The sequence below is a fragment of the Glycine soja genome, chromosome 11 (genome assembly GCF_004193775.1).
Source record: "Glycine soja cultivar W05 chromosome 11, ASM419377v2, whole genome shotgun sequence".
NCBI lineage: Eukaryota > Viridiplantae > Streptophyta > Magnoliopsida > Fabales > Fabaceae > Glycine > Glycine soja.
In genome coordinates this window covers 50,375,946-50,651,956 of record NC_041012.1, presented here as the reverse complement: position 1 = coordinate 50,651,956, position 276,011 = coordinate 50,375,946, and the positions used below count along the sequence as shown (strand labels likewise).

Below are 276,011 nucleotides of genomic sequence, written 5' to 3'. Positions count from 1 at the left end.
CATGAATTCTCCACCTAAGACTAAGAGCATCTCTTATTCCTTAGTAACAGAGGGGCCGAAGGAGGGAAATAGTTAGTTGGGGTCATTGGAACATTGACCCGAGGGTGACGATTGGGAAAACAATGCTTTAAGGTCTGTTTTGTCACTACTATATATTACTGAGTTATATTTCAAACTAAAACACATGACATTGAAATATTATCAGTATTTATAATCATAATAATCGGTCAAAATACTAATTTAATTTGAAGAAAGCTGGTTTGATGATTTATTTGGTAAAAGGGAGATATAAATACAGCAGCCTATGGAAATAAGAAATGGATAAATGGGAGAGGGAAATAGATAATAAATACCTATGCAAATAAGAAATGGAAAAATGGGAGAGAGAAATAGAAAAGGAAATACAGTTAGAGACGGATACAGAAATGTGTTAAGAGGGACCAATTTCTTTCACAATTATTTAAATATTTAATTTTAATAAATAATAAATTTCAAAATATATTATTATTATTTTCATGTGTTAAATTAGAGGTAAGATTCATTATAAGATGAATATTAGGTAAATATCAATTTAGCATCTTATCTTTCATATTTGTTGTCCTCTGTTAATATTATTTTTTTATCTTCTTCTCGTACTCATAGGGTCTTGAGGGATAGGGGAAGCCAAGACCCTTGATTGTCCCTTTCGACCTATTCTTGATTGAATATGGTGAATTTTGAAGTTGTTTGATTTAAGAGAAAAAAATAAAATTGAGAAGAAAAATATTAAATTTTTTTACTCACCTTATTTTGATTACTAAGAGACTAAGATTATATTATCCCACATAATCAAGATTCCAATAACAATGAAAATTGATTCTCACTTCTAAGTGAGAAATAACTTTCCATCAAATGTATCATAACATAAAATATAGATTATATCATTAAGAGAATCGATTATCATATAAAATGAACCAATTATCAGAACAAAAAATAAATCAAATATATCATTGCGAGAATTGATTATGGGATAAAGAAAAATGATTTTAAGAGAAAAGAGAACCAGTTATCAAATAAAAGAGGATCAATTATTAGAGAGAAAAAAATATATAAAAAGAGAAAATGATGATCAATTGTGAAAAGGGAAACGAAGAATGAATAGGGAGATCAAGAATGATTCATACTGGCCTATAAATGGGGTCTTTTAATCAACCTGGATCTAACGAAGCTGGAAGCAAATTGAAACTCTTTCATTGGCGGGAAGAAAGCCCAAAATTAAGCAAATGAGAGGCGCACTAAAAGATTTATTGGGTTAGTCATATTATAACCCAGTTTCTCTCTCACCTCTTACTCTCACAATTTCAATTTCATTCTCCCTTTTTTTTTGCAACGGAAAAAATAATATATATATATATATATATATATATAGACTCAACCAAATAAAATAAAAGTTTATCATGCTTTCTCTTTACCAAACAACCTCAATTTTAAAAATTCCTTCTATTTTCTCAATTTTTTCCTTTTTTTATTCTCACGTTATACATCGATGAAGAGGGATAAAAAAATTTAAGTGTCATTAAACTTAAAATTAAAGATTAGTGAGAATACATCAGCAACCTTAATTGCGTTAATAATATTAATAAAAAAAATCTCGTATGGTATTCTCTCTTTTCATCCCGTATCCAAGGATTGGTGCTTTCATTTATTAAAGTTTAATGCTCCATTCAAAGAAAAGTTAATTTTCATGGCACAGTACTTTGAATAACTTTTTAGTACAAAAAAAAGTGTTAATTTATAAAAGCTAAATAACAACCTAGAATCTTAAATTTTTACTATTAAATATTCTAATCATTATCTAACTTGAGGTTCGAAGGTAAAAAGAAGTGGACGATATCAAGATGGAAATTAATAGGATTTGTTTTACTCTTGAGCAAGTTGAATTATGAATATCAATAAATAAAAAAGTTTTTTTAGATAATAATTAAATTATGAATGAAAAAACATGTTAATATGAGTGAAGCTAGCCGAGTTTGATTTTTCCAAGTAAAAACTGAAACTGATTTATTTAGATTTTGTTTTACACAATGAAAGTTGTTCCTTAACCATTGATTACGAAAAATGATGAACACTTGTGGAATCAATAACATTTTGATAATAGATACAGTAAAAATACAAATATTTAAAAAGAGAAAGGAATAGAAAACATTTAAATATAACAATATTTGAAAAATATATAGACATGATTAACTCTTGAACTTGAAGAAGAGTTTAGTTTCTCATGGAAGCGCGGTAAAAAAAAAAAAAGTAAGACTACTAAAATCCAAGTTTTAGATCTATCAATAAAAACAAATATTATCTATTAATTTTTATAAAGCAGAAAGATTGCATATGTTAGAAAGAATATCCAACATCTAACTTTAAACTCTCGTTTAAAGTGAGAGTTTCTCTCAAATTTTGGAGCTCACACTTACTATTGGGTGGACACTACAAAAGCCATGTGAGTATAGGTCTATCACTCTCTCTAAAGCATATAAGCGTTTGTTTTTGTCATCAGGTATTATTTATTGAAAATGTCTACCAGACAAAAAGCATATGATACTAAAAGAAAAACATTATCGTTACAGTGTCGGTCTAAGACTTAAAATAAATTTTAAGAAAAATATTTTATTTTGAATGAAATAATTATATAATAATTTTTTTCAACACCCATATATTTTTTTATCAACATGAGATTTTTTATTTATTTTATAAAAACTAAAAAAGAATATTTTTATTAATGAATATAAAGTTTACATTTTATTGTTTTATCTTTACATCGAACAGATATAATTGTTCATAGCAAATAATCAACGACAAACTAGGCACACACATTCGAAACTCAGCAAATTACCAAATTTTAAACTACAAACACAAAATGCATGGTATTCAATTCCTCTCGGTACAAAGAAGCCTTGATAGAGTCATAAGTTTTTTTTTTCACTTTGTTTATTTCCTCTATTATTCCTTATAAATCAGCACACGCTCAGCAACATCTTAAACTAAGATGACCCATAAACATTCCACAACAAATCTGAGTAAAGAAGTGTAGTGTAAAGAGCAAGTGAAAAGGTAGTTAATATGAGTAGGGGAAGTTGCCTAAAGAAACTCTAATGGTTAGGATACAATTGTAAAAAATAGCTCTGAAAATTTTTGTTGGAAAAGAGAAAAGTGATGTGAAGGAGGTAGAAACAGAGAGGAAGGTAGCATAGAAAATTTGAGAAACTAAAAAATTAGAAGAGAGAGAGAGATGAAGGTGGCCAGAAGAGGAGGAGAAGGGGTAATAGTAATAAGAGAAAAAGGGGTGGAACGAAAAGAACATTTCTTCGGTGTTTTTTAAACCCTTTTAATAAGTAGATTTAATTTTTGGACCTAAAACATAATAAAAATAAGAAGGAACATGGAAAAACCAAAGTTCAATAAAACATAAGTTTTCAAATAAGGTCTAAAACGATCGTGTAGTTACATCTAAGATATCTTAATTTAATTATCCTGGTGCTCCACAAATTTTGTGCACTTCATAGGAGAGATGTCTATGATTTTCTTTTTCCTTATTTCAATTGATTCCATTAGCCTTTATCTTATCTAAGGATTGGAATTTTTCCTTCATACTCGATAGATAAATAAAAAAATGCAATTTACGAGAGAAAAAAACCTAAATACTTTATGATCATAAAATGTCTATACCCTAATGTGCTATAAATGTGTAGAAACGAAATGAAATGTTATGGCTAAAAAATATGAATCACGATGTCATGAATCACCGTGTCAAGTCAAACTACAAATAAATGTAGTGGATCGAACTTAAATTTATAACTAAACCAACCAAATAATAGAACTTAATCTAAAATTGTTATTATAATACAATTTATTTCAATTCTACTTATATCAAATAAACTTAAAATGAGTGTTAGCAACATACTTTCTAATACACTCTTTTATTGATAGAAATTTATTAAAAATTATAAAATTTAAAAAAATCATTAAATTAGAAATGAAACCTATAAAAAAATGATAATTTTTTAAAAAATTTAACCAATAATAAATAATGAATTCAAAATAGTAGGTTAAAAAATGCTATTAGCATCTCCTAAACTTAATTAAACCAATCATTAAAAAAAAAACGAGAACCATCAATTCTGTCGTGAGTAAATGTGTTTGGCCCCAAAATGCTAAGAATAAAACAAAACAATGAACAGTTTGATTCAGCATGCGCACACTAATATTAATAGTGACAAAATACAGTTTTGACATGAATACCTTACCACTTATGATGATGGACTCCTGGGGCATCTCGTCACATGAAAATTAAAGCGACGTTTAACTGCTTCATCTCCATGCTTTGTGGCCTTTTGATGAAATAAAATCGTAGAATATGGAAATCTGGCATCAAATGGATGAAACTTGAAAGTGATGAAACATTTTTTATTTAAAAACTTGCGTTAGATATAGTCATTCAACAAACTGAATTTATACTAATGGAAAAACAATTGTATCAATTTTCGTAGTATATATGAAGTTAAAACGTCCAATTTCTTCTGGATCAACTGGGTCTTTACAATTAGCATAAATAATGTCACACTTTTAAGGTTTAATTATTAATTTTATTCTTATATAATTGAATTATTTAAAAGTATTCAATTGTTAAATTTATCTATTTTTAGTTATAATTAGTTCCAGTTTACCTTTGTTCTTATTAAAAAAAATTTGAATAGAAATTAAAACCTACAATGTCATATGTAAGACTATTTTTTTTCTCTCATCTCTCCTACTTTAGAGACAAATTTTTTTAGACACACTAAATATAGACATCTTTTTTAATAAGATTCAAATATTAATTCACCAATGAGAGACTAACCTTAACCTTCTTCTTGATCCAACTTCCATTGGTATGCAAGACAATATTTTGTTCAATTGGAACAATCCCTTAAATTAATTTTGTTTTTAATTTAAAGTTAACTAATTAAATAAAGATATCCAACTGTAACAAGAGTGAAAACAAAAAGAGCTATTAAAATCACAAGTCAAATATAAGGAGGTTCGTTCAAATGATTAATGAATTATTTAGACAAATATAAGGGTTTTACCTATTATACAACTTTACTGGTATATTTGGACGAAAGAAAAGAAAAAAGAACACAGATAATGATTTAATTTTTTATTGTTTGGTTGGAGTAAAAGAGAGAAAAAAAATGATTTGGAGACGCAAAAAGTTTAAAAAAATTCTCTTACTTTATTCTCAATTAAAATTCTCTTTGATTTGATATTTTTTTTCTTCATAGAAAGGGAGAGTACCTCTTGAGTGTTGAGTAAGCGAGTCATTTATATATGTATCGTGATGGCTGGAGTGAGAGGAAGAAAGCGAATCACGTGAGACGCTTGCAAGAGCAGATCGAGTGATATCATGGTGTAGTAGTCGTTGTATCATACATTGACGAAAAACAGAGAGAGAGAGAGAGAGAAAGGAAAAGAGAGTGTGGCAGCAATGTCTGGTGTTTGGGTTTTTGACAAGAAAGGAGTGGCGAGGCTCATAACAAACCCAACAAGGGAATCCTTCGAGCAGAAAGAGCCAAGACAACCTGGTACAGCCACCGCACCCGGTGCAAGACCAAGAGTCTTGGTGTATCTCCCAAGCAACCAGGTCATTCGTTCCTACGCCGAACTCGAGCAGCGACTCACTGAACTCGGTTGGACTCGCTACCGTGACTCGGACCGCTCTGACCTCATCCAGTTCCACCGCTCAGACACCTCCTCCCACCTTATCTCCCTCCCCAAAAACTTCTCCAACTTTAAGCACTTCCACTTCTACGACATCGTCGTTAAAAATCGCTCTTTCTTTCAAGTTCGTGACCCCACTATGCAATACCAAGACTATTGTGACAACGATATTTCAAGTTAAGATTTCATGCCCTAATGGGTTCTTAGTTCTTACCTTCTTGATCCCTAGTTAGCTTCACCAAGTTCTTATCCCTAGCTACGACCCTACCCTAACATGCCCTTTTATTTTAAGCAATTAATAGAGCCATGCATTTTGCTTCCCACTTTGGCTTCTCATGACTCCTTCCTTGCTTTTCGCTTTGTAGAACTTTGTTGTGGCAAATTGAGCTCAGGCTTGTAGTACTGTTGCAACTTGCATGTGTTGATCCAAATTCTTCACTACTATTCTATTAATTATTGAGGTTAAATTTATGTGTGCTAATTAATTTGGTTGTTTCTTTGTTTGAATTGAATATTGAAACTACTTGAAAGAGACAGCACTGCTGTTGTTGAGTAGTAATTTTTTGTGGGTACAGGTTCAGGTAGTAGCTAGCTTCTTTAACTTTTTTCTTTATATATTAATTCTGTTCACTGTGCATTACATGCAAAAGTTACTTTTAAAACCCTAATGTGCTGCTCATTAATTAATGTAGGGAACAAAACAAACTAGTACGTTCGGTTATGTGTCCATTGCGCGCGCGGATCAAGGCCAACTAGATAACTAGATAGTTACAATGATAAGTTGGGAAGGAACTAATGGTAGGAGTGTAAATAAGCAAAGAAAGGAGTGTTTTAGTGGAATTATGTGTAGGAGGGCATGCGTTGATGAGAGTGAATCAGGGTATCTGTTGTAAAAAGCTGAATTAGATGATGCAATATCTTAGATAGGCTGCAGCAACACAAGTGTACTTTTGTACTAACTGATATATCTTGGTAAGAGGGAATCATTTTGGGTCTATAAAGGCTATGGATGGTCATAGAGCTAGTTTCAAAATAAAATAATAAATTGTATCATATGGTCAAACAAAATCCACTACTGTGCTGAGTGGTCCCAGTTCATAATAATAAAGGAAAGACACTTTTTTTTTTCTGGAGACTGGAGAGCTTTTGGGGAATGGGAGAGATTTGCAACGGCAGAGTACAAAACAGCGAAAGTGAAGAGAATCATACCTTCTGATTAGACGTAACGAGTGAGCCATACATGCATTGATATATTAGATAATATCACTGCCTGCCCTGTGATGTCGTACCAATTATTCTACCCCCGTCTCCCCTGTTTATCATTCCACTGCAGCTTTAATAAACAAATAAATAATACTATTTCTCCACTATATATAATTTAGGATTAACTTATTGCTTTGAGTAAAGGGATTTCAGAAATTAAAAGTTATATTTTAAAAAAAGTCTAAAAATATTGATTGGACAATTTTTGTCAAAGGGCTAAAAATCTTAATGCAAAATAAATGAAAGGACCTCAACCACTCAAACTTTTATTCAGCATTTAAAAATCAAATTTCAAAAAAGTTAACCTTTGTAATTTATGTTAATATGTAAAGAGAAGTGATGTTCATCCATCCTATTTTGAATGCTTTGAGGTAAAAATAAAAGAGAAATAACAAGAAATAAAAAACATATACAGAAAAGTTTATTTAAAAAAAGAGGATAAAAGTGACATGAAAAAGAAAATGTACTCATTGATAAGTATTATCCATATGTTTAACTTTTGTTAAATTTTAATTATTTTTCTTACCTACTAAATTATAATTTTAGTTCTTGAAAGTGTATTTATATTAGTTTTTGAAATTTAAAATTTTAAAATAAGTCTTTGAAGGTGTACTCTATTAATCGCATTAGTCTATTTCTTTTAAAAAATGTGTGACTTAAAGTGAAAAGAATTGTATATTCTTTGAATGGATAAAGAATGAAAAGTAAAGAAAAATTATTGTACTGTTTTTTTTTAATTACGTTATTGAAACGAAATATGTGTCTGAGTTTTTCAATCACTAATGTTTGTTGGTGTGAAGTATTATTTTAAATAAATATAAAAAAGAGTGAAAATTAAAATTATATAATAAAAATAGTTATTTAAAAATTTAAAATTTTATTATAATATTTTTAGTAACAATTTTTTTTTGTATTTTGTATATTACATAAAAATATATAACATTAAAAAATAACTTCCCTCCATTTTGTAGAATTCTCCATGTTCGGAGGAAGTTTTTTTAAACTTGTTATCTTTGTTCCTTTTCCTTTAGGGTGGTTTGGTTGTGTTTAAATTGTTAAGAAATGAGAGGAAATTTTTTAATTTGTGTGTGAATGTCGGTCTTTGTCACACTACTTCATACATCCTCATTTTCTTTTTAATTGTTGGATATTAAGAGAATTTTTGCTCCTATTTAATATTTAAGATAATATTAACTATTCTTTTATCAATTATAGACTTACTTATTTTTTATTTTAATTATTTTATACATATATTTTACTGTGAAGTGGAAAGAGAAAGAAGTGAAATAAGAAATTTTACAATTTTTATTAGAATAAAAAAAATTATTGAATTTTTGGTTTCTACTAAACAAAAAAAAGTAACAGGGGTAATATGTTTAAACCAGATAAACAATAAATACAACTTGTCTTAACCCAACAATTACAACTCTTAAATTGTTTAACATAACAGGTTAAAGCCGACAAGTCCATTTAGTGCATACACAAGTAATAGGTATGCAAAATATTTGTTATGGAGGGAGTAACACGGCAACCACCATCAGATACAATACAACCAAGCACGATAGGAGCAATCACTAGCATACATCAGAGGCCCACTAGAAAGATCATCAAACCTCAGCACCTAAGGAATTTTGTGTAATCCATTATGTTAAGGGAATGCTGGGGTGTCAAGACAAGGAATATTACTGTTTGATACCTGTCTAAATTTATGTTATTGCTGTCTAAATTCTGTTATTGCTAGAATTCTCTAGAATTCTGTTATCTTCTTTTCAAATCACAGCATCATTGATGCATATATATAGGAGTAAACATGAATGTATTGGAGGGCGCACAAATAATACAAGTTTATTCCTTATCTTTTTTTCTTATGGAAGTTCTAGCCCTCGAAGTATCTTTTTTTCTTATGGAGGTTCTAGCCTTCCAAGCTAGGCTGTTCTTTTCCCCTTATTCTTGCATTCATAACAATATTTCTCCTTTCATACCAAGAGTCCTTTATTCGTAACTTGTAAGAACATCTCCAAGCATTTGGACATCAAGATTTGTCATGCTAACTTTTTGATGGATGTGGCATTATTAAAAAAAAATCAATTTTTTACTTCAATACAAAATCAAGGTATGTAATCTTAAATCATTTTTTTAATCCACAAGGGACCTATATTCTAATATTTATTTATAATTTATTTTAGAATAAATTAAAAATAATTAGTTATATAATTTTGAATGAAGAAAATAATTAATTAAAATATAAAAAAATTAAATAATTAAAAGTTTACTACTATAACCGTTGCATTTAAAGAGGAAAAAAAAAAAACTAGACTCTCCCTTCTCCCTTCCCACTTCCCAACAGTTGGATTTCAAAAGAGTAAAAAAAAACTAATCATGCATGATGTGGTGTGAGACATTAAAATATTATTTAAGCATTCTTCTACCAGAACAACATTGTCATACTAGAGATCAAGCCCTTACCCCTAATGGTAGATCTTAGCAAGATCAATTCTTGCATTTAAGATCAAGATGTAAAAATACCTATCAGATGTGCTCTAACATAAATATCTTTAATAAAATAATTATTAGAAAAATATTATTCAAAGAAATGAAGAATTAATATCAGGGTTCAAACCCAAATACCGTATGAACCGAGGAAAACTGGGCTGTACTTTTCCTTAATGTATCAACCATTTTTAGGATTAATTAGCTCGTTTATTATTAATAATATAGTATAATTTTAGTTTTTATAATAATTTTTATTTAAATCAAGTCTAACTTTTTAATTGTTATGCTTGGGACATTCTGGCAGATTTCTTTTGCTTATAGCTCTGACATTTTTTTTTATCAGAATATTTATGAACTAAACCGATCAAACCATTTTAAACATTCTTTTATCCAAAACCTATCAGTGTAATCAATTAAACATTATAGTTAAGCTAAAATCATAAAATTCCAACAACAAATCATTTTTTCTTTAAAATCCTGATGTCGTAACCAAACTGCATTCAAGAAAAAAGTTGCTTCCATGATTATGCCTTTTCAAATGGAAACGGGTAGGTTTATGTCTTTGTTCTCTTCTTTGGCAAGTGATTCTTTCATAATTACCTGCATGCTACATGTGATTGATTGTTTCTAACCAAACTGCTTCAATATTCATTGTTGACCCATCTCTTCAAATTGAACTTTTGTTTCATATTCGCAACATATTTCAAAATTTCCCCATTTCATGGCCAGAATTGAGTCCATGTTCACAAGAATGAAGCATGAAAGAATGGAAACAAATAGAATAGGGCACAAGTCTTTAAATGAACTACTATTTGGTATGTTTGATGTAGAAGTCACATAAGGCAACTGGGTGTTACAAAATAGACTAAGAAATACACCACCCTAATATAGACAAGAACAAAAATGAGCTAACCAGAGCTATAATACAAATGCAATCTAGTTTAGTAGTTACACAAAATATGATATGTGAAATATTAATTGGTGGACTAGCAACATTGAATATATTAGGTGAAATACGATATGTACAGTACTAGAGAGTAATAGGCTAATAGCTACACAGGTGCCTGAGATCGTGGATGTGATCACCCGAAACAGATTGCATGATGATAAATTTGAAGGGTGTGTGTGTTTGCAATGTCAAGTATAAAGAGGGGATGCAGAGGGTCGGGGATAAGCGTTGGGAGTCTCCAAACGGCTAATATCATCGGCACTTCTTCTACGAACTCGAGATCCATTAACAGAAGAAGGATTTTGATGGCCTCTATTAACATCAGCACTTCTTCTACGAACACGAGGCCCTCCATTTACATTAGAAAGCTGCAACTGCTCCAATGTCGTAACCACTTGGTCCATGTTTGGCCTGAACTTGGATTCTATTGATAGGCAGCGCAAGGCAAGGGTGGCTAGCTTGTAGGCATCATCTGTTGAATATTGTCCTTGGAGCCGGGTGTCCAACACGCGGAATATCTTACGCTTGTTTGCCATGAAAGGTTTAGCCCATTCCACCAAATTGTGTTGTCCAGATGGTCTATTCTTGTCAACTGCCCTCTTCCCAGACAACATTTCCAGCAGGACAACTCCAAAACTGTACACATCGCTCTTGGCAGTAAGATGACCTACAGTTAAAATGTTTTGTTTTTTTAGCCACTTCACAAACTCAGATGAAATGATTCACCAATGCTTCTGTAATATGAACCCAACAATACCTGTGGCTAGATATTCAGGTGCTGCGTATCCATATGTTCCCATTACCCTGGTGGAGACATGACTTTTGTCTCCTGTTGGTCCGTCCTTTGCCAGCCCAAAATCAGAAAGTTTTGCATTATATTTCTGTGATCAAATCAACAACACATATTTCAGATCTGCTATCCAAATGGTTTCTACACTCGTCAGATCTTTTTTTCTTTCATTATGCATTCAATGAAAAAGATTCAAAGTTCACATACTGAATCCAGCAAGACATTTGAAGTCTTAAAATCTCTATATATCACTTTTGCTTCAGCACTGTGCAGAAATGCAAGCCCTTTGGCAGCATCAAGAGCAACCTTCAAACGTAGGCTCCAAGAAAGTGGTTGAAAATATGAGCCTCCTGTTACAACCATACATATTCCCAGTGTTATACAGACTTCCCAAGTTAATTAAAACTGTGAGAAGATGGGAGAGGAAGAAAACTCACTCCTGAACAAATGGTTTTCCAAGCTTCCACGTGGCATAAATTCGTAGACGAGAAGGCGGTGTTCATCTTCAAGGCAAAACCCAATCAATCTCACTAGATGAGGATGAGAAAGCTGTCCAAGATAGTTGACTTCAGCCTAAAAGTGAAAACAGAAACACAGTTAGGCAAGCACATCTAAACCACTGAAAATAAACTCTTCCTATTTCCAACCATAAGTAATGCTATATAATTGTATAAAAAAATGTAACAGGTTTAAAATGTACTGATGCAAATTACAACATCAGTGTGGCATAGAAGAGCATGGAACACATTAGGCAACTTGAGAATCATTAACCGTGAATTGCGCTTACTAGTGTAAGACAGGAAGCATTTACTTCTTAATTAGTATCAAGTGTGAAAAAAAGGATTGGATTAAACTTACCAACCACTCCCTGTGACCCTGGATGCCATCTTGATTAAGTCTTTTAACAGCAATAACAATGCCAGTGCCAGGTTTGGTAGCGGTCAATGAATTCTCATCAATCCACCCCTTAAAAACTGATCCAAAACCACCTTCTCCTAACACGCTATCTGGACGGAAATTTCTAGTGGCCGTCTTAAGTTCTGACAAGGTAAAGCTCTTTAAATTGGATGACTGCAAGATCTCACCCTCACTCCGAGGAGTCTGAGGAACTGAGTTTGCTGAAACCTTATCGTTTGTGCTACCGAGATCATTTCCATCTGTACTCACATACTTTGAATTGAACACTGCCAAACCAAACCACATCCATTACCGTTAAACGTTCACCAATACCAAATCAAATGTAACAACATTAGAAGTTATAAGGTTGGTTGGGTGGTAAAAGGAGAAGGGAAAAAAACTAAAAACAATTAAATTAACAATTTGCCGATAAAAAAATAAAATGTAACAGCATCCACTGAGTTATCTTAAGTGCATCTTCAATTAAGTTTAGACAATGCAATCGATCACATTGATACATTCAGAGTGTTAAGGTTAAGCTTTAAAGACTACTAGGAGACGATTGAAATTGAGAAAGCAGAGTTACCGAAATCGATTTCTCATATTTGTGCAGAGAACAAGCAAACATTAAGCAACAGAACAGAGTGTAATCGAACAATTGGAAGAGGAGGGTAAGGGAAACGAAGCTTAACTCCAATTTACAAAATAAATTTTTGTTTCTTTACAATAGTGGGGGGAAAAGGAAAGGACTAAACTTGAACAAAACGAAAGGAAAGTGAGAATAGCCAAAACTAAAAGTAATGAAGATGGAAGCACAAGGGCCGAAAGATGAATGAATGGAAAACAGGGCGTTGAAGAGGAAGATAGATACCAGTGTTAAATGGGCTTTCAGCTTTAATTTGGGCGCTCAAACAAACTCCCATGTTGCGATCCTGCAGAAAGCATGAAAGTTGAATTGAAAAATAGAAAGAAAGAAAAAAAGAAGGAATTGAGATTGAAAGGTGAAGGAAAAGGATAAGAACCTGTATGCAGTTTGCAGAGAAGCTGACTCCAAAAAACAGAGAGAGGTTGTGCGTGTTTTGTTTTGGGTGGTACTAGAAAATTAATATTAACAGATAAATATAGGAAAAGAAAAGGGGGACGAATGAAGCAGTGACATTCATTGTGTTGATTGTATTTTTCTCCAATCTCATACACGGCCTACACTCGTCCTTGTCCTGTCACAACCTGGATCAATTCATCAATCATCAATCATCAATCATCAAACCACCTTACTCCACATCCAAATCCAAATCTTTTTTTAATAAATAATTATAACTATTATTTGTCTACTTTACTTTCTTCCAATCTCATCTTTACTTAATTCTTTTTATGAAAACACAAGCTATCCATTCATCCTATAAAATAATTTTATATTATTATTCAAATACAAATAAACATATATAATAAATTTATTAACTTTTACTATAATTATCTTATAATTGATTTTTACACTAACAATACACAGTTGTTTTTACAGTAAAAATAATAATAAAATTATTCAAATTTGACAAAAGAAATTAGATTCTTGTTGGATGCGAGGATCCCCCATCCTATTGCAATGTTCTTTGTTACACAGTATTTTAATAGTAAAATTAAAATAATTGTTTTTTAAAGCATTTTTATTTATTTTTCTTTCAAAAAGCTTTACATTTTTTTTTCTTTTTTGACAATTTAATATTTTCTCCTTTTCTTTTGTTTCAATTAGGGGGAAACATCCTTTTTTTTAATGAATATTCCTTTTTTTAAAAAAAGTTTTGAAAACAAACTAAGTAACAACAACAAAAGTAGGTATTCACGGTCTCTTAACCTTAGCTTCCAAATTTCCATGTCATTTTGCATCCTGTTGGTTAGTGGCCTCTTCTAGTCTTCCCTGTCCTTTTCTTTTCTTTTCTTTTTTAATTTATTTATGGGCTCCTACCTTATTCCTTGTCTTGTCTTGCCCCTGTATATGTTTACAATATTGACTTCAACTGTTGACCGTACGATACTTGCACGAGGGAAGGAAGGATAAGAGGCCAATATTTTCTTCTTCCCAATTCCCAAATTCCCTAGGTTAAATATGAGATCAAAGTCAGATTGTTTGTTTCAACAAAATCCTTAATATAATAAGCATGGAGTCCCTATCATGTTGTAATCAACGGAATAATGCCTCTTGACAAAATTTGATTTTCATTTTGTTGAGCAGTACTACCATTATTTAATATGCCAAACCATTCTTCTTTCCCTTTTAATTAATATATATAAATTTCTCTATGATTCATATAACAGATCGAGTCATCGACAAACTTCAAAAGGATATAACTTCTAAGTTGATTATTATAAAAATTAACAGATTTACATTAATCATGCATATACACTTTTTTTTTCTTTTAGTATCTTTGTGGTTAGCAATTGTTGTAAAAATAAAATAAAATTAAAGAGAACTATAAATAAATTTTAAAAATTGCATTGGTAAAGTGTAAAATTTAAACTATTCATTCAGTTAAAAACTGACCATTAAACTATTCATTATGTATATAACTTTTTTTGTCCGTCTCTCTTTTATTTTATCTTGCAAAAACACCGAAAAATAAGGTAGATGTTTCTCTTAACCCTATTAATAACCGCAGAGGATGGACATGCTATTGCTACGTTTGATAACATTAAGAGGGTAAGCATCATCACGTGCACATTCATGAAGAGGGTCCAACGAGATTGCAAGTTGGATGTATTACTTGCCGTTTGAATTAGATGCAACCCTCTATGATATGGGTCCTCTCATGTCAAAGTTTAATTTTACATTGTCTCGTCATTTCCAAGTTTTATTTTTATCTATCTCTACTCATAATATTAGCAATAGCAAGTGTTTCGTGGACATTTCAAATGAAACTATACATGAACTAAAGCTACATTTTAGTAAAAAAAAATCATATTGTTGAATGCTTCATGTTTGATTACAGACCACATACGACGACAATCCATAACAGATGTACTGCTATGAGTATTTTTAATTTTTAGCGTTTGGTGGAAACAAAATTTGATGTGGCCAGATCCACGTTTTCCGTTTACCAACCTTGGATAGAATACATGGAGCAAATTCAGATACAAGTAGCTGGAATTTTTAATTATATGTAATACTTAATTGCCAACATTCACGCGCATGTGCAGGAACTCAGCATAAATACTTAGGCAAATGTTTCATAGAGGAAAACGCAACACGACAAAACACGATGTTTCACTGGAAATGGAAAATAACCATTCAATTCTGTTCAGGATTTTCCAACTAGATTAGGTTGGTAAACCTGCGACTTGGCCTAGCCATTATTAATCCAGTTGGGATATTGAACTATTTTCTCATTTTCATTTTATTTTATTCTTCTCAAATGAGCTTTTCTAGCTTTTTACTAACTTACCATATCTGGAGATGTTGCTTTTCACTTTGTGCAGCCTGCTTCTTGTTTCTTTTTATCTTCTCTTACATTCATATAGGTAAACATCTTTATGCTATTTTATTTTCTTGTTTGGTTTCCTATAGATATCGTGTTTGGTGGAAAATTAGTTATTTTTCTTAGACCCAATTCATGTTAATTCTGTAACTATAACATGTGATATAATTGATAGTAAAATATGATAAAAGGGGTATCCAGGTATCCTTGTTTAAATATTCACGTACGAGTTACCATTATGATAGCTAACAGATGAAAAAAATTCACAATAAGGAATTGAGATGTGCACAGGTAAACAGAGGCCACAGATATTCGGTGTGCGACACAATGAATGGACAAATGCAGCTACAAGCTTGTACAATTAGATTGTTAAATCTGTGGTCGAAATGGACTCATTTGGTTTTCAAGATTCTGAAAACCGGTCTGGACCGACCAGTTCTACCGGTTGAACCGTAAACCGGTTTGTAGTCCGGTCCGAATGACCCCTGAAATCTGACAACCAACTAACCGGTCCAGCAGTTTCTAAAAAGATGTTTCCGTGAACTGAACGTGTTCTACTACTACAATTTAGACACGCAAGCCTGCAAAGCTGACATTGTACTAAGTCTGCAAACCTGCTATTATCACATTGATGCCTGGAAAGTAAAAAAATAAAAATAAAGGACTTTGATTAAAGTTAAAAAGTTAGAAAAATTAATCGTGAAATGAAGAGGACAAACAAAACTCCTTAAGCTGTTACATTACTATACATAAATTAGTCATTTAGTGTATTTAAAAAGTTAAAATTATTAAATAATATATTAAATTATATATTTTAATAAATAAAAAATACTATGAACAAAGTCACTAAAGATAACGAAAAATATATTTACATTACTACTATTGGTTATTTATATACTGATAAAACAAGATATATTATTGTGTTTTTAAAATTTAATATTGTAATTTTTATCCTTACTACTAATTTGTGTTGTTTATTCTAATGTAAACTCATTATTGTCCTTAGCATTATGGTATATTTTATTAGACTTTTATATATATTTTGAATGCTAAGAACTTGTAAAATGATATTTTATTTTAATTTTTAATATTATAACGTTATGTAATATTATATTTATTTAGTATTTTCATAAATTATTTAATTATTATTATTTTATTAATATCAATTCAACTATCATTCAATTACGATTAAACTTTTAAATTTTAAATCAATGTTTTGACCGTTTCAGCGATCAATTCAATTTTAAAATCATATTGATTTTCACAAACAAAACTTACTGGCCAAATAAAAAATAATGGCAATTGGCCAACAACTTTACAGATGTACGTGTGTGAGAGAAAAAGAAATAGACAAAAAAAAGGGTAAGAATTATTGGTGCTTTCTTTTTGTGTTTTTTAATTGACTAATAGCGTAATTTTTCTACGCTCACAATAGATAAAAAGAAAAACTCAAATAAAAAAAATAATGTAATAGAAAAGTAAAAGGACTAAAGTCTGATTTTAATATATTATTGGTAAATGTGGGTATACTAGTTTTTGCTCACGAGTAAGATAAAAAATAAGTTAGGCCAAACCATACTTGAGTTTAGTCTCACTTATTTTATCTTTTATGGATCAAATCTAATTTTGTTATTTTTTATGACTTTATTTTATATGTCTTTGAACTTTTATATAAATCTGATTTTTCCATTAATCTATTTAAAGATTTATTTTGTATTAAAAAGTATAATAAATTATTATATAATAATAAAGTTATTATGTATTAAAATATTAGAATGTGAAGCAACAACTTAATGTTATTTATATGTTAACTAAAATTAAATGTGTTGCATTTTTATTTTTTCTTTAACAAAGTCAAATATTTTTATTAAAAATAACAAGATAATTTTAAATTACAAAATATAGTCAAAATTTGTCTATAAATATGACATATAACATATTAATAAAAAAATTTAAGCTTCACTAAAAGAAAAGAGTCATTGTTCCTACTACACATATATGCTTATAACAATTAATCTATTCCAAACATTAAAATAATTCAAATTGTCATATCACTAAAATATTTTATAATTTCATTTGAATAATTATAATATTATGTATTATATTAATAAAAATATTTTTATTAAAATTATTATTGTTAAATAGGTTAGTCTGTCAAATTTAAATAATTTTTTAAGGCCTATAACTTCACTTATTTAACGAAAAAAGTTTTTTAAAAAAACTGAAATTTATCTTTTTTGTTAAACAAGTGGAAGTTAGAACTTAAAGGAATTAAACCATAGGCCTTCTAATAGACAGTCCGACCTTCCCTACTCGCAAGTGATAACAAAATTATATAATAATATGTACAATTATGAAATAGTAAAATCTAAAATAAAACTTCATTTACATCAATCAAACATTAAACAATCATGAAAAATCAATATTTTCAAGTTTTTACATAAAGAAATTATAAAGATTCAAATACAAAGACAAATGTGAATATATACTAATCAAACCCCAAGTATTAATTATTTAATTATCCCAATAAAATTATAAAATAAAAAATATTTTCATAAAGGAAATTAAATCTTTAATTTATATTTGATCATTTTTTATTATTAATGAACAAAAATTATTTTAGGTGTGATTTTTAAAATAATTATTATAAAAATTAATTATTTATTATATATGATAATTTATTATTAGAGAATAGCATAACAAATTATATCATTAATATATTTTTAATTAAATTCAATATTTTATATAAATATTATTCTATTAATGAAAATCAAACAACCCGTGACATGGAAGATGGAACTGCAAAGTAAAAAGCAAACAGATGGATATGATTTAATGGTCCAAAATTGCACTTTGACGTGAGAAGTTGCATGGGTCTGCAATGGCACTGCGATGCGTGACCAAACTTTTTTTCTTGCTTGTCATTTTCTTACAGCACGGAGTACACGTAAGCTGAAAGAAAGAAAAAATAATAATAAAGTCATGTAGAATAATTATAGAAATTAAGGTATAAAAGTCACGATTTGTTAACAAAAAAAGAAGATGGAATTTTGATTTTCATCCAATTATATTATATAGTCAAAATTTATTTATTTATTGCTTTTTATTGTAATTCTAAAGATAAATCAATTAAACATAATTATGAATTATCTCATACAATAAAGGAATGCTTTTACATATACTTAAATAAAATATTTTTAAGTTTAATTTGATTAATGGATGATAATTTTATTAGTAATAAATTAAATGAATAATATAAAAATTCAAAACATTTGATTCTAAAGTTTTGATTTAATTAATAAAAAAATATTTCAATAGTAATTTATAAATGATTTTATTAAACATATGTTGACTAATGAAATATGAACATTAATTAAAAAATAAAAAAGGTAATAGAAAATTATTTGAATGAATGATTAATTAAAGAGAAAATGTACTTATGTTATTTGATATGAAGGTTTAATGAGAAAAAGAAGTATGCACTCAAAGGATAAAAAGTGTATCACCATTAAATTTAGGTTCAACTTAATAGATAAACAACTATTTATATAACATTATAAGAAAGTTAGACCGTGGCATATGTGTGCTTTACTACTCATGAATCCCAAAAGGGGGGGGGTTTTGGGTTGTGAATGTGAACAGATGATAGCTGCAATGGACTTTGGTCACATGTAAAGTGGCCTCCAATTGATTGATTTAGTGGGGACCAAACCAACATCAAATAATGAGCTGAGACAGTATGTTGAAAAATTGTGAACCGTGCAATAAGTAGATGAATGACTCAACCAACTCGGCTACAATTTGAAGACTTCATGTGTAGTGTACATGTGCGGGTAGCTGAACTTTAAGAATGTTGTTACTAAAAAAGTATATATGAATGTTGCTAACCTTTAATTATTTCATTTTACCTTTTCTTTCTTTCCATTAACTGATCTAGTTAGTCTTTGCTTTATGGCCCAGTCGCTTTTAAGCAATAAGCATAGTGATCTATGGCCATGGGGCTCAAAACTTGTGAATGAACAAAAGAAAGTCATCCTGTCCTTGGCAAAGCATCATTGCTTTTGCTTTTGAAACTAAAATAAAGTTGCTTCAATAGTATTTTTGCAAATTTTAATTCATGTTAGGAAGAAAAAAAGCATTATTAAAAATAAAAAATACTTTTAGCCCTTTCAACTGAAATATAAATGTCTTACAGCACTAACACTAAATAATTTTCATATGCATTGTGCTGCCCGGATGAGGAGTGTATACAAACGCTTTAGCAATTTGCTCATTTTCTTCATATGGTATTTGTTGTTAAAAAATTACTTCTTTCTTCCGTTCCTTCTTAATTTTTGAAGAAAAAACATTTGTATTTATTTATCATTTCAAAGTTTAAGATAATATTTTTTTTTTGTGAATTATAGCATTTTCTTTCTACCTAATCTTTACTTAATTTATCCATGAGCGTTTAATATGGAGTACAATTGAAAAATGGTAAAATAAAAAACATTACAAATATTTTATTAAGATCAATAAAATTGATCATATTTCTTAGTTTTTACATAAAAACCTTAAAATAAAAGAAGAAAAAGATAACCGAGGAAGTACATAGTTTTAAAAGGAATTTATGCTTTTAAGTTATACTTTATATATATTTTTTAAACTGAAAAACTTGTAAACATAAAATATGTTTTCAAACTTAACATTTAAACATTAAATGAAGTTCAACCTGACAAAATTAGAAACTTTGTATTACAACATCTCTTCTTTCAAAAACTTTATCCACACAATCTTAAAATACCTAGGATACGAATTGCTTTTAACTGAATTTCTTTTATTTTTTAAATATTTTGTTTGGATAAAGCAATTTAAATTTCTTAAACTTTAAATTTATACTTTGCATAGGGCATTTTTTTAGTAAATGATCAATTTAATCATTAAATTTGTATCTCGTTATTTTACTCTCTGAAACTATGAAAAACTAAAAAAAGTCTTTGAAAATAATTTGCTTTTTTTCATTTGTGTACCTAGTGCAGAAACTTAAGTACTATTAATAAGAATATAAATTTATGGACCAAAATGAGAAAAAACAGATCAATTAGACAATTACAAGGACTTAAAATGAAACTTCAAAAAATTTAAGGGATAAAAATGATGGCAACATACAAATCTAGAGACTAAATTGAATGAGAGGAAAGAACAAGAAAAAAGAAGGGGGGGGGGGGGAGAGAACATGAAAGATTTCTTTATTTTATTTTTACTTTTTAAGATGAAATTTTAAAATTCTATAATTATAGGCAATTAAAGCACTTCAAAAAAATTATTAGAATATCAAATACTTTTAAAATATATTTAAAGTGAAGAATTATAAATTCTCGCTTCAATTGAATTACTCCCTTAAATTTTTCTATCCAAATCCAAACACACTAGTATAATGAAAAGAAAAACGATACAGGCCCCATGACCATGATAGTAATAATCTTATCCTCACCATAAATAAGGTAAAGAATAACCTATATTGGCAAACAATATTAAAAGTTCCCTAAAGTCACATAACTTCATATAAAAAAAGAGAAAAACACATCTTAACATACAATTGTACACGTATAATCAAAATTAAAAATTCACAAAATTTACTTAAAAGGTCTAAAAAATGAATATGGCCTCTATAGTCTAAACAAAAACATTTTGCATATATCGTAATGTTTTTTTTTAAAAAAATAAAATAAAATCCTAATTAGTGTGTTTGAGATTTTAAGATTTTTTTTTAAATCAGCAAAATACGTATTAATATGTAAATGATGGTATCAGGGGTACGGTGATTACAAAAGGTAGCTAACAGAGACATTCGATCAGCACCACGGTTAAGCTATCTTAATAACAGAACTATTATAAATATAGGCTAACCAAACTGACCTGGATGTATTAAGTCCCAACCCAACACACATGAATCATAACCATGCAAAAGTAGTTAGCCGCATTTGATCATGCACCCAAGCCTCTCCAATAGACTCAATAACAGACCAAACATATACATCAATTACAAAGAAGCCAAACATGCCTCCGTGTTGCTCGAAAAACCAAAGACCAAACCAAGAAATTGATATCCTGCACCAGAGTTTTCCACCCAGCTATATGGTAAGTGAAAACACAGTTGTTTCGTTCTTTCCATATACGAAAAATAACCGCACACCACAGTGCCTTCCAGATTTGATACACACCAAAAGATTTGCCAATATCCAAATGAATCCAAAAGAGATTTTAAGAAATTATATGCAGAGACTAAAATGGGAAAATTTTAAATTAAGAGACTATAATACAATTGGATGTCATTTATATCTATTAACTTGTTGCTAAATAATTTATATCTAATAACCCCCTTTATTTTCTTTCTCAATTTAAGAATTTTAAGATAAAAATCATACAACAGGTTAATTCCAAGCATTGCCTTCGGCACTGTTACAAGTGCATTGCAGGGTTTTGCCTAAACTAGCCTCCTAAACTGTAAATATTTATAACTTAACTGCTCGATACCAAAGTTGTGAAGTTCACATGATTAGCATACACACCTCTATCTAGGGTTAGATCCTTCACCTCTAGTGTACAAAATACATCCCAACCCTAAGGAGAACCAAACCCACAAAGTTGTGTATGTTTGATAAAGTGAAAAGGAAAAGCGATGAAAATTTTGAATTGAAGTAGAAAGTAAAGGTGTAAATCCCACAAAATTTTACTGTTTATTTCACTTCTTTTTCACCTTCTTTGGCCACTAACAAAGAGCCTCTATATCTAAATGATGCGTGCATAAACAGTAATAAAGAAAGTGACGATTAAAAGTACAGTCAAGTTCAACATTATTTACCCACCAAATGTTATGGTAGTTACACTATTTTTGCAATCAGAAATTTAATCAAAATCCAATTGATCGCCTATGGATGAGATCAAAGGAAAGCATGTTTATTCAGGTACTAAACAGAGTTCAATACATTGGCCACAAAGCACAGAACCAAAACTCAAAAACAGCAATTTCCGAAGCAGCTTGAAAGGCAGCATTATCAGTTCCTAACTACGAATTTCAATTCTTCTTCACAGTAGCAGCGTTTATGATGTCCACAAATTCCGCCTAATTACAGACAAGTACAAAAAGTCAGTTGCTTAAATGCAAAGCAAGAAGTAAAGAAAACCAACCACAACCAAAATAATTGGGGGGGGGGGGGGGGGGGGGGGAATCACCTTGAGGGATGCACCACCAACCAAAAATCCATCAACATCGGGCTGTGCTGCCAATTCTTTGCAGTTTCCTCCATTTACAGAGCCTGCAGTTAATGAATGCTTCATTAGATAAGAAACTCACCATGTTTACTCATTGGCATACAACCCCAAGTAAACTACATATGATACATTATACAATGATACAGGGTAAAGTGGATGCAAGATTACCTCCATAGATAATTCTTACAGATGCAGCAACTTCAGCACTCACATTGTCATGAACCCATTTCCTTAAATCAGCATGAACCTAGGCCAAACAACCAACAAACATCGTCAAAGAGAACACAATTTACAAGTCACTATTATGCGAGGTATCAAATGTCTAAATGGGCAAAAGAGCAAAGAACAAAAAGATATCAGACAAAGTTACACAATCTCGAATATGTGAGAACAATAAAATTCAAAAATATAATCACCATAATGGCGAGCAAGTTTTCACCAAAACAATAGTACTGTTAACAAAATATAGACAAGCATACCTCTTGAGCCTGAGCAGGAGTTGCAACCTTTCCTGTTCCAATGGCCCAAACTGGCTCATAGGCCAAAACGACATTGTCCCAATTTGATATTTTAGCTGCAAATACACTTAAGGTCAGCGAAAATATAGATTGCTAACAAAATAGCAAGTGATGAGATGATAATCTGTTAAAGCAATTAGAACAGTTTTTTTTAACAAGAACTGCGAAGACCTCCTAACAGCATTTGTGAACAAATCTGAGAGATAAAAACACGACTTAATGAATATGCACAAAATTAAACCTGTTTATATGGAGAAAAAAAGCTACCTGCAATTGCTTTTGTTTGCTCAGCAACAACAGCCGTTGTTGTACCAGCTTCACGCTGTTCAAGAGTTTCCCCAATGCATGCTATAACTTTCAGACCTTGTTGAAGTGCATAGGCAACTTTATCTCCCACAAACTGATAGACAGTAAAATATTTAGTAAATGTTATGTTTTTGCCATTACAAGCAACTTCACAAAGTAGAATTTTTTAACAAGAGAATATAAAGCAAGGCCAATTGAACACTTTGTACCTCATTTGATTCATTCAAAAGCTGCCTCCGTTCAGAGTGACCAATAATAACCCAAGGAATTCCCAAATTAACAAGCATTTCAGCACTGTTAATGCAAAAGACAAAATGGAAAGCTATTAAAAGATGGGTAAAAACTTTGAGAAAATGTGCCTCACTATTTATATATCACTGATGACACAGGGACGGGGAACTAGACAGTCCTATAACAAGGTTCAACCGAACCGAATGAAGATAACTAAGTCATTAGCCAAAAAATAACTAAATGCAGAGCACTTGACCAAGTGAAAAATATTGAAGAAAAAACAGGTAACATACCTAACCTCTCCAGTATAAGCACCACCTTTGCGAACCCAACAATTTTGGGCCGAGACATGGAAATCAGGGCGCAGCAAACTTTTTACAAAAGGAAGGAACACAAAAGGAGGGCTCACAACAACTTCTGTAAAAGACAAACAGGTTTATTAGCACGTGTCAAAACATTGTCATTGCCAAGAGGTGATAAAAATAATTTGATGAACTTATTTGCAAAGGAAGTAATTGAAGAGAAATACCCAACAACGGATATATGAGATACCAGTAAAGAAATTGCAATAGGTTCAAGGGGAGCCAGAAACTTGTTATTTAGAGAAAAAAAAAAAGGTTATGATACAAGTGAATTTTTTTAAATCCAAAGGCAAAATGCAAATTGCACACAGTATAAGCACATGAAACACTCATATATGGTATCTAAAGAATTTACGTCACATATCATTGCTACATTTAAAAAAAAAAGTACTTCTGAATTCAAAAAGAGAGAATTAGAACCTTTTAAATACTTAGTAGTTTTGTGATTATAATTTCCAATGCCAAAAAATGATCCATATTAACAGTGAAATTTACTTAGCCAGAGAGACCATCGCAAGAGTATGATAAGTACAAAATGTTTTCCACAAATAGAGGCAATCCCATCAGAAGCTAGCTAAGGCTCACCTACAACATCTTCTCCAGGGACTTTAGCTTCATTTAAAGTAGTAACAATCTTCTTCACCTCCTCAGTGGTCCCATTCTGCAACAAAATCAATTCAAAGCATCAGTTCCGCCGATGAATCACTTAGGAATTTCAGAACACCGGTTGATTTAACAATTAGCTATTTCCACAATATGTCCAAAACAGATCCACGAAAAACAAAACAAAATACCAGGCAATAAGAATTGTCATCATCAGATTACACATAAAGCATTCACAAAAACACAAATACTTTCAAGATCATCACAAAATATTCAAAGTGTGTTTCCATTGTACAAATCCCTGACGAGGATAAGGATCTTAGTCCAAAGAGTGTCACTATTACTATGTACGTGATAGATCGGGAAAAAAAATAGTATCATGCATCAAATGATTCACAAACAGACATTAAACTCTTTGGATCTTATAGTTATAAGGATTATACAATCTTACGATAGTTTCAGAGCCCAGCCTTGTGAATTAGAACAATTTTCGAAGTTGATCATGTAGAGTAGAACTACCGAGATTTCACTCATCGAGATTAAAACAAAACCGGACATGCAAAAAAAAAAAAAAGGTAAATGGTGAAGATAGTGATTGAAACATACGCATTTCCAGTTGCCACCGACGAAGAATTTTCTGCCCATGATTTTTTTCGATTGAAACGAGAGAAAGTGAAGAAGCAGACAGAGAAAGAGAAAGAGAAACCCTTGTTCAGTTCTACAATACAACTGCGTGTGACCGTCCAAACAGCCTTATCACCCTTTACAATAATGCGGATAAACCGAATATGCTTTAGGGCGTTTCCTTTGCCTCTCTTTTTTAACAATAAAAAAATTAATTGTTTTTAAAAAACTACTTTAGTTTAGTTCAGTACATAAATAATAAATAAACATCATTTTAGAAAAATTTGACGTTAAAAACTTCCTTCAATTATGTGCGTCAGATATTATCAAATTTGAAAATTAATAAAATTTAATTAAATAATTATTATCTTTATATATTAAATATATACTATAATGTTAGTATAAATATCCATGCATGTTGAATTTTAATAAAATATTAAATGATTATAAATCCATTAATTTTTTTTGAAAGGGAAATTAATATAAAGTGTTATAAACATATTTTTCTGTAAGAATTTTTTATTTAATAGTATATTTATAAAATATTTCTGAAAATTATTAAATGATATGTTTTTTTAACTTACTCTAATATCAATATCTGCAGGTAAACTGATTGGGATATGTTTTTCTCTTCTCTTTTTTTTTTTAATTTGGAGTATTTCCTAGTAGAGAATTATAAACTAATTTCTGAGAATAATGAAATTAATTTAAGGGTATCTCTCATCTCTCTCTCAATAAAATATTCTTTTATAACACAAATTTGGGAATTGAAACCCGAATAAGATGCTTAATATACATTATTTGGTCGAAGCATGTTAATGATTATGGGAAAATACATGATGATTCTAAATGAAATATCAGATTTTTATTTATGCATAATAATGACAAGAGTTGGATTTGAACTTGATATATTGTACAAATGATATATATATATATATATATATATATATATATATATATATTACTATTACTAAGTCGACTCTAGTGAACAAATGAAATATCAATTTTATGCACCCGTCAAAATAAAAGAGATTTTTAAAATGGATTATAAAATAATATGAAAAAATATTTATATTTCTAAATTATTTTTTTGACATGATGGTTATGTCTATTCCCAATATCTTAATTTCAAATGAACTATCTAATTAAAACAGGTTTTAGAAAAGAGGAAAAAAAGACATTAATGTCAAAACCAGAGCTTTCAAAAAAGAAAATCTTCACAGGTCAACTGTAAATAATTGACATAATGTATATTTAAATATACGATTGATTGCGCATTTGCTCAATTGTCTCGTATATATCTATTTTAAATTAATTATATTGGAGTTATGTTATCTTCATTTTTAATCTATTTATAATTTTTTTATTAGTGTTGAAATAATAAATAATATTGAGAGTTTAGATAGCTTCTATAAATTTTATAGTAAAGAAAATTTAAAAAAAAAATCATCTACTTATTAAAATCACTAATCAATCTCAATATTGGAAAAAACATTAAAAAAAAAAAGAAATGAAAACACGCGATACTACTATGTGTGTGGCAAAAAAATTAAACTAAATCATCGTTAAAGTCTGTACATAGGATTAAAGTTTTTTTTTTCTTTTAATAGAAAAAATGAAAAGGAAAAAGTTGAGGAGAAATTCTATTATTGTGGTCAGGCATCTCTCCTTGTGCAGGAGTAAGAAACAAGCATTTAAGACTTGGCTGTAATTCATGTTTGTTCAGGTCCCAACTATCCACGATTCACAATTCACAATTAAGATGCATCTAGAATAACTTTGTGGCCGTTGTAACTACTACTAAGAGTACTACCTTTTTTTTGTGTGTGTGTGTGTGGCTCTCATAAAATTCAATTGGTAAGAGAGTGACGTTAACTTCAATGACGAATGGTTCGTAGAGTAAATTATGCTGATCACCCAAATTCAGAGACAAGTATGTTTTATTTTGGCCCTGACTGTATGCTTGGTTTTGTGGTGAAAATATTAGGTCGTGTGTTCTAATATAAGTTCAAAAGATAAAAATAAAATAAATATAAAAATAAGGGTCTTGATCTCTTGACAAAAAATACTTTAATGTGATTTTGTAGCGAAGAATTAAACATACACTTAATCGGATATATATGAACGTGATGGATATATTTGATAAATGCTGCTGAAAATATTAGGGATATTTTTTTTACGTTTTTAATGAATTGATTAATGATTTATTGTCATTATTATTATTATTATTATTATTATTATTATTATTTAGAATTAAAATTTGTCAAAAGTAACATTTTTAATAAATTTTAGCCATGTATAATATTAAAAAAATGTTAAAAAGCAAATATTTTTGCAATGTTTTTAAAATTGCATTGATCATTGATTCGGTTAGCATATTGGCGATTAACAAGCTACTGGTCAATCAATAAATTAATAGACATAATAGTATATTCTTTCCTTAATGATTACTTCATTTGATCTCATAAGAAAAAATCACATGTTTCTTTTTTTTACAATAAATCACATGTTTGTTGAGATTATGTTTTCGGTGATCCTTTTATATTATTAACTAATTTATTTTATTTAATGACATTATCACTTAAATATTTTCATTTAATTGAGATTGTGTTTTCAATGATTTTTTTAAAAATTTTAATATCAAATTCTAATGAAAGATAAATTATCATAAAATTATCTTTTGTTCTCAAGAATAAAAAAACTAACAAATAATAATGGATTGTATTTTTTCACCGTCATATATTTTTATGAATTTTTATTAAAAAATAATTAAAATTTGATCTTATAAAAAAACTAAATGCTTTAGACCTTATAATAAAGACATAAAAGATTAGAGCTTTCTCAAGCATCAAGGCATGGCTCTGTTAAAAAAAAAAAAAAGAGCATCTAGACATGGTTTTCATTCTTCTGATTGGTGATTTTAGGATTTAACTTTTTGTTTATTATTAATTAAACCACCCAATGTCCCGATGTTCCTATTCCTAGTTTACCACTACCTTCAATGAGTTTACATTGTCCAATAAAACTCACGTAGTAACATTTGTGATTTCATGTGTCATTAATTTACTTTTTTTTAGAGTTTAAATTATGACTTGTTCGAGTTAGGTGGAACCAGTAAAGAAACCTCTTCAACCACAGATTGCTGGACATCCGTTTTTGTCACAACTCTGTGGGTGCTTATTGCTTCGTTTATTGCCACACTTCTTATGAAACTCGCTGAAAGCTTCAACAAGCTCCTACTTCTTCTATTTTTCTTTTCCAACTTTTTTATCTAATGTACGATTCTGTGGGTGTTGATCGTAGAATTTGAGTTAAAATTTGAGACTTTTTTTTGGTTACAAAAATTAGAGACTTTAATTCAACAAATAATAATTTTAATAATTAGACTATGTTTTCAAAACAATTATGTGAGTCCTTTAATCTAGCAATCAACTTTATTTTCAACTTGAAAAAAGTTAGATTTATAATTTAATTTTAATAAACACTTTAGAAATTTACACATAATTTCAATATGATTGGTGTTTGAGTTATGGTGTTTATCATGGGAAGAAGAAGAGGTTGCGAAGAAAATTATAATTTTTTTTTATGGCAGATAAAAATGCAAAAGAAAATGTTAAGTTTAAACATATTATATTATAAGTGCATATTTTATGCCTTTTTATAGCTACTCCTACCGAAGAGAAAAACCGTCACTATGTTATTGCTTGTTAATAAAATATTTTCCTAATTGCAAAATTATCATCCATCATCTGCAAAAATAAAATACACAAATGATCATAAGTTTTTCTAGATTTGCAAAAAGGAGTATAAAAAGTGTTACATAATTTTCTTGGTGATAGTCTGCCACCACTAGTGATAGACAATAATTTTACAATTACGAAATTTTTTTTTTCTTCTAATAAATCGCCATTTTGTTAAAAGGATGGATTTACATCCATTATAAGAGCAATGCTTTTAACAATATTCATACTAGATGTAAAAATTTATCTTTATGTTTTTCAGAAAAAATACACCGATCAATTGCTTAATGATAGTGCCCATCCACGTATATTTTGATTGTAATTTCTTAGCAAATAAATTATCACATTAAATAATCATACAAAGTAAAATCTCAACTCAGCGTATTAACCAAAAACTCCACTTGAATTTTTTACTTGCTATTATCATAATATTTGCATAATTCCAATAAATTCAATCTTATTTTGAAAACTTAAAATCTAATACCTACACATTTTAATTTGACTTTCCCAAGCTAGTATTAGAATTAGACAAAGATTTCTCATGTAATCTAAGAACATTATCAAGCAAACTTTTTTTCGTCTTATTGTTAATAATGTGTGATAACCATTTTTGTACCTTAATGTGTAATTTGCTGACAAATGTATCCTTAAAAAATAAAAATATAAAATTTAGTTCCTGAAAGTACAATAAATATATCTGGTCCCTAACTTCCGTTTGTCACTGTTAAAAAAATAGCCTACCTGACACAAATGCGTAATATTTTTTTGATTTTTCGTCTTCTCACTTTGCTCACAAATGTGTCATGAAAGATAAAAATATAAAATTTAATCTCTTAAACTATAAAAGTACGATAAATATATGCGGACGTTAATAATAAATTGTATAGGAGAGAAGATAGGAAAAAAGAAATTAAAAAAATAGTAAATACAACTTAAGATTAGAACTCTTATATTTTGATTATTTATCTATTTATCCATCTATCAAATTGTTAATTATTTTTTAATTAATCAAGATAACTACTTATTTTTCAAAATAAAATAAATTTCTTTAGTTTTATGATATAAAAAAATTGAGTTATCATTTAAAAAAATGAAAGCCTTTTATTTCTTATTTTTTTTCTTCAATTAATTATTAATCTTTATTATATACTCTGTCACAATATGCCAAATGGGATGCAAGGTCGCTGTAGCCTCTAAATCAACGAAAGATACAACTCTACGTCCCAAAGGCAAAGAATAAATCTCTCTATTAGTTTTTTTTTTTAAGTTAATCTTTGTATTAGTTTGAACATTATTGCATTTTTTATTTAAATTTATTTGGGTTTTTTATTTATTAGTAATTGTTTTCATTTCATTCATATTATGCATAATAAGTATTGTATCGAGTAGAAGCACATAAGGTTTATTCAATGGATTCTTTCATATATGAGGTATATATATATTTTATTGATTAAGGAAAAAGACTTATAATTTCACATTAACTTTATCTGGTTTAAATTTTGTGGGACTTTTTTATAAAAAGAATATTTTATTAATTTTTTTAATAAATAAATAAATAAATAAATTTGGTCTCACGATCGCTTGTGTTTTTACTACTCAAAATTCTCGAAATATTATTTTCAATCTAAATATAAGGATACTTAAGTTGAAAACTTGAAATTGAGATATGAAATAATTTTAAAGATTAAAAGTGAAAAATTTAGTAAAAATATGATAAAATTATAATATATAAGATAAAGTTTGTTTTTAATAACAAAGATTAAGGTTTGACAAATAAATTAAAATAATGAAAATATATATATTAAAAGGAAATTTAAAAAATATATTACATTAGTACTAAACACGTAGTAATAATAATAATAATAATAATTAGTCACAATATATTATTAACGTTCGGATATATTTGTCATATTTTTTATACTTTTGGGGACTAAATTTTATATTTTCATATTTCAGGGATGTATTTGTCAGTAAGGTGAGAAGACGAAAAGTCAAAAAAATATTATGACAAATATGTTCATAAGCTGGTAATACACGTTGATAATCATTTTAGTGACAAATTTATTTTTCCATACCACGTAAACTATTTTATTAACAGCGACGGACGGAAGTTAACGGCCGAATATATTTGTCGCACTTTTTACACTTTCAGAGACTAAATTTTGTATTTCATATTTCAGATATGCATTTGTCAGTGAATTACACATTGAGGAACAAAAATGACTATTTATCGAAAAGGTAAATTCAAAAACTATAAACTTAAAGTAAATTACACTCACTTAGTTTTTTTTCAAATTACACCGTACAACACTTTTTTTATTCATACATTAATTTTTTTTTATGTTTAAAAACATTACACTAACACTCATTTATATATTACATTAATATTCTCCCATAATAAAGGTTATTAAAATAGTTAAAAATATATAAGATGTTTGTGTAATTTCACAAAATCTCAATAAACATTAATGTAATTTATTCTAATAAAAAACCAATATAAATATTGTATGATGAATTAAGCCCGAATTTGGTAGAGAATGATGAAAAAAGATCAAAGTATGTTGAATGAAACAAAATGAAAAATGATGAAAGAGGGTGAAAAGTTAAATTGTTTGATTGAGATGAAAAAAAATGTAAAAGAGATGAAACATTTAGATTAAAATTGTAGGTTAAAAAAACTACTGTCCATTTTACACCATCAAAAGTGCAGTTTCCTTATTTATATAGGATGATTTTTTTAACAAAATCAATTATGCATGTTAGCATGACTAGTTATGCATTTAAGCATAACCCATTACCAAACAACATATCTATTACAAGCACCAACAAAAACATACATGAACACCCACTCAACCAGGGAACCAAAAAAGAAATAAACAAAGCACACAAGGAATAAGAAACAAATTATAGTTGTCGAGAAATGCAAAATCGTATTCATATAATTTTAGTTGTGTGTTTTAATTAATTATATTATTTCTTTATAGATTCAAGTATGCAGATTTTGTAAATGTGTTTTTGGACATTTATTTAACATGTCATCTAAAAAAATAGTTCTTCAGATTTTATGAATTTTTTAAAAACATTCTTTTCTTTAATATCATTCAAGAAAATTTTAGATTGTTTAATATTCCATTAATCAATAAATCAAGTTTCGAGATTTTTCTTAAATATGAAATAGATATATTAGATAAAAATACTATAAATGTAAGATATTAAAGGGGAATGAATGTTTTTTTTTTTGTCATTTTTTGTCATGCGGGATAGAGTGGATCAAATTTGGAAAATATATAATCTTGGTATGGTGCAACCTCTTAGTTCATGACTTTTATTACATTTCTTCTCATTTCCAAGCGAAAGTGAACTAACCATTATGGGGTTCACGTGAATTTCAAAACTTTCACCTCTTTTCAGGTACAAGTCTGCAATGACTTTTACCTTTGTTTCATCCCTCTAAACCAATCTATGTGTAACACGGAGGATCGAACTTTGACATCAACATACGAGAAATTAGGTATTTTCTAACCATAACAAGTATTTTAACATATACATAGCATACAATTGAAGTTTAAGTATAAATGTGTAAGCTCAAACTGAATAAAAATAGACAAGTTGAATAAGATATAAATGAAAAAAATTTACAAACCTAATGTCTTTAGGTTGTGTTGAAAGTAATATTAAATTAGCTTATATGGTGTACTTTTAATTCATTAGTAAATATTTTTCTTATATTTTATCCCTGCATTTTCTCAATAACAAATTAATTAAGATTGTTTTTGCTCAGTAACAAATAAATTGTTTTTGACTTAAACTCCAATAACATGTTATGAATTAACATTTGATTTTACCCAATTATAAAAAAGTTATTTTTTTGAAATTTTGACATTTAGTTTGTATGATTTTTATGTTTTTGTTGAATTAAATTAAATTAGTTTATTAACACTTTTAAAAAATAATGATTAAATAAATAGTAGATTTCTGATTGCTTTTAAATAAAAGTTTTGAAAAAAAAAGAAAAATAATTATACATTCATAGTGTAAATTTTTTTATATAATTATCTAATTACAGTTTATCATATATATTAAGTTTATTAATTTTTAAAATAATAATTTAATATCTATATGCTACATATTTATATTATCATGTAATCACAAATCACAGTTGAAATCAAGATTTCTAAAATCCGATCGGACTAATAGGTTGAATGAGTATGATGTCCGGTCCAAATGAACCATCAAACTGCCTTTTTGAGGAACTGGCTAGAAACCACAAAAACTGGTGTTAAACCATCTGAACCGGTGAAAATCGGTGGTTTACTGGATTAATTGATTCTAGTTTGAAGAGATCGTTGTTAGAAGAAGAAGATGAATCAACGGCACCAGCACAGGGTGAGAGGCTTCCTTGCTGCGGTGGCACTTGTTTTGGAATATCTTTTTTATTTTTTTTTTTTATGTAAAAGCTTAAAAGATCACATGTTTATATTCTAGAATAATTTTAAAAAATATTTAAAATCTATAATATGTTTAATTATTAAATATTAGTTATAAAATTTGTGTGACTATCCATTCTCACTTAAGTCTTTTTATTTCTTCCCTAACAAGACATTCATGACTCTTTAAAATAGAGATTTTAAAAATAGGAATTTTAAATAGGGGAAGAAAAATTATAAATCATATAACTTATTAATCTAATAAGATTTTCATTATCTCTTAATAGATTAACATTGACATTTACTCCTTTAAATTTATATTATATTATTTAATTATACAACAAACTCATTAAATAAAATAATATCTACTAATAATAAATAATTAATATAATTATTTTATAATATTAATTGATATTAATTATTAAAATAGAAAATTTCAATAACAGGTAGCAGTAACAATCCAATGAGAAGAAACGAGGGACTGAAAAAGCTTGTGAGTTGTGGCAATGAATGCTATGGAGGAAGATGAAAATGGTGGTGGTAGACCTCAGTGGCTGCCATGGTATCTTGTTTTGCTTTGTTGCTTGAGTTATGGCGACTGGAGATGACCACTAGGGAGGAAGATGAAAATGTTGCAGTACCGTTCTCTTTTTATAATAATAATAAAAAAATTGTTTTGCTTTGTAACTATACTCACGCAAAGAGTGATAGATTTCAGTCAAACCTATGCTCTAGCCTTTACAGAACCCATAGGCTATACGTTTTTGAATACTACACATTACACTTATATAATATAAAATACTATATAAAAGTATATTGTAGTATGTTAACTTGTAAGTATTCGGTGGTAATTTAGCTTTCCACCTTTTACGTCACCCATTTCAAGGATAAAAAGCTGTCTATTTTGCTTGCTTTTTATTTTTTATTTTTTAAATCAAACTCATGATATTGAACTTTTTTTTCCCTTGGTGATCGAGAATTAAACTTTTTAAATGAATTAATTTTGAATTCATGTTTAGACAATGTGGAGCTGATCCAGTTAAAAAAACAAAATGAAAAGATATATATATATATATATATATATATATATGAAAAAAGATATTAAGAAATAATTATTACTGATATCATATATAGTTATTATATTAAAAAAAAATACGATAATAATATTTTATTAACACCGATTCAATTAGGATTAAATTATTAAACCTAGAACCAATATGCTAACGGGTTTAATAATGATTGATTTGGTTTTAAAAATTTTAATTTAAATTATTTTAAGATAATTATTTTAAAATTATTTCAAATGATAATTTGTGATTAAATGAATACATAAAATTTTTATTCTACCAATATATAACATTTTTTTTTCTTTAAATAACTATCTTAAAATAATTTAAATAATAATATAAAATAATTTAACACTCTCCCTGATCTAAATTTATTACTTTCTCATCTTGAAGACAAAATACTTAGAAGCTAAGCTGTGATGTAAAAAATATAAAGAATTGATATGGAAGGATGTGTGAGTATTAGCTAATGAAGTGACACATGGATCCCGACCCTATCTGTGCCTTTTCCTATGTTTGCGAATTAAATGAAGCATTCATAAACCATAACTGAAGAAAACTAAGGAAGGAAGGAAGAGTGAGCGTGAAAGATGCCTTGGGCGAGGCTTTCAGGGTCTCCAAGGCTCGACGTTGCTATTGACATGGGCAATCCATTTCTCAATCTCACTGTTGATGGTTTCCTTAAGATCGGAGCTGTAAGTTTTTTTTCTTCTTCTTTCTTTCTTAATTAATTGCCCTTTTTATTTGTTTTTTCATTTCCAATTTCAGGTCGCAGCCACGCGATCAGCTGCTGAAGATACTTATCATATTATCCAAAAGGGTAAGCAAGCATTTCACAAATTCTCCACCCCATTTATTTTTCATGCTATTTTCCTTTTTTCTCGGAGCCTAAAGAGGTAAAATTTGATTCTTATAACGTTTTTTATTTTTACTTTCCTTGTTTAAATTCGGGTTATACACCAACGTGCAAGTATAAAATAGGTTTTATTGTAGTACCGTATTTTACTTTGCTTCTGTGGTGGCATCGGTTCAATGTTCCTGGTTGTTTTGATTTGAATTATTGTTATTATCTGCGAAGGCCTTTGTTGTCAGACTAATTCAACATGTCTGTTCCAGGGAATATCTCAAGTCATGATTTCGAGAAAACGGTAAGTTCGCGATTTAACGTTGTAATTCGTGCTATTGATGTTTTTAGGTGATGACATCTACAATTTCACTATGTAGATTGGTATATTGTTGTCAGTTTTTAACATAACGAGCCATTAGATTTTCTTGTCCATAACATTTCAATATTATAGTGATGGGAGGATTAGTCCTAACGGAAAATGATGATGACTGGGGTGACCCCCCCTAAGGGCACCTTGAAATCCTATTCAATAGACATTTCGTGGTGTATGCTATTCTTCATTCCTTTCTCACGAGGTATGGTTTGTGTTGTTGCAGTTGAAGAAGATGTGCAAAGAAGGTGTATATTGGGGTAAGACTTTGTGTTGCATGATGTGCTACATTCATTTAGAAAATTATGTAGCTCCATTTGATGTAATTTTCTTATGCTTATAGGAACTATAGCTGGCGTTTATGTTGGAATGGAATATGGGGTAGAGAGGATCCGTGGCACCAGAGATTGGGTAATTCTCTCCACAGGGTGGTTGTACTTACCGTTTGCCCAACTACTAGCATTTTCTACAGTACAGTAGTCTAATTTCACATTTTAAATAGACATTAAGATCTTAGATCCCCTGATATAAATTATACTACTTTTTGTTTTCTGGACTTGCCTTCAACATGCTGATATGTAATCTGATAACAAAATTCAAGCTATAGTTAAAAAGCATCATGTTTGGCTTTGAGCTAGTCTAATAGTGAACTGGATATTGAATTAGAATTAAAAACTTCGTACCCCATTGCCCAGAGGCTCTTCGCTATGCGAAGGTATTAGAATTAAGGAAAAAAAATAACCATTTCAATATTGCTTGAGTGGCTAGAAATTTAAATTGCAGAGGTTGTGTTTGAATAAATTTCTTAATAAGTTAGTTTATGCATAAGTTAAAATTTGTTTATGCATAAGTTGTTTATAAGAGTTTTCTCATTTAGCTTTTTAGCTTCTGCAAAAGCTGATTTCAACTTATTCATAAGTTAATTTTTAACTTACGGGAAAAACTTAATTTATTTTACCTTCTTATTTTCTTCTCCTTGCAGTGTTTATTGAGAAGTTTATTCAACTAGACTGGACTCAAGATTTGGGAACAATAATTTGACATAAGATTTGAAAAAAAAAATGAATTTGTGAAAATTGGAAGTCAAACGTGTTGTAACTTTTGGATTTGTAGATGTGCACTGTGCTTTTTGTTGTTCAATTGTAATTTTATTTTTAACTTGAATTCTTACTCAACCCCCTTTTTATTTTTGTTTTCTTGAACTTGGATTGGATGTACTGCAGAAGAATGCCATGATTGGGGGTGCAGTAACTGGGGCCCTGGTATCTGCAGCCAGCAACAACAAGAAAGACAAAATTGCAATAGATGCCATTACTGGGGCAGCAATTGCTACTGCTGCAGAGTTCATAAATTACCTTACCTGAATGAATGAAAGTGGATGTCTTGCTGGTTTTCTTGCATGTTTTGGAAAAGGATTGCACACTCAGTCTCTCTTTAGTCATACTCTGTACCGGTTCCGTCTTTGATATTGGTGCAGTTACTTCTAAGATATGCTATTTATTTAACTTTCTATAAAACCCATGTTTTGATAAATTATATTGGCCATTCGGTTTTCTGCATGTTAGTAGCTTTGCCTTGCAATTTAGTCAAGCTAGACTTGTGCAATTTTGTCAAAGCATGTTCAGTTCGATTTAGTCTTTGGGTTTTGGAATAATGAAGGTTCTGGATGAACAGGTTTTCAAATTTAATCCTTTTCTGCTGACAGGTTAATCAAGTTCATGTTTACTTATTTCAATTACAGTTATTGATCATGAAATGAAGTGTACATCTGTAAGGAGAAGCTCTCCAGTCTCCAGTGTTGAACGCATGGCACATCAATCTATCACATTGTGGTTCCTTTGAAACATACAGAACTAATTGAAGCAAGATTTTTGAGTTTAAAAAATAAAATTTTCCGCGCGTATTACAATTTAAAAAACTATCCTTTTAAGCTCACCAGTCAAAAATTCCATGCAGCTAAGGGGATTTAACTGTATTCAGCCTCTACAAAATATGATATGATTTATAACATGCATTAAAACATAAAACACTGTACTCGCCTCAGTCTTAAGTGTTATATGTAAGTCTAACTAAGTTTCATAAAAACTCTTGCGTAAAAAAGTCGTGGAAGAAGGAAAATTGAGAGATTTTTTGAAAAACATGAAGTTTAAAACTGAAAAGAGCACACATAATTAGGTGGCTTGAGAGAAAAACATGTAACGTTTTGAAGATTGAATTGGCTTTTCTTATCCGCACTAACATGCATTAGTCCTTGAGCATTAGAGATCTCTCTAAGAAGGGCTATCCACCTAGTAGGATTTTAAAATAAAAGTTAATTCTGGAGAAAATTAATTACTTTTACCAACTCGTTGACACTTCTCTTAGATTATGTCACGTGTTTGAGACAAGTCACCTAACCATCTGTACTTCAAACAATATGCATTAGATAAAGCATTTTGCTGTTCCATAAGGCATTAACAAAGGCATTTGTTAATTTCACTAATATTTAAGCCTGCACTGCGCATGTAATGGAACAGAGCTACAAAGTTTTAAAGCATTCAATTAATGTTTGGTTCGAAAAGAACAGTGAAAACAATTTCATTTTTATCTTTTTTAGCTCCACCATAAACATGAACAAAATGATGGGTAAAGATTGATAACAGAGATTTATTTTTCTTTTGTCCAAGACCACTCATATCTAGACATCATATTGAACATTCAATTAAACTAAGTCAAATAAGATTAGTAAGTAACAAAACACTCCCTTTTAACACTTGCATTTCTAAAGATTTATACTCAAGATTTCTAGTTAATTTAAATTTAGAATGACACTGTATCAGTTGATCTAGACATTCAGTGACAAAAAAATTAACTTTTCTTTTAAATCAAAATATAACTGTTAATTCTTTAGAAAGGCTAAACGATTTAACTATGTAACATACTTTTTACCACTCACTTCGTTTTTTCCATATAAAAAAAATAAATAGTCTATGGTTTTTCACATGGACATCTAAGGAAAGAAATGAGAAATTTCCCGGAACTTTATTCAAGCAGCCTAGCTGATTACATCCTTTGAACATGACCCTTCTTTACGGGTATTTCATGTTGCTGTCTTAGGAATATTTTTCTTGATATGATTGGAATGTTAAAAAAATCCTCAACAATCAGTCACAGAGGAACTCATGGTCAAGTTCTTAATATCTCTATTCACTCTCATCAGTCTATACTAGCATCCAAAGAGGTCCCACCATCTTGTACATCTTTGTAGGTAGAAACAAATGGACATCTCAAGAATGGCACTTGCAAGCCTCATGAATGGGTCCTTATGATAGCGGTTGTTGTGTTACTCTATATTAATTGGTTTGCCGTTGCCTTAACTGGTTTCAACTTCGAATGCATCAGAAAAGACCCGCTCTCTTGGCTTTTGCATCTCCATTGCAAATGCTGCTACCACCTACAGCACTTGCAGGCGTTTGTCATACAGTTGAAGCATTGCCTCAAACCCATGGCACTTGGTATTCAGTTTCGATTTCAAGTTGCAGGAACAGCTAGATGGGCACAACAAAATCAAAGGTACTTGTTAAGTTATTATGTTAGTAATCCCTTTGACAAAGATTGTGGAGAATTCTATAGCCTCTATTTTCATTCCATTTATCCAGCATGCAGATTTATATGATATTGAGTATTCAATAACAGGGCTTATCTAAATCATGAACCTAGAATCATAACATGACTTTCTTTCCAAATTCAACATGATAGAAAATGTCCCCACAGCTGACCTAAAATTCTTGTCCGTGGAATGTGTAGTTAAATAATCCCATCACTTTCTTTATGTTCACTTATTCAATATAATTTTCCGAATTGTATATCATAATTTTATAGGGATATATGACACATTTTCTAAATAAAAACTTTGCCATGATAGAAATAGAGTTGAATTAATTATGATAATAAGAACCATGATGTGCTATAAGATTAGAGAAAAACTAATTACTGAACTTCTCAGATATACATAGTACTCTAAGCCAAGAACATTTTGCCTAGCAGTGGAGATTCAGATTGTATATGTTCTTTAATACCTCTTGCATCTTATTGATGGATTCGAAATTTTAGTTAATTTGATAGTTAATTTTGGTTAAATTATTCATTTATTTTATTATTGTTATTTAATGAAATAATTTTTTTAAATATTTTTGTAGTTTTTGATCAGCAGAATTTAGAATAAGAAAATTTCAAGTGCTTTGAAGAAAAAACAATGTAAAAACTTAAAAAATAAAAACCTTGAAGAAAAAATTGAACATTAAGATAACTCGCTTAACGCTTAAAATAAGTTTAGCTTGTCTCCTCGCTAGTATATCTCTCATAGGGAAAATCCTCTATCTATAACAGGAGCTTAGAGACCAAACTCTTGTAATGTAATTCTTCTCTATTATCTATTTAATACAATTTTGATTCTATTATTCTTCTCTGTGTTTTTCTATCATTATGGTCTCATCACCCATATAATGTTTAGAGGGCATTTAAATAAATTCATTGTTACAAATAAATTGACATTTATTTTGCCCAAAAGAATTTTTACATCTCTTATTTTAATGGAGTTTGTTATTTTTGTCTCTACAAAGAAATTTGGGGAAAAAAAAATAAACTAGACACTTCGTGCGGAAAACCAAAGATAAGATAATTCGATAGATACAAGTGGAAATAGATATTTCATTAATGGGAGAAAATCTGCTACATTACATTATAAGTAGTAGTTTTGACATATTAGGTTCCAACATTATTGCATTTTGACTTCATCTTTTCGCATTTAAACTATTGTTTATTTTTCTTGTTATCTTTCTTCTTTTCTTTTATCCTCAATTTTCACACTTACAATTCCTTTTTTCTTCTACTTCTAATTGCTTAATAATTGAGTTTGCATCACTTAAGTACAACCAAAATTATTATGAATTCGACACTTGGACTTTCATTTTAATCTTTATTAAATTAGTATATTTGCCAATAAATTAACATTGACTCATGTCCCACCACCAATAAATATTTAGTAAATAGAAAGACAACAAGATACACATGTTGAAAATAATCAACCAAAATCAGGTCCGAAACTGTTCTGCAATTTTTAGAAGACTGTAGGTTTCGGCATCTGGTCTAGCTCCCCCAAGAATCATCCTTTTCAAAAGATTTGGATCATAAATCTTAGCTTTTACATAAGCCTTAATCAAGATATTATATACAAAAGTATATCTACAATACTTAGATTTATGAAATTCTTCAAACAATCTCTCAACATTTCCCATGTCACCTTTTTCAGCAAAAATCTCAACAATTGAAAGAGTGGTCTCCAACCATGGGATTGAATTTCTAACCCTCTTGCTAATTGTCAAACGCAAGCCTAAGTCTAATGTCTTTAAACCTTGCTCTGCCATACCAGATTTCAAGCAGCCCAGAGCAAGCTGACGATAAGTTATGGCATTTGGTTTACACCCACTTGCCTTCATATTTTTGTACAGTTTAGCTGCTTTGCCAATGAATCCATGTTTGCAATATACAGACATCATTGAATTGAATTGCTCTACAGATTTCAATCCTTTTGTTGATTCCATTTCTAACCAAAGTTCTTCAGCCTGGTTTAGCTGTCCAATTCTTCCAAATGCTTCAATGGCTAACATGTAACTTTTAGATCTAACCGAGGGGAGTTCTCGAATGGTGGCCCAAACTCTTTCTAGCTCCTTTTGGTTCCCAAGATACCCATACAACATAAGCAGGACATCCAATGTTGACCAGTTGTTCCCTGTAATAGACTTCTCCACAGCTTCAACATATGCTTCAGTTGCAGTATATAATCTGGCCACCGCATGAGCAATAGCTAAAATGCAGTAAGATATTTCATTCGGTGCAACCTGTGCAACTTTCATACGACTGAAGAACTTCACCAAATTCTCAAGATTATGTTCATTAGCCTCCTCTATTTTCATCAAAATATTGTAGGTGGACACATGTGGGGTGACTTTATCAGCCTTCATCTGGGTGAGCAACTTGGGTATCATCTTCCTGCGACCCGGCGAGGAATGCAGAATAATGAGGCGGTTGAAAACCAAGTGTGAGATGAGAAACCCCAATTCCCTCATTTTCTTCATGTACTCAAGTGAAAGCTTTATGACACCCTTATCCAAGCATGCAATCACTAGGTTGTTGTAGAGCAACTCATTCTGAAACTCAACGGGAATTCGCGAGAAGAGCTTCTCACCATGTGAAATCCCATGAAGCTTAGTTGTAAATTCCACAAGATAAGAGTAATCCAGTTCCTTAGGCCTGTAAGGCCTCTCCCTGATCACCCATTCCATCACCTATCAATCAATAAAAAACGATAAAATTTTCATTTTTCTCTAACAACAGCTAATGCCCTTTTCATTCTACATCATTTTTCAATAAATCTAAGATGGCTTTAACATAAAAATTCACATTCACTATATACATGACTGACCTGAAGGGCACGCTTGTTCATGTTGAGCTTCCTGAGACGGTTAACGGCGTGAAAGACGTCACCGCCGTGAACGGGGAGGCCATCTCTCATCCAACTGCGGAAAGCGGCGCCGACAGATTCTCCTTTGGGGAGCCTCTCGATTCTCCGAGATAGGGAATCGTGGTTTTGTGTTGCTTGGGTGCAAAACAGTTTCAAACTAATAATGTCACAAGGTGTTCGACGTATTAACTGAACCAACCTCTGTTGTGCGAAGATGGCTGTCACACTTCGCATGCTTGTGTTTTTCCTAACCCCAAATAATCACACAAGGGAGTAATGGTGGTTCGAACTCGTAAGCCACCTCAGCTTTACAAAGACAAGGGCATAAATGCAATGCATCTTAGATGTACATTGAATATACCTTGTCTTCACTCCTCAGTGCTGGAATCCTTGAACAGAGCATTATGGCAGCCAATTATCAATGCTAATGATAATAAACTTCTTTAACCTAAAATTATGATATTTCATTATTCTAAATTAATTTAATTTGAGGTTTCATTATTCTCGAAAATATTATGATATTTTTTTCGAATTATATACATATAATTTAAAAATGAAAAAATAACTAATTTAGTCATTAAAATTATAATGATCAATTAAATTAGTTTCTGAAATTAAAAAAATTAAAGAATGGTGCTTAAAGTTATAAATTATGAATTAATTTAGTTTTTGAATATATAATGCTCCATGAAATTGATCCCTAAATTTTAAAAAAATCACAAAATAGTTCTTGAAATTATAAATCATCAATTAAAATATTTTTTTTGCTACATTAATCGTGTCATTTAATGTTGTTAAAAAGAATAAATCAACACGTTAAATTTTTAATTGACAGTCAACTAGGCCTTTTCCAATAAAAATTTTATTCTCATCCTGATGGTAATTTGCTGAAGTATAAAATTAAAATAAGAAAATAACATTGTTTAAATATGGCTAATTTCCGGGAACATCAATCTATTTTTTTTAGTTTATCCAAAATTATTTTATAAAAATGACATTCATATAAATAAAATATTCATACATCGGATCATTTGACTCGTAACAATATTATAATTTGGGTTTGAATTTAAGATTCTTCCATTAGTTAAATAAGCTAGCAATTCCAGAGACCAAGTATAACTCAAGCATAGCATTTTCGGTGCAGAAGAAACATGATATTGATTCGTAGAAAATAATTTTTCATCAATTACTGTCTCTACCAGTAATCCAGTACAAGGAAATGAAAGCTCCAAGGTGAATACAAAAACACCTTCACTCATATATGTTATATTTACATGGAAAATCAATCACGCTATGCACCAAAACTCTCCATGAGCAACTGCTTTACATGACATACCAGACAATCCCATTTATAAGTTAATAATAAACATATGAATCTTATTAAGCATGAAAAAATGGACATGGAGCCGAAACACACTGGAATCAATATTCGACAGCATGTCATTGCTAACTTGCTGTAGCAGTGAAAGGCTTGAGATCGGTCCCTTACGACATCTTCATATTGAAATTAGGAGCCAATCTTGTTGTCTTCTCTTGTGAAAACTCGTGGATCAGCTAGGAGAATTTCCAGAACAAAACCATGGTATAACTAATCAAGCAGCCCTCAATAGAGTTCATGAGAAGATAAATTCATCTAACAACTCATCCATGATCATTTCCTCTAATTCAAGTGCTACATACTCCTCTTCCTCTTGAAGGATCATCCAGCCTTTTCCTTTTGCCAAATCCCGACCGACAACATCGTCTAGTGTCTGATCTAGCTCAGGTTTCAAGTTCAGGTATGAATTAACACTATTCCATACTTCATTCAGAAGATAGTTCCCTTTAGGCATTGAATGGAGGCGGGGGTTGAATGAGAATGGTCTTGGGAAGTAAGTTGGAGACCTTCCATATATTTCAAGCAGCACCTCGTTAACTAAGTTAAAAAGAAGCTGGTGGTTGATTGTCTCTTCTTCAGAGGGTTCAATTTCATGGCGCAAAGTTGCATCCAAATCTTTGAATATGGAGGGCTTTAGCGGCTGGTCTACTGTGTATGGCATCTGAGTGTGCTCATTTCTCAAGTAGCCCGAAAATTCAAGAATATTTTTCACATATTTGAAATCGGAAGTGTTGTCTGTGTCTTCAGCTGTCACACTAGCATTTCTGTCAGATGAATATGATAGATCAGTCTCCAATTCGTCCAATGTAGATCTTAGTGAATTCAATTTTGTACCTGAAATGATAAATGCCAAAACAATCAGCAATTAGTCAATTACCTCTGTTGTTGTTCATAGCACAAATATTAAGAGAGGGAAAATTGACTGCAATATTTCATCCAATGATTTTTTTTAAATATTTACTTTAAATAAAAAAAATGTTTTCATGATATCATGACATCTCAAAGACATACTTAGCATAAATTTGTTTACCTTCATGACTGGTTTTAGTGTCCTCAAAGCTAGTTTCAAGAGTTGCCATCACCTCCTTGCGAAGATAGGTAGTCATATTACTCATTTCCTCTTTTTCTTCGGGAAAACTTCCATCTCCCACCGCTGGCTCATTCATGTCCTCCTTCTGGTCACAGGTAACTTCTTCATCAATTTTCTCCATAATCTTATCTGATAAAAGACTGGGATTTACATCTCTCTCACTCCCTTCTACTGTTTCCACAATTTCAGCCTCTTTAAAATGATCAAGTGACCTGTCTATCTTCAAAGGAAGACTCACTGATTTTCTATGAACACGATTATAAGCTTCCACTTTATTCCCTATATCATTTGTATCAAAAAGTGCATCTTGTAGAATGAAGCCTAAAGTCTCGAGATTAGGCATAGACAAATTGCTTCTTGAAAACCTAGGAGTGTGCCCATTCTTGTGGATCTTATCCTCGTTTGTCAATTTTAAGCTTTTAGACTTTGAGCTTTGCCACTTAGTGTCTTCGCTGAAGCTTTTCTCAAACAACTGAGTATATCTATCCAACGATTCATTCAGAGAGGATGTTCTTCGCATGAGGCGAGCATCATGCTTGTTGGAATCATAATCAGAAGCTCTAGTTTCATTTGAGCTTTTACTCCTTTTGAATTGTTGAACCACACCATCTTCTAAGCTTTGTGAGATCTCTTCCTCATTTTTGTTCATGCTATATTCAGGTGAATCCCTATGGTGAATTGCTTCAGCAGAAGTAGCTTGGCAACCGCTTTTTCTGAATTCCGCAAGAGCATGTTTTATCTTCTGTTTTATAACTTTGAAATGATGAAGAACCGCTTGATTCCAACCTTTGTGATTTGATCCCTGAGAAGGCCTTAAAGAAAATAATGCTTTTTGTTTCATGGTACTATCCACACCAAGATCACTCGCTAAAGGCATTGGATTCTCATAAGAATTATCTTTCACAGAACTGGACACTGACATGTTTGATTCTTGAGTACCAGCATGCAACTTTTCTCCCTTTGGAAGGGCCCAAATTTCGTTTTGCTTGTGTTTTAAGGACCTAGAGCTTATGTTTCTCATCTGTGAAGTTGAGGCTAAAGGAAATGACCCAGATTTTGTCAATCTTGCATTGATGTGGGATGCTTGTTGGACTTTTTTCCCACCAAAGTCTGTGTCTCGAAGAAATTTGAGTAATAAATCCTTCTCCACTCTAAGTAACTCGAAAACATCAGTATGTTTCTCAAATTTATTGGAAATGTTTCTGTTATGCTTGTTTGTTTCCATAGGCTTATGGTTAAGGTCATCTTCTGTCGTCTTGCCATCTTTCTCCAGATGAAGTGCATACTCATTACTGACTTGGTTTTTCCTTGAGTAGTCCATGGTTCTACCGCCTTTGGAGTTTTCGTTGTTAACCTTTTTCTCAGTGCATGGTTCCTTTTTGCGATTCTTGGGAGAACTTCTGCCTGCAGCATGCAATTTTTCGCTATGTTGCCCGACCTGATATTAAACAGGAGATCAATCTATAGTTGTTTGTGGCCATGACCTTAAAAAAATAAGATCATGAAGTTTTAAACTTACAAGGAGGGATTCTGCTTCTGTAACTCCATGTTGTTGGTCTTCATGTTGGTCATACAAAATGGGTTTTCTCTTATCTGCAGGAAGGTTAAAGAGCTTGCTAAGCATGTAAAGTCTTTGACAGAAGCAAAATGTTTTATGATGATTCATTCAAGAGAGAAAAATGCCAAGTGATCTGCAAAGCCAGAATTTCTAGTGCTTTCTTAAAACAAAATTACCATCAGTTGTTTCCTTCACTCAATCAGGACTAACAATAAGACGGAGTGAATGATATATACTTAATTAATGACCTAGTAGTTTGAAAACTTTCAAAGTATACGAAGAATCACATGTTACTGCAGTAGCAGATGTACACAGAAGGTCCTTTGTGTTCTAATTTAAGTAGTCGATCTGCTTTTATTCCTGCTTGACTTTATGTATCAAATTCTAATTAATTCTCCTCTGATTACATCGACTAAATTATCCCCTTATACTTTTTTGCTTTGGATAAATAATATTTTATCCCTTTCACACTGTCTCAGGTTACTCCTAAGCTCTTTTATGGTATCACTATAGTTTGGGTTAAAGTATAAATTTTTTTGCTAATTTTGCATAACTTTACTGTTTTAGGCTCATTAACTAGAATTTTGGCTTTAGGTATAGTATTTTTTAACTTCAACCCTAACTTTTTAAGAGTTCAGTGACACCAAAGAAAAAAAGTTTAGAAGAATTAATTGAAAAATTGTAAATTTACAAAGGAAGTAATATGTAACATTCCCTTATGTTATACTTATGTACACCTTTTGCTGATTCTTTATAAGGCAAAAAATATACAACAGCAGTCGATTCCATATATTGTAAAAGCCAAATACAATGTTTCATATATAAATAGAAAAACCAAAAAATTAAGCAATAATGAGTGAGAGAAACTAAACATGATTTGTTGTGAAATTGCTTACATGTGGCATGTTTTCTCCTTTTGTGAGGAAACACCTTTTTTACGCGCCAACGATGGTAATCAAGAATTTGAAGCATGCCCCACATGCATCCTGGATTATTGTCCTGAATTTGAACAGTGGTCTGGTCAGAAGAAACCAAGTCCTTTCCCATTACTACTAATACGGGTAATCTTGTTCTCTAGTTTTTGAATCCACTCGAGTGTTAATCAATCTCTCCCACTAGGCCCTGTCCTGCGGAACGGAACCTTGACTAAAAATATAAAGAATTAAAAAAAAGTTTATATTACAGAAAATAGAGCATCATTGAACACGAATATCTCAATCTCAAATTGGCATCAGGTTTTGGATTCTTTTCTACTTTTCTTAATAACCGCAGCTTAAGAGAAGAGGTTCTCTAACCTTGTTCTCAAATCTTCGCCTGAATGAAGTACGACTGTACGAGTGAATGAATATGAACAAGAAATAGCTAGCCTCAGGGATGTTTTCAAAACTGTGTTGCAACAAACGGAGAGTAAGAATATACTGAAAATTTTACTGAACATCTAAGTTAACTTTTAAGCATAAAGGATAATTTGATTATCAAAACTCATTAGCAAGTATTCATACGAATAAGATCCTTTTGCAGCTTGGCAGCACATATTGATAATTATCTCCAAATTCATATTATGAATACCACTAGAACAAAGGTACATAAGTTAGACATACCAAACAAAGGAGAAAACATGAAATTGTGAACAAATAAAAGTGAAATCAATCAAAAAGTAAATTGAAGGAACATATATATAGCGATATTTGTCTATTACAATATACACATGCAGGTTCATCAAATTCAATCAAATCAAATAAAACAGAAACTAGAGTTCACATGTTTTCATAACAATTAAAATATTAAACAGAAACATGCATCTGATCAATATCTAGAAAAAATAGAGATACGAGACTTGTAACGTGAGAAATAGAGTTAATATTTAAAGATATATAAAACTCTCTTCATGATTCAACGTACGTATAGTGAAAGTCTAACCTCTAACGGATGAAAAACAGAAGAGGAGTTTGCAGTGTTTGAGTAAGGAGGGCGCAGGCAGTGAAGCAGTTTGATCAGAAAAAGCTGGCAAGAGATATATATAAAAGAGGGAACAACCTTGGCGACAACTAAAGTACAAGTCAACGTATGAGTATGTTATTATTATTATATATATTATGGCTGCGAAACAGAAACAGAAACATAAACTGAGGAGGATAATAATAAGATAGGAGGTGGAAGGAAGGAATGAAAAAGGTTGTTGTGTTTGTTGTGTTTCCTTCGAGATAGATAGATATAAGAAGACCAACTGAATCACGACGCCAAACCCGCGCAAACCTGGTGGTCTTTGCTCGCTCTTGACCAAACCAAACAACAAAGTCTGCTTATTAAGGTCTAAACTCATACCAGATATTAAGGTCTAAATTCAATTAGAATATTTTGTGTTTTTCTTAGTAGATATTAATAAAACTAATAAAGTTTTAATGTATATTTTATATATACAGATTCAAATGAAAAGTCGAACGTTTAATAATTTATATTTTGTTTATAATGTTTACCAAATATAATATTTTATACTATTCAAATAAAATTATTCTATTTAATAATATTACTAAAATTAATTATATATTTTATTTTATAAATGTAATATAAGGTAAAAACTTGTTTTATATATATATATATATATATATATATATATATATATATATATATATATATATAATGACTATAATGATACTTGTGTAGAACTATATTATAATTTTTAAATTTAGTTTCTTTTAAAATGTATTTTATAAATAATGATATTCAAAGATAAAAGTCAAAATATAAAATATTAAATATATTTACAAATTTAATTTATTATAGGTATGTTTAATAAAACACACACACAAATGAAAAGTCAAATGTTTAATGAATTTGTATTCTATTTTTTACATTTAGTTAATTAAATAAATTATTCTATGTTGGGAAAAATTAGATTATTTATGTATTTACATAAACATTACATTAATAATATTAAATACTACATTAATATTTGTGTTCAAGTGTTTATAATTATATATATATATATGTGTGTGTGTGTTTTTTATAATTTAGTATTATAAGTAATATTTTATTGAAAATAAGTACTTTTCAATATATATTTACATTTAAAATTATTGATAATAATTAATTTAAAATAATATTTAAGGATAGAAGATTTGAATCATAAATTATTAGTATATACTAATTTATATATAAAGAAAAAAATCAACGAAGAATAATTTTTTTAGAGTTATATATATATGTATATATATATAAAATTTTAAGTGCTTTTTTTTGAGGTCACACTTCCTCCACAGGTTTTGTTGAAACAATCCTATATCGGCTCATTCACGCGTTTAGTGATTAATGTATTTTTATCATATTATAAACATTTAAGTATTAAATTTTATAGTAATTAATTTTATTTATTAATATTTTTATATAGAGAGATTCAACTGAAAAGTCATGCATTGAATAAATTTATATATATTTTTATTATATTTAACAAATATTTAATAGTACTTAAAGAAAAACTATTTATATAAAGAATTTTTTTAACATATACTTATTTTTTAGCTGAAGTATGTCAATAAATTATAATAACGACTATCTTAAAATATATTAACACTGCAGCTTACACATATATTCTAATTAAAAATAAATATGTGTATATTAGAAAATATATTAACAAATTATAATTAAATATTATCTTAAAGTACATCAATAATATATAATTTGTTAATTTACTCCAACTGGAAAATTGGACTTTAGCAAAAACCCTTATATAAATACATCAACAACCATGTCATGTGTTTTAATGTTTTATAGACAAAGAGACATATATATATATATATATATATATATATATATATATATATATATATATATATATATATATATATTTTATAAAGGAGACCGTTTTATGAGTGGTTGCGTGATTTAATCAACTAACTCAACATTAGAGAATAAACATTTAAAAAATTGGTTGGATGAGACGAAGGAATATCTAATGGGCATGATGTCAGCCGAAACAGTACAAGTTGCAAATAAATTATATAAACGAATCCAATCCATCAATTTATCACCAAGCAGTCAATTGTGTGTGACTTGTTCAAGGAAGCTGCATAAGTACCCAAAATTGACCCCAAAATATTGTTACCAATTCAATTCATGGTGTCACAATCCTATCTACAGTACCGGGGAAATGGTGAATGAGTAAACATATTTTTTGTTGTGTAAAAGAGAATAATGAAAACGATGCAGATATAAGCCATCAAACATGAACATCCAAATTAATATGATAACCAGGAGCAAACTGAGCCTTTTAGAAATTGGAATTAGCTCACACAAGCTGCCTTGCATAATTATGCTCTGCTTTAAATAGAAAAGAACCCGCAGATGAAGTTCATATGCTGACCCAATGACTTTCTATGATAATGACTTGTCCTGGTTGAAATTACATATAGCAAAATGTTACTTGTAACGATAAATTGAAACTTAAATAAATGATGCTGTAGAAAACAAAATTACACAAATAATAATATATACATTATTGTATGTGTATAACACGAGTACATGACCTTCTTTTATGTTGTATTTATTTTCCAAAGCTTTTACTGGTGGGGTGGGGGAGAACCATCTGAGCCAAAATCCACTCCAGCACAATTGCCACCGTGTCAGTTCCCCTAAAAGTCATTTCCTAAAAACTAATACAAACCACTTCAAAGTTATACACAACCAGAATAACTACATCATATTATATGTTGAAATAATTTATTTTTTTTTTTTACAAAATTGCGAGTAAAATTCAGTGAAAAAATACTGATAATTTTTTTAATAACTTTAATCAATAATAAATGTTAATTGTTAATTTATTAATTTTTATTAGGAGAAAGATTAAACTTAACGATTTTTTTAACCACTCAATCGAACTTTATATTTCAAACTTTTAACCAAAAATACATAATAATGTGTTGAAAAAACATAAACATTAGAGTGTTATACAAACATTGGAGATTGGGAGGTGAATATAGTAAGATAAACTCAATCGAATCAGTGGCAGAGCTAGAGTGTTTTAGTTGGTCCACTAAGTCTAAGATGGATTCTGAAATTTCTGCTTGCGTGCATGCTTGATGGCTGTGTGGCTTCTCTTTATATAAATATAAACTATGCAACTCTGTCTCTGGGTCTTGACTCTTGACTCTTGATCTTGAAGGATAAGATCTGCATTAGCATTGAACGATTTCAAAATTCAACTTTCAAACTTAAACACAAGTTACACCAAGTGGCGGAGATGTAAGACGTTGACTTCTCAAAACCATGATTTTATTAGCCAATCCTAACAAATGTCTCTAGGACACTCATTAATTAAGGAGTTTAAAAATATAAAGTTTTTCTTAAAGCATATCATAAATATATATTTTTTTGCGATTTGTAATATATTTTCAGCATATATTTGAACAAAAACTTTATATTTAAATTTTTTTAATTGATGTTCTCAAGAAACTAGCTAGTAAGATTTTTTTTATTATATACACTTTTAAAATTTCTATTTTTCAATGAAATTTTCCAACCATTCTCAAATTGGTTTTTAACTCTTTCTCTCGGATATTTTCAATGTTCTTTCTTCTCTTGTTGAGCAGGGAATGTTACTTGATTTTTGTTATAACTAATTACAAATATTTTTTTATAACTAATTAAAATGTTTCTTAAATGATTATCTATTTCAATTTAACAATAATCCTCTATCATAATTTAAATTATTTATTCCTTTACATCTCTTATATGTAAGAGACAACAAATAAAAATAATTTAGTCAATTTTAGTTAATAATTAGTAGTTAAACCTGTAAATACATAAATAGTTTCTGAAAAGTCTTCTACAAATTTCAACTCTCCACAACAATCTCAGATGCGACTCGAATTTTAAATTCACAATTCACTTTATAATCCATTGAATTCTTCTCCTGACATGGACTATGAATCTTAGCTTATTCCTTCCAACACAAGCCTATACCAAGAAACTGATTCAGTTTAGATATGTCACTCATGTTGAACAAGAACAACAGCAGCAAAATGAGCATACCTTTGTTCCATGAGTTTAAAAAGCAAGCTTCTTTCTTCCTCAAGGAAAAATTCAAGACCGCTAGGTTGGCTCTCACCGATGTTACCCCCACAGAGCTGTAAGATTCTTTTTTTTTTTTTTTAATGATACCATTATAAGATTTTTCACATCTGCTTTAATGTATTTCACAGCCAAACCATCACTACTGTTTGTAATATATTGTTCTTTTGGCCTTTTACTATTTGCAGAATGACAGAAGAAGCTACAAAAGGAAATTCATGGGCCCCAGATCCCCCAACACTTAGATCAATTTCAAGGGCTGCTTTTGAGCTAGATGATTATTTGAGAATAGTAGAGATTCTGCACAAAAGGTTTTTCTGGCTCCTTTTTCTTCTTTAGAATGCATGTCACCTTTTTTGTTGTTATGGTTATTGATGCTTGCCACCTGCATGTTAATCGTCTGATAAAAGATGACTGAATGGAATGGAATGATTCTAAAACAGACTCCTTAAATTTGACAACAAGAATTGGAGGGCCTCTTACAATTCTCTGATTGTGCTGGAGTACCTGTTGACTCATGGACCAGAAAGTGTTGCAGAGGAATTTCAAAGTGACAAAGATGTAATTGGCGAAATGAAATGCTTTCAGCATATTGATGACAGTGGGTATGTTTTTCCTCTTGCAACTGGTGCATGGAAAAATCTAGATGAATTTAATTAGATCAAATTACATTGTATTCTTTTTATAATGTGATCCAATATATGATAAGATTTTCAAAATAATTATTTTGAGAGTTACATAAAGAGTGATTTGTAATTAGTTAATACTGTAAAACTTTTTACATAGACATTGGACAATACACATTAAACTCATTCTAGATAGTGATTAATGAGGCCTTTGTGAGTATATATGCATGCAGGTTCAATTGGGGTCTAGCTGTTGGAAAGAAATCAGAACAGATATTGAAACTGCTGGAAGAAGGAACTCTCCTTAAGAAAGAAAGAAACCATGCTCGAAGGTTGTCCAGAGGAATTCAAGGTTTTGGAAGTTTCGGTCAACATTCAACTCAAGCACAAGGTGTTCTGCAGGAAAAATCATTGCCAACCACATTTGACAGACGTAACTCAGACTTCAATAACCATGAAAATCAGGAAAACCAATCCTTTGGCTCAAACCATTGTCTGGACACAGCAGCAGTTAAATCTGCTAGTCCAAGCTCTCAAGGTGGAATTTTCAAGTCCTTGGATGATAGTGCAGAAACTGAGAGCCACCTCGATGATCAGGGAAACATTCAAATGCACCAGAAATCTGAAACAAGCTCTGAAGAAAACATGACACCTAGCAAGGAGGAATTCCATCTATGGAACTTGAAAGGGGAGTCTAATCCACTTTTGGATGGTAGCCAAGAGAATGATTCTAGACTTGGGATGTTCATAGCCGAAGATGATCACCCCTTTGACTCTACAGAAATGCCTGCCACTTCTTCCCTACTTTCTTCTACGTGAAGTATGTTGTATGTATTAGAATGAAGGCAACAAGGTGTTTTGCACTTCTTATGCAGAAATTTTTTTTAATCAATGTTTTATGCCACATGTATATATTTATATGGTCTACCTTTATTCCCTCCTACAATAATCCCCCAGAGGACAAATCTTTTGTATTTGTGGAACTAGAACCAAGTATATTGGAATGCATGAATGTATATAAAGCACTTATATTTATCCTCTGCAGCCTGTAAAGATCATATCCTATCTCTTTTAAGTTTTACTTGGCCTAGCTAACCATGGCTTATTTTGGACAATGGCGGTTATTTATTATTACTCAGATTTCTAATATATGTTACGAGATTAGAAGCAAGCGAGTCTACAATTATCTTAATGCGTGTTTGGAACTCATTCCATAACGCACATCAACACTCTTCATATCAACAAGTAACTTCTGCATCCTATGGGCTTGGTGACGTGATTTTTATAGGACGCTCTTCCAGTGAAAGATTCTGAAAATACAATCAGTCAATTTGATAGCATCTAAAGCGATTCAGTAAAGCGCAACAGCAAAACAACAGTCTTATATCATTTGTAGCTAAACAGTGGTGAAGCTGAAGAACATTACCAAAACGCAATGAGAATAATAAAATATACAAATATTTACATAAATAAAAAGGCTAAGTTGTTTCTTTTGCCCCCTCAAATATGAGACAAGAATCAGTTTAATCCCATAACATATTAAAGTCTTAATCATGACGGGTGCACAGACGATGACGGTCTATTACTTTCCCTTCTTTTTCTTTTTTCTCTTGGCTGGAAATTGTGGCCAAAATACAGTTCTTTTTTCCTTCTGTCTACTTGAATGGCGTAAGCTGGGATCAAATCAATTTGAAAATGTTTTGTGGGATACAAAATAAATTTACAACCACACACACAAACTGAAACAAGAAAAGAAAATCATGGGACTGAAACGAAACTGGCCCCAAACTAATGAGGATAAAAAAGAGAACTTTAGCCCAGATAAATAGAAGAAGCTTCAAGATTTGCAAAGCCAGTCTTGGATGGCAAGTCGAAGTGCGTAATTGGGAGTAAGAAACAGGTGACTTAATTTCAAATTAGTCATGGGAGAAGTATCATGTCCATTTTCCAACCATTCACGTATGGCATCTCCTTCATAGGTAAATCCATCTGCCGCAACTTGAGGATCATGCATTATTTCCTGAAGAAGGAATCCAAAATAAACATGAGCAAAATAGAATACATAACTATCTTGCAAGAAGAAAAAACGGGTCAAAAAGGCAATTTTTGAGCCTTCAGTCCTGACTTGCATTTGGTGATTCCTTGGCTCTGCCAGGGCCTACTAAACCAAGTTATGTACATGCTTCTTTATTTATAAAAAAAGAATCGGTTACCTGAAGGATTGGACATGAGAAAAAAGATGGTACAGGTCGCTCTTCTGAAGCATGCAACTGCTCCAATTCTCTCACAAGTGTAGGTGTTAACTCTGGTCTGTCTCTATGGTATTGTTGACAGCATTGCAGTCCCAGTTCAACCAATTGCATTGCCACAGCTGAGGGCCATTCTCCAGCTGAAGAATCAAGAATTGAAGACAACTTTCCACATGAAACTGCATTGCGTACTAAAACTGCTAATCCAACTGGAGTCCTACCAGTGAGAAGTTGTAAAATGATGAGCCCGAAGGAGTAGATGTCAGACTTGGTGGTTAGTATTCCAGTTCTCTGAAACTCTGGATCTGTATATGTGAAAGCACCTTTTGGTTCAGTGCTCAAGCGGAAACTAGGACGGAGGAGAGACTCCTCGCTCACCAGCCTGCAGAGCCCAAATCCACACATCTTGCAACCCAGTGAAGAATCAAGTAGTACAGTTTCTGGCTTCAGATCACCATGGATAATAGTTTCAGGCTTAAAAGAATGTAGGAAGCAGAGAGCACTAGCGATTTCAGCAATCATTCGTGCTCGGGTATTCCATGTCAAAGGGGAATTGTTGCTTTTTCGGAATAGGTAGTCTTGAAGAGTTCCATTGGGGAGGTACTCATATACAATTGACCAGGCTTCAGGGCAAACACCAAGCAAAGTGATTAAATGAGGGTGCTGGAGACTACCAAGAACTTGAACCTGATCACAAAAGGATAACATTAGCAGAATCTAACAAACACGAAAAAAACAAGTGAGAAAAATAGAACACATATCCATTTTTAATGTGGTGAAAACAAAAAATATATTAAAATATAAATGCTTCCACCTCCAATCCTCTCAAGCCATCCCTATATTTTAAGATAACAATTTCAAAAGGCAGAAAGACCATTATGGGAGGAACTGACCTCTTGACGAAACTCCAATGGTCCTTGCATGTTATGTTGATGGAACTTTTTTATAGCAACAGTCCTACCCAACATTTCCCCCTTGTATATGCAACCATATCCACCTTGCTCAATTTTAAAGCTATTGGAAAAATTACATGTGGCATTTTGAAGATCTGATAATGAAAATTCTGCTAACTCAGGTAATTCTTCGGCAAACCCAATGACCCCATTGCAATGAGCTGCTCCAACTTGTCCACGACTCCTCCACCGCTCAAGCCAACGTAGGGCTTCCGTTTTCTGTCTCCTAATCTGCTGCCCTTCTTGCCACAGGGTTGAGATGGATTCTTGAATTAGTGATAGTTCATCTGCAGCTTCATCGCGCCTACGGTTTGCTTCATGAGCACGACTATCTAGCAGGGCAATATTTCTCATGGTCATTTGTAGCTCGCCAGCAATTTCTTCACTCTCATTCAAGAGCTTTTGTTGTTCTTGTACTGTATCTCTCAGTGCATCCTCAGCCTCTTTTCTGAGCTTTACTTCACGCACATGGGCAGATTCAAACAAATTGACCTGAGAGATAGAATATAACTTAAGTTGGGAGAGATGCCATGAAATTAAGAAATCAACTAAACTCTAGGCTCAATATCTATCATTGCTCCCTGATTTGGAGTTAGCCTGGATACAGCTAAATCATATAATATAATGTCATAGAAATTTCCAAACAATGCTTTAAACAATTAGTGTGAACTTATGCAAATGTTCAAAATGTTGCTTCTTCTATAATTTTGGCCTGAAAATGTTTAGTCTCAAAACAATGTGCACAGAATCCCAGTATTTTTCCAGAGGGATTTTGTTTTGTAATTCTTTGTCAAAAAACTTTAAATACATAAGAAAAATACTTATTCCTCATGTCATGATTAGCAAGAGCAATAAGGGCAAAGGCCAAAAGCTTATAGGCTTCAGAAATCCTAAATGATTTACAATCACTAGATTTGGTTTACCTTCCTAATAGCCTCCATGGCTTCAACTTCTAACTTCTCACACTTTAATAGCTCTGTGAAGGCTTCGTCTGTTACTGCCTCAGCTTCTCTCTTGGTTTCAATAAGTTGTTTGTTAATTCTTTCTTCCATGACCTCTAAATATGTATCAAAATAAGCCCGAGAAGAATTTTGGGGGGAACAATGACTGCAGCAACTGGATGCTTTGGATGAAAAAGTGGCTTCGGTTTCAATGATTTCCCCCTGAACCCAACTTCTAATTCCAGAAACAGCAGTAGTTCTTGCTGAATTTGGCCAAAGATATTCTGAGTCAAATAATTCATTCTTACCATATTGAAAAGATCTACATCTCAAGCTTTCTGTGATGGCAATCTCGGGTTGAGTACATGAGGATGAAGAACATGGTGTTTCAGAAGCCTCTCTTGTCCAAATGTGTTTACCTTTATAGATAAACCATACTTCACAGAAAGGAGGAGCATTTTTGGCAGTGTAATTTGCTTTACTGGAATTCCTTTTCACTTTCATGCAACTGCAATTTTCCACGATGATTTTGTAAGTGGAAAGATTTATTAATCCCTTCAGTGAAAAGAAAGGGACAAAAACAGAAACTACTGAAGCAGATTGTAGCCTTCAAGTTATCAAAAGAAAATAAAACCAGTTGCATCATTCTCTACTCGCTACACAAAAAAAAAAAAAAAATAGACATAGGTTATAGGGATATGAAATACATGAGTTAAACCAATAAAATCAACTCTATACAATCTACAGGCAAGACAAACAAGGCAGTTTCGCACAGAAGAAACAATCCCCAAGAATAAAGAATAATGTAAGGAAATTCTATAAAAAAAACACTGGTTAAGTAGACAATGAATGCAGTACTTACTTTTCTGGTACTGCTCCAATGACAAGCTTCTCAATATTATGCTTAATAACCAAATCAACAATTCCTTTCTGGACTTGGTCAGCTTCGGTTACAATAATGGCTGCCTTAACCTGGCAAGAAAATTTATATTAAAAACACAATTAATAACGGCTTTTTTCTAACCAAAAGCTGCATACAAGTTACAACTTTATTATCATAAATAAATTCAGTTATTTAAACGGGAAAGAAGATGGTTACCCTAGCTGCGCGGCAAATGCTCAAATACTTGTCTAAGAGCTTCATGATTTGTTCTCTTTCGACTTTTCGAAAAGCAGACACCACTGCAGGACTAGCCTGTGATGCTGGCAATTTCCCCACTGCTCAACACACCCAATCAATTAGGGCAAAAGTAGAGATCATGAAAATTTAGATTGAGAATTGAACGAAATGAGCTTACATAGAGTGGGGATGGTGAGAGAAGGTTGATAAGCATGAACAATGACGATTTCCGCGTTCCGAAAGTGGTTTAAAGTCCATCGAAGCAGAGGAACAGCTTTGTCGAGCGATTTCCCAACAGCGACATGAACCTTATAAATCATAGGGAGGGGAACCTGAGACTGAGATTGAGAAGAAGATGAAGAGGGGACAGCGTGAAAGGGAATTCGCAAAATGGGTGCATGGTGAGGGTGCAAAGGCTTCAAAAGCTCCATTGGTGCAGTGCAGGAATTGAATTATTGAATGGGGAAGCAACAGTGGGTAGGTCGGATTAGGAAGAATGGAAATTGCAACATTGGTTGGATTGGGATGCAAATTGAAACCCATTGAAAGCTTGACTTTTTAATTGACTCGTTGCCAATGGCGTGTGGAAATTGGAGATTCAGTCATTTTGTTTTCCACTGCAGTGAAAACTGAAAACTCAAATCCAACACAACACAATAAATAAAAGCCATGGGGATCTACTTACCAGCAAATAAGAATGTTTCTTTTTCTCGTGTTTTATTTGTCGTTTACTATGTAATAATGGTGGAAAAGAATAACCTTCAACAACGTCACAGCATTCTTGACAGATATCAGGAATATACTTCAGTTATTATCCCAGTCTTTAATGATTTCTTGACAACTACCATTTTTTTTCTTCTACTAAACTAAACCAAACCTCTGACGTGCTTTTGTCACACCAGCCGCCAGCGTCCTTCAAAATATCACTAAAAATTACGTTTTATTATAAATAAATAAGTTAAACGGTTAAAATTATTTTTTATGGTATATATTTTATGTAATAATATTAAAAATTTTCATGTAAATATCACTGATCTATATTTATTATATGATATATTACATTAATATTTATTGTTTTGATATTTTAAATTAAATATTGTTTCAAATAAATAATACAGTACTTTGAAGGAGACCAAACAATATGCTTTATTTTACCTAACCTGGAGAAAATCGTAACTTTAACGGTTCATTAGGTGAGATATGTGGCTAATTACCTGTTTAGACTTTAGAAAATTCCTAATATAACATGAAAATACACGTTTACGATGGTAAATGTACATTAGAATTTGTGTTGATGTGTTTCGTTATTCTAGAATAAAACTATTTTTTTATTAAAATCAAGTCAGTTGTTAAATTAACAAGTAACATTTTATTACTTTTACAATGAAGAAAAAATAAGTTAAATATAATCGGCAAAGTATTTTCATAATTAAAGTTATATTATTACTTTAATATTTTTACATACTTGTTAATCATTTAAATACATTTTTATTGATATTGTTCAGCGATATTTATTATATTAAAAAAAATTCACATAATAATTTTAAATATAGATTAATTTACTTAAACATGCTTCTAGTTAAAAATCAACTTTATAAAGCTGAATTAATTTAAAATTAACTTTACAAACTCTAATCGAAATACGTCCTAACTAATTAAATCACCAAACTTCCTTTTTGTGTGCTTTCTTAAAGTTGCTTAACCAAACTTAGAATTAGAAATCTAAAAGACAACCCGAATGCAAAGTTACTTAAAGATGAATACCATATATAGTTAAGAGCAAAAAGTGAAAGTCGTGTGTCACATACTCACATGTCAATTATTTTGATATGTTCAATTTTCTCTCTTATAGGTTGAATGTGTAATCTTTTATATATTTTAAAACATTTATAATTTTTTTTCTAAAATTATACCTGATTAAGACAGCGCTCAACAATTTATTGGTTTTATACCAAGTGTTAAGGAAAATACACTCTCTTATTTTGATATTTTGATTGATTTTTTTTATTTTTTTGGTACTTTTTAAAAACAAAGGTCAATAATTTTTGTTTTTTATACGATAAATATTTTTTCACTTTTATTATCTTAATAGGCACTTATTAAGTAAAATAAGAAATATTAAAATTTATATACCAAAAGATGCATGTTATTTTTTTAAAATAACTTCTGAAGATATATTCATTGAATTTTATCTTTGTTAAAGTTAGATATTGAACACGCAAATTCATTTTGGAAGAAGAAAACAAAAATACGGAATTGAATTTAGCTAGGGCTCTTAATTACCTTTTGACTGACAAAGTGCCCAAGGCAAAGCAACGACGAACTTGGCCTCGTTTCGTCACACACAGTCTAAAACCGAGGTAGGTGTTTATGACTTACGAGACTTTATTACTTTTTAAATTATTTGGTCTTTGCTGTGTAAGACATTCAACTTTTATGTTTTTAATATGTTTTAGACTTTTCAATATCTAGCACAAGCATATATATAAATATTCAACACATAATTGTTTCCACGTTATGTCTTTCCCAACTCAGTTTTCTTGTAGTGAAGATAAATCACTGTCATTATTTCTAATGGCATTGAGATACGTACAATCACCTTTACAGGTATAAACATACGGACACTTAGAATTTTAAAAACTCAACATGTACACCAATTGCGTATTTACAAACTACTCAGCACCCAACTGGACAAGAGGCTTAGTGTCATACAATTTAGTCCAAGGTCCAGTTGATTAGAAGGTCCGAATAAGTTGAAATTATAGGATCTGACTCTTGTTTAATTAGAAGAATATGAAGATTATGAGGAAGCAAGAAGTATTCAGCTGAAATGGTTTTGATTTATCATTAAAGATCAACTGCTGAACAATTTACCAATGGTAAACAAAACAAATGAAAGAATTAATTCTGCCATCAAACTCCACTTTATCTCAGTTCACTGTTCAAATAACAAACATTTTTTTTTAAGAAAAATCTTCAATCATTGCAAGGTGTTACTGAATTCCCAAACGAGGACACCGTACCCACACCAAGCCATTCTGCTGCATTCAAAAGCATTTCCTGTGTACAATTGAAGGACCGGACTCATCGTACTCTGCCTTCGCAATCCACATCTGCATTTCCAAAAACAAGTGCCTCATCATTAATATCCCTACTAAATTGACCATATCAAAACAACATTCTAATTTCTAGGGGGAGTGCACAAATGCATGAGGATGATGCTAGTTATTCATAAAAGTCACACAAATCCAAAGTGGCCTATAACCTCAACTGCTGTGAGGAGGAGAGAAAATTCAAGCAACCAGCTATATATCAAATTGAGAGATTTAGATATCAGAACTCGAACTAAAATAAAGACAATCAGAGACGTAATAAAGTGCATGAGGCAACACCATTTTGGATTTATCATTTTGACAACAGAAACACAAATTTTACTTTGGTCATTAGAATCACGACAGAATGTTTACCTGTTGGAAAGTGCTGAGAGAAGCCAAGATAGAGCCACCAATCCAGACACTGTACTTTCTCTCGGGTGGAGCAACCACCTTGATCTTCATGCTGCTTGGGGCCAAAGCAGTGATTTCCTTGCTCATTCTGTCAGCAATGCCAGGGAACATGGTAGAACCACCACTGAGGACTATGTTTCCATACAAGTCCTTCCTGATATCAACATCACACTTCATAATTGAATTGTATGTGGTCTCATGAATGCCAACAGCTTCCATTCCAATCATGGATGGCTGGAAGAGGACTTCAGGACAACGGAAACGCTCAGCACCAATGGTGATGACCTGTCCATCAGGAAGCTCATAGCTCTTCTCAACAGCAGAACTAGTTTTTGAAGTTTCAAGTTCTTGCTCATAATCAAGGGCAAGATATGCCAGCTTTTCCTTCATGTCCCTTACAATTTCTCTCTCGGCTGTGGTAGTGAAGGAATAGCCACGCTCAGTAAGGATTTTCATCAGGGCATCAGTGAGGTCACGCCCTGCTAAGTCAAGACGGAGGATGGCATGAGGGAGGGCATACCCTTCATAAATGGGCACAGTGTGGCTGACACCATCTCCAGAGTCCAGAACAATACCTACACAAATTAATGGAACAAGCATAAGGGCAACCAGCCAAGCCAGACAATTACTTCAAGTGAGATTAAAAAGAAGTAGAGTTTTCACATTCAGTATCTGGTCCATATTCATTCCCATTGGCAAATTAAACCTTGCATAGCATTGCTGGTTTTATTATTAGCCAGCACAAGAAAGACTAACCAGTTGTACGGCCGCTAGCATAGAGAGATAAAACAGCCTGGATGGCAACATACATAGCAGGTGTGTTGAAGGTCTCAAACATAATTTGGGTCATTTTCTCACGATTAGCCTTTGGGTTGAGAGGTGCTTCGGTGAGGAGAACGGGGTGCTCCTCTGGCGCCACACGGAGTTCATTGTAGAAAGTGTGATGCCAGATTTTCTCCATGTCATCCCAGTTACTGACAATACCATGCTCAATGGGATATTTCAGAGTTAGTATACCACGCTTGGACTGAGCCTCATCCCCAACATATGCATCCTTTTGCCCCATCCCAACCATCACACCGGTGTGACGTGGCCGACCAACAATGCTTGGAAACACTGCCCTCGGAGCATCATCTCCAGCAAAACCAGCCTAGACATAGCAAATTGCAAAACACTCACAGTAAATTAGTCTTCTCATGCATGTGTCAAAGTACGGCAAGCAAAACAAAATCACTTCTACATGCAAAATTTGGAAATAATAAAATCATCCTCGTAATTTTTTTAACCTTAACCATTCCTGTCCCATTATCGCATACGAGTGGTTGAATATCCTCAGTGTCTGCCATTGTCTTTCAAAAAACTGCACAAAGCATCCATTTCATCTCAGAACATTGAGAGACGTGACCAGGTGTAAAGATGAAACAATTTTAATTTTCAAAGTATATTATACAATAATCGACCACAAACTGATCAATGATCATAGCCTGAAACTATGGATACGACTCAAATATGTAATTAAATACAGTTATCTTGAATAAAAAAACAATCTTATGATAAATTCAATAAAGCCTAGCTAGCATCACGACACATTTGCAACATTAATATCGTCTAAAACTCTTCAAATGTGTGTTTTCAAGTTAGAAAAAAAAAAAAAGAAGGAATGCATGAGAATGATTAACAAAACAAGGATGAAGTTAACCTGAAGGTAAAAAAAAGAAAAAAAAAGAAGTGATAGACGACGGAAGGGGACAGCGAAATCAAACCTGAACATTCAATGGTGTTTGGGTTTTTAAATGAAGGTGTCGAGGTCCACACAACATTACCTCAACACAACAACGTCCGGTTCTATGAACGACATTCATGTTGATCGTCACGCGTGTCCTTTCGATCTGTGGCTCCGCGCGCAGATACTTGCTTTTATTAGCTTGGCCCATTTATAGCATTACCATTTACCTTACCTTACCACTGCTTTCTCAATTTGGGCCTATATTCAACCCACTGGATCCAAATCTGCCTTTTGCAAAAACAAAAAAAAAGTACGGGTATGGGCCAAAATCTGATCGATGATTGAAGAGAGAATGTTTTAGGTGCTGTCCTTGGTATTATGGATGGCTAGCAAAAGTGCACGTTGTCTGCAATGCATACACATACATAACGTTGAATTATCCAATTTTGTGACGGACAAACGAAGGACAAGTCGTTCGTACATGTTTTGTTGTTTAGTCGTGAAGAAAATATGGGAAAAAAACGATTATGTTGCCATGAAACGACAAAGGAAATTCGTCCACAAATCATGAGGCCATGCAAAACGACATGCACTGCACCTGCTGCCTCTTACTATGCCTCAACGCTCATTTCTTTGGGCCAAAACAAAAAAAAAAACTTGAGATCACTTGCATTGCATGCCCCGTATGGGGCTCAGTCTTTTTTATACTTTTAAATTTAAATATTTCTTGTTTTAAGATATAATATTATATTTTTAGGAATGTTGTAGTTAGGAAATTATTTTTTAATAAATTAATAATGTGTTTAGTTAGATTTTAATATTTTTAAAGATACCTTTTCATATTTTAAATGATAAAAAAGTAATAATAAAAAATAAAAATTATAATTGAGTTAGAATAACTTTCCAATTTCCCTAAAAATGCAACATTTCCACCGCTCTCCATAAGAATGAAAATCAACATAAAGTCCTTTTAAAAAAAAAAAATCACCACTACAAAAACTAACAATAGCTTAACATAACTTTTAAAACTCACAAAGAATTTGATAATATCTCATTCTCAAAGTTATATTTTTGAAGATTCTTTTGGAGGTTACTTCAACTTCTTGACTCTTATAGTGTGTTTGGATGGAGAAATTTAAAATTATGAAAAATTTTAAATTCTAAGAATTTTAAATACTTCAATTGAAATTCTTTTATTTTCAAAATTTTGTGTTTGGATAAAAAAATTAAAATTATGAGGATGAAAAAAAGAAAAGATATGGTTGGTGTGCTAGTGTTCATCTATGTTCACACCCAATCGATATTTTAGGAGCTTAGACGGTGTTTCTTGAAAAAGACTATAAGAAGAGAATTTCAATTTCTCGCCTTTTAGAAATAAATTGAAATTTCAGAATTTTAGTTGTTTAAAATTCTGTTTTAAAATTCCAAAATTTTAAATTCTTCATAAAAAGCATCCAAACAATGAATTCTAAATTACAGAAATTTAAATTCTCTGATAAATTACTTTTCTCAATTAAAATTCTCTATCCAAACGCATTCTTAAGTCAATATTGTCTCCTTCAAGCAATATCAACTTAAGGACAATTGTTTAATAGTTATCTAGACCCTAAATAATCAAAATTAATTTTTACTAACTATCATCATTCGTCTTTGAGTACCTTGTTCTTTGAGTAACAAAGCCAAAGCAAGACCTACCTATCACCTAAAAATAAAACCTAATACTAACTCAACCACACCTTGATAGACACCACACATCATGAGTTTGGGTAATTCAACACCCAAACACACTTAGTCACATGGCATCCCACGCGACACTCAAGTACCCTCAATGACTTTTTCTGCTAGGAAATCTCTATATAAAGGACTCCGGTTGATAATTATGCAAATAACTTCTTATTCTTCATTTTTCACCCAAATTGACTTTAGTATCAAAGTCTTTGTTGATTCAACTAAAGATTTGGACCATTGATAACTGCTAAATAATAGGGAATTAATAGTGAAAAATCGGTCTAAAATTAACTTAGAATTAATTATTTAGCAGTTATTTATGCTTTAATTTGGAAAGATTTAATTAATTTTGAATTTTAATTGCATATGTGAAAAAGGAAGGTACAACAAGCAAAAAGGAGCAGAAATAAAGGAAAAAAAGAAAAAAATCAGAAAAAGCTCAAGCCCAAGTTTGCACCTATAAATAAGAGGGTCAGCCTAGGAAAACGGACACTTCCTGAGAGCTCAGTTTTCAGACCTCTGACACTCAATTCTCTCCTTTTGATTCCTTTTTCTTATATTCTTACTTTCTTTCTTTCACCCCTTCTTTTATTGTTGGTCTTTCTTAGAAGTAGTTATTCCTTATTTTACTGTCGGGTTTTAGGAGTAAACAATTAGATTTAGTAGATTTAGATTTTATTTATTTGAATTTCGTAGAAGTAGTTATCTTTATCGCAATTTAAATATTTTATCGTATCTTATCTTTAAATCTTTTATCTTATCTGTTATCTTTATCTTTTATTTTAAATTTTAAATCTTTTATCTTATTTTATCTATTATCTTTAGGGGTGGAAATGGGTTGAACTAGGTTAGGCCCTACCTAAGCTTGGTCCGTCATGTTTTATATTTTTATAGTTTAAGTTTGAGCTTGTTACTCGTCATAAGCCTATTTTTAGCCATGGACTTAGCCTTTGTATAAGCTTTTCAAGCTTGTTAACCCATTTAAAGGTTGGTTCATATTATGAAGTGTAAAAAATATTATTTTTTAAGCAAAACAAAAGATTTTCATTAAAAACAATAAAACAATTTTAAATCACAAGATATGGACAAAATTTACCCACAAACATAATATGTGGCATGTTACTAAAGTCTTTTAAGTCTCACTAAAAGAAAAAAAATCCATTTCTTACTACCCTTCTATACTTATACAAATTAACTTATTTCAAATATTAATTAAAATGATTTAAATAATGAAACTACTAAAATAATTTTTGTAATTTAAATAAAATAATTATAATATTATATATCATATTAATAATATTTTTATTATAAAATATTATTGTTAAACAGACCAGCCCATCAAGCTTAGTAGACTTTTCTTAAGGTCTATGACCTAACCTATTTAACTAAATAGGTTTTATAAAAAAAAACTTGAGTTTAATCTTTTTACTAAATGAATTGGATTAGACCAAACTTTAAACGGACTGAATCATGTATAGGCCTCCGACGAATAACTTGACACACTTCTAACCCCAATAATTATCGCCACTCACTTCGATAAGGACCTTGTTGGAATCCCACTAATAATTTTCTTATGATCCACACATAACTAAATAAATTATAAATCTTAAAATAAACTCACTCATGCAGTTTAAATATTGAGCAATTTTTCAATTGAAGATGGATATCATAAAATTTATAATAACTTACATATTTTTTTTAATCATTTGAGTTAGATTTGTTGATATTTAAATATTGAGCATATGATTTTTTTTAGTTTTATTAGTTTATATTTAATTTGTTTTAAATATATAAATTTAAATAGAAATTAAAACAAATAAATAAAATATATTTTAAATCTAAAAATATATTTGTTTAAATTTATTCCGTGAGGATAATTTCATAAACTATATGCGACAAAATATACTTAACTCTAAGTTATATATATACGACAAGAGCGAAGAATCCGATGCTTTAGAGTCTAGAGACGTGTCATGCAATAGGATCCAACATGAACAACTGAACCCCCGCTAGACTCATTAGTTAAAGGTTTACTACAATTATCCAAAAATTAAATTATTTTTATAATAATTTTGTTAATAAATTGAAATTAGTTATATAAAAGCGGAAATTAAGGAAAGAGAGAGGTTGAAAATTGGAAGGAAAGATGATTCATGATTGTTTGGGATGGGGACATGATTGAGATGGGAAGCAAAATCATTAAGCATGAGCATGGGGTGCAATTATGCCCCATGAGACTGTGTGTTATGCTCCCTTTACTTTTTTATTCTCGGCCCTCTTCTCCCTGTTTGTACCCCACAATATTATGCCTTTCCATTTCTTAATTTGTATGCTTAGGTAGTCATAGTACACTACTACTCATAGATTAATCAAAATTACGCTATAATCTGGATCATGTTTGGATGAATATCTATCCCAAATTACTTGACAGACTCACAGACCTAAAAATCGTACGGGACGTGAATTAACTAAATAGATGCATTCCTTGGCGTTACTTTTCGAACACCATCACATGTTAGCTCTCATTTCTCATTATTATTTCCTCAACTACGGACAGATAGCATTGGAGGTTTTGTGAAACACCAAATATCTGAAGTATCAAAGAAATTGCTTAAGAAAAATGGAAATGGTGGGAAAGCAAGGAATACGAAGAAAAAGAACATAATCAAGTTGGCTTGATGACAATTGAAAAACGGACGCAGATTTTGTTGCACACGCTAAATAAATCATAGAGTATACGGTGCTACTTCAGTTGGAGCAAACAAAATAAAGTATAGAAACTGAGAAAGTAGCCAATGCAATGTGTGGTCCTCAAGATACGTGACTTTTATCATGTTCGAAGCTATATGTGGTGAAATTCAGGCAAATCCAATTGGGTCCTCCCTCTTTTCTGCATATTCCATTTGTCAATTTCTTTTACCGAGACGGATAATATCTTCTTCTTCTTTTTTTTCTCTCTCTTGGTACAACAAAAATATGGCAAATAAGAAAATATATGGTGACTAGTCTATTTTCTATCCTTATTTTTCACGTACACAAACACAAGTGTCTTTGCATTTCCATAAAATACAAATTATACAATATGCTGGCAATTAAAATAGGAAGAAACTCTTATATAAATCTTGTTATCCCTCGATCTCTTTCACATTAATTCATACGTAGTATCCCCCAAAGAACGAAACTCACTTAATCCGAAAGCTTCTCTCCCGTATGGTTGGTGGTAAAGTTTGGGAATCCTAAGTCGAACCGAACACGTCTAATCTATTGCCTTTGCGTGCCTGCCTGCCCAATTATCAGCAACGTGAGAAATGGCCGGCAGTACGTAGGACCCATTTCATTTGTGAAATTAATATTTTCACCTGCTAAACTACGATACAATCAAAGCATGCTCTTGGATTTTACTTGACGGGTTACCCTCTAGTCTGGTCAATATTTTTAACCAAATGATATTATATATATAATGGCTCTGTAAGTAATTGATAAAGGTACAGTGCAAACACTATGCTTAAAATAATTTGTTATTTAATTTAGCTGAATTCCATGCTTGAGATCATTGCAAGCCTTCTGATCGAAATGAACTACTGTCTCTTTCAGTAATTCCATGCATGATGCATATCATGCACCTTTCAACACTTTATATTTTGAACAGAAAATATATGTAGTAATAACTTTTTCAATATACATACAGATGAATTGCATTGCCCTCCCATATTTTTTTTTTATCATTAGTTAAAAATATTTGACTAATTAAATAAGTTTTAAAATTAAAAATCATTCTACAGATCTAAATAAATCTTATAACAGTAGTCCTATAACGATCGTAACGCAGATCTTAAGGATGATCTAATTGCATGTCACAACAGGCGAAAAGAGATATATTTTTAATAACAATAAATCATCAATAATATTTAAAAGAAAACTATGTCTAATAATAGCTTTTTTTTCTTTGAAAAAAAAAAGGATTCAGGTATTTTGGTCATATCTGGAATTGAGAATTTGCAATTCAAGACTTAACTGCTCGTGCTGCAGTTCCAAATCTCACCATTTTTATCCAAATTTGGTAATAACTTCTTTTATGTAAATTATTATAACTTTTTTTTTTACTATATATAATCCAATATTTTTATCAACTACTTTATATGTGTGTTTCGAAACGATACGAGGATGCAGCTTATCATGCCTAAGTGCCTAACAGGAGGGCAAAAAAAGGTAGAAACAATTATTTGTAGCTTGAGCCATGATGTAAAAAATCGCATGAAATATCAATCGAAGAAGAGTTTCTAAACATGTCGTATATCTAAATTAAGAGATGTTTATTTTTTTTTATCAACTAAAGAGATGTTGATTGATCCTAGTAAAAATGAAATGTATGCCTCATACAAATTATATTACAATATTAAATAAATCACCATTTTGATTTCTCAAGTATTACTTATTTTCTTTATTAAGTAGTTTTTAAAATGAAAAAATTATATAAATAATCTCTAAAGTATTGAATATTCGTCAGTTTAATCTCTAAGTTAATATATTTCACTAAAGTTAGAAGAACTAATTTAAAAGGTTTTTCAAAATACTGTTTACTGTAATTTCTAATACTTAGTGAATTACTTATATAATATTTTTTACTTGAGGGACTATTTATGAGAGAAATTAATTAGTAATATTTTAAAGATGAAATTAATGGTTTTTTCTAGAGTATTTAAGGTCTAACTCATTAGTTAGGGTACATAACGAACCTATAGCCCAATCATTAATCTCATTTCTATACTTATTTGTGTGCGTGAGAAAGGAATATATACAAACAAAAACAAGAACTACCCCTCTAGGGAAAGAAGCCCCAAACTGAAGCAAGAACTAACCCCTATCTCATAGCTATAAATATACAGCCTATTCTAATAAATTAAAACTCCCCAGTACTTAATTATTATAGATAAAAAGAAAACTTATATTATACATATTGTTTTTTCTTCGGATATATATATCATATTAACTATTTTATCTTATGTTTTTCTTTATTATACAAAAATTTATACAAATATAATTTCTGAAAAGAAAAAAAATCATTATAATTTTTTTTTAATATGATGATACGGCTATGCCTTTCTTTGGAATTTGGATGACTGATCGAGACACTCTGATAGAATAAATATGGGATTAGGAGTTAGCACCCATATCTATTAGCCTATGATTATTGTTTTATTAAAGAGAATCAAAGCTATTATTTAAGTTGAAAACACAATCAGATCTGTGTGAACATAGGCAATTATATTGTTGGAGGATACGAATTTCTTTTCAAAACCTTACGACACTAACTATACTACTCAATTAATGGTGAGGAACATTTCCTGCTGCCCTTGCACCCAGCAACAAACAGAATGTCTGCTGCGCTGCCCACCCCAATTTACGCGACGACGCCAAAGTCACTCCCAATTCACCTAGCCAGCTAGGAAACTTTTGTGGAAGTTATGAGAAAATTTTCCATTTTTTCTTGCCGAGTAAGATGAACCCAAGATATTAATTACCTGTAATTCAAAATAAAGTGGCAAACAAACAACAAGTATGAGATCACATTAATATACTTGTTAAACATTAAAGTCAAATGCATCGCGAGAATACCAATTTAGTAGCGCAAAGTAGCATGCACGTTAACAGCAGATGGTTTTCCTGTAGTGAACCACGTGCCCTGTGCATCAAAGTTCGTAGAAATCAGGAGGATAAAAGAATTCTATTAGATTTAATAATAGAAAATATATAGTACTACTTATTACTTGGATACGAATTTAACACTAATTAACCAATAACCATTGCTTTCTGTTAAAATTCTTATTTTTATTTTTTAATATTTATCGAATAATCTGTAAATACATAAGTAACATTTTGTAATATCTATTATTATTTTATAAAAGTATTATTAAATAAATAAATTATATATTCTTTTAAAATATAAAATATTTGATATTTGAGTATAAATTTTCGTACATCATCTACAAAATTTAACATAATTTAACATGTTCAACTTAATTAAAAGTAACTCCAAATAAACTTTTAAAATAATTATAAAATTTAATAATCTTATCATATTTTAGTTTATAATGATGACAATATATAAAAGATGATCTTGTACATATTATCTAAACACATGTCACTACATCAATCCTAATTAATATATTATAATCTTAACATATATAATAATTCTGATCATATTTTTAGTTTTAGATGACAGTAAATAAATTATAATCTTAGACATATTATCATATAAACACATGTCGCTAATATCAATCCTAATATACTATAATCTTATCTTATTATATGTAATAGTAGTAATTTATAACTAGATATTGTAAATATATTCTAATTTAATTATTTATCTTTGATTTGTTTTTTATAGAATAGTAGTATTTTGTTTATTATAATTTGATAAGAAAAAGTTATTATAAAAATGTAGACTTATTCAACGGTCATTTATAGTTACATTTATACGGCTGACTCGCAGAGTAAAAGTCCCCACTACACTTTCCCCATCCTGCAGGTTATATATTGAGAGAGAAAGAGAATTGTGGGTAGCATTTGTTGTTTGCATTGGATCCTCCGCTTCAGTCTCAACATCCTAATCCTTCCTTCTCTCTCTCACTGCTACAATCCAATCCAAACAAGCTAGCTTGAGAGAAAACAAGAAAATCCTTTCAAATAAATAAAGTTTCATTACTTTATGTTGATAGGTACACCCAGACCCAATTTCATCCACCATGCATCTTTTTTATCTCCTCGATCTCTAGCCATATGTATCTAAGTTCTCACCTAAACCTAGCTATTTCCACCCTTATTACGCTAATAATTTGTTCTTGATCGATGTTCTCTGAATCCGGTTCTTCTTCGTTTTGCTTCATGGGAGTTTCTTCGAATTCCAAAGTCTTTCTCTCTGACAAAGATCTGAAAGGAGTGATCAACAACATGGATCCATTGGTACACAAGGAAGGGTGCCAAACTTTGATCCAAGAAGATCACCAGCTTATTAGACTCAAACAACTATCGGTGCAACAAGAAGAAGAAGAGGAAGAAGAAAAGCAACAACGCAACAGCAACATCATCCTTACAACAAAACCGGTGGGTCCTATAAACTTGAAACTAGAGATTCCGTCTTCTTCTTACGTGGGATCAGAGAACGATGACGACGGGTTGAAGACTCCAACATCTTCGGACCACAAAATCCCGGTGATCCTAGAGTGCCCATGTGCACCAAAGAAGACAAAATCAAAGCCAGCCGGCACGAAAAGAAAATCGTGTCGACCAAGAATTGTTCTTGATCTGTACAACGATTTGGAATCTTTGTTCCCCGTGCCGTATGGTGTTGATCTTGGGGGTGGCGTTATGAATAAGAGAGTCAAACAGTGACTGAAGGGGTGAGCTAGCTAGCCTTAAATTCTCTAGAGTCCTCCTGATCAATATTATTCATTACCTTAGCTTGCTAATTTTAAGTGTTGGTGCTGTGATGCACTTGTAACTCTAGACAAATATTATAACATATCTCTCATAGTGCATTGATTTAGTACGCATAAAGCTTCTCCCTCTAGCTAGCATTAAATTGAATTTCAATTCTTTCTCGCTTCCTTTAAGAATAATTTTCTTTTGCTATGTTTTAATTAAATTGCGAGTAGATATTTTAAGTTGTATTATAAGGAAACGAAAAAGTAGAATATGATCATCTGCACTGCAGTGATGGATGGTATTATTAGGGTAGGGAAGGGAAGGATCATGGGATTCTAAAATTGATTTGGAGGAACGTGGAGAGTGACAGTGTCCCCTGCTGGGTCTAGATTTGGTGTTTCTCTTTCTCGTGGGATCGGATCCCATTGACTTTGTTTAAGGGTCACAAATCACAAATCATTGACTTTCCCAAGAAAAGCAAAACATTCCCTCTATGCTTCTTTCTCTCTGGCGTGCCTCGTTTTTACCACTTGAGTGCGCAAACCCATGCGGCCCAGCACCATATTCTTGTTCCAAAGAGAAAATTAATTTGTACTTTTTATTCTTCTCTGATGTAAAATGCGATGATAAGAGACATTACTTTTAAAAAAATAAATCTATATGATATAAGTCAGATTTTTTTAAAATTGATTTTGGTTTTGTGAAAGTAATTTTAACGATTTTTTGTAATAAAAAACCTTGTAGTAATTTTTAATTGTTAAAATCCACATTCACAAAATCAAAGTCGACTTTCAAAAAAAAAAATACCGCTTTAGTAATTAAAAATAGTGAATATATTATTTTGATGAAAACGTATTTTTCTATTTATCTTACTTTAATACTAAGTATTTATTTGGCTGTTCAAAATAACCTTTTATCTGTTAATTTCCCAAAATTATCATGATTTTTCATAACTTAAATTGATTTTATCAATCTTTATATTATTGTAAATTAATAAATGCTAATTTTAAATAAAATCAACATTTTGATAAAATATTTACCCAAAAAATTTAGCTAAGGTAAAAAAAAATTAACTTACCTTAATTTTAACACTCTTTATTCTAACTTTTAAACAAATAAATAAAGTCCACAGCCTAATTCTAAATACTTTTTTCCTTGATTATCTATTTGAAAATAATTCATTCATTCCCATAATTAATTACATTACTTTGCTTTTTTTTTTTTAAGGCACGTTTTGCTTTCTTGACTTTGTTTTACACCAATGTAACATGGACAATTTAAACTAACTGAACTAATTTGGAAATAATTCATTCATTCCCTTAACTATTTAGTATGTAGTTTATTATGCATCGCTGACAGTGACCAGTTGTAATAAACTTCTGTAAATAGGAATTTGATTACATATTCTATATTCTTTAATTCAATTTAATTTACTTGTAAATATCTCTTAACGGATTATAAAAGTATTTTTGTACTACAAAGTTGCAAAAAGATTTTTTCTATTGGCTAGTAGACATATATTAACATTTTTTTAATAAATTGCATACTCCTTTTTTTTATAATAAATTGTATACTCCTATGAAGTCAATATTGCAAAAATTTGCAAAGTGTAAATTCCTTAAACCTCTTGTATGGTATAGGGAGACCATGCATCAATACTTGGAGGTATGGTTGATTAAAGCAACGGGTTGTTAGAGGCCAAGAAACAAATAAAAGTTTATAGAAAATGTACAGGAATAGGCTAGTTTCAAGCCCAAGGCGTTCACCATAAAGTTCTAGAAAACCACCCTCGAGCCCTAATAAACTATCCCATCAGCCCAAGGACTCTACAGCCAAATTAAAAATAAATCTTGGGCAAAGGCTGGCATAGATCTGCACACAAATGTGACACGGAAGCCTCATTGCTATAAATTTCTTCTCTGTTCATTCAATTGTTTATGATGGCTGATCTCCTCCTAATTTCTTTTACATATTTTATCCAACTATGATGGCTGATCTCCATTGAAGTTACGAAGCCAAATTAAGTCGACAATTGGTCACCTATTGAGAAAATTGAGTACCTTCGACCATTTCATTTGGTAGCACATTTAGCTCGTTATGAAAAGTATTGTTAGAACTAGAAGTAACGTATTGTTAGAACTAGAAGTGTTCTTAGTCCAGGTAAGAGTCCAATGCTAGATTAATAATGTAAAATATGAGATAGTGATCGATGTATTTAAACGCTAGAAACCACACGTCTTTGTAAGCATTTGCAAGCCAAAGGCCATAGTTTATCCCGTGGAAGTCTGGCACACTATAGTTTGACATATCAATATTTATTTAGTTCAACTTCTCAGAACTTAGTGGAACTCTTGGTAACATGTTCTGTTATTTAGTTCAACTCTGGTATGTTACTCTGATGTACTTGAATTTGCGTTATCAGAATAGTTAATATGGAAGCTGTCTTGCCAGCTGAGGTGTTTGGGCAAGGAATTAGCATGCTCATTTTCAAGGTTTTTAAATTGCGACATGTTGAGAACTCTAAAAAAATTAAGAGTCCCAACTGCAATAACAATTCCAAAACTTGGGAGTCATTTTGTATCATAGAACCATATAGATCCTGATGCACATAAACATAGTATTTTTGTTTTGGCACTTGTTTCAATCATAATAGTACAAAAACATGTATAATAATCCAAGAGAGCAGCCCACACAATCATTTGCAGTTAATTTTGGTATTAGAACCGTCTGAGTTTAGCCACTCCGAAAGATTCATTTTTACAAAGGGAGACCCGGTATCGCAATAGCGAATCCAAACTTCTAAGCACAAAAAATAAAATCAATGATTTAATTATATAAATATAGATAAAATAAAATATAAAAATATAAGATTTTAATGAATTTTAAAAAATTAGAGGACGCAAGTGCACATCCTTAAGTCCGTCACTGCCGGATTGGTGCCATCAGTTTCTGCTATGCTAGCGGATAACCGCGTTCTGTGAATGAAATGCGCTTCTGGAAAATCCGGCAAGGGAAAGGGTAGGTTCGTCCAGAGAGAGTAGTAGCAGGCCAAGCCATAACTGCTACAACCGCTGAAGATAACGTGAAAAACACCGAGTTCCTTTGCCACGCTGGCTGTCCACCCGAAAAAGATGTCAGCTATGATGCATAGTTGTTGTTGTTGTTGGAGTAGGATGTTTTGGATGAGGTGCTTGAAGGCTGGTCTCATGGTAGTGGTGGCTTCGAGGAGTCGAATGATGAGGTGGTAGGGGATGCCATCGTTGTTCTCTGTGTTTGGAGGGTGTGAAAAGGATCTCGAAGAAGACGACGGAGGAGTTTCGCGGAAGAGAGGACTTCAGTTTTTTGATGTTTAGGGAGGTTTTGACTATTGCGATGTTGTACTTTGTTCCTTGTTCTAGCTCAAGGGCTAATACCACCAAAGGAGTTATGTGACCTTGTGCCATCAAAGGGTATAACACTATCATCTGTTTTTTCTCTGATTGCTCCTTCACTTGAGAGAAAGAATGTCAGGAATAGAAGAAAAACATTCAAATTAAAATTCTTAACAAAAAGACACATGAATCTTATTATTGTCTCTTTTGATGATTTGTCTTTACAACTCATCCTTAACAAATCAACAACCCATGCTTCAATATAAATTTCTTTACATGGTTACCAAATCTCGTTGAAGCAAACTGATTTTTAAGATTTCAGGAAAAGTTATATACGAAAAATTTTAATTGGAGAAGGATTTTAATCAACAAAAATATTAACTACAGTACCACACAATGTCTTAGTGTGAAAATGTCAAAAAATCAAAAATCATAAATGTTACAACTAACATTTGACACACCAATAACACAATAGAAACTTCTTTTGATGTGTTAATTTCCTTTAAAATAACAAACATTTCTTTCTCCTATATTAAATTTTTGGAAAAAAATTGACAATCCCATAACATGATAGAAATAAATTTTTGTTGTGTAATTAATTCTATTTTGTGATTATTTTAAAAAAATGTAACTTTTAATAAAAAAAATCAAATTAATTATTATACAAATTATATTTTTAATTGAAATTAAATTAATTGTAAAGCAAGTTGTCCTTCTTAATAGTAATCAAATTAGTTGTAATGCAAGTTAACCTTTTCAATTGTAAACAAAATAATTACAAGTGAATAAAATTACCTTTTTAATAATATCATAATCATTTGAACGAATCAAATTAATATATATATATATATATATATATATATATATATAATTCACAACAATTTTTAAAATTGGAAACTAAAAATTTACCTAAATTGCATTAAAGAAAAATATGTGAATAGACTCATGTGAGGTTATTCCAGTTTAGTTTAATCAGATGTGTCAGATTTGAGTCGTGAACATGTTTTTGGTGCGTTAAATATTTGGAAAAAAAATATTATGATTTATAATGGTTCTACCTAGTTCAAAAAAGAAAGATTGACTTAAGAAATGATACGTGTGATTTAGAAAATAAAAAAATAATGTTCTGCGTAAGGGTTGTGATTCAGAGTACTCATGTAGTCCAAAATTATGCAGACAATGTGTATTGTATTGTGAGACACCTGCTGGGGTTTGAGCCTGAGCGAGGCTTTTTAGAAAGTGACTCTGGACATTTTCTTAGATGCTTGTGATTGTCTTTTAACATAACTGAAAAGAGTTGTATCCTTTTAACACTTTTCATAGGATCCCTGCTCACCTCACTATGCATCCATCATTCATAATTGCTATAACGTTTTTTATCTTTTGGCCATAATGCATTACTATTTACAAACAACGGCTTTCAACATTGAGTGCCCATATTAATTATTGACATTCAGTTTTTCCCTTGCTTTCCACTTTTAAAGGTGAAGATAAATAAATAAATAAATCCATTGCCAACACCACTAGGATAAATGAGTATAAAAATCTGGAGAAACTAGGTTTGCATGTAGATTTCTCGTTTGTGGAGTTTTAAATACGTATGTGCAAGACAATGGTTAATTAATTAGTTGCTCGAAAAAGGAAGGAATATTGAATCGTTACACTCCTGGAGCGAGGGCATCCGAGTCATTCAGAAATTAGTAGTTTTTATTGTATTTTATTTTATGACCCGTTAGTGTAACGACACAATTAATGATTGTGTTTCTCTTTATAGTCAACAGAGCTATAGAAAAAGCTGAAGAGAATGGCTATTGCCTATTGCAAATGATAAGCTTTCTCACCCGTTATGTCACTCTTTTTTACCCCATTCTTGCTCTAATATATTGGACTTGGATTTTACCAACAGCTAGCGTCTCTATATTCACAGTTCTTGGCAATAATTCGCAGTTTCTATGCATAGCACAGAACAACAAGGAGTAGACGATTCCTGCAGTCCTATCTAACATCTAGCTTAGATGGCCTTGTGCTATAAAAAATCAAGAACTAGTATTATGCAAAATATGGGTCAACAGGTACTTTTGACTGCACCATGCATGTTCGTTTTTTTGGAATTTTCTCACGAGTCCTGCTTGGGATTGATGTTGTTTCCTCTGGGATTTCAGTGGTGGGTCTGTGATAATTTCTGAGGTTGTGGGTTTGCATGCGTATTATATATATTTGATTTGATCAATACTTGGTTGTTTCTTTGTGTTTCGTTTCTTCTGTTATCTGTCGTCTGCTATATATGTGAATTTCTATGAACCTTTTTTTCGTTACAAACTTACAATTGATTTGATGTTAGGATGAGGGGTGGCCTCTTGGTTTACTGCAGCCAGTGAATGCAAGGATTGAATTGGTCAGAAACAGTGAGAATGGGGGGTCAATATCATTTAACACCTTACTCACTGGCTCTCCGTCTTCTTCTACAGATTCCTCATCAGATTTAGACACTGAGGTCAGTAAAACATTAACCAAAATTATAGTATATGGGTAACTTTTTCTTTTGTTTTTTTGTTTTATCTTGATCAATATTATTTCATCTGTTATGTTCACAACTACATTGAATTATAAGTCAATTGTAAACAAATAAATAAATAAATCTTTGATACAATATTTAAAATCGGGCTTTGTTGTTTTCATCATTTTTTGTATAAATATTTAAAAGTAATAAATGAAATGAAATAAGTTAATTTGTTTTTTATTTAAAAATCTTGAAATGAAAATAAATACATTTTCTTAAATTAAAGATACCTCACTAATATAATTATCTAAAATCACAAAAAAATGTAAACTTAACTCTCAAATATGTAAAAAAAAAAAATCTTATCAAAATTGAATATGCACATAATTAAATAAATTTCCCCTAAAAAAATAATTTTCAGAAATTATTTTTAATAGTTTTTATAAATTGTAATGACTTCTTAACAATAGGAGGGTTTACTGTATCTTTAATTATCATTCCTTTTATTTGTTCATTATCTTTTCCCTAAAATACCCGTAATTCGCCCATCCCAGTTTTTAACACCCCACCCACCTACACCTTCAAATGTAAGATTATAGAAGGTTTCTTTTAAGATCAAATAATTCTAGCAAATCGTCGGAGTCAAAGTAATAATGATAGTAATAATTCTCTCAAATGTAAATGTAAGCGTGATGACATCTATTATACTAGGAATATCGATCAATGAATCTGTTTGTTAACGATAATATCTATATTAATTATTCAATTATATTTTACTAATTGAAAACAAAGAATTTATATATAGATATGTTATGTCCAAAGTAAGAAAGAAACGAATTAAAGTTATAATCTATAAAAAAAATGGAATCACTTCCATATTACAAGTTCATTTTGTAATAAACTAGATCCGAATAAGATTATATATATGCATTCTCGTTATAAGAAGAAATGATTTAAACGTATCCCAATAATACTAAATTTACATATAATTTCATGCATCATTCCATTTTCATTTAAAAACAAAAAAAGAATGATTAGACCTATTTTTTAAAATCTCTTTCATGATTTGGAATTGTTCAATCCTATATACTTGTTAATATTAAACATAAAATTATTTATAATTAATTTTTTCAATTAATTATTCACTCCATATTTTTTTTTATTGATTCTCTATCTCCAAAATCACTATTTTCTCTCTAAGTGTATATTTGGTAAGGTGAAAATAAAATAGATGAAAATGAAAAGAAAAAATGAGTCTTGCAAAATTTTAATATTCATTTCACTTTTTTTTTCATAATTTTTCGTCTCTATCAAACATAACATAAATCTTAAACCAAAGCTTTTCTGTAGATGTAACACGGCCGGGAAGAATAGGAATTTTGTAGGCAGAGAAGAATAATTTTGGTTTTGGCGTAACAATTGAAAATAAATAAATAAAGTGTCGATATAATCGAATAATCGATAAGTGCTAGTACCAATTAATGAGATATGTTCCCGTTCCAGAAAGGGTCATGTGACTAGCTGACTCGATTAGAATAGAATATACTGTCATTTTTGTCTTTGTCCTGCATGCTTCTGGGATTGTTTATTTGTTCAGGTAATCAGGGTCGTTAAAAGTTAGAACTGCACCCTCTTTAAAAAAAAAAACACAAAACTTCGAATAGCCTTCAAGAGGATAATTTTTGGATACATAAAAAGTTCCTTAAACTTCTGTGCCTAAACTGTCGAGTGCTACATCGAGGAATTGGTGTTTTACCACTTCTCTGATTATCAAATAAAAGAAAAGAAGAGAATTGTGTGAAAATATAGTGTACATGTATGTTTGGTTGGGTGAAATTTTGTTAATTTTTTAACTTTTTAACGTGAATTTCATTTTTTTTATTTCTTGTTTAACAAAAAAATTTAGTTTTTTTATTTATTTATTTCACTCTATTTTATTTCATTTCATTTTTTGTGCTTCTTTTTTCACAATCATACTTATCGTTAAAATTCTTTTTTAGAGTGGAGATTAAAATTTACCTAAGAATGCATTTAGTTTAGAGGAAAAAAATAGAAAAAAAAATAAAGTAGAATATAAGAGATATAGATTTCATAGAATAAAGTATAAAATTTCTTTGATAAATTATTTTTCTTTTTTATGACAAATACAACCTAAAGAATGGATTGAAATGAATAGTTGGATGACATGTAGAAGATGGAAAGATTAAGAAAATGTTGCATGTAATAATTTTAAAAGTTCTTTAATGTGTATCAATCTTTTTTTAAAATTCTTAATTTTATCCACTTATCCTCCCTTAAATAGTTTAGGAACTGAGATTAAATTTAACTCAATTTTGAATACAATGTAAGCAAAAATAATCCATCTTAAGGGTGATTTTTTTTTTTTTGCTAAGTTAGGTTGGTTGCTAATTAATAGTATTATTTATTAAATGAATAAATAAATCAAAGCTCATTTTAATACTTTTTTCTAATTATTTATAAATAAAAAAAAAGAATTGCTAGTTACATAATACCTTATGGAAATAAATTTCAACAACCAGAAAAATTAATTATGTTACATGTAACGTAATAGTGGAAAGTTGCTTTATTTTGTTTTTTTGGTAAATAAGTTGCTTTATTTTGTAGTATAACTCTTCAACTACATGTTGTGAAGAAGAAAAAAACAAATCTTAAACTACATAGATAATAGAAAATAAACAGGTTAATTAAGTATTTATTTAATAATTTTTCGTTACATGAATTTGTTTATGCTATAAAATTAATTATTTATTGATTTTTAAAAAATACTATGATAAATTTCACTAAATAATTATAAGTTTCATGTACTCTTTTTAATGATTTTTTAAGTTCTACACTCCCACACGCTTTGATTATAAAAAAAGTTAAATATTAAAAACATATTCTCTAATACACGCTTTTAAACATAATTTTTTTATTGGTTGAAACTTATTCAACATGACAAAAATTTGTGAATCCCATATTATATTTAATAATTTTATTTTCTAATTTTATAATTTTTAATAAATTTCAATAGAAAATAAGTTTATAGCATTCCTCAAAAGTTTATATTAACGTATATGTATCACCAGTAATTAGTATGCGTATATATGATCAAACGTATTTTGAATTAAAATAAAATAAATAATTTTTTTTTTCCTAAAACTAAGCTGAAATAGATGTGCTGTGAAAATTTAAATCAATGAAGGAAATTATTAGTTGATGCATGTTACTAGTACTGAGCCTTATTCTCTTAATTACTTTTGTTCTTTCTCCAAAAGGGTTTGTTATCATCGAGTTTTGACTTTCAGCGGTGTATAAATTATACTTTTGGATGAGATTTGAATATTTTCAGATGAGTACTTTTGATCGATTTGTTTTTCTTTTTAGCTGAACAACGTCTAGGATGTATATAATTGGACCAGCTATTTTGTATATTTCTTATGTCATGGCCTTAATTTGTTTCATTTTATAAGTCGGTGCATATTTTGCTGTCAAGGAATATCTTACGACATTTAATGAGTTAAAGTGTGCTTTGAAACATTATCGACAACTATACTTTGTTTCTGTTGAATTTTCCTATTAAATTGGACAATAATCGAAATCTCCTTTTAGGTTGCATTAGGTGAGCAGTCTTTTTTTTTTAAAGCAATCTTCTTCTTGGTTTAATATGCTTCTGCATTAATTAAAATTGCCTATGATGGATCGTATATATGCCTACCTTCCGTATCCATTCAGTTCAGTAGATGAATTAATTAATTACCATAATTTATTGCATGAAGTTATTCAGTCACTCCTCTCACTGGTTTTAAATTAGGAAGTAATCCTATCTAAAAAAGTTTATATGAATTCGAATTTGTAGAAATGATTTATAACTTTCTTATTACATTTTGTAATGCATTTTTAATAAGTTTTACAGAAAAAACTATTAAAATGTGTTTTTGTAACTTATTTTAATTAATTTGTATAATTATGTTTATAAATAAATTCTCTTCTGACCAGAATTTGTTAAATAAGCATTTAATTGAATTATTTAACTAATCGTGTTTAATCAATTCTCTGATACAACGTTCAAACAGAACAATAAAGCTGCATAAAAAAAACAGAATTATAAAGACAAAAAAAATTACTAAATTAGTTCAAGTTTGAATTTTCCAAGAAAGTGTAGTTCATTTGGTTGAATATGTTTAGGGGCGGAATCACTTTTAGGGAAGGGGGCCTTGACCCCCTCTGATTTTTCTTCTTCTAAATTTTAAGTTCAATAGATTATTACTTATTATATTTATATAATTATAGAATCCCCTAATTATAGAATCACAGTTGAGTTTGTTCAAAAAAAAAAAAAAAGTAAGAATCACAGTGGAGCGAGCAACAGCGTGAATCTTGAAGGAGGCATCCATTTTATATATAAAAAAATCACTTTTGTTTTAAAAAAATATTATTAACTAAATTTTGTTACTATATAATTTCTTTTGTATGTTATTATATAATCTGTTTTTTTGTTGAATATTTTTTTTCTTCTAAACTATCACATTAAATACTATTTTTTTATTACCAAAGTTTAATTATTATAGAGTAAGTTTATGTCCCAACTTTTTAAATTATAAAATCACTATAAGCTTCAAACCTTTGGTGTGAACTAAGAGTGTAGTATTTAGGTATCAAACTTAGTGTTTTCACATAAACTAAGTGTATCTTATCAATTAAACTACACCCATTAAATTATTAATTTTAGTTTTTATATGATTGTTTTTAGGTCTTTTCTTTTTTTTCCAAACTATAAAATCAATACTAATCTTATCTTTTTATTTAGAAAATTTATTTAAATATTATATTTTATCATAATTTAGTTATTATATTATATTTTTTACTCTTTAAATTATAAATTATTTATTATAAAATTTAGTTTTTATGTAATTCTGAATATTATATTTTATTAATTATAGTTATTATATAATCAGTTTTTTTATAATTATATATTATATTTGCTAGATAAAATTCATTTTTTATGATTGCTCCCTTGTTATTTAAGTCTGGGTCCTCCCTTGTGTTGTAAACTCTTACTACCATATTGATTTTCGAGGATAGAAGAAAAGTTTAAGCTTAAATTTTATGTTATTTAATTATTATTTTAATTTTTGAAAACTATAATAAAGTTTATATTTTATAGTAATTTAATTAAATTAACGGAAGTTTTTATGACAAAATATTACACTATTAATTATTGAAATTTTAGTAGACAAGCTATTCAAATTAGACATAATTAGCTATGAATTTAAATTTGATACACATACACACACACACACTATATATATATATATATATATATAATATGATAGGACCGTTTCGTATATATGCCTACCTTCCATCAAAGAAAATTACAAGTTTATTCGAAAAGAAAGAAAAACTTACATTATATCATATTTCTAAAAACTAAAACTTCTATATATACTATACTAATTAGATACACTTCTATTTTAAATTAAGAGAGTATGACACTGAGTTACTCCAAGTTAAGGATTTTGGATAGCCTGATAACTCTGTTAAACGTTGCAACCCTTACAAATGAGAAAGTGTAATTTAAGTGATAGTTTGAAGATTCACTGAGAATAAAATTTGATGCCAATCAACTGCATCTTGAGATCAAACTATAAAAATATCAGAAATGTTGTATAAATTTTAATCAATACTGCAAGCCATTAAGAACAAGCTTAGTTGTGAGAGGGAAAACCTATAAATGATTTATACTTCTCCTGATGACAGTGTTCCTGTCTTAAAAATATCATCTATGTTGCAACTTTCTGTCTTTAATTCCTCACCTTCTTATATGACAGTGTTCCTGTCTTAAAGTTAAAAAGTTAATGTGTTTGTTGCATTTCGTAGAACAATGACCAAATTACTGGCTGGGCAAATGTAATTGCCTCTGGAAGTCATTGATTATCAGATTTAGAATGCAGTGCTCACTTGAATTCAGTTAAAGTGTGTTGGTCATTCAATTTATCTCCTATTAAATACTTTCACATTTGATTAAAGATTTGCGTAATTTATGCAATTTTTTGTTGCGAAAGTAGCAACAGCCAACAGAGATCATTCTTAACTTTTACCTACCATCTAGAATGTATCTGTAGATAGAATACTCACTAGCTAGTTAGTACATTGTAGTTTGTTGGCGAGCAATATGAAGAATCAATGCTATTTTAATTAAGCGCGCCTCCTTCCCTTTTCACTTCATGTGGTACTGTTCAACATTGATTGATGAAATTCATAATAGTAATTTGGGTTTTATGTCAAGGGCGAGTTTTAATATATATACTCATATATAAGTGAAGCATGGAACATATATATATATATATATATATATATATATATATATATGAAATGTCTTATGGACTAAAAATATATGTTTCTTTGATTCAGTCCACGGGGTCTTTTTTCCCGGACCAAAGTATCACACTTGGGAGCCTTATGGGTGTCTCTAGCATTGTAGAGCTGTCTAGAAGATCACTAAGAGGAACTAAGGCAGAACTATTAAAGAGTAAAAAGAAAAGGTTCAATTTTAGCTCATGGTCATGCTGTTTGGGCTCAAGGAGTAAAATTAATGAAGCTGAAAGCCAAAAAAAATCCACCATCTATTGGTCAATTTCTTGCTGTGGAAAGAAGAGCTGCTAATGAAAACAGAAGGAACCAAAGTCTTCCTATTTACGACCCTCATGATGAGCTTGCATTGGCTGAAACCAATAATATTGCAGAGCGAAATTCACTATTTATGAATGGTACCATTGCTCCCCCTCACTCCATAAGTCCAAGGCAGAGTATCGGAACAGAGAGAGAAAACAGGAAAGTGAGGCAACACAATAAAGGGTTTGGTTCACTTGCGGAGCTGTTTTCATGCATGTGTGGACAAGATGGCTTTGGCTAACTCCTCGTTATTATTTGGCATCAACATCTGCCATTTTTGCTTTGTATCTTTATATGTTACATTTGTTTCAAAGTTAACGTTAGATGTAAGTGAAATTTGTATCTAAAATAATCTTAGTTGTGATTTTACATTGAAATTGTTTTATTTATTAAAGATTTTAACGATTATCATTCAATTATAAATTACAGTTTAAATTATATTAAGATAATTATTTTTAAAAATTAATAAATTTATCATATATAATAAATTGTGATCAAATAATTATGTAAAAAATTTTATCCGTGCATAATCCTTCTTTTCTTTATTAAAAAGTGCAAAAATTGGTTCTCTAATGTTAAAATAAATGAGGACTTACTCTATGTTTCGCCTGTTAATGGATGATAAAATTTCAATATTGGGAGGGAGAGGAGGGGATCAGCAATCGATTAGTGTATTATGGATAAGTTCTAGAATTTTAGTTTCTTTTGTCCAAGATTGACTCTAATCCCTTAACTCATTATCACAAAATAACACAATAAAATGTATTAGGTCTTTTTATTTAGGGTCAAGCTCATGTAAAAAATATCTTTGTGATTTTTGTAATTTTAGTGAAAGACCTTCTTTTAATTAAATTAAGAAAATAATTAATTGAGGTAGGGCCAAGTTAATCAAGAGTCAAAGACACCGCCGAATAATCAAAGAAAAATACTGTAATGTTTTTTAGAAAGTAAAAACCTTCCAATTAACCCACAAAATTATTATTTTTTTAAAATTACAAAAAAAATAAGTCAACAAAACCCCCAAATGAAAATTATTCTAAAATTGCAAGAGAAAGATGTTGAAGAGAGAGAAAGCGATTTTCCCAAGGGGTATGGTTGATAACGGTTAAATATGAACTATTTTTTATAATAAAAATATGTTAAAAATATTTTTAAAAATATTTATTTAACAGTTATTTTTTGCTTAAATATTAGAAATTAATATTTTTCTTATTTATGACTTGTAAATATGAAAATGAGAGATTAAAAACAAAAAAAAAATCTAAAAAATATGAAAAATATAAATAAGGAAGATTTTTTGGCATCAGGCCCAATACTATTCCAATAGGTATAAAAAGGGAGTCAAGGCAAGGAGAAAAGACATTATCCCACACTACCCTGGAGACTCAGAACTTTCTAATGAATACATCTTAAGCCTATCTCAAATAGGAGAAATCCTTCTTTTTATGTCCTTTTTTCATTCCTCCTCCTCCTTAAATTTCTATACCCTTTTTCAAGTGTAAGGCCTCTTGTGGCTATGAGAGGCTAAACCCTTAGTTAGGGCTTAGTAGACCTAACAAGCCAAAAGATGTATTATACACTTCATATTTATCAATGCAAACAGGTGTTTTCTTTCTTATTATCCTCTCTTATTTCAATTTCATATATCATTCATCCTTGCATCATCTTTAAGAGTTAGGTGCTCGACAGAAGAAAGGTTTTGCATGCATCTGTTTTGGGAATTAGTCGCTCGACAGAGGATCATTTCTAATATAACTAAAAGGAGGGGTATCTTAATAAAATCATTGCTAGACATAGAGTGATTGCATTATGCCCATGCATCAAAGCAAACATCTAGAATTAAAACTTCATGTATTTTATCTATTGAGTCTTTGCAAAGACATTTGGGAGATAGATAGGTAAGATAGGCTTGTCATCGTGAGACATCAGGGGCAAGTATTCTAACAAATGTGGGTAGGAAAAAATTCACCAAATTGATAGAGAAAAATCTAAAATAATACATCTTAGACAAATAAGGCAAGCTAGGTCCCAACATTATCATATTTTGAATTGTCTTTTTTATCTTATCTTAATTTTTTATTTTTCTTATCTTATCTTTTTTTCTTCTATCTTTATCTTTATCATCTTTTAACTTAAATATTTTTATCTTTTCTATCTTTTTATTTTTATCTTTATCTTATTTCCTATCTTTCTTTATCTGTTGTTTTAAATTCATTATCTCTTGCTTGGAAATTGGGTTTGCATAAATCTAAATACAAATAAAGTCCTTGTGGATTCGACACTCGAACTTCTGAGTACTTTACTACTTGTGACAAAATTGGTGCACTTGCCAACTAGTTAACAATGGTATTTGAACACGTTGTGCGGAGGGCGTGAAACTCCTCATCCCACAAAATGAGGTCATCGTTTTGCTCAGGGTGTGCCTCTTTGGTGAAGTTTCTAGCAACAACGTTGCATTGCAAAAAGCTTAAGGTAAGTTTGGGACCCTTCCACTTAATCTAGAGCACAAAACCTTTCTATGTGGACGCGCGCACTAGATCACAGCCTTGGAGAATTAAGGTCTTCACGACGACTTTCACCTCATACTTCTTTGAGACGAGAGGGGGCCACAACCTCCACTGCATCATCTTCATCACCATCGAAACGGTGTCATGTCATTGGTCAACGTTTAAAGGAAAAAAGAAAGAAGAGAGAGAGAGAGAGAAAGAGGGGTTTTTGGAGAGAAAACGTAAATGAAATGAAAGTGGAATACAAATTTGCACATGGAGAGTAACAACCGAGCGAGCATAACAACTGAGGGGATGTTGTTGTCCTTGGACGTGTCGAACTCCACACCGACGTAGTTCGATATGTTGTCACCGACAGCGAGCATGAGGAGTAGGTCGTGGCCGTTGCTAAAGACGGAGAAGGAGAACTCCACAGAGAGGGATGTAGGGTAGGAGAAAGTGAAGGGTTCGTGGGGACTGAGGATGCCAGAGGAGGAAAGGGTGGGGCTGTGAGTCGCACGTGGAAGTCATAGTTTTTTACAACGACGACAAAGACAACGTGGGTGTCACTGAGGAGATAGATGTTATCAGGGTCTAAATTGGGGGGGTTGTTCGGTCGAAGAATGAGAAGGTTGAACAAGGAGGATTGAGAAACAGAGGATTATGTAAGGGTCTCTTTTGGATTTGACGGAGAGGCAGGTGAGGTTAGCGAGGAGGAAGAATACACAAAATGAGAGATGGGGCATATCTAGCTCGAAGACGCAGAGTGAGAGAGGTTGGTAACGTGTCACACATGAAAAAACTATGTTTTGGAATTTTAGAATGTATAGAATGAAAGATGAATAGAAGAAGAACAAGAAGATGATGGTGGAATTGAAATTGGGTTTTTTGACTTGTTATTCAGGCAAGAAGAAGAAGAAGAAATGGAAAATTCGGAAATTGTTCCATTTCTACCTGAGAAGATGAAGAAAAATGGAATTTTGTCGTACCTGACGATTTTTAATAAATATTAGCGATTTTTGAGTCGACACAAATCACACTATCAATTATTTAACGGACATGTCATTACTTAAATAACAAAAAAAAATTAAAACAAAACTTTTAAAATATCAAATAGCCCATTCGTAGGAAAAATTTAGCAGGAATTAAAGATAAAAGTCTTATATACTAGAAATAAAAAATATATTTAAAAAGACTATAATGTTTATAATGTTTTTTATATGTGTTTCAACAACTAGTTTAGAATATATAAAAAAAATATAAGGGTTTTTATATGTGTTTCAACAACTAGTTTAGAATATATAAAAGAAGATTAATTAAGGATTATTTAGCAGTTTTTAATTAAAATTCTGAACTATTTTTTTTCAATAACAAAGCATATTTTTTTACAGAAACAAAAAAACATATTATTCAGTCCACAAAATGTCTATAAAACTCCTCCAATAACCAAACAAGTGAATTACTCATCCTATTGTGTACTGTACGTGATATGTTCTTAACTTATCCGGATTCATGTGAATAACCACTTTGATTAGATAGATCCAAAACTGAAGGTTATGAGATTCTTAATTATTTCCATTTTAATACTGCAAAAGGCCACATGTGATTCTGAATATGACTCATTCTCCAAGATATTTCTTCCTGCAACCTGTCGGCAGAGACCGTAGTAAGTATCTTATAAAAGATAAATGGCAGTGACATCTTGTATATTCTTGTTTTTTTTCTTCTAGGTTTATAAGTATTTTTTTGGAAGTAATTTTATTCCAGATAAAATATATACAGTTCCCTATATTTAATTCTTCTAATAAGAGTTTTTATCATGTATCAGTATAACTTTGGAATTCAAAATTTGTTTAAAAATAAATGTATATCCTCTAAATCTAAACTAATTACTTATTAGTATCTTGTAATTTTTCTTTTTTTATACGTATTTTTAAAAATTCTAATAATCACATAAGTAGTAAGTATATAGTAACTCCACTTGTCATTTTTTTAATAATAACTTATAGTGAGTAATGTCAATTTTGTAAACAAATATTCACGTCAAGAATGTTGTATTTCTCTATTTCATTAAAAAAAAAGGGTTGTATATATTTATTGTTTCATTTAATCGTACAGATAAAATAAGAGATAAAAAGTAAAAAATAAAACTATTATTCAAATTAAAATATTTTTTAATTGACAAAATTGTAAATTTGATCCCTCAGTTTATTTTCAGTTTCGGATTTAGTCTTTCAGTAATTTAATTCACGAATTTGGTCTTCTATTTTGTAAAATCGTGCAATGTCAGTCCTGTAGGTTACAATTGGACTTTGACGGTTAATAAGTGATATTAACTGTCACGTGTCACATTCTTATTAGATGATGACTGTCACGTGTCATGTTGTGATTGGATGTCAACTCCATGAAAGATGAAATGTATTGTTATTTTTATTGACCAATCACAACATGACACGTGACAGCCATCATCCAATAAGAACATGACATGTGACAGTTAACATCGCATGTTAACGGTCAACGTCCAATTGTGACCTGTGAGATAACATTACACGATTTTACAAAATAGGGGGACCAAATTAGTGAATTAAATTACTGGAGATCAAATCCGAAACTGGGGATCAAATATGTAATTTTGCCTTTTTAACTAAAAACCGAAGAAAAATATATTTATATTGATTTTTTTTCATTTTAATACGGTAATATCGGATAATTTTGTAAAATTTAAAATCTTTTTTAATTTCTTTTCATTAATAAAGAAAAAACTTATGCGGGTCCTTTTTTTTCTGTCTACATCCTGTAATGGAATTACACTTTGCAGACACTTTTAGCAGAAGTTTTGTCATTAATTGGATTTCAATTCAAAAAATATTACATAAATCACGAAAGGAGAAAGAGGAGTGGCAAATTTCCTGTTTAAAACAAGTACTAGTATCAAGTATGGACGTATAACTTCAAAAAAAAAAAAGTATGGACGTAGGTATAACTTATAAGTATATATTTGTAAGAATTTATAGAAATAAATGTATATTTAAATATTTTAATATTCATCTTCGTTTATACTTTCATATGTTATTTAATGTCTTAAATTTTTTTTAAAAAAATACTACTATTATACATGATCCATGCATGTAATAATACAAATGAATTAATAACGTTTCGCACATCTTATGTGTGCATGAATAATATTCGTTAAAAAATGGTTAAAATATGAAAAAGAAGATGATAAATATGTTTTAAAAAAAGATAATAATAAATATTTTTGTTATCACAATAAATTTAGATTTATAACCTCATATAGAAATAATAATAAGATTATCTTTTTATTTGCTTTTTTTAAAAGGCGATTGTCTTTTAACTTGTAAAATATTAAATGTAATGATTTGTCGAGGTCTCTTACTAACTGGACCTCCTTAATTAGTCCTTATTATATGTATGTGATTCTTTTTCTTTCGTTGAATAAAAGTCAATTTTTTTATTTTAAAAAATCGTGATAACATAAATTGAAACAAAGAATAGTGATTAAGTCGATTCATTTGAATTAACTCATCATAGATCAATGTGTGTTAGTAGACTAAAATTTTACTAATTTGGCTCAGTTTTGGAAAAATAGATATATAGGCTAAACAAATTGGATCTATGGGTTATATACTATTTAAAAATTTAAAATTAGAAATGATCAAATTAGACAAATTATTTTTTTGTATAATAATTAAATTAATAAAATATATTTAATTACTATGTATAAACTAAAATAAAAATATTTTATATAATCTTATCTAACAGTTATATACTTATATTAAACTAATTTGTGTACTGTAGCTAGCATTTGGTCACATCAAGTGCGACAGGTATACCCCATATATATATATATATATATATATATATATCAATAAATATTATTATAAGATTAAAACAACAATAATTATTAAACAATTAATAAATCGGGTCTAGTCAACTAAATACTAATTTTGGTTGGTCATTATTTGAGATCGTAGTAAGATTTTCTTGTTGTTTGAGGAATAAACAAATCTAACTAAGTTTTCATATTTGGTTTGTGTTTTCACAGTAGCCTTGTGAATGTTGCTCAATGGTTTAAGTTATGACTGAGGCAATGAGTTGAGTTCTCCCGAGTAGGGTTCGTTTTAGGATTTTTATCTTTAGGCCAGGTCATTTTAGTCACAAATAGAAGGGGATAAAATCCCTATACCTTGGCAACAAATTTAGGGATATAAAAGTGAATTCCTATCATTGGTATTGAAATATCTTAGTCAATCAATAGCTAGTCACGTATTTGGGTTGTTCAAAAACAAAATACAAAATAAGATAATTATTGCTAGATTCTGTACAAAATATTAAATATTTTTTTAAAGTAAGAATCGAATGTAATTATAAAAAATTTACAATAACTCACATTTTGTTTAATCAACTGATTTATATTTCTTTAATATTTTTTAAGAAACAATTTTTAAAAATAAATTTTATCAATCAATTATTCATTCATTTTTTTTTAAAAAAACATTATCGCTTGTTATATAATCATAATTGATTATAAGACATCACTAATAACTTCCTTGTCAAATAATTTTACATTTTGATAATTCAGATTGAGGTGGGAGTTAGAACGTAGCCCTCAAAGGACAGGTCAAACACGTTTGCATCTGCACCGCAGCGTATGGAGAAATGACACATGCACTGGCCATTGGCCATGCATGTACTTAACTTTCCTTGTTTGTTTTTATACTGTGTCTCTTTCCTATTTTCAGTTTTTGGTGTGAAAAGTCCCAACAAACCCGGTTGGTATATGTGGTGGCCACCCCAAATTATTATTAGACCAAACACAAGGCTTGAGGGTATTCGGTATTCAGTCATTAGATCAATGATAGTTTCACGACGCCAATTTTACGTGTCAACATTACGTTTTATCATGTGACTTCCCCAGGAACCCAGCCAAAAATGTGACGCATGACTTCATCTTGTCCAAGTTTCTATTATTTGTATATGAAACAAACTAGATTTATACAATTTTTTATCAACAAGTTATAATAAAGAGAAGAGAAAAGAAAAGAAAAAAGTATATAGTAAAATGATTGATGAAATGGGAAGAATAAAAAGGTATATGATATAGCTATATTTATATATATTAGCCGGCATGCTCCTAATCAGTTAGTGCAGTAATTATTTTACCCACGGAGACATGATCACATGACAAGCAACAAAAGGCTTTTGTCTTTCTCTTTTGTATCTTATTGCTTATATCATATCGGTACAAAGAAATAAATCAGATGCAAATAAGCAATACACTTTCCCATAATATTATTGATTTATACTTTTGAGAGAAATTATTCCCACTTTACTGGGATACGTATGATAAAATAACATAAAATTATTGACGATGCCCAAAATCATCGACGCAGGTGATGCTTCTTCATTCTCAAGTAATAATAATACTACTACAACATGACATCCCCTTCTCTTTTTTTCCCAACAACACTTGGTACCTACCGCGAACTTCACTTCAACTCACTTTGCTTATTTCCCAAAATTACATAATATTCCTTTCCCTTTTAACTTTGATTTTTGCCTTGCCGGTTAAGCACCTTTGTAGTTACCGTATCTTTGCCAATATGGAATCATTGATTACCACAAGTAATTGCAAATTGCCATCACTGTTTATCAAGCCACTCTGCAGCAATCCTTCCAGAGCTGCGGCTACCCAATTTCCCGAATGAACTAACACTAGATAGTCCCTTGAAGCTGCTGCTACCAATGTCATTCAAGTTTCTAAGTTTCCTTGATGACTTGCTCAGCTTGGAACAGTTGATATCAACACTGTCTTGATCAGTTTCATCGTGGCATTCCGTCTTCACAACAACAAGTCTTGTTATGGTGCTTCGACAAAATGGACAAACTGGTGGAGTAAGACAGGCAGTGGCAGGGTTGGGCTTGTTGTGGCAACACAGGGCTAGTGTGCATTGTGCACACATCTGGTGGCCACAGTTCTGAACTTCAATTGTGCACACCTGCTCAAAGCAGATGCAACATAATTCGGATTCACTAACCTGCACAATATCAGATCCCGCAATCAGTATGTAGTTTTTATTGAACCTACAATTAGAGATATGAATATAATGATTCAAGGAAAAGGAGAATATGTTTCTCTAACTAGAGTAATGATGGCAAAGAGGATGCCAGGGGGATAAAACTATATATATTACACACCATGGAGAGAAGAAGGATTTCACTAGGCAAAATAATCAATCCCTTAGCCATGATTAATCCTTTTGCTTAAATCTCAATAATTCAATTCAAATTCGTTTTTACTATTTGGTTGTCCGTAAGTTCTCATAGAGATATTTCGTGTGTCCAAGTACCAATATTTTCACAGTTGAAAAAAATTAAAAGGGGCAGGGGAGAAACTGCGAGTTTATGCAGTATTGGACAGCTTAAAAAATTGATCAACATATCATTATTATTTTTTTTAAAAGCACACTAGTGATGTTTGAAATTTTCCATCATTTTAAAATTGTTCCATGAGATCCTACTATTAATCTACTTAATTCTAAGTAACTATCCATACTCTGATTCAATTCAATTGAAAAGCACAAAAAGTTGGTACGTACATGCAGAGGGTGAGGAATTACCTCAGACGTATTATCAGCTACCCCATCAGAATGAGATGGAGATGGAAGAGAGTAAGAACTCCCTTTCAATATGTTTTTCTCTCTTTCTCTGTTTGCATCCATCAAGGCCTGCTCTAATAAAGCTTTGGCTTCAGGATTAAGCTCACTGATGAACTTCAATGGAGACGGCCAGACAAGAGGTTCTGCAGATGTAGGATTTAGCAATGATGCACAGGCTCCATGTTTGTGTTTAAGGGCAACCATATATGGTATACGCCTGCATATACACACCCAATAAGGGATGAAATTATCATATCAAAGATTTTAGAATGACTCGGATAAAATAATCAACAACCAATAAGACACACAAATTAAAATTAAATATGTCCAGATATGTCACTCTAAGTCTCAAACCCAATATTCCCTTTTTCTGTATGGTAAGAATTTGGGCTGAGAAACAGAAGTATACCCAGATGCATCGCGTTGAAGACGATCTGCACCCCATGCCAACAATTCACGAATGCAATCCAGAGATCCTCCTCTAGCTGCTAGATGAAGAGGAGTGCTCCCAGGACAGCTGAAAATAGCAATTGGATTGATTACTCCACAAAAACAGAAAATTAAAACTCATAATCAGATTCAATCATTCAAGCCAATCTTTGATAGATCATTTACCCATATCCACCAGTTGAAGCACAAACAAGAGCTCCACTGTCTAATAGAATATGTACACATTCAGACCGCCTCTGACGAGCCGCCAAGTGCAATGGCGTTGCACCTTTTCCATCTCTAATATTCACAAACCGAGCAAACCCCCTGCAATCAATTCAAAAAAACACTAAAAACTAATAACATAAAAAAAAAAAAAACAGAACAGCATCGAAATCAATACTGAAACAGAAAAAAGGGGGCAAACCAAGAAGCAGCCACTGGACTAGATTGAGCAGCGGAAAGAATAGCCTTAAGGCAAGAAGAATGGCCGTAGTAAGCGGAATAGTGTAAGCAGGTTCTCCCGTAAATAGTATCAAACATCAAAACCTGAAAATCACACGCATCAGTTTTCCAAATTTCATTTATATTATTATGTCAATAGAGCAATGAAATTGAAGCATTTACATTAGCTCCGGCTTGAAGAAGCTTCTCCACACAGGCGATGTTCCCGTGCATTGCTGCCAACATAAGCGGAGTCTGAAGCATTCACAAAAGAATGAAGGGTAAGCAAAATATACCATTTTTTTTATAAAAAAAAAAAGGGAAAAACTTAGGTAGAGTTAGTAACCTGTTTGTGGCGATTTAAAACATCAGGGTTAAGAGATCCATCTAAGAGCCTAGACAGAATCTGGAAGAAAGAAAAAGAGAAATGTAAAAAGAAGAAGAAGTGAATTTGCGTGAATAGAACGCGTGAGAGAAGAAAAAGAAGGGACCTCGATCTGGCCATTGGCTGCAGCAATATGAAGAGGAGAGTGGCGATCGTAGAGAGTTGTTTGGTGCAAGAGAGAAGGGTCGGAATCCAAGAGAGTTGTGACAATTTGAAGGTCGCCGTGCAGCACGGCGGTGAAGAGGCCGTGGTCATGGTTGCCACTGCAACTCAGGCTCTGACCCATTATTACGATGGGAGAGAGGTGAAGAATGGGTTTTGTTATTCTACTTGTTCTTAACCTCTTGTGGGTTTGGTTTGGCTGCGCCACCTGAGCTGGTGGTGGTTATAAATAAATGAGTCTTGACTCAGACATTGAAGTTGTAAGTTGTAAGGTGTTGTGGGAGACAATGGCAAAGGTTTTAGAGAGAGAAGGGGTAGCTTAGCTTAGCTGACCGTGTCAGTGATTAGCAGTTACTGAGAATGACTTCGGGCAGCAGTCAGATTCCGCGTAAGCCTGTTTGGCTCCGCTACCCAGATAAATGAAATGAGATAAATACATTGCACTGCCTCTTCATCTTATTATCCAATCCAACAAGCTAGAGGGTCCCCCCTTCCCTTCTTTTTTTTTTTTCCAACACCATCAATATATTTTAAATTCATTAAAAATGATAGGTTTCAGCCTCATTAGTCATTGAAAAAAAATAATAGATCTCCGCATAACATACATATGGAAATGATTCAATTTTAACTTAGGAATATTTACTTATAACACTATTGAAATTAATTATATTAAAAAAATTGGATAATGCGGGACTAAGCCAACAAAAAGGAAGTTACACATATAACAAATTAAGTTCTCTAAAATATCAGAAAACTTTTACAATTTAATTGATGCATAATTTTATTTTATCTATAGATAAAATTTTATAATAATTTACATATATTATTTAACTAATTAAACTAGATCTCTTCGATTGCTTGTGCATTTGAACTTATGAACAAGCTCATCTTATTTTTTCTTGTATAAATCTTTTCTGATAAATTTATCCAAACAAGTTCACCAATAAAAAAAATCTTTAAATTCAGGGTTGCTTTTTACTATTTGAGATTTATTGGCACTATAAATTGTAGTGTAAGTAGCTGTAATATTCCAATCTTCCAACGCAGCAGCCTGTGGGCGGGGAGCATTTAGCGATTATTGGGGCAATTTTACAGCACCTTTCTCTTAATAATTTGGGCACCTGCTCTATCATGCAGACCAATTTATGAGACATGCATGGATACCTTTCATGGTATGTAGCAGATAATAGGTGGCTGGAGATTTCAACACCACAATATTCCTTCACCATGGCTGCCTAAATGCTCATCCTCATGTACCACTTGATCAAGTCATTATTATATTGACTTGATGATTGACCTTAATTAGCCATATTCTTGGGAGAAGGCAATTTCTAATGACGACTTAGCTAAACATTTGGCATCTGATCTATAGATCCCTGTATTCATGCAATTCTGTCTTTTGTTTCCTTTCTAATCGCGCGCATGTTCTGATTATAACAAGTGTTTAGATCGTAGATTTGTTGTCATTAGTACCATTCATTCACAAAAACAAATGGGTACGTGCTAGATTGACAAAACAAGTGTGACTTAGAGATATATATGCATTGATAATTGCAAGATTCGATCGATTTCATTTCAGTATATACTAATAATAATAACTATACGTTCCCCCATCCTAAATCTTAAATTTATTATTAATTCAAAACTATTATTCACAATTGTACAATTGATTAGTAGTCAATGCCCATACAAAATAAGAGTAATAAAATAAAATCATTTATATTTATATTAGATTCTAGCTATTGTTGTGGAAAAATTATAAAAAATACTCATTTTATTAGATTTATTATTTATATTAGGCAAATAAGAATAACTAGTGTTTAAATTGACTTAATTTATCAAGAAAGTTTAGTTTACTTATTTGAGTAGAATGTGTGATCTTCTTATTATGTTTAATTTTTATGAATATAAAAAATTGATCTAATTTTTTTAAGATCGCCGTGAATAAAATAAAGGAAAATACATTACATAAAACTTAAAATAAAATCTGAAGCGGGAAATATATAACTTGGTTATAACGTTTTTAATGATTGTATGATAGATTTAATTATCACATTTTCTTCTGACATTATCTAGTTAAATTATTTACTTAGCAAATATATTTTTTTACATTTATATTGTTCACGATTTTTTTTTTGAAAATTTTGTTCACGATTATTTATACAATAAGCATGAAGAACTTCTTATAAAAAAAAAATTAAGGCCACGACTACATTTATGCAAACAACATTTTGCCATTCATTGATAATATAAATCATCAGAATACTGCAAGAAATCAAAGCCCCACACGAAAAAAAAAACACAACAAAAAGTCACAAAATTAATAATGTAAAAAAGAAAGAATAGCATCAACACATACATAGTATTTTAAACCAACATAGGCAAATAATATTTATTTGACATATCAACTGCTAAATAATTTTTAGATGCCAAGTTTAACTATAATTTGATATAATGAGTTAAATACGTTTGGTTAATTAACTCTTTGTGATCGGATCTTGTTTATCTTTAAATTAATCATATAAATCGTACAAAAAAAAAATTGATACGTCTATATGTCAAACGAAATTGATGGAATTCGTAAAAAAAAAAAAATTAAGACAAAAGATATGCACCTTAATTTCGTGTGTTGTTAACTTGTTGTAGATAATTTTTAAGTCCGTGTCTCTCTCTAATATATATAATTGGACACGTTAAACTATGTGTCATTCATTTATGTAGTTGTAAAGTCCGTTCTATATAATTACATATACTATATCATTGATATAATTCACGAGTAAGCATGTATATAAAAAGGGATCAAAGTCAAAGAAAAAGAAAGGATCAAAATGACTAAAAGTTCGTATTTGAAACTAGGCTCCACCTGTTCCCAATTTGGATGGAACTGACTGGTGTTTTTATTTATTTAAGGAGAGGCGAAATATACTTTACTACTTTAGTTATCAACAACGACCTTTCTTAGACTCCCATAAGATGAAATAAAACTGAATTCCATGGAGTATATAAAATGGATCATAATTTGGCTGCTGCAGACACCGTTAAGTTTAATTTTCTTTCTTTTTTTATAAAAAATAAAATTATGAGTTTGATTTTTTTTCTACACGCTATAATATCAGTTGCTCTAAAAGTGTCATTTTTTTGGTTAAAAGTATTCAAAAAGTTTCTGATAATACTGGCGAGGATATAATTTTGCCAAAGACCGGAGATATATAACCCTGCTATTTTTTCATAATGTTCCTAACTTAAGTCACTAGAATTGTCTCCCATGAAATATATGTTGTACTAAATAATCAGCAAACATACGGAGATATAACTTTGATTGGTTGGGCAAATGTTGTTAAAATAAACGAAATAATCAGCTACAATTGACGATCATATATTATTTCTACCACAATTAATTGATGTACATATATGTTATACTAAATAATCAGCTAACATACGGGAGTATAATTCCAGTTAATTGAGCATGTATTGTGTGAGTGGTTATAAATACCTTATGCTTATTTTATTTTTACGCATAAAAAATTTAATCAGCTAACATATTGCACGCTTACCTTTTACTCTTCACAAATCGCACCATATTATGCTAATACACGCCTGTTTTTCATTTTTATTTGTGTTCCCCAAAGGTACGTAATTAAATCTAGAGCAACTATATTCACTTTCCACTATTTAGTATTTATTACACGTGAATCTCCTACTTAAAATTGTATTTCTCTTGCTTTCTCTAACCCGAAATTGTTAGTGACGATGTTAGTTTTTTTTTTGAAATACAAAAATAAGCGTTACTAATTTAGCCACATACACTGAGTAATTTGAAATCCCTAAATCTCCTCTGCTAGGATTTGCAAAAACCAGAACCATTAGTGAGTTTAGTGTGCGTTGTTTTGACATGTGAAAGGAGGTGCAGAAGAGGTGACCTCCAGAATTGGGTTGCACATGTGAATTATGCATGTTTTGATGATGCTGAAAAGAAATTATTTGATAATTTCAAGACATAAAAAAGGGAGAGAATGTGAATGTATGAATACATGATTTTGATGATGCTAAAGAAGAATCAAATAATGTTGCTTCAAAGGATAAACATTTCTTCAAGATTAATATAAGGTTGTTTCAACAAACAAAACTTTACTTCAAGATTAACTCAAGATCAAGTCTTGCCTCAAAACAAAATATTTCCAAGACATCTAAGACTTTGGTAATCGATTACCAGACAATGTAATCGATTACAAGAAGACAATTTTGCAAAATATCTGTTAATCGATTACCAGATATTTGTAATCGATTACCAGCAACGGAACTCTTGAAATTCAAATTCAAAAGTCACGACCCTTCAAAATATAACTGTGTAATCGATTACTAGTGAAAAAAATTCAGAAAAAACTTTTTGAAAAGGCACATCTCTTCAAATCATTTTGAAAAGGCACGAAGAGCCTATATATATGTGTGTCTGACTTCAAAAAGTAATAGGGAGATATTCCAAGATAACTTCATTGCAAATGTTCTCTCAATAACTCTTAGGTAAACACTTGCAAATCTATGAATAGTTAATCCAAGAACTTCAAATTGTACTATCCACTCTAAAGGAGAGAAATCTTTTTGTTCTTCTTAGAAAGTCAATTATAATCAAGAGACTGGTTGTCTCTTGAATTGTGAGTTTCCTGAACACAAGAAAAAGAGATTCCTTGAGTGTTCAGAAGTTGTAAAAATGATTTTTACAAAGATAGTGAAAAATTTCAAGTGGGTTGTTTGAGGACTGAACGTAGGCACGAAAAGTGGTTGAACCAGTATAAATCGAGTTTGCATTTCTCTCTTTTCTTATCTTATTTATTTTATTACAATCAATTTTGTCTTGCACGTTTAAAGAACATTATTAAATTGATTGTTGCTTCTTCTTCTGCATTTTGAACCTATCATTAGAAGGAGGTCAAAAATTTGTTAATGGGAAATTTTGAAACTAAATTCACCCCCTCTTAAATTATTAGACTACTTATCCAACAATACATGTGGTGGTCGTTGGTGGTGGTGGTTGTCACCATTTAGAAGTTGCATGATGATTGTCGGTGTTACTGACAGCTGTCATCCAAAAGAGGATTACGCACAATCTATGGTGGTTGTTGGTGTTGGTGGTCATTGTTGTTCTTATTCGAAGTATTGGTGGTGGTTGTCGTTCAAACACTAGTTGCACTCCAACTAACATTGCCAAAAGATCCAACCCTTAATTGAGACATTTGTTCAAATACCTTCAAAGCAACAAAACAACATTAAAAATCTCTTCACAAAAAAAAAAAAAAACCTTCTTGAGTTGGGAAAGATAGCACAACATCACAACCCAACAACACCTAACAATACCCAATGAAAAAAAATTAACTCAACAAAGAAACACATGTGAAGAAATAATAATCGCACCACATGAAAAAAATTAAATGCACATGAACAAAAAATTAGCACAGATGGACATGCTTATTCATGATGGAGATGTTTACACATGAACTTCAACCCAAAATACTTCAACATGAGCTTCTACTTTCAATGTCTTTAACTTTTTCATTTTCAAAAACTAAGAAAGGTCTTAGCTTTTAAGAGATTGTCCTTAAATTAAAGAAGCATGTGCAATACACATGACAAATTTTCATTAACGAAAATCAAATTGTGATAAGAAAGAGTTCAATTGTAATGGAGTTGCAAAACTAATAAGATTTATTAGAGGGATAATTTATGGAGGAGGTCACCGTATAATAAGTAGGAGGGGATCGTCGTATAATATGTATTAAATGAAAGGAAAGAGAGTGTAATTTATTCTTAAACCTAATATAAAAGTGATTACTATGATATAGCATTTTCGTGGGGTTAATGTATGAAAAATTATATTTTTGTAGTGAGAATGATATTAGCATATATGTCCAAAGTCACGTAACTAAGGTTTCAGCCATTTAACTTTTCAAATGAACCTAATCTTTCAACTTTATTCTAATCTTTTCTTCTATAATAGGAAAGCCATTGCTTGAAGAAAGAACCACGTTGAAACCAAATTTCCTCAGGAAGTAAACTTTGACAAGTTACCTTGCCTTCGACCCCCGTGGCTTCATCACACAAGACAAGTCCTGATTAGATAGATATATTCAGTTTGTGTAGTTGAAAAAAATGAAAAGTGGAAATGAGATTTATTTTTCCCCTTCAGAAAACAGAAGTTGTGACTTGTGACACATATATATAGCGAGCGAAAACAAAGTTCATTTAATTTTTCTTATATTAATTATGTATTCATTTTATTTTTCTTACTGAATAAATTACACATGATCTAAATTAAGAAAAATAAAAATATAATTAATGCTGTAAAAAAATATAATTAAATCTTTCAATTTTGATCAAAGCTAAAGCATAAGCATCGCGATTCAAAAAAGAAAAGATAAGAAAATGCACCGGGGTTGATTTTATGTTCAATTTAAAAGTATATTTTATATAGATATCTTCTTTTTGTAAAATCACGGACATCTTTTTATAAAGTAATCTTCGTCGAGCCGAAAACATTTACAACATAGTGCAGTTAATTCTCGAAGTAGATTTTTTTCCTATACTCAAATTATTGTTTAAAAAGAAATCAAGCATACACTACTTTCACTTTTAAATTATTATATATATATACCTTTAGTTACATACAATAATAGTACATGAAAACTTTTCTCATAAGACATAAATACATAATGATTCATATGATTTCTTTTTCTATTTATATCTCAGTTAATTAGTATTGTCCCTTATTTTTAAGTTTAGACCGCAAGAATTTTCTACAAGAAATAATCTTCTTCGATATTAGAACATTCACAATATTATGAAAATAATTTTTATGGTGTTTTTTTTTCATACAGAAAGCTTGCAGCTGAAAATCTTAGTTAAGAGAAAGCATGTATCGCTTAAATTAATCACTCACTCATTATTTTATATTAATGTCAACCATCAACTTTTTTTTTTACAATATTTATGCATTTTTAATTGACACCTTTTAAGCTTGTCACGCTTGTTTCTTTCATCATCAAGTGGCAACTGTCCACAAGAGGATACCCCTCTTATCTCTAGCGATTTACAAGCACACGCACCAATAAAATAAAAAATAAAAAAATAAAAAAATAAAAAATACTCTCTTACTCGTTGGTCTATGCTTTCACAATTTCATAAGCATGTATAATTCCAACCAATGGTCACTGTCATCGGTCATTGCTGGGCCTGTGTAGGGCAGGTATAATTTCATATAATTTCATTCGATAACTGTAGTTTTTTTATTGAGATATTTGATAAGTTCACTTAGATGTTATTATTAGCAACAACTCACATATCATATTCAATTAACTAAGTTATTCCTCCTTAGTATTAAAATGTCATTATTTAGTGTCAAAAGTCTGATTATATTTTTGTGATGATATGGAATTTTCGAATATTTCTACTCTTTTTTTCGGTTCAACTAGTAGTACTCAACTTTATTGCATAAAGCTAAGAAACCTTCATTGCATAATTGATAAATACAACTTGACAGGATTTCAGGCCCATGTAAGTAACGTCATGGAATTAAGGATCCCTACGTAGTTTCTGTATCAGCCTAATAAGCAAGCTCCATCCAGGTAAAAGATTTAGACTTTTTTTATATCCATTCCCCTATTTTATTAAGTACACTACCCTTTAGTTTTTCTTTTGATTTTTTTTATCATAAATGCTCCCTATACCAAAAATACCCTTATATCATTATTCCAAAAAATATTTTTTTTAAATGATGTTTAAATTTTTTCTTCCAAAAAGTACATTCCACAATACAAATTTTAAACATCATTCTAGAAAGTATTTTCTAGAATACAAAATAATAGATTCCAAAAACGTACTTTCTAAAGTACTATTTAAAATTTTTGTATTCCACAAAGTAATTTTTAGAAGTAAAAGAATCTAGGCATTTGTGAAATTTAATAAAAAAAATACAATCATCTTAGTAAAGTGACACACAAAGAAAACATTCTAATGTGTTTATATCTCATCTCTTAAACCTCTAATTAAATTACACAACATGTGCAAATCATGTATGAAGATTTGAAGTTGGTAAACACTTTTCCTAGTTTATGGCAAGAGAATAAAGCTATTAGGTCAGTAAAATCCAGAAAGTGAGGAAGACCAAAGTAAGATATCAACTTGGAGTAATAAAGAGTGAAAGAGAGGAATGATTCTAATGAAAAAGAGGGGAATGTTTCATTGCCATGGAAAGAGTACATTGTTGGGGGAGGGGGGAGAGTGTGAGATTGTGTGAAGGAAAAAACAAAGTTTAAAATAAAATGATTATTTAAGTCTTTTGAGTTCAAAATAGAAGAAGGGAAGTGTAGTTAGAAAAAAGGGAGTGAATATAGCAAGTGTCCAAAAATTTTAAATGTCATCTGGCTGTATTTGAGGATTATTGGGGCAATCCGACCCAATCAGAACCATCTTTTACACCCTTGCCGGTTTCCTCCAAGACAGAAGAGCTAAAATCCACCAAGACAGAAGAGCTTTTATTTGCTATTAGTTATTAAATTGTTTTTAGAAGGATAATACTTTAAAAAATAACTTATATTTATGATCACTAAATTGATTTTTTAAATGACTAATAATGACATTAAAAAAAAGTCATTTATAAACAGAATAAAAAGCACCAAGCTCTAAAATAACCCCCGTCACTAATAGTTGAAAGTTTGAGTAGTTTTCCCTGAATACTAATATTGTAGCTGCATAGAAAAAAATACTAATATTGAAGTCACCATTTCCTTTAAAAAAATATATTGTAGTCGTCACCATTGTATAACAAAACAAATACCTAGCCTCCGTTAATATGATATTTCTTAAACTATTAATATAAATATCGAGTCTAAACTAACAGATATATTGTACTAATATTTTATATATTGAAAAATAACTAATTTCCAATATTGGAAAATTTTCTAATTATAATATTTATATATACTAACATTCTAACAATGCAATGCTCAAGATAAATATTTATTTTAAATAACTAAAATTTGTAAAAATAAATTTTTTTAATAAAAAAAGTTATATTTTGAATTTAGGATAAATAATTTATATTGTGATATATTTTTTAATTATTAATATTTACAAAAATATTAAATTTTAATTTAGAAATTAAAAAAGGATAGATTAAAAGAAGATATAAGCTGTATAAAAATTAAATATTAGAAAATAATATAAATAAACTAAAATTAAAATTAAATTCATATATGATCCATTTTATTAACTGGTAATGCCATTTCTCTACTTTGTTATTTGTTTGGATTAGTGTTTTTTATAAGCATGATTGTATTAAACATATTTTAAATTTTTTAATATTATTCTTACAATTTTTTCATAATTAACAAAATTTAGGGAAATCAGATTGTTTTCCAGTTCAAAACTGAGAAAGTCTTTGAGTTTAAAGAATGTTTATAAAAGTATTTATATTTATAAGTTCAGTAACTAATATTGATAAGTTTTTGGTAATAAAAATTATACTTTTATGATTTATCTCTCTTATAAGCAATATTTATATTGGTTGTGTAGATTGGGCCTAGGAATCAAAATGGAATTACTTTGTATATTTTGTTTTATCCTGGTAGCTAGAGTCCTGAGAAAAAGATAACATCGGACAGGGTTACTCGATTCATCAGATTGCTTGGTCACTGACTCAGTCTTGACTCTTGACTGTTACCGCAGTTCCTTTAACCGAATTAACCGAACCTTACATCATCAACAATAGCCGAAGCCCACTCATCCACCCCAACAGCAGTTACAGTTAATATAGGCGAGAGATTATTGTGTTTATAACGGTTCTTGACCTAATTAATTTATTTAGTATATAGTATACTTGTTTGTTCACTTCACACTGCATTAATTTTAACGCAAACCCTTAGTGATTTAACGTGGAACACGGGTTTTCGATCTCATTCCATTCCAGCTAGCTCTATGTTACTGTTATTTTAATAACCAGAAATTAATATTAAATTAATCTCTAGAAAACGCAATTTTGATCCCCACATATTACAACATCTTTTTAGTGTTACCTTTGCAAATTTGGAGTAAGCAATGTGCAGGTCAAGCGTGAATCTACTCGATATTAATTTGAAAATAGTTTATCAAGACATAGTTTCAACTACTACAGGTATACGATGCTTTTCAATAATACATTAACACACATTAAGATATAAATACTCCAAATGCTACGTATTAATTATATACATTACATTTATTATAATCCATGCTTATCCTGAATTGGCTTTCATGATATGTCCTTAGAAACATTTTTTGGTATAGGTAATGTATATATAGGAAACAATTGGGCTTAACTTTTTGTATAGTGCCTCAGCCTCTCCGTACCTCTTGTGCAGTAGATTGCTTTTTTCAGAGTATTAATACATATATCTTTGATGTTCAAAGAAAAAAAAAATCCATGCTTATCCTGTTTAATTCAAAGTAAATTAGTTCTAGAGATTGAAGAATATTTCATAAAAAGGCTTGTTACTCCCTAACCTCAGTAAATTCATAAAAATAGAGACAAAATAATATAGCAGTGATAATGGTACAGAAAAATGTACAACGCTTAATTAGACGGACCTCACAACCGTAAGCATGGTCACCTTTGCTTTTTTTTTTTCCTGCCTCCCTGTCTCTCTTTTATTTCTTTCCATCTTCATATAACAATGTTACTGTGTAATGTCCGGTTTAGAATGTGTGAAGGTAACCTTTCCCATTAAAAAACATGACGTGCGTGCCATGTAGAATAGTAACTAGCAGTAACTTTTTCCCATTGATTCCCTTTTAGTTCTCTCTTACTTTGTCGATTTGAACAAATATATAGCATTGCTTTTACATACAAATATATTTTCACCAATGCACATTACTGACGACTCTAAGTTAAGTTGGTAACGTTATCTGCCAATGTCATGAATATATAGGTGAGGTCCCACGCAACTGTGAAAAGAAAAAGGCTAGAAGCGAAAGAAGACGAAGGAGAAAAATAATTAGAAGAGATACATGATGAGGGTAATGGAAAGGAAAGAAAACAAATCTGAGAGTCCTTTGTGTCTTGCAACCCATATAGATCACGTACACTTGGTTCCAAACGATCAATGGTGCAGATTTCGCCATGCAGTTATATATGCTTAAAGCAGTACTGTTCTTTATTTTTTTTGGCTCCTGAAAACAACGTTCAAAGACTAGCTAGTGGAATTTCACTCCAATCCACGAAACATGCATGAATTTTTTAGCCCCCTTGATTCATTGGTACCGTAGCGGCAACCCTGCAAATTTAATCCTCACTGCTCTCTTTACATCTTTTCCTAATTCAACTCTCGCTAACTTTGTTGCAACAGAGATACAGTAATATATAAAACTATTTATCACCGTGTGGTTTAAAGCTCCATCATTATCCTGCTCATTTTACTAATTAAAAGTTGAATCTCAATAGAAAATAGGTTAGTTTGCTGCTTTCAACTTTCAAGCTCATGAAGACTCTGATTGATTAGGTATAAGAGATATAATAGTTTTATAATCCGATGTGGATAAGTCGACAACCACATATTATTACTAATTTTGGAAAATCTAGAGCATCGGTTAAGAACAATTCTTTTTTACTCATGTTTCTTAATTCACATGAACAAAAATCAAACCTCCAAATCTTAAGGTTCCGTTTGGAGTGGTGGTGAATTTTCAATTTTCAGTTTTAAAATGAAATTTCGAAAGGGAAATGTGTTTGATAAAAATGAGACCGATTTAATTTTTTTTGCTTCTTTTTTAAATAGTTTTTACTCCATTTCAAAAATAATAAAAATATATTTTATGTTTTTGTTGTTAGTTTTAGTTTAATCCTCTAGTACTTCTCCCCCAAGTTACTCTCTCACTTTGCTGGTTGCAGTCGTCAATCACCAGTCACCAATCATCAGTAATGGTCGTGATCGTCAATAAAGATCATGGTTGTTGGTCGTTGATCATCAATCCTTGATAACAGTTATGATTGTTGATCGTCGGTAACAATTGCAATCATTCGCTAAGTTAGTTTTTAATTAGTAATTTTTCGTGTGACCCCTAATGGATATCACTATATCAGAGATAAAATATAAAACTAATTAAAACTTATAATATAGTTGGTTGAAGACATCTTGTTTTTAGACCTACTTACATCGGCATTATTGGAATTAGGGTACCCATTTTTCTGATGTCATTACTTTGGTTTTAAATATAAAAAAAAAAACACAATTTTCTTGCTTTTGAATATAAAAAAATTTAATTAATTTTATCTTATTTATTATTATTATTATCTCTAAAATATTCTTAATTTAATTGAGGTGTCAGTTTTAATGATTTTTTTTATCTTTGGTATTAAGTTTTAATGAAAAATAAATTGATAAAAAGTTAATATTTTTAATTAAAATTAATGTAATTAAATAAGATTAACTACTTTTATTAGTTAATATTTGATATTTGAGTTAGAGAGTACGTCCCAATACTTTGCTGGCTACACAGAGACACTGAGAGAGCTTTTGTCTGAATTGGTCTCTGCCGGTCGTGTTGCTTTATTCGTTGTTGAAAGCCAGCATTGGTCCTTACAAAAGTTATCGTCTGCCTTTTCTTTTTTAAAAGATAATTTCTTTTATTCTCAATGGTAGTATTATCATAATAAAGTTAGTAATTATTGGTCTTCAACATATCTTATGTGTTCGGTTAACTTTGAAACGCACGGATAACTCCAATGTGGATATAGGTGAGAAATTACCATCATAATACGTAGAAAAAAGTTCACATTTATTTTAACCAGTCTTTTACTTTTCATTTTGTTTTCAAGTGCATAATGTAATATGGCCAAAAATGATATATTCAATATCGGTGTTTGTATCTTGCATCATTCTGCTGAACAAGTTCTAGAATACTCACCAACTTCAGTTCCGTCGAATTGCATGGTTTTGAGTGGGATTTTGGCGTCTTCTAAGTTTGATTCCATCTTTCAACCTCAAAAAACAACAAATATCGGTGTACGTCCAAGCTTCTTATGAATCTAATTTGATAATTACAACATCGTATAGTCTTGGCTGTTGACTGATGTCGAATGTATATTTTGTTTAGGTTCTCTCTCTATCGATCTCTTTTGCTTTTCCTCTCCCATTCACACACATTTTTTTTGATTTGGAGGTTGTGTAAGTGAATTAACTGAAAATTTGAAACACGAGAAAAGAAACTTCCCAACACAAATCTGCTGAAAGTACAATGATTGGAGCTTCCTTGAAATTCTGATTTTGCCACAATTTTGAGGACAAAAGTAAAGAGCTATGGACATTAAATGACTGTCGCGAAATCAAGTTTCAGGGAAAATTTTCTCAGAATAAAGATTGAGTACGTGCAACCTAATAGCAACTGCTAGCAAATACTAGCTGAAGTACCCCCAAGATGCACGGAAGAGAAAAAGAAAACATTAATGAGTGACTTACCACAATATTTAGTATTGTTCGTTTTATCTCTATATATCCGCTCTAAGTTGTATGACACGGTCAGCCCTTATGGAATATGAGAATGTCTATATGTAAAACCATATTTATGACTTTGCATTAAGAATGTTTCTCAAATCATGATAAACTTGTGTAGAGAGGCTGCACGATACGAGAAAAGTTCTCGAGCTTGAAATTTTTAACAAAGTTATCCCGAGAAACACTGCCTCGGTAAATGCTAATGTGGTGTGGCACGTTCTTTAATATACTGTAGAACAGTACCACTTTTCTTCTGTCTTGATACCTTTGCTTTATCGTGCTACTAGTTTATCGCCATACATGGGCGAAGACTGGATCACTAGTGTGAGCTACCAAGAATGATGAACCAGGTAAGACAGTAATAAACTCAAGAAAAAAAAATTGCCCAAATGATATCGCATAAACAAACAAAACATAATACATGCACACACTGTTGTTCAAAGAAAGCCAAAAAGAACACAAAAGAAACTTGACTCGATGCAAAAACATAAACAAACCAATGATAAGAAAAATATACAATTGAAGATTAAATTCTACCAGCCTGATTGGATTTCTGTTAACAACACTGACGCGTGAAGACGGTGGAACGACATTGGAGAGCTGTCATTCTAACCCGGATATATAAATCTAAGAGTTTATTGGTACAAATATTTTTTGGATCGATAAATAAATGAGTTTAAACATGCCAAGAGAAAGGGAGAGAGAGAGCTTCATAAAATGGAAACTCATTCAATTATTGATCAAAAAATAACAGCACCAAAACCCTTAAATTTTTGTGGCTACTAACCCATATGAGAGGTCAAAGTTACAAGAGATGACTCGCTGAAGAAGATGCAAGACCAGATAAATCCGTCCATGAATAGCAATGGTTACTATTTTCTGAGACATTCAAAGGAGATCTTGACAAATTCAAGCCACCGTTATATTCCATTTTAACCCGTGCTGGCAGCTGAGTAATCCTAGAACTTGTGGCATTAATATCTCCAACCAAACCTTCAACAATTTCACTTTGAAAAGGGTAGGAATTAGAAGCAGCTGAAGTTGACTCAAAACCATTCAAGAAAGGAAACTGCTGAAACCGCCACTGCTCCACTCCTCCTCCTCCTCCTCCTCCTCCTGCAGTAGCAACACTTGAACCATTGCCAAGACCTCCAATTTGAAACTCCATTTGAGAAGCGTTCTGTGCTTGAATCTCACGCAAGTTAACACCTGTGTTAATCCCTACACCATAGCGGTTCATACTCTGAAGAGAGGCCATGAAAGGTTGTGGGAAACGACCAATAAGCTCAGGGATTGCACTTGTATTATTGGGAAGTGATGGTTTCTCAGTAGAAACCGGAGATTTGGAGCGAGACCTTTTGTTCTTTTTGTTCCTACGGCATCCTCCACCAACAGGAACGTTCCTGAGAGCACCACCTCTTGTCCAATAACGCCTACATGTCTTGCAGAAGTGCCTTGGCTGAGAGAGGCTGTAATTGTTGAAGTAGCAAAACTTTGTGTTGGTGGATTCACACCGAGGACACTTCAGAACTCCTTCCGGTGCCGGAATCTTGGCCCGATCCGCCATCAGACCGGACCGGATTTGCTCGGATTCAACCCCCACGTGAGGGGCCTGTGGCGGCTGAGGCAGCGGCGGAAGCAGCTCATGAGGACTGTTACTTCCATTTGCTTGGTGTTGATTTTGTTGCTGCAAAACCAAAAGAAAGAAAGAAAGAAAGAAATTGTTGAGTAGTAATAATGAAAACAATTCTGGTATATTCAGGAAGATTGCATACAAGGAATAGGAATAAATAGTTCTCTTTTGTGATTTGCTGAATTTATTTTAGGGTTTGAGAATTTGACGGAATTGAAACCTTACTTGCTGCTGCCAATTGGGAGGATCTAAATAGACCGGAATAGAAGAGAAAACCATGGTGCTCTTCAATCCTTTTGTTTTTTTTTTCTTTTTTGTAAAGTTTGATGGGTCTTTAGGGAGAAGGTGGAGGTAGAATCGCACTAAGGGGAATACCAGAGATCGAAGAAAGTAAAGGAAAAAGAGGAGCTAGGATGATGGAGGAGAGGAAAGCAAGAAGAGGCTTTACTACTTTGTTTGCTTTGCGCTTATTCTCTCATTCTCATCCCTTTTTGTTTTATTATATTTTTAGGGTTTTTAAGTGGACGAAGTATCTTAACCTGTAAGCTTCTTTTTGACGCGTTGTTGGTCTGAAAATTTGTTCGTAGAAACGGGATATTGGCTCCCATGCATGGAAACACGACGCCGTATATCATTAATTTAGCAAAATTATTTGTCATTTAATATTAGTGTTATGTTCACCTTCAAAATCCCACCCAAAAAATAAATAAATTAAGCTCACCTTCTAAATCAAAGAATTTGTAAAGGGAGTATAAATTAATTGGTCGAGGGAGAATCCATGAGTTGTTATAGATCTCATCTCATGTCTCTCTCTAACATCGTCTTTAATTTTATGAATAAAAAAAATGATAGAATTTAAACTTGACAAAGATTGAGATATTCAGATCATTATCGGTTGAGTTTTAGTATGTAGTATTAATTAGAATGTAAATGAAAGGAGGTTAAATGATTCCTTGGCTCATTTAAGAGGAAGGTTGACAAATCTGCGATGCATAAACACGTACCACAAATTAATGATGATGGTATCTTCTTGTTCCCACCAAAAAGAGATTATTTTTAAGATTTGAACTTGTCACCTTCAAATTATAATTACGCAGCAATTTACCATTACCACAGGGTTCATCGTCAATTAATTATTGAAAAATAAATAAATAAGTAAAACAATATTTACACCATTTTTCCTATAATTCTTCATACTTTCTGATTTTAAAAAAATATAATTAGAATGTAATTTGAATTTTAATTTTAAAAAGTTAAAAAAATAATGTAACATAAAATAATATGTAAATAACATCTTACATTGTTATATATGACGTTATCCATCGCCTGTTCCAACTATTTTTGGGATATGTTTAAGAGTAAAATATGCAAGAATACGAACAAAGGTGTCTAAACATCGGCAATATGCCAATATCAAAGCATTCATCGTGTTTAAGTATATCAAATCACTTTCACACACTACTACAAGGATTTGATCATTTGAAAAACAAATATTTGAAAAATTGCGGTCCGACGAACAATAATTAAAGAAAACAACTAAAGTAGTAATTCGATCGGAAGGAAAATGCGGATGCAGAAGAAGAAGAAAAAGTTTGCAAAGAAAAACTCTAACATATTGTTTTAATTTTATAAACAAAAATAATTGGCACTATCTAGTCTGTAATTGCTTTACTTTTTTCATATTTAGCCCCAGTAAAGTAGTGGCTTAAAGTTGTGGTTAGATCCTTTTTGGGCACAGCACCAACCCTAGTGACATCACGGAATAAGCTATAAACTACTAGTAATAAAAGACAAAGTAAACAAATCATATATTCCTTTAAAAAAACACAGACATATTTATTAATTGGACGTCACCAATTTGAAGTGTTAAGCGCACTAAAGTTTGAAGCCAACAAGAAGATTTTGTCTATTACTTAAAAGTAATAAAAGAAAAGTAAACCAGTGTCATAAAATACTGATCATTTTCATGTATCTCTATTGAGCTTCCCCCGAGAGCAAGAACTCCAAAATGTGGTTATGAAAGAAACGAAATATTAGTTTTGTAAGGTGGTTCATAGCCACACTTAGACTGACCGGGAGAGTAGGGTGGACTTGGTAATATATGGGTAATGAAATGCAAAAAAACATCATATATAGGATCAATTTTGTTTCTTCTGTGATTTGAATATTGTTGATCCACGACCTGTTAAGATTCAAGGCCTTATTCCCGGCCTTCTATATAATAATTAGCTTGCAGTATTGGAGTACTTGTGTAGAACGTATATAAGTAGCTAAGTTGCAAAAATAACTTTACATAAAGTTTTATTGTCGTTATCAAATAGGAAAAAGCAGTGATAGATTTAGGGTGTAGAGGGGGGATGATAAATTTTGTGAATGCCCTTTAAAAAAAATTGTGAATGCGCACATGTTCCTAACTTTTTGTCTATTTTATTACAACTTGTTAGCATAGACTAAAAACAGCATGCTTTATATATTTCATCTTTTTCTATTTTTAGTTTATGGGAAGAAAAAAGTTTATAATCTTTTCTTCTGGTTTACCTATTGTTAGAAATTAGGAGACGATACTCATTCCTATGAGATAGATCGTGTACCAATGACATATTGGAATGATGAACTGAGGACTAATTTAGAAGATTGTTGTATCATTAGATCGGAGAAGATGTGTATGGATTAGTCTCATTAGATACCAATATTACTTTTGTGCAAGTGAAACTATGTTTGAATTTTTTAAGGTTTTATATTTGAATTTTGTGGAAAAAAATATAATTGAAAAAAGACAGCCTTTAGTTGTTAGGTTTTTTTATATAGATTGTTTATTAATAAAATTAATAGATACTATAACGTGATAAAATGAAGGAAAAATATCTATGGATAAATAGTGATTAATTACTTACAAATTTGATCATTGCTAACCAATTAAACTAATCATGAACTAATTAACCAATTAATCAAGTATGATACAAATATTTATCCTCATCAAATTAAGAAAATATATATACACCAGGGACTAGTGAGTAGATTATTGTGAGTTATCATAAACATTTTCATACTTCTAGACTTATAATTGCTCATAGTCGATTTCTATAATAAAAAAAATATTAAATATATCTCTTACATCCAACATTTGTTGTAAAAAAAAGAGTTGAATATATATATATATATATAGAATGCTCAATTTGGTTATTTCGTTATAGCCTACCTTTATCATTAATTAAAAAGTACATATCTTAATCGCATTTTGATTTTGATTATTTTATAACCAAAAAAGTATATAATTATCTCGAGCATTTTAAATGTAAATATGAATATTTAAAAACAGAAAAGTCCTAACACAAGATGAACTGTTTATGCATATAGTAAAAGGTGGAGACGTCAATTTTTAAAAAAATAATTAAATAAAAGATTGACATTTTGACGTAGAAAAAAAGTGTTGGAGAGGGTTGTGTAGCGTACGTACGTGTTATTAATAGAAGTGTGGGTGAGTGGCAAGGTAGGTTCGCCTGCCCCGGCCGTTGTGCTTGTGCATGGAAGTGGAGGTGGCGGCCTCAAAGATTGGCGCATTTGCCGTGTAATTTAATTAGAAAAATGTTAATTAATACCCTTAAATCATTAGTTTAAAAAACTTAAAATACAAATACTTTTATTGAGAGATGAAAAGTTATGTTGTTCAAATATATATTTTTTTATGATTTTTATCATAAATAATTTCTTCTTTTAATTTTATAAATCTTAAGGACAGGGATTAGTAAAATCCATTTAATTATGAACCGAATCAGCATCAATAATCAATCATTTTCTCATCAGATGCTCCGGGTCGGGGAATCCTTACTGCCATGTCCTGCATATGAATTGGAGTTTTTGAAGGAGGATTTCAAGCCCATCATGATCTATGATGCATTGTTTTTAATTTCTTTTACGCTACTTCTGCATATAAAATAACTGAGTGCGTAAGGATTTTTTTTTTATATTTAAAATGCCTGTTATTGTATCTTTTTTAACGGTTGAAGGTACAAAATTGATGTTGGTGGCGTTGGAATCTAATTCCCTATCTTTTTGACAGGTTACTGCTTTTTTGCTCATTTTCATGTGAGAAGCTTAGCACTTTCATTTTGCCAAGTTTTAGTTGGAAAGGGATTGAAATTGCAGCCTTAAACCCTGCATTCACTTGTCCTCTCTTTCTCTCTCTCAGTCACACACTATAGTGGTACACAAACTACAAAAGCTAGCCATGCACGTGCATGAGAAACGCAGATCAGAAAAGAAGATGATAGTGGGCTCTACCTAGTCTGCGTTGGGGTCGAGTGGGAACATAAAAAAAGAAAAAAAGCAAAGATGGTTTTTCCCCACAAACACTGCAAAGTGCAAAAAGAACAGGTACTACGTACCACTCCCATGCATGTATGTGCCTGACTTTGGGCCTAATGGGCCTCAATTTACAGCATTTGCTTATTGACATGATTTGAATTTTGATCACTCACCTCAACCAGATATTTTATTTGATCGATATGGCATGGATAATTGCACATGTACATGTCATTAATTAGATTCCCAACACCATCACCTTGCTTTTTCTGAATTTTCATCATCACATTCCTTGAAATCCATACCCACTAACTGTAACCATTTCTCCTCCATATATCTAGGAAAAGCTTAATTAACAGTTGGTTCGTTCAAAGAAATTATTACTGGCTACACTTATTTTACGAGTCAAGTTAACTACAGAAAAAAATCATTCAAAAAAGAAAGCTAATTCTTATAGTGTAGAAATTAATTTTGTTTTATGTTTTTTTATTAAAAAAAATGGAAGGCAAAATGTATCAGTATGTATAATAAGAATAGGGAGAAACAAAAAGAGTGTAACATATACATGTATAGTGAGTCACTATACACTATACATTATACACTATACCCCTTCCAACAAAAGTAAAAAATCTCCCCTTCTCTACAAAAAGCACCAGATAGGATCATCCTCTCATCAAGAGCATAGTAAATTAAGGATTATGAGTCCTACCATAGGATTTAAGAACTTTAATATATTTTTTTTCTAATTGTGTAGTTCTTAAAGAACTTAATAAGTCTTATAATTATCTTTCAATTCTTAAGAACCATATCAATTTCTATACCAGAATTGTCACATCAATTACTGTAATAGTGAAAGCGTGAAACTACATAAAAACTTATCAAATTTAATTAAGAATCTCATAAACATTTTTTTTTTCAAAGAAAAATAGGTAAACCTTCATCTCTATGTTTTTCTAGTTTATTTTTACATATTTCTTGGAAAAGTTTTTACTTGTTTCCAAAATGACTGTGCCTGGATTCTCCAACACATCAAATTCAGTCGCTGCTTCAGGAATTGCTTCTCTCTGGTTGCATACGATGAAGTGTGGTGATAAGTGATAACTGATAAGAAACATATAAATGACATTCTAATATTTAAGTCAGCGTGTAGTCGTGTACTTTGACAAAATAAGACTAATAGAATTACATGCTTATCCAAATAAATTGAGAATATTCCAAATTCGGCCTTAGAGTTATGACTTTTAAGAGTCCAGCCTTATAAGCCAAGCCTACCCCACTTGTCATGAAGTGTAACTAGACCCAACAATACTCAAAGCCTCAATGGGCCTTATCTAAGAAATGGGGTAGGTTGAAATACAAAACAATGGAATTTCTTTATTTTTTTATTGAGTTTAATTTTAGTATACTAATTTTTTTATATTGTCAATTATTTTAAAAATTTCTACAGCAATGATTTTGATTATAAAAGCCTTAAAATATGTGTCATTTTCACTCTCACGTAAAAGATTCATTTTCATAGTATATTTTTCTTATATACACACAAATTCATATATAAATTATTAAGGGCATAGATCAATTAAGATGATCTTGTTTCAATTTAGTCAACAATTTTGAATTCACATTTTTAGTGTGTAATTACGTTAAATATTTTTATAGAATTATTATACATGTGCAGGTGGTCTCTACAAAGTTAATAGTTGATTTTACACAAAGAATAATTGAAATGAATAATAAATATTTTTAAAATATTTAATTACACTTTTTATCTCTTTCACTTAAATTGTAAATGGGCCATTTTTGTCATTTGTTTTATTTTTTTTAATTAATTGAAGCTCTAAAAAAAAGACACGCTTTTAAAATATAATAAATACAAAACTTGTCTTAACGAAACAAACAAATAAATCAAATTTTAAAACAAACCAAGAGAATAATCTGGAAGATATTCGAAGAAGTTCTTGGGAACAATAAGACGATTGGAGAATGCTTTTTTTTTTTTTTATAGATAATGGGCATCACTGAAATCTATTATCTATCATTTAGCCACTATATTTATGCCGTTTGGAAATAAAACTCTGAAAATATCTCTAACCTGTTTTTGTTTTATTGTTTACAACGATAAAACTTTTGAAAACTGATTTGAGAACAAACAGCCAAAAATAGAAAAACTATTACCCCAAACTCTTTTTTTAATTACTGAAAAAGATATTTTAAAATCTGTAATCAATCAAATCTTCATTCAAGCATTAAAAAAGATGAAAAAATATCAAAGGACAAATTTTCATTTTTAAAATTTAATTTGGCACCACCATCTATATTTTAAGTCTTAAGAACTCAAATAATTAATAGTTATAGTTTTAATTAGAATTATTCTTATTTGAATCAATCTAATCTGCAGGGTGTCTTTCTTTCTTAATCACTTCCTTTCTTCATTTATTTCTTAATCATTCAATAGAAGTAACAATAGTCTCTGAACAATTATTAGCCTCATCGTGTATGATTTGTCATATTTATATATCCCCGCAAGGAATGGAAAAGGTGCTAAGTAATAAAGAAATATAAGTTTAACAATCTGTTGGTCTGCATCATACATCCGATATCTCGAATCCACATCCACAAAATTGCAACTTGTGATGAAGGAAAGAATAAATGGAAAAGGATAATAAAAAGAAATAAAGAGCCCAATATTTTAAAAGCAACTTCCATAATAGTAGTATTTTTTTGGTGGGTTTTAAATTTCAATATTTATGATTTATGATTCATTGAAGCCAAATGATCAATTTGAATTCTACTGAATTAATAGTGTGGACCCAAGAAATTGACTCATACCCTGGAAGACAGGACCACGCTACTGGGTGTACCCAAATTCACATGGAACTGAGCCGAATTCCAATTTTCCATCTATTATAGAATGCACCATTTTGTTATTCCCAAATTGAAAGCCACCAGGTTTCTTTCTATTATAATATTATTATATCATTATATTCAAAATTTGAAAGTTATTTAATGCACTCACTTAGGAAAGAGCAGCTAATATTATTTGATAGTACGCCGCAGGTTTGGCAAATTTGCATTTTTTAAATTTGAAACTTGGAAGGAGGAGGAGCCGTTGTTGAGACTTGAGGGAACTTTCGGCCGAATCGCGTGATAACAACGACATCACTTGTTGTTTAGGTCAAATTTGGTTGACACCATAACCCTATTCGCGACACTCACCGTTTTCAACTTCGTCATTTCATGTTTTGATTAAGACAACCTCGTGGGGTGCCTATTAAATGATATACAAATCTATTCAATGTTGCTCTGCACAACTTGCCCTCCAACATAGCCTATTTTCAATACGATTGCACTCAACTTATCAATTTTCAATACATTATTTTTAATCTATCTTTCTATTATATATTATTATTATTATTAGAGATTCAACTATCATATCGATTAAAAATAATATTAAAATATAGAATATAAATAAGAGATATTTATCTTACAAGTTACTTAATTTTATAAGATTGAATTAAATATAAGCTCAAAAGATTATTTCTGACCTCTGAAAATACTTTAATCCTATAAAATATCATACACAATTATTATTCTATAAAAAAAAACTTTATTTTGACAATACATTAGAATTAAACTTTTATTCATAATAGATTTTAACGGTGATAACTGAATAAATTGAAATTGCACTCTTATTAATAAGATCCTAAGTTATATGTCGGGTAGTAAAAAGCATGTTAAAGGGGAGTGTAATACATGTTCCTAACCTTTATTCTAAAATGGAGTTTAAAGGGGATAGGGAATAAGTAAATAAATAAATAAAAGATTACAACTTTTTAGAGCAAAATATTATTTTATTTTTTGTGTGATTAGGATATTCTTAACTTCAAGCCTTCCTACAATGTTCAATAACCTCTGCAAGCGATTCCAAATTCATTATCTGTACACCACTTTGCTAACTGCGTTAGCATTAAGCATTGACTTTTCAGACTCAGTTAACTTTATTGTTTTTCAACTCAACATGAAATCTACCTTGAAACTTTCTCATGTTTATTCCTTAACCCTTAAAATTTAGGAAACGAATAATCCAATTGGTAGCTAATTTTGATTGAATTAAGCAACTGACATATAAAACAAACGACACAGCTAGGCGCATATGAACAGCCTGGGAGTAAATAAGTAAATGATGGCAAAGCGAGAAATGATTATGGAGATTTCTAAAAAGAAAACAAAGAATCATTGAGACCACACAATTAAGAATTTGGTAGTAGCAAACAAGCATCATTCACATGATTGATAAACACAGGTTAAAGTCAGAACAAACATGGGGAATAATAATGGACAAAACCACGTTGTCCCACTGAGTCCTTTGCTCAATAACCAGCATCTTGAAGCCCATGTCAGTTTGCATTCTATTTGTTGGCACACCATGAGCAAATTTGCAGCATATTGACCATAGCAATCATTTCAAATCACACAAGAGATTCAATAAAAAATAAAAAATAAAAGTGGGGGGGGGGGGGGGGGGGGGGGGCTATCAATTACCAAATGCTTTGTAAAACATTAAAAATTAGCAGAGTCGTCATCATTTAGAAAAATTAATCTAATTAACATAATATGAAACAAAAAAGAAAAAATAACAGAAGCCTAGTTGTATGGAACTAAAACTAATGCACAACGGATGCCTTTTCAAGTGGTCTGAATGTTGTAGGAGAAGATGCCAACGGGAGAATCTGAGATGAACCTGAAGGAAACTGTGGTAGATATTGTTGAAGCTGTTTGCGTTCTGTTGTTGTGTCTTTGTTGTTCTGAATGAACTTAAGAAAGGAGCCGTCACTAAAATCCGTGGCCAATGTTTCATTAGAACAAGAATCTTTAATAAGCCCACAACATTCTTGGACATTATCCACAGCCTTTCTCCTCGCCGCCTCTTCCATCAATTTCCTATGCAACTTCTCTTCCGCGTCCCTCATGAACTTGAATTTCGGAGGTGGCGAGGATCTAAACCTGTTGTAGTCTAATTCAGTCGAGGATTCAAAGAGAGGGTTGAATCCTTGATGCTTATAAGAATGAAGAGGGTCCACAGGCAGAGAACAACACTTCAAAGGCGAGGAAGCCACAGGGGTAAGAAAAGGGGTGTCAATTGTCAACATGAGATCACTCAAACTCCTTGTTCTTGACCCCTTTCTGCTCCTATCTTCAGACTCCAAATCTTCTTTAGTTTCCTCTTTGATTGGGAAGAGAAACCTTGGTGGGCCAGCCAGATTGTGCAGCCTCATCAACTCTGACTCCACAGTACTCTCTTCTCCAAAGGACTTGTGCAGCAAATCCAACTCCATATCTGGTTCATGATGACTTCTTGTTGTGCTTTCTATGTCCCTGCTATTCACACCCCCTCTTCCAGTGTTGTTGCCACCATGCATCATGGCACAAGGGGTGGCCTTCCAGCACCCCCAATAAAACACCCCTTTTGCATCCATCTCAATATCCATCTGTGTCCTTCTCTTCTTCCACCATAAGAAGTAGTAAAGCTGAGCACACAGAGCCAGCAGAAGACACCCAAATACAAGACTTAAAGCAATACTTAACCCACCGAAAGACATGACCCCAGACCCCTTCACTAGGGAATTAATCAATCTCACATCTTCATATAAAATTTGAAGTCCCTAACTTTTGGGTGGGTGATTGGAAGGTATAAATTTTTTTCGCAGTTATTAAGGAAGAAAGTGGTGTCGGAAGGAAACTAGTGTATCTGAAAAACTATGGCACAAGAGGATGGAGCATGAAGGTCACGTTGTAATAAAGATAATACTAGTACTCTATTTTAGGCCCCGAAAGACACGGTCTAGGCTGATGGAAAGTCGTAATCTTAAGTCTATGTTACCTCCCAAGTTTATGAGTGACTTATCATAGAGAACGCTGGAAGCGGAATGAAGAGGCAGGGATCCAAGGAAGGAAGGTTAAAACTTATGCGCAGTCAAAAGCTAAGCTTGTAAGTAAGCATGAGCATCAACCACGTCTTCTACGGAACTGAAATTAAATTTTGGGCGAAAGGGAGAGCTAAGAGTTTAAAAGGGAGCGGTTTGGTTGTGTAATGTGATAAGGAATGCGGTTTACGGAAAGGGCCGTGTGGACTGGGTGCCTTTGTAGCCAAATACTATCAGAAAGAGAGTTTAAGTGGCAAATTTCCCCATTCGGGTTCCTTTTGCAAACTTATTCCCCATTTGGGGTCGTTTTGAAACTTATTCCGCCATGGTGCTGTTTTGTAAGTGGTTTGCATGGATTGTGCATGCAAACCGCAAGCTTCAATGGCGATTTCGTGAGGACGGGACACGTGGAAAAGCAAGCCGCTACTGGTGTTGGCGATATCAGGTGAAGGCTCGTCCCGCCAGCACGGCTGGCGATTTCAAGGCACTGCTGAAATCGCAGGTTTGACTGGCGATTTCAGACAGGCTACGAGTAGGGTGCCAGGCTTTGCAGGACGTGCAGGACGCAGTTGCAGCTGATTTTTTGACTTTTTGGGGTTAGGGGAGAGTTGCCATTTGGTTTGGCGATTTGCACAGATGGAAATCGCCCCTTTCAATGGCGATTTGCACCTCCTGGGCCTTTATATTCTGCTCAGTGTTTATAAAACTTACCATTTGAGTGCTTCGAATTTTAGTGCGTTCTTCAGAGGTTTTTAAAATTCTCCAGATTTGCTTCATTTAATTTTATCAATCTTCAAAGTTTATTTCAAGGTTTGAAAGTCTCAACCAAGCACTGTTAGCAAGCATTTTGTTGAAAGTCCAAACCCCGTTAGCTTCGTTTAAATTTGATCAGTATTCTGTTGAATTAATTTTTTTATAAATTAGTTTTATATGTTATATGCCTATTCGTGTGTGTTGAAACTTTGTTTATGAGTTTAAGTAAATTGATAAATATTATGTATGTTAAAAATTGTGTATGGAAAATTATATTTTTTTTATCAATATTAAAAATTTGTGTATGTAAAATAAAAATTGTTTAATATTATACTTTTAACTGTGTTTAAAATTAAAAATATTTATAGCATCATATTTATTTGAAGTAAGTATTTTGAGTGTAATTTATTTCTTAATATGAAGTTGTAATAATTTATTTGTTAATAAAAATTATTTAATATTATAATTTATTTCTTAGCACCCTGGAAGTCCTAATTAGTATAATCTTTGGCAAGGACTTTTAGAAAAATATGGGAGATCAGTAAATTGAGACTTTTATTAAATCCTTTCTTATATATATTTAAGTTCCTCCAAGTTGAAAATTTTTAAGGAGAAAAATATATTAAGTTAATTATATTAGATTTTAATAATTAAAGATGGTTGTAAAAAAAATGAAATTATAAGTTCACGTTATTATTGATTGTTTTAAATTAATTAGCTCTCTATTTTTCCTCCTTATAAATTGGAAACATCCAAATAAATATAAACATTGTATGTCCGCTATTTTCTTTCTGCTCTTCCCCCTTTTTTCCAATTGTCAAACATACTTAAAATTTTAATCTTAATTTTTCACAGCTCAATTATTATAACCGTCTAACATCCTTTTTTGTCCTTTTTTTATTTATAACATTAATTATGATATTTATTTTTTATTTTAATTTATTTGCTTCCTTCCTTTCTCTTTTTCCTCATAATTAAAGTGAACACATTCGTTGAAAGTGTGAAATCATCATTTCTGCAAGAAATTGGAGGCTCGTGTAATTTAGATCATGCAAAAGCCATTTTCACTAATATGAAGTATGATGTATTTTATTTTGTCTTTAAAAGCCATTTTCACTAATATGAAGTATGAAGTATGCCATTCTCAATTCTTATACAATAGTATAAAGCGACACTAATCCAATATGAAGTATGATGTATTTTATTTTGTCTTTAAAATTAATATCTTGAAATGGTTAATTAATTTATTTCAAAACAAAAATTGAATGTGAATTTCCAATAAAAGAACCTTTTGTGTGATTACATTTTATTAGTTAGGATTTTAATTTTTATAAAATTGTTTGTCTTATTTAAGTGTATTGACGTTTAATTTATTTAAAGATAATAATTTTGATTACATATTGATTAGTTTAAAATTACTACATGTTAATTATTTAAAGTGTCTTAATGTGAAATTGATTTGAAGTGAATTTTTTTTTTAAAAAATAAAGTTTTATTTTGAAGTTCAAGCAATTTTTTTGTTGTCATACCCATTTTATAAATTATTTGACGTGTTAAAATATTGTTTTTGTAGGTAGACGATGAATTCAGTTATAACAGTGTTGTATTTCAATGGAAGGGTATATGAAGATAATGATGGTGTAATATTCGAAGGCAGTAAAAAAGCCATTCAGATTAAACGTGGAATTAGTTTCAATACTTTGAAGAAAAAAATTGGAGACAAGGTAAAGTTACAAAATAATGAAATTATTTCTGCTATTAGTTGTAGATTTTTAGTGTCAGGAAAATATATTGCCTTGCAAATTTGTGATGACGAAGACGTTGAAACGATGTTGGAAAGTTTTAAACAACAAGAACAAATGTCAGTTCTTGAATTGTACATAGAAAAGGATGTGGCTGGTGGTTCAATGTTTCATTCTGCAAATTCGCTTACATCATGTGGAAATTATTTATCTAATGACGAGACACAACCGACAACAAATATGAGCAATTTACATATTGCCGAAGACGATGATGATGATGATGATGATGATTATCTTGTGTCTAACTCATACGTTGAAGAGTCTTTAGACGAAGATGACAGTGTTGACGGTGTATCTGAAACCGACGATGAAGTCACCAACATTCCTCAACCAGTAAGGATTGTTCACCCAGAAGAAGGTATAATTTGCTGTACAAAAAAATTAGACAATACATTTATTATTTGATGGAAATTCCAATTAATGCTAAATAAGTATGATTTGAATTTTTATTTTGAACTGTTAGGTGCACAACGAATTGAAAATCCATTTTGGAATGATGCTATGCATTATAACAATATCAACTGGAGTTATCCTGATGAGGAGGACATTTACGGTTTGGAGTTGCCGTCGACCTTTAATATTGGTGAAGAATTATATGTTGGCATGGAATTTGATAGTAAAGATGCGGTCAAAAATGCAGTCAAACAATATGTTATGAAGGTGCATCAAAGTTTCAAAGTTGTTGAAAGCAAATCGAACAAGTATGTGGTTTGTTGCTTGAATAAAAGTGCAGAGTGTCCTTGCCCTTTCTATATGAGGGCAATTTTATCTAAAAAAACAGATACGTGGAAAGTCACACAATGGGGTGGACCACACACATGTTTGAATATGACCATCACACAAGATCACGAGAAACTTGATTCTGATTTAATCGCCACTTGTGTAGTAGGTACGTATTTTATGTTCATATTATGTTAATTATTTGTTAATTGTCATTTAAATTTTGTTATGTTATTCACAGGCATGATCAGAGAAGATCCATCAATAAAAATTTCTTTGATTCAAGAGAGGATTAACAGTGAATTTGCCTACAAGGTGTCATACAAAAAAGCTTGGTTGGCCAAACAAAAAGCCATTGCAATTGAATATGGCGATTGGGATGAGTCATATGCGAAACTTGGGTCGTGGCTAACACACATGCAAAATCATTCCCCTGGATCACATTTTCAAATACTACATGACGATTTTATCGTTGGGAATACGGTTAGTCGCGAACATCGTCAATTTCATAGTTTTTTGGACTTTTGGCCAATGTAAAGAGGCTTTCAAGTACTGTAAGCCAATCATACAAGTTGACGGGACACATTTGTACGGCAAATACCGTGGGACCCTCTTGATGGCCACATCACAAGATGGAAATGGTGGTGTCCTTCCTCTAGCATTCGCGGTGGTGGAAGGTGAGACATTGACAGCGTGGTCATGGTTTTTGGCACACTTGCGTGAACACGTCACAGATAAAAATGGTATTTGTCTAATATCTGATCGACACGCGAGTATAAAGTCCGCTGTCGCTAACGAAGCACTTGGTTGGCAACCTCCCCACGGTTATCATGTCTACTGCGTGCGACACATAGCAAGCAACTTCAATCGGAAATTCAATAATGCCAAACAAAAAGAAATGTTAAAGAAATTGGGTAAGATTTCATATTTGATGGTCATATTTATTTAAGTTTGATATATACTTAAAATTCTTATTCATAACTAATTTGATGCAGCCTACACTCCTTGCAAGCACATTTTTGATCAAAATCTAGAAAAATTTCGTGAACTGAGTCCAGCCATAGCAACATGGATTGATCGCATTTCAAAAGAAAAATGGACGATGGCTTATGATAGAGAAGGACGTCGGTATGGCCACATGACAACCAACCTCTCAGAATGTATAAATAAGGTTTTGAAGGATTGTCGCAACATTCCCATAACAGCGTTGGTTAAATCAACATACAGTAGGTGTCGAAAATACTTTGTTGAGCGTGGCCGCCAAGCCCAAAGACAGTTAAATGAAGGACAAGTATATTGTTCAAAGGTTGTTAAAGAACTTAGAAAAAATCAAGAACAAGCTTGTTCGCACATCGTTCGCGTGTATGATATCCACTCCACAAGGTTTGAAGTAGAGGAGAGCTTCAACCCTATAACGCAACGTGGCGGACAAAAGTGGGCAGTAAACTTGAATGGTCGTCATTGTCAATGCGGAAGGTATTCTGCGCTTCACTATCCATGTTCACACATTATTGCAGCTTGTGGTTACGTGAGCATCAACTACTACCAATACATAGATGTTGTTTACACAAACGAACACATCTTAAAAGCTTACTCCGCACAATGGTGACCTCTTGGGAATGAAGCGGCTATTCCTCCTTCTAATGACGCATGGACACTTATCCCTGACCCAACTACAATTCGTGCGAAAGGTCGGCCAAAATCAACAAGGATAAGGAATGAGATGGATTGGGTCGAACCATCTGAGCACCGACAAAAATGTAGTAGATGTGGAGCCGAAGGGCATAATAGGCGTCGCTGTCCAATGCAATCTGAGCATGGGAGTTGTTCAAATCATTGATTTATGTATGTTACTGAATTGACTTGTATTTGTTTAAGTTCTCTTAAATGTATTGAATTTGTCGGGTTCAATGAATTTGTTAGTTTATAACATTACTTATTTTGATTTCTGTACATTACTTATTTTGGTTTGTATACATTACTTATTTGTGGGGTTCAATGAATTCATTTCCCTAAGCGCTAACTGTTACCAGTAAACCCCAACCCCTAAGCAATAAACCTTACCCCTAAACACTAAACCCTAACCCTAAACCTCACACCTAAACCCTAAACCATAACACGTCAACCCTAAACATAGGTAGAGTGAAAGTGGGGAGTCCAATGCTTTGGTTAAGGGTATTCAAATTGATACTAAAGGAGAACTATCTACAATGATGAAGTATGGACTTTGTCAATGTGGAGTATCTGGACGTTTGACTTTAGTTAGTAAAAGTACTTAATTTTCGTTGGTGTACTTTATTTTCTAGACGTTTGCCATTTTTCGCTGCAGTCGTTCCAACTGGTCAATAAATTTGTATGACCATCGAGGAACTTTTTTACGCCTTTTGTTTATTGTAATACACTTTGTTCTATTTCCATTTACTATTGTGCCACATTTAAAATCAGTTCTAATTGCATCAAATAATGTTTTTATTATTTGTTTTATTTGTTCTTAATAATTTCTTTTTATTATTATAGTTTCATGCGCCACATAAACTATACATTAGTAATAAAAATTGATAATAAAAAATAGAAAAATGTAAATTAATAAAATACATAAACCCCTAAACACTAAACTTAAACCATAAACCTCAACCCTAAACCCTAAACCCTAAACCCTAACCATAACCCCTAACCCTAAACCTAAACCCTAAACTTCAACCAAAACCCCTAAACCTAACCCCTAAACACCAAACTTAAACCATAAACCTCAACCATAACCCCTAAACGCTAAACCCTAACCCTAACCTAACCACATACCTAAACCTAACCCTCACCCTCACCCTACACATAAACCCTAAACCTCAACTATAACCCCTAAACCCTAGCCCTAACCCCTGAAAATTAACCATAACCATAAACACTAACCCTAAACCATAACCCTAACCCTACCCCCTAAACACTAAACCTAAACACTAAACCATAACCCTTAACCCTAACAGTAATCCCTAAACTTAACCCCTAAACACTAAACTTCCTAATCCTAAAATTAAACCCTAACCCTAAACCATAACACTAACCCTACCCCCTAAACACTAAACTTAAACAATAAACCTCAACCCTAACCCTAACCCTAACCATAACCCCTAATAGTTAGTAACAACAGTTACATTCATTAATACATCGTTAGTTAGTACCAATAGTTAGATGCTCGACAAAAAGTGTACACATTAGTAAACCTTAATAAATATGATATCATACATTAAGTGTCAAAGTCAAATTACAAACATAAAACAACAAATATAAGCAGAGACATTAAAATCATTCATTATCATGTCTGTGGTGACGTGAGGATGTGCCACATGGTCGATCCCATCTTCGCGCTTGACGATCGGGATTTCTTCTGTCACGATGCCTCGCTGGTTGTACTTCCTGAGCCTCAGCAGAGAACTCCTGACGCAAATCAACACCTAATAAGTCACCCATATCAGGTATTGCTCCGGGTACATTCCATTGCGGAGCTAATGGGGCGTCAGGTGTCACCATTGGGGCATCATGTTGCTGTGTAGGAGTCATAGTTGGCCATGAAAAATGAGGTTGTGTTTCCGCAACACCACCAAACGAATGTGAGCTTGCAGACATATCAGTGTGATGACCTTGGAATGGATACTGATACATCTGTGAAGGATACTCCGCAAATGTTGGTGGCGTGTAATACATTCCATGGCCACGCTCCTCAATTTGTTTCTCATATTCTTGCGCTTCCACAGCCTCCCTTCGTCTGTCAAAACCGCGAGTTTCAACACTTGACTGAAGCATGTGAAACTGCTGCGGTGGGAATCGACGCTCTGATGTTGGACCATGTGCCGCCGGCTCAGTCATTCTCTCTTGTTCCTCTGATAAAATCGTGATCTTCTCCACATAAGGCACGAGATCATCCACTGTCCATGTGTTCCTTCCTTGCGGTGACACCATATACTGTAATGTCTCCGCAATTTCAGCCTGCAAATAGTAGGGTTCACACATTAATTCCCATGCTTTCAAAAATAAATTGAAGTTAAAAATTGATAAATAAATAAATACCAATGTAGCTGTGTTAGCATTGTTTGGGTCGACAAACATCTTTGTTTTTCGCCTATACCACACCATGTAATCAGAGTTAAAACTCAATAGGCCCTCCTGTCGAGGATACACGTCGACCCTAAACTCAGCTCGATTATTCCATTGGCTGATCATTGGGGCTAACAACTGGAACCAATTTTCAGATTGTTTGCCTTTCAGCGTTAGCCCATGGATATTTAGTGGTTGCGAAGGACATTCGGGAATAGGTTGTTGCATCCCAAATTGTCGCAACACTCTATCGGGTTGGTGCCACTCAACAACATGGAAACAAATTAGTGGCACCACCGCGCACCACGCTACGCTACCAACCAAACATATCGGAGGCAACGACGACATAACAGTTGTTGTGTAAGGCTCCCACAGAAACTGCATACAATAACAAAATTGTTAATTTTCACTTAAACATGACATTGTATTAATTGTTTAACGAATTCATTATGTTCTTCTTACCTCATGTCTTTTCATGATATCCAACTTGCGACGAAATACAATCAGATCATCATTCCCAATATGCTGATTTCCACGTCGCAACCACCTAACAAAAATATGAAATCATCAATGGACACGCATTACATTATTAGACCTATTTAAATGAAATCTTAATTTTAAAACAACTAACCTGTGTCCGAGTGGCTTATTTTGGATCACCGGAGGAGTTCTCTTTGGAGCCAAAGTCGTGCATCGTTCCCATGCCCAGATTTGGATTAAGATGCACATGCCTCCGATTGATTTTATTTTGTAATCGGTGGCGCTGCACATCTCTCTATATAAATAGGCAAGCACGGCAGGTCCCCATGCATAAGTGCTGCACTGGTCAAAGTCCCGTAAAAATTGTAGGTACCGTAGGGAAACTTTGCTGCTGCTTTTATCAACAAATAGGACTCCTCCTATGAACCTAAGAATCCATGCACGGGTAAACCTTTGTAATTGTTCTACGTTCCCGTCATGGTTATTGATGTGTGAAAAATGATGAGCCAGCCAGCTTAATCTAACGACACTGCCTTGGAGTTCACCTTCCTGTGGTCTGACTCCCAATAATTCTTCACACAATTCAGCCCAATCAAGATTCGTTTGACCAATTAATGGTGCCCCGTCAACACGCATACCTAATAATACTGAGATATCTTGAAGAGTAATCGTACACTCCCCACATCTCATGTGAAAGGTATGTGTTTCGGGCCTCCATCTTTCAATCAAAGCAGTAATTAATGAAGTGTTTATTTTTAAATAGCCCATCTTGATTATCCAATAAAAACCGCATTGCCGAAGAAGAGGAATAATTTCCTCTGGAATTTCTTCTTCCCCTTGATACGTGGGGACAGCTCGTCTTATGTGTAATTTGCGGTCTTCTTCCCCGTTCCAAACATGTTCTGAAACATGTTTAGCTTGCATCCATAGTACGTCTCCATCAATCGGACCAGACTTAATTTTAATATTTGATGAAGATGATGACGAAGATGCCATTGATACTGCAAAAAAAAATAATCCAATAAATTCACATAATAATTTATACATTACTTATAAAGAAATAAAACTAACTACATTTACAATAAACTAATTAATTATATATCCCGCACAATTTAAATTTTAACAAATACAAAAATATATAAAGAATTTATTTAAATCTATTCCGTAAATAAAATAAATTACATGCAATTTTTTTTTTTAAAAAATAACATCATATATATATAGCCATAAATTTATATAATATATATACAAAATTATATAACTAACCTAGCATACCAAATTTAAATATATGTAATTAAAACTAAACCTACACTAAATAATTTAAATTAACAAATTAAACCTAATTTACCATTTCAAACTAAAAATAACTAACACAATTTTTTTAAATAACATCATTTATCATTTTTAATTAAAACTAAATAAACATAAATTTAAATAAATAACATAGTTTACCATTTAAAAATAAAACTAACTAAATATAAATATATAACGTAATATATATATATATATATATATATATATATATATATATATATTTAATATCATGTAATAGATAACGTAACATATATATTTACCTACAAAAACTAACTAACTATAACTTCACATAATATATATATTTAATGTAATGTAATATATAACGTAATATATATATTTACAAAAAAAAATTAACATAATATATATACAAAATTAAAACTAAACCTAATATCATATAAATCTCATATAGAAAACTAATCTATGATACAAAACTAATCTAACATAATCTATCATAAAAAATTTATACAATGTATCATATAAACCTAAATTACCATACAAAATTTAAATATATTTCACTAAAACTAAACATACCACTAATGTAACGTAATCTAACATAAATTTTTTTTATCAAACTAAACCTAAATTAGCATACAAAATTTAAATATTTTTAACTAAGCCTAAACCTAATATTATTTAAAACTAAAAATAAATCTATTGTACAAAACTATAATTATCAAACTAAACTTAATTTATCATTTCTAACTAAAACTAACTTAAAATAATAGGAAACTAATAACATACATTATTAATTATAATCAGAATACAAATAAAATAAATATATTTAACTAAACCTAATATTATTTAAAACTAAAAATAAATTTATTGCACAAAACTATTTCTAACTAAAACTAACTTAAGATACAAAACTAATAATATATATTACTAATTATAATCAGAATATAAATAAAATAAAATTTTAATTAAACAAACTTACTACAATTTGTTTTGGGAGAAAGTTTTTGAAACTTAAGAACAAAAGCTTCTTCTACCTTCCTTTTTCTTTTCTGCTGAATGCACTAACACACACTAACACACTCACGTTCTAGCTTTTTTTTTTTTTTCCGGCTGGATCCTCTAACACACACGAACAGCAACACACGAATTCCACAGAACTCACGTTCTCTCAGCTTCTTTTTCGCGTGATGGGTCTACGGGGAAGGGGGGGGATTTAACAAATGCAAATCGCCAATACTGCTGGCGGTTTCCTCACCAAAGTCGCAGTTCCCGTTGGCGACTCCCTGGTGCAGCTGCAGCTCCGTGCAGAGCCTCGGAAATGGCTTCTGTGCCTCTCTCTCTGCACCCTACTCGTAGCCTGTCTGAAATCGCCAGTCAAACCTGCGATTTCAGCAGTGCCTTGAAATCGCCAGCCGTGCTGGCGGGACGAGCCTTCACCTGATATCGCCAACACCAGTAGCGGCTTGCTTTTCCACGTGTCCCGTCCTCACGAAATCGCCATTGAAGCTTGCGGTTTGCATGCACAATCCATGCAAACCACGTACAAAACAGCACCATGGCGGAATAAGTTTCAAAACGACCCCAAATGGGGAATAAGTTTGCAAAAGGACCCCGAATGGGGAAATTTGCCGAGTTTAAGTTGCCACAAGGTCAAAAGAATATTTACTTTTAATGCACAAATATTGAATATCATGGATGAGAGGAAATATGGACCTCAAATCAAATTTAAAAACTATTTCTTTTAGTATTCCATCACCTATATACAATAATAGAATGGTTACAATGTACTAGAGAAAAAAGATATGACATTTTGCAAGTACCATTTATGTCAAGAATTTTCTCCTGAAATTTTAGGCATAATCATGTAATTTCCCAAAAAAAAATTATACACCAAACAATATTCATAATATATTCTTAGAATGATAATATATATATACTTAGTTAATTGTAACAAAAAAATACATAATATATATCCAATATCCTTTATTACTTAAAGTAATATACATGAAGAAAAAAAAAATTGAATTCAATCACCTTAAATAGAATGTAATTTATATTTAAATCATTTATGTCGTTAGCATGATGTAATTTAAATTCCTTTTGTTATGTTTGTCAAAATAATAATTTTTAATTTTTTTATTTTTTTTCACTTTTATTTTCGATATATTTATTATTTTTTTATTTTTTAAAATAAATCATAATTTTATCATTTAAAAACTAATATTTTGAACGGAATGAATTTCACAAGGCATATGTTTTTAAATAATAAACTTATAATTTATTTTAAAAAATAATAAGAAAAATAAATAAATATATAAAAAATAAAAGTGAAAGAAAAATATAAAAAAATTAAAAAATATTATTTTGGGAAACATAGCAAAAGTAATTTAAATTACATCATCCTAACGACATAAATGATTTAAATGTAAATTACATCCTGTTTACGGTGATTGAATTCAAATTTTAATTTTTTTTGTTATATTTATTTGATATTTAAAAACTAAGACCTATAATTTATAAAGACTAAAAAAAGCTCTCTTTTTTTCTTCTCTACTCTGTCCCGCCGCCGAAGCTGAACCACACACAGCATCCCCACCGGCGACGAATAGGTTTTTACTTTTTAGTTCACTTCCTTTCTCAACTTGCGCCTTTTCTATTGCCTTATTTCTTAATCTTTTCATCTTTGGCCCTTCAATGTGTAAACAGTTTTTTTATTCAACCAACATGGACGTATCAGAGAGGAATTTGGATGGAGAGAACAGTGTAAGACGAAGGAGCAGAAAAAAATCTATGTCTGGGACTGCGAGTGGAGCACGAGAGCATAAGGAGCAATTGCAGAAACTTCAGGACAAGGTTAGGCTTGTTGCGTTGCTGTTTCTTAGGACATTTTACCATTATGAAAGATACTGGTTTTACTTTTTTCTATCTCATATGGCTCTTTGAATTAGGATTAAGGTCCATCATGTTGCTTGCTCTTATTTGAAAAGTTCTCTATAGTTTAATCGAATAAGTTTTGCATTCATTGTGTCGAGAAAGCATGTAAGTGCTTCAAGTTTTAATAGAGAAATTAGACACATTTGGCAGTCACTGGAACTGTATTTGGATGGGGTGGAATGTCAGGGAAGACAAGGACAAGGAAAGGCTTCAATTTAGGTTTTGACAAAGTAATACACTGGTGCAAATGTTTGCATTTGTGAAATTGGAACTACATGATTCTTGATAGGAGATTATCTTTTTCTATATTTATTTGGCTACACATCATTGGTGATGTTTTTAAACAGCTTTTCCATTTCAGGATCCAGAATTTTATGAGTTCTTGAAAGAGCATGACAAGGAGTTGCTTCAATTCAGTGATGATGATGTAGATGTGAGTATGCTACACTTAGACTTTTTTTATCCATCCTTTTACTATGCCATGCATAAACTACAAATGATATAGGGTCCCTGAAATATTATTGATTGATATTGATATTTGTTGGGTAATATGTATTGTAATATCTACCAATGCCTTTCATGGTTATGCATTTGCCCTGTCATATTATTATAGGATTTTATGTTCACGAGAGTCATGACTTCTATTCATTCTTTATATTTCAATGGGATCTCTATTATGATATGCAAAGAGTTTGGCCTGTTTTGTTCCATTTTCTAGCTTCTTTGACTTGCTTTATTATTTTCTTTGTGCCATAAAGGGATATCTATCCTCCACTATCATTTACTTTCTCCCCTTTTTTCTATAGTAATGGTACATTTGATTCTTTATGAATTTTTTTCTTCAAAAGCTGCAAATTCTTGTAATTGTTTTTTCTCCTTTTTTTTCCCTAGAATTTCAAATATCATTCTTAAAAAAAATCACCTTTTAGCTCTGTCTACTAAGATTTTATAGCCATACCCTTTTAATGTTTTTCTACAGGAATGAATTTCTCTGAAGACTGTTCTTTTAGTAAATCCTTATTTGGATATCTTAAAAATATTGGTTTTGTGTAGTTTGCTTATTTATACATATTACTAAACCTGATGCTTTCGTAGTATTAAATAACTGTTTTTCTTCTTTTCTCCAGGAAGATGTGGGTACTGACACAGAAGATGGAGACCTACAGCTAGATGAGGAGGCTAGTGAGGATGAGATTCAAGAGAAGGAACAAAAATCCTCTAAGGAAGTTATAACTACTTCTATGGTTGATTTGTGGTGCAAATCAATTCAAGAAAGTGGGAGCTTGAGTGCGGTTCGTTCACTGATGAGGGCTTTTAGGACAGCATGTCACTATGGTGATGATGGGGGGAATGAATCTATGGCAAAGCTTAGTGTAATGTCTAGCACTGTATTCAACAAAATAATGTTGACTGTACTTACTGAAATGGATAGAATACTAAGAAATTTGTTGAAGCTTCCTGCTTCTGGTGGAAAGAAAGAGACCATAACAGATTTAGTGGCCACAAAGCATTGGAAGAGTCATGGCCATTTAGTAAAGTCTTACCTTGGAAATGCTCTCCATGTTTTGAACCAAATGACTGACACAGAAATGATATCATTTACTTTACGTCGGCTGAAATATTCTTTGTTGTTCTTGGCTGCTTTTCCTTCACTCCTAAGGAAATACATTAAGGTACAAGTAACCCATTGTTCTTTGAATAATGTTCTCTACAGTATTCTTTTATTACAGCAATGAACACTAGTCCTTTTAAGTCTGTAATCTGTATCGCATGTCTTCTGATGCATATTGATTGTGGTACCGTTTAATCCTGTACAGTAATTCTATTATAGCTTTTGATTAGATAGACGACAATAAACTAAAACCTTTCTCAATCTTGCATGATTTATAGGAAGGGAGAGATCCCCCCCAACCCCAACTATTTTCCTTGCCCTCCCTTCAAATGTTGATTTACATTCTGGGACATGTAACTTATCTTGTGCATTGGTTTTGTCAGGTGGTCCTTCATTTCTGGGGTACTGGTGGAGGTGCCCTTCCGGTTGTTTCGTTTCTATTTATGAGAGATTTATGTATCCGTATTGGATCTGGCTGCATAGATGAATGCTTCAAAGGAATATATAAAGCTTATGTTTTGAATTGCCACTTTGTAAATGCTGTGAAACTTAAACATATCCGTTTTCTTGGAAATTGTGTCATTGAACTTCTTGGCGTGGATCTTCCAACTGCATATCAACATGCCTTCACTTACATCCGGCAACTGGCTACAATTTTAAGGGAGGCACTTAATACAAAGACTAAGGTGCTGTTTATTTGTCCAGTACATGTTATTTTCTTATTAGGCACTGTAAGAAGTGCCTTGAACTTATAGTTATCCTAACAAACTGGTTATATATGGATATTAATTACTGGCCCTTAGTTCTTACAAGTTTGGCATGTTTTTCTATATTTGTCTGTTAAACTGGTTCTTTAACCTTGCATGTAAAACCTTCAAAGTTCTGTTATTTGTCTGTTACAGTTACTAGGCACTCTTGATTATTGTTGAAAAATTAGAGGCACTCATAAACCTTTCATGTTGTTGTTGATAGGGATTGAGAAAATATAGAAATGTTGAAGCACAAATTTCCTCTAGCTCACACCTGTATTAGACTAGAGGGAAGAGTAATACAATGTGCACCTGTCTTTCAAGTTTCAACCACCCCCCCAACCATGATACAATCAATAGTCAATAACTAGAAACAATCCCCCCACCCCACCCCCAATTAATCAGTTTTGAATTTAGGGGTAGCACAACCTTAACTCATTAGACTTTTATTAATACTATTGTTTGATTGGAGTTTTTCACAAATTGATACAATTTGTTTGTGCTTTTCTGGCTCTGCTTAGTATACGGTCCTTATATTGCTCTTTCCCTGAATGTATTCTTTAGGAATCTTTTCGGAAGGTTTATGAATGGAAATTCATAAACTGCCTTGAACTTTGGACTGGGGCTATCTGTGCCTACAGTTCAGAGTCTGACTTTAAGCAACTTGCATATCCATTGACCCAAATAATTTCTGGGGTAGCCCGTCTAGTTCCCACGGCCAGATATTTTCCCCTTAGGTTGAGATGTGTAAGAATGCTGAACCAGATTGCAGCTTCTACACATTCTTTTATACCAGTGTCTATGCTTCTTTTGGACATGCTGGAGATGAAAGAATTGAATAGACCCCCTACAGGAGGTGTTGGCAAAGCTGTTGACTTACACAGTATACTGAAGGTATTTGTAGCATGAATTGATTTCAATGTGTACTTTTTGAGCTCCACCTAACCTTAGAGAAATTCTTCATATTAGGTTAGCAAGCTGACCCTAAAGACACGAGCATTTCAAGAGGCATGTGTTATTTCTGTGGTTGAAGAGCTTGCTGAACACTTGGCACAGTGGAGTTATTCTGTTGCATTCTTGGAGTTGTCTTTTATTCCACTTGTGAGGTTGCGTAGCTTTTGCAAATCGACCAAAGTTGAGAGGTTTCGAAAAGAAATGAGGCAGCTTATACGCCAGGTATTTCTATTACAATGGTAAAAAATGAAATGGTGATACTTGGATTTAATTGTATGTTTTATCATTGGCATTCAGCAGTACTCATGGTATTCGTATCTAATATTTCATTTTTCCACATTCAGATTGAGGCTAGTTCTGACTATGTGAATGGAAAGCGCCTGTCAATTTCCTTTTTTCCTAATGACCCTGCAGCAGCATCTTTCCTTGAGGTTTGAACAGTTTTTCTCTTCACTTGTGGAATGTGAGTTTTGACTGAAGAGAGAAAGATCCTTGAAGAATATCCCTAATTTGGATGAACGAATCAGTGCATAACACTGCATTCTGATATCATATTTACATCGAATTTATACAATAAGATATACTGGAATTGTACAATAATTAAGTTACTTAGCAAATAGATAATGAACCTAGTAATAAATAATCGGTACAGTTTCCTTGTTGGATGTGGTCTCTCTCTCTCTCATGCACTAACCTGCATAAGAACTTGGTCTTCTTTGAGCTAGTTAACTTCTTGTTTGCTGCTGTTATAAATAAATAATATTAGTAAAGTGACATGCCATGTTATTTAGTCTTTTGAATGTGGTCTACTATCTGACGATGCACATGCATATGATGGGATGAAATCATTTCATTGATGTTTAATGCTTTACAGTTTACTTGTTATTTTCTTTTCCTTTATTTCTTTTATATCAAGTGTTGTTCTTGGCTTATATTCCCTCTCATTTCAAACCTCAGCATAACTGTACTTTTACTTAAAAGCAATTTATATTTGAGGATTGAAAAGAGTGAAATTGATCATGTTAGGATGAAAAAAAGTCAGCTTCTAGTGCACTTTCAAAGTATGTCATGACACTCCGCCAGAGAGCAGAGCAAAAAAATAATTCATTGATGGAATCCAGGTATGAACTTTGAAGTCAAGTTCAATCGCAGGCATTACTATTTCCAAACAGTAATCATATCTAGAATAGAGGTTTCTAACATAAATTGTGATTTTCCAGTGTTCTTGTGGGAGAAGAATCCTCTAAATTTGGGAATGAAATATCGGAAAGTGACGAAGAGGATGCGAGAAAGAATGTGGATGGTGCCGTGGTCTTTAGTTCATCCTGGTTACCTGGAAATGACTCTAAGTATGATTCTCTTTTTCCTTTTTTCTCTTTCTCTGACAAACTCGGTTGCACACTCATACACTAGTACACATCACTCTTGCACTTATCCACGCATTGACAGTGGCACAAGTTTCTTTGTTGTACTTCTGTCTGAGGGTGCTTTGCTTTCAGGATTAAACAACCTACAGAAACAAAACGAAAGAGGAAAAAGCAGCGGAAAGAGAAAGCCATTGATGACGATGTTGTGGAGGACTTAGTACTTAGTTCGGACGAAGATGTGCCTCCAAGCCACAGCCCTTCTGCTAGGAAAAATGACGACACAGATGATTCACCTCCAAAACAAAAACGCAAGCAGGAGCACAGGACTAAAAGGTTGAAAAAAAAATTAATCTCACCTTGACGGGAAATAATGATAATATGACATGTCTAGTTGGCGACCTCACTATTCAAGATTGATACTTTTAGGTGGAATGTGACAGAAAAGTTTTGATAGTTTTAATTTAACAATCGTTTCAATTTAATTTTGTTTGGAAGCAGGAAAAATCAGTTATTATATAGTAAATTACAAAAAGGAGGATATGTAAAGGTGAAATTAAAAAAAAAAATTGGGAAATCTGGGGGTAATTTGGGAATAGTCGTTTGGTGGGGGGGGGGGTGGTTGAAAAATAATCTTAAGCTTGAAAACAATTGATGCAAAAACTAATTCATCTTAATGATCATTCCTAAATATTTCTTCATTTAATCGAAGTTTTATTTTTAATATCTTTTTATTCTGAATATTAAGTTCCAAAAAAGAATAATTTAATAAAAGATTTTATATTTTAAATGATGTTAATTATTTTTTAAATTTTTTTATTTGAGACGGAAAGAGGTATCACACGTGTGTTAAGACATTTGCAAAGACAACGATAGATTATAAACTTTTTAAATATTATTTAATTGTTTTTTTTTGTCTAAAATATAAGAAGAAAAAATCATTATGTTGGTCTCAAATATGATTTTTTAAAATTTATTTAATATTATTCTCTCGAACCCAGATCCAGTTAGGGAAACAATGCCAAATAAATTTTGATGCATCAGTAAGACAAGACAAGGAGAAGGAACAGGATTGGGGATTATTTGTAGGGACAATGAAGATCTGCCTCTGGCGGCTTTTAGATGGGCTATCAGCACAGCAGCTCATCTGTGCTTCACTCACACAGTTTTTGAAACTTATAATAAGGTTCTCTACGATGCTTGATTGGAGGAGGAAGTCTGATAATGATCAATCATACCATTCAGTTTTGTTAAGGCAAATCTACGTAGATAATGATAAAAATAATTGAAAAATCTGTTAACACAGCGCACCGCGGTAATAAAAACTCAATATTGTACTGAGATATTCTGCAATTCTGTTTTCAAGTTTCAACTACCCAAATCCTATCTTGGAAATCATGCTGCTCAATTATGAACGATGGGGGTCCAATTGAGCCACTTAATAGCCTGATATTTACGAAGTCCACACAAAACCAAATATCCCCATTCTAAATCCAATAACCTCAATGCATGTAGTTTAACTGATAATACATGTTAATTTTTTTTATTATTATTTATAGGAATTAATTACTGGTACTAGGAATTTATACCACTCACACACCTATTAAACCAACCAAGTTAGACCCCTTCATCATAGTACACACAGGTTGAATTTGTTAGGAGGATTAAGTTTTGACAAAGATCAGTCCCATAGAATTACAGTGGTATCAACTAAAGAAAAAATATCTCCATTCTCCGATCAATTTTGTCAAGCAAGTAGAAAATTTTTTGCTACATTTAAAATAAACCAGGCATTAGTTTCTTCAAACGTGTCAACTCTAATTTCTTTTGGTGAATACATAAATCGTTATATCATTGAAGATGCCTGGTGTTACTACGTTAAACTAAATATCCAAGGCAAAACTAATTTCGAAGATTAACAACGTGCTACTCAAAGTAGTGCCATGTTAGTTGTTTTTTTGGTCAATGACAATTAACACCTAATCACTCTCTCGACCTTGGTTCAGTAGTGAAAAAATTAAAGAAGGGCTGATTTCCAAGATGACCATCTTCATCAACAGCAACAACAGAAGTTGAAGCAAGGGAAGGCACTTGATGAGTTGTTTTTTCTTTCAAAATGCCGGTTGGATGAAGAGGAAAGAGAGTTAAGACTTCACGGTTACAATCCGGGTGTTCACTACTCTGCATGCCATCAAACATTCTTTGCATGCCTAAAGGCCCAGTTGAACTTATACCTCCACTTGCAAGCACCTTCGATTGTTGAGGATAAAAGCTGAATCCACTCCGTTGCAAACAATATGGAGCGCAGGCAACTGAAAACAACAACAAAAATTCTATGATTTTAGACTGTTTCAAGTATTAAAAACAATTACAAGACAAAATATATTAGATGATGGAGTACAAGCCTACAAGAGGTACCCCTGCCTAGCTATTACATCCTTGTTTTAAGCATACTTGATTTCTATGTATTCATTATTGTGAAAAGGTAAAAAAAGAAAAAAGAAAAAAAGAAGATATGAATAACACATGTAGTATATTGTATATCATAGTTGTTGGATTCCACTAATAATCATATGAACAGCCTCTTGATCAACCATAATGATGACTATGCATGCATATAAATCCATTTCAATAAATCAAATAGGCAATAGAACAGTATAATAATACATAAAAACGTAATAAGACAGATAAAAATGAATAATAAAATAATGAGTGAACCAACCATTTTGGCAAATGGGGTGGGAGGCATGAAGAAAGCGATTGGAATATGCAATGGTTTGTTGCTTCATCAGCTTCTGTCTTTGGCGAGCTTTGTGATTTTGAAACCAGTAGAAGACATTCTTTCCCTCGATGTGACCATAAGCCCTGAGCCTAGAGGTAATCTGTTGTATTTGCTCAGTGCTGGGAGTCCTTATTCCCTGCTTGTAAAGGTTCTCTAACATGTCTATTTGCTCCTTTGTAGGACTCCACCGTGAAACTGATGAATGAGTCCTTACATTCTCCGCCTCAGCATCACTACTGTGACTCTCCATCTTCTAGTACTAGCTTGTTCAGAAATCACAATCACAAGGAAAAATGGTTTTGAGCAGGAGTAAATATATGATGGTACAGTAGCTAGCTAGTATTAATTATGACTCTAATTTGCATGGATATATAGCTTCTGCAGCTAGCTAGAATTCATTTTATAAAGTCAAAGAAAATGGTTGGGGAGAGGGAATAAAGAGAGATGCGTATTGTGTTGTTTTTGGTGCAGAACATCACTGAAAACATGGCTAGTGGCGGCTGAGAGAGATGGTATTCGAGAAAACAATCATGTTCCTTTTGGATTACAATTGATTCTTCTCTCTATTTCCTAAGCCATGCACATTGCATAGTGCCTTATTAGATGACCTCGGGAACGTAGGACAGAGAAGAGCTATTGCGCCATTGGAAGGGAAAGGTAAGGAGTATATTAATTGGTTGGGCCGTAAAGTGCAGGTGAGATCGAGGACCAGCTAGCTAAGCTATGCTTTGGGAATTGAAGTCGGATCAGAGGAAATTTAAAGGTTTAGCTCTCAACTGGGAACACTTTGTTGGGTTCTCATATGCTAGTCCAGATAACCTACCTATAGGGGAGAGATCACTAATCATACACACATTCAAAATGTATAAAAGCAACAAAAATTTAATACTATATACAACCTATGATTAGAATTTATTTGAAATCTATAAAATCAATAAGGACTTTGTCAAATAACAAGTGTGACTTAAGAAATTTATACTCCAAGAGGATTTCTCAATACATTAAAACTTCATATGGATTATACTCATACAGAATCAGCTTGATAAGTGCTACCAACAATCTAATGCAATACAAGTATCCATGAGGAAAATTTGGTATCAGAAATTGTGAATTCTCTTCTGTAGCCTGTAGGTCAACATAGCCAGTAGTGTAAATTAAAGTTCTAAAGGTGTAGGGAAAACAAATTTAGTACTGTTCATTAGTGTGATCGATTTGCAAATTGTGATGCATATAATTCATTGTTGAAAGTATATCCACGGCCACTAGGTTAAAATATTTTTGTTCCTTATAAATAAAACAATATTTGTTTTCAGTTTTTAAAATAATTGTCTCTTTTTATTTCTCATTTATGAAAATATGCCAAGCCTTATTCTTTGCATTAAAAACATCCCCTACTATGTCAAACTAAAATTGAATGGCACTAATCACGATTAAATATAAATGACAAATATTATTTGTATAATAATTATTACTATTTTAAAATTTAAAATGTTATTAATTATTATTTTAAACATTTATCTAGAAATTCAGATTTTATTATTCAATTTTAAAATCAGATTATAAAAAAGGAGATGAAAATATATAAGTTTTCTTAGAAATTAGTTTTTCTCGCATCGTTTTCGACTTTTTTTCCCAATCAAACAAAAAAATATATCATTATTCATGATTTTTCTTCCTCTATATCTGTTTCCTACATCTCCAAACATTCATAAAATGTAATAGCCTATTGTTGTTGCACAATAGTGTAGTCCATGATGAAGAGGGCTATTATTTTGGGTGTGCATGGAAGCAAAGAAAAACAGAATTGTCCCACATACAGAAATCTAAATAGGTTACTTTTGACAAGAAGAGCGTCAGGCTTTATATAAATTGCTAAAATGCCTTTTCTACAAAAAGTATAGTTAGGGATCTAAGTGTATTAGCAAAAATTTGTCAATCCACTTAATTCAATCCAATTCCAGTTGGATTTTTTTGTTTTTTGTTAACTGGGGTCATTAGATGTATTGATATTAATTTAATAAATCTAATTAAAATTAGATTGAACAATAGATTTAAACTTTTGAATCCAACTATCCAAATCAAACTCAACATGCATATAATTAAATTATTAATATAAAATTTTTAAACTAAACATAAATTTTATTCTTTAAGTTAATAATTGCTTAACTTAAAATAATACATTATTTTGAAGTTTATGGTTTATTTTTTATCTTTACATAATACATTCTTTTTTATATATTTATGGATTATTTTTTTTATCACATGAATATTACAATATTTTATGAATATTAATTTTTAAAAATATTTTACTATTCTAATAATATATATATATATATATATATATATATATATAGATCCTTACTAATTTTTAGCTTGATTACCTTTTTTAATTTTATTTTCAAGACGGTGATAAACTAACAGTTTTTTTTATTAATATAATCCGATAACCAATTAAATTCAATCAAATTAAAACTATATTATATTGACACTCATTTTAATCCAATTAAATTTAATTAAATTACATTGAAAAATGAATAAAAGTTAACCCAACTTGAATCACTTACGTCCCACATAGAATTCAATCATGTCATTAAATATTTAGAATAAATTTAAAAAATAAAAACAAAAAACATTTAACAAGTATAGTAAGCTTGCACTTTTTAGTGCATCTTTTAAAAATTTCATACCAATTAAAAATTATTATTATTATGAATTTTAATATAATCATTATAAAAATTAATAAATTTATTTTATATAATAATTTATTATTAGTTGATAATTTTATATTATTAATAATATATAAATGATCTAAAATATGAATTTTAAAATATTTATCAAAAAAGAATAATTTCCAGTCTACATTTATATGATAAATTATTAAATTTAAATTTAAATTCTCACTTTTATACGATAGAAATTTTATGAACTATTTTTAAATCAAATTATTTGTATAAATTATTCTTAAATAAGAATGTTTCTGTGAGTAATTTTCACTATTATTTAATTACATGACTTATTCTAATAATATACATCTAACATGTAATTTTGTTTTTTTTTAATCTTTATTCTTTTCTAATGTGATTTTTAATTTTAATTTAACTAAAAAATATATTTCTCAATTGTCTCAATCATCCTCCTTTTATCTTTATTTGCATACTTAATTTTTTAACTAATTCTTTTTTCTATCTATTCCTTTTATCTTTATGTCTAATTAATTTTTCAAAAAATATCATAAAATAAAAATAATATTTTTAAAAGACAAAATAAAATGTAATTTTGTTTCATGATAAGATATAATTTATCATAAATCTAAAATATAATTTATATGTCAAAAGATATTTCTTTATTTATTACAAATTTCATATACAGTAGAACTTGCTCTACACTAAAAAAATTATTTACCATATGAAAAACAAAACATTTATAATATAGATTTGAATTTGAATAAAATGACTTTGTCAAGAAAAGTGAAAAAATGGAATGAAAACTGGAACACGCACCCCCTGGACCTGGATGCACCAAACAAGCAGGCAAAGCCACAAAACACAGACTCAGAATCATTTTCTCTTCCTCTTTTCTTTTGTTTATCTATCATATCATATCATAATTCATATCTACGTTTGTTACAAAATCCTTTCACATACCATACCATACTATAAATACAATTCAACTCTCTGTCCGCTTTTCCACTTTTCTCTTTTCTCTCTGCTCTCCTTTCTATTTCTCAATCGAACAACACAACACAATCCTTAAACTCTCTCTCTCTCTCTCTCTCTCTCTCTCTTCAATTTCGTTGATGGCGTCACAAGCAAGCCTCCTCCTTCAGAAGCAGCTCAAAGGTCACCCAATCAAACCCCTTTCTCTCTATCCCTCTTAGCGTGGATTTTCCGCAGTCTTCTGATTCATCTTCCCTTTGATGCAGATCTTTGCAAGAACCCCGTCGATGGCTTTTCCGCCGGTTTGGTCGACGAAACCAACATTTTTGAATGGAGTGTGACTATAATTGGACCTCCCGATACTCTTTAGTAAGCTCTCTTCACTAAATATCTCTTTCTTTCACACCAATTTATGCGTTTTTGAATTGATTATTGGGATTTTGGATTCCCCTTGTTTGTGCAGTGATGATCTCGTTGCTTCTTTGTTCTGGGGTTTTGGGTTCCCCCCTAAAAATCACGTTTTTAATTATACTTATCGGGGGGTTCTTCAGAGTTTTATGTTATTTTTCTTTTTGAACAGATGGGGTGGTTTCTTTTTCTGCCCTGGTACCGTGGAATCATTAAGGTGTTTCTTTTTTATATTTTTTGTGAGTCTTTCTGGTTGCTTTGTTTAACTCTAGAGACGAGATTATAGTTGTTGTACGGAGGCTTGATGAAAAGAATACAGCTTATGTTTTATTTTATTCTTTTATTGCGGCTTCTGCAAGACATGATACTGATTTGGTTGTTCTTGGTGGGGTTCATTTGATTGCACTTGATTGATTTTCCTGAGATATAGGCTTTGCTTTTGTTCTTGTTTTAGAAAATGATCTAAGTCACAACTTTCCTTTCCTTTTATGGGATTGGTTTTACTAGTGACAGTATTATTTTAGTATTTTGTTTCAATGATCTTTTATAGCACTTGAGTTTTTAGTTTTACTGACCACTCGGCTTTCTTATTTTGTCAACTTTTTAATTTCGTGTAGTGAGGGGGGATTTTTCAATGCCATTATGAGCTTTCCACCCAACTACCCAAATAGTCCACCATCAGTGAAATTTACCTCAGAGTTATGGCATCCCAATGGTTGGTCTGACACTTTTTTTTTTATCCTGCTTCGATTAATACATGAAATTCAATGATGTTGTTCAATTTGCAGTGTATCCTGATGGGCGAGTTTGCATATCAATTCTTCATCCTCCTGGTGACGACCCAAATGGTTATGAGCTTGCAAGTGAGCGCTGGACGCCTGTTCATACAGTATGTTTTAACATTACACCATAAATTTAATTTATTTATTTATTTTTACAATGAGACCTCTGCCTTTTTTTAGGGTCTGTTTGGATAAACTTTTCCATAAGAAAGAAAAATGCAATGAGATTTTCTATCAGCTAAAATTAGCTTATGCATAAGTTAAAATCATGTTATAGAGAAGCTAATATGCATAGGCTTAATTTTAGTTTATGGAGAAGCTAATTTCATTTTTCTTTCCTATTTTCTTCTCTCATAAGTATGGAAAAGTTTATCCAAACAGGCCCCTTCAATTGGTGAGTCTACTTTGATATTGCTGGCTAAATTGACTTAGTGCTAGAAATGTGAGGTTATTATTGTTTGGTATCCCTTCAGCATGCTTTTGTTTAAAGATCAAGTTAAAATGTGTAAATACCCCAGCAAACCATATGATACCCTTGGTTACTAATTTTCTTCCTGCAGTTTGACTGTATGCATAATATGCTTAATCTGAACTCTGAAGGCATTTCCATCAATGTTATCAAGCAGTGAGAGATATACTTAAGAAATACTAGAATACTTAAAATTTTCAATCCTTTCATTCAATAAATAGATATAGACATATATTATATATTGATAAGTGCAATTTACCATCCCTAGTGTTGGAGATTAGGGCAGCTTAACATTAGTAGCTCTTGCTGGTGTGATCTTGTTTGATAACAAAGCTCCAGAAATATAATTTGTCTGTGTACATTTGATAAGATATAATGTACATATATGTGTCAGAATCTAACTGTATTATAAATTTATACTAGGCTTCATCTTGTGGTGATTCCTCTGTTTGCTTCATACACATAATCTATTCTAGAGTAGATTCTCTTGTGATGCTGTCTTGGACTGTTAGCTTTGCATTAATGATAGCTCACATAGGATAGAGCTCACACTTTCAATGGGAAGGAAAATATTAGTCTACTACGTGTTAAAACTTCAACTTTCTGAATGCTATAACTCTCTCTTCTCAGTCTCTGAATAAAGTTAGAAGACCTAAAGACTTGTTAGTGGTAGTGGTTTCAGTTCATTCTACGTTTGAGTTTTGATATGGATCATGGAAAAAAGGCCATAAAGGAAAAAGTCTAAGGTTGAAGCAGGAGCTTTCCAATATTGTTTATCAAATAAAAATAACTAATTTAGAGCAACAAATATTTATCCTTAAAGCTAATTTGGAGTGTTAAAAATTTCAAGGTTAGTTTGCCATTAATAATCTTTCTGGATGTTCTTGCCAAATGATATGCGTCTTCTTGTCCACCGCTTTTGGTTTGACATAGTAGTTGTAAAGCTGTTTAAAACCTGCTTATGAATTAATATTATATATGCTGTCTTGCAGGTAGAGAGTATAGTATTAAGTATCATATCGATGCTTTCTAGTCCTAATGATGAATCTCCTGCAAATGTTGAAGCTGCGGTAAGTTTGACCATTTTGTGATTTTATTTTATTTCAGCAACCTTTCCCTCAGTCCTATCTTATGGCTACTATTTGCATCCTAGAAAAGAAAAGTTAAACCGTCACTTTTAAAAATTATTTCAGTAGTTATTTTCTTAAGATTAGGTATTTGATATGTGGAGAAATTCTGACTAGTCCAAGGTACTTAAGCACATAGCTAGTGGGTGTGAAGAGTGAGATGTGGAATTGCAAATAATATAAACTTGTATAATACTTATTCTATTGATAATTAGATAACAAAGTGAGTCAATTTTATATTTTTAGTATGGATGCATTTCACAAGTGATTAAATACAGTTGAAAAATAATTTTAATAGAATGGCTTAATTAGGAAATGTGTTATGAGGGAAGTGGGCTTTACTCAAATTGCTCTGATTTATGCAAAACCTGGAACTTTTATGATCAGATTTTTGAAGCACAGAAACAAAGAAAAGCATGGGAATGCTTCTTTTAGTACAATTTCAGCAGGCTTGGCAATGGAATGGGGCTAGAATGGGTAGGTTTTTGCTCAACCCAACCCTGTCCCATCCTTTAAGATAACATTCAAAACCCTATGGGCCCCTCAAGTTTTAGGGTGGAAGCCTGTACTAGTCCCACAAGCACCATATGGCCTCGCCCTCCCTACCTCCCATTTATGAATAACAAATAATGAATGACAATCTTATAATTAATTCATCATTTCATAAAATTTAATAGATATGTTTGTGATAAGTGTCATACTAGTAAAAGATTGACTAATTTTAGCAGAAAAATGCAGCTTAGTATAAATTAACAAAAATTTCACTAGAAGCATAACTAGCCATGATACTTTTTATAGGAGGGGTACATTGCTGGAGGGGGGGGGTGGAGCCGTGGAGGATTGATCCTACACCCACAGGGCCACACTGCCTTATCCTGAGTTTGGTGAGGCAGGTCAAGTACCCGTGTGTGCTGGGGTGAGAATGCCAAGCCTGACATTATGTCTGACACAATAAGACTAGTACCTGGATGACTTTCTTGATCTGTCCTGTTGGATCCAAAATAAAAGCTAGGGTGTCCTATATATCTCTTTTGTTAGCGTTTGGGATTATCCATGTATGATGTTGCTAGCTTCGAAGGTATAGGGGTTGGCTTTAGTATGCTATTGTGGATGTGTTGGTACTCTGTCACCAACGTGGGCATGCCTTATGCTGAGTTGGGTAGTAACATATATCATTTGTTTGAGTACTTTGAGTAGAGAATTTAGCATATGATCCTGTAATTTTTTATTTTTTAATTTTGTGATCATATTAGAAATACACATTGCTGTTCCTAAAATCTTTACAGATTAAGGTGTATGAAGTGCTTCAATCTCGACAGTTTAAATATATTATTTTGAGAGTTTTTCTTAGACTGTGTCATGATCTTATGTTGCAGAAGGAGTGGAGAGATAGGAGAGATGAATTCAAGAAGAAGGTTAGCCGATGTGTGCGGAAGTCACAAGAAATGTTGTGATTTACAGCTTGGATTCTCATCTTCCTTTTGTGAACAGAAGGATATACAACTTAATGTGTGGATTGGTTCACCTGTTACTGTTGAACCGAGTATAGTGCCATTTGTCTTGGAAAAACCAACTGTATTCTAAGTGCTTGGTCAGTGTTTGGTGACTAGTTAAATTGGAAATTTAGTTGTTCATTTGCATGACCTTATTGTTAAAAATTTTAAAAATTAGGTGCCAAGTTTTGCCTTTTGCTTAATATTGTGATTGTGGATGTTGAAAATTGATATCTGAATTTTGTCACTTCCTTGTGTTATAGGCACTTCTTTACCTGTATATGGCTGTTTTCCCTAGCGCTTCAGTACTTTGTTTACTTGGATGGTAGGGGAGACCATAGAGGTTGCTCTTTTGGCGTGGAGGCATCATCACATCACTTATTATCTATTATTTTTTTCTCAATTTTTTTCCTTTCACCTCGCTACATTCTTGGAATTATAGTTTTAAAAATCTAACCAGTGATTGAGCTGATTTGGACATTGGATCACTTAGTCAATGATTATTGAACTTTGAAATTATTAATATACAATATGATTATAGGGCAAACAATAGTGTATATATTACTCCTATATAATGTAAAAAATTACTCTTTAGAGTGTAAACTTGAGTAAAATTTCACTAAAATGTAATTTCAAATAAAATTATATTTTAAAATATATGTACAAATAAAAATGTTAAAAAAATTAATATTAATGTGCAACAGGTAGCGGTGATTATTAATGCCATGATATTTGCCCTTGTCTTATTAACAAATGAGTAGTAAAAATATTTGTTATTGTGGGTGTTTTATTTACTTGTCATGAAGATATTATGTTCATATTTCAATATTATTTTGTACAACTCCAAACTTGTAAGTTTAATTTATATTTATTTATATCACTTTTATGACAAATATTTTGATTCATATTGTAACTTTATTTGTTTGTAAATAATTATTTTACTTTTTTATATGTTTTAATACTATGGTTAATCTTATTCATTCAATTATCTATTTTTTCTTTGTTTTTTTTATGGGATAAATTTAATTTATTTAAATGATTATAATTGATAATTAGTAGTATTGTGTTCAAATTTTATGTATATAATTTAGTTAAATACTTACAAAGGGATTTTTCACCTTGTCTTATTGGTTTGGTCAAAATTTTCTTAAGTGAAAAATAAATGTGATCCTTAAATTTTTTTCATAATGATACATTTATTTGGTTTTAATATTTTCTTAAATTATCTATGCAATGATAAATAAATGTGAACTTGATTATTTTTTTAAGAATATATTCTTCATTATTCTTTTAGATTTCTACATTAGCTAATTTAAATATTTTTTATATTATTCAAATCCAAAAATAGACTATTGACTTTTTACATTATAACTAGTTTAATAACTCGTGTCTTAATAAGATTATATTCCATAGTTTTTTATATCGTAAATCTATTAAGACAACTTGCGTTTTGATTTTATATATAAGAGTGAATTAAACATACCTCCTCGGAGATTTAATGAAATTACATAAACCTTCCTTTCATTTAAACAACTACAAAAAACCCCCTGAACGTCACCTAATTATACACATACCTCTCCCAACACTTTTAAAGTTGTTTAATATTTGATGGAAAGGAATCATGTGCTAGTCATATAGTTTTTAATGATTTTTTTTTATCCTTAAATGCCTTTTTCTTCGATCTTTAAACCTTTGAACAGAATGTTTGTAAGAAAAAAAATTATGATCCGGAACAAAAAATACAAGAAGGAAAAATTATACTCATTAAAAACGGTCAACCCCATTCCCTTGAACCCAACAACATGCACTATTTTCAATTGTCAACATAGTTTCAAATCCACAAACATGCACCATTCTCCGCAAACACAAATCCAAATCCACAACTAGCATTTCTCGTTCACCACTTCTCCTACAAGGATGATGTAGCCATTCCTAAACCCAATGAGCTTCAAGACCAAATGTCCCGTGAAGAAAAAGTCAAGTTTTAAACTTTAGAGCTTCAAGACCCAATGACCCATTCCCAATCTTGTTCCTAAAAGGAACCCCTAGTTCCCTAGTTCCATCTATAATGCAAAGGAGAAGATGATAATGCACGCTCTCGAGATTCGTTGGAAGGACATTCAATTGATTTTCAAAGAAGCCATGCGAAATGGAAAGTTTGGATTTTAAGGAGGAAGACAGGGGTGGTGTAAATAGAAAAAAGATAATATGAATTTATCATAAAAGAAATAGTATTTCAATTAAGGAATACTTGGCATCGTTTACAATAATGGCTAAAAGTAATAAGAAAAAAAAGAAAAAAGACTCATAATTAGTTTACTTACTATTAATTTTTTAATATTATTATTTTTAAAATTTTTAAAAAAATGTTAGTAAATCCATCATTAATTGCCTATTACCCTTTATTTTTTGAAGGAACAATTTGTTAACCTCAAACCTTTAAGAAATTACTAGTAAGTAAGTTTTTTTCATAATTAAAGTGAAAATACATAAATACGGCAGAGGGCGATGTTATGGTAGTCGCGCCGGTTCATTGACTTACAGCGACGAAGGAGGATTGATCCATAATTGGGGATGCGCTCACCTTGCAAACTGTTGCAATCCTATTTCAGGTCAAGGTTTTTTGCAACTAATTTCATACTACGTTACCTGTTTAATTTATTCGTATAAATTAACCGGGCTTTGTCTTTGTGGAGTTTGAATCTTTGATAACTGTTTGCGAAAGAGCTGGATATATATTCGAATTATTTTCTTCCGAATTTTCATGTCAATTTTGTTTGAATTTCATAAGAAATTAGCATCATTGTGGCCTTTTAAGTTTTAACAGCTGAAGTTTTAGGTAAGGTTCTCTGGTTCCTGCCTGAGTTCGTGACATTTTAATTTCGAAAGATGGTTTATATCTACCTCAAAATTTTGCAGGCTCGTTTTGGAGTGTTATGTGTTGTGTTACAGATTATTTTTTTTTTTAAATTAACCGCTATATACGCACTGCACTTTGAAGACATTTTCATTGGATATTGATTCTTGCATTTGAAAAGATACTTTTGTTGTACACTATCATCAGTTTACATGGGAGACACGGTGGATTATTCTTACTTGAGCAGCATCCCAAAACCAGGCAGTGTCGTGGCTAAGAATAAAGCATACAAAAATCTGCTAATTGCATCACTTCCTAAAAGTTTTGTACAGAGAAACCATGGGCATGTCATTTCACTGATCCGTGGCCGCTTTGGAAGTAGAGATATGAGTGGTATCACATTTTTTTTACTTAAAGTTGCTGCTTTAGAGATCATTAGGAGGTTCTCCAAGAGGAGATGCCCATGTGTATGGCGAGGCCTTCAGGCTCTACAAATCCTATGTTATCCACCATTTAAATGGATTCAGAGGTGGGCACCCTTCAAGAGTTTGGTTGACGGCATGCAGGTTTGTTATATAAATTTGTGAAGTTTTCATCAATAATATATTTTAATAACATTTTAATGGAGAAAACACAATATTCTTAGTGAACCATTTTCAATTACTGTCAGTTTGGTATCACCTTTGAAAAATTTAAGAATGAATTTTTCATATTGATCTAACAAATCAAATTTGCTCCCCTGTATCTCAGGATATATGGTACCAAACTGACCTGAAAAATGAGTTATTTGAGAACTTGGGAAGTTTTAGAAATTGTCTCCCATTTTTAACAAAAGAAAAGAAAACAGCTATCTTGTGTATATTTGCACATCAAGAAGATATACGTAGAGCTATGTTAATCACAATCTTTTACAATGAGCTTTACACTTTTATTTCACGGGAAGAATGGAGAGAGTGAAAAGGGCAAAGATCAATATCTCTCTCCCTTTTTCCCATTTACCGAAGAAGTGAAGGTAGATGTTGAAGATTTTTATTCGTGAATAATATTGATGAATACTATATGATACTTCCCCTGCCCCCTTTTGCCATTTTGGTTGAGGATTAAATTGAATGAAGACTTCTCTCGTTGATGTTTGTGCTATGTTCTTTATGTTTTCTAAGTATACCAATTTGAGCTATACTCATGACTCATGAGAGCAGATGGCTGATATATCTCTCTGCTGTCAGGTCCTATCAAGACCATTGCTAGCCCTTTCAATTGCAACATTATTTCCTGATCTATCAAAATGTAGTGATGGCAAGTCAGATTGTAGTACTGATTCACAAGATGCAGTTGCATACTCAGAATTATCTCCTTTACAGGTTGATTTGAATACAAGGTATATAATGCTCTGATTCTTCATGCTAATGTCTATTTGTGTGCTTATTTAATTCCGACTCTCTAATTCGTATGCATTTTCCTTTGAGCTTTAATAGCAATATAAGATTACCTTTTTCAACCTCGGAAAAGTAGAAAAGGTAAACTGCATTGATGCAGTTTGCAGGATTTTGTAAATAAAATTCCTTTTGATTTCTTTAATGGTCGAAATTTCAACCTGAGTGATTTACCCAGTTCCTTGCACTGTAAATTTTGTGATTTCTTTTGTATTCAGTAAAAATAATTTTAATTTTTATCTTCATAACTAGGTTTACTACTTCTCTTGTGTTTCTCCGAATGTAATGTAGGATATTGATATTTGTTGGGCCAAGAATGTGAACTACCAAGTCCAAATTAATCTTGGTCTTTCCATATATTTTATATGCATATGTGATGTGATATCATACATATAAAACCCAAAATTAATTGTGCATTTATGACTGAATCTTCCAGTGAAAATTTGAGATTAATTGTGGGGTTTAAAATCTTGATTTTTAAGCTCTACTTTCAAGCTTACATTTTTCTTGCATTTTGTAGCCAGTGTTTGACAGATCCTAAAATTTTAGAATCTGAGAAATGGTTGACTCAACTCTATCAAGAGCTTGAAAATCAAGGGCTTAGTTTACCAGAAAGGTATTTTACAGTTCCTGTGCATTCACGATATTGAATAAACAGGATGTGATACTTCCAAATTGTGCCATTCCAAAAGAGTATCATTATGTGACACTCAAATTTACTGGATATTCATGCAGTTAAGTCATTTTGTTCAATTGTTGATGATGTAAACTTACCATTTTTTTCCGTTAGCAGAAATGAGAAACAGCACATTAATAATTTGTTGACAACTGTATTTTTGTCTCTTATCATGGAGTTGGATTTGCTGAGATTTTGAGTAAAATTTGAATTTATCGCATCACCTAGTATCCAATTACTCATGTAACAATATAGTATTTGACTACTAAATAACCCAACTATATATAATTGATTAGTATCAAGATGTCACTTGTTTCTTGTAAAAATCCTAAATCATGCGAATCAAAATTTCATGAAAATGATTCTTACCAATAACACTCCTGATCTCTTCCAATTCACAACTCCCTTTTTAAAAATAAATAAATAAATAAAAATCCAACTTATGTTTAGCCTATATGATGGACACATGTATATTCATATTTGTTTGTATGAAAAACTTTTTGGAACACTAAGCAACACTTCTGACTTTATATTGTGCATTTTGAGTCAGGTACTAAAATCAGGGCCAGGAATTGTCTTTTCAGTTAGCAATAGCATGTTTACTGCATATTTCTTGGTTTCTCCTGTTGCAACAGACCATGATTTAGTAGGTTTTTATGCAGAATCAATGATGATGAGCTTCGGAGATTTTATGCAGCTTCTAATAATGATTTTTCATGCTTCCTTACCTCAATCAAGAAGACCATACGATGGCGAGAGACTTACAGAATTCTTTCAGAAGAAGAACTGAAAATGTCATCCAAAATGGTGTTCTGGCATGGGTCTGATGTGGGGCAGAGACCTTGCCTAATCATTAGGTTTGGGTTAGCCTGCAGTACATTGACATCTGAAGATAGACCTCGATTTGCTCAGGCAGTCAGTAAGTTATTCTTTTGCAAATTCAGCACTTCTTTTTCTTGTCATTTTATCCTCATGTTTGCTTATTACCAAAATAGATAAGTCATCAGATTTTGCTTTATTTTGTGAGTTGAGAAAAATATTTTTTTCCCTCTTTCATTGCTTACTTCCTCTACAGATCATCAGTCAGTTTTGTTTGCTTGACGTATTACTTTTTGTTGTATAGTTTTACTTTACAACATTTGATGATCATTAATTCGTTATTTCAGTATCACAGGTAGAATATGGAGTCCTGCACTTGGTTGATGCAGACAACCCGCAAATTACGGTGTTGGTGGACTGTGAAGGGTTGTCTCCAGTGAGAATTCCCATGCAAATAATCAGATCCTGTTCTTCCCTTCTGAAAGACCACTTTCCTAATCGTCTTGGTTGCATGTTTGTCATACGATTGCCAGCCAATGTTCATGTTATTGCCCAGACTTTTATTCAGGTAAGTTATCCTTCGATTCCTTTCTGCTTATTCAGCCTAAAATGACTAATAAAGTGGCAAGAGAAGGTGCATCGTGTTGGTGATCATGAAACATGAAGGGGTATCAAACAAATTGTTTGATTAAATGCAATTTGATTTTTCAGTGGAATACAACAACCTAGATAATAATAGCCAAAGTAGTAGATCTATAAAGTAAAATGCACTTCATTAAACAAACTAATTTGTACATCTGGGTTAGGATTTGAAGCCTGCTACGAGAAACAAGTTGAAAATAGAAGGGGAGATGCATCAGAAAGTTCTTTCTGACTATATGCCAACACTGCCTTCATATCTTGGAGGCTGCTGCACTTGCATGAAATGCTCCAACATTGGCCAGGGGGATATGCTGCAAACTTATGCAACTGGGACCAGCAGGAGAGATGGGTTGGAGGATACCAGTGACAGTGACAATGACAATGAGGATTCTCCAACATTGCATCCTTGCGATGAATTAGAAGGCAACTTATATGGTAATTATGACCAGTTGTTGAGAACTGCTATAGTAGGTATTCTTATATTTTGGGTTTTTATAGCTCTTGGTGCTGTAGTATTTGATCCCAGTAATCGCCACTAGCCCTGATAATGCAAGACACGTCAAATTTAGTTTGTATCCCTTGACGAGTAAATCTTTCTTGTGGGCGGCATAATCCTCTTCCAACAGTAACACTGCATACTTTTGTAGATTCTTCAGATAAAAAATATCTAGTTATCTTTTCAATTTTATAACTCTTGTAACAAATAAAATAAAATCATGTCAAATATTCTACCTTACTGCTGAAAATTGCTTACGATTATTATATTGCTTAACCCTCTACAATCCGTTGAAATTAGCATCAAGAAAACGGTTTAGAAAATCTTGGCTGAGATGTTAATGTTATTTATATTTGGGCTTATAAAACTGGTTATGAGATTTATAAATTTGTTGTTGTTTATTTAAAATAAGCAATAACAAATTAAGTTTTATGGAAGAACTTATCAAAATTAAGTATTTTTTTAGCTTATTTTTGTAAGCTTATAGTCAACTTTATAAATAAGTTCTTATTTACCAAGAGTTTATAACAGGATGACGCCTGTTATTATACATTCATATTCAATATCAATCAATAATACACTTCTAAAATAAACACCAGACCACGGTAGCGGTAATTTTTTTATATTATAATTTTTTTATTAGGGATGAGAAATACGTCTCAAATATTGATATTTCCACCTAGGAATCTAGAAAACACCAGGAAAATTTTCCATATGATGGGTAAATTAACCCAATTACACAATACCAACCAAAACGATTAAAACTGAATTTTAACAGACATACACGAGTTGGCTATATATCAGTCGTTTTTGTGTGTACTAAGTATTAAATATTGCTGTTTTTTTATTTTTATTTGGGGCTATTAGATTTTCTTGGGAAAAAATGTAAATTATATTAAATCCAAAATGATACAATAATAAATGGGGTATACCCCGCAGTTAAAGAAAATCAAAAGTCTCCCTAATACAAGAAGACTTATATCAAGAGATGCTAAAACAAATGCAACAGGTGCGCTTGTCTATACATAAGAAACTTAATCTTGCTAATAACCTCTATTACAGAAAATTGATAATCTTCAAAAATCAGCTTGTTCTTAGACAGCCAAATGCAGTAGACTGTAATTGCTATAGCCAGACAACATAATTTTTCTTGAATACCTGATGTGGATCTGCCCCTAATTAAAGAGTCAGTAATGCGCGGTAAAAAAGTGAAACACACCGGAAAGGAGCCAAATTAATAAGCACCCTGTTTGTGCTAGATTTTCTTCATCACTTTTGTTGACCGGAATAACGGGCTTCATTTCCGCCCTGTTGTAGAATTAGACGTGTGCCTCGAGAAGTCAAATTAGACGTCGTAGAATCGTGCACTAACAGGCTGCACATCACTAGGCTTTATTCAACTTGTTTTCCGCTCCATGCGAACAATCAAATTTAAATTCAATTTGTACGAGTATATACAGAAATTTTTTCTTATTCATATAATATTAGGAGGTAGTAGCATTGCAGCAGTTACGAATGTAGTTACATCTAAACATTATGCTTAAGGTATTCAGAAATGAAAAGTGTAAATGCCGAAGCTATAGATGAACTTGTTTAATTTCATAAACACCCACATTTTGTTATTATAACAGGGAAAAATAAAGATACTGCACTAGGGAAATGAGTAGTCAAAAATTGTGAAAATGTATTTGCTTTATTAATCCATAACCTATTCATAGGCAATACAATAAATAACCAATAGATAAACACTATCCTACTAACAATAACCAATTACTTAAAAGTAGGAACAAACATTAAAACTAGGAACAGAATAACATAAAACAGATTCTCATGGACTTAGTTAAACAATACCAACGTCTCAGTTTATTTAACATTTGTTGCATGGTAAATTAAACTCCGTTATTATGTATGTTCGTCCTATCCTATTGTACCCCTACCCCACTTTTCCCTGAACCCCGATCTCGCTTATTTTTCTGATTTCAGATTCTCTGGAACCATCAGACAGTGTTCACTCTTTGAACAGTGCCAAGCCTGAAGACCAGGAATTAATTAAAAAACCAATAGAAAATAAATTTAGACTGAATACTCTGAAAAAGTACGTAGGCCACTGAAGTTGGAGAGAACTACTTGTATGTATAGACAAAGGTGCACTACTTTCTTACATAGGATTCCACTAACACGTATATAATGATTTATTGATGGTCTGCATATCTTAGTTTTCAAGAAATCAAAACCTTTCTTGACCTAAATAAATTTTGGCTGTGTCATCCACCCCAATAAAGATTGTGCGTGGGTCCTCAACCCTTTCTCTGCAGGTGCACTGTTTAGACGTTAGTAGAAGACATAAAGAGACATTCATACTTATTTCATCATGTCTCTTTCTCTCTCGATCTGAACAGTGTGCAAAATATGTATACTCTGCTCTTTTACTTACTTTTTTTAGTGTTAATCATGTAAAACAGAATAATCTCTTTTTGTTTTGCTTTTTGGTTAAATATTTCATTGATTGCTCGTTCGTTTGGCATGCACTGAAAATGTGCATGATGTTAATATTGGCTTTACAATGTGCAGGATTCTCAAAAAGAACTAAGTAGACACTAAGACACATAGTGGATGGTGAAATAAAAAGTAGTTAGCTACACTCACATAGACCTCGCTTGCAGCTTATTCGTAACTTTTGCTCATGGAGGAAAGGGAGAAAAGGAAGGTCGATCGCTGCTAGGTTGTGCTTTATTTTCTCTAGCTAGTGTAGCGCTAAATTATACAATTCAACAGAGAGGAGACGGTTTATTTTCTTTCAACCCTTGTTTTTTTGTTTTCTTCAGTGAAATCAAATAATATCAAGAGGGCTACCTCTGCTGTAAGGAGCTAAACTCCACATTCTCTTTAAGTATTATAAATTTCACCTTATTAATGTAATAATTAATAAATGATTTGAAATTAAATATTATTATTTTACTTTATAATATTTTCTTCTTTTATATATATGTCTATCAAGATAAAATTATAAAAGTTTAAAGTATTTCAAATTAATTTTTCCTAGATCAGGAATAACTGATTATTCTTTTTAAAAAAACCACCAAAATTGGCCACTAAAATGTTACCAAGTAATTCATTAAACTGATCACTAAAATATTTGAACTTTTTTAAAATAATATAGATCAGAAAGTATTCTTTAGAGATTGCAATTTTAGTCACTGTATGTTACTCTTTTTTTTTCAATTTTAATATTAATGGATTAGTTGGCATTTGATGTTTGGATTATAAGGAGACATTTTAACTTATTTCATGATCATTCTTTATCTCTTGTGAGTTAAAGAGTGTGCAAAACGTGCATCCTCTTCCACTTAATTTTTTAAGGGCTAATCTCTGTTGATCAGTGTAATCTCTATTTATTGTATCACGCTTGTTTTGGTTGCATTTGCATGGATAAACCTCTTGTATTTTATTTTCGATCTTTTGATTGGTTAAATATCCCACATTCCCACCGATGGATTTCATTCATTTAATCAAAACTCAGGAGTACAATTCGTTGGCATGCATCTTTGAACATGTGGATGATATTTATGCATCTTTGATCATATAAATCATCATTATTATTGGAAGCATGTCTCTCTTTATTATATACAAATAAACCAACATACCAATAGGCTTATAAAAAGATACTAACTCGTACTACAACTGTTTTCTTAAAGCAATGGTAGACACTAAGACACATAGTGGATGGTGACAAAGCAGTTAGCTATACCTGCATTTACTATATTTGCTGATTTGTAACTTTTGGTTGCTAGTAAAAATTCATGGGAAGGGGGGTGCCGAAAAGGAAGGACGTTGCGAAAAGCAATGGTAGACACTAAGACACAGATGAGGCATTTTTATTTTCCTTCTAAATAACTGTTTTTCAGTATTAAATCATCCTTAAAAAAAAACAGTCGCTAAGTCGTTTTACGTAATCACTAAAATTTGTTATTGAAAAATTTATTAACAACCAATAATGGTTTAACCATTATTTGAAATCACTCTTTACATCTTGAACTTATAGTAATGCGTACGTAAAATATACATCCAAATCTGTAAGTGGGAAGTTTTCCTTCCAATGTAAACCAGAAACTGAAACTCCAGCTAACAAAAGCACATCTCCTTTACACTTTATCGAGATATTAAAATGTTGGAGAAAGGACTTATTATATAATAATTGAGGGGCAGCAGCTCTGCTTTGACGAACTTAATTGTGGGACTATTAATATTTCATTTGATAATTAAGTGACCTATATATCGTTCCCCACTTGGCCCTTCCTTGTCCTTAAGGGAAACGTTTCGATCAGTACAATACTCGAACGGAAATAATGTATACGTTGAGTGGAGATCTACGAAAATCCCACTTTTACTTGCATAGTGCATGCATGGTCGATTCCTTTGCTGCCCAGAATGTATGGTTCTGAGTTTCAGTAGCGTTAAACCCAATGCCACTAACGACTCATACAAATTCTTTATTATTATTATTATATTATCCTGCAGATAACCTGCAGTAGTATTCTAAAAGTATTTGTTAGGGAATTTAAAATAGAATTTTTTTATTATTAAAGTTCACAATAAAAATGTATTAGAAATTATAATATAAATACATTAACAATACTTTTTAATTAAAAAAATTATTTTGAATTTTTTAACCAGAATCTTAAGGCCATTATTGGTTAGTATTTGCATATAAAATATAATACTGTACTCAAGTAGAAAAAAAAGTTACATCATTCCGAAAACATGTTGGTTCAATTTTATTATCTGCAGTTGAACCAACATTTATTAGCGCCTCAAATCCAAACCTGGTATCTTTAGTCATATTCATTATATGTGATTTTTTAAGTTAAATTTGAATAGGTTAGACTTAACTTATTTATGAAGTTTGAACTCAACCTAATGTTAAATGCTGGGCAATGATGATGTTTAAGAATTTTTACATATAAAATAAATATTTTTTTATCAAAATATATACGTTTTTGTAGCAAAATATGACTTATTCGTGAAATTTTAGTCTCAGAGTAATGAAGTTTGAACTTGATTCATTTATACCCTAAAGTTAAATTTAAATTTATTTATTTATTTTGTAAAACAAACAAAATCAATCAAACACTCGACGAATGAAGCTCAAATAATTGACGAATTAATAGCTCATCTCATTGGACTCCTATTTTTGGAATATTTGTTAGCAAAACCTATAAACTTTCGCATTCTCATCTAATAATATATTATCACTTATTAACAATTTTATATTATTAAACTTATTAAATATTAATAATGATATGACAAAAACCAATAGATATGTATTTTTAAAAGTTTACATTATAATTAATACATTAAAACCAAGATCTTAATTAACACATGTTCAATGATATAAGAATATATATAAACTTATATATGAATGAATGACAATATAAAGTGTGGACTTAAAAGTAATCCTACTAGCTTTGGATTGAAAAATTACAGCTTGCGGATTTCTTCAACTTTAAAGAATCAAAGGAAAATGGTCGTGCATGTATCCCAGACAAATTAAAGACTAAAAAGGATAAAGTTTATAAATTATTTGAATTGGTGTTGTATTTTTATATTATTATATTTACACTCTTTTTTTAAATAAAAAAAATCCATAGAGTTAAGTTAGTGACTCGAAATATTACTATATAAAAATCTGCTCACATGCTCACATGTTTCTTCTTGTGTATTGATATATTATAGCCTCGAGATAAGAAGTGATCATGGCGTGCCTGTTAGTTCACAAGAGGGAACCTTCTATTTCTAAAATACCTTACCTAATTAAAACAGACTTAAAATAAAGAATAATGTTTAATAAACACCCAATGCTAGCATACACTTTGAGAAAGAAAGAAAAAAAAATAATATAATATATGATAATGTGATAACAAGAAAAAGGTAATAAAAAAAATGAAAGCGAGTGTTTATACTATTGGGATTGGAACATCTATATGTCAGTGTTGTAAACTAAAAAAAATGAAAAAGGAAAATAACTTATCATTAATTGAACACACGTAGAACACAAATAAAATAAAATAAAACAGAAAGATTGTCTGTCGTAGTTAGAGTAGGTCTTTCCAGAATGAATTTATTTTAAAGTAAATAGGTAAAATGATATATATTTTTATTTAATTTAAGATGCATCAAGATTTTAACTAACAAATGTTTAATAGCATTAAATACAGTACATTTTTATTTCTTCATGTAAAGATAACATCTAGAAGAAATAATTAAGCCACATAATTTTGTAAAAAAAAGTTGTGTTTCGATTCAAATATCCTTTTAATTACTTTGGGGGATGTGGAATTTGTGCTTATCTAGGCTGAAGCCAATTGAAACTTGGCAAACTTGGCAATATATATATATATATATATATATATATATGGATCGGAAATATTTTTTTTAAAATAATAGTTTTTGTTTCTAATGTGTAGAGTGTTGACAAATTCGTCTCAAAAAATAAAAATTTAAATTTTAGTTCGCGAAAGTAAAAAAAAGTGTGACAAATTCATTCATCCGTTAATGAAAGAGTCTACATGATATATCTATGGATAAATTTATCAGCGTTTTACACATTCAGAGACAAAAATTATTATTTATTCAAAATATAATTTAATTTTCATCTTTTTCTATTTTTAATCATTGCACGCATAATATTAAATAAACACTTAAAAAATAAGAAAACAAGCATAAGTTAAAAAAAACATAATAATAAGCATAATATTGATTAATAAGCATAATCTATAAGTTGATATGAAATTTTTATTATGAGAATATTAGGTAATAACAAAATCAAGTTGGATCTCATTTTTTTTATAAGAATTAATTTAATAACTATGTATTTTTGTTTAAGTTTCATATTTTAAATAAAATAATGTAACATTAGAAATTTCAGAACAATATACCAATTATGTTTATTAATTAATATTATGCTTATTATTATATTTATTTTAACTTGTATTTATTTTCCTATTTTTTTAGTGTTTATTATAATGTTATTCTTGGAATGATTAAAAAGAGGAGGAGGATGAAGATTAAATTATATTAAATAAATAATCATTTTCATTCCTAAATGTGTAAAACATTGACAAATTTATTCATGAATATATCAAGTAGGCTTTTTTATTCATAATAACATATGGAAATTAATAAATACATGAATTTGTCATACTTATTATACTTTCGAAAACTAAAATTTAAATTTTCATTCTTCATATTTAGGGACAAAAATAATTATTTATTATCTTTTGTAAGACAAAGATATAATTGTTATTAAAAAAAAGTTCACTTTTAACACAGGTAGTGCCAAAACCAAAGCTAAAAGCACCAAGAGGTTACATAAATCTTACGAATTATAGATCAGAGCCAATTGGATAGCAAAACGACATGGTCTTGGATATTCAAGAACATCATGGCACAGAGAGAGTTAATTGAGTTAAACCACCAGGATTGAGCTAAACTGATGCAACAGGACAAGTTCTCTATGACAACTACTTACAGGCTGCTTTTGAAGGAAGAGATTTATGTTCCATGGAGGTTTTTGATGCATAACAATCATGCAAGACCGCGAGCAAAACTGACCCTCTGGATGGTCTGTCATGGTAGACTCCCTACTATGGACAGGCTGCATAGATTTGGTATGATCCAGGAAACAATTTGCAAACTGTGCAAAGAAAAGAATGAATCTCTAACTCACTTGTTCTTTGAGTGTGGTATGACAAAAACTGTTTGGGACCAGGTGCTCCATTGGCTAAACTTGGATCATAGGATTAAAGGTTGGAATGAAGAACTTGATTGGATTATCTCCCAAACAGGAAAAAAGGGTTGGCGGGCTAGTATTCTGAAACTCACTTTCACGGAGGCAGTCTACGGGATTTGGCACCACAGGAATGGGACTGTTTTTGGGCATACAGTATCTAATAACTTAGTTAATGATATTATTGATAATATAGTTTACAGGGGGTGGTATACAAATAAGCTGAGGAAGCATATTGCTAATCTGTTATTATAGGCTTCTTTTGATCTGTACGATTTCTTTTTTTGGAGAGCTGGATCCTAGCGATGGCTTTGTAGTTCTTATTGATTTTTGAATTAGTACAATCTCTATTTGATTCAAAAAAAAAAAAAATGCGCGATATAGCAGTTGCACATCGAGTGCGTGGAGACTTGGTCATGGAATTGAGGAAGTGTCCCATCTCTGTGTTACGTGACTCCCTAATCCGGCCATGCACATGCATCATAGCTGTGGCTTAGTTCTACGAGCAAACAGCTTTATCACTTCTTAGCTAAAGGATAAGAATGTCAATGATTCAATATTTATGGATATTTACAACCGATTATTCATTTAATTGCACTTTTAATTATAGAGGTGATTTATAATTATAGTGGTTTAAAAGAATAAAAATCTTGTGAATTGCTCTCAAATCCCCTAATGAAGTTGACCCGTCCTTAAAACAAATCATGTTACAGGACCACCTAATAAACTCAGCTAGATTAGCTTGGCCTGAAATTCAGAAAAAAAAAAAAAAAGCTTGGCCTGAAGCTGATTTGAGATGTGCTACAGTTTTACAAATTATATAGGATGTAATCGATCGTTATTGGCCTGAAGCTGATTTTTCCACTTTCTATTTCTTTAGCCGTTTTGGCTAACACTAATGGTGTTATTTTTTATATATATTTTTGTATCTAGTTTATTGTTGGACTTTTATATAATGAAAAATTATTAAGTGATCTTTTTTGCAAGGCTTTTGTCCTGCTGTTGCCTTTATTAAAAAATTACTTTAGCTAAAAATAGGGGATACGAAAACTACTACAATATGGTCTATATAGTCCATACACATACATCTGGATAATTTTTAATTCGAATAGCTAATTATAAGGACAATTACAACAATATGATCCATACATTACAGCTTAAAATTACTTCATTAGGATAATTATTTAAAGTGGACCATTTCTCCATTTAGAATAAGAAAACTACTACAATATGGTTCATGCATATGCTACTGTTCAATTGTCGGAATCAAATTTAACTGATATATAATTAAAATAGAAGATTTCCTCTGTTTTGCTCATCTCATTATAAAAAAACCCAACCATATATGCTTTTGCCTTGCCTCCTACACTCATCGATCATATAACATCCTTCATAAGGTAAAGCTAATACAATTAAAAAAACTAATGAGACTGATGAATATGCCACCATTGTGGCGAGAGTGCCTCTCATCTGCGTTCCGAACCGCCCTAGCGTGCACCATAGTGGGTTGTGTGACCCTCTATGGTCCTTCTTCCATTTGCACCCTCGTAGCATTCCCTGCATTCTCATACGTCACAGCCATTCTCATCATCATAAACGACGCCGCTTTGGGAGACGCCTTGCGTGGATGTTGGCTCGCACTCTATGCCACCTTTCAGAGCATGGGCCCCGCCATGTTGAGCTTGTGGGCTGTCGGACCAGGACGGTTCTCTAAAGCCACCAGCGCTGCGGCGGTGGCGCTGGCCGCATTTGTGGTGGTTCTTCCCTGGCCTCAGAGCACGCATTTGATAGCTAAACGTGTATCGTTGGGTCAGATAGTGCTGGTGTACGTGGTGGCTTATGCAAATGGTGTTCACACTGATCCTATCATGCACCCTATAAGCTTGGCTGCTAGCACTGCCTTAGGTGTTCTTGCTTGCGTTGTGGCATTGCTGCTTCCTTATCCGCGTCTTGCTTCCTCCCAGGTAATCATGTCTTTAGTTCATCTGCATGCTATGTTAACATGATTCAATTTTTTATTTTTTTTTTACCGCTAAAGCAAGGAAATATGTTTCTATTTGCTAAAACTTATAATGTTCTCGGATTAACATGTGTTTGATCTACTTTTTACGTCAAGATGCCCTATAAGCAACTAAAAACTATTACAGTAATAACACGCTATTAATTTGTATTAGTTTGGACACTAAATCCAAACAAAATATATTATAGTAATTAATATCAATATTTTGATTTCGGCTGTGTTGACTGTTGAATGACAACACTGACTTTGTTGACTGGTATAATATTTGTTGCTACCTTTTTTGGGTGTATACATGCCACACATGATAGGTAATGGAAAATGTTATACCCACATCTCCATTTTTTGGTGTACCAGTGGAAGGACAAGAGATACAGAGAGAAAAAAAAATAATTTATAATTATATAATTGTGTAAAACTTTCACTATTAAATTATTTTTTTATAACTTTATATATGTACATTTCGGTGATTTTCGCGGGAAAATTTGTTTAAAAAGTCCGACTAAAAAGTTACTCATCAAACAGCAAAAATTCTTATGGAAATTCAATCCTAGTTGAATAGAAAAACTTTTGAAAATTCCTTATGATCGAAACGTTTGGCATTTAAGTGGATTCTTTCATTAAAATAGAAAAAACTGTCAGTACTCTTGCCCACAAAACATTTGCCATTTAAATGGAATCTTCACATCATCCGTTAGTGGTGTTTTTTCTTCTCTGTTATTTTTATTCCCATTCCACGTTATTTTCTTCTCTAGTATTCTACATCTATATACTTAAGGTTTACTTAGTTGAGAAAGTAAAACTATAGAGGTACATAATGTGTATTAAGCTGTGGATTTTTATTATTTAAAAAATAGAGAAAAATATGGTTTATATATAAATATTGCTACCTTTGGAGCATGGGCTGTGTAAGACTTGCTGCTATTCTAGAGAATTTTCTTACCTTAACACCTAAGCGAGTACGTAGCGAATGCGCACTAAAAATGGGTACCAAAAGAATATCATTAGCATTACATAATACAGGCTAGGTGGTGGTAGTAATTGCGATACCGCGCTGTCAACTAGGTACACGGTGCAGGAGTGACAATTAATTTAAGAGGGACATATGCAATCCTATTTTTGGGCAAAAATTAAGAGGAGATAAATAAAAAGGAAAAAAGAAAAGTAGAGATAAAAGTAATAAGGAAAGTTTATATATATATATATATATAATGTGTGTTTTTCAAGAAATATTTCTATAATCTAAATTTTGTTTCATAATTGGTACAGATGAATCAAAGCTACAAGCGATTAACCAAAAATATCTTGAAGAGATTGAAGCTTCTTGTAAAAGTGATATGCGAGGAGGACAAGATTACTGCGGTCGGATTAATGTCTCATGCCAAGTCTTTAGTAACTAAGCGAACCAAGCTCCTTTCTATCATCATTCGCTACAATGTAAGCCCAAAGACTCATTTCATGAAAGCAATTAATGTTGCATCTCCCTATAAATGTAGTTTTTTTTTGTTGCTATCGTTAAACTCATTTTGTTTTTCTTCCCTTTTATCAATTTCTTTTTGCACAGGAGGGCATGCAATGGGAGAGACTTCCAATTAAAATTTTCAGATCACATTGCTTGAGCCTAATAGAGAGACTTCAAGAGGTAGATACCAATCTAAGAGGGATGGAGTTGGCTTTAGCTTGCACCAATTCATTCCCAATCAACATTCTCGACCAAGACTTTAAACATGGTCTTAATAGCCTTGAGGAGCATGTTACCCTGACCATAAAACAAGCTAAACAAAGCTTACGTGACGGTTCACTAACTGTCCCCGAATCTAATGCAAAAACCACAACCCATTTTCTCCAATCCCTTCACACCATTCCAACAACTTACCAAGAATTATCCATTTGCTTCTTCTTATTTTGCGCCAAACTCCTCCACAAGAAATCATTGACCGAACCTCCAACTTGTACTCAAGACCTACTCGTTAAGAAAAATGGAAATTCTCCGAAAGAAAAGTTGGCTAATTTGATAGCAACGTTAAGAAATACAAATCTTATGCCAGCAATTAAATTCTCTCTCTCTTTGGGCCTCTCAGTGTTCATGGGCTTAATATACAGCAAAGAAAATGGGTTCTGGGCTGGGCTTCCAGTGGCCGTGAGCTATGTTTCGGGGAGAGAAGCCACATTTAGAGCTGCAAATGTTAAGGCTCAAGGAACCGTGTTAGGAACTGTGTATGGCGTTTTGGGTTGCTTCGTATTTGAGAGATTCTTGCCCATTAGATTCTTGTCTCTACTTCCTTGGTTCATCTTCACGAGCTTCCTTCAGCGAAGTAAAATGTATGGGCCTGCTGGTGGCATTTCCGCAGTTATTGGGGCCATTCTAATTCTTGGTAGGAAAAATTTTGGGCCACCAAGTGAGTTTGCTTTAGCCAGAATAATTGAAACTTTTATTGGGCTCTCATGTTCTATTTTCGTGGATCTTATTTTCTGGCCCAAAAGAGCCTCCACCTGCTCCAAAACGGAACTCTCTCAATGCCTGGCCACACTTGGTGAGTCCATTGGGTCGTTGAGTCTCCTTGTTGCTGGCAAAACCAATTTGGAAGATAACCAAAGGAAGTTGAAAATGCAAGTTAACGAGCTTAGGAAATTTGTTGTGGAAGCAGAAATGGAACCTAACTTATGGTTTCTACCATTTAATAGTGTTTGTTATAATAAGCTTTTGGGGTCATTGTCAAGAGTGGTGGATCTCATGAGGTTTGGAGAACATGCTTTGAAGTTCCTCCAACAAGAATTCCAACGATGTGGGGCTTGTGAGAAAGAGGATGTGAACATGCTAGAGGGTGAACTTGGACACGTTAAGGACTTGATTTGCTCTTCAATAAAAAATATTGAAGAGATTTCTAGTACGAAATTTGTTGCGAAAGAGGTTGAGAAGAATAACAATTCGTGTGATCTCGAAGCAGGAAAGTCAAATTGGGGTAATAATACGTGCATGATTTCTCGTTTAGGTGAAGATGGAATTGAACAAACAATTGGCTCTTTTCTCCAACGGTCTAGAATTGTTGTTGATAACTTATATGGTGATGAAGGTGAGAACGAAATGAAGAGCCACGTTGTTCTTAGTTTGAGTGCCGTGGGATTCTGCTTGTCTGCATGTATACAGGGGACGATGGAAATTGAAGAAGCAATCAAGGAACTTGTTCAATGGGAGAATCCCTCTAGCGAGATTGATTAATTAATTTGGGGGAAACGGTGGGTGAGAAATATATGTATGATAAGTTATACTATGATGTAACTATAAGAAGAGAGAAAATAGAGGAAAATTATATAGGTATTAATAGAGTGTTTAAAGTTAAATAATGTTCACATATCATTACTTTTTTTTAGTGAGATGTCATGTAAGATAAGTTATTTTAACAAATCAAATTCAAAGTTGATATCATATAAATGTACTAGAATTTTGAACATCTCAAACTATTTTAACCTTTAAATATGTCAGTAAAATCATGTAACTTGATCCTACACCATGGTCGTAAAATACTTACTACTTAGTGAAATATCCTTATTTATTCGATTCCTGCTTGGTGAATCTTTGTATTTTCATGGATGATTATATGCAGCAGTATTCGTGGTATAAAAAAAATCACAAACCAAATCAAGTCACTAGTTTATTCAAAAAATTGGTCGATTCATATTAGGTCACGATGAGCCAATGGCATATCTTGTCCAATAAAAAAGGCTTGGATTTGTTAGACCATAAGTTCCTAATCTGACTAGCTCGATCGGCTGATGTTAGTCGATTTTTAAAACTGTGATCGATATCATTTATTAAACTAGAACAATCATGTATTGATTTATGTGCTCGCTAATATAGAAAAGTAATAATTGATATGAAAAAAAAATTCAACTAAATTACTTTCACTAGATAGAATCTTCAAAACTAAAAATATTTTAGGAATATTATAACATATGTTTGGTTAGCTTTTAATTTTTCTGAATATTATAGATATATGATTAGTTATCATTAAAAAGTTGAATAATTTTATAATTAATTACCACCAAAAAAAGACTTCTATTTATGAAGATAACAAAAAATTGTTTTCAATTATTCATAAATAAAATTACCACAAAATGACTGTCAAAAAAATTAATACAAAATATTTTTATTAGAAAAATTAATTTTATTCCTTTGTTATTTTAAAAAATACTATATATATTAAATCAAAAGTCATTTAATTATTTATAAAAAAATGGGGGGCTCTCGAGTTCGATAAAACGTAGATCCTTGTACCTCATCTCACTCATCAGCTCACGTGGCACTGCACAATGTGTAAGTGTAGCCTTGTGCTGACAGACTACTCCATTCTCAATTTCTCATGCGCTGCCGCCTTATTCTATTTTGTCTCACTGCACTACTACTCTTCATTACCTTAATTACTCATAGAGAGAGACATGATATTCTTCAAAATTGAATTGAATCGATTAGCACTTTGATTGATAGTTGTGAAACCTATCGTGGTTATTGGCCTTAGTAGGTTAGTGAATAAGTGGTGTAAGTGAAGTACCAATGATTAAATCGGTTTCATGTAATATATATTAAAAATTTAAAATTAGATATATATAAATATATAATTAACATTATTTAAATAAGAAAAGTTATTTCATATTTCAAAATTTAAAATAACAATAGACAATGATAATGATAAGATATATGTAATTCATTTTTTTATTTTGTAAAATCAATCGGATCAATCCAATCGAGATTTGATACCTAATCAATTAAATTTGACCGAATCATTCGATTTATTAGTGAAAATCAATTCGGTTAGACTACCAGGTCCCAATTGCACCGGTCTAACGGCCCAGACCCAAACAGGCTTCACAACTATGCTTTCATTTGATATTATTGGTATCATACGATTCATTTGTCCTGTTAGGTATTTAATTATAGTCATAGACACAAAATTTAATGTGGGGTTGGGTTTGGTTGCATGTGGCTTGGTTTTTCTTTTCTGAATCTTTACTTCAGAATAATAGTTTGGTGTGATTTCCATTACTGTTGTCGTTGCCTAGGAGCTTTCATTATGTCCTTCAACTTTCCGTGACTTTCAAGGCTTCCAAATTGAATTACTAAGCTTTTGGGGGATTAGTTTTATCTATTATAAACTTATAAAGTTTTTTTTTAATTCCCTTCAAAATTGAGTTTAATGTTTGATGGAAGAATTTTCAGATTTTGGTTCTCATTTATCTATATAAATAGGTCTATGATCATGGAGTGGTAAGACAAGAGTGATTAGGGTTTTGGTTTGGTGTTTTTCTTAAGCTTGAGATCAGGTTCTTGACTTGCTCTATCCCTTGCTTATTCTTATTGCTTTTAATGTTATTTGTATATTTTTGCCCACTCTGTGCCTCCAATTGACCCTTCTATTAAATAGATGTGAAGTCACATGATTTGGTTTGGGAATTTGATATCCCATTTAGTCTCTATCTTATCTGTGCACGACATTGACCATCCCAAAATTTGTGTAGGAATTAATTTCAGAGGTTCAGAGAATGGCAACGGATTCTTCTAATGGTAATGGACATCACCAAACAACAACAAAGCAACCTCCTTTGCCGTCTCCCCTGCGCTTTTCCAAATTTTTTCAGGTGAAGCATTGCATCTTTTTGTCTTCATTACCATTTTCCATGCAAGATAATTTACGTTGCTTGCTTGATTCTAGTTTCATGGTACACTAATGAGCGTGACATATTAGTAGATTTTAAAAATGGTTACTTTGTGCATTGGCCATTTTGTCTGCATTGTTTATTTTAAATAAATGTAAAGCTGAATATTTTGGTTTTAAGTTTTAGATGTCTGTGTTAAATGAGATCATAATAAGATAATTAATATCTTATTGTTGATTACAAACTTCTTCTCAAATTGCACTGCAACTCAGTACCCTTTACTGTTGCTAGAAACACAAACACCAAAAGAAACTTAAATGAATTGAAAATGCTTTCAAATGTGGAGTGCTTCATGCATTGGTTACATACTATAGTTTGACCACAAGCACTCATCAAAATGTTGACAATAAACCCAATGTTTTATACCGTGAATCTTCTAAAAAGACACAAGGGAAGATGATCACAAAAGGTTGAAATTTATTTATATATTTACTATACTGATATGTGGAGCTGTAAATGGTTTTGCCTGTATTCCTATTCTTTTGCATAGTGCCTAGCTTTGGTTCGGAATTATGTCTATGAGAACATCTGTGTGTCGTGCATCCATTGGTCAAAACTTGGTTAGGTGTTTGTCAATTGAATATTGCTTTTGCAGAAGCAACTATTTTGCATAAGCCTCTTTTTCTTGTATTGATGCCTTGTTTACCAGTATTTCTTTCATTCTTGATAACAGTCCAACATGAGAATCTTGGTTACTGGAGGAGCTGGATTCATTGGGTCTCACTTAGTTGACAGATTGATGGAAAATGAAAAAAATGAGGTAAGTGGGTTATCTATTTGCTCATAATGTTGTACTTCTGATGTTCACTCATGATTTTACTGATTTTATACAGATGCCATAACTTGCTATCATCCTATATGTGATAAATAAGATACAGCATATAGAACTAAGTTTGACTTGATAAAGTTCTGCCACAATATCTCTGTGTTTAATCAGGTAATTGTTGCTGACAACTACTTCACTGGATCCAAGGACAACCTCAAAAAATGGATAGGTCATCCAAGATTTGAGCTTATCCGTCATGGTATAGTCTAATCTTTGTTTACTATCAACTATCAAAGGCATTAAAATTGTCACATTAGGCAGTATCTCCTTGAGCTTTTAAATTTAGTTTGTCAACTGGTTTTTGTTCACTTATGGCATGCAATCAGCATAAGCTTCACCATGAATTAAAGCATTCATTATTTCAACTTTTTCTAATAACCACAATTAAATTAGCCATCTGATGCGGGAACGGTAATAATGATATTGTATTGTGTACATAACATACTACGTTCAACATCACTTTAAATCTGTTTGTAAACCAATGATGCTGATTCTCATTATCACTTTGATCCCTTTGTAGATGTCACGGAGCCTTTATTGATCGAGGTTGATCAGATCTACCATCTTGCATGCCCTGCCTCTCCTATTTTCTACAAATACAATCCAGTAAAGGTATAGTTTTGAGAGTCTGCTTTTGTCTAATAATTGGCCTTTTAATTGAAAATCATACTTATTCATGTCAAATGTTGGAGAAATTACATTCTACTTCATTGCACACTCACTGGTATGGTTGCTTTTCTTGGGAAAAAAAAGTAGTGGTGGAGGGGATTATACTGACCCCTTCTCTTAAAGTAGTTTCATTCCCCTGCTTATTGTTACATTCTTTCCATAATTATGTCTACCTCCTGTCATGCATCATTGATCGAAAGTTCTCTCTGCTTATCTGTCCTTGAAAGACTATATATCTAATTTGTAATGGAGTAATTACTTTACAGACAATAAAGACAAATGTGATTGGCACACTGAACATGCTTGGGCTTGCAAAGCGAGTAGGAGCAAGGTTGGGATATTTTCTTAAACAATAATCTCAACTGCTGCCATTAGTTGGTCTTAATTAGTTCTAATTTTATTGACAGGATTTTGCTTACATCAACTTCAGAGGTATATGGGGATCCTCTTGTGCATCCCCAACCTGAAAGTTATTGGGGCAATGTTAACCCTATTGGTAGGTTCCTTCATTTCATTCTCAACTTGCTAAAGAGCTTCTTAAATGGAACTATTTCTGTCAATATGACTACAAACTCTAATTTAACGGAGATATATGTATCCTTTGATACATATTCATAAAGATGTAGACTGAGAACTTAAATATATGATAATATCAGGAGTTCGTAGTTGCTATGATGAGGGGAAACGGGTGGCCGAGACATTGATGTTTGATTACCATAGGCAGCATGGGATTGGTAATTTCTTGTCTTCTTTTCCTTGTAATTTCTTCTCATTTTGTTTACACATATCCAGTAGAGATTTATCTTTGTTTCTTAACTCCTTGTGGTGTTTATGTCTCCTTTCAACATAGAAATACGCATTGCAAGAATCTTTAACACATATGGACCACGCATGAATATTGATGATGGGCGTGTTGTTAGCAACTTCATTGCTCAAGCACTTCGGTAATTACTTGACTGTTATCTGGTTTTAATGCATGACCACGCATGAATATTGATGATGGGCGTGTTGTTAGCAACTTCATTGCTCAAGCACTTCGGTAATTACTTGACTGTTATCTGGTTTTAATGCATGCTATAATGTTGTTACTTCTGTATATCTATTTTGATATTCTGATGGTTTTGATTGCCAGAAGGATCCCTTTAAGTGGTGCATGATTTGTTCAACCATCGTGCTTGCTTGCTACTTGTTCAATCAATTATTGATTTAATTATTTTTAAATTTTAATATTTTAATTTTGGTGATTAGCTATGTTTTCTATTTCTGTCTTAGTCCTATTTTTATATTGATTCTTACCCTTCAATTCTCACATAATGGTTCATTATAGGGGGGAACCATTGACAGTCCAATGTCCAGGAACACAAACTCGAAGTTTCTGCTATGTCTCTGACCTGGTTGGTATATGTTCCATAATCTATGTATCTTTAAATTACTACCTGAATGCCAGAATGTGATTATGATATTTATGAGATGCCTTAGGTTGATGGCCTTATCCGTCTCATGGGAGGATCAAACACCGGACCAATCAACCTTGGAAACCCAGGTTATCTTTCTACTGCAAGGCCTGTATTTGAATGTCATATTTCTTTAGCTGGGAAAGTATCTTGACTTTCTCTTCCCTTGGTTACTTATTTGAGTATCTTTAAATTTCAGGTGAATTTACAATGACTGAACTTGCTGAGACCGTGAAAGAGGTCAGTTTTAAGCATCTTTAAATATAATTGAGCTATTTTTCTTAAGGTGGATTGCATGTTCAGTGTACCAAACCAATTTCATCCATATTTATGTTGAAAGTGTGAATGAAAATCTTTTCAAGTTTTTGTTTAATGTTTTGTGGGTGGTTTGCAGCTTATTAATCCAGGTGTGGAGATCAAGATGGTGGAGAACACTCCTGATGATCCGCGACAAAGAAAACCAGACATCACAAAAGCAAAGGAATTGTTGGGCTGGGAGCCAAAGGTCAAGTTGCGTGATGGTCTTCCTCGTATGGAAGAGGATTTCCGTCTGAGGCTTGAAGTTGGCAAAAAGAATTAATTTGTTTTCGCTCTTTTGGTGACATGTCAAAGTAGAGAAATAATAAGTGAGATGAGTCTGGCCCATTTTCAAAATTTTCATCATTATAGTTATTATTATGATTATGATACTGAGAAAGTTGGGGGACCTGAAATTTGGCGTCTACAGCTATCACATTGCTATATATCTTGTTTTGTTTGGCGAAAGACTGCAGCATTTCACTACAAATTTTGCTGTTTGTAAGATGATTGAATTGAAATTTTTTCCTGTTTTCTGCTTATCTTTTCAACTTTCCTTTGCTAAGTGTATTTGAGAACTGAGCTTGAGGAATGTTAATTGCATAGTCGGAAGTCAAGCCATTTATTTACACTGATGCAAGGTCTACACACAAGTGGTCGAATTTTGTTTTGAATTGTATAATTCATGCATTGGAGAACGATTTTGTCTGTAATAAAATTCTATTCAAAAGTTTATGTTATCGTCTTGTCTGGAGCTGGAACTGGAACTAATCTGAAGTTAGTTTTACATGATAATTTTCTGCAGTCTTCAGGGTTATGAGAATAGCCAGAAAATTCCTAGGACTGCCATGAGAAAAATTCTAATCTATGCGTGAAAAATTATATTATGATTAACTTCTTTTCAATAAAACTTTCCATGTCCTTTATCTTGTTTCTAACAAACAAGGTATGCTTGGTTTACACAATGGAGGCTAAGTTAATATCAAGTAGCAGCAGCAATCATAAATTGAATAATATTCAATCTGTACCAAAAAAAAAAAAAGTATTCAATCACTTAAAAGTTGTGCCTTGGTGACTTGTTGGTCATGGGTTCGAATCCGGAAACAGCCTCTTTGCATATGCAAGGGTAGAGCCTCTGGGCAATGGGGTACGAAGTTTTTAATGTGAATTAAATATATTGCTTTTTTAACTTTTATAGAGGAGTATTGCTTAATTAAATATCATGAATGGTAAATATATTAATTTATATAATATTTTTATCAAAATTATATTTAAATTGTTTTGTAATTGACTCGTGTTATAAAAACTTTTATATTAACTGGGTATAACAATTAAATTGTTTATGAAACTAAAACAAACAATTACGCATTATTTCTTTTTAATTTTTAACTCTGTTCAAAACCATAGACCAATCGGGAGGGGTGAAATAGGGAACTAGATTCGATCCAGTCAAAATTTTCTCACATTTATGCAGTTGGATGATAAATTACAAAAAAAGGATGAAGATCGAACAATTTAGATTTTAAATTTAATTTATGAAAATAAAATGAGTCATAAGGTTTTTATCTTAACAGATTCGATTTATTAATTACGTGAATACGTGGGGAAAAGCAAAGTGTAGAAATCCAGGTTTGGAAAACAAGTCCCTACAGAATTTACTTTGGTGACATCAAAGCTAACATGATAAGCAAAATGGTAGAAAGTACCAAGTACCAAACATGGAAGCACATTAGTTAGATGAACTTAAACGAAATTATAGCCTCAGAAAAGAAAAAGTTAACCATAACAAATATCCCGCCACGTCCAGAAAGAAGTGCCGTCGCGATTGCTGACGTGTACTTGTACAATCACCATGACAGTACAAACCTCGTGTCTCCCATAATAATAGTATCATCGTTTGACTTGCCAGCTTTACAGTGTTAGCTGCCTCCTATGATGGGAGGAGTGTCGGGCGGCGACGACGACTTCGTTCAAATCCACCAACCGAACAAGCCCGGCGACCCTTTCATCATCACCTTCAATTGCCCCGACAAAACCGGTCTCGCTTGCGATATCTGCAGAATCATTCTCGATTTCGGTCTCTGCATCACCAAAGGAGGTCTCTCACTTTCATTGAATTCTTCGTTTACAGATCCTATTCCATTTTATTCTTATCTTAATTTAATGGACCTTCTTTTGAATATCATTCAGATGTTTCAACCGATGGAGTGTGGTGTTACTTTGTGTTATGGGTTATTCCACACTCCGTCTTGCTTCCTATCACTTGTTCTTATCTGATTCTCAAAGAACGACTTCAGGAAATTTGCCCGCCTTGTTTAGCCTCCTTTTATATCATTCAGCAACCTTCCAGATCTTCTCCTGTCTATCTGTTGAAGTTCTGTTGTCTGAAAAGTTTGATTTGTAAAATGCAGAATGTGAAGTTTTTCTAAATGTCTCGGTGGAATATGTTGTTAATCATGATGGAATCTCAAGATTGTCTCCCTATTAACTCACGTGCCAATTAGAGTTAGTTTGTCACGTACCTTTATGCTGACTTTCCCTAATAATAGTTCTGTGCATATACCTATGTCATAAGCCTTTTGCCCCACCTTTATATTGATTGCCAATAGCTTTACCTATATTTTTTTGGCTATGCACCACTTGTTTTAATGATGATAGAAGCTTATCTCTTTGGCCAAACCGGTAAGTTTCTACCCTTTAAGATATGGGTGATTGTATCATCTGACAAATTATCTCACCTACCGATAAAATAAAATAAAATCTGGCAAATTAATGTCTTAACTGTTTCCGTCATGCTGGTTTTCCATATGACTTACTGTGTGCTGCATCTTACTACCAATCAAGGAAGAAAGGGATGAAAATGGCAGGGGAAGAGACTAGAGAGAACAGAGAGAAAGAAATGATCAAAGTTATTAGCAATATTTTGGTTCTGTCAAACATCTTAATGCAGCTTCTCAACTGCCAGTTATATTTCAAGGGCATACTGTTGCTTATAAGTAATCATCACTTGCTTCAATTTTCTTTTAGGGAACTTTTACACACAAGAAATCGACAGGATGAGACATGTGAAAGATTGAATGCTGTTCTGCGAGACTCGTGTACCAGCTGTGAACTCCAATTGGCAGGTCCAGAATATGAATATAATCAGGGTATCTCTTCTCTGTCTCCTGCAATAGCCGAGGAGCTATTTCGATGTGAGTTATCAGATAATCAAGTTCGTTCTCAAGCTCTTACCCCTGATATGACTAAGTTGAAGAAAGCCAATGTAGCAATAGACAATTACTTAAGCCCAGCTCACACGCTAGTTCAAATACGATGTGCTGATCACAAGGGTCGTCTTTATGACATTATGAGGACTTTGAAGGACATGAATATGAAGGTATTATTTTCTCTACGAAAATTATTTGTAGCACAGTATCCTTTGATGGCTCCTCACTTTCCTAGCATACTCCAAGCTCAATGTCCTTGTTCATGAAGGGTATATAACGTTTCCATTTGGTCAATTTTTGATAGATGGCAGCTGTCAGCATAGGGTAAAATGTGTCACTTCTGTTAGTAATTTTATTGGAGTTGAAAATTTGCATGCTGCTCATTCAATTAAACAATCAATATCATTTTCCCTCTTTACCCAGTACTTGCAAAAAGATACAGCTTAACTGAACAAAGCTGACAGATTTTGTCACAATTGCTTGTTCTGCAATCTCAATTTTATTATTCAGTCAGCTCCTAGCAAGAAAAACCACAATTATGCAACCAATTTCGAAAATCAGTGGGTTGATTTCCTTCTTTATCAGTTTTGTTTACATGTTGCCATATTAGTTGTTTTTGGGAGCCACCATTTTGATTGAGGTAGTTAGATGGTGCAAACTTCTGAAGTAGCTTTCATATATAACCAATCATTCATCTTATCATGGATAAAATTTATTTGTATGAAAAATTGAATTTGTGTTAATTTCTGTTTGTGCTGGCAACTATATAGCATTCTAGCAGTTTGCTGACACTAGTGAATTTTTCTTCTTAGATTTCATACGGCCGATTTTCACCCAATTCGATGGGGTATCGTGATTTAGATATATTTATTCAGCAGAACGATGGGAAAAAGATTTTGGATCGGGAGAAGCAGAGTGCACTCTGCTCTCATTTGAAACAAGAAATGCTTCATCCATTGCGAGTAATCATTGCAAACCGAGGACCAGATACTGAACTGTTGGTCGCTAATCCAGTTGAGCTATCTGGAATCGGAAGACCTCGAGTTTTTTATGATGTCACATTTGCTCTCAAAACACTTGGAATTTGTGTTTTCTCGGTAAGAAAATTTCAGAAATGTGATAGCAAATCTTTAAGATCTTTTTTTTTTTCTTTTTGAAAGGCAAATCAATATATTAAACTTGGTACCAGAAGTACCCAAAGAGCAACATGTGCAGTATAATTCCCCTGGTTACTAGATATTAATTACAGTAACAATGTAATAAATAACATGTAACCAAGAGATTGACCCACCAACTGTGTAGTCTCCTAGGAATCAGAATTCCATATACAAAATATAACACCCCATTAATTTAGATCCCAATACAACATGTTTGTCACCAAAATAATCTCTCCAATGCAGAGCAAGCTATAAAAATATAACATTTTTGGCCGTTATAAAAATATAACTGCATTTTTTTAAAATAAGCATTGATATATACTGCTGTCATTTAGATAATAGAACATTAGGCTTATGAAAAAAACTAAAATCTGTTGTCATTTAGACAATAAAACATTATAGGCTTATAAAAAAAAATCAAATCTAATTACTTAATTCCGTTTTTGTTATAGGCTGAAGTAGGACGGCATTCAACTTCAGAGCGTGAATGGGAAGTGTACAGATTTCTCTTGGATGAGAACTGTGAGTTTCAATTAACAGGTGTTGCTGCTAGAAATAAGATTGTAAATAGGGTTCGAAGAACCTTAATGGGTTGGTAAGCAGTACATTTTTTAATACAACAATATGTATTATGTAGCATCCGCCATCTGGTGTTGCAATGTGTGCCATGTACCATTGAGTGTCTTCTAATTATTTTTTATATGTTGATCATTGGTTGTTCGCTTTGTAATTACACTAGCCTGTATTTGATCTTCTTGGTGTTCTTTACATTACAATTATCATAAAACCCGGTTTAATTGTTTTAAGAAAATAAGAAGATTGTCACATTGTAAAATACAAACAGACAGCCAAAGGGATCAATCGAGATGTTTAAGATTATTGTTGGTTAGTGCTTACTATGAAGAGTTTGAGGCTGAGCCACGAAGGATTTTGTTCTTCTAAACATCGGCGCTGAACCTTTAAAGAAGATTGTACAACGACATAGGATTGAAGGGTGATCGCTGATTGATGAGTGCATGTAGAAGCTGTTATCTTGGGCAATAAAGCCTTATTTTTTCATCAGGGTCTGACACATAACTTCAGTCTTCAGGCATTGCATAGATGGCAAAAGTTTGCACACCTGTAACTTAAAATAGAAAGAAAGCGAAGATGCATTTCATATATGTAATCCCCCTTTTGGATTAGTTTGTTGTGAATTTAACAGGCATGCACAATAAATGTAATTTGCACGGTTAGTTAATTGAAAAAATTCTAATGACTTCTAAAATACTCCACTAATTATTATAAAAATAAATAAACTTATTATTATATATTATTGTGATCATTATTTTACACCAGATAAAAGTTCTGTAATAATTGGATTTTTGGGACATCGAACAGCTAATAAATTCATTATTTTAAAATACGGTCAATAAACCTTGATCCGTGTTTGACTTCACTGCAGTATATTTTTGTGGTAAAATCAAATTTCTTTTTTATCTAAATTATATTTGTTTTTTATTACGGTCGGATAAAATTATTATGAATAATATTTAATATAATTGCATATTCAGAATTTGAATCTGACACTGCTGGTTAAGCTAAAAGTTCACATCAATTAATTCATGTGTAAAAGGAAATCTTTTTAAAGCAACCAAAATCAGCTTATTACAGCAAATTATACTAGATCAATTTACCAAGCTGACAACGATTCCAAACAACAGGCAATAGGCCGAAAGAGCAATAAACAGCATGAATTACTTAAGGTTAAAAACATTAACTCATCATGACAAGGCAGATTAAAATCAACAAAGCTTCACACCACCAAAAATCCGATCAAATACAATCTTGCACAATTATGTTGTAGTGTGTTTGATTTTCATTTAGAAACTTCAAACGTTCGTTCAACAAAAAAAGTTACACATTCTTGCTTCTCATTTTTATGCTTTGAAAAGCGAGAATTCTTGTTTGCGTCAGTGCAAATCAGTTACCAAACACTTAATAATTTTGAAAATACAAGCCAAATTGGCATCCATTTATATATTGTGGATTAGTCTCTTCTTTTAACATCATGTATTTTAGTAAGTGGCATTAAACATTTTAAGTGAATGATCCTTTGAAGAAAAAAAAATCACATGCCATTTGGGAACTCCATGTGAATTTCCATGCATCGTTCAATTGAGACATGATCAAAGAGAAATTGATTACACTTTAGGGGAACTCCATTTGAATTTCCTTACTTGGTTCATTGAGGCGAAAGCAAAGAAAATTTTATATGAAATGACAAGAAAAATAATTATTCATGTTTGATTCACAATGTTTTAGCCAAACATTTTAAAATTATCTCAATATTAAAGAGAAACTAAAATTGAGTGAGATAAGATTCTATTCCAACATTTTCCTACCAAAAAATGAACTAAACAAAAAAAAGTTTTTTTTTAAATACCCCCTTCCTCTTATTTCCCTCCAACCAAACACTACAAATACTTCAATTTGCAGCAGCGCCCATAAGCACATGTGCAGTATAGTAAGGTCTTCTAACACCATAACTACATCCACCAGTTTCACATCTCCATAAACATTTCGGAACTTTACCACAGCGTTGACAAAAAATTCTGGGTTCCAAAAACGGGAAAAAAAATCCAGTCAACAACTACCAGGTCACGGTCAGGTCTCAACATAAAAGGTAGCCATTGATTGATATAAGAACAATTAATTAACCTTTAATAATTCAAAGCTATCCATTTACCAAATCCGAAATTGGGTAGATTTATAGGTATGCAAAAAAGTATGAAATTAATGCACAATACAAATAACTCGTTAATTACTTCAAATAAGTATCAACAAAAATACACTTGCCAACACTAACATGACTAAATTCAAAGAAACGACAGAGTCAATTAAGCTTCAAATTAGCCTATTAACAAGACCATAGGAATTAACATGAAGTTTCTTAAACTTCGGTTTATTTAGCACTTCAAAACCAATAACTTCACTTACCTGCAACTGAATCAATACAATATGGCAATAACACATAACAAAAATAAAAAGGGGCAGCGACAATATAGATTGAAAACAAGAGGTTTCCACTTTTCATTAATAAAGCAAACTCACTCCTACAAGCAACACAATGGGACAAGAATTACAATGTTTAAGAAACACAACAAATTTCCTGTTACACCAAAAGCATCTAAGCACCGATATACAACACTACATTTAAAAAAAAAAAAAAAGGATAATCTAGGCCTTCTTAGGAGATTTAGTAGCCTTGGATGGAGACTTAGGCTCCTTGGCAGCCCTCTCCGTCTTCTTAGGCAACAAAACAGGGTTAATGTTTGGAAGCACACCACCATGTGCAATGGTGACACCAGCAAGCAATTTCCCCAACTCCTCATCGTTCCTCACAGCCAATAGCACATGTCTCGGAATAATCCTGTTCTTCTTGTTGTCACGTGCAGCATTCCCAGCCAACTCAAGCACCTTCACAATCCAATCAAGACAATTCAATTTCACAACACATAATTAACCATAGTCAATCAAGATTAAGTGATGCAAATTAGTGATATGTTACCTCAGCAGCTAGGTACTCGAGAACTGCGGCCAAGTAAACGGGAGCACCGGTACCGACACGCTGGGCGTACCTTCCTTTCTTCAAATAACGGCCAATTCTTCCGACGGGGAATTGGAGACCGGCCTTGACGGACCTTGAAACCGGCTTCTTCTTAGGGCCGCCGCCCTTTCTTCCTCCGGCGCCCTTCTTGATCTTTCCGCCAGCGTCCATTTCGGAACCCTAGAAATTAGCAGTGGCTGAATAAGGTGAGGAGATGGGGAATGAGAAAGGTTAATGTGTTGTTTAGAGAGTTGGATGAGGGAAGAAAATTGCCTTGGCATCGTTTTATAGATAGAGCTTTGCACGCTGCTGTTGTCATTGCACGATCCGGCTTTGAGACTAACGTGGACGGTTTGATTTGGTCTTATCTACGGCTCTTGATTCGCTATATGGCGATCCGTGTGCTTTAATATTAACCAATGGGATGCCGCTTTGTCACACGCTCTTCTTTTTCCATTTGTGCACTTTCACTTTTTAATGAAAATTAATGGTAGTAATAACTATAACTAACAAATTCTTTTTTAAGTAAATAGTATTCGAAAGAGAAGATATATCTTTAAAAATAATTACTTTTTTGGAGTAAGTTAATTTTCATATGATATATATAATATTTAGCAGTATAAAAATACACAATTTGTTAAAAGGTAAAAATTTAACATATAATTAAATTTATCCTAGCATAACGAACGGACTTAGATCACAATTAAGCCACACTAAATACATAAGTCCTATTATATATTTATTTTGATGAATAAAAAAAAGCATTAAATTCTTCTATATGATATCAAATTAAGCCATATGCTAAATAAGCATTATTCATGATCCAATTGCTTCAAAAAGATCTAGTAGAATTCAATACCACCACTCAATTACCTATTAAACTCACCTAATCCGATTACCCTGAATGATGTAGAAAAATCCATTCCTTGCTTGTAGCCCCCAACCTTGAAAGGTACGTGACTAGTGCAACACCATGTCCCCCTAAAAATATCACCACTATTGCTAACTATTCTCTAAGATCCCACCTATCATTTCTGATTTTTTTTTCTTCCTACCAACAAAGTGCCACAAAATATGCAATGACCAACATCAACACATATGCAGGCCTTGATGAAGTGCATTATGTGTTATTTAAAATCTATTACCATTTTTCATGGCATTTCATCTAACAAGTCTACTGATCGTAATCTCATTACTTTCTGGAATGTTGATTAGGGTGGTGATACACAAGACAGAAAATCAACAAGTGCAATTACCTAGTCTACTTTGTTCAAAAAGCAACCAACAATCGCAAGATCATTAACTTAGGCAGAGTATGGGACAATAGCTATAACCACTACTGGAATACTATGTCTATGGCTATAGAAGCTTCTTCAAGAACTTTATGTGCCCACTACTAGGACTACCACCTACTTAGACAACATTAGTGCGCTGCTACTTATCCATGTGCTAACATTGTTTTTCATTCTTGCATGACACTTAGCCAAAGACTACCACTTTACTCGTGACCTGTTGGCAAAAACACAACTATATATGTCTTGCATGCCCATAACTCATCAGTTGACAAATTTTTTTACCAGACATCTTTCATCCTCTTCAGAACCACAAGTACTGGAGTCATTAAAGACTGTGGCGGACAAATATGAACGAGGGAGTGTATTTGCACCCCTTACTTTTTAATCGATATATGTAAATACATTGAATGTGTATATTTTGTCCTATTAATTTTATATATTTAAATTTTCTATCCTTTTTTTTTTACTTCTTTCGTGATAATTCTTATGAATTTTATTTTTATAATAAATTATCCCCTAGCTTAAGTTTGTAGATCCGTCACGGATTAAAAGATATCTCCATCTTGCAAGGATGTGTAGGTATTAGGTAGACTAACTTAGATTCATGTCGCATATCTCTAACAAAATTATTTCTTCGTGCTTGATGTAAAACTCCATCATTTTTTTATTCTTCATGTCCTTACTCCTCCATATCCCACACATATTAAAAGTAAGTATTTTTTCGTATGAAGACGCCAATTATCAATTTTTTTCTTGAGTTTAGGAATCAAGACAATTTAAAATCACATAGGTTTTGACACCACTTTAAATAAAATAAGGAGATGAATGGAGAAAAGGGAAATTCAAAACCTAAATTTGTCTCTTTTGCGGTAAATTAACTCAGGGGTCAGTTTTACAAACTTTTTTTCAGAATTGGGTCTGTTTTGAAAATAATTATCGAGGGGGTCTGATTTTCAAAGTTTTCTGTCATTACTATAAGTGAAACATGACGTGGCAGGGACAGCATGGCATTTCGCCATTGAGGTTGACGAAACAGGCACTCATCACGTCGACAATAGGCACGACAGCAGTGGATTTCGCTGGTGGTATTAGCGAAATAGGCTAAGTTACAGGTGAGGGTTTCGCTGTTGACGTGATAGGTGCCTATTTCGCCAAAAAACATATTAATAAAAAAACATTTTAAAAAATTAATTTCATTTATGTTCGGGAAAATTAATTCTCATTTATCATGTTAATATTTTAATTTTAGTATATACCTTTTCTTTCCTTTTTAAATTTTTTTTAATTTTAGTATATACTTTTTTCCTGTTTGGCCACTGCATGCGCGCCACGTCAGCAGCAAAACGCTCACCTGCAACCTAGCCTATTTCGCTAATACCACCAACGAAATCCACTATTGTCGTGCCTGCTGTCAACGTGATGGGTGCCTGTTTCACCAACTCCAATGGCGAAATGCCATGCTTGTTTTACCAACTCCACTGGTGAAATGTCATGTTGTCCCTGTCACGCCATGTTTTGCTTATAATAACGGCGGAAAACTTTGAAAAAACAAACCCCCTTAATAATTATTTTCAAAACAGGCTCAGTTTCAAAAAAAGTTTATAAAACTAACCCCTGTGTCAATTTACCTTCTTTTGCTCACATTGTAAACACACTAGTACATCAGTATTTTTATTATTATACAAAATATTCCTTGGTCTATTGAAACATGACTATTGGAAAATATAATTATTTGACTCTAAAAATACTACATAAATCTTAAATATCCATCAACATCAAAATGAATTAAGTTTATTAATTACTCCTTTTTCCAACATCCTTGTACTAATTAAGTGTCACCAAAAATAACTTTCCACCGGTCCTAATCAATGTTGTGCCCATAGAATTTTTCTTTGGAATAAGAAACTTCAGGCAATTTTTTATCAATTAAGTATTTATAGCCTCTTTAAGCAATCTAGTGCATTCCAACACCCTTATACCAAGTGTCACCAAAATCTTAAACTCTCCACTGATCCTAATCAGTATTTTGCCAATATAAATTTCTTTGGAATAAGAAAGTTCAGGCAATTTGGATCAAATAAACATTTATAGCCTCTTTAAGCAATGAGCTTACTACTGTCCTTTCATTACAGTCTCCTTAATTATCTTATTCTTTTTTTCACACCAAATAAAGTTCAATCTTTTTTTCTAGTTTATTTTCCCTTGATAAAAATTGAAGTTTAAAAGTTACAAAAATTTGGAATTAGTCAAGATTAATATAAGATTACATGGCATTTACACTAGTTATTTAGGGGTTTATTGGAGTAATAGCTTAAGTCCAATGACTAATTAAAATGATCTTAAAGTGTACAACATCTTATTACAAATTACCAGTGATTTAAAGGGTTATATAGTTTTATAAAAAGATGCATTCCGTTCTACAATTCATTTATATGTTTCATCTCCACTAATATCTCAACTATTTTTTCATAAATATGAAGAAAAAAAAATCTTATGCACAATGAATAAATCATACAATATTTTATAGTTTGTTTTTATAAAAAAATAGAAAAATACTTGTTTTTGGATTTCAAAGTTATTAACTTGTTCGTCAAAATAAAACTAATAATAATTTAGTTCCTGCTATCATTAAAATAAAATAAAAATATTTATGTACAAATAACAAAACACTTGTTACACTTGCAAACCCTAGGGAACGAGTACAGTTTAATTCGACTTATTTGAAACTCTATGTGACTTATTATTTATCTTACTTATAATTAGTACATTTGGTTGTGTAGTAGAGATATAAATATTGTATTTTTAAATGAAAATTTGGAAGTTATAAAGAGTTTTTTTTTAGAGTGGAAGTTATAAAGAGTTGTGATACTACGAACATGAAAAATTAATTGCTTTTCTTTCACTACACCGCAAGACCAAACTAGCTAAATGTTAAATTAAACATTGTCTTAAATCAACTTTTTGTGAATGTGTGTTTAGATTGATATTAAATAGGTGAGATTTTTATTAGCTTATCAATAAATAAATGAATATTCATTTTATTTCCAAGTTGAGTATTTATTTCTACTGAGATTAAAAAAATCAATGTTTTGCTATAATTCGGCTCTTAGCTTGTTTCTTGTTGATAGACTAGAAATGGAAATTGCGCAGTTTGAATAGGTCTTTTGAAAACCTATTCGTTTGATTTCGAAATGCTTCATGTTTGTTTGGATTATGTATGATTTTGAAAGTTTAAATCACGACTTAGAACAAAAATTGTTCTTAACTTTTGCCCAAACCATTATTTGGAGACTCTTAGACATGAAATGAAATCAAAATTAAAAGAATTTAATTCAGTCGATTGAATAATGTGTGTGAATTATTATAAATTTATTTAATATTTATTTTTTATTTTTATGGATAAAAAAATAAAGACAGAAAATTTAAACCCTACTTATTTCGAGACTACATCCCCTTTCCATCAACAAAATAAAGTTATTAATATGACTAAACCCTACTCATTAAAAAATAAAACTTTAAAAAATAGAATTCAAACCCTTCTTATTCCGAAACATCACCCTACCCTAATAAAAATAGATCTGGTCATACTAAAAACAAAGATATTAATACTTATAAGATTTTTTTAGTATACAATGACAATAAAAATCAATCTCAAATCATCATGCATCTATCACATGATCCCTCCATCATTAGGTCAACCTTAATGATTCTTAATTATATGATTGTTTACATATTTGTTAATTATATTTTTATCCACATTTATTATGATTCATAAACTATAGGAAAAATACTACGTTAGAATTAACTTAACATGATTTTCTTAGCAAATTCAACCTTCTTCATGGTTAAAAGGAAAAATAATCTACATTTGGTTAAAAATTATGTTGAGACATATTGAAAGTTAGTTTTTTAAAGGCAATAAATGTTGAGAAAAATCGTACACAACAAGGATTTAAGGTGAGAATACACAAATAAGTCACAGAAAAATTATGCAAATCATATCGGAAAAAAACCTCATTCTAAATGGGCAAAGTGCATGTTTAGTTAAAGTTTACAAATTTAAGTTTGCAAAAACAACTCAAAGTTTTACTTTTACAAAACTCAATTTCTAGGAAATTTTTTAATGTGCAAACGTACATTTAAGGACAATTGAATATATCACAAAATTGAATTTCCTCTCCAAGAATACATTCAGTATCGAAAACTATTTTTAAGCGGTTAAGCGAACATGCCTGTAATCTCATAAGACCTTTAATTCTTACAAATTACATGTTAAATAAATCATATTATCGAGTCACAATACTTATAATCAAAATAGGAAAGGTGAATGAAAATAAAAAGATAAAAATAAAAGGATTTAAGGTGAATGAATTCTGCAACTTTAAATTTCTCTCCTCTCATTTTTCCTCAACAAAACATTAACTTTTTATTCTTACTTATTCCTCACCTCTCATCTCTATTTCCCATTTACCAAACAAGGAAAAGAGAAAAGGTAACTATGTTTCTTCTGGGAAAGGATATTTCGGCCTCGATGATGAATATATAACTTTTAAACAAACTCTTACGTAAACTTTCATAAGATTGTGAACATTCATGTGATTAGGGATTTATATTATATTTTCTTAAAGGTTCTCAAAATTAAAGGCATTCATCATTTAAACTCTCCTTGAAAAAAAGAAGATTAAATGACCATTTTGATGATCCTTTATCTTTATTTTTATTCAGTTTAATTTTTTATCTTTTAAAAACTTTACTTTAATCATTTATCTTACTTAAAAGGAACCAAAATTTTCCTTAAAAAGCTCAAGTAATTTCACTTTAGATAACGGGGCTATAGTCCATTGGATTTTTTGTCCAAGAACCCGCAACCAATTTCATCAAAAAGAACCCTAAAACTCCACAAGAATTGTTTGTTCTTCATTTTTGTAGAACATTTTATATAGAAAAGATCAAATATGAAGAAAAGAGGAAATTTTGGACTTGTGTGACTACGACATTAAATTTCTCTGGTATAATAGGATATCTTATAAAGCAACGAGACTAGCAAATTACAGCAAATCATAACAAAACGCTTTGCCAATTTGACAAAGATTGCAAAAAAGCAACCAAAATGCTACAAGAGAAGCTAACAGTAAAGCTTTGTAAATCTAATCTTTAATTCTATGATATAACCACTACTCCACGAATTCTAAGTTCTAACTTCTATCTTCGGCCAGAGCGGGTTACCAGCTTCACAATCCAAAGATATGAAACTACCATTTCCCAGTGCAAGTTTTGCTGTCAAATCAATCTAGCAACCAAAACATATAGAACCAGCCATTTATACTGAAGTCTGTTATTTGCGTAAACAGCTATAATTGAACATATTCTTTCGGTATCATATTGGCTTGTTCAAAACCTCTAGTACAGAGGAGAAACATTGCACACAAGGGTATAGATGGAGCGGGCAGCCCACGTGAAAATATCCACAAAGCACACTTTCCCATCCCCGGGGTAAGGTATATGCAACAAGCTCTATAATGACAGTTAAGTTCAACTGTCACTGCAAACACTAGTCAGATTAGCATCAAAATAAGCACTTCAACTCAACGTCCTCTTCCCTAATTACCACTCAGTGAAAATGTGGATGCTAAGAAAGACTAGCACTTTAACTTCAACCGACGACAATTCCGAGAATTGCAGATCAAAGAATAGGTGAAAAGCAAACAGAATTCAAAACAGGGGCAACTTAATCTGAATGCAACCAGAGTGAGCATAACATAAATACTAACTCCTGCAGCATCCTTTATCCTGGAGGCTCTTCATCTGTTGACTTCTTAGCTTGACCAGTGCACTCAATCAGTGAAGAACAGATGATAGATTCCATCCCACGAGTTAATATGTCAAAATTACCAAAACAGTTTAGAGAAAAATTACTCCCTTAAAACAACAGATAAGAAAATCTTAAGATTGCATTAGATTAGGATCCTATTTGGATAAACTTCTCCATAAATAGATGAAAATAAGGAAAAATGAAATAAAATTATTCCATAATCTAAAATTAGCTTATGCATAGGCTAATTTGTAGAAGTTCTCTCATATTAGCATCTCCAGAAACAAGTTTTTAATGTATGCATACGCCACTTTTAGCTTATAGGAGAAACTTATTTCTTTTCCTTCATTTTTTTCTCCTATAAGAGATTATGAAGAAGTTTATCCAAACAAGGCCTAAATCAAATAAGACAATTATAGCACAGGACAAACAGCACTACAAAAAGTGATTAAATGATTATATTTCTTTAGGGGGAGGGGGATGGAGAGCGAATAAGGGATGGGAATCTACCTTATTTGAAGATTCCACTTTAATAGTTTTAACCAAAGCACAAAGCAACAATGGGTGAATTCTGCAGCCTCCTACAATGCAGCCCATGCTTTCTTTGTGTTGTGTGCATGCATAGATGAGATCATGGTTCCCACTTCCAAACCCACTTGTTGAATACTTGAATAAACAAATGATTAAATCCAATGAAAGGAAGCCGGAGTGCATAATACAAGCAGACTTCGGTTTCTTCAGCCACATTTCATAGTCATACCCAACGAAAACAAATATTTCATAACAGAATCCCAAACTACATATATCAACTGTAAAAGTTTTCACTCTAAGTTATCCTTTTCCTTTCCGAAAAGCACGACTGTGATAAAGATACATAATTCGGCGGTGTTCCATCAACATGGCCCTAACAACCGCAAATGTAATAGCAATAAAACAGAACATCGTTGTTTCCTTCAGTTTAATTGCATAGCCTCAGCATGATACTTCTCCAAATCAGCATCAAGATCTTCAGCAGATACCTTTTCATCACGACCTCCTCTTCCACGTCCCCGGCCCCGTTGAATGCTGCCACGACCTCTACTCCCACCACGTGGCCTTCCTAATGACCCACTTCTCCCTTGTCCACTGTTTGAAAGCCAAATCAATGACACAAACATTTAGCTTAAATACAATAAATAATTATTTCACTGATTCAAACTTGAACCCATCCCCCATACATATAAAAGAAAAATTCAAACTATAATGCCAAATCCAAGATCTAGAACTTAAAAACGACGTATAGCTTCCTCGAATTCAATTGTCTTTAATGTATACTACATAAATTCCTATCAAAACAATCCTGTACAATCCAACTGAAACTGTAAACATACACACAACAGGATCTTGCTCTAAGATGTCCATTTGTTTGAAATTAAAAATTAAAAATTCAATATAGCAATATTCAAAGTGAAAATGATGTGCAAAGTCCTTTAAAAAATTCCAAATTTTAAGATTACGAATTGTTTGAAACAAAGAAACTGCAATCATTATAATACATGACACAATGGTTAAACCAGAACCACAAAACACAGGCAATATATGCATATACCCAAATGCAACGTTCAATCATACAAAAATTTCAACAGACCAGGCAAAATAAAATAAAGGGAAGCTTTAGAACACCAAAAATCAGATCAAGAACAAGTATATGCACAAACTCATTAATGTAGTCAATACCTTCTAGGAACTCCAGTTGGGTTTCCAAAAGTTCCATTCACAGCGGGTGGTGCAGCATGTGTAGCGATGTTCGTCCCCACAATCTCTACCTTCATTGGTTTCCCATCCAGCTGAACATTGTTGTACCTCTTCACTGCAGCTACAGCATCAGCTCGGCGCGAGAAGACTACTTCTGCCGTACCCTATGAAAAAAAGAGATTTTCTTAACTACAGCCGGACACATAATTTATCAGAGGGAACAAATTATTGAAACTGGCCAAGATACCTTGGATCTCCCACTCCTGTCATAATGAACAATATGCCGTTTCACGTCGCCAACTTCAAGAAACAACTCCTACACATATAATAAAACACAACATTAACAAAGCATGGTTCAAACAAGAAAAGAAAATTACTAAATAGTATAACTTGATTTGAGATTTTAATATTAATTTGGTTGCTATACGTGTCCGCATAAAAATTATAAGTTTTAGTCATGCACAAGCAAACTTAATGGGTTTTGGTCCCTGTTTTTAACACCATTACTAGTGTGGCTGCCGGTGATGTTGTCAAGAAAATTTTTACACCGCCAGAAAAATTTTGTAGCGGTGTTGCAGTGGCCAAAGTTAATGGATTCAAAGACAAGTGACCGCAAGGACCAAATAACATACTAGATATAGGGACAAAACAGCAAATTACAAACAAGTATAAGGTCCATACTAATAATTAAACCTTGATTTAAATTAATTTCACACTGACACAAGCCCCACATAGATATGTATAGCCAGGCAATCAGTATACATAACTCACACGATTTTGTATTTTTTTTCTTAAAAAAAAAGGAACAAAATAGAGAAAGATTGGAAGGGCTCGACCACCCTGAACTGCATACGCTGCTGCATGATCGAACCGATCTGCGTACATATCGTTCTGCCTTGCTGTCTCCAGGCACGCTTGGTCCCTGTTTTGATGGAGACGGCTTGGCAACACGATATGTATGCAGATCAGTCGGGCCAGGCGGCGGTGTATGCAGTTCACATCAAAATTAAATTCCACAAATAGCCAAAGAATACAAACAGCGCTAAATCAAATCAAGTTAAGCGAAATATCATATACGCAATTACCAACACAAAAGAGATTGTACCTTAATATCATCATTGGAAACGCCATAATCCAAATTGGAAATGTAGAGCTTAGTCCCTGTTTCGATGGAAGACGCTCGACCACCTGGATACGCCGCGGCCACTGGCTGGTTCGCGTACATATCGTGTTTCCAAGCTGTCTCCGGCGCCTAATCAAAACAAACCAAAACAATGAGACAAATTACGGCACAGCGCCAATCTACGAGCGGAAACGGAATCGAAACAGAAAACATAATCGGATTAAAGCGAATACCTTGGCAGCGGCATACGGTGCGGCGCGATTGGCGGCACGGTTGGGGAGGCGGCGAGCGGGTCCGGGTCCCGAGGCTCGGCCTCGGCCCCTGGTGTTGGCGGGGGAAGATTTCTTGTTGTTCTTAATTATATCTTCGAGGGTCATATCCAAAGCCGCAGACATGTTTGCTTGTGATAGTGAAGCAAGAATCGGAGATTGGATCTGAGAGAAGATGGAAGTAGATGCGACGCGGTGTACGAAGGGTGAAGGGGGGAGATTAGGGTTTCGCCCAAGAAGAAAAGGAAAGAAACAGAACACAGAAGGATGAATTCAATGTGATAAAAGACGCGTCTGGGGCCTGCGGCTACGCGCAATCGGCCAAATTATAACCAACCTGCCGCACAAAAAAAAAAAAAAGAGTACAACAGTTCAACACTCTCCACCGTAAATACTAAAAAAATAATCGATTAACCAATAATATTTTTAGTAGGTATTTTATTTAGCATGAAAATATGATGTCGTCTAAGGTGGACCACTATCACCAGCCTTCAGATTAATCTAGGTGCACGATTTGATTGTGCATCCTCCCACATCAAAACTTTGCCTTCCTTCTTTCTTCTTTGTACTCTCCTTCCCGGAGTCTCTCACGGCACCTCCACCACTCTCCGACAACCACCGTCGTCGTCGGTGATCTCTCTAGCACCAATGGCGTAGGCCCCCCAAGCTCCAACCCACCTTCAAGATCTGTTAGAAACTACCGCACCACCACCAAGATCTGCCAGAACCCATCATATCACTAGCCACGCGAGCTGCCACCCCATAATTGTTTCCAAGAAGTACACCGTTCAAAACCATGGTGGTTGACGGTGACGCCGACGAAGGTCCTACAAAGGCGTAACCAAGTTGCGAGCCTCATCGTCGACGATGAGAGGTTTGTGCGGCGGACGCTTCATAAAAGAGAATTGTAGCTCTCAATTCCTTCCCCGATGACCCCCTTTCCCTCAATCTCATCATCGTTGTTTTTTACTTTCCTTCTTTAGCTATCAATTGTAGCTTTTTGTTTTCAGATCTGAGCTTTATTTTTGAAATATGAATTTCTCAAATCTGATTCAATTGTAGCTGGAATCTAATTGTCGAAGAAGTTCAAGTCCCCAAAGTGGTGTGTGCAGATCAGCCAGTTTTTCAAAAGGGAATGTGGAGATCAGAAGGGAGTGCGGAGCTCGCCGGAGAAGAGGAAAGAGAGGGTGGAGGTGGTGAGGACAAAAAACAAAAAATGAAACTTCACCGCCGAAAATCACCTTCGATGGCGGTGAATGGTGGTCGAAAAATTTACCGGTGAGACTTTTCAAGATCAGGTGTGGCATGACCCACAATAACTAGATTGATCTAATGGTTAAAGCAATACTAGATTGATCTAATGGTTAAAAATAATGATCTATCATAAACTACTTAATAAGGTTGTCCATGCTAAACATCGTCAACATCGTCAAAAAATATATGATAAAAAAAATCTGTATATAAAAAAATATTTTTAAAAAAAAATTATCTCTTTAAAAAGATATCAGTACGTCAATAAATAAGTCATTAACTTTTGATAAAGAGATATTACCGTTTATCCAAAAATGTAATGATGTTGTGATAATATTAATAATAATATATTCTCTTTGAAATAATTAGTGAAATATGTTCGGCTCTAATTGTTACAAGTTCCCTAAAGGGTGATTCTTTAGCGTTGAGATCATTTAACATCCTGGGAGGTTGTATATGCATAGACTTGAATGTTGGAGTCAATGTTTGAAAAAATAAGGATTATTTTCTATAAAAAAAAAGTACCTAATCAAGGTTATTGTGGTGGTCTTTATAGATTATAATCTGTAATTTATTTTATATTAAATTTGATCAAACTAAAAAACCGATACCCATTTATAAATTATGAATATGGAAGTTACTTATTATTAGTTAAACTAAAAAATAGTATAAGCTGTTTACTATTTATTATTTTATTATTTTAAAAACTTTTTTTAAATCAAAAGTTGGACAAAATAATTGAATGTATAACCATAAATATTAAACTTTTTAAAAGTTCTTTTTTTGTTATAACTATGACACGGAGTTATAACTATATGCACAATATTATCAAAGATAAATAGTCATTTTATCTCTTAATATTTAATTCGCGATGAAAATACACCTCAAAGTGTAAAAAGTATAACAAATATGTCATATCGTTAATTTTTGTCTGTCATCGTTAATAAGATAGTATTACCTGACACAGAAGGATAAATTTGTCATTGAAATAATAGTCAACATTGATTGTCAGCATAGGGACATATTTGTTATAATATTTTTTTGACTTTTCATCTTTTTATTTCGCTGACAAATACATTTCTAAAGGATTAAAATGCAAAATTTAATCCTTAAAAGTATAAGAAGTACAACAAATATATTTGGACATTAATATGGAAAAAGGGATTTAAAAATGGTAAAATAACTTAAGATTTGAACTCTTATATTTTGATTATCTATCTATTTATTCATCTATCAAATTGTTAATTAATTTTTTAATTAATCAATATTAGTTTGAGCATTACTATGTTTTTTATTTAAATTTATTTGGGTTTTTTATTTGTTAGTAACTATTTTCATTTGATTCATATTATGTATAATAAGTGTTGTCTCGAATGGAAGCACATAAGGTTTATCTAAGGGATTCTTTTATATTTGAGGTATATATATATATATATATATATATATATTATTGATTAAGAAAAAGACTTATAATTTCACTTTAGCTTTATCTAATTTAAATTTGGGAGATTTTTTTTAAAAAAAAATAGTTAATTGAATTCTTTTTTTTAAATAAATAAATTTGGTCCCGTAGTCGATTGTATTTTTTCTACTCAAAACTCTCGACATATTATTTTCAATCTAAATATGATGACACTTAAGTTGGAATTGTGATATGAAATAATTTTAAAGATTAAAAGTAAGAAATTTAGTAGAAATTTGATAAAATTATAAGATATATGATAAAACTTTTTTTAACAACAAAGATTAAGGTCTGACAAGGAAATCAAAATAATAAAAATATATATATTAAAAGGAAATTTTAAAAATATATTGCATAAGTACTAAACGAAAAGAAGCATTAAATTATAAACACATAATAATAATAATAATTAGTCGCAATCTATTATTAACATCCGGATATATTTGTAATACTTTTTATACTTTCACAGACGCATTTGTCAGCGGACTAGGAAAACAAAAAGTCAAAAAGAATATTATGACAAATATGCCCCTATATTGATAATTCACGTTGAGAATCATTTCAGTGACAAATTTGTCCTTCCGTATCACGTAGGCTATTTTATTAACGATAACGGACGGAAGCTAACTACAGGATATATTTGTCTCGCTTTTTACACTTTCAAAAACTAAATTTTGTATTTTTATCTTTTAGGGACGCATTTGTCAGCGAATTACACATTGAGGAACAAAAGTAACTATTTACCCTATTATTAAACTTAAAATTTGACACCCTTTAAAGACTAAACTAATAAAAAAAATCAGTATCAATGAATAGAAACAAAATTAGAAGTTGAAAATCAATCAATTAATTTCAATAGAGAAGTTCCTCAAAGAAAATAATTTGATCCTCCAAATTCGAGTAGTCCTACAACAAAGACCAGCACAAAGTCACTTTTATTGCTTGAATGAAATTAATTAGTGATGCAAAATATTATAGAAAAACATAAGATCACATACTATGCACTACGATGATCGAAAAACAAAAGTTAACAATTGAGCTTTGCCACCAAGTATGAGTAGTTTTCCACACCATTGTTACCTTCAGTCTCATGTTGTCCAGATAAATTAAATTAGAACATGAGACCACGTACCCTGCACTCCTAATTTCCAAAAACAAATCAAACCATTAGCCTTTGCCAGCAACCAAAAATTGTTATTCTGGATTTTTTATATTTTCAGACTCATGTTGCCAACAAATAAAGTGTTCTGATTACCTAATAGAAATAAGATAGCATTAAGTATAATTGAAAAGCAGAAATCCTGGTAAGCGATAATTGTTTATAAAATTGATTTTTGCCTCACTTTATCTTGTATGACATTTTTTTTCTCTCATTCACCAACTTTCTTCCCAATTCTACTATCATAATTTGTCAAAGCAATAGTGTTTCACATTGTTTGGTTATGACAATGTCTAAGGACAACAAATATCTTTCACAACTCTCCTATGAGAAAAATATAAGCTACAAAAATCAATTCAACATCTGCTGTCAAAAAATTATAATTACAACAGATGCTTCATCACAAAATAATGTGTAAATTTTTATCATTGGTCATGATTCTTCCTCACCAAAACATGTGTAATTTAGGACCAAATTTGTACAAACTTAGTCCTTAATTGTCTTCCAAGAATTTGAAAAGACACATCTGCTCGAGTTGCTCAAGGTGGTTACAAACCTGCATATAACATAAAAGAGTTTTGGTAAGGTTCAAGTGCTATTGAAAATATAATTGATTCTTGGTCAGCCTGATAACTTGTCTTTTAAATTAATGCAGTTGTTATATCAAATGTGTTGTATCAATCTATTATATATCTGCAATAATAAAGGAACAAAATGTTTGATTATAAATCAGGAAAACACATCAACTTATTAACATTGTGGCTTTCAAAAAATTCTTCGGATGCATCCATTTTGGTTGACTCAGTCAGCTAAGTCAAGCCTTGTGATGGTGAATCCATACTTGCAATCATCCTATAAAATAACACCTTATCAGAACATGATATTACAACATATATTTTTTTAAAATGCAAACTCGTACTAGAGTACCTCTATGTTAGTTCCATGGCTAGCTCATATTGTGAATTAAAAATCGACTTTGTGCATATCATGCAATTCTGAATATGGATTTTGTCTGGTGAAAAACAATAAAAGAAAATATAAACTTAAAATATGAACAAATATTTTTATGTTTTTTTATTTATTTCTAATATACAAAAACAAAAACTTATACTCGAGAAAGACTTCATTTTGACAAATTGCATTATGACTACAATATTTGCACCTTCTCCATAAGAAAGAAAGGCATTCAACTCATATTTCCCAAATAGAGTATACTCTATTCTCACCCTGTTTATACGCAAAATCATTATTATTTTAAACAGACTAATAAGCATGAGAATAAACAAACTTTCAAACAAAAATATACCTTTCATTCGCAAGTTGAATCACATTCATCTTGGTCTTCTTGCCATCCTTCCGTTCTCTCTCTCAATTCCAACACCAGTCAACAATCCCATCCCATGACATCTTATCCAACAAATGTCATAATGAGCATAATAGCAGAGATAATAACCAAATCAAATTTCTTTGAATTTAGAAGAGCAACCTTACCCACTAAAAAATCAAAATCAAGACCACCATCCATGATTGTAGAAATAGGCACCAAATCATGCACAATGTTTGGGATTGCACCATCATCTAACAATATGACCTTGGTGTTAAACTGAAATGTAAGTTTGTAAGGATGATGGTTAGTCCTGAAGCCACCAATGTTAGAAGCAATACCCATCAGATGGAATGAATAGCATTTTCCTTCCTTGATTCCATTTTGAAATTTCTAAACTAGTGTCCTCTTCACAATGGCGTGGATTCAATTTCCCTGTAAAATAAAATTTCTTTTGTGAGCATTATATTGCATTAAAAAAATATATGGAAATAAAAACTTGTAACATTAAAGAAAACCACCCAAATGACAATCTACCAAAACCATATCCAAAGAGTGTGGTGGTTTTTTAATTTTGAAATCAAGAACCAACCACAAACTAACAATTTTCCAGTTTTCTCTAGTAGCATCAATCTTAGCAGCAGTGTTATGATTGTTGGCCATTTTTATGGATAAACGGGTTTAGAGTTTGGGATAATACAGTGATAGCTGGAATTATTGGAATCTTGACTTTACAAAAAAAAAAAGACTTTACCAATTTAATGACTTTACTTAATTTAAAATGAATTGATTGCTAAAAATATTATAATTACCAAAGTATTTTTTATTTATTTTTAATGCTAATAACATTTTATTTTGACTAATAATATATAATTTTATTCTAAAAAATCTTCATTTTTTAAAATAAATTCATTTTAAATTTTTTCAATGTCATTAAAAATATAATTATTCAAAATGTAATATTAGTCAAAATATAATATATTATATTTTAATTTTAATTTTAGTCAGAATATAATATTCATTATTATATTTTTTAAAACTAATATTGCATTCTGACTAAAATTTAAAAATATATTATATTATATTTTTACTAATATTAAATTGTGACCAATTTTATTTTTAACGACAGTCATAAAATTTTAAAATAATTTATTTAATGATTAATGAAGATTTTTATCAAAAATAATATATTATTAGTCAAAATATAATATACTATTAGTCCAACTAAAATATTATTGTCATTAAAATTTTAAAATAAAATATTTTTGGTAATTATATTATTTTTTACAATAAATTTATTTTCAAATTAAGTAAATTCATTAAATTGGTAAAGTAAAAAAAATGTCAAAATTTCAACAAGAATATATCAATTACAAATTATTGAAGATTTTTCAATGATTGAAACTTATTAGCATTAAAAAAATGAATGTTAAAAATAGAATGCATTAATTGCAATAATAAAGATTTTTCAATGACTCATTAAACAATAAATCATAGACTACCACCAATTCCCCCATTTGAAAACTAAATAAATTATTGTTCAAAACGAAAATATTAATTCAACAAAAAAATGAATAATATTAATTATTATAATAAAGAATTTTGAATGATTTAGTAAACAATAAAATTTAGATTGAGAAAGAGACTTCAAGCAATATTTATTTCATTTCATTAGGTTTGAACAATAAAATTATTCCTTTTATCTTATACATTGAGTATGATGTTATTATTTAAAAATTAATTTTATAAATATAATAAATGAATTACTATGTTCAAACTTTTTATTATAAATAATTATATTATTTGGACTATACTTAATTTTGAAAACTAAAATTATTTTATTTTCATATATTATTTATTTATTTTTAATGAATTAATTTTTGAATTCAAACAAACAAATATTTACATTACCAAAAAAACAAATATTTGAACCATTAAAATCTATTATCTTTTCCCAAGTACTTAACAATGAAGAAAAGTGATATATATATATATATATATATATATATATATATATATATATATATATATATATATATATATATATATATATATATAATGTATTAGAAACTCAATATCTATTAAATGTCTTAGTAATTAACAAAAATTCTTACATAAATGAAAAGTGGAGTAATTAAGAAGGAAACTTGAAGTGCTCATAGTTGGGGGAGTTTTATTTTTCTTTACATATAATGACAAAAATATTACTTTATTAAACTTTAATTATTTTCAAATTTTAAAACAATAAAATTATCTTATTTATTTTAAATGTGGTATTTTCATTTTAAAGCGTGAAATTTATAAATATAATAAATGATTATACTAATTTAAATATTTTTAATTTTTAAAAATAAAAAATAGTGATTTTTTGTTTAATTAAAATTTTTAAAATAATGAATATATTGTTAATACACTTTATTTCATAACAATCATTAATATATTACTCATTTTCTTGTAAAAACTTAAAAACTATTTATTTTTTCTTTTATTTTTATATGGATATAATTCATTATTGTCTACATGATTTTTCCGTGCAATATTATATACACTAAAGTAATTCATTAATAGAAAATAGTTGAGAAATATATTTTAATATACGTATGTATTTTATTATCATTTAAATGAATTTATGTTGGTTAAATTACTTTTACATAATTGTGACAAAAAATTAGTTATACATAATATTTTAATTTTTTCAATATATTCTTCTAGAGTGGGACAATTAATTTGAAGTAAACTTTAAGTTTTTACCCAACAACTTTTAGGGGTGTATTGAATTAGGATTTTCAAATGATTTGAAATGATTATTTTAATAATTTTTTTTGTGATATTTAATTAAGGCTTTTAAGATTTTTTAAGGAAGATAATAAAATTCGTTGATATTCAATTAAGATTTTTGTAACTTATAAAAAGTTATTTGGTATTCTAAAATATATAAATTTTGATAAATTATTTTTAAGAAGGATTGCATCACACTTTTTAATATAAAGTATTTATCAAAAAAATTTAGCCAAATTCTTAAATTTTTTTTAGAATTTTTATTTAATTTTTTATTGGTTATCTGACCTTTTCTCTCTTACCACAAATATTTTTCAAGATGGGTGTGACATATATATTTCACATATTTTTTTGGAATAAAAAATGTTAAATATACTCCTCTCCTCTACATTTTCCCCCTTATTTTCTAAATTAAATTAATTTTTATCTTACAAGCTAAGACTAACCATATTTTCTTTACACTGATTATGTTTATTTATCACTTGGTTGTTATAATATTTTACATAATTGTCACCCTTAATTTTGTCATCTATGTAACTCAATAATTCTTCTATCAATTTTTTATCCTCACTATTCTCTTCTATTGTATGCCTAGTATTATACTGTATTTAAACATATCATTAGATTTATCATGAAATCAATATAGTAATTAAAAAATTAGAAAAATCAACATATAATTTTTAATCTATTATTCAAATCCAAAAGTGAAAATGAGAAAATGTTATTACAAAAAAAATTAATATAGGAGGACATAAAACTAGAATCAGTATAGCTATTAAAAGATTTTTAAAAAATATATTGGTTTAACTTTCTTTTATCAAAACCTCATCATTTTTTTTTCACTAACTTTTGAAATTTTGAATATATTTTTAAAAATTCATAATTTTTTTCAAATTTTATAAATCTACAAAGTGTTTTGAAATCCTTTAAATTCTTATGATATAAATCTATTAAAATTCAAACTATCATAAAAATTTAGTAAAAAAAATTGATAAGTCATAATATTTCTACATAATCTTTCAAAATCTTAATCCAATACACATCCCTTAGTTGTGGGAAAACCCGGAAAAAAATATATATAGTCATTCAATTACAACCATTCACTACTAGAAAACGCGTATTTTACATCGGTCGGAATCGCGATTCAACAACGGTGCTTGACCGTTTTTTATCATAATGATGTTGAAACTTAAAAATTTCAACAACGGTCCATAAACAAACGTTGTAGTAAGCTGTTTTTTTTTTTCTAAATCGGTGCTATATTATTGACCGATGTAGAAACCTTAGTTAGAAATACGTTGGCGAAGTTAACAAGCTTAGTTTCTACATCGTTTTTTATTAAGAAACGTTGTAGTAAGACTAGTTTCTACATTGTTTTTTAATCAAGAAACGTTGTAGTAAGACTAGTTTCTACATCCTTTTTTAATTGAGAAATGTTGTAGTAAGACTAGTTTCTAAGTCAACAAGCTTAGTTTCTACATTGTTTTTTAATTAAGAAACGTTGTAGTAAGACTAGTTTCTACATCGTTTTTTAATTAAAAAACGTTGTAGTAAGACTAGTTTCTACATCCTTTTTTAATTAAGAAATGTTGTAGTAAGATTAGTTTCTAAATCAACAAGCTTAGTTTCTACATCGTTTTTTAATTAAGAAACGTTGTAATAAGACTAGTTTCTACATCATTTTTATTGAAGAAATGTTGTAGTAAGACTAGTTTCTACATCGTTTTTTGAATAAGAAACGTTGTTGATCCCCTATTTTCTACATCGATGCTAACGTAGGCACCGATGTAGTAAGACTAGTTTCTACATCATTTTTAAATTAAGAAACGTTGTTGATCCCTTATTGTCTACATCGGTGGTGACGTCAGCACCGATGTAAAATCATGTTTAACCTGCAGATTAATTTGAGGTTATTTAAAATAAATAATTTATAATATGATAAAATTATCTATAAATAAAATTATATAAGATATTAAAAAAAACTTTAGTAGAGAAATTTACTAGCTAGTGAATACGCGATAGAGATGAAGAGGGCCATGAAAATGATACTGGCATAGTTACTTATCTGTGAAGAAAAGAAAACAAAAAAAAGCATTGGTTTAAAGCACCATAAAGTGCATCACATTCTATGTTTATTGTTTAGAGAAATTCTTGAATTTTGTCTAAGCACAGTACCTAAAGCCACCGGTACTACTAATCGAAAGTTAGAGATAACTATATCTATATTATGATTTTAATACATCTTTAGCTTTTTGAGTGGTGGTGCCTAGAGGCTCTGTACTTATGCAAGAATTGCTCCCGTGTTTATGTATTCCTAGGATGTAACTTGAACTTAGTTTGAGGATTGTACTTAAAAGTAAAGAAAAATTAATCCTACCTCGGGGACAATGAACTTCCCTGTGAGCAGACAGACAGCTGGCAATGCACAATAGGCAATTAAGGGAATTGAAGTTAGAGGATAAATAACTGAGTTTATGTAAGAGATATAGCCATACCATATGGGACAATGCCTACTGAAAAAGATCTCAACAGATCCAAGAGCCCACCGAAGAACTTGATGCAGACGGTCTGAGAGATTTATAGGAGTTGAACCTTTAAAAGCAGGCCTTTTTGGCATGCAGTATACAGATCTCCAACCATGACAATGCATCTTGAAACCTGTTAAAATATCTTCGGTAACTGAGCCATATATCCACCCAACCTGAAAGACAAATGTAGCAGAGGTCTAAGTACAGGAAGACCAGAGCTTGAAAGAGCTTCAAGGCTTTAAATATGAAACAAATAGCATACCTCTTTCCCCCATTCTGTCTTATCTTCATAACCACAACTAATTACATGGATGGCCTCTTTCAAGAGTGTAGAAGAACTTGCTGCTTTTGGAACACCCCCATCTTCCAAGAGTGTTGAAGCTATGAGAACAGATGATTGCCCAAACTTCTTCTCAAACTTCGGTTAAGATATTAAAAAGAAATGCTTATAGTCTAAATTACCTTGTTGTATGGATAGTGAAATACAAAGTATTATGCATCAGAAATACAAAATTGTTTTCCCTCTTGTTTCTCATATCTACAAAAAATAGCAATGTCATAAGGTGCTTGGTTTAAATTTACAGACTAAATTTTAGAAAAACTATATTAACAATAGAAGCCTACTTGTGACTTAAGTGATTATAGCAAGAATCAAGGGCCATAAGGTAACAAGTTTGAGAAAGCTTCCCATCAACCACCTATAAAACATAAATTACACGGATTAATTGTAGTTAGTCAAAACTCAAAAGTAAAGAATGAACACTGTCAAATGCTAGGTAGGTCTGAAATGTGAGTGATCACGGTAGGTCTGAAACGTGAGTGAATGAAGAAGCAGGGTAGGTCTGAAACATGAGTGAGTGAAGAAGCTAGGTAGGTATGAAACGTGACTGATCACGGTAACGCGAGTACTGAGTGTCATGTGACTATCACATGCCGCACACACCACATCGGGCTCCATGAAAAAAACGTTGTTGAAATTTCAACTTTGTTATTCAAGTACGGGTTTCTACAACACCGTTGTCATTTTTTAATTTATAATTATGAGACTGTCACCGCATGTTATATTACGGCGATTATTTTTGACCGATGTCGTTATCATGTTGTGAAAACTACTTTTTCTAGTAGTGATTCATTCATGCATGATAAATTTGATACCTTTAAAAAATGAGGGCCTACATATTCTAAATTATTATTACTTTACTTCCCTTAATTGTTTGAAGACATGAATATCATTAATCCAACAATTGGTTTGAGAGTTTACATTGGATTTGGGGGGTGTTGATTGCATAAAGATCTAAACGATAAAATTGTCAATTTAATCAAATTATTAAAATGGTTCGATTAATTGACTATTTTTATTTTAAATTTAAACAATATTGATCGATTATAATAAATAATTAATCGATTTCAATAAGTTGATATTGATTCGTCTTCCTCCTCTCTATATATATATCTCTTTTTTTTTAAAGATAATTAATAATACAAAACACGCAATATCTTTATTTTAGAAATTCGTCCCATCTTTGGTATAAAAAAAAAAAAAGTTCATCCCAACTAGCAGGCGCGTTTGGTATTATGTCATAAATAACTTGAACATAGTCTTGCAAGTTGCAAATACTCCTCCTTTAGCAGGTTTCGCTAGTCAAACAGGTCTGTCACGTAATTGTATATTCTTTTTCAACAAGTTTTTCTTCAACCTATTTCTCAGTTACATTTAATTTTTCACTAGTGTAATTAAATCGTTGGCTTTGCATTGTTTGGATAACAGACGATTGAAACGAGTACTATCTATCCATTCATTAGAAACTTGATATACATCTGGGAAAATCAGATTAGATTGATATGAGAAATTTTGCAAATTAAAATGATATAGCACAAAGATTCAGTACTGATCAACTTCATGGCAAAAAAGCATTTAATTTAAACTTTTTCGTTTTTGGTACATTAGTGAATGAACTCAGTTGCGCACATGCATAATAAACCAGATTGATAATTAATTTACCCTATGCAAGCGAATTGAGAAATAATTAAGAGTATCGAACTACATCAAGCACAGGCCACTGAACGAAGCAAGCAAGTTGAAGCAGCAACAACCAAAGCAGCGAACAACGTTGGCAAGAAAAAATCCAAGCGAGAACTGCTCATCACCGCATGTTCCGGCAAGCACACCATCTCTCTGGGAAAATCCAAAGGAATCCTAACACCGTTACAGGGCTTTGAGAACGAAGAAGATGGAGATATGGCCAACACAAAAGCCACCCCGGTAGCCAGAGATACCAACACCACGGTAACAATTAACAGAAGTGTCCACGTAACGGCGTTGAGTAACGGCGAGGGTACTGTTGATGCCACTCGCCGAAAAAATGAATGGAAGCAAACTAGGGACATGATCGTCGGAAACTAATAAAAACACACGAACGAGTCTTGGCTGAAAAGCGAAAAGAGGTGCCAAGTTAAGGAAAGGGGACCCGGTTTTAGTTTGTTAGTTATTGACATTATGCGGCACTAACTAACGTTGGACTTGGACTAGTACAATAGAAGTGTGGTGTGGATGCACGTTTGCATAACTACTCTGTGTTATGACGAAAATGCCATTAGTAGCCTTATAAGTTATAAACCGGCACGTAATTGCCTGTCTAGTTTTTGTTTAAATTTAAACTGTATTTGAAACGTGCAGACCGGCCACCAGAATGGAAAAAAGCCGCACTTTAGTCTTTACGCGATAAGCTGACCCCAAACTATATGCATTGCCACGGCACGCCAGAGCAATTCAACACTATCCAATTTCAACTTTCAACAATTTCAGATTAATAAAAATCATAAAATTAATTTCATAAATAAATTAAGTAATTTCATGAAAATTCTTCAGTCATTCTCATTATTATTTTTTTTATCGACAAATATTAATTATTAATTTTTTTATCATTCATATCCATTAATGATGATTGATAGGCAAAAATCTAAATAACAATTACGGGTTGAAAAATATTAGAGACTATTTAATCTAATGGATGATAGAGTGATCATATGATTACCTTGTGATAATCATCAATATCATCTCAATGTTTTTGAAAGGTTGTTTAAATTAAGAGTAAGTTTGACATTTTGTAGGCTCATGGCAAAATAATAGACAAAAGCCATTTGTGTACATGTATGATAAATACATATTTCATAAAAAGATAGACACACAATTTTTTTGAAAATAATACATTTGATTACTTACAAATATTTTTTAAAACTCATAAATGCATACAAATATAAAATATTATTTGCGAATAAACATTTAATTTCATGTAGAAATTGAAATTTGTTAGCTTTAATGCTTGAAAAAGTTAAAAATTAAGAATTAGAAAAGTTTTAGAGCCGACAAGATGAAGTTGTCACTACTCACTAACAAAAAATATTTTTTTCTCTTCACACCATAGTTATATGAATTTTTTTTTGGGTCCCCTTAGGTCATGAGTCCTGGCGGTCGCACCCAAAAACAACCCTAGGATCGGCCTTGTGTTTAATTAAGAGTGGGATTTTATCTTGATAATTAATGGGGACCTTTAATGTTTATGTTAATTCTATAGATTAATAAAGTGAAATTTATTTTTTAGCCGAAAATGACATAAATAAAAAACTTTATATATTATATCTAAGTTGTGTCCATTGTAATTTTAAGATCTAACATTGGGCATGAACATCAGGGTGGTAAACAAATAGTTATTTATCTCCACTGATTATGTCATTTTGAACTATCAAATACATCGAGTGATGGGTTGACTAGGTTGCAGGGTGGATTAGGTGGCTATATGCAGGCTATCGGGAGGAAAATGTTTAGAAAAAAATGTTAAAAAAGGGGTTGGCTAGCAATAGGAGGTTGCAAAAATTAATTCTGTAAAAAACCTGAATCAAATTGGTTTTGAATTATTTTAATCGGTTCAATTTTATATTTAAATAGTCAAATTAATTTAAAATCAAACTTATATTAAAAAATTGATTCATAATTAAATTAATTTTTAATTAGTTTTAAACTAGTTTTAAGAGTCGAACAATTTTAAATGGATATTTGAACTATTTTTTTTCAAATAAAAAATATTTAAAAAAAAATTAGTTTGATTAATTCAATTAGTTTTATAAAATAATATACTCAATTTTTCTTTAACTAGTTCTGAAAAAAAATTACTTTCATTTATTGCAATTCAATCTGAATCGATTTTTTTCCACACCTATAACTAGTAGTGACATGGATCATGTAGTCATCGTGATGGAAGGGAAATCCTTTGTACAACCTCCCAAAAGTCATCACAGGCTATAAAGGAGAGGGTGTTCCACCCGTAATGGATGAATTCAATGACAACAATTTTAAAGTGGCGTGGCAATGGTAGAATAGTAGGCGAGGTTGAAGGAGTTCAGCCACGTTAGGCATCATTGTGGATATAGATGAAGATGGAAGACTAAAACTCGGAGGGTGAGTTGGTGTGACACTCTAATATGCTTGTGTTATGAACTAAATGATTGCAAAAAATAATGACTATCCACATAAATGAGGGAAAGTTTGAGAGGCTACGTGTGGTTGTGTTTATTATTTATTACTTTAAATACTAAAATCAACGTCATGGGTTTCTTCTTTTTGACACAGAAAGTCATGGGCTTCTAATTGATACAAATTACAATTCATAATTGTTACTCTAACAAAGTGACAAGCACGATAAATTTAAGCAAAAGGCTAAAGGCATGATTTAGTGGGAATTAGATGTACAGAGATAAAGGACGATCAAACACTTATTAACGGATTATCGGAGAAACGAAGTAAAAGAGACTCCTATTATCCGGAGAGTGATATACTGTCTTGCCTCACTAGGAACTTCTAGCATTATATATTCTAGGATTTGCTTTGCAAGATGGGACACACAATTAGTGGCCTAGAAGTTTTAAACATACATTGTAGGGTGAGTCCGATCATCATAATGTTAAAAATCTAAAATTAACCCCCTCAACACAACTCTTTCTTATTCACTTTTTAGTTGCTCCAACTTGTATATGACCAAACCCATCCAAAAATCATTTGTTCTTCTTGAGTTCATTTTAAAAGTTTGGATTGGATGTTAAATTTTTTATCACCCCTATATAACACACGTATTCGATGAATTGTCATAATTTGACTATATTAATTCTTATATATGTCAAGATCAAGACAAAGACGTGAATATCCAACAAATAAAATAAAAGAATGATTGGAAAGAAAAATGGTGGACGAATAAAACTGTAAGAAGACATTTGGTTGATATAAATTCTTTTAACTTGATGGTTAGACAAATTTGAGTTGTGTCAGCATGAATAACTTCTCTTAGTTGTATCTATAGAACCATATGAAAAATATAAAAAAAAACAAGAAAAAAAAACAAAAGAGGACATTGTGAAGTTAGGTCATAAAAGATGACAAAGACTAGGGTGTGTATGCCTAACTTCTTTTGCACCCTACATGAGTTTATGAAAAAAGATGGTAGCCATTTGGGTTCGTCCGATTTAATAATAAAAAATTTAAATGGATCAGATTTGATGAAGTCAACCGGATTGAGGACTAACATAGGTCTTCCATTTGGAATAGGCTTCCCCTCCCCCAACAATCGAGTCACGGAGTTGCGTCTGCCTTATCTTTAACTCAGTGGCAGACTCAGTGAATGTATCTTTGAGTTGTGCATGTGCGTAAAATAAGCCTTCGTTTAAACTCTTTCAACGGAACCACTCCTTCGTCGCTCTCCAAATGTATGCTCCTACGATCAATGTTCTTGCAAGATAATTTGTTTTTTGGCAACCTTCCACCGGAGATTGCAAACCTCACCAGCCTTCAAATTCTCAACGTGATACAAAACCATATCTCTGGTAGCATCCCCGGTGAACTCCCTATCAGTCTGGAAACCCTTGACCTCTCATCGAATGCTTTCTCCGAAAGGATTCTGACCTCCATTGTAAACCTCTCTCAGGTTCAGTTGATAAATCTTTCCTACAATCGGTTTTCTGGCGAGATTCCTGTGAGCGTCGGGGAGCTTCAACAACTGCAGTACCTTTTGTCAGACCACGACCTCCTCGGAGGAACGTTTCCTTCGCCGCTCGCCAACTGCTTTGCGCTTTTGCATCTGAGCATGGAGGGAAACGCGCTTATTGGCGTCATTCCATCGGCGATTTTGGCGCGACTTCAATGATGCCGCTCTCTCAAAACAATCTCACAAGCTCCATTCTAGGTTCTGTTTTTTTGCAATGGTTCAGTCCACGCACCATTGCTTAATGTTTCCAACAATGCACTTTTCAACCACATCTATTATTCCTCAATTCGGTGAATATTATCAAATCCAGTCCATTTAATTTTTTATTATTAAATTGGACAAATCCAAATGACTACCACTTTTTTTCGTAAATCTATATAGAATGTGAAAAGAGTTTAGGGTACGCACCCTAATCTGTCTCATAAAAGATATCCAATAGTAGTCCTCGATTTTTAATTTTAATATTAAAATATTTAGGAATGTGCAATGAATGCGTAACAAAAAAAAAAGGTAAGAATGAAAATCCGATAGAAGCGAGTATCGTCATACCCCATTGGCCAGTTTTCGAACAACACGGATCGCCACGCAAGCAATCCTAAGCCGTAGATAAAGTCCAATCCAACAGTCAGCATCTTCTTCTAGCGCTAGATCCTGACGGAGGGTGTCCAAAACCTCTACAATATAAAAACCCTGCCAACGCAACTTCATTTTCATCTCACCATCACTCTCGCTCTTGCAATTAGTCCTCTTCCAACAATCCGCACCTAAACTCTAGGGTTCTGACATGGACACTGGTGGAAAGATCAAGAAGGGCGCCGGAGGAAGAAAGGGCGGCGGCCCAAAGAAGAAGCCGGTTTCAAGGTCCGTCAAGGCCGGTCTCCAATTCCCCGTCGGAAGAATTGGCCGTTATTTGAAGAAAGGAAGGTACGCCCAGCGTGTCGGTACCGGTGCTCCCGTTTACTTGGCCGCAGTTCTCGAGTACCTAGCTGCTGAGGTAACATATCATTAATTTGCATCACTTAATCTTGATTGACTATGGTTAATTATGTGTGGTGAAATTGAATTGTCTTGATTGGATTGTGAAGGTGCTTGAGTTGGCTGGGAATGCTGCACGTGACAACAAGAAGAACAGGATTATTCCGAGACATGTGCTATTGGCTGTGAGGAACGATGAGGAGTTGGGGAAATTGCTTGCCGGTGTCACCATTGCACATGGTGGTGTTCTTCCGAACATTAACCCTGTTTTGTTGCCTAAGAAGACTGAGAGGGCTTCCAAGGAGCCTAAGTCTCCATCCAAGGCTACTAAATCTCCTAAAAAGTCTTAACTGACTTAGTTTATTGTTTCTCTATTTAGTGTGCACAAAATGTAAATCTGTGTTTAGGTTCCTTCTTGTATCACCATAATTTGTAGTTCTCAAGTCGCTGTTTCTTTTTCACATTTTCATTCAATCTGTTGAGACAGCAAGCTCTCAGTAATGGATTGATTTAATTTTCTTATATTCGTATAATTGTATGCCGCCTCTCTCCCATCTTCTCTCTATCGAAAGATTGCGCAATTTGATTTAGACGATTTGAATTTCCATCATAATTATTGTTTGGATAGGTGTATGTGTGATCCAGGAATGAAATGGACGTTGAGAGTATGTTAGTTTTGAATTTTTTTTATTAAATTTTACTTTTAAGTTGATTTTACAATGAAACTTAAAACATAAGTCACATAATTTTAAAATTAATTTTATTCAAAATTTGTTTTGTATGCTCATTCAAATTCTCACTTATTGCAAATGTCTTGGTTGGTAAAGTTGCACATGAACATGAATCAGCACGTGTTATTTACTACGAAAGATTTGAGACCAAGTTGTTTCGCTTTTCATGTTCTCGCTTTCTTAATCTCATGATTATGGTTATCCCTTAGCAAGACTGTGCAAGGGAAATTCGTTCCCTGGTGTTTAAAAGGTGAAAACACGGTTTGTTTTTGTTTCTTGTTTGTAAGCTATTATCATGTTTTTGTGTTTAGACATAGTTACCACACTACTTCTGCAAAGATTTGATTAAATTGTTTAGGAGAAATCCTGTAACAATGATACCTATGCTGGAGTTACAAACAGGTCACTTCTACATCAAACACTCTTAACTAGTTTGATTAGATTCCTGGAAGTACGAATATTGCACTCAATTACCCTTGCTGCAGTTTTTGATTTGATGTATATAATATATATAGTGGAAACTGAAAAGAGTAGCAAGCAATATAAGAAACCTCCTTGTATTTGAGATGGGACGCAATAGGTGGAGTAGCAAGCAATATAACAAATTTAAATTGAATTGATATTTTTTTTTTAAATTAATTCAAGAAATAAATGAGTGTACTATTTTATAAAATTAATTCGAACAATTGAATTGTTTCTATCAAACTAGTTTGGTTATTAACCTAAAATCGAATTGATTTTCATTTAAATATTTTTTTTTATTTGAAAAAAATAGGTCAAAATCAGTTGGAAAATTAATTTAAAACTGATTCAATTTTTAGAACTAATTTAAAATTGGTTAAAAATTAATTCAGTTTAGAATATTTTTTAAAAATTAGTTTGATTTTGAACCAATTTTTAAATTAATTTGACTATTTTAATATAAAATCAAATCGATTAAAATAATTCAAAACCAATTGGACTCGACTCTTTTACTGAATTAATTTTTACACACTGGTTTTACCATGAACTTTTGGTGATATAATTGTGGACTCTCATTTCTAGTGCACGCTCTCCCCTCATGCTCTCCTATAGACTTTAGTTCGAGTGAATTTTCATAATTTGAATGGACTGTTGCGTTGCTACTGTTTTTGACGTGGATGTAATTAGCAAGTTACATAGCGTTGACTTATAGCTTGAATGGTTGAAATTTTTCTTCTTGAAATTTTGCTGTTATGGTAGGTTGGAAAGGCTGAAAATATACCTGGTTTCCACTTGAAATTGCTTTGCCGAAATTCTCTTTTTTGGTGTTTGTTTAAATTTGATAACTCTTGCTCTTGATCTATGGAAGTGTGGTGTCAACTTTTTGTTTTTGAGTAACGTATTCTGTATAGTGTCGTGCCAACTAGTAAAGTGAAATCTTAATAAAATAAATCAAGTTTATAAAATTTCAAATAATTGGTAAATTAGTTTATAATTGATGGTTCCACTTTGTTTCAACCTATAGGCCATCGCAATACTTACTGCTCTTAAATTTAAATCCGAAAATTATGAAAAGGGAATTGAATTAATATAAATAACAAGCGTTTTAGTCATTAGTTAGGTAAGTAGTATACGTGAAATGCTTAAAAGTATTCCGTTAGGCTAAGAGGACACTTGGCGTAATCAAATCAAGTATTTTCTCGACCATGTATCCACTTCGTATAATATGTCCGGGTCTTTGATATATGTAAATGACGAGTACCTTTTATCATGATTATCATCAATAAATCTATTTAAAAATAATTACTTGATTAGAAGTGTTTAAGCATAACTAAGAGACATATTACTTAGCTTGTAATCAGACCCCTAGGTAGGAAAAAAGATTCATTTTCAAACATTTATTACATATCAGTAACAACTTGTCGATTTCTAACTTGAGCAGACCACCTTTTGTAGGTATCCCTCCAAGCTATTTCGGATGGGCACATACACCAGAGACTTGAGCTAAATGCTGCCAGAGTGTCATTCGATACAATAGAACACCCTATGCCATAAGGACAATAGTCCGGTACATTTGTGACAGGAACAATATTTTTTTTTTCACTTTGTAAGCATGCATTCCAAAACATAGTGTTGTTAAAAACAACAAATTCTTGCTTATTCTTAAATGTTTGTAACAAAAAAAAAACAAAGCACGGTAAATCTTTTAATATTAGAGTTTGACTTTTCCTTCAAATTAAAAATAATTTGGCTGTGATAAAATAATTAATTTTTAACAATATATTACTTCCCAAATTAAAATTAAGTGATTTCAATGTTTTTATTTTGTCTAAACAACATGTGTTATTAGGAGATAATCTTATTTAAGCTGAATATGATTATTATGAGTAATAAAATTCTCCCTTAAATATTTATCACATTTATATATCTTGCATTTCCATTGTCGAGTTTTATATAATGGTCATATTAGCTTAATATTTAGATTTTTTTGGATAAAAGTTGATATTTAGATAAATATATAATTTTAAATGTGCTGCATATTTAAGTTATAAATTTTTTAAAAACATAAAGTTAATTTTATATAAACATGGTTAACCTAAAAATAAGCGAGGTTCGAAACAAAATTTGATAGAGACTTTTGAATTTTAAACGAGTTGTATGTGTGACTTTTTTCTTGTATTTGGAGCCTTTTTGGTTTTACAAAACTAATAAATATTTTTTTTTAATTGATAGATTAAAGGTTAAGTTTTAGTCACTTTATGTTGGACTGCCCTACATAAAGGTGATATATGATTTTAATAGAGTGAATAAATAATTTAGTCCTTGAGATTATACCTATTTTGCATATTTAGTTCCTAACTTAATATTAGATTCAAAATAGTCTCTATCTTTGCAAAAGTGCTGCAGAATAGTCCTTCCGTTAAATTGCAAAGTTGTGCCTAACACGATTTCTGGCAGCGCAGATTCCTCCTTGGATTCCTTATCATCTTTTGATTCCTCTGATTTTTTCTTTTCTTCTTCATTTGTTTTTTTCTCCTCCACTTTGTTTTCCTCTGGTTTTTTCTCTTCCTATTCAAAACACACACAAAAAAAACCAGAACCCGAAATGATATATTGATGGTAATTGAAGAAAAAAAGAGAGGAAAAGAAAATGGTTATACAGATCTCGGCCATTGGTGTTGATGACTATAGAAATAAGGTTGTTGCTGTAGATTTTTGGTTTTTTTTTATTTGTACAAGTGTGTGTGGGTTCTTTTTCGCATATATGCCTCAATTGGTTTAGAACCATCAAATTTGAAGAAGTCACTCATTCTATCATCATCAAATGATGTGGCCTAAAATTGACCTTACTAACAACATTACTTTAAAATTTAACCAAATGACTATTTTGCAATACTTATGCAAAAGATAAAGACTATTTTGAATTTTTCATTAAGTTAGGGACTAATATGCAACGGGGTACAAAGTCAGGAACTAAGTTGTCTATTTACTCGTTTTGTTATCATCAAATGACGTGACATCTTTTAAGAGACACGTTCACGTGTCATGCCACATCATCTTTTAGTGCCACGTTGGATAGTCCACGTGACACTAAAATAGACCTCATTAACGGTGTTATTTTAAAATTTAATGGAAGAACTATTTTGCAACACTTTTGCAAAGATAGAGACTATGTTGAATTTAATATCAAGTTAAGGACTAATATACAAAATGAGTACAATCTGAGAAATTAAATTACCTATTCACTTGATTTTAATATGCAAAATGGATTGATATTAAGATTGTCAACGTTTGGTATGATATTGTAACCACGTCACAATTATTAGGAAAGGATAAGTATAGACACTACTTTTAAAATGTTCTTAATTTTTTATTGAAACATTTTATCTTTTATTTTTAAAATAATTATAATTTTACTCTCATTTTTTTATTGAAATATTTTATGATCACTTCTAAAAGTTAACAATTTTAGTAATCGGGATCAATCTCAAACTTTGATTTGTATACTCCGTTAAAAATAATTCGCATATGTGTTTGTTTATTATTCAGGTGACATATATTTTTAATTATTTAATTTCTAATAAACATAATTTATATAAAAAAGAATTAAAAAAATACAAAATAAACATTCGAAATTGGTGATTGGAATTAAAACCATGAATTTTCTAAAAGTTTCTCACATGATTTTAATTAAAACTGTAATGAAATGTTTCTCACATGTAAAAATTAATACATTTATATCTTTTACACATTATTTAATGAATAAAATTTACTTTTAGACACTGGTTAATAAATACATTATTTATTATTTTATCTTTCAATTAATAAAACAAGTTCACTGCATGCGTTTGTTTTAGTAGTTGATATCCACATCTCAGCCTATTTTAAAATTTGAAACAAAGGTGTGTGCCCAATAGTTGCATCCATTGGCTGGTTCCGAAGGACACGGATTGCCAAACAAGCAATCGCGAGCCGTGGATAAGAGCTAATCAAACTGTCCACGTTTCTCAGCGCTGGATCCTCTTCAAAGGTGTCCAAACTCCAAAGCTTTATAATATGGAACCCTGCCAACACATCTTCCCATCACTCTCACGCTTCTGATTATTCCTCTTCCCATTCTAGGGTTCCGAAATGGACGCTGGCGGAAAGATCAAGAAGGGCGCCGGAGGAAGAAAGGGCGGCGGCCCTAAGAAGAAGCCGGTTTCAAGGTCCGTCAAGGCCGGTCTCCAATTCCCCGTCGGAAGAATTGGCCGTTATTTGAAGAAAGGAAGGTACGCCCAGCGTGTCGGTACCGGTGCTCCCGTTTACTTGGCCGCAGTTCTCGAGTACCTAGCTGCTGAGGTAACATATCACTAATTTGCATCACTTAATCTTGATTGACTATGGTTAATTATGTGTTGTGAAATTGAATTGTCTTGATTGGATTGTGAAGGTGCTTGAGTTGGCTGGGAATGCTGCACGTGACAACAAGAAGAACAGGATTATTCCGAGACATGTGCTGTTGGCTGTGAGGAACGATGAGGAGTTGGGGAAATTGCTTGCTGGTGTCACCATTGCTCATGGTGGTGTTCTTCCAAACATTAACCCTGTTTTGCTACCTAAGAAGACTCAGGTTGCTAAGGAACCAAAATCTCCATCCAAGGCTACCAAGTCTCCAAAGAAAGCTTAGATGTTTTTATTTTATTTTAATATATGTATATCAGTGTTTAGATGCTTTTTATGTAAAAGAAAATAGTATCTATTGGAAACACTGTAATTCTTATCGTCTTGCATGTAGGAGTTTGCTAAATAATGAAAATATCTTATTATTTTGGGTCAAAATTTATGCCTTTGGTGCTTTTTGTTATGGTGCATGTCTCAGTTGCTGGGAGTTGAAATGATTTTTGTTTTTCTAACTTTATTGGTCCTTCTTCGGTAATAATTTTCATTCGTTTGAGGTCAGATATGATTGAGAAGAAAGTATTTCAAGTACCCCTCGATAGATAATAGTATTTTTTTATTTGAAAATTGTTTTTTAATGAATATTCATCATGTTATAAGACACATTATGTTATAAGACACTTAGGGAGAGTAAAAAAAAAAGAGAATTAAGATATATGAATGAATGTAATAATCCTAAAATTAAAAGAATATAGGTTAGCTTTAAATTTGGAACAACATGATCACTTAATAACGTATATAAACAAAGTACTATAACGAGTTAAAAAAGCATTAATATAATTTTAGAGAGATGGTTAAGTTATCATAGAAGAATTCAATATGATTTAAGTATTTTTTTATAAGTAAATAAATTTTTAAAAAGTTAATATTCTTCTCTACTCACTTTATTTTAAACCTTGATAAACAATTTTAGTGAAAATATTTGTGTGTAAATTTTTCTTGAAGCAATAGTAATTATGTTTGACAAATAAAATTAATTTGTTTCTAATCCAGTGAGTTAGAAATACTTGTAATTTTTTACTTAGGATAAAAAAAAATCTTGATAAACAATAGATAATAAACAAGTTATAGGTAGTATAAAAAAAGTAAGAATATGAAATTGAATTTAATTTTATCAATTTGTTGTCATACCTTTTAAAAAATATAATCTTATTCTCAAATTATGTAAATAAAGAAAACATTGAAACTAATGTTAGAAATTCAAGAATCATGAAAGAATCTCATCAACAATCATGGTATAAAGTTTTCTTAGAAGAGCCAAAGTAATCCATCCTCAATATGAGTCATTCAATTTTAGATGCTCCATTACTACAATTTCAAAGTCTGTCTCCTTTTGAAACCACAAAAAGTAATGTGTAAAAAGAAAATAAAAACAATTGATATGAAACAAGTTATAGGTAGTATAAAAAAATAAGAATATGAAACTCATTTAATTTTATCAATTTGTTGTAATATCTTTCAGAGAGTATAATTCTAATTCTTAAAGTATAAAAACAAATAAAACAATGAAACTAATGGTAAAAATTCATGAATCATGAATAAGATGAACAAAAAATATTAAAATAAATAAAATATTTTTAAAAAATAAATATAACTGACAAAGAAACACGTGACTATCAAAAGCAAATGAGTGGGCGAAAGAAATAGGTAGAACCATCAATTCTTATATATAAATAGATATAAAGAAGGAGAAAGAGAATGAAGAGGTTGAGATTTACTAATAGTAAATTACATATAGGAAATGATTGGTGAGAATGAAAAAGGTTAAAAGTTAGTATTAGTAAGTTATGTATAAGGAATTACAATTTTAATATGATAGGCTGACAATGAAGAGGTTAGAAGCCATTCAGCTGCTGAATGAAAATGATGTTTCTTGCAGTTAGTTCAAAGACCTTCAAAATGAGATTCTCAAAGTGAAAGGAGAGTTTCAGGAATGTTATTATAAACACATTATTAGAAAAGTCAAGATCTATTTTCGAAACATGATTTATCTTTAACTTATGATTCTTATTTTTTTTAATGTTATTCCTGAGTTTGCTGTAAACTTCCTTTTGGAAGATGTAAATTCCCTTCATGAGTATTAATCCATTGGTATCATAAGCTCTTTGCCTAGACAATTCAGCAAAAAAAATAATAATAAAACAAAGAGATTAATATGATAGGCTATAACTAATATGGAGGTTTAGGAAGGAATAAATATTTTAGATGTAAGTGAATTTATATATATTAAGATAACATGAGTGTGTTTGGTTTTATATTGAATAACTGATTTTGAATCTGAAATTAATTTTAGATAAAGTTTTATATGATTGGTTTCATGTTTGAATGATAGAGAAAGGTTTAGAATTTAGAATTGATTGAGTAATTTTTGCATTGAAATAAACTTTTTTTTTATCTTTAGTTGATTTTATAATAAAAATATTTTAACATAAAATCGCATTACTTAAAATTCGATTTGCAAAATCAAATATGTTAAAAATCTATTTTCTCAATCCTTCCTTATATAAAATTACAAACGCACACTGAATCTATAATTTCATCCACTAGGTAAAAACTTTGAATTCCCAAGTTGTCAACGCAACGGGAAGCAAGTGGTCTCTCTCTCTTCTGGTTTAAGGATTTGTTTGCCGCGCAAATTTTCAAGGAATGAGAAACTTTTTCATTCAATGCGCTTATGGGTTTTCTCGCTAACATTTTGTGCCTTCAGCCTTGTTAACAGTCAACTCAGTTTTGATTGGCTTTTATAATTTAGGTTTCGCTGGAATGGTTGAAAATCGATAACATTTCAAAATTTTAATTGAGTTTCTCTTCATCTCTTCAAGATTGAAAGCAATGGGATGCATTGGAATAGTGTAATAATGAAGTGTACCTCATTCAACACTGACATTTCTTCCTCAATTTCAATTTAGTATTCAGGAGTGATTCTATTGAAGATATAGTTTTTTTATTTTTTTATTTTTACCTTATCGAATACAAGTAGTATTATTCTGCTTTATGCAAGTATCTTTAAAAGTAACGTATGTGATAATTTGTTTTTAGACAATAACTTCAATTTTCAAATGCTAAAGCAACACAGAATCCAGTCGTGCAAATCTTTTGCATCACTGTCTCAATTGGATACTGGTATTCTCACAATGTATGCCACTTGTTAGAAGATTGAAGAATGTGAAACCGAGGAGCCTTGAGCATAAAAAAATAATGCCTAGCTGGGTTATTACACTGATTGATCAAGTTTTACTCTACACCTGATGAATGTAACCACTGTATATAAGGCACTGTCTCCTCCAGGTCATTTTTCGTTTGCAGGTTCAACCAAAATCAGCCTTCCATTAACAATCTGCACCATGCAGGAAATGAGATTGTTGTATTGAAATTAAATAAAAAATCAATTCCATAGAACATACAGGTGCTATGTGCATGCCTAGGATTCTTTTTATTATTATTTAGTGGGTAAAGTGATAACAACGAGAGAGCTAGACAACTAAGAGGATATCAAAGATGCATATCAAGGATATAGCAAGACTACTGATTCTGTTTACGAGCTAGATGTGTGCATGCCTAAGAATTTCCATATATCCCAGCCTTTTCTTAAAATTTTCATCTATCATACAGGCTGCATAACAAAAATGGTACAATCTTGATGTGTGTAAGTGCAAACATGATCATTAATGATCAAACTACGGTAAGCCATGCATAGTAAGCGATGAACATTTGGCTATATAATTACTTTCCAAATGAATTAGGGAAATAATTTGGCATGCACAGGACATTTCCAACAAGGGGAAAAGACGAGAAACACAACAAAACCTTATACACAGTACCATATCAGTTCATATTAGTAGAGGGTTTCAAGGCAGGATTTTGACTATGATGGTACACAAATACTAGTATGGAAAAAGATTGTTGGACACCAAATACTAGTTGACACTTAGATAGGGAAAGAGAGAAGTATCATAGGTAATATGATTTGATTCAAAAAAAGAGAAATAACAGGTGTTAGTAGAGTGTATAATATATAGTGGTGTCTATATATCATCACTCTATAGGATTTTGATCAATGAAAGGTGTTGGATAAATTTTTCCATAAGCATTTCTAGAAGAAGAAAATAAAAAGAAAAAAATGAATGAGTTTTTTCATAAACTTATGCTTAAGTTAATTTGTAGAAGCCTTCTTATATAGCTTCTTTGAAATATAATTTTTAACTTACAAATAAGCTAATTTTAGATTATGAAAAAACTCATTTTATTTTTTTCTTCTTATTTTTTTTTTCAGAAAAATGTTTTTGGATAAACTTATCTAATCAGGCCCTAAGTAATAACTAAAAAATTAATGGTGTTTCATGAGAAACTCACAACGAGCATTATAATTATAGAGCTATCTCTCAAGATAAATAAAAAATAAAATAAAATAATGGTCTGATTGTTTATCAGAAAAACATTGATATGCAGTGAATATACACCACATTTGGATTATAATTTTCTGCATGGGTAGTGGGTACACATGCCTAAACCGGTAAACCCAATAAATTTAGCACGGGTTGAAATACATTATATTTATTCTCTAAAAGGAAAATATAAGTACATCCATTTTCCATCTTTATGGCTTCACTCTACCACCAATTGAGGCAGATTATTAAGTTGAGGACAATGTTACATGTTTTCCTCATGTTTCAAGCAGCTTCCAAAGTAGCCATTAATCAACTTTCCATCGAACAAGGATACTCAATGGAAGTCCTAACATGGAACAAAAGTAGTTTGTGAAAGAAATCAAGTAGCTAGAGTAATTAACTTTTTTTTAAAAAATCATCAAGTCTACCATAATCATAAATGCAGCCAAAAGGCATTTACTACAACTTGATGTGGTAGTACAATAATGTTTCGATGGACCAACAAAAGCAAACAAGAACACGTTGTTCATGTCATAGAGATTAGAGACACAAACAAGGAAAGCTAAACTATAAACCGAACTAAGGATTTAAGTCCATACGAATAGTACGTATATCTTTATAAATTGCAATAATCAATCGGTCATTTCAACAAACACCTTCAGTGCATAGACACTTACAACATCAATGCAGTTAATCAAAGCATACCATTATACCGTGCCTAGTACATTGTTATTTATTAAAGTGGGTAGAGATAAGAGAAAATTACCCTGCCATTCATGGCCTTGCAAGCCTTTTCCGCTTCAATTTCAGATTTGAAGGAGACAAAGCCGAAACCTTTGGGCCTTTTGGTTATAGGATCCAACGCTAGATCAGCTGAATGATAAGGGCAAAGTCAGCAAAAGGGCATTTGAGAAGAGAGAAAAAGCACAAGACAAACAGAAACACACCTTGGGTAACTAGTCCGAATGGAGAGAACAACTTCTTGAGCTGCTCCTGTGTAGTGTAAAAGGATAATCCTGAAAAAAATGAAACGAAGCAATGGTGAGGGAGGGGTTGAGCTTGAATCTGGTTCAAGAGAATAACCCTAACTGTGGACGAAGAGCTTTGTCCCGATTCTCTGTGACATCTCCACTTTCCGATTGATTTTAATGTTTACCCTGCTGCTACTTCTTCGTCAAGGGATTCTCGAAACTCCAAATATGTAAATTTGTTTCCAATCAAATATATTTTTTATTTATTCAAGCCAATGATCTCAATTTTCAAATATTCTGTAGTAGGCAATGATTTAAATAATCTAGTAACTTAGGATTTGTTTGAGTTATTTTTTATGTTTAAATACTCTGATTCTTTCTGCATCTTTAAAGAACTTAAATAATTAATTATATTTCTCTCAAAATTTTAAAATAATTGATTTTATAAACAAATATATTTCAAATAGGCGTGAAAACGTGAACGATGCACAGATAACTTACTAGTTTTGCTTACAAGGGTGAGAGTGAGAAATTTGTTTGGGAAAGGGAATCGAACCCATGTTCCATGGATTGTTATTTCTTTTTATCTTCTTTTTATTTGGTTCCTGATGTAATTTAACCATTCTGGATATTGCAGCTTGCTTTTTAACTTACGTTAATTTATTTGAGTTTATCTTCTTCGGAACCCCATTGCCTAAATTATTGTATAAATGTTGAGATGAAAAAGAAAAAATGCTTGAAGCAAACGGATCAGCGTGTTTGAATCTCTTGCACCACCCACTAAGGCTTGCATTTGTATGATTGTTGCACTGTTTTTGGTTGTCAAGGGAAGCTTTGTTAGTTTCACATCGGTGATGATTATTCATATGATGTTACATTAGATGTCTTCTAAATTTTGGTACTTCTGATTGTGCTTTTGTTTTGTTTCATGAATGAATTCTCTTGTATTTTAGTTCATGCTATTGACCTGTTCGAATCTTTCGCATTTGTTGTTAAGTCATACTATTAACTTTTATAATGGTCAACTTTTATTTACTTCGCACCGGAGAATCCGTTGACATTTATAATGAAATGTTTGAACCTCTTTCACTTTTTTGATTGTGTGAAGGGAAGTTTTGTTAGTTTCATCTCGTAATTATTTTCATTTCTCATGATAATTTAGATTTTAGTTTAAGGATGTGTATGTGTGAGTGCACAAGGAAATGTGAGTCTTCCTTCAAAAAATACTTTGCTTCATTCACATGGCTTTTATTTCTTTTTCTGTTCTTTTTATTTGTTTTGTGATATAATCAACGACGTTTGTTAAATACTAGAGTGTATTCATGTGTGGATAAATATTATTTATGAACATTTTTATTTCTTATCTCTCATGTGTAAAATATGTGCTTATAATTTTAGGATAAAAAACACTAATTTCTATTTATGTTTTTATCATTACGTTTTTAATTAATATAGTTAATAATATTAATAAATTTAAAGAAGTAAAATTTATTTTTTAAAAGTATTATCATTAAGATTTTTTCTACGATAAAAAACTTATCATGAAGCTGTTAATCCCTAATTATGACTAATAATTTTTTTATTTATTTGTGATGTCTGTTTCTTACACTATTTAATATTTTATGCTGAAAATTGTTATATTACATGATTAAAATTTTATCCATATTATTGTCAAATAAACAAAAATATTCATATTGTCTATCATTTCGGTTAAATTTATAATTATTAATTCAAAATGAAGTTATAGATAAGAATTCTATGAATGTATGAATACATGATGTTGATGATGTTAAAGAATAATCAAACAAGGTTGCGTTCAAGATTACTTTAACAAACATTCAAAGGTTAAACATTGCTTCAAGATTAATACAAGGTTACTGCAACAAACAAGCATTGCTTCAAGATTAATTCAAGATCAAGTTTTGCTTCAAAAAAAAGTGTTTCCAAGACATCCAAGACTGTGATAATCGATTAACAGAAGACAATTTTGAAGAAACAACTTTTAGGAAAGTTTTGAAATTTGAATTTAAAAGTTGTAATCGATTATCATTGATGTGTAATCGATTACCAGTAATGAAACTCTTGAAATTCAATTTGAAAAGTCACGACCTTTCAAAATATAATTATGTAATCGATTACTAGAATCTTGTAATCGATTATCAGTGAAGAATTCTAGAAAAAACTTTTTGAAAAGGCACATATCTTCAAACCATTTTGAAAAGGCACAAATGACCTATATATATGTGTGTGTGTGTGTGTGTGACTTCAAAAAGTAAGAGAGATATTCTAAAAAAACTTCATTGTCAAATGTTCTCTCAATAATTCTTGAGAAAACACTGACAAATCTACTGAGAGTTCATCCAGAAATTTCAAATTATATTATCATCTCTAAAAGAGAGAAATTTCTCTAGGAACTCCAATTTGTATCATCTACTCTAAAGGAGATAAATCTTTATGTTCTTCTCAGAAAGTCAATTGTAATCAAGAGACTGATTGTTTCTTGAATTATGAGTTTCCTAATCACAAGGGAAAGAGATTTCTTGGGTGTTTAGAAGTTGTAAATAAGATTTTTATAAAGATAGTGAAGAATCTCAAGTGGGTTGCTCGAGGATTGGACATAGGCACGGGAAATGGCCGAACCAGTATAAATCGAGTTCGTATTTCTCTCTTCCCTTATCTCATTTATGTTATTGCAATCAATTTTGTCTTGCATGTTTAAAGAACATTATTAAATTGATTGTTGTTTCTTCTTCTGCATTCTAAGTCTATCATTTCGAAGGGGATTAAAAGTTTGTTAGTGAAAAAATTTTGAAACTTAATTTATCCCCCTTCTTAAGTTATTGAGACCACTTGTTCAACAAATTGATATGAATGTGTGTCATAATTAATTAATCTTAAGTCATAATATAATGCCAAAATTTAGATTTTTTGACATAATTAATTACATGTTAAATCATAATTAATTACTTTTGTTCCGGCGGGCTTACTCGTAGAGCATCTCAAAAGGTCACATGTAGTTGCACCTTTTTATTTCAAATAAATTCATTTGTATAGCTTTTGAGAATATCACATATAGATTTCCTTTTTAAAATAATAATTATACACTAAATCAAAATATCTGAATTATAAATAAGTCCGGTTTTGGTCCTCAAAATGTAAAAAAAAATAATATTTATTAGTCCCTCAAATTTAAAATCTAAAAATTTGCTGCAAACTCCTTTAATAGAAACAATTTGGTGCAAACTAACTTGCTACAGAATATATTCTGATTTTTTAATTGATTGTTAATAAAAAATTCAAAAAAATTGTTTTAATTAATACTCAATTTCTAATTAAATATATTCTGATTTGTTAATTGATTGTTAAATAATCATTATCACCCTTATAATTCAAGCTAAAAAATTTGCTGCAGAGCAATAATCTTTTTTTTAAGATTTTTTAATTGATTATAAGATTTGAAGTTATTGGATACAAAAACTTATTAAAGATTTTTCGAATGATGAACTGAAACCATAAACTTCAAAATAGTATTAGAACTTGTGTTCAAGTGGTCTTTCAAATAACTAATCCAACAATTCTAATTAAACAACTAAGATTTTGTAAAAATATTTTTTCAAAGGTTTTTTTGGAATAATTTAAAGATCAAAGAACCGTAAGATAAATAAATTTAAAAACACTTATAAGAATCAAGAATAAAGTGAAATCGCAATGTTATCGCGAGGATTAAGAGTTTGAACAATTAGGATTGAACTTGATTTTTTTTATTTCAATGTAATAACTATAATTAATTTAATCATTCATGTAATTTGTTCCCAATTCATAAATATATTTTAGCTCAAATATTTTAAGTGAAAGAGTCTAAATCATTTAGATTAACTCCCATTGTCTTGACAAATTAATATAAATAATTAGTATTATTGGTCAAAAATTAATAGAGCTTAATTGATATTTACTTATGTCTAAGGACAATTCCAATTAAATATTTTTCTTAATTTTGAGAACCAAGAGAGTGTTTGATAACTAAACTAATAATTCCTACGATGAAACAATAAGTGATCAGTTTAAAAGAAACATTAAGAATATAATAATAATAATAATAATAATAATAATAATAATAATAATAATAATAATGATAAATACATAAACAATTATATTAAAAAAATGAATTACATGAAATTAAGTCATTCCATCCAACCCGATAAATAAGAAAATTAGCTAATCATAATTTCATTACAATCCTTTAAAGAATTCGAATTCATAAAGTGTAATGAATAAAATAAAATTATCACTGTCTAGAACAATATTGGTGAGATTCCTCCGCTTTTTGTGCCAACCCCCTCAAGTATGCAATCTAAACGCGAAGCAATCCTTCTGTCAAGTAACCTCTGTGGTAAAATGGAAATTAGCACTAAGATAGTGTGGTACGGCAGCACATTGAAGACAATTCTAGCAATGTAATCAAACCCTGCTCCGGGACTTCCAACCGATTCTTTCCTCTCCAGCCCCTTCTCCTGTTCTTGCCTCCGTTGCTCCTCCTTCTCTTTCTGCAATTCTTTCCTACTTATTTGTCTCATTTTGCTGGTGAATTTCTGAACCAGGACGTAGAGACAAGGATGCATTCTTCAAAAGACTGCAAGAAAATTGAGACCCTTTTGGCTTTAGTGCATAACATAAAAAAAAAATCAAATGTGAAATACTTTAATATAATGTAAACGGTTACCTATACACAATGAAAAATAAAACTTACAACAGTCATTTTCGGAAGATTTCTTCGTGTCTGTCATTGACTTTTGCAGACTTGTCACTCTAAAATATTTAACTTAAATGCTAAATAATTGAATGACAATATAAAAAATAGAATCCATACAATGAAAACTGTTCGTTTGCAACGTTTTCAACTTACAAAATAGTGAATAGTAAAATACAACTTACAAGTTATCTTTGGAAGATTTCTCCGAATTTGTCATTGACTGGTGCAGACTTGTTGCTTTGCAATATTTAACTTAAGTTTACCACATGCTTAAACAAATAGACAGAAGTCTGTATATTTTATGTGATTAATTGAATCTCCATAAACTGTGTAAATAATCAGCCTTTTTGATGGTTGAAATCCAATTTCTTGAATCAACACAAGAGAAACGTTGAGCTGCGAGATGCTTGCTTAAGATCATTGGACACTGAATCGGTTGTTGACGGAGCTTTCACGATTCCATTGATTAAACCAAGCTTATTCTTGGCGCTGAGGCTGAGGCGCATTATCAGAATGATGCAAGACCAAAGGGTTAGGTAGTGATGTTTCCTTCTCCTTGTTGTCAATCGAGTTAACCATGTTTGGTTGGTGTGGTAGTGTTTTGGGTCTTCGTGGCAGAAGGTGTTAAACTAGAGGCTACGTGCTTTGATACCATAAACAAATAGAGAAAAGTCTATATATTTGATGTGATTAAACTTTTTACAATTCACTATATACAAGAAGTAGAGAAATATTCTTAGAACAAATCAAGGTATTTTAGGAATATATGGAGAAGAAAGAATGAAGGGTTTGAGCTCTGAGAGATCATGAGGAAGAAGAAAACAAAAGAAGATGAAGGGTTGGATCTTATATACACAAGAAAGAATTTAGCTAGAAGAACACCCAAGATGCAAAGCTCTCCCACACTTGGACGAAGCAAAAACCTCTCCCTCTCCTTTCTCAAAACCCAGGCTAGCTAGGGAGCAACATTTTCTTTTTATAGTGGCTCCCATACCCTAGTAGAAGGGGCCCCACTTGTTGCACATGTTAGGGTTTTCTAATTAGGTGTTTAGGGTTCTTTTAATTCTAACTTAGATTCTATATATATATTACACTAATTAGGTCACTAACTTCTAATAATTAAATTCTTAGGTCGCATGCCTCTCTAATTATTTAATTCTAGTAAAAAATGAATTTTCTAAATTCAAAATACTAAAAATAATTAAGAAAGTTATTTATTAACTCAAATTAACTAATTTTCGTGAACTTAAGTCATTTCTACACTTAATTATACTTAAGTTAATTTTGGAGGCTGGCATCGTTGTTGAATAATTCAATTAATAATCCAGTCATATCTGTAGTTGCCTCTTCATCTGTTTTGGCATAGAGATTGGAATCCTCCACGTAAAAATTAATTAGGCACTGTAATCAGCTACTTTAGGGAAAAATAAAAAAGAGTTGATGAATTACCACAAACAAGTATATGCTTTCCTCAATCATGGGAAATTTCGGCACTTCAAATTAGCATCCAAAAGACCAAAATTTCCAAACCCAACTCAGCCTGTACAATGTTTTGAAAAATCATGCCATAAAAATAAAATTTGATTATTATTATTATTATTAATTCATATATTAGCCAAATTTAAAAATAAAAATATTGGGATGCTTGTTAGAATGAGAATAAACTAGGTAGCTATTTATTTTAGGGAGTGGTTGGTAGGGAAAACTTTTTTCATTATTCTTGAAGATTATGATTTATGGAAATGAATAAAATCTTTGTAATTTGCCATTAAAAAAATTTAGACAATTTTTTTTTAAAATCAAAACATTACTTGATATTTTTATTGATTATTTTAATAATTTAACAAGGACAACATGATGTTTTTATTATAATAAAAAAAAATTAAATTCAAGAAAATAAGATTCTCACCTCTTTACATAAACAAGTTTTCGTTAGCTAGTTTCTTTAACCATGAATATTAAACATGAGAAATTAGATTTCTCAACTTAAGATTCTCATGAAACAAAAAATTGTGAACTTGACACCCAAAAAGAAAAATAAAAATATTCACTTATATTTTTTATTATAATATCCATTAGATGTTGAATAAATTTATTAATTGCATAACCTATAGTATAATTTTAGAAAAAATATATAATTGATGAATTGTGATTGAATATTAATATAAAATAGTTCTAATTATCATAAAAAATTATATAAGTTATGATTTGTGATTAAATAATAGTTATTTTATTAAAAAACTCAATGTAAAAAAATTTAGAACAAGTGAGGCACTTTCATTTAACAAACTACAAACTACAAACTAGGCGCTTATGGAGAATGTTTGGTAGCTACAATATATAAAAATGAAAATTTTACAATGAATGAATATGAATATGGAAACAGCCTTACAACAAATTGGGTGCCTCTATAGTCGGGGAAGGCTCCCAAGTTGAAGGTTGTATCCTACTCCTACTGTTCTGGTCAATAAAAAATTCCCGAGACTTTTAACTTTATTATTATTATTTTAAAATTACAAAAATATAAAATAAAAACAGCAAAATTACACATCGCTCTTCTCTCTCTCTAAAAATCTCCGGCGGTCCTTCAGTCCATTTTCCTTTCCATTTCGGATCTGGTTCTTCTCTCTCTCTCTCTCTCTTGCATTCCAGTTTTTTGCGTGTGCGAATTAACTCGAAAATGATTCCCTTTATTTTTGGATCGTATGCAGATAGGAATAGATTTCGTCAGTGTTGAAATCACGAGAAATTCATGGCTGCTCCACCGGCAAGAGCTCGTGCGGATTACGATTATCTCATAAAACTTCTCTTGATTGGCGATAGTGGTAAGTCACTCCTCATAATTTCGTCGATTATTCCTGCAGGTTACGAAACACAAAACATTGCAAACAAAAATGGCATCATTTTTGTCTCGAATTGTTTAATTTGGATTTTGATGCAAGTATATTTAATCTTTGAGTTTGAATCTTTTCATGATCTAGCTTTTGCTAGTATTTGAATGATTGTTCTATTACCGTGATACAACTAGGAGATTCTGTTAAGTGATGTTATACAGACACATCTATATAAAAAGCACTCCGTCAATGTTATCTCTCTCTTTATCAGATCATATTATTTATCATATCTATACTTATCAGAGTTTGGTGTCCACCGAACTTTTCCTAATTCTGTTTGATCATAGTCTGAAATCTGAATATGTTGGATAACTTCTCCATCGTATATAATTAGGCCCCTCTCTACTTTGACAATGATATGCTTTATTGCAACATTTACTATATTAATAACCACTTTACTTTGCAGCTTCTTTATAGAGTTTTTTTTTTTCTTTTTTTCTTGAATGATTATTTAGTGGAAAAAAAAAAAAAGAACCAAAACATGGTAACGGAAGTTGCTTTTTAGCTTTGTTTTCTTGCATACTTTAATCTGTTTAATCCATAGGGAAGAAGAAATTTGACCTTAGCTTGGCGTTTCTCATGAACTCTTTTCCCGTGCCTTGATTATTTACTATAGTATATATGTCATAGATATAGATTCTTCCATCCTCTCTGTTTATTTTCTTTAGAGGATCAAGGAATAGAATAAAAGTATTATAGTAACATAAAGAAATGAAAAAAATACTGTGGCCATAGAAACTGCTAGAGATGTGCATTGGTATGCAAATTCCTTAATTTTCACAAACCTTTTTTTTTGTTATTCTTGGTTGCAGGTGTCGGAAAGAGTTGCCTTCTTCTACGATTCTCCGATGGTTCTTTCACAACTAGTTTCATCACAACCATAGGGTGAGTTTTCACAATTTAGCATTTAGTTATAGAATCTTGTGTGCCAGAAGTTTCCTTAACATCTCAAGGTCTACCCTCCTGGTGCAGCATTGATTTTAAGATAAGAACCATTGAGCAGGATGGAAAACGGATCAAGCTCCAAATTTGGGATACTGCAGGTCAGGAGCGGTTCCGAACAATTACAACCGGTAAGTTCTATGTTAGTTGCAGATGACTTAACACAACTCTCCTTCTTTACCTGAGCTTGGGACTGGATATGGAATCATAGGCGGATTTATCCCATGCCTAAGCCTAAAATAAATAGTCTTCACTTTCTGTTTGGGTTCCTATTGTTTAAATTGCCAGCCATGTAAAATTTATAAGCAAAATAGTTTTTGGGAACGTCTCCCTTGTTGACTTTTTTAATTCAAAATTGATCAGTGATTAATGTGATGATCACTAATGAGTTTCTTCTTGAATTATCTAAAATGAACTTTCGCTAGTGGTACCTGTTGTTTCTCTGTTTGATGTGTCATGAGTTAAATTCCATATCCATTTGAATGGGTACAATTTCATTGCTGTAACTGTAGAGTTCTTTTATTCTTCATTGGTTTTCAAGCTTTGTGCCAATATGAGTATTTATCGAGTAGTTTATTTTGTGCCAAGCCTTTACTGAATTCCCTGTTTTTTCAGCTTACTATCGTGGTGCTATGGGCATATTGCTAGTCTATGACGTTACAGACGAATCTTCATTTAACAGTAAAGTTTCCATCTGTTACTTCGATTTAAAATTTGGAGATATGAGTTTTTCTCTTCAAAGGCTTTCTCATTTGGAATATTCTTCCATCTTATGCCAATTTCAGATATCAGGAATTGGATTCGTAACATTGAGCAGCATGCTTCAGACAATGTTAACAAAGTACTGGTGGGGAACAAAGCTGACATGGATGAAAGCAAACGGGTATGCAAACAACTGGGACCTTTCTCTTTATGAGAGGTATCTAGGACCTTCGATGCACCTATTTTGTGCAGATATAAGTCGAGGGAACTCAGGAAATGACCCATTATTGTCTGCAAATATACTTTCTTCTTACTGTTGTGCAAGATTTAGTCTTGGTTGCACCATAATGCAGTGTGTTCTGTTTGAGATTTATAGTTCCTATTTTTGTTTAAAACCTACAAACAGACGTTCAGTCAGAAGTTGGAATTTGTAGCTTCTCATAAAACTAAGTTTTGTAATGTGTGCCCACATAGTGAAACGGAAAAATAAACATGCCCTTAACAGTCAACACAACGCACCAATTCACGTCTGCACACTTAACCATGTGCTTTTGAAACCACTTTTAGTTGAAACTGGTTTTTGTCCTTGTGACATCTGTTCACAAATCCAAAATTTTAAACAAACATGCTTAATGATGTTAGAGGAACCATGTGTTAGACCATTAGTGAATGAAACATTTTTGTTTGAGGTTGAGAGCAAAGTGGTTAAGGGGATTGAGTTCTGATTTGATGCCATTAATTGAATTAGTAACATCCGGGATCCTTTCTTTCTCAAATGTTTGTCAAATTTGAGATAATTGGATTTATATATGCCTTTGCCTTTCTTTCTAGGTTGTGCCTACCTCCAAGGGCCAAGCACTGGCCGATGAGTATGGAATCAAATTCTTTGAAACAGTAAGTGATGCTTGCATGAAAATGTGGAAACTTCCTTAACTCCTTAATTTTTGTTATTTTTGCCTACTTGAAAATTTCTATTGCAGAGTGCAAAGACAAATCTAAATGTGGAGGAAGTTTTCTTCTCTATTGCAAGAGATATAAAACAAAGGCTTGCTGACACTGACTCTAAGGCAGAGGTATTTAAATTTCATCTTTCTTGAATTCAAGAACAAGTTTATTTGTCTTGATAACCTTTTCTCTTTCCATCATGTTGAATGTCTCGCCATATTTTCATTGCAGCCAGCAGGAATTAAAATCAACAACCAACTAGATCATGCAACGGCTGGGGAAGTTGCACAAAAGTCAGCTTGTTGTGGTTGAGGAGGCAACATTATTATCCAAGAACAAGAAGGAGGAAAATACATGCATGATGATAAATTGATGATGATTCGTGCTTTGGATTTTACGCGGTCATTCTTTAATAGTTTCTTTCCTAGATTAAGTTATATATTAATTCAAAGTTAGATATGATTGTGTCATTGCCCCTTGTGTTGTTTGTTTGGGCAACAAATCTATTGATCGTTGATATTTTGAATGGTTAATTGCATTGATATTCTTTAAAACGTAATAAAATTATATTGACCCTATTCTTAGTTAAAAAAAATTACACTATTTATTTGATGTTAAATATTGCTAAGCAAATATTTTCTTGCTCTTTTATGTTTTAGATACATTATACATATATATACTCCGAACAACATTTTATATTTCATATAAGTACAATTATACTGAACTTATTTATGAAAACTAGAAGGGAGGTCATTATAATTTTGTTACACGAGAGCTCCATGCTTCTTTTTTTTTTTTCATTTTAATAATTTTTACCAATCATGTGATCACTGACATATTTGTCATCAAGTGAGAAATTTCTAGAGAAAATTAATAAATTTAAGATTTTTTTTCTTTAATGCAGGAATATGCTATTATTATTATAGCACTTTTTATAGTAAGATAGTTCAATCGATAAATTTAAAAAGTTTATAATGATTTCTTACAACAATCAAAGTGTTTTTTTAATGTATAACATAATAAACTTTTTTACTAACAAATAAACACTATTTGGTTGGTTATAAATGTTGTTATACCTTAATTCTATGTTTACCAAACAATTGGGTATTATATTTTTAATGAAGCTTTTATATCTTAAAAAAGTACTGTTAATAAGCTTGTAGATAACCAAAATGCAATCAAGTTGGAAGACTCCTTTCTATAGTAGTATAAACTACATACATGTAATGTGTGAATGAGAAGACCAATTAATTGTAAAATTAAGGCTTCGTAGTTCAAACTCATAAAGAAAAAACATTATGATTGTATTAAACTAATGACTTAATTTTATAATTTATTTACTTTTTTAATAATTTATGCCTTAATTATAATTAAAAGTTTAATTAGGTCCTTAATAATTAAAAAGTTCATTCAGGTTTTTAATTATTTTAAAATTTCAATTAGTTCCTTCAATTATTAAAAAAACTTCAATTAAGTCTTTTAATAGAATCTCCAATTATTAAAAAATTCAATCAAAATTTATATATTTTATTAAACAAAATGATCTGATGTAGTATTTTAAATAATTAAATGACTTATTTAAACTTTATGATATATTTCTCTTAAATGAAGAGATTAAGTTGTTTATTAATCCGTTCTAATTGCTTTTCTTTGTGCTAGATTGAGTGACACATGTTCATATATGCATGAGCATATGCTTGGATTGGATGATAAAAATCTTTATTTTATTCTTTAAAATTATGAGATGTTGTCATACCAATCCATGAAATTAAAAAAAAGTAAAATAAATTTTTATAAGTTAAGTTAGTCCTTAACATTAATCATTTGTGACAGTTATATGTGGTGACACACCACATCTCAATCATGCACACATTTAAGGAACAAAATAATAATTTTAAAATTCCTTTTACAATTATTTCAAGTAACCATGACACTTCATTTTTAGGGATTATAATATATGTTAACAATTTTTACAACACTTTTTTATAATATTTTTTTCTTTATACTCCATCATATCATTTAACTTATTTCAACCTTTTTCTTCTCTTCCTGTATTTTTATTTAATGCAAAAATTACTGGGAAAGGTTTTGTTATAATAGCATTACTCGATCAAACAAAAATGTACATATAGAACAACTTCTTTTTAAGAAAAAAATGGGTTAAAAAAGTTTATTTGTCCAAGGTGGACTAGTTCGCGCGGGGATTGAATTCTGGTAAATGTTGTCTATATGTTTCAAGTGAGTTGAGATGAAGTCTTCTGAATTCAGTTGATCCTCATACAACATTGAGACACCATGAAAAACGAATGGATACCTGCAAAACAGCAAAATATACTTCAACATTCAAGTCAATAAGAATTCCATCAAAATGATGTGTATGCTACAAATGCCATTGAAAGTATTTTTAGGGGGTCTAATGCAATTTAGATTTCTTACATCGAAAGGCCTTTCGTAGGCAATGATATTTTGCATTGGTGTAAAAAGAAGACAATTTTATTTTGGTCGGTGTGTGATTCATTGTTCGCTCATGTTTCTCGTATTGATTTCTTATAATTCATAAAGGAGATATTTATATTTCTACAATTTAATAAGATGCCAAATTATAATTGGTTGTTGGAGATATTTTTTCTTGTATTAGACACAATATGACTACAACAAAAAGAACTACCTGCCAATAGGTGCGTACGTGTAATAATAAATTTCGAAAAATACACAATAACTATATATATATATATATATATATATATATATATATATATATATATATATAAGAAAAAAAGAATCTGGTGTAGTACAAAATTAATTTCCAATCAAATGAAACAATTGAGGACGGGCGTCCTTAAGTTGAGCTTCAGATCATCCTCCTCCATTGGCGTCAAGTTCAAGTCCAAACGCAAATTCAACCTTTCATGAGCATCTTTTGATGAATTCTTCAAGATGGACAACGAAGAAGGTTTACCACACAACAAGCCATCATTAATAGCACTTCTATGCTTTCTCATGTGCCCTCCCAAGGCTTGTCCAATGGCAAACTCAAGCCCACAAATCGGACACGGGTGCATCCTAGGTTGTTTCATGGTTGGGTTATTCGGTAACTCGTGATGCCACGAAAGATCTGTGACCATAAGCTTTGGTTTTTTGTGACTTGCTCTGTGGCCGCCAAGGGCTTGAAAAGAAGAGAACCTTCTATTGCAAGTCTTGCACTTGAAATCACCATCATCTCTACCCTTTGATATTGGATAATTGGTTTCACTCTCACCAACTTTGGTCAATAGCATCAAGCAATTAGCCATGTCTAACTCACCCTCTTCTCTGCCTCTCTTCATGGCTACTACGTACGTAGGTCGGTTTAATGGGTTACTATAGCAAAAAAGTGCACTACACGAAAGTTGTTGAGATTGAGAAGTGCCCTAGTTTCTAAGTAATGAGATTATGAGAATTTGAAGGCACTTCACTCTAAAATATATACATAAGATTCTCCAACGTGTCATTAAGGTGCATGTAGGTACGATTATGACTTGATCTTCGGAATTATACACGGATAAAGTGGCAAAAATAGCCTTGTTTTTCCTTTGCAATTAAGAATTTAGGAACTAATGGTGGCAATAGGTGTAAATATGTCAAGTCCAGAGACAAAAATATTCTTAATTTGTACATGCGTTGGTACTTGGTAGTTGCTAGCTAAGTTTGCGTGACCGCGTTTCCAAAGGGGCCAGACCCATTCGTGTATTTGTTTTTTCTTTTTTTTTAAATTATTCATTTGGTCACCATAATTTTATATCTTTTAATTTTTAAGTAATTTTTTTAGTCCATATAATTTATATTTTAATTCTCTTTTAATTTTTATAATTTAAAATTATTTTTTAATCTTTATAATTTGTATTTTAATTTTCTTTTAGTCCTTATAGTTTAAAAGTGATGTTTTTAATCTCTATAATTTATATTTTAATTATCTTTTAGTTCTTATTACAAAAAATATATATAAAAATAATTAGTTACAAATTAGTCATAAATTATCAATTATTTTTTTATTATAAATTATTTTATGATAGATTAGTTACGAATTATTTGCTAATTTTTTTATAGTTAATTATAATTGATAATATTACTCATATTTTGATGATAAGAACTAAAAGAGAATTAAAATATAAAATATATGAACTAAAAAAATCATTTTCAAACTACAAGGACTAAAAGAAAATTAAAATATAAATTATAGGAATTAAAAAAATAACTTTAAAACTATAAGGATTAAAATATATAAATAATAAATTATAAGAAACAATGAGTAATTAAATCTTTCTTTTTTTTAACCACCTAATTAAGGCTTTTGCCTTTCGGATAGAATTCAACTAACTTTTATTTTTTTTATCCATTATAAAATTAATCATCAATTCAAAATTTAATCAAACTCAAATTTAATGTGTATGTCAATAAATGTTTGTCCAGTTACCGAGATTTAAACTTACATCTCACACGAGATGAAATCTTGTTATAGATGTAAGAATTTTATTGATACATAATTTATAAATATTTTTCTAAGCACTTAATAAGTGTTGAAATATATATTGATATTAATAAATTTTTGAGATTCAACTCAGCTAAGAACTTTTTCTCATAAAAAAAATTCAGTGTGTATCGCTTAGTCAAGTCTATGCTGAAAATAACGACGAATCCGGCTGAAATTACTAGTCATGTAACTATGTTTTTTGTATTCTCTAGAACTTTTGAAGAAAAATAACGCCTAGTGCGTCACACGAGTCTTGTTTCGTCCCATCTTAATATGATTACCACTTTTCTTTTTTGTATGTACTTGAGGATATTATATTAGAGCTGAGTTTTCATCTCAATAAATTAAACTACATGCGGTCTGAAATGGAGAAAATACTTATTTATTTATTAAATTATGTATCAATTTCTGGAAAATGACAGTTTTTGAAATGGAATAAAGGATAGTGGGAGATGATAGGCCCATTCAGCGTAGCGTGTGGGCCTAGTAAAATTTGGTGAGTATGAAAGGAAGAAGCAGAAGAATGTTGTATTTTTTTCTCTGTTTTTTATCTTTCCATCCATACATCCTAGAAATGACATGTAAAATGTATCGTTAGAGAAATGATTTTTAGACATTATTTTTTTGGAATATTTTATTAGTATTTATAATTTTTTTGTCCTATTTCACTTTTTGTTTATCATATTATATATATGATTTATATGACCTATCATAACTATATATTTTTTATTTCTCTCTTTTAGGCGTTAAATAGATTTTTTATTATCCAAATATCATTTTGCTAAAATTTAACGCTGCATCTGTTGAAGGTTCTGCACACGACAAATCACAAGGGCAAACGCGTGTCACAGGCACTAAAACGTACTGCGTTATGCATCGACTTTAATCAAACGCTGTGCGTCAATACACACTTGTGCGCGTGAATTCTTTTCTGGCATCCTCGTCATGTTTTGTTTGGTTTACGATAGAAAGTGAGAAATAGAAGAATTTCTCTTTTTTTTTTTTTTATCAAACACAATCTCACCTCAGCTTATCAGTGATTGATTTGATCAATTCCAATCAACAGATTAAATTATGACTTATGAGTCATTTCGCCAATCTAGAATCCACCTTTTCCTAGTTCCTACTGAGGTTTTCGGTCGGAATAAAATTAGTGACAGATCTAAAATTTTAAGTTAATGGAATTTAAATTATAAAAAATAAAATTAATAGGTTGAATCATATAAATATAAATAAAATAAAATATAAAAATATAAGATTTTATTTATAAATTTTAAAAATGAAGAATACAAATACACACGTCAAAGCAATGTACGTCCGGCCACTGGATAAGATAAGAGTTTCAATCATTTTCGTCACTAGCTGATGGAAAAAGAATAAAAGCTTGCTACCAACTACCAAGTTTTCTTATGCCATATTTAGTTATACATTTAGGATGATTTTTATAAAACTTTTATATATATATATATATATATATTATCCATTATTTTTAATCATACAAATAAATATTAAAAAAAATCATTTTCTTTCCCTTTTAGTTTTATCCATTCAAACAATATAATTTTCTATTTTATTTTCGTTTTACTATTGTCCTTTCTATTTTTCCCTTATGTATATATTTTTAGAAGATTTTAAAGCTTCAGTTTTTTTTTTGTCTTCTTTTTAACAATTGACTCACTTCGTATATTCTATTATTCTTTGAGTTGTTATTAAAATTTATACCAGCCTCGTCAAAAAAGAAATTATAATTTGTTCCGTCATAATTAGGTACTAAAATAAAACAACTTATCAATGCTTACTATCTGATTCGTATTACTTACACTGATTTATTGAATTAATCTTATAATTTTTTTTAATAAAATGTCAGACACTCAAGCTTTAGGTCATTTAATTATTCACAATTTTGACATACTAATTTTTAGCAGATTTAAAAAAGAATATTAAAATTCAAAGAGTTCACCGCAGTAACATAAGTTCTGTTGCGTTAATATAAATAATAATGATTTATCTAGTAATAGGATATATGTTTAATTTTCACTGTGTTCAAAAATCTTTTCAACCAATAATAATTATTGTAAGGGAGATTAATCTCTAACTTAACAGGTTAAGATATATGTGTTTTTTGACCTTGAAAAAAAGAATATTAAAATATAATATTTTTTTCATTTTTATCCCTAATATTTTAATGAGATTTCTCCTTTATCCCTCCTAATCAAAACATTCTTAAGGATCAATGTTAGTCGGAATTTTCTTTAATTGCAAATAAAATACAGAGTATAAGAAATTAATTTTCTAAACTTCAGATATTTTATTTGTAAAAAAAAACTTCAGATATTTTGGAAACAAATTTTCCCCTATATTAAATGTCCCTTTAGGGATAATGTTCTCGATGACGAAAATTTGTTGAAATTTTTTGGTGAGTGTTGGAATTCATGAAAGTTAGGTAAATTCCATGAATTTTCTTGTTCAACTTTTGGATTAGATGAGGAAACCTCTGATCTATTTGTTATTTGAAATCATTAAGTTTTTTTTAACTAGTTGTGAGGACTAAGGAATAAGGAATGAGGTGCAGTGTACCTTTTTCGATATTTTGCTGATAAAAATGGACATAAATTATAATTCAATTTGAGAATATAAATAAATATATAAAGACAATTTTTTTAAAAAAATATAAGACACAATTAATTGGAAAAGACTACTATAGGCATTAATATAAACTTGGAAATTTAAGGTGAATATATATGGCTAATATACAGTAGTGAATATTTGTTTACTGTACAATTTTTTTAAATCTATTTAGTTTTAAAAGTTAGACTAAAAAAAATATTTTAAATAAAATAGAATATGAATAATTAATTCAAATGAGAGTTATATTTAAACTTTAAAAAATAAGAAGCATATATTATTCTTTGAAAAAAAATTAATATAATAAATATGAATAGAAAATTGTTGAAGTCATGAATTGAGTTGTGTGTAGAATATATATATTCTCCTGTGGTGGTGTTATTTTTCTTTGGTGGTGCAAGTAATGAAGAATCGGGGTTACTTAATAGTGTTTTTTGTTTTTTGTTTACTGCAGGTTACTTAATAGCTAATAACTTAATACCCACAAAAGCACTTTGAAGGTTTCAGCTAGTATGAATAGGGAAAAAGCATATATGTATAACTTGAATGAAGCTATGCTACTTATATAACGTTTAAATGTGGGCTAGTGAGGCACAATTTTAGGTGACACGCACGAATTGGTCAATATGATTGTCAACTTCTTTGAAAGATGTGATGTGGGGAGCCTTTTGGTTTAAAGATGCTCAAGTATGTGCCTTCAAATGGATCCACATTATAGAAACTACTGTTGTAACTTCTGTGTTATTTTGAGATTTCTCCTTTTGCCAATAATTATATTCATTCATTTTATTTAGTTTTGATTTTTTTGTTTCAGACACCCTTTTCTATTTACGTGTAATATTGTAACCCGTATTCGTGTTCACAGCAAAATGAAGAAGTGCGTTTATTTTTAATCCTTCTAGCAAATAAATACAATAACATTTTCGGAGTTTATCCAATCCATTCACTCATTCAACGAAAAATCTTGAATCCGGCCATCTGTGATTTATTATTATAGGTGAAGGATTATTCGTTCTGTCTCCATGAGTTGTTAGTACCTAAAATGGTTTTATTTTTATCGTTGAACTATGCCGTAGTGGGCCTCCCGTTTAATTATGACTCTTTAACTTGATTGATGCAACGCTAGTTTTCATTTATTTTCTCCTTATCTTATTGGTTTATGAGATAAAATAAAATAAATGAATAGAAGCAGAAGAAAAATAATTTGAAAAAAAATAATAAAGTGAAAACAAAGTTGAATGTTAGGTTGTTTGATTTTTTTTAAAAAAATATATGAGAAATAAAATATCGAAGTTGTTTGGTTTAATTGAGGAACTACTTTGTGAGATTCATATGTGTATTGAACTTATTTTCATCTTCAATCACTTCAACCGAGCCACACTCACTGGTCACATTCCATCTTTTTCCGCTCCAGATCAATGCTGCCAAATAAAATATTATTTTTGGTATATGGTTATCTTATATTAATAGTATAAATCAAACAAATGAAATTCACTATATCAATTTAATATTTAAAATATAGCATAGCTTTTATATAACTTTCATACAATTTTTATACGAATGATGATATTTCAATATTTATTAATTTTCCATATTTTTTAAAACTTTATTTGTATATTTAATTATACTTTTAATTCATCTATTACACTCAATATATAATTTTGGTCTCTCGAATTTAATAACTCATTTTTTTTTATATATAATTGCTATAAATAAATAAGATCTTCCATCCCCTTCCTTCTATTTAAAATTCTCATATAAACTCATCAATTAAAATATCAAATTTTATCTAAAAATGAAATATCTCAAATTTTCATTTTCTATATACTGTAATCTCGCATCCTAACAAATCCATCAACTTCAATTAAAATTTTACTAGGTTTTTTCTTTCAAAAGTTTAAAATTATTCTGTATCTCAAATCCATTATATCCTCAACTATTTGAATACAAAACTGGATATCAATGGTTTTAAGCTGATGAAAATAAACGTAACCGATGTTTATTTATTAATATAAAAAATCATTTGTAGAAAAAAAAAAAGAGGCCAAAATTGTACACTGTATTAATCTGTGTGTACTGTACACGATCTGTTTCTTTGGTGTACTGTACACGGTCTGCATTAGATACACCAAACTTATAAGTGGGTTCTAATTTTATCATAGCTAATTTGTACACAGATAAATCAACAAGAGGACTAGTAAATTAGGTTTTCTTGCAACTTCTCTGAAAAAAAATAAAAATTCTTGCGGCCACTAGAATTTAGAATATTGGTGTCAAGACCCGGCCAAGAGCATGGTAACTAACCTGATTTGAGGATGGACTAAGAAAGCTAGCTAGGGAGAATTTCTCGTAGGAACTCATTGACCTTTAAAATTTATACAAAAGGGTGACAACAAGGATACAACTTAAGAATGAATCTTGGGCCTGCTACTCAAATATTCCAATATGGCATTGTCCTAATAAATTTTAAACAATGAGTAGTCGTATTGTACCTTATACAAACGACATCTGTTTTGTTTTTTCTTCTTCAAGGGAGTAGATATTTTTTTGGTACAAAAATGACATGAAACTAGGATGCAATGCCCATGCAGGGAAAAAATAAATATATAATAAGTACAAATTAAAAACAAAAAGAGAAAGAGTAATATATATATATATATATATATATATATATATATATATATATATAAAAGAAACATATTGATAATATTATCCAACCAACACGTGATATATGACTGGACAGTTTTAATATATATTGAGATGATGAATGCATTTTAGACCTCAATTAGAGGAGAAAATGTCATCCATTACACCTTTTGGAAACGCGTAACGCATGGAAGTAAGAAAGTATATACAAGGGATTCACATATAAATGTGTTATTTCTATATTAAAAAAATCAATATTTATCTTACATCCACTTCTTATTTCTTATTTGCGATATTTAAATTATTTTATATTCATATTTTTTTTTTCATTCTATATATTCAAATAAGAGAAAATATTTTTTACTTATAATTTTCTCTTTACTTAATCAACTTTTTATTAATTTATTTATTATCTTCATTTCTTTTCACTTTCATATATATATATATATATATATATATATATATATATATATATATATATATTAAATCAAACATAGCCTGAAGCTAAATACGACAAATGATAAGTAATTCTCAAGCTGTGAGCAGTGATGTCACGGTTGCTACTTGCAACTGAGCGCTGGATTAAGTAGATTTTTTTTGAATCGGCAATTAATATATATATATATATATATATAAGAAGAAGAAACGTTGCTACCAGAGGTGCCAACACACATAAAAACAGAATACATATTACGATGTTTTGCTGGATGAAGTAGTTTAACGATGTTTTGCTGGGATTTCCACTTTTTAGGAAGGAGAAATGAAGCTTCGTTGGTGGTCCTACTCCTACAATGTTTTACAAGTAATGCTTCCAAACGTGTACATTAGATCATTTTAAAATTTTAAAATTTTATAAATACTTTTTTTTTCGAAGAAAAGATTTTATAAATGTTAGTGGTTGATAATTGATACAAAATTTTATAATTATGTTTATAATTTTTTTTTCTTTTTTTTTTAATTTTCAAAAATCATTAATAAATCTTACAAATGAAATAGAATGGTATTTTTTTTTTTAATAAAATGAAGATAATGCTAAAGCAAGATGACTGCTATGATCTCAACTAGATTGACACCATTACAACCAATTACCTTAATAGCAATACCTGATTCATTAAATAGACAAATAAAACATAACAAGAAGCCATGGAGGACATCAAAAGCCTAACCCAGATGGATCAAAACAAGAATTATCTAAACCTGTAGTAAGGAAGACCTTGTCTGTCCTGTACAAAAAATCTTGAAGCAAAGTTAGGAAGAGAGTTCCACCAGCATAAATCTTGTATACCCGTCACATGAGAAACTAACCTATATGCACAAGTATTATCCTCTGGGTATATGTGCTCAACAATGAAGTTAAGTTCATATCCTCTGTGATTCATTAATAATGAAATTTTCTCCTATTGTGATAGTCACATATACTCCACATTGTGTAGGTAATGGCCGCTAGTCTCACATCATGCAGTTGAGGAGAACACTCAAAATTTAAAAATCCCAATATGCTCAACATAGAACTTCTGTCCAACTTGTGCTGCAATTTGATCTCTAACTAGTCCCAAACTTTCGAAGCAAAACTACACTGAAGCACAAGGTGATCAACATTTTCAATAAAGCAATAGCAAAGATAACATCTGGAAACAATGTTGCAGCCCCTTGATCGCAACATATCATCCATAGGCAATTTCTTTTGCATAAAATTCCAAAGCACCAATGTTTTAGCCGGCGGAATGCAATTCCTCCAAATCATCTTGGCCCAAGAGATGTCATGAAATGGGCCATTCGAGAAAGTTGTGCCTCCTTTAGATTCAAAGTTCCTATGGATGTACCTTGCCACACTGGACGATCTTCTTCCTCTAATAAAGGAATGATTGTGTTTTCAATCTCGTTGGCAATGTTAGGAGCTAACTATTGAAACCAATCAGGGAGCCTCCACTGACCAAGATGAATAAAATCTGCAACCTTAGCCTTTAGGTTCATCTGAAAATGAGTAGGAATTTGCACCGCCGAAACCAAAGTTTGCGATTAGTGTTCACCAATAATTTTCCTTTTTCTCATTAGAATGAAATAAGATGGTGAGAAATATGAATAAATAAATAAGATAAAAATAAAAGGTAAATGGAATGAAAATATGTATTATTTAGATAGAAAAAATAATAAAATATTTTATATTAATTAAAAATAAATTTAACCCAAAAAATTAACATTTTATTTCTTTATTTTTAATATAAAATTATTTATTATTTTTAAAATATTTATGTAAAAAAATTTAATTTTATAATAAAAGAGAGAGAAATCATCTTCCCTTCCATTATGTTGGGGATTTTTTCTTCACCTTTTCTCTCTCAAACACAAAAATTGTTATTTCTATATCATCTCCCTCTCTCATTTCTTTTCCTCTATGTTTCTATCAATGTACATGGATCACGACATGAAATTTGCCCGTAAGTTTATTTGTATCCATTTTTTCCCTCTCCACACCCTACTATTTTTATTTTTATTTTTTCATATTCTTAAAATACCCCCCTCTTTCTCTCTCACACTAGTGTAATGAACTTAGCCTTCACTTATTTTTAATTTTAGAAAAATATATGTTAGGAAATATGTATAAAAATATTTAAAATTTTATGTGAAGCGGAAAATATTTGGTATATGTATTACAATTTATAAAACTCATAGGTAGAGTGGATCGATGTGAAGAGTGGATTGAGCTCAATGAAACGTACTTTTATGTTTTGTATTCGATACAATAATGTAAGCAACTTCAACAAGCAATTCAAATATCATGATTTAAAGAAACGGGTTTTCAATAAGTGTAAGGGGTTTAATTAATATGTAATATTTAATAAATTTTTAACTTATGTAATTATTTTTTATTGGCAAGGTATGAATTATCATACAACCACAATTTGAGGCCAAGCTTCTTGCATTGAGAAAAGAGTTCCCAGAAGCTCCAAAATGGTTAGATCATATATATCTTGAACGAAGAATAAAGGAAAGTAATATGATCACATAACTACCAATCTTGTCGACTGCATTAATTTAGTAATGAAAGGGGCATGGACATTGCCTATCACCACTCACCAGATTAACATATTATATAAGCCAACAGTTTCTTGACAATGGGAGAAAAACAATGAGGACAGATCATGTTTCTTTTGAAGAGTTAGCAATGTTGATGCAAGATAATCGTGAAAAAGTCATCTCATGTTTTTCATAGGTACATTAGGAAATCCGGTACGTCGTTTGAGGAAATTATAAACACTCTGAGTTGACGCACAATAATTTGCACTATTAAATTGCAACAATGGTGATGTAACTTCGGGAGAATTCTAAACATTCAAACTTCTTTGTTCTTATGTAACTGTAGCATATGCGATATTGTAAATTAGATTGCAATTTTTCCATTTCTTTGATATGTAGACTAAGATCAAACAGATTTATAGTGTATAAGCATGGATTTCATTCAGTTGGTAATGAAAATTTGCAATTTCATTCCAAATAATGATAATAATAATAAAATTAACTTGTATACACTATACAAACTAATTTGAGAAATTGTAAGAGATTTTTTACAAATTATCAATTATTATTAAGTTGTACATTTTACTAACAGATAGTTTTTTTTTTTTTGGAGAGAAAACAGATAGCCTTATACCTCTATTATCCCACATAAAATGAAGGCCACGAAAATATCAAAAAGTTCTGCTCTATGCCTCCCATCATTGTGTAATGAATGCTAACAGTAACTTGCTTATATTTAAACATTAAAAATATAAAAATAGCAAACTTGACAATAATATTTCAACTTCTATATCATTAAATAATAACAAAGTTAACAATATTATAATCAACTGTCAAACTAGAAAGAAAAACGAGATAAGCCAATAGCAATATTGTTTACTTCCACTTATTAGAAATAAAAAAATTATAATTAAATTAATAAGTTTCTTATAAATTCGACTTCTTACTTACCCTATTATGTCAATTACACCAGTTGCCTACATTCACTCTGCCGGATAAAAAAGTTGTGAATACTTTTGTAAATCAAGAAGATCTAATTGAATTATTCTCTAATGTTTTGAATATAAGTAAACAAAATATAGGTTGTGGGTTAGTCTCAAATACAAATAAATTTTAACTAATATAAAAAAATAAAAATATCCTTCCTCTTTCATTTAACTGAAGAGTAATTTATTTTTAATAACTCTCTTTTATTTTTTATATCAAATTAAAAAATAATTATAAAAAATATTTATTTTAGATGAAATCAAATCATGTTAATCAACATTTTTTTTTATATGAACCAACATTCTTAACTTGGAATTGTACAAACTATTTATAACAATAAATCTTGACCTGGGATCCACCTCAAGATCTGATTTTCAATAAATCTATCATTAGAGGAGTGAGAATCTTCATGATCGAGGATGGGTCTTCTTTCAAAGAAAAAATCTTAAATTAGAGTTAAGAAAAGAAAAGATCTTTGTACAAATCTGAACTGCCACCCATAAAAAAAGTGTTCCGAAATCCCAAAATGCCCTCTTAAGCTTACACAGCCTTGTTCAATCTGGTGGGTCATACATATTACATAGCAAATGCAGTTATGCTTTTGGCATCAAATCATCATCATCAACAACAACAACAGTACCACGGTCCTGCCTTACCGATGATGCCAACCCCACTCCAAGTTCGGAGGAGGCCTGTCTTTGAATTTGATGATGAGCATCTTCAGAATCAAAAGCCCACCATTCCAATGGAATTGCAGATTGTCAGTTCCCAACAACATTTTCGTCTTCCCGATGGTTGGGTGGTCGAGAAAAAGCCCCGTCCCTCTCACGAGTCTCGTTTTGACAAGGTAGGTGCTTGCTTTGCCATTTATTATTTGTTAATTCTTGCATGCATGTCCCTTGTAGCACCATACACTATTTGGCTATTCTTCTTCCCCTTTTTACTAGGATTTCATCTTTCTTTTTTCTTTTTTAACCTTATTTGTTCAGTATTACTATGAGCCAGGCACCGGAAGGAAATTTCGTTCTTTGTTATCTGTTCAGAGACATCTAGCAGGAGAAACAAGAGACTATGTTGTTGCTAACACAATGATGTCAAAAAATGAAAACACTGTGAGTTCTAATTCCATCTTTTGCAAGTTTCTGTGCCTTTTTTGGAAATGAAATCTGTCTGGATACAAACACAAAGCTGAAGTTACAAACAGGGCATTTCTATTTTCCACACTATGTTGTCTGGGGTACATTCTGATTTTAACTCGCTTTTTTTTCTCATAAGAAAATGTAATCATTTGGTTTGGTTTATAAGGCTGTGGAATTGATAATGAGCTAAGTATTATCCTTGGTGCAGATTTTGCTTTGATACATATGATGGAAATGAGTCAAATGACATTCACTATTTGCAAAAGAAATAAATAAAAGGCAATATAAAACTCCTGTGTTTGTGAAGCAGTAGCTTGTGTCCTATTTTTATTTGGTTTGAGAAATAGGACTCCCACATACAGTGGAAGCTTTCCCTTGTTATCAGCTAGGCTTTAGGAGTGGGTTCGGTACATCTTTTGGCATCAAAGCCTAGTTTGCTCCCCTCACAGCTTAGTATGGATGTGCCAATCTTCCCTATCTGACTGGATTGTTGCAGGAGTGTGAGTGCTGAATTTGTTGGATGTGAGAGACAACTACGATTCACAGTGGAGGTTCTCACCTCTTATCAGCCTGATTATTAAGTTCTCCTCTACTTTAGTTAGGTTTCAGTTTGGATATGGATTAAATAGAAGCATATTTTGCTTTTAGAAGACAGACACATACATGGACAAGAAATTGATTAAACAGTTTGCTATTGTTTTTCTAATTACTTGTATTTGATGTAATTAGCTTAATATTTGGCAATAATGACATTTTGGTCTTTAATTGAGCCAAATGATGTTGTGTGATCCATGCAACCAACCTCTTCTAGTGGAATAAGAATTTGTTGTTGTATGGTTAAACTATCCTCTCACTAGTTTATGAAAAATGCCTTGGTCTCTAATGATGATTGCATACAAAATTTCCTCCCTTTCTGTCCTCTTTCAGATGTTTTTTTTTTCTTTTCTTTTTGCACTTTACTCTTAGCAATTTTAATTTTTAAGCAAACATTTGCTGCTCTTGATTTGAAGCTGTAACAGCAGCAACACACAGAGCTGTGTGTGTAAAAGAGTTTATGGTATGCCACCTGACCCCCTACCTTATCATGTGTCTTGCACCTCCAGTGTACCTAAAAAATGTAAAGAAGTCACAAAAGTGTAAGACTGCAAGATGATCAAGGCTTGTGGCTTAAAGTTCTTACAATGACTTTTATAAAGCTATTTTTTCTGCAGAATTTTATTGAGTCTGGGTCAGGACAGAAGTTCGGTTCCTTGAGAGCTCTTGATAATTTCTTATCAGAAGAAAATGCATGTACAACAACACCTAAGGTGCAAAAACCAAGCAAACAAGTTATTTTTGGTTTGACAATTAATAATGTGGTGGTATCAACATATATCTGCTTGGTTTGTCACTATCTAAATCTAATTTATGTTTCCTTTTCAGTCTGCAGTGAAATCAGGCACTGGAGAGCAAAGAGCTTGTGGTGTGAGAAGTGGCCAAAAAGCTGTCCATAAAGGCTCTTCTGTAGGAGAAGAAGTACAAATCACTCCAAAGTCCTTGAAACACACTATTCAATCTGCAGTGAGTTTCAAGACTAAATAGACTTTATAATGATCAAGAACTGATCATGCATTCAGTGTAACTAATTGAGTGTCTTTTTAAGCTTTCTGAGAAATCAGATTCTCGGAAGAAAACCAAGTCGGAGAAGGACAACAGAGCTTCCATGCATAACTTAACTGTACCACCACCAGCAAAAGTAAGCTGGGTTCTGTCTGGTTCCGGGGGGTTCTGGAGCCCTTTCCTTGATGATTCCATTGTACCAGAACCTGAAAAGATGAAATGGTCCAAAGCATTTGTACTATCAATCCATGATGATGGAGATATTAATGGACTTAATAGCTGAGGTAAGCATGAAATAAGTTAATTTATACTCTGAAAGTCACTTGTTGATTTCCTTTCAGCTTTGCAGGGTTCACAATGGAGATGACTGGAAATCTTGGTGAGAATGTGCTGATTCCATGTAGCTTAGATTGTAGGCGGGAATGGGATTATCCACGTGCCTTAATTATCTTAACCTATAAGCAGATATTGTTCTATTTCACTGATTAAAATCATGTAGGTTCTATCACAGGGTTGCACCTCGAAACAACTTGGGAAAGATTGAACTAGTGCCAACTGATCTATACTAAAAGCCCGTTGGCAGTAACAACTTTTGAACAAAGAGTGATGTGCTGATTCCTTGTACATGTGGTTTGATTCAACATTTCTGAAATTAAATTTTGAAATTTTTCATATTTTCAGAATTCAATTCCCAGACGTACGTAATCACGTTTTGGAAATTAATTGGAGAAAATTGTTCTCACAGTTCCAGATTGCCCACTTACTCAATGCTTTTGACAGTAGCAAAAAAAAAATAAAAAATCCACTGTTTGAACACAAAAAAATTAAAGGAAAGAATAGAAAAGGCAGGACTCATAAAAAACAATCCTCTTTATTATGGACGGAAAACAGCGAGAAGCTGCACCTTTTCTTGTACCTGTAGTTTGCGTGCCTATAACTCACATTACAATAATACATATAAATTATAAAATTCCTAGATTTAAAGTTAGCAGAAATATGCCAAAAGTTTAATAATTGAGTAAATTAGAAAAAAAAAAATGTTACTGTATTTGTTAGTTTTACTTTTACCAATAACTTTTCGTCAAAATCAGCAACTTTTTTAAAAAGGGATTCAAAATGTTTTATGAATATTAGAATAAAAATAAGAATACATCTTTTTTAAATATATGAATAAAAAACAAGTAATAAATAAAATTGATTATAAAATATGATTTCTAATGTCAATATAATATTTGAATCATAAAACTATAAATAAAATGTTATTTACTAATCTTTTATTATTTTTAAAAATGTTTTTATTTAATATATTTTTTTCCTGTCATTCTTTTCCTTATCGAACACTCTAAAAATATTCTACTTCCTCTTTTTTTTTTTTTTTTCCTTTCTTTTCACTTTCCTTTCCAAACTAAGCATACTACTCAATTCAAAATTCAATATTTTCTCTCTCTTTTCACTTTATCTATTTCATTTCAAACTCACCATAAAGCAAAGTTAAAATTCTTGTTCAATACGATATGGTAGTGACAGTTGGGTAGGGGTAGGATTCTTTTTTTTGGCAATGGAAAAAATTAATTGAAACAGTCTTAAATAGTAGAATCTGGGTTGGATGCTGATTTTTAAGTTTACCGTAAGATCATATTCTATTTAATCTATTTGAGAAGATTTTGAGTGTATTGGCCACAAACTTTCCATTCCACAAAGAGATCGGAGTAGCTACGGATCCAAAATATTTTAGTTGTAGGGATAAAACTCACATATAAATTAGTAGGAACAAGATTCATATTATAACATACTTTTTTAATTAAATTTTAAATTATAAAAATAATTTATAACTACGCATATATGTTATACTAAAAAGAAAAAAAAATAATGGGAGCAATTGTCCCTTTCCTCCAACAACGGAGTGTATTGGTCACGAACTTTCTATTTCTCAAAGAGACCATAAGTAAATTTAATTAAAATATACTTATATAGGAAAGGGTATTTATATTTCCATTTAATTTTGAATTATCATATAATTGAAGATTATTAAGTTTTATAATAATGATTTAAAATATAATATAAAGAGTAAATTTTAATCAATTAGTAAATTAAAAACATTTCTATTTTTTTAAGTGAAAAAAATTATATTAATAGTATATCAAATTTAGATTTATATATTTTTTTCATTTTCCAAAAGAGAACATAATATAAAAATCCCAATTAGTTGTGAATTGTGAATAAGGGGCCATGCCTTCTCCCAATTTTTTTTTTTTTAAAATAGTATAGCATGTTTATAATTTTACATATATGTGTATGATTATTTTAACATCTATTCCCGTTTCAATTAATAAATAGATGTAGAAAATAAAATTTGCTTCTACCAATACTAAAAAAGTCAGCTTTTAAAAGATTTCTAAACGAGTATTGCAATATCTATTCCTGGTTCATTTAATAAATGGGTGTAGAAAACAAAGTTTGCATTTGCCTATAAGGAGAAAGTCAACTTCTAGAATTTTCTAATATCAGTATTTAATTATTGGTACCATTTGACATCTGTAAAATTGAAGGGTAAGGATGGAAATTGATGGATTAGGATCTGGAGTTAATAATCAACTGCATGATGGTGCAGTTTTTTTATTTGAATTAAACCATTAAAATTTACTAAAAAATTATCTAAGTTAAACTTTAATTTCCGTCAAAAAAAAGTTTAACTTTAACAATGGATAATTTTGAGTAAATTTTAATGGTTTATTTTAAACTGCAAAGCATGCGAATCCGAGAATGAATACAATTTTTCCACGCTCAAATAAATTCCATAGAAACTCTTCTAAATGATCTCCCAAATGTGTTAATTATGTTATGCTTAACGCTACATAGACTCCTGATAATGATTTACTGTGAATGCTACATTTCTTCACACTAAAGTTGCTTTTGTTATATTACAAACTAAAATAGACTTATATAAGTTTAGTCAAATTTCTCTAGGTATTCTTTATTTTTCTACACCTACACCAACTTCTCTTGAATGTTTAAAAACATTAAGTTGACAATCCTTGATTGTTTAAAAAACAATGTAACCTTGTATTCTTATAAAAAAGATTGTTGTAAATGTTAAAAAAATATGAAGTATGTCCAATGTTAAAACATTGTTGATAATGATACAGGGTGTAACATCCACATTTTAAAAGAGTTTGAAACCAAAAAATTGACGCAATGGTATAAGGTTCGCTGCGTTCACAATAGTGAGAACGACTCATTAACGGAAGACCAGTATTTAATTCCTACCGTGTGTAAAATTTTATTGGACTAGCGGCAGCCACACACCTTTATTCATACTAGTTTGCAACTAACAAAGTAATCATCAACTTCGTTTATTCCAGTAAAAAAGACTATGTCCAGTGTAGAACGTAGATGTGAATTTACCAGCGACTTCAAGCACAGTTTGGTAATCCTGCAATTTTCACCTTGCCATGCAGCATCCAAGTTATTTACAGTCTAGAAATTGGGGAGGAACAACTATACCATAAGATATGTTTTCTCAGAAGCTTCAATAATTTAGTAAATTCATTGAGTGACCAAAAGCTAGTGATGGACAAAAAGAATTCATGAAGGCAACCTTCCAGCCAAATAGTGAGACAATCTGTCTCTTAGTGCAACTCCCTTCTCGTCTACAGCTCCACAAACCAGTCGATGGTAACCTGAGTCATGATCAAGAGACAAAGATAGTTCATCCTGCACTTCATCGTTCAAGTCAATAACAATGTTATGAAGTACGCAGCAAACGAGAATAATCCTTGGCAGACGGTGTTTGTCTGGTCTCCACATCATTCCATGAATGATTCTCCACATCTCTTTCAGCCTTGCCAGTGCTCTTTGTGCCACCATCCTTGTTGCCAAATGCTGCTTGTTAAACTGTGCTTTTGGTTCTGAGAGTTCTTTCCCTTCATAGGGGACAACAAGGTAAGGTAATAGACGATAGCCTGAATCTCCGAGTATATATTCTCTTATTTCTGATCCTTCAGAGAGCTGTAATTTGCTTCCATTCAACCTCTCACCCTTCTCACAAAGTTTATTGAAATTTGAACTCTCAAATATCAACCAGTCCTCCATTTTACCCGGCCAACCAGTGACTATGTCCCTGAACCTCATGTCAGGATCCACTATTGCTTGCAAGACCATGCTATGATTCTTCTTGTGATCAAGCCACACATTACAGTAAGGTTCAGATGCTGGTAAACACATTGTGATGTTAGTAGCATCAATTACACCGCAGCAATTAGGCAAGCCACGTATTTTCTCAAATTTGGATTTGATTGCATTCATTTCCACTTCTGTTGAAGGCCATCGCAGATGATGAAGACCCCTTTCTTCCATGGATTCCACAAATCGCCAGGTTACTTGAGAAACAGTTGAGTGGTTTAGGCCAAATGAATCACCAATTGTGACCAGTGACTCACCAGATCCCAGTCTTCTCAGTGCCACTGCTACTTGTTCACGTAAAGATATTGGCTTGCCATTTGTAAACACAAAATGTGCAGCTTTCGTCATCATATCATCCTTAACAAGTGAACATATGTACTCAAATGTCTTTCTGGAGATCTTGAAAACAGATTCAAAGTTATCCAAGCACTTCGATGGAGACTGCTGAAGACCTGTCAAGTAACATGAGTTATATCTTCTAATTCTATATGTTAATAATGCAGGCTTTTCAGATATTTTTTAGATGGTCTTTCAGGTCATGCAGCAGGATTGAAATGCCAAGGCATGGCGAATTTCCTTCACTATGTCTAAAAAGAAAAGGGTTAGGAGAAGGATGTAATGTAATGCTAAGTGAGAAAAATCACAAGCCTTCAATTTGTCTGTGAAATCGGTGAGATTCCTATGATAAGAGGAACAAAAACACATCAAAGCAAATGAAAATGCTTTATTATGTCTTGATTCGTGAGGGAAGAGGCCAGACAAACAGCTCCTGAATTAATCATACTAACCTAATTAACAAGGGCGTGGCTTATTTATTGTATAGTTAAGCAATAGACTAATTTAAAAGTAATTTACTTCAGTATATGTAAAAAAAACTGATGCATTCCAGTTGAACACAGAAATAACATAAAAATAGCTAAAGATTCACGGCAGCTGGTTTATACATAATTATGAAGAAAATACGGGTAATAAAAAACAGGCATTGTAACAAATGTATTATCAAGGTTTGGGACAATAATATGACTGAGCTCCAACAAGAATGCATTACAATCATATTAAAATTATTAATTAGATTATACGATTAGAGATTGGCTGTGAAAAAATCATGTCTGATCTTGGACTTCCATAAATGGTATAAATGTAAACAATGCTCTTAGCAATAAAATGATTCTAGAACACAGTATTTCATGATGGCCTACATATCTGTCATTGTAAAATATAAAGTTCTGGGTATTGAAACAAACTGGACCGTATGAATGTATACTAATACGCTCATCAACTTAAACCCAGAACATGACAAACTGACATCAGTTATGATCCCGCAGCAAAAAACATCAAACTTTATGAGATATCCTGATTCATGTTAAAAATAGCTTAATATAATCAATCTACATAAAATGGTATTAACATCTTTTTTTCCCATTCTTTTGTTTGATTCTTATTCCACTTTTTCACTACAAAAAAATGAGAGCTAGAAGACTTTTCTACTTGCCTCAAAATTACGGCAAAACACAGTTATTCCTAGAAGATTATTTTACTAAGATGCATATGTTGACTAGAACCTGCACAATCACCAACCTGCTTATTTATAATCTCAGGTTAATTGTTTACTGAAAAGACAGTTTCTGCAAAGTCATATAGTATCATGTACAGTAGCTGATGCTACTTTCCAAATGTCAGTTGTTAAACCTTTTGGTGAGCTCACTTCAAGAAGGAAACTAATTACTTGCAAAACTGATAGATTTCTCAAAGTTCTTTGAAATGTTGCAAATATCTTTAAGCAATCACTCAAAAAGTAAGATTGGTTGAAAGAAATTATAAGCTTTGCCAATTGCATGCTGTTGGTGACATAAGCAGGCAAGCAGCATAGATTGAACTAAATATCAAGTAATTTTACTTTGATCTTGCTTCTGTAAATGGTTTGATTAAATCCCCCCATATGATCACACATCACAAAGGTGATCCATTTCAAAACTATACAGAGGATGAACATATTTATGCAGGAGTGTGGTACTAAAAGATCATAATTCATAAACATAGCATAGAAAAGGTCAAATTTATAAGCAAATATCAAGCCTGACAGGAGTACCACAAGGTTTACCTAGAGTACAGAATAAACAGAACACCCCGCAAATAAAATAAAATAAAGTAGCAACAACTCACCAAGCTCAGCATCTTGAAACTAACCAATCAAATCATGGCTGTAAAACTAGAAACAGAAAGCAGCAGCTCCATTGCTTAGCTGCCAAAAAATATTCTCTCTATAAAGGTTAGGATTCTCTAACTTAGGAACACATTTCATAAGTTGCTTGTTGACTGCTCTTTTTATTTCTTGACAGAAATTTTCTAAAAACATATTTTTGTCAAAATCTAACGAGTATATCCATACTTTCTCATTTTATCCTCTCTTAGTTCTTCAGCTACAAGACATGATGAAAAAAGTATTTTCAACTTCCTCATTTTGTTTTCCCCTATTTTCTCTCCTTATTTTGTTTCGAACCAAATGCTTAGGAGCCAATAAAATTCTTAAATATATATACCATAAGCAAAGGATATAAAATCAAACAACATTAAACTTTTTGAAGAAACAGGTCAGAGAAGCATTAAGAGGATAGCTAATAGAAGATACAATTAAGATAAAGTCTGTTTTGTTATTCTTCCTGGATAACCCACATCCCCCATTTTTATTTTTATTTTCATTTAGTTTCTTTCACTCAGTGAATCTATTAGTCTATGCTTTCCAACTGCAGGCATCAGGCTACAATAATTAGGCTTCAATTGATCACTTGAGTAAAACAAGAAAATAAGACAATGAGCAGGCTAGAAAGTTTTAGGACCCAAAACACTGAATTTGAAGTAATGTGTCAATTACATTAATTTGTTGAAACTTTCTATAGAATCTGTAAAAAAACATGTTCACAACTAACAAAATTCAGGTCCCTTCTTTACAAGCAGGAAGTCTAGTGAGTTGAAATCAGAACTGCAATAAAGCAATACACAAAATATATTGTGAATGAACTACAACTGGTATGAAGGGAATACATACATATCTGATAGATGTGTTACCCATGCTTTCTTTTATTTACTTTAAAAATCAAATTACAAAAAAAATAGCATGAAAAAGTTATAAGACTCTGGAACATGAAGCCTAATACCACACCTGACATAAAACAGAAAGCAGCAAACAGACTACGCGCATGTTTGGACACACATCCAATACACACTTATATTGAAAAAAAACCATGTCAAATTAGGTCAATTACGCATAAGCTATAACTTATTGCTTCTGATGGATGCACAGAAAATCTGTGAAGATGTGGAAACAAACATGTTGTACAACCATTCCAGCACCATGAAGAAAGTAACATTCTTCCTTGGAATTTCTCATACACGCGTAATGTACTACATGATACACAAACTTGTTCAGGGGTAATTATAATGCTACTATATAATGTGATTAAGCATTCCTTGATTGGTAAGATAGATAATAGGATCAGAATGACAAACAACTTGAAAGTCAAATTAGGGATCCTTAACATATATATATACCTGTTGTAACAATAATTTGTTCTAACAATACCAAAATGCATTTGAGTAATACAGTGCGCAAAGAATTTCAATGACAAAACAGTTATTTTGTAAAATAGAGATGAGAAGCAAGGCATTCAGAATAGCAGGCCACGATTCATTAGCAAAAAGAAACATCACACATTAAAAAAAAAACGAAGACTCGAAGAGCAAACATGAAAGGAATTATTGAACACAGTAAAAGACAGAAAGAAAGAAATCTACCATTCATTCTCTTTGACAAGTCATCCCACCAATCTACAGGACCCTCTCCCTCGGGTGACCCAGAACCAGAACCATTCTTGTCATGCTTCTTCTCTGGCTTTCTTTTCTTCTTGAATCCTCTCACAGGACCCATCGGGGAGGCAAAGTCTGCAACAATTCACGGGGTCAAGAGAAAAAAAAAAAAAACAAAGAGGAGATTCATTACTATCTATCACCAGAGAGCAATAACAGTCACCTGAGAATGATGATGGTGGCAACAAGTTATGAGAGTAGGAATAATAATGGTTAGTTGGAAAGCAAAGAGTGGGATATGAGTGTTTGTTTAAAGCATGCAAGAAAGGAGTGAAAAGGGAAGAGAGAGGACACAAAACAAGGAAGTATGCTAAGGTTAAGGTTAAGGTAAGGTAACTGATGCAAAATCCAAGCACCAGCAACACATGTGGGTTGGTTTAAGACAATGTATCAACACAGACATAGATATGATATGGTATATATATATGGGGCTCAGAGAAAGAGCATCAATCACCAATTCACCATGTTATGTTATGTCGATACAGATGCCTGATTCACTTCCTGCTTTCCCACAGAAAAATTTATGAGTAAAATGCTGCCTTGGTTTGGTTTGGTTATCATCATAAAAATAAATAAAAAATAAAAGCGACTTCTCTCTCTCTCGATTTGAAAACTATGTGCATAACAAACAAAAAATAATAAATAACAAGCATAAATTGAACACATACTTAATACAACAATCATTTTTTAAATTTTAATTACCTATTTATTTTTTATAATTTTTAAACTTATTCATTTTAATCTTATAATTAGTAAGTAAATTTTTTAATTCTTAAAATTTATATTTTAAATTCTAAAAAATCTTTATCGTTAAATTTTTTTCAGCATGAACTATTTTAGAATTAAAATATAAATTTTAAAAAATAAAAAATTTAAGAAATTAAAAAATCTACTTATTAATTATAGGAACTAAAAATAAATAAATTTAAAAATTATAGAAATTAAATGATAAATTAAACCTTGTTTTAACTTTACGGTTGCTGTTATCTTCTAAATGGGATTCCGCCCCTTGAATTATAATATTAAAAGGCCGAGCTCCCTTAAAATATTAAATAATCTGTGTTGACTAGTTTGGTTTATCTCATAAAAATGTATAATTAAATTATTTTAATTATTTTTTTAAGGATTTAGTTGATATGCATAGACAACGTAATTTTTTTTTATAATTTCAATCCGTCACAAAATGTTACATTTTTTTTAAAAATTGAGTTTTTATCTTAACTAACTTAAAGTCATACATATCATGTATTATAATTGATTGTAAATGCAAATTTTTTATACTATAATAATTAAACTCTTGGGGATAATTTAACTACAAATAGAAAATATAATTAAATTATTCCTAAGAAGAGTCTGTATAAGAAAAAGTTTTACCTTCAGGACCTTAGTGGTTAAAATTTTAATTTGTTGTTTGTCAAAATAAATCAATTTTTTGGTGTTAAACTATTAAATTAGTCTTTAAAATTATTACAATTATTTATCATTTCAGTTTTAAATTAAGGATTTGTCAATTTCATTTTTAATTTCGATAGTAATAAGTTATTTTAGTTTTTAACTTTTGTGTGTACAAGACAATTTGGTCCCTAAAATAAGTATCAAATTAATTGATGATTGTAAAATTTTAATATGAATTTATAATAAATTGTAAATACTAAATAATTTTGTTTTTAATAGTAAAATAAGGGAATTAATTGATTTTATAATTTAAGGATTTAAATTAATTATTGAAGTCAATTTTATTGTATTAAGTTGATTATACCTGACAAAATTTGAAATTAAATTGATGCTTTTGTATTATTAGGAATAAAATAAATTGATATTTATAATTTTAAGAATTAATTTGATATGTTACGGACATTCTTTTTTTGCTAAACGGAGGTTTTATTTATTTTTTATTTTTCAAACCACTTGTCTTTTCTTTTTTATGTGTAAAACACTTGTCTTTATATACAATTAACTATCAAAATTTACATTTGGTTTATATTTATAACGATGAGTAACCATGTAGACCCCTTTTTCATTCAACTCTCTCAAATTAATGTTGATGATTTGATGCCATCTGTTTTTCCAGAGGCAAACGTGGTATTGGTTCGGTAGTTGGATGTTGTATTTATAATTTCAGTACAGCACCTTTAGCATTTTGCCTTGCCTTGCCTTGCGTTGTTATATATATATATATATATATATATATATGTAAAACATTGGATAGCAGAAGGAACTAGAATAATATTTTCACTTGATTTTTTTTAAAATTTGATAATTTAAAAAACAATCATTTCACTAAAATTAAAGTAAAATCAACACGCATGCAAAGATACCTTTTTAATCTTATTTTTAAAATAAATTGTGAAGTGAATGAAATTTTTTTTTTATATAGAAATGACAATGATCTATCTTTTTATCTCTATTCTCTCTTGATCAACCACATTTTTATATATTTAAATTTAAAATTGAAATCTTGTATTTTCTATTTAATCAGTATTTATTCTCAATTTGTAGTTATACATTTTTTTTTATGAATTGGAGGAACCCCAAAGATCAATTAAAAACCACACGAAAAAAGCCTGAGAACTTATATTTGCTAAAATAACGTTTGATAAAAATTGAGGAACATTCTAAAAAAATTCTTAACTGTCTATTGATTCAATCAGAATTAGTACTTTGTATTTAACTTCAACCGTAGTTACATATGGTCACATAGTAATTTTTTATTTTTACAAAATATATTGTTTTCAATATCTTAATTATTGAATTTTTTTCTCCAAAATTAATCCAACCATGGAAATATTTCTAACATTTTTATATTTGTTGTAATTAATGTTTCTAACATTTATCACCAATATATACAAGATTTTTATAATTATATTTTTTAAACATGTTTATTATTATTTAATAAATTTAATTAAAAATTAAATACTATAAATTGATGTATTTATTTATAATTATAAATTATAAATTAAATAATAAAATCATGTTATCAAAGCTTTTATAATTTATATTACCATTTTAGAGCAAAACTAAAAGATTAAATCTTTTGAATTCATACCATCATTTATTTTTAGTATGTAAGTTAAAGAAGAAGAAAAATACTTATATTATTATATATTGTAACACATTTATATTATATTTGTAAAATAATTATTTTATTTTTTATATATGACATTTTTTCATTTGTATCCGAGTTTGAGTTCTAACACTATCTTTCTAACACTTTTTTTTATGATGGATTAAAATTTATTATAAATATTTAATTTTAATGGGTTACACTTCTCATTTATTCATACCAAAATTTATGATTTCTAATAAATTTCAAAAAGATAGCATTAAAAATTGTAAAACTAATTTTTATTTACTTAATACCACAGTTTATTTGAATGTTTATATCATATATAGATAATATGGGGAAAAAATCTTATATTAATAAAAAAAATTACTGAATACCTCACGAATATTATTAAAAATTCATTAGTTGGGCCTAGGCCCTTGCCTTTGTTGTGAGACCTATGGCCTTCCCTTTCAAAAAACTAAAAACTTTGGTTTTTATTATACTAATTTTTTTTAATTAAAATTATGGTTTGGTAAAAATGAAAAGGTTAAAAGATTTAGAGAAAGAGTTTAAAAAGGTTGAAATCACCTAGGAAGAAAATAAAGAATAGAAAATGTTATACTAAAAGACATGGAAAAGAGCATTTTGCGACGCAGGTAAGGGGGGGCAATTTCGTTTATATTATAAAGAAAATGTTTATAATGATGAAGAATGGAATTAAATAATTCTAAGATATTCAGCAAAAAAATACATATATATAGATTCCAGATGAATTGAGGCTTCATCATATGCATGAAAACTATTCATGTAGGCATTAGAGGAAAGTGCAAACTTATCGTTGAATTTAATATGTTATGTCAGCATGGCTGGGTAGTAGCAACCACAGTACTAACGTCGCTTACAATTTATCTATTTGCATCCTTTCCTTCTTTATGTTATAATTATATGTCGGATTTTCTTTTGATGCATATTTATTACAACATCGTCACTTAAATAAATGGTCTGCTTGTCTGATGCAAGTTGTCAGTACCCTTTTCAATGTTTTGTTGAAGAAAACAACAAATCGTTTTGTATTCAGACATGGGCCATAATCAAAGCCCAATGACTGTCCTTTTGTGTATCGTCTTTTGTCATTTGGATTTCGGACCGACAATGCTGTCCTTAGTCCACACTGCCAATCAAATATACAGATCACATAGCAATCATATTAGGGCTATTGTATTATGCACCTTCTATTATATTCTAAAAACCTCATTTCAAAATGTAAATTTGCATTCTATTCTGAAATATGATGGAAGGTGTCCGATGCAATAGTGGAATTGCAGGATATATATGCCTCATGTTAGAGTTCCAAACTAGTGAGTACACCACAACATACTTTGGATCACCCAAAAACAAAAAAAGCCCACAGGTAACACCTAACCACTGGCCACAATACTTTGTGCTTAATTGCTAACTGTACTCGGATACTACTAAATATATTATTTTTCTCTTTTTTTTAAACAACCACTTTAATATTTTGGTTTCTTCTTTTTACTTCAAGCACCTCTTTCTTCTTTCTTCCTTTCAATAAAAAAGTTTGAATCTATTAGACTCAATCTTCCTATGTTCATGTACGCTTTTGATTGTTTTTATTTATCCAACATGAGAATTTATAGCTACCCTACAGTCTATCATACATATATATTCTTGCATTAGATGGTCTATTTTTTGTTATACATGAAATGATTAAAAGGATGGGCAATGGATTTTTAGTTAAAACATTCTCTTACCAATCTCGCAGAGTATACTCCATTATGGATGGTTAAACATGAGATTATAATGATACAAATATTAGTTTCTTTTGTGCTTAGATTCTAGATTATTTTGCTAGAGCATTTGATTTTCAAGACATGAATTTAGATAATCTTGCATCTATTTTTTAGACTTTTATGCATTCCTGTGATGATAATGATTATTAAGTGGAGAAAAAATGGAACTGCTATACTGAGCTGTGATGATTTTAGAATAATCACACACACTTTTCTTTTACCAGCTTATTATAATAAGGGGGAAAAGGCTTAATTGACCTTTCTAAATTTACCTGATTATTGATAAAATATAGATCTTATTTTAGCCATTAAATAGTATAATAATAAACCATTGGCTTAAAAATTGATAAAGGTAAGCGTCTATTTTCCAAAATCAAACACAGAAAAAGGAGTACCTTAGTAAAATACGGCCCAATTAGATATTTCGGGCCATCGCTGCTCGCTATTGCACCAAAAAGAAAAGTCGTCCACTTCACTTCACTTGTTTTGAATTTTGATATCGTCGTTTTTTTCACATTCACGCCACCTATTGACCCAAACCAATTGATTCGGTATTTCTTTTCTTTATTTTTTTATATTTAACCGGTGACTTGACTCAAAATATCTATTTCATTTGAATGACGCTCTTATGAATATACATATTTTCAATCTATGTGCTGTGGTGGTCTGGATTTTAATTTCTTACATAACTTTCTGTATTCCCAAACCTTTTCTCACAGGCATTTATATGAAATTTCTTACATGTTAGGAAAAAATCAAACGTGAGAGAAGATCATTTTTCCCCTATTAAAATAAATCCGGGTTCTGTGAGTATTATTATTTTTAATGTCTAATTATTAGTCACCAATAAGGTTGATATAATATGAAATTTCAAATACTCCAAAAGAATCAAAAGTTTTATTTTATTTTTTTCAAAATGAAAGGTACTTGGCGAATGGCCCGAAAGGGAGCAAGTAGGTTCTTTAAAATCAAAATAGGAATACAAAATATAATTAAAAATTAAATATATTAATTAGATTCGATTCATTTTCAGTTTAACAATAATTAGTGATTAATTTAGAATTTTGATTTGTAACTTATTGTATTTGAATACCCATTCTAATGATTAGGGCATGTTTGACAAAATTAACTCAGCTGAAAGTTAGTTTTGCAAAAAATAACTTGAATATATGTATCGAGACTTTGGCGAGAGTAGTATGTACTCAGTTAGTGTATGAATGAAGAGCACACATGATAGACTTTAAAAAGAAGAATGACATGCATGATTTTATAAACCATATAAGCGGTTGTAATTTGTTTTTGCGTTTGTGATCACTGATCATTGATCACCAAAGTGCAAGTGATTTGTCCCCACATCGTATAGCCCTCCAACCAAATTCCTCCTATGTGAGCAACATTTTGGAGAAGAAAGAGGGTAGGGTCCACTGGAAGAAAAATTTGGCTTCTAGATTTGTCTTCAAAAAGAAATAATAATATTGATGATGATGATCAATAATCATGAATCCCTTCCTTTGTAAGCCCAAAAGGAAGCTTTATTCAGAATCTCATCCTTCCCATCTACACAAACGGCCGAATATATCTATCTAATAACTCTAATTAGCTTATTATTAAGTTATAGTCATTTCATAAGTGGGACCAAATGCAAACAAGCTTATGAATTATGTTTTGTTGTCATGGCAACTTTTGCTACTTTATTTTTTTTAGACGCATGATAGCATTCCTCATCATCATGGTGATCAACTCTTGGTCTCATTATGTGGTAGGGGTTTAATTTGATAAATGCTTATTTTTTCCCAATGTATAATTTTTCTGTTGTATATAATAAATCTTTCTTTCTCTAGAGTCCAGAAGCACATATTCTTCTTGAATTGAATCAGCCCAGAATTTATAAAGCGTAGATTCAAGGTATCACAGATATCATGATGACATAGAGGATGTTAATTAAAGGGTAACACTTGTATTTGATGTCCATTAAATTTATTCAAGTTTTTGTATTAGATTTGTTTTGGTGATTAATATTTTAGGAAGGTGCAACGAATGTCGTTGATAAGTATATATGTGCAATCCACTAATGAAGAGCAATATATAGAATATGAATATGATTATACGGACGTCGAGGTACGTAAATGATCCATTAATTTAATTATTATATGATACAATTAGTAGTCACATCGAAGGTGAAGGAGGAAGATGACATCAAAGTTATCTGGAGTGTTCTCTCTTTTTTGATAAAATGAACGGTGGAGGCGCCATCCAGCTTTATCCTTCTCCTTCACCATTCATAAGCCATTGCAAAGTGTAAATCACATTACTTGATCCTGAAAACGTTTCAAATGAGATTGAAATCCCTATTTTCAAGTTCGAAATGGCACACAAGACATCAACTCGTAGAATTAATGGACTACACAAGATGCATATTAATTTGAAACTGCAATCAGTTCTGATTTGAAATTTGTTTGGTGATCAGTAAATATTTTTACTGTCAATCTCTCGTTTGGCTCCACGACAGAGTTTGAGGAGAAAGAAATGGAGAATATAAAACATGATTTCCTAATTGTTCTAGAAAATCTTTACTTGTAGGTGGAGATGACTTAGTGTAGAGCATTCAAGTAAGGTGTATTTGCCTAACCTGTTGGCCTTGGTGAAGGTGAGGTCTTTTTAATTTAGCCATTGATGAAGGGTTGATGAGGCATTTATAGTGTATCAAAATGTTACACTATATTTATGAGAATATGGGTATGTTATTACACTCATATTCATCTCATAGCATGTTAATCATAATAAATAAAAATGTTCAAATGAGATATATGTTTGTTGAGACAATCAAATCAGATGATGATCTCCATTGAAAAAATATAATATGTGAATTAGACTATGATCAAACATGGAAGATATATAACTCTTGATATATGGAGAATTTTTTTTAAAAAAAATATTAATAAAGAAAATAATATTTTTGAGTTAATATTTATTTAATTTATTTATTATAACTATAATTTAATTCATAAAATTAATAATAAACATTTTTAAAAAATCTATTATTTATTAGAATTTAAATATTTAAATTAAATTATGTAAATATAAATTAATTTAACCCTTCTTTTAATATAATCCTGAATCTGTCCCTAGCTAAATGATAGGAATGGAATATCAATCCAACATGAAGAGTGTACTAATCAACTATGACACATACACATACATTATAGATGAAAAATATTATTTGAATTTTATCAATCAAAGCTGATATGCCTTTTCGCATATCAGTAATGAGTGGTATGGCACCCCCAAATAAAAGGCGAGACTGAATCGGTGAGAGGAAAAAAAAAATACTAACTTCATATTTAAATCCTCTGTGCAAAAGATGTTAGGATGTGTACTTTTGTTAACCCAAATAAAAATAAATTTTAAGGCAGCTGAAGGAATTTTAATTAGTTAAACACTGAACTGATCGAAAAGCAGTCGTAGGATACATGTGTCATGTGTGCAAGTGCGAGGCATCCGTAGAACAAGGTGGCAAATGGTTAATTATTGTCTTATATTCATTTTTTTTTATTATCTCTTTTTCATTTTTTTATCACATCATTGATTATATTTTTTTTCCTATATCTCTCTTTTCCCTTTGTCTATCCAACTCAATATTATGAAATATAATGTTTTAGTAGATAAAAATATAAAATAAAATGAGTAAGATAAAAATATTATGTAATAAAATGAATAATTTAATAAATAGATAAATAATATTACTCTTTCTAAAGTAGCAATGATCAACCTAATTAGGGTAAACCAATCAAAGCATGAAAAAAGGTACACGCAGCACCGTCCAAAGGTCAGGGCTTATACAGCAAAAAAGAAAAGGTCAGGGGTTCTTTTCCTTAATTCTATGTGTCACGCCTAAAAAGACCTAAATTTAGTCATTTTCTTCATTGATATTAGAGAAAGCCAAAACCATAATAACATTATCTACCGTGTCATATTTTATATATATATATATATAGTGCCATTAAATCAAGGTAGTCAGAGCCCCGCGAGAAGATGGTTGATATATATCATGTACATGGCATTTCTGTTATTGTTATAACGTCAGAATATCTAAGTCTAGGCCACATGCAAATAAAATAAAGAGGATCATAATCTGGGACCATTATTCATTAAGTAATGTTCAATTTTTATTTTTTCACATTGTCATCGTTACTAGGTCTTTTAGTCGTTTATTTACAAGAACACACACGGGACCACTTCTATTATCTTCTAATAAACCATAAAGACATAGAATGCCCAAGATAAAATTAAGTGCTCTGCCCACAAAATGGTGGCATCCACGTCACCAAGAGATCTTTTTGGCTACTCTCAATTCGAACCAAAACCAGCCACAATTGTTTATTCCAATCCCATGCTCCAAATTCTCTACTTGCTCCAATAGAATTGAGCTAAAAATAAAAATCATGGGTTTGAATTCCAAAACATAGATTGTTTATTCTCGTCTTATATTTTTCAATGACGTCGTTAAGTACCGTTAATTTTTCTATTATATAATCTTATCTTTATCTTAAAAAAATGATGCCCACAGCATTCACCACCACGAATATATAGTGAGTGGTGTTAGTATAAACGCAGACAAGTGATGTAATATTCCACTCTGCATATCTACTTATCATGTGTTGATGTTGTGAATTGTGGTTCACGAATAATATATATACATACTGTCCTCAAATTCATATCTGTACCACGTTTCAAATCACATAGAAGAGGGCCGGCAGGCTTGAATTCAATATCCAATTAGAATTCAATGATTTCCATATGTTAGTATTCTCCTCCACTGAGATTTTGGAATTTTTTGGCAAAATTGTTTATGTTCACTAAAATTTTGCCTGGAATAATCTCACCAAAGCTAAAAAAGCATATCGGGCTATGCTGACTTATTCACATGAATAGTTGGATTGAATGATTGATTTATCAAGGGTCAAATGCCAAAATCATGGTTTTTGGTTTCGGAATTTCAAGCAAATATATTTACTTGAATCTTTGAAATCTACGGTGAAGGGAAATACCTTCAAGCTACATATGGAGAGATATAAGATTAACCTAATAATTAAAAATAGGACTTAAGGGTGAAAGAATAAAGGGAAAAAAAAAAAAAGATCATCCGTTAAATTTTTTTTACTGATATTTCTCTGACAAAAGCTAACCAATAAAAACATTGGATATATATCTATTATAAAAGACAATTTTGTTTATGTCACTATAACGTACAGATAACAAAATTCTATGTTTAATTAACACAAATACATATTTAAGACCCAAACTTAGATGATTAACTAAGTTGATACAATTAATTCCATGTTAAATAATTTAAGCATTTAATAATTTTAACAAAATCAATTCTAAGTGATACAGTATACAAAATTGAATTAATTAATTGTTGAATTACTTAATCATTTATTTATTTATATATCGTTATTATAATTTTATTAATTACTTATCAATTGATTTATCCCTTCATTAAAAATAATGTAACTATGTTTTATGTGTCGGCAGTAATGGAATCTTGAAAGGTAAGAGATGAAAAAAAGTGTACTCAATATTTTCAAAATGTATATAAGCATTTTCTTTTATGTTTAACTTCTCGTTACTAATATCACATTTTGGGTGCAATTAATTAGGCTAACGAGAGAGTCATGTCTTTTATTAATATAACATATTAATTACTTACATTTGTTTATAAAAAACAACCTAAGTTAATAATAATTTTTTTACAGCAATTTATATAATATTATATTTTATATTTATCTCTCTTCTCCATTTTTTTATTTATTATATTTCAAATTTAAATTTATTGTCCTTTCACTCTTTCTCTCTCTTAATTTTATATTTTGCTGTACAATTTAGTCTACAAGTGTAATTTCTCATAACAAAATTTCTTTAACATATAATAAAGATTCTTGAGTATGATTTTGCTTTTATCTCTTATACATCAAACAAAGATAAAAGGCAAATGAATTTAAGAATGTAAGAATGAATGAATTGTGCATGGAGCAATAGATATTTTAAATTTATGAACAGAGGTTAACATAAGTGTAACCACTTATATTTTTTTAATGAAATCATTTTTGAATTCGAATTCTTATTAATCTTTGAGTATAAAATACATTGTATTAGGAGGTCCTCAACAAAGATTAATTATCGTTTTAGGTAAATTTAATTTAATTAATTGATGTTATTTCACAAAGAGTCACACAATTTCAACTTGTATCAATTCCATAAATAATCACGTCATTATCATGTGAATGAATCAATATAAATTTTCATTTTAAATCAGCATGACTAATCTTGATGTTTTAAAATTTTCTCACATTATATATTTTACATCACTCAAAATTAAGGTTTAAACATATTTTAATCTCTAATAAATTATCAAATTTTATATTAAACTTCTAAAATTTATTTATTTTTTGTCTTAAATTTTTTATATATTAAAAAAATTATTTAATTTTTTATATGATATTTAAAAAAAACGATTTCTAGTGGCTAAGAACAGCCCATAATTGTTTCGTTAGACATACAAAATAAATCCAGGAATCATTAACAAACTGAAAAAAAAAATCAATAATGTTTTAGCTAAAACCCAAAAATTCCAAAATCATAATACAAATGATGAACCCTAATCAAAATACTAAAAAAAAAAGCAAAATACTATTAATAAAATCAAACAAACATTTTACCCAATAATAAAAAAAAATTAACTAAAAATGCTTACCAAAGTAACCAAACACACACAAATATAATATATAAATTTAAAAAGTATACTAATATTAATATCATTTACATTAAAAATCATTTTAATTCTCTAGAAAATCTTTACTACCACTTATCATTCATTTATAATAAATGTATAAATATTTTTTAAAAAATAGTGATAATAATTAATATTATCTTCAATTTTAAATAAATAAATAAATAAAAATATTTTTTTAAAGTAAACAGATAAAATTGAAAAGAAATATCATCAGCTTCAATGGCCCCCTCCCAGCACCCTTCCGTCATTGATGTCAGCGCTAGGAAAGAGATGGCTGCTGCCATACTTCCGCAAGCCACGGAAGATTGATGTTCGTTTGTAAAATGGTAATTAATAGTTTTTTTTTTTTATCAATTTCATGTCTCTACTTCATCTCTTTTATCCATATTATCCCTCTTTTATCTACGTATTTTTTCCAAGACATCATTATAATTTTGTGATGAAATTGATTCTTATATATTAGTGAAACATATTATAATTTTTACTAATTTTTTTCCTTCTTAATCAACTGGAATTAGTCCATTAAAATGGTTATATATTATGTCTGTTGGAGAATCTTGAGGATCACTTTTTTTTAGATATTTTATTTTAATTATTTTTTATTCATAATATTTAAATTCAAAAAAAAATATATTTTTTCAATAAAATCGAGTTTAATTATTGATTAATGTTTTAAATAATATTGTCTAAAAAAACTTATAATAAAAAAATCTTTCCGCCTTCATAAGTAAATCTTTCTTATTGCTCTATTTTTATTTGAGTGAGACCTTCCATGGAATTAAAAAATGATTCTTTTTTTAAACTAATTTTTGTTGAAGTTGTAATATTCTATTAGGATATCTGAATTATTTATTTATAGTTTGATATGTTTGAGGAAGAAAATCTATGTTTGTTAAGAAGTTAAAAACTGTAACGTATTTTTTCAAGACATCATTATAATTTTGTGATGAAATTGATTCTTTTGTATTATCAAACATATAACTTTCACTCAATTTTTCCCTTCTTAATCAACAAGATTGAGTCCATTAAAATGGATTATATATATTATGTTCGTTGGAGAATCTTGAGGACTATTTTTGGAGACTTTCTTTTAATTATTTTTTTATTCACAAAATTTAAATTCAAGAAATTATTTAATAAAATTATATTTAATATTATTCAAATTAACAACTTATTGAATAATATTTTTAATAAATTGTCTAAAAATAACTTATAATAAAAAAAATCTTTCCACCTTCATAAGTAAATATTTTTATTGCTTTATTTTTACTTGAGTGAGATCTTCGATGAATTAAACAAATAATTCTTTTTTTTTCTAACTAATTTTAGTTGAAGTCGTAATATTCTATTAGAATATCTGAATTATTTAAATTATTTATTTATAATATGTATGGTTCTGAGTTTGAGGAAGAAGATCTATACTTGTTAATAAGGGTGTGCAAAAATTATAAAAACAAATTAAATCGAATTGGTTTCAAACTGTTTTATTTTATTTCAAATTAATTTTCAAACTATTTTTTGAATTATTTTTTTCAAATAAAAAAATTTAAATAAAAATCAATTCAATTAATCAAACTAGTTTTATAGAAACAGTTAGGTTAACCAAATTGATTTTATAAAATAATACACTCATACTTATTAAGAAAAAAACTAATTAATTTAGGTTTGATTACCATCTAGTTCAATCCTAACTAGTTTTTTAACACCCATACTTATTAAGAAGTTAAAAATGGTAATTTGTATGACTTTTGAAATTTTTGAAGCGAAAATCTAAGGATATGCATGTTTTTGAATATGTATGCAAACATATCTATTGCATGCATGTGCTCAAAAAGGGACTTAAGCCAAGATTTGAATATTCTCTAGGAAAGATACCTATATATTTAATAACCATATTATGAACATGTTTATCTCTAAAGAAGGATGATACTCTTGAAAAAAAAGTTTGCAAAAATTAGTGTATTTGATTTTTATTTTTAAAATGTAATTAAATAAAGGTTGTTCACACAACCAAGAGGAGGGATGGTAGTACAAGACATAAAATAGAATATGAAATTGAGGGAGAGCTTAAATAAGATGAAAATAGTAGAAAACATCTCCCAATTGTTTCTTTTATTTTTTATTTTTGAAAGCAATTTTAAGAATTTAATAGATTTTGAATGAAAAATTGACTGTTGGATAGTGAAAGATTATCTTAAAAAACAGTTTTGAAACTAAAAAGAAAAAGAAAATAATCAAACAATTCCTTAAGTTACGTGTTTTTATTTGAATTTCAAGTGTAACTTATGTTATTTATCCATAAGATAATGATGATACTTGTACACACGAATATTCATAAACTCTCATACCAAATTCATGGTTTGATGGTATAAATATCTAGCTATTTTGTACATCATTTTAACCATTTTAAAAAGTAATAATTAAATTACAGTATTATGTAATAATTTGTACGAAAGTAAGTGCTCGAAAAATTATACCTTTTACGAACATAAAGATGAGCACGTGGCACACATCTTGGCTAGAAATGCCTAATTTAAAAATTGAAATAATACAATTTTTTTAAAACCTATGATAACTTAATTTTGGGCGCATCCATCAAGTTGGAAACAAAAATCCCATTATTTAACTGCCTAAACTGGCCCGACATAGTGTCACACTCTCTGCTGGGGGCACCACACACAAACTTTGGATGCTAGATTTATCTAACAATAGTTTGTACGCTCACTAATATCTATATCCATTTTCAATATTATATTTGAAAGAAAAGAATGCCTGGAAAACATCTTAACGATTTCTGCCTATATTCTTCAAAATTTTGTCTTCTTCTACTTTCTCTTTTCTTTTCTGTCCTGGCCTTTGCAGAAGTCAAGGGCCGCACTATCCATCAAATTGTGCAAGAAGGCACATGCCAGCTTCTTCACTTAATTCCTTCACCCATTCAAGTTTTAAATTTTGTTATCATCACAGTAAACAACTGGAAACTAATCAATCAGAACTCATTAACCATTCTATAGTCCATACTTTACGCATGCAATAAAAAAAAATCAAGCTAATTTTCTTCTTATTTTTTCTTTCATCCACTTTATACATTTGAATTCTGAAATTATTATTTCAGGGAGATTTTAAGTTTTTAACTAGCCAACAGTCCAACACCCCCAATGAAAGGTCAATTAATGAATTCCTCCCCCCCCAAATGTTTTTGATATATGATAAAAAAAATGTTTAGGATTAAACAAAATCTACAATGTAAAGTGTGCTTAATCTTATCTTTGTGTTAACTTGAAGGACCTATAAAAAAAACTTCATCTCTTCAAGTTCAAGATATCATTAACTAATTAGAAAATTTTGACATGGAATATAAAGCAGGGGAAGGTGGAACTGGGGAAGAACAACACCTGTCCGATAAATCCAATATTAATTAATTAAGCAGTGTGTACGGGTACAGGAAGAAAAAAAAAACAATCTTGAAACTTACATCAACATATTGATCTATTACTCTGGTTATTTCCACGTAGTGGATGACGTCATCCTTAGAAAATGACCAAATGAACGGTGGATATGCAAAATTGCTTATAATAAAATAAACAGGGAGCGTGACAAGGCGTATATAAATGTTGGTGATGGTTGCATAGGTCCCCGCAAGAGCTATAGCTTGAGAGAAAAAATATTCCATTTCCAGAATTAGTAGCACTAGTGCTCTCTTTTGTTTCGAAAAAAATGGTTCAACAGGAAGTGCGTAAAGGTCCTTGGACAGAACAGGAAGACTTCAAATTGGTGTCCTTTGTTGGATTGTTTGGAGACCGTAGATGGGACTTTATAGCTAAGGTATCAGGTTTGAAGGTGGCGGGAGAAAGTAAAATAGGCATTAGACAAAAAAAATCAAATGCTTATTTGGGCATCATGCTACAAAAAAATATAGATTATGGAAGAAGAAGCCTTTAACCACCTCATTTTGTTGTAGGTTTGAATAGAACAGGTAAGAGTTGCAGATTAAGGTGGGTTAATTACCTACATCCTGGCCTCAAGCGTGGAAAGATGACCCCCCAGGAAGAACGCCTTGTCTTGGAACTTCACTCAAAATGGGGAAATAGGTTTGATTTCATAATATGAAAAAAAAAAACACTCAACTTTATAAATTCCTAGCTAGTTTGTCAATTGCCATGCCTTTTCTTATTTTGTATAAGACAAAAATTAGATACAGTTCTTGACTTAATTTCAGTATTGTTTTTTCAATTAGAATTGGAGTTTCACCTTTATATATGACTTATGTCGATGGATCTTTAATGCAAACCGTTATTATGCAGATCACCATGGTAAAACTCCAAATTCTGATCAGAAAACAACACTTGACTACATCTAAGTTTGCGTTTCATATTCTTTATCCAGTTAATTTCAAATCTAATCATGGTTACTTTGAGACATGCAGGTGGTCAAGAATTGCTCGCAAGTTACCAGGGCGCACTGACAATGAGATCAAGAATTACTGGAGGACTCTGATGAGGAAAAAGGCTCAGGAGAAAAAGCGAGGAGAAGCTGCATCGTCATCACCAACACCCTCTAGCGTTGATTCCTCAATATCCTCAAACAACCATGCAGTGGATCCACATGCTTCCAAGAAGGCAGGAGAAGAGAGCTTTTATGACACAGGAGGTGATAATGGTGTGATAGCCGCAACCCAAGATCAGGGTCAAAAAGGTGATCAACAAGGGTTGTTCTCTATGGATGATATATGGAAGGATATTGACAATATGTCAGAAGAGAACAACACTACTCTTCAGCCAGTGTCAGTGTATGATGGGCACAGTGAAGAGGGTTGCAACTTCTCTTGCCCACCACAAGTGCCTTCTCCATCATCATGGGAATATTCTTCTTCTGACCCTCTATGGGTGATGGATGAGGAAAGTTTGTTTTGCCCTTTGAGTGAAGAACCATATTTTTCCTGCTATGCACAGGGCACCGTTTTTTTAACCGGCTAATATTATTATTCTTTTTTCCGATCAATATTTTGTTCATAGCATATCATCATGTGTGCCACCTTATAAAGTCTAACCTGTATAGCATTGCATCTTTAAGGCTTTTGGAAGGGTTCACCCCTAGCTAGTGTGACCCAGCTGTAATAATTTCATTTTCAGGCATAACTGTAGTCTATGTTCCTTGTTTCAGTGGTTTTACTTTCGAAAAACATCCAATAGGATAGCGAGTTGGTATGTTCTGAATGTAAAATATCAAGCACTTGTTTGCATCTAAGAGTTTTTAATTTTAATTTTAATCCCATCTACACTTCTACCAATATGGCCCTTTCATTCTTTTATATTAGTAGCTATTAGCTAGCAAGTGCATGAATAGTCTATACAGCTATATGCGATTAAAATCAGATGTCATGCACACCATACAAATCAATATTGCATAAACTGTGATGTCGCGTGGCCAACACAAGCATTTACCAAGTTGGATATAAAAAGGTGAAGAGCAAGGTAAAACTCTTAAAATAAGCCATGCCTCGCGAAGCGATAAAGACATAGTGAAAATATAATTTACTGCGGCTGATTTTTCACGAAAAACACCATATATAGGAATAAAAACAAAACAAAAACTCTTCTCGATCGTTTATCATGAACGAAAAATATTAAACAAAGTAATTTCAATCTAGCTTTTCTTTTACTTCTTTCAGAAAAAATATTATTATAAAATTATATATAGAGATTCCAGGAACTGTCTCTGTATTCTAACTTAGAACCTAAATAATAAAGAAAAATGATTCTTAGACACTTTTTTTTGAAGAGAAATTAGAGCAACTACAGATGGGAACGGGAATTAGTTATCAATATAATAATTAGAGCAAAGAGATATGCTATTCAAGCTACAAGTTACATGTGTTATTTATTCTATTTATTTTTATTTGTAGGAATAAAAAATATATATCATGAAATTTATAACTCAGAAAGTATCTAACTGAGTTAGACGCCATTGATTTGCATGTGTTACTCTGCCGGAATTGATGAATCAGCAAGAGTATTCCGAGCTTGTGCAGTTATAAACCGGTAAATCCAGACCACGTTTATTGGTTATAACTTATAACATTGCCCCTTTAACAGAAAATTTTGTACAAAATCTACGGTGCACGAAACAGTATGTTGTCAAAATAAGTACCAACCCTAAAGAGTACAATTATCATGCAAGTAGGTGTACACTGTACAGGATGCAAGATGTAAATTATGCAAATAAATTGTTAATTTCAGATTCAGATATATTTTTAGTGAAAAATAATGCATAAGATTATTAATGTTAAATTACCAAGAGATAGTTCTTCTAAGTGAATATTATTCAAGTGAAGTATCAATTTCAAATAATCATGTAGCCACTGTTCTTCCTGGCACATTCATAAACTGTTGGGAGTACTAAATAAGCATGCTCAAAATTAATTTTAGCTTTTATAAAGTATTATTCTTTTTATTTGCTTTTATTTCATTTTTCACGACCAAATAAAGGGTATACATTAAATAGTTTTTGTTTTAAATCAAAATTTAGTCCTTACATAAAATTTAAAAAAAAATGTTCATGATCCGATCTTTGCCATTTCATAAAAAATGGAGTTATGTCCTATATTTGACCATCATTGTTATGTGAGAGGTTTTTTTTTTTTTCAACAATTGATGCTTGATGTTCCTTGGTAATCTAACACAGGTTTATGCCTCTGTCGACTCCAGCAATTCTCTTCTCACGAATGATTAAATTTAACTTGCAATGAAGCTTGGCTAACACAATAATTCTAGTTTAGATGAAATGAACATTTCATAATGAAAAAAAAAAGAAAAAGATGTTCATGTTACAAAGTTCAGAGAACCAACATTTGAAAACAAGCAAATGCAAAACAAAAAAACACAGAGCAGTGACAACAAAGGAAGGCAGAGAGTTAAGCTCTAATAATCTGTGACGGGGAGCTGTTCATGAGTGTTTGGGCTAATGAAGAAAATCTCGTAGACAACAGCAGCAATGGCAGCACCAGCAAATGGGCCGACCCAATAAACCCAGTGGTTAGACCAGGTCCAACTGACAACAGCAGGCCCAAACGACACTGCAGGGTTCATGGATGCACCATCAAATGCACCCCCCGCCAAGATGTTCGCACCAACGATGAAACCAATTGCAATTGGAGCAATTATCCCAAGATCACCCTTCTTTGGATCCACTGCAGTTGCGTACACCGTGTAAACCAACCCAAAAGTCATCACAATCTCAAACACTAGAGCGTTCCCTGCTTCCACCCCAGGAGATAGTGCAAATGCAGATGTTTCCTAACACACAAAACATATATTCATACTTAAGACTCAACACAAAACTAGAAATTAGAGAGCAATTAAAAATGATGTTGCGGTGTGTACCAGTCCACCAGTGGCAAATTTAAGGAGCAAGCAAGCAACGACAGAGCCGAGTAACTGAGCAATCCAGTACAAGATGCTTCTAAAGAGGGTAATGTGGCCACCAACAAAGGCACCGAAAGTGACAGCAGGGTTTACATGACCGCCAGAAATGTTGGCTCCAACAGAGACCGCAACAAAAAGTGCAAAGGCATGTGACAGTGATGCTGCCACTAACCCTGCTGGTGTTGCTGAACCATTGTTTGTCAGCTTATCTGTCCAATCAAGCATAACACAAGTTATTAGTACGAGTTTAATTTCTATGTTTACTAATTAGAAATCATTGTTCCCGTGACTTTTAACGTAGTTATGTGTTATCGTAGAAGTCAGTAAACTTATTTATAGTTGGATGTGTATATTACTACATGCATGTTCCAACCAACATAAAGTTGAATAAATAAATAGGAAGAACTTTACTATAAGCCATTCCAGAGCCTTCCCCGGCAAAAACAAAGATGAGCATTGAGATGAACTCAGCTAGTGCAGCCTTAAGTGCATCAGATTGGTTCAACTCCGAAGAATTTCCAATGGCAATTCTAGAAATCGGCATTTTCTTCTGCTTCTTTCTCTAAGATTGTTTCGAGTTTAGAATAGAATAGAAGAGAGAATGCCTTAAGTCGTTGTTAGGAACTTTTGTGCAATTGTTACGGGTGTTATATAGTATTACACAACACTATAGCTAGCGGAGTTTAAGGCACGAGGGACAAAGATAAGGAAGAAAATTCAAACTCTTTGCCACCTGTCTATTGCTTAGGGTGGCGGAGGGGCGGGCCTTCCGGTCCTTCTTGTGATGCCACGTGTACAACATGATGTGGACTAATCACTGGTCACCGACCAATTGCCTGTGGGCTGGTGGGTCCTTCAATCAATGTGTACCTTTTGGACCAAACCTACCCTTTGAATTCTTTTACTGGGCGGTGATGTGGACCGGCCCAATAATGTTGGATTCATTATTATTCATAGTTATTACCACACCCCCTAGTGAGCTAGTCAACTAATTTGTCTTGCAA

At 31.2% G+C, this 276,011-nt stretch overlaps 31 protein-coding genes, 2 long non-coding RNA genes and 1 pseudogene across 54 annotated transcripts; 16 read left to right on the top strand and 18 right to left on the bottom strand.

Moving 5' to 3' along the window:
* Nucleotides 1-5,500: 5,500 nt before the first annotated feature.
* On the top strand, nucleotides 5,501-5,914 carry LOC114373396 (flowering-promoting factor 1-like). Its single transcript, XM_028330862.1, has one exon. It carries the CDS (start codon nucleotides 5,501-5,503, stop codon nucleotides 5,912-5,914), a length of 414 nt encoding a protein of 137 aa, XP_028186663.1.
* Nucleotides 5,915-10,264: 4,350 nt separating this feature from the next.
* Nucleotides 10,265-13,342, bottom strand: LOC114377510 (probable serine/threonine-protein kinase PBL9). Its single transcript, XM_028336052.1, has 7 exons — nucleotides 13,148-13,342; nucleotides 12,997-13,057; nucleotides 12,087-12,412; nucleotides 11,666-11,801; nucleotides 11,436-11,578; nucleotides 11,196-11,319; nucleotides 10,265-11,105 (listed from the first exon to the last, which is right to left on the bottom strand). The coding sequence occupies exons 2-7, from the start codon at nucleotides 13,046-13,048 to the stop codon at nucleotides 10,627-10,629; spliced, it is 1,260 nt and encodes a 419-aa protein (XP_028191853.1). The 5' UTR covers nucleotides 13,049-13,057; nucleotides 13,148-13,342; the 3' UTR covers nucleotides 10,265-10,626.
* A 9,037-nt stretch (nucleotides 13,343-22,379) lies between these two features.
* LOC114377039 (triosephosphate isomerase, cytosolic) lies at nucleotides 22,380-25,638 on the bottom strand. Its single transcript, XM_028335417.1, has 9 exons — nucleotides 25,473-25,638; nucleotides 24,849-24,924; nucleotides 24,195-24,318; nucleotides 23,880-23,964; nucleotides 23,632-23,764; nucleotides 23,326-23,420; nucleotides 23,015-23,093; nucleotides 22,808-22,890; nucleotides 22,380-22,697 (listed from the first exon to the last, which is right to left on the bottom strand). The coding sequence occupies exons 1-9, from the start codon at nucleotides 25,509-25,511 to the stop codon at nucleotides 22,650-22,652; spliced, it is 762 nt and encodes a 253-aa protein (XP_028191218.1). The 5' UTR covers nucleotides 25,512-25,638; the 3' UTR covers nucleotides 22,380-22,649.
* A 9,555-nt stretch (nucleotides 25,639-35,193) lies between these two features.
* LOC114377548 (outer envelope pore protein 16, chloroplastic) lies at nucleotides 35,194-37,648 on the top strand. Its single transcript, XM_028336106.1, has 6 exons — nucleotides 35,194-35,419; nucleotides 35,493-35,544; nucleotides 35,841-35,872; nucleotides 36,168-36,201; nucleotides 36,285-36,352; nucleotides 37,165-37,648. The coding sequence occupies exons 1-6, from the start codon at nucleotides 35,315-35,317 to the stop codon at nucleotides 37,303-37,305; spliced, it is 432 nt and encodes a 143-aa protein (XP_028191907.1). The 5' UTR covers nucleotides 35,194-35,314; the 3' UTR covers nucleotides 37,306-37,648.
* A 3,278-nt stretch (nucleotides 37,649-40,926) lies between these two features.
* On the bottom strand, nucleotides 40,927-42,799 carry LOC114375620 (pentatricopeptide repeat-containing protein At1g07590, mitochondrial-like). Its single transcript, XM_028333450.1, has 2 exons — nucleotides 42,405-42,799; nucleotides 40,927-42,267 (listed from the first exon to the last, which is right to left on the bottom strand). Exons 1-2 carry the CDS (start codon nucleotides 42,675-42,677, stop codon nucleotides 41,014-41,016), a joined length of 1,527 nt encoding a protein of 508 aa, XP_028189251.1. The 5' UTR covers nucleotides 42,678-42,799; the 3' UTR covers nucleotides 40,927-41,013.
* A 776-nt stretch (nucleotides 42,800-43,575) lies between these two features.
* LOC114373439 (protein TRM32-like) lies at nucleotides 43,576-48,726 on the bottom strand. Of its 4 annotated transcripts, none has more exons than XM_028330904.1 (6): nucleotides 48,390-48,726; nucleotides 47,765-47,855; nucleotides 47,366-47,468; nucleotides 46,431-46,504; nucleotides 44,852-46,349; nucleotides 43,576-44,655 (listed from the first exon to the last, which is right to left on the bottom strand). In XM_028330904.1, the coding sequence occupies exons 3-6, from the start codon at nucleotides 47,448-47,450 to the stop codon at nucleotides 44,057-44,059; spliced, it is 2,256 nt and encodes a 751-aa protein (XP_028186705.1). In that variant the 5' UTR covers nucleotides 47,451-47,468; nucleotides 47,765-47,855; nucleotides 48,390-48,726; the 3' UTR covers nucleotides 43,576-44,056. The 4 variants fall into 4 exon arrangements, with proteins under 4 accessions (XP_028186705.1, XP_028186702.1, XP_028186703.1 ...); XM_028330901.1 differs by having other exon boundaries at nucleotides 47,366-47,615; nucleotides 48,390-48,725; XM_028330902.1 differs by having other exon boundaries at nucleotides 47,366-47,610; nucleotides 48,390-48,725.
* Nucleotides 48,727-52,303: 3,577 nt separating this feature from the next.
* On the top strand, nucleotides 52,304-54,205 carry LOC114375607 (epsin-3-like). The gene is made up of 4 exons (XM_028333437.1): nucleotides 52,304-52,593; nucleotides 52,724-52,846; nucleotides 52,979-53,140; nucleotides 53,395-54,205. Exons 1-4 carry the CDS (start codon nucleotides 52,451-52,453, stop codon nucleotides 53,978-53,980), a joined length of 1,014 nt encoding a protein of 337 aa, XP_028189238.1. The 5' UTR covers nucleotides 52,304-52,450; the 3' UTR covers nucleotides 53,981-54,205.
* Nucleotides 54,206-54,520: 315 nt separating this feature from the next.
* On the bottom strand, nucleotides 54,521-59,207 carry LOC114375606 (U-box domain-containing protein 33-like). Of its 2 annotated transcripts, XM_028333436.1 has the most exons (8): nucleotides 59,110-59,207; nucleotides 58,603-59,041; nucleotides 58,404-58,522; nucleotides 58,167-58,276; nucleotides 57,287-57,812; nucleotides 56,304-56,855; nucleotides 55,375-56,097; nucleotides 54,521-55,181 (listed from the first exon to the last, which is right to left on the bottom strand). In XM_028333436.1, exons 2-8 carry the CDS (start codon nucleotides 58,853-58,855, stop codon nucleotides 54,999-55,001), a joined length of 2,466 nt encoding a protein of 821 aa, XP_028189237.1. In that variant the 5' UTR covers nucleotides 58,856-59,041; nucleotides 59,110-59,207; the 3' UTR covers nucleotides 54,521-54,998. The 2 variants fall into 2 exon arrangements, with proteins under 2 accessions (XP_028189237.1, XP_028189236.1); XM_028333435.1 differs by lacking the exon at nucleotides 59,110-59,207 and having other exon boundaries at nucleotides 58,603-59,087.
* Nucleotides 59,208-61,244: 2,037 nt separating this feature from the next.
* On the bottom strand, nucleotides 61,245-63,787 carry LOC114374754 (actin-like). Of its 3 annotated transcripts, none has more exons than XM_028332421.1 (5): nucleotides 63,694-63,787; nucleotides 63,217-63,290; nucleotides 62,687-63,080; nucleotides 61,892-62,505; nucleotides 61,245-61,537 (listed from the first exon to the last, which is right to left on the bottom strand). In XM_028332421.1, the coding sequence occupies exons 2-5, from the start codon at nucleotides 63,274-63,276 to the stop codon at nucleotides 61,472-61,474; spliced, it is 1,134 nt and encodes a 377-aa protein (XP_028188222.1). In that variant the 5' UTR covers nucleotides 63,277-63,290; nucleotides 63,694-63,787; the 3' UTR covers nucleotides 61,245-61,471. The 3 variants fall into 3 exon arrangements, with proteins under 3 accessions (XP_028188222.1, XP_028188221.1, XP_028188220.1); XM_028332420.1 differs by having other exon boundaries at nucleotides 63,630-63,706; XM_028332419.1 differs by lacking the exon at nucleotides 63,694-63,787 and having other exon boundaries at nucleotides 63,217-63,597.
* A 14,225-nt stretch (nucleotides 63,788-78,012) lies between these two features.
* Nucleotides 78,013-85,684, top strand: LOC114373646 (annotated as a pseudogene).
* A 7,360-nt stretch (nucleotides 85,685-93,044) lies between these two features.
* On the bottom strand, nucleotides 93,045-96,376 carry LOC114377023 (putative E3 ubiquitin-protein ligase XBAT31). Its single transcript, XM_028335393.1, has 8 exons — nucleotides 95,886-96,376; nucleotides 95,741-95,800; nucleotides 95,578-95,649; nucleotides 95,378-95,499; nucleotides 95,137-95,277; nucleotides 94,931-95,038; nucleotides 94,483-94,738; nucleotides 93,045-93,900 (listed from the first exon to the last, which is right to left on the bottom strand). The coding sequence occupies exons 1-8, from the start codon at nucleotides 96,063-96,065 to the stop codon at nucleotides 93,505-93,507; spliced, it is 1,335 nt and encodes a 444-aa protein (XP_028191194.1). The 5' UTR covers nucleotides 96,066-96,376; the 3' UTR covers nucleotides 93,045-93,504.
* A 13,463-nt stretch (nucleotides 96,377-109,839) lies between these two features.
* On the bottom strand, nucleotides 109,840-111,615 carry LOC114374025 (dof zinc finger protein DOF3.6-like). Its single transcript, XM_028331611.1, has 2 exons — nucleotides 111,317-111,615; nucleotides 109,840-111,145 (listed from the first exon to the last, which is right to left on the bottom strand). The coding sequence occupies exons 1-2, from the start codon at nucleotides 111,368-111,370 to the stop codon at nucleotides 110,264-110,266; spliced, it is 936 nt and encodes a 311-aa protein (XP_028187412.1). The 5' UTR covers nucleotides 111,371-111,615; the 3' UTR covers nucleotides 109,840-110,263.
* Nucleotides 111,616-119,640: 8,025 nt separating this feature from the next.
* LOC114377106 lies at nucleotides 119,641-121,521 on the bottom strand. Its single transcript, XM_028335501.1, has one exon. It carries the CDS (start codon nucleotides 120,988-120,990, stop codon nucleotides 120,055-120,057), a length of 936 nt encoding a protein of 311 aa, XP_028191302.1. The 5' UTR covers nucleotides 120,991-121,521; the 3' UTR covers nucleotides 119,641-120,054.
* An 11,431-nt stretch (nucleotides 121,522-132,952) lies between these two features.
* Nucleotides 132,953-138,547, top strand: LOC114376721 (nucleolar complex protein 2 homolog). The gene is made up of 11 exons (XM_028334965.1): nucleotides 132,953-133,036; nucleotides 133,134-133,280; nucleotides 133,723-133,794; nucleotides 134,489-135,034; nucleotides 135,357-135,659; nucleotides 136,287-136,616; nucleotides 136,692-136,898; nucleotides 137,021-137,107; nucleotides 137,703-137,797; nucleotides 137,897-138,025; nucleotides 138,176-138,547. Exons 2-11 carry the CDS (start codon nucleotides 133,152-133,154, stop codon nucleotides 138,402-138,404), a joined length of 2,127 nt encoding a protein of 708 aa, XP_028190766.1. The 5' UTR covers nucleotides 132,953-133,036; nucleotides 133,134-133,151; the 3' UTR covers nucleotides 138,405-138,547.
* Nucleotides 138,548-140,023: 1,476 nt separating this feature from the next.
* Nucleotides 140,024-141,072, bottom strand: LOC114373395 (WUSCHEL-related homeobox 2-like). The gene is made up of 2 exons (XM_028330860.1): nucleotides 140,763-141,072; nucleotides 140,024-140,352 (listed from the first exon to the last, which is right to left on the bottom strand). Exons 1-2 carry the CDS (start codon nucleotides 141,070-141,072, stop codon nucleotides 140,024-140,026), a joined length of 639 nt encoding a protein of 212 aa, XP_028186661.1.
* Nucleotides 141,073-144,326: 3,254 nt separating this feature from the next.
* LOC114373516 (ubiquitin-conjugating enzyme E2 7) lies at nucleotides 144,327-149,371 on the top strand. Of its 2 annotated transcripts, XR_003658415.1 has the most exons (7): nucleotides 144,327-144,661; nucleotides 144,745-144,847; nucleotides 145,504-145,601; nucleotides 145,675-145,775; nucleotides 147,130-147,207; nucleotides 148,641-148,855; nucleotides 149,021-149,371. XR_003658415.1 is itself a non-coding variant. In XM_028330993.1 (6 exons), the coding sequence occupies exons 1-6, from the start codon at nucleotides 144,619-144,621 to the stop codon at nucleotides 148,716-148,718; spliced, it is 501 nt and encodes a 166-aa protein (XP_028186794.1). In that variant the 5' UTR covers nucleotides 144,327-144,618; the 3' UTR covers nucleotides 148,719-149,017. The 2 variants fall into 2 exon arrangements, 1 of the variants encoding a protein (XP_028186794.1); XM_028330993.1 differs by lacking the exon at nucleotides 149,021-149,371 and having other exon boundaries at nucleotides 148,641-149,017.
* Nucleotides 149,372-151,219: 1,848 nt separating this feature from the next.
* Nucleotides 151,220-155,920, top strand: LOC114377090 (phosphatidylinositol/phosphatidylcholine transfer protein SFH4-like). 3 transcript variants are annotated; one of them, XM_028335483.1, is made up of 7 exons: nucleotides 151,220-151,369; nucleotides 151,822-152,180; nucleotides 152,841-152,992; nucleotides 153,568-153,663; nucleotides 154,386-154,642; nucleotides 154,890-155,110; nucleotides 155,349-155,920. In XM_028335483.1, the coding sequence occupies exons 2-7, from the start codon at nucleotides 151,827-151,829 to the stop codon at nucleotides 155,721-155,723; spliced, it is 1,455 nt and encodes a 484-aa protein (XP_028191284.1). In that variant the 5' UTR covers nucleotides 151,220-151,369; nucleotides 151,822-151,826; the 3' UTR covers nucleotides 155,724-155,920. The 3 variants fall into 3 exon arrangements, with proteins under 3 accessions (XP_028191284.1, XP_028191283.1, XP_028191285.1); XM_028335482.1 differs by having other exon boundaries at nucleotides 154,374-154,642; XM_028335484.1 differs by lacking the exon at nucleotides 153,568-153,663.
* A 2,000-nt stretch (nucleotides 155,921-157,920) lies between these two features.
* Nucleotides 157,921-158,643, top strand: LOC114374406. Its single transcript, XR_003658558.1, has 2 exons — nucleotides 157,921-158,091; nucleotides 158,252-158,643. It is a non-coding gene; the product is annotated as an uncharacterized LOC114374406 (long non-coding RNA).
* Nucleotides 158,644-164,806: 6,163 nt separating this feature from the next.
* Nucleotides 164,807-168,769, top strand: LOC114375803. The gene is made up of 3 exons (XM_028333664.1): nucleotides 164,807-165,430; nucleotides 166,753-166,920; nucleotides 167,048-168,769. The coding sequence occupies exons 1-3, from the start codon at nucleotides 164,891-164,893 to the stop codon at nucleotides 168,701-168,703; spliced, it is 2,364 nt and encodes a 787-aa protein (XP_028189465.1). The 5' UTR covers nucleotides 164,807-164,890; the 3' UTR covers nucleotides 168,704-168,769.
* Nucleotides 168,770-170,651: 1,882 nt separating this feature from the next.
* On the top strand, nucleotides 170,652-175,186 carry LOC114377677 (UDP-glucuronic acid decarboxylase 6-like). 2 transcript variants are annotated; one of them, XM_028336308.1, is made up of 13 exons: nucleotides 170,652-170,802; nucleotides 170,998-171,117; nucleotides 171,869-171,955; nucleotides 172,133-172,220; nucleotides 172,542-172,633; nucleotides 172,957-173,021; nucleotides 173,098-173,186; nucleotides 173,347-173,424; nucleotides 173,541-173,634; nucleotides 174,018-174,084; nucleotides 174,170-174,233; nucleotides 174,344-174,384; nucleotides 174,539-175,186. In XM_028336308.1, exons 2-13 carry the CDS (start codon nucleotides 171,022-171,024, stop codon nucleotides 174,722-174,724), a joined length of 1,047 nt encoding a protein of 348 aa, XP_028192109.1. In that variant the 5' UTR covers nucleotides 170,652-170,802; nucleotides 170,998-171,021; the 3' UTR covers nucleotides 174,725-175,186. The 2 variants fall into 2 exon arrangements, with proteins under 2 accessions (XP_028192109.1, XP_028192110.1); XM_028336309.1 differs by lacking the exons at nucleotides 170,652-170,802; nucleotides 170,998-171,117; nucleotides 171,869-171,955; ... (3 more) ...; nucleotides 173,098-173,186; nucleotides 173,347-173,424 and having other exon boundaries at nucleotides 173,608-173,729.
* A 973-nt stretch (nucleotides 175,187-176,159) lies between these two features.
* On the top strand, nucleotides 176,160-179,575 carry LOC114374805 (ACT domain-containing protein ACR9-like). Its single transcript, XM_028332499.1, has 5 exons — nucleotides 176,160-176,539; nucleotides 176,632-176,832; nucleotides 177,333-177,820; nucleotides 178,463-178,747; nucleotides 179,260-179,575. Exons 1-5 carry the CDS (start codon nucleotides 176,374-176,376, stop codon nucleotides 179,404-179,406), a joined length of 1,287 nt encoding a protein of 428 aa, XP_028188300.1. The 5' UTR covers nucleotides 176,160-176,373; the 3' UTR covers nucleotides 179,407-179,575.
* A 2,276-nt stretch (nucleotides 179,576-181,851) lies between these two features.
* Nucleotides 181,852-182,665, bottom strand: LOC114377268 (histone H2A). Its single transcript, XM_028335706.1, has 2 exons — nucleotides 182,358-182,665; nucleotides 181,852-182,266 (listed from the first exon to the last, which is right to left on the bottom strand). Exons 1-2 carry the CDS (start codon nucleotides 182,565-182,567, stop codon nucleotides 182,027-182,029), a joined length of 450 nt encoding a protein of 149 aa, XP_028191507.1. The 5' UTR covers nucleotides 182,568-182,665; the 3' UTR covers nucleotides 181,852-182,026.
* Nucleotides 182,666-190,031: 7,366 nt separating this feature from the next.
* LOC114376061 (THO complex subunit 4A-like) lies at nucleotides 190,032-192,920 on the bottom strand. Its single transcript, XM_028333977.1, has 5 exons — nucleotides 192,594-192,920; nucleotides 192,343-192,489; nucleotides 191,485-191,553; nucleotides 191,220-191,401; nucleotides 190,032-190,628 (listed from the first exon to the last, which is right to left on the bottom strand). The coding sequence occupies exons 1-5, from the start codon at nucleotides 192,753-192,755 to the stop codon at nucleotides 190,457-190,459; spliced, it is 732 nt and encodes a 243-aa protein (XP_028189778.1). The 5' UTR covers nucleotides 192,756-192,920; the 3' UTR covers nucleotides 190,032-190,456.
* A 3,130-nt stretch (nucleotides 192,921-196,050) lies between these two features.
* Nucleotides 196,051-203,927, bottom strand: LOC114375641. Of its 3 annotated transcripts, XR_003658797.1 has the most exons (11): nucleotides 203,756-203,926; nucleotides 203,594-203,669; nucleotides 203,394-203,512; nucleotides 203,099-203,304; nucleotides 202,981-203,018; nucleotides 197,993-198,260; nucleotides 197,808-197,908; nucleotides 197,429-197,513; nucleotides 197,249-197,353; nucleotides 196,341-197,057; nucleotides 196,118-196,248 (listed from the first exon to the last, which is right to left on the bottom strand). It is a non-coding gene; the product is annotated as an uncharacterized LOC114375641 (long non-coding RNA). The 3 variants fall into 3 exon arrangements; XR_003658798.1 differs by lacking the exon at nucleotides 197,429-197,513 and having other exon boundaries at nucleotides 196,051-196,248; nucleotides 196,341-197,353; nucleotides 203,756-203,927; XR_003658799.1 differs by lacking the exons at nucleotides 196,118-196,248; nucleotides 196,341-197,057; nucleotides 197,249-197,353; ... (1 more) ...; nucleotides 197,808-197,908; nucleotides 197,993-198,260 and adding an exon at nucleotides 202,651-202,668 and having other exon boundaries at nucleotides 203,756-203,899.
* Nucleotides 203,928-205,028: 1,101 nt separating this feature from the next.
* On the bottom strand, nucleotides 205,029-205,681 carry LOC114373720. Its single transcript, XM_028331243.1, has one exon. The coding sequence runs from the start codon at nucleotides 205,517-205,519 to the stop codon at nucleotides 205,178-205,180; it is 342 nt and encodes a 113-aa protein (XP_028187044.1). The 5' UTR covers nucleotides 205,520-205,681; the 3' UTR covers nucleotides 205,029-205,177.
* Nucleotides 205,682-209,867: 4,186 nt separating this feature from the next.
* LOC114374184 (histone H2A-like) lies at nucleotides 209,868-210,769 on the top strand. The gene is made up of 2 exons (XM_028331796.1): nucleotides 209,868-210,157; nucleotides 210,249-210,769. The coding sequence occupies exons 1-2, from the start codon at nucleotides 209,948-209,950 to the stop codon at nucleotides 210,486-210,488; spliced, it is 450 nt and encodes a 149-aa protein (XP_028187597.1). The 5' UTR covers nucleotides 209,868-209,947; the 3' UTR covers nucleotides 210,489-210,769.
* A 4,625-nt stretch (nucleotides 210,770-215,394) lies between these two features.
* On the top strand, nucleotides 215,395-216,152 carry LOC114374129 (histone H2A-like). The gene is made up of 2 exons (XM_028331730.1): nucleotides 215,395-215,672; nucleotides 215,764-216,152. Exons 1-2 carry the CDS (start codon nucleotides 215,463-215,465, stop codon nucleotides 215,998-216,000), a joined length of 447 nt encoding a protein of 148 aa, XP_028187531.1. The 5' UTR covers nucleotides 215,395-215,462; the 3' UTR covers nucleotides 216,001-216,152.
* A 2,601-nt stretch (nucleotides 216,153-218,753) lies between these two features.
* Nucleotides 218,754-221,409, bottom strand: LOC114375122 (small RNA-binding protein 11, chloroplastic-like). Its single transcript, XM_028332871.1, has 4 exons — nucleotides 221,249-221,409; nucleotides 221,107-221,175; nucleotides 220,926-221,032; nucleotides 218,754-219,108 (listed from the first exon to the last, which is right to left on the bottom strand). The coding sequence occupies exons 1-4, from the start codon at nucleotides 221,283-221,285 to the stop codon at nucleotides 219,061-219,063; spliced, it is 261 nt and encodes an 86-aa protein (XP_028188672.1). The 5' UTR covers nucleotides 221,286-221,409; the 3' UTR covers nucleotides 218,754-219,060.
* Nucleotides 221,410-228,365: 6,956 nt separating this feature from the next.
* LOC114374006 (ras-related protein RABE1c-like) lies at nucleotides 228,366-231,941 on the top strand. The gene is made up of 9 exons (XM_028331588.1): nucleotides 228,366-228,498; nucleotides 228,592-228,705; nucleotides 229,587-229,659; nucleotides 229,747-229,847; nucleotides 230,332-230,397; nucleotides 230,502-230,599; nucleotides 231,250-231,312; nucleotides 231,399-231,491; nucleotides 231,595-231,941. Exons 2-9 carry the CDS (start codon nucleotides 228,633-228,635, stop codon nucleotides 231,673-231,675), a joined length of 648 nt encoding a protein of 215 aa, XP_028187389.1. The 5' UTR covers nucleotides 228,366-228,498; nucleotides 228,592-228,632; the 3' UTR covers nucleotides 231,676-231,941.
* A 2,210-nt stretch (nucleotides 231,942-234,151) lies between these two features.
* Nucleotides 234,152-234,884, bottom strand: LOC114375220 (zinc finger protein ZAT12-like). The gene has a single exon (XM_028332991.1). The coding sequence runs from the start codon at nucleotides 234,687-234,689 to the stop codon at nucleotides 234,174-234,176; it is 516 nt and encodes a 171-aa protein (XP_028188792.1). The 5' UTR covers nucleotides 234,690-234,884; the 3' UTR covers nucleotides 234,152-234,173.
* Nucleotides 234,885-245,556: 10,672 nt separating this feature from the next.
* LOC114373880 (methyl-CpG-binding domain-containing protein 7-like) lies at nucleotides 245,557-248,567 on the top strand. 9 transcript variants are annotated; one of them, XM_028331447.1, is made up of 7 exons: nucleotides 245,557-245,996; nucleotides 246,139-246,261; nucleotides 247,485-247,595; nucleotides 247,711-247,848; nucleotides 247,931-248,171; nucleotides 248,237-248,266; nucleotides 248,399-248,567. In XM_028331447.1, exons 1-5 carry the CDS (start codon nucleotides 245,745-245,747, stop codon nucleotides 248,168-248,170), a joined length of 864 nt encoding a protein of 287 aa, XP_028187248.1. In that variant the 5' UTR covers nucleotides 245,557-245,744; the 3' UTR covers nucleotide 248,171; nucleotides 248,237-248,266; nucleotides 248,399-248,567. The 9 variants fall into 9 exon arrangements, with proteins under 9 accessions (XP_028187248.1, XP_028187247.1, XP_028187246.1 ...); XM_028331446.1 differs by having other exon boundaries at nucleotides 248,387-248,567; XM_028331445.1 differs by having other exon boundaries at nucleotides 248,229-248,266.
* A 2,575-nt stretch (nucleotides 248,568-251,142) lies between these two features.
* On the bottom strand, nucleotides 251,143-256,472 carry LOC114374037 (protein ALP1-like). Its single transcript, XM_028331627.1, has 3 exons — nucleotides 256,097-256,472; nucleotides 255,862-256,008; nucleotides 251,143-252,521 (listed from the first exon to the last, which is right to left on the bottom strand). Exons 2-3 carry the CDS (start codon nucleotides 255,992-255,994, stop codon nucleotides 251,473-251,475), a joined length of 1,182 nt encoding a protein of 393 aa, XP_028187428.1. The 5' UTR covers nucleotides 255,995-256,008; nucleotides 256,097-256,472; the 3' UTR covers nucleotides 251,143-251,472.
* Nucleotides 256,473-271,246: 14,774 nt separating this feature from the next.
* LOC114377190 (transcription factor MYB48-like) lies at nucleotides 271,247-272,873 on the top strand. Of its 2 annotated transcripts, XM_028335602.1 has the most exons (4): nucleotides 271,247-271,408; nucleotides 271,545-271,674; nucleotides 271,888-271,896; nucleotides 272,010-272,873. In XM_028335602.1, exons 2-4 carry the CDS (start codon nucleotides 271,619-271,621, stop codon nucleotides 272,557-272,559), a joined length of 615 nt encoding a protein of 204 aa, XP_028191403.1. In that variant the 5' UTR covers nucleotides 271,247-271,408; nucleotides 271,545-271,618; the 3' UTR covers nucleotides 272,560-272,873. The 2 variants fall into 2 exon arrangements, with proteins under 2 accessions (XP_028191403.1, XP_028191404.1); XM_028335603.1 differs by lacking the exon at nucleotides 271,888-271,896 and having other exon boundaries at nucleotides 271,267-271,408.
* Nucleotides 272,874-274,285: 1,412 nt separating this feature from the next.
* Nucleotides 274,286-275,634, bottom strand: LOC114374262 (aquaporin TIP1-3-like). Its single transcript, XM_028331885.1, has 3 exons — nucleotides 275,419-275,634; nucleotides 274,966-275,216; nucleotides 274,286-274,878 (listed from the first exon to the last, which is right to left on the bottom strand). Exons 1-3 carry the CDS (start codon nucleotides 275,549-275,551, stop codon nucleotides 274,504-274,506), a joined length of 759 nt encoding a protein of 252 aa, XP_028187686.1. The 5' UTR covers nucleotides 275,552-275,634; the 3' UTR covers nucleotides 274,286-274,503.
* Nucleotides 275,635-276,011: the final 377 nt, after the last annotated feature.

What these genes read in the sequence shown, in the direction of transcription:
- LOC114373516 (XM_028330993.1), top strand. Translation starts at nt 144,619, where the DNA reads ATGGCGTCACAAGCAAGCCTCCTCCTTCAGAAGCAGCTCAAAG. An exon ending in GGACCTCCCGATACTCTTTA is followed by an intron (nt 144,848 to 145,503) that starts GTAAGCTCTCTT and finishes AATTTCGTGTAG; the next exon opens with TGAGGGGGGATTTTTCAATG. An exon ending in AGAGTTATGGCATCCCAATG is followed by an intron (nt 145,602 to 145,674) that starts GTTGGTCTGACA and finishes TTCAATTTGCAG; the next exon opens with TGTATCCTGATGGGCGAGTT.
- LOC114374805 (XM_028332499.1), top strand. Translation starts at nt 176,374, where the DNA reads ATGATGGGAGGAGTGTCGGGCGGCGACGACGACTTCGTTCAAATCCAC. An exon ending in TCTCTGCATCACCAAAGGAG is followed by an intron (nt 176,540 to 176,631) that starts GTCTCTCACTTT and finishes AATATCATTCAG; the next exon opens with ATGTTTCAACCGATGGAGTG. An exon ending in TGAAGGACATGAATATGAAG is followed by an intron (nt 177,821 to 178,462) that starts GTATTATTTTCT and finishes TTTTCTTCTTAG; the next exon opens with ATTTCATACGGCCGATTTTC.
- LOC114376061 (XM_028333977.1), bottom strand. Translation starts at nt 192,755, where the DNA reads ATGTCTGCGGCTTTGGATATGACCCTCGAAGATATAATTAAGAACAAC. An exon ending in CACCGTATGCCGCTGCCAAG is followed by an intron (nt 192,490 to 192,593) that starts GTATTCGCTTTA and finishes TGTTTTGATTAG; the next exon opens with GCGCCGGAGACAGCTTGGAA. An exon ending in ACAGGAGTGGGAGATCCAAG is followed by an intron (nt 191,402 to 191,484) that starts GTATCTTGGCCA and finishes TTTTTTTCATAG; the next exon opens with GGTACGGCAGAAGTAGTCTT.
- LOC114375803 (XM_028333664.1), top strand. Translation starts at nt 164,891, where the DNA reads ATGAGACTGATGAATATGCCACCATTGTGGCGAGAGTGCCTCTCATCT. An exon ending in CGCGTCTTGCTTCCTCCCAG is followed by an intron (nt 165,431 to 166,752) that starts GTAATCATGTCT and finishes TAATTGGTACAG; the next exon opens with ATGAATCAAAGCTACAAGCG. An exon ending in CTATCATCATTCGCTACAAT is followed by an intron (nt 166,921 to 167,047) that starts GTAAGCCCAAAG and finishes CTTTTTGCACAG; the next exon opens with GAGGGCATGCAATGGGAGAG.
- LOC114374037 (XM_028331627.1), bottom strand. Translation starts at nt 255,994, where the DNA reads ATGGGTCCTGTGAGAGGATTCAAGAAGAAAAGAAAGCCAGAGAAGAAG. An exon ending in CTTGTCAAAGAGAATGAATG is followed by an intron (nt 252,522 to 255,861) that starts GTAGATTTCTTT and finishes GTTACTTGACAG; the next exon opens with GTCTTCAGCAGTCTCCATCG.
- LOC114373396 (XM_028330862.1), top strand. Translation starts at nt 5,501, where the DNA reads ATGTCTGGTGTTTGGGTTTTTGACAAGAAAGGAGTGGCGAGGCTCATA.
- LOC114374184 (XM_028331796.1), top strand. Translation starts at nt 209,948, where the DNA reads ATGGACACTGGTGGAAAGATCAAGAAGGGCGCCGGAGGAAGAAAGGGC. An exon ending in TCGAGTACCTAGCTGCTGAG is followed by an intron (nt 210,158 to 210,248) that starts GTAACATATCAT and finishes TGGATTGTGAAG; the next exon opens with GTGCTTGAGTTGGCTGGGAA.
- LOC114374262 (XM_028331885.1), bottom strand. Translation starts at nt 275,551, where the DNA reads ATGCCGATTTCTAGAATTGCCATTGGAAATTCTTCGGAGTTGAACCAA. An exon ending in AGGCTCTGGAATGGCTTATA is followed by an intron (nt 275,217 to 275,418) that starts GTAAAGTTCTTC and finishes TTGATTGGACAG; the next exon opens with ATAAGCTGACAAACAATGGT. An exon ending in AATTTGCCACTGGTGGACTG is followed by an intron (nt 274,879 to 274,965) that starts GTACACACCGCA and finishes TTTGTGTGTTAG; the next exon opens with GAAACATCTGCATTTGCACT.
- LOC114375606 (XM_028333436.1), bottom strand. Translation starts at nt 58,855, where the DNA reads ATGGAGCTTTTGAAGCCTTTGCACCCTCACCATGCACCCATTTTGCGA. An exon ending in TCTCACCATCCCCACTCTAT is followed by an intron (nt 58,523 to 58,602) that starts GTAAGCTCATTT and finishes TGTGTTGAGCAG; the next exon opens with TGGGGAAATTGCCAGCATCA. An exon ending in GCATTTGCCGCGCAGCTAGG is followed by an intron (nt 58,277 to 58,403) that starts GTAACCATCTTC and finishes TTTTCTTGCCAG; the next exon opens with GTTAAGGCAGCCATTATTGT.
- LOC114375122 (XM_028332871.1), bottom strand. Translation starts at nt 221,285, where the DNA reads ATGTCACAGAGAATCGGGACAAAGCTCTTCGTCCACA. An exon ending in GACAAAGCTCTTCGTCCACA is followed by an intron (nt 221,176 to 221,248) that starts GTTAGGGTTATT and finishes CATTTTTTTCAG; the next exon opens with GATTATCCTTTTACACTACA. An exon ending in ATTCGGACTAGTTACCCAAG is followed by an intron (nt 221,033 to 221,106) that starts GTGTGTTTCTGT and finishes CTTATCATTCAG; the next exon opens with CTGATCTAGCGTTGGATCCT.
- LOC114374129 (XM_028331730.1), top strand. Translation starts at nt 215,463, where the DNA reads ATGGACGCTGGCGGAAAGATCAAGAAGGGCGCCGGAGGAAGAAAGGGC. An exon ending in TCGAGTACCTAGCTGCTGAG is followed by an intron (nt 215,673 to 215,763) that starts GTAACATATCAC and finishes TGGATTGTGAAG; the next exon opens with GTGCTTGAGTTGGCTGGGAA.
- LOC114374006 (XM_028331588.1), top strand. Translation starts at nt 228,633, where the DNA reads ATGGCTGCTCCACCGGCAAGAGCTCGTGCGGATTACGATTATCTCATA. An exon ending in GTTCCGAACAATTACAACCG is followed by an intron (nt 229,848 to 230,331) that starts GTAAGTTCTATG and finishes CTGTTTTTTCAG; the next exon opens with CTTACTATCGTGGTGCTATG. An exon ending in AGACGAATCTTCATTTAACA is followed by an intron (nt 230,398 to 230,501) that starts GTAAAGTTTCCA and finishes TGCCAATTTCAG; the next exon opens with ATATCAGGAATTGGATTCGT.
- LOC114377268 (XM_028335706.1), bottom strand. Translation starts at nt 182,567, where the DNA reads ATGGACGCTGGCGGAAAGATCAAGAAGGGCGCCGGAGGAAGAAAGGGC. An exon ending in TCGAGTACCTAGCTGCTGAG is followed by an intron (nt 182,267 to 182,357) that starts GTAACATATCAC and finishes TGGATTGTGAAG; the next exon opens with GTGCTTGAGTTGGCTGGGAA.
- LOC114377090 (XM_028335482.1), top strand. Translation starts at nt 151,827, where the DNA reads ATGGGAGACACGGTGGATTATTCTTACTTGAGCAGCATCCCAAAACCA. An exon ending in CAGGTTGATTTGAATACAAG is followed by an intron (nt 152,993 to 153,567) that starts GTATATAATGCT and finishes TGCATTTTGTAG; the next exon opens with CCAGTGTTTGACAGATCCTA. An exon ending in TCGATTTGCTCAGGCAGTCA is followed by an intron (nt 154,643 to 154,889) that starts GTAAGTTATTCT and finishes TCGTTATTTCAG; the next exon opens with TATCACAGGTAGAATATGGA.
- LOC114374025 (XM_028331611.1), bottom strand. Translation starts at nt 111,370, where the DNA reads ATGGTTTTCTCTTCTATTCCGGTCTATTTAGATCCTCCCAATTGGCAG. An exon ending in CTCCCAATTGGCAGCAGCAA is followed by an intron (nt 111,146 to 111,316) that starts GTAAGGTTTCAA and finishes TTGGTTTTGCAG; the next exon opens with CAACAAAATCAACACCAAGC.
- LOC114374754 (XM_028332421.1), bottom strand. Translation starts at nt 63,276, where the DNA reads ATGGCAGACACTGAGGATATTCAACCACTCGTATGCGATAATGGGACA. An exon ending in ATGGGACAGGAATGGTTAAG is followed by an intron (nt 63,081 to 63,216) that starts GTTAAAAAAATT and finishes TGCTATGTCTAG; the next exon opens with GCTGGTTTTGCTGGAGATGA. An exon ending in TGCTAGCGGCCGTACAACTG is followed by an intron (nt 62,506 to 62,686) that starts GTTAGTCTTTCT and finishes TAATTTGTGTAG; the next exon opens with GTATTGTTCTGGACTCTGGA.
- LOC114375220 (XM_028332991.1), bottom strand. Translation starts at nt 234,689, where the DNA reads ATGAAGAGAGGCAGAGAAGAGGGTGAGTTAGACATGGCTAATTGCTTG.
- LOC114375607 (XM_028333437.1), top strand. Translation starts at nt 52,451, where the DNA reads ATGTCACTCATGTTGAACAAGAACAACAGCAGCAAAATGAGCATACCT. An exon ending in GATGTTACCCCCACAGAGCT is followed by an intron (nt 52,594 to 52,723) that starts GTAAGATTCTTT and finishes TACTATTTGCAG; the next exon opens with AATGACAGAAGAAGCTACAA. An exon ending in GTAGAGATTCTGCACAAAAG is followed by an intron (nt 52,847 to 52,978) that starts GTTTTTCTGGCT and finishes ATTCTAAAACAG; the next exon opens with ACTCCTTAAATTTGACAACA.
- LOC114377106 (XM_028335501.1), bottom strand. Translation starts at nt 120,990, where the DNA reads ATGTCTTTCGGTGGGTTAAGTATTGCTTTAAGTCTTGTATTTGGGTGT.
- LOC114377677 (XM_028336308.1), top strand. Translation starts at nt 171,022, where the DNA reads ATGGCAACGGATTCTTCTAATGGTAATGGACATCACCAAACAACAACA. An exon ending in TGGAAAATGAAAAAAATGAG is followed by an intron (nt 171,956 to 172,132) that starts GTAAGTGGGTTA and finishes GTGTTTAATCAG; the next exon opens with GTAATTGTTGCTGACAACTA. An exon ending in AATCAACCTTGGAAACCCAG is followed by an intron (nt 174,234 to 174,343) that starts GTTATCTTTCTA and finishes TTTAAATTTCAG; the next exon opens with GTGAATTTACAATGACTGAA.
- LOC114377190 (XM_028335602.1), top strand. Translation starts at nt 271,619, where the DNA reads ATGACCCCCCAGGAAGAACGCCTTGTCTTGGAACTTCACTCAAAATGG.
- LOC114373439 (XM_028330901.1), bottom strand. Translation starts at nt 47,516, where the DNA reads ATGGGAAAGGACTTGGTTTCTTCTGACCAGACCACTGTTCAAATTCAG. An exon ending in AAGGAGAAAACATGCCACAT is followed by an intron (nt 46,505 to 47,365) that starts GTAAGCAATTTC and finishes ACCTTCCTGCAG; the next exon opens with ATAAGAGAAAACCCATTTTG. An exon ending in CAGAAGCAGAATCCCTCCTT is followed by an intron (nt 46,350 to 46,430) that starts GTAAGTTTAAAA and finishes GTTTAATATCAG; the next exon opens with GTCGGGCAACATAGCGAAAA.
- LOC114377548 (XM_028336106.1), top strand. Translation starts at nt 35,315, where the DNA reads ATGCCTTGGGCGAGGCTTTCAGGGTCTCCAAGGCTCGACGTTGCTATT. An exon ending in TTATCATATTATCCAAAAGG is followed by an intron (nt 35,545 to 35,840) that starts GTAAGCAAGCAT and finishes TGTCTGTTCCAG; the next exon opens with GGAATATCTCAAGTCATGAT. An exon ending in CAAAGAAGGTGTATATTGGG is followed by an intron (nt 36,202 to 36,284) that starts GTAAGACTTTGT and finishes TTATGCTTATAG; the next exon opens with GAACTATAGCTGGCGTTTAT.
- LOC114377023 (XM_028335393.1), bottom strand. Translation starts at nt 96,065, where the DNA reads ATGGGTCAGAGCCTGAGTTGCAGTGGCAACCATGACCACGGCCTCTTC. An exon ending in GCTTCAACTGGTGGATATGG is followed by an intron (nt 95,039 to 95,136) that starts GTAAATGATCTA and finishes TGCTATTTTCAG; the next exon opens with CTGTCCTGGGAGCACTCCTC. An exon ending in CTTCAACGCGATGCATCTGG is followed by an intron (nt 94,739 to 94,930) that starts GTATACTTCTGT and finishes GTGTATATGCAG; the next exon opens with GCGTATACCATATATGGTTG.
- LOC114373395 (XM_028330860.1), bottom strand. Translation starts at nt 141,072, where the DNA reads ATGGAGAGTCACAGTAGTGATGCTGAGGCGGAGAATGTAAGGACTCAT. An exon ending in CCACCCCATTTGCCAAAATG is followed by an intron (nt 140,353 to 140,762) that starts GTTGGTTCACTC and finishes TGTTGTTTTCAG; the next exon opens with TTGCCTGCGCTCCATATTGT.
- LOC114377039 (XM_028335417.1), bottom strand. Translation starts at nt 25,511, where the DNA reads ATGGGCAGAAAATTCTTCGTCGGTGGCAACTGGAAATGC. An exon ending in TCGGTGGCAACTGGAAATGC is followed by an intron (nt 24,925 to 25,472) that starts GTATGTTTCAAT and finishes ATTTTGTTGCAG; the next exon opens with AATGGGACCACTGAGGAGGT. An exon ending in TTGGTGGTGCATCCCTCAAG is followed by an intron (nt 22,698 to 22,807) that starts GTGATTCCCCCC and finishes GTCTGTAATTAG; the next exon opens with GCGGAATTTGTGGACATCAT.
- LOC114376721 (XM_028334965.1), top strand. Translation starts at nt 133,152, where the DNA reads ATGGACGTATCAGAGAGGAATTTGGATGGAGAGAACAGTGTAAGACGA. An exon ending in TCAGTGATGATGATGTAGAT is followed by an intron (nt 133,795 to 134,488) that starts GTGAGTATGCTA and finishes TCTTTTCTCCAG; the next exon opens with GAAGATGTGGGTACTGACAC. An exon ending in CAGCAGCATCTTTCCTTGAG is followed by an intron (nt 137,108 to 137,702) that starts GTTTGAACAGTT and finishes TGATCATGTTAG; the next exon opens with GATGAAAAAAAGTCAGCTTC.
- LOC114373880 (XM_028331449.1), top strand. Translation starts at nt 245,745, where the DNA reads ATGCTTTTGGCATCAAATCATCATCATCAACAACAACAACAGTACCAC. An exon ending in CATGTACAACAACACCTAAG is followed by an intron (nt 247,596 to 247,710) that starts GTGCAAAAACCA and finishes TTTCCTTTTCAG; the next exon opens with TCTGCAGTGAAATCAGGCAC. An exon ending in AACACACTATTCAATCTGCA is followed by an intron (nt 247,849 to 247,930) that starts GTGAGTTTCAAG and finishes TGTCTTTTTAAG; the next exon opens with CTTTCTGAGAAATCAGATTC.
- LOC114375620 (XM_028333450.1), bottom strand. Translation starts at nt 42,677, where the DNA reads ATGCGAAGTGTGACAGCCATCTTCGCACAACAGAGGTTGGTTCAGTTA. An exon ending in TGAACAAGCGTGCCCTTCAG is followed by an intron (nt 42,268 to 42,404) that starts GTCAGTCATGTA and finishes ATTGATTGATAG; the next exon opens with GTGATGGAATGGGTGATCAG.
- LOC114377510 (XM_028336052.1), bottom strand. Translation starts at nt 13,048, where the DNA reads ATGGGAGTTTGTTTGAGCGCCCAAATTAAAGCTGAAAGCCCATTTAAC. An exon ending in AGGGTCACAGGGAGTGGTTG is followed by an intron (nt 11,802 to 12,086) that starts GTAAGTTTAATC and finishes TTTCACTTTTAG; the next exon opens with GCTGAAGTCAACTATCTTGG. An exon ending in CAAATGTCTTGCTGGATTCA is followed by an intron (nt 11,320 to 11,435) that starts GTATGTGAACTT and finishes ATTTGATCACAG; the next exon opens with AAATATAATGCAAAACTTTC.
- LOC114373720 (XM_028331243.1), bottom strand. Translation starts at nt 205,519, where the DNA reads ATGTCCCTAGTTTGCTTCCATTCATTTTTTCGGCGAGTGGCATCAACA.